This window comes from Hordeum vulgare, chromosome 1H (genome assembly GCF_904849725.1).
Source record: "Hordeum vulgare subsp. vulgare chromosome 1H, MorexV3_pseudomolecules_assembly, whole genome shotgun sequence".
NCBI lineage: Eukaryota > Viridiplantae > Streptophyta > Magnoliopsida > Poales > Poaceae > Hordeum > Hordeum vulgare.
The window spans coordinates 191491200-191779557 of NC_058518.1; the positions used below are offsets into that span (position 1 = coordinate 191491200).

The 288358-nt window shown below is 44.3% G+C and overlaps 1 pseudogene; it reads right to left on the reverse strand.

Annotated features, from left to right (window-relative positions):
• Positions 1-8517: 8517 nt before the first annotated feature.
• On the reverse strand, positions 8518-9060 carry LOC123408567 (annotated as a pseudogene).
• Positions 9061-288358: the final 279298 nt, after the last annotated feature.

Consider the following 288358-nt stretch of genomic DNA (forward strand, 5'->3'; position numbering starts at 1 on the left):
TCCTGCACGTACTCTCCAGAATCCACGTACTCGCTCTCCGTTCCCGATGCTACCCAAGATAAGATAACAGAAAGTAAACACCAGCAAAACATAATGCAACAACCAATATGATGCATGTGTGAAGAAGGAAGCATGCATCACTATTCTAGTACATTTCATATGCATTGGATGAGTTAATTAAATTCTGAACAGAACCTCATTTTAAGTTATCTTGGCATGGATAAACATGGCATGAATATGTGGATCACAAGAAAATGAAGCAAAACATATAAAGAACGTAGTGAATGGAGTCTCAGATCAATCGGAAACTACAAAACGAATTACAAAGGGCTATGGCTCTAAAACAACCGCAAACACCAACACATGGGCACTCACTGGTGTAACCAGGTTGCCACATGATTAAGCATCAAAATACAAGTGGAATGGTGCTTGAGAACACACCACACCATCTACCAATGCCCACACAACCTCTAAAACCATATAAGCATACAATCTGTTTTTAACACCAACATAGCAGTTTGACTACAAGATCTACAACAGCTACTGCCCTCTAAAAAATTCAAACAAGACCTGAAACTGCAGCCATCCAACTGCATTACAATCTTGACCAAAAGTTAAGTAAAAGGCATCACCCATGAGCAGATCTATAGCCTCTAACTTGGACAAAATATCACAGATTGGGACTTAGTGAAAATTACAGATTTTCACCAGCTGCTTATGCTCTGAAGCATTTTGGCAGCCTCCCAAATTATACCTACAGGAGGTGTATAAGCATGAAATTTTACAGGGAGCTAGACAAACATAATAGCAAACAAACTTTAGTTTGTTGCTTGGGATAATTCCCAACACACGAGCAAATACACACAAGACAACATGAGAAGAAAATAACTCCAAATTCCCAGACTTAGTGAAATTCCCAGAACAAAATGAATGCCCCATGCTGTAGAGGGGTTCACCCACTACCATTCCATCAAGGAATTATTCACAAAGGCTGAAAGCACCACCTGATATAAGGCTCTTAACATGGCATGAAAATGAACAAGTGCAACACTTAGTGAAATTTAGAGCATGCAGAAAACAGATATCATAGCAAGTTTAGAGCAAGGTTCCCATTGATATGTGGCCTTAGCAAAAGAAATAAAAATACCAGGACATTCACAACAAGTTTATCTAACACTTTCATGTTGAGAGCAAGTTTTAAACATGCATAGATAAAATAATGGAAAATGGAGAAAAGGGCATCATACGGAAAATAGCAGTTTTATGAAGTTGCTCTAAAGTGAAATCTGATTGCACCAATGAATTCCAGGGATGATTCTACCCCAAAAACTCATATTCATACATAGGTACTTGCATGAATCATCAATGCACAAAGCCAGCTCGAAAATCAACACATGGATTCCTATAAGCTACAAGTGACTTATTGCGATATATGGAAGCTACCATATTTGGCATATACACATTTGGACAATTGCTAGAAAAAGACTAGACACCCATTAAACTACCTAGGCATGGCATATCATCACAAACAAGGATAAACTTACATGGGGGGATGTGTTCATCCACACACACACACATGAGCACACACACATGCCCAAGGCATATATGCTCACACATGCACATGTATATGTGGTCTCAAACACACACACAAACACAACTACATCTACACATGCACTCAAATACAAGGATCAACTCACACACACACATATAGTAGATACAGACACCACACCATATGTATATATACACATATGTGTAAATATGTCTACTTGCACAAGTGTAGATGTGCAAACACATGCACACATACACTCCACACACCTACATCTACAACACACACAAGCTACAAAGCCCTAGTGCAAAGAGGAGAGAAAACCATCAAGAAAAGCCCTAGCAGCAATTAACACAAAAAAGGAAAAAAGGGGGTGTGGGAGTCAAACCCTTGACCTACTGGTCATCACCCAACACACACAACACTACGCTAGCGATTCGGAGATTAACAGAGAGGGGTTGTTGCTCTTTTGAGCAGCCTCCTCTGCTCTAATTGAAACTCAGGCGACCGAAACAGGGAACTCTCCGGCGACATTCCGGTGAACTAATCGGCACGGCGAGCTACAACGCTAGACCCGGGTCACTAGGGTTCCCATTCCCAGACATAGATCTGCGGGAGAGAGCCCAAAACGGCGGCTGGGCGATGCAGCAACTCCCTGCCACGACGATGACAACAACACGTCGGGATAGCTACGACGAGCCTACGGGAGAAAGGAGAGGGGGAGGAGACGGCGAGGCTCACCCTGGGGCTCTACGGAACCAGCGAAGGGGAGGAAGAGGTCGGGGAAGCTTGCCGGAGCCGAAGCAGAACGAACCGCATGGAGCAGAAGGACGGTGATGCAGACGGGGAAGAAGCCGTCGCCGTGGTGGTTCTTCGGGGCTCCTAGCGTCGGGAATGGATCGCGGGGGACCACCCCGAGCTCCTGGAGATCCTCGCCGACGCCAGGGATGACGGCGACGCGGTGTAGACGATGGCGAGCTATCTCTCTCTCTCTCTCGGGTCTGCTCTCACTCCTAGCTACAAAGGCTTACTTGGGGAAAGAACTGGAGAAGGAGGAGGAGAGGGTGGCGGCGCGAGGGAGGTACCCTAGGCACAGATGCCAACGCGGCTTATAAAGGAGGAGGAGGGAGGAACGGCGTCCGGCAACCCATGTGCTCGCACGAGCAGAGGAGGATGGACACGCGGGAGGGAAAAGGTGGCGGGGAGACGAGCCACTGGCGAGTGGGGCCTAGGCACCTCACTGGATAGGGAGAAGAAAGGCGAGGGATCTCCCTGGGCTCGCGGCCATGGGCCAGCCCACACACCCCTCATGCACAACACAATTAGTAGGAAAGAAAAGGGTTTTCTTTTTAGTAAAAGTTTCACACCAAAATTCAAATAGAGGCAAGCAAAAGGATTTGGGAAAAAGTAAAAATAGATAGGGCATGAGGGAATTATGTGAAAGTGCGTTATATCGACTAGAGGGGGGTGAATAGGAGATTTATAGAATTTCATCACTGAGGAAATTCCTTTTGAGAAATTCCTCACTGATGACTAACTTGCAGCAGAAACAGTAAAGGATCAAGAGTCTAAAGTTTCACAACAGCAGTTTTTCAGTGTGAGGAATGTGAAAACAGATTGCACAGTGAGCAGGCATGCAGAAAACAGATGAGGATTAACTAGCGTGAAGAATTTGGGGTTGAGGAATTTCAGAGAAAGTCTTCAGGAAATTCTTCAAACAGTGACAGTGAAAGTCATCAACACATAATCCGAGGAATGAAAAGAGATGAGGAATGAGAACCCGTTTCACAGCGAAGACAGTTGTTGATGACCCAGTTCCAACTGCTATGACAGTTGTACATCTGGTTTGGAACAGCTTGGTACTGAAACCAAAAGACACACAGTCCCGGGACACACAGTCTCTATCGTATTCTCCTTGGGCTAAGAACACACAGTCCTCACCCAACACTCGTGGTAAGTCTTCAGGGCAGACTTCCAAACCCTCACAAACTTGGTCACCCGGTGATCCACAATTGACTGCTGGATTGCTCTAGACCATGCCGCCTAACCGTGTGGAGGATGCACAATCCTCAAAGGTAAAAGGCGTCAGTTCCACACAGGAACAACTTCTTCAGTGATGCTCAATCACTTGGTTCTAGGTTTGTGGTTTGGTGTTTGGGGTATTCCCTCACTGATGAATTACTCTCGAAGACTCTGAGGAATTGGGTTGCTCTTATGAAAAGTGTCAGTTTCTAACGGAGCAGCCAACCAGCTAATGGTTGTGGGGGGTGGCTATTTATAGCCTGGGAGCATCCCGACATGATTTGACACTAATGCCCTTAAATAATATGACCGCTGGTGTGGATAAGACCAATGATGTGGCGTGGCTATCGAAACGGTCGGAACCCTCAACTGTGAGAGTCCTCATGTCACTTGTATTCCTCACTTGAGGCTTTTGGTAGGATTAGACTTGAGTTGAGCATCATGAGGAATTTCATTCCAAAGTGTAACTTCGACCCCCTTTAACAGTACAGTCTTCCTATTACTCAAGTGTGAAGAAAACAAAACAGAAAGAGTAAATCTTCATGCTTCAAAGTCTTCAGAATGATTTTCTTCAGGACACACCGAATTCCCCAATTTCAATATCTTCATGAGGAATATCAATTTCATCGCAGATTCTTCACGATTCAATTCTTCAGCTTCAAACAATTTTCTTCAACCGAAGATATACATTTTTAGGGGTCAATATTCATCAAATATTACAAACTTCTCAGTGACTTATAGATCCTGTGTACACTCATGAACACATTAGATACTTAACCTATAAGTCTTCAAACCACCAAAATCACTAAGGGGCACTAGATGGACTTACATTATGCCCTATTTAACAAAAATATTTACCAGATTTTTAGGACAAAATAAAATACACCTAAAACAGAAAATTAGTTGTTGTTTTGTTTTAAACCCCTCATTAACCAAAGTCTAGAATAACAAAGAGAGCAACCCCTACATTCACAAATAAATCCTCTAAAGTTATAAAAAAATTATAACAGGTTCAAGCAAAGTTTAAGCACAAGTTAAATTAACTAATGGGTTGAGGGTTTTGCAATGTTGTAACCTCCACACTCAACCAAACACATATATGAGCACTAGCACTTCCAAGATGGACCAAACACTAGCAACACAAGTGAGGGGGGTGCAATGAATGCAAAGAATGCCATGATGCAAGATGATGACATGGAATGATGGCCACATGAAATGATGATCTCCTCATAACATCCATACATGATTCAACAATGTCTCCACAAACAAGGAAAGGAGTACAAATATGGAAAGGGAAACATCTGGGCTGTTACAACTCTCCCACACTACAAGAGGATCTCGACACGAGATCTAGGACTGAAAGAACTCTGTAAATTCGGAACGGAGGTGTTCCACGCGCTCCCAAGTGGCCTCTTTGTCAGAGTGATGTGACCATTGTACTTTGAGAAACTTGATTGACTTATTGCGGGTCTTGCGCTTAGTCACTTCAAGAACTGCAACTGGGTGCTCACGGTAGGATAGGTCGGGTTGAAGGTCGATATCCTGAAGATCAACTGTGCGCTCGGGAGTCTTGAAGCATCTCCGAAGCTGAGAGACATGAAACACGTCATGCACATTTGAGAAGTTGGAAGGGAGCTCTAACTGATATGCAAGGTCGCCTCTCTTGCCAACAATTCTGAAAGGCCCAACAAAATGAGGAGCAAGCTTTCCTTTGATGCCGAAGCACTGAGTGCCCTTCATGGGAGACACTTTGAGATAGACGAAATCATTGAGCTGAAGAGTCATGTCATGATGCTTGCTATCGTAGTAGCTCTTCTGACGGGACTGCGCTGCTTTGAGATTATCCCGAATGACACGTCACATTTCTTCTGCTTCAGCAATCATGTCATTCCCAAGAATCTGACGCTCACCAGTCTCTGACCAATTGAGCGGGGTACGACACTTCCTGCCATAAAGAATCTCGAATGGAGCCTTGCCTCAGCTGGCCTGATAGCTGTTGTTGTATGAAAACTCAGCAAAAGGTAGGCAGTCTTCCCACTTCATGCCAAAGGAAATCACATAGGCTCTTAGCATATCCTCGAGGACCTGATTGACTCTCTCAACTTGCCCACTAGTCTGAGGATGTAAGGCTATACTGAATCGAATCTTAGTACCCATCGCAGACTGAAATGAATCCTAGAACTTGGAAGTAAAGATGCTTCCTCGATCCGAAGATATCAGCATTGGAACACCATGCAAGGAGACTATCCTTGACGTATATAGCTCTGCAAGCTGAGCTGCCGAGATAGACTCCTTGACTAGAAGGAAATGAGCGACTTTGCTCAACTTGTCGATGACGACGAAGATGGCATCATTACCTTTCTTTGACTTCAGAAACCCATTGACGAAATCCATCTCGACATGGTCGAATTCCCACTCGGGAATGGGCAAGGGATGCAAAAGACCTGCTGGACGTTGATGCTCTGCTTTCACCCTACGACAGACATCACATTCATTTACGAACTGAGCAATTTCACGCTTCATGTGCGTCCTCCAGAAGGTCTGTTTCAGATCCTGATACATCTTAGACTTCCTAGATGTATCGAGAGAAGAGAATTATGAGCTTCTTCCATGATAACCTTCCTGAGATCCCCTTTCGGAACGACAAGGCGATCCTCAAAGCACAATGTATCTCTATCATCAACACTGAAGCACTTATATTTGGGAATGCTCTTTGCCATGCCAAACTTAACTTTCTTCACCATCACATCAAGAAGTTGAGCTTGTCGGACTTGGTCTTCCAAGGTAGGAGAAATCTGGAGATTAGCAAGAAATCCTTGAGGTACTAACTGAAGGTTGAGCTTCCTGAAAGAATCACAAAGATCAGGATGGAGAGGCTTCAGAATGAGACTGTTGCAGTAAGCCTTTCTGCTCAAAGCATCTGCAATGACATTAGCTTTGCCTGGAGTGTAGTCGATGCTCGGATTGTAATCTTGGAGCATTTCCACCCAATGAGTTTGCCGAAGATTGAGGTTAGGCTGGGTGAAGATGTATTTGAGACTCTTGTGATTGGTGTAGACCTCAACTCGTCTGCCCAACAAGAGATGTCTCCAAGTAATCAAAGCATATACCACTGCCGCCAACTCAAGATCATGAGTGGGGTAATTCTTCTCACTTGGCTTCAAGTGCCTCGAGGTATAAGCTACCACTTTCTTCTTTTGCATCAGGACTGCACCAAGACCTTCAAGAGAGGCATCACAGAACACTTGATAAGGTTTGGAATCATTAGGAGGAATCAAGACTGGAGTAGAAGTGAGCTTCTCTTTGAGTGTGTCGAAGGCCAACACACACTCTGGAGACCAGACATACTTCACACCCTTCTGAAGAAGACTTGAGAGAGGCTTCGCAATCTTGGAGAAATTCTCAAAGAATCTTCTGCGAAAGCTTGCAAGCCCGAGAAAGCTTCAAAGCTGCTTCACATTCTGCGGAGGTTCCCATTCAACAATAGCTTGCACCTTTGATGGATCAACTTTGATGCCCTTGGCAGAGATGATGTGCCCAAGGTACACAACTTCCTTCAACCAGAACTCACATTTGGAAAACTTATCATAGGACTTATGCTCTCTTAGCTTATCAAGCACAAGCCTGAGATGTTCTTCATGCTCTTCCTCAGTTTCCGAAAAGACCAGAATGTCATCAAGATACAACAAGACAAATTCATTCTTGAATAGGGAGAAGATATAATTCATCATCCGACAGAAGGTCGGTGGAGCATTGGCCAGACCGAAAGACATCACCGTGTACTCATATGAGCCAAAGCTTGTCCTGAAAGCAGTCTTGGGAATGTCCTCTTCGCGAATGCGAATCTGATGATAACCCATCCCGAGATCAAGCTTTGAGAAGATCTTAGCCCCTGTCAATTGCACAAACAACTCAATGATGTTGGGAAGTGGATACTTGTTTTGACCGTCTTCTTATTCAATGGACGGTAATCGACACAGAGTTGGTCTGTGCCATCCTTCTTCTTGATGAAAAGAACTCCACAACCCCAAGGAGATGAGCTTGGTCTGATCAGACCCAGATGCTCTTGCTCATCAAGTTGTTTCTTCAGCTCCTTCAGCTCTTCTGGACCCAGTTTGTCGGTCGCTTGCACACTGGTTCAGTACCCGGTTCAGGCTCAATTACGAACTCAACTCCTCGGTGCAGAGGCATTCCTGGCAGTTCTTACGAAAAAACATCTTCATACTCGCAGACCACTGGGACTTGAGAAATTGGAGAGATCTCACCCTTCTTATTCAAGGAAAACAGACAGACCGTGTCATCACGCGTCGCGAAGATAATCACGTCCTCCGAAGGATGAGTTAGCTTCACTTCCTTAGCTGCACAATCAATAGACACCTTGTTCAGAGCCAACCAATCCATCCCAAGGATCAAATCAATATCAGACTTGCCAAGGACAATTGGAGAAGCCACAAAGGCATAATTGCCCGTCTTGACAGAGACATCTGGGGCTCGAGTACTTGCATGGATGAACTTGCCCGGAGATACTACTAACAACGGTCTAGGCAGCTCCTCTACATGAGAATTATGCTTGGATGCAAATGGAATGGAGAGGAACGAATGCGAAGCACGAGAATCAAACAAAACCTTTGCAGGAAAATCATTAACCAGGAGATTACCCATAATCATGACTGAGGAGTCTCTGCTTCAGCTGCATTCACCATATTGACTCTCGCAGACCTGGGGTTGAATTTCACCATAGCATTGCCTGGAGGCCTCCCTGGAGGAGGGGGCGGAAGACGCTGCTGAGAGGTGCACTTGTTGGAGTAGTGAACCTTCTGCCCACACTTGTGACAAGTAACATTTGTAGCAGATGAAATTGCACCTGAGGATTGCCTTGCTTCTGCTGCTGAAACCTCTGCTAGAAAGCTGGGTTGGGTGGGTGGGAAGAAGCACGACCACCTGCTTGAACTGCTGAGTCTGCCGAGGAGGAGGAGGAGACACCCAAAATATCTGCTGCTTCTGGTCCACCTGAGTTGAGGGCGATGAGCTAGAATCTCTCAAGCGCTTCCTCGAATTCTCCACTCTGAGAAAAGCTGCCTCAGCCCTGAGATCCAAGTTATAGAACTTATAAAACTCATCGACATCGTGCAAGGAAAGGGCCAGCTGCAAGTCCTCTCTCAAACCACCTCTGAACTGATAGATCTTGCTCTTCTGGTCTGGAATGTCCTGCAAAGGATATCGAGCCAACTCGTGGAACTCGACGTTGTACTTGTACACAGAGGATCCACCTTGCTTCAAGGCCTGAACTTCTCACGCATCTCTTCCACAAAGCTAGACGGGATATAGTAAGACCTGAAATCTTTCCAGAAATCGTCCCAACTGATCATTCTGTCTCCCCTGGAGTCCTTCAACTGCTGCCACCAAACTGATGCCTGCCCCTTGAAAGGAAACGTTGCAAACTTGACGAAGTCCTCTGGACGTACATTGCTGCACTCAAAGTGTTTAATCATGTCCCCAATCCAGTCCTGAGCGTTGAATGGCTGGTCACAAGATGTGAAGAACTTCAGCTGGTTCGCCAGGAATTGATTCAGAGATGCAAACTGATGAGCACCATGGTTGAAATTGCCCTGCTGCTGTTTGGTCCTCTCTTGCAGCAGCTGAATTAACATCTGGGTGTTAGCATTTTTTGCAGCCATCACCACTTGCCATGCGTGTGCAGGAGGAGGCGGCGGTGGAGGAGGAGGCGGTGGCGGAGCATCATCACCCTCGCGACCCGGATTCTGGCGAGTTGGTGGAGCCATCCTGAAGACGGACAACACATTAGACGAGAGAATAACATTCAAGGTAAGGCTGAATCAATTGGCAGAAATATCTGAACAAGAATATTTAGCAATTGCACTCGAACAAAATAGTAAGAATGCTTCCTCAAAGTGGTTGTCGACAACATCTGATTAAAGACCACTTGCAAACCAAGTATGAGCTAGAACTGCTCGGAACAAACGTATGATAGAGATTCCATCCAATATCTTCGTGGATATGATCGCACGGGCTCGAGCTGACATTATCCATCATGTGCAAGGCAGTGACACAACATACGAAGCGTCCCCGAGTCGTAGCAAGCTACAATGACTCATAAGACACAACGAGAACCGCTAGAAAACGACCGTGCACAAATGTACCACTGAATGTCGAATCCCAACCTCACATCATGCATCTGTAGGAAGATTCCCTATAAGTCACTACCTGATATCCCACCTATGAATTCCCGAAATATCTGGTCTTGCAATCTGGTCCATGGATACAAGAAGTAATATGTCACACAACTCCTATACTAACCCGTCCAGTGTATCACATCCGTCAATAGATAATCAGAATCTCGGAACTTCATCTAACACAGACCCTCATGATCACAACGATACAAAGTGTGGCGATACATTCGGAACTCTCTGCACCAGTACTGGGGAAGCCGGACTCCTCTTGTCACTACTAGTATTGAAGCAATTACGAACATCCTCCGACCTGAGATACTAAGAGATCAGAATGATAGCGATGTGCTCAAGAATCCCCTGGAGCTCAACTCCCCGAAAGAAATCAAGTCAGGAAGGAGGCTCCAAGACAGAACTCCATCACATCGACATCATATAGATTCCAAAAATATCCGCATGATCCTAAAAAAATTGAGCGAGAAGAGGAGTAGAATTAAGATTCCTAAGTCGTGAACCTCACCAGAGCATAGAAGAGGAGAAAAGGAAACCTACACTCCGACATAACTAAGATTCAAATAGTTTTTACTAGACTCGACTCAGCCAAGTTTGATCACACAAAGGCTCCTATGGTCGTAAGGCTCTGATTACCAACTTGTAATGACTAATATGCGGCCCTTTCCTTATTTGGGGACGAGGCCTCAAAAGGGATAGGGGCGCATCTAAACGTTTCGCAAGCGAGATAATCATAACATTACATAACTAAAAGAGTGACAAGTAGGGAACACACTTGCCATCTGATAAGAGTATAGCAGAAAATTTACAGGCACACATTATTCAGAGCATGGTTTAGTCCAGCTACGGCAACATGAAAAACAGATAAAGCTATGAAATCCCGCATACTGGCCCCATGATCACGACCGTGGCCTCTAGTCCTCCTGGTAAGTCACGTACAGTCTGCCAGAGTCATCATCAAACTCCCACTTCAGCTCGCTGTCATCAGGATCTCCCGTGTCAGGCATACCTGGACCTGTGGGTGTTTGTAGTAAACCGTGAGCCACGAGGACTCAGCAATCGAATGACCTTGGTATCGAATCTAGCCGAGTTAATGGGTGAGGAAGGTGAAGTGTATGGGTTTGCAGCGATCTAAGCATATTTGGTGGCTACATTACAATGATTAGAGTAAACATATGGTGGTCCTCGCAAGTCGGTCGAACACTAGATTGATCACTAAGTGATCCTGAACACCTACTTACGTCAGACATAACCCCACCGTGTTCTCGATCAGAGAACGATCTCCGAAAGAGACAGTCACGGTTACGCACATAGTTGGCAGTTTTATTAGAATGACTTTAAGTTGTCTAGAACCGGATGTTAACAAAATATCCATATTTGCCACATAACCGCGGGCACGGCTTTCCGAAATATTAAAACCCTGCAGGGGTGCTCCAACTAGTCCGTCACAAACTGCCACAGGCCGCAAAGTAATCCTCTATCACAAAACTCGTGATCTTGTCGGATTCCTTAGAGGAAAACCTCAACTTTGAGGCGACGAAAAGTTTCACCGGAATCCCTATGCACATGATATCTCGTAAAGGTAAAACTAATCCAGCGAGGCCGCCCGTCGTGTCGACGAACCCGATAGGAGCCGCGTATCTCGTTCTCAGGACACGACGAGTGAGCTAGACGTCGGGTTGGCTAAACACTGGGTGACCAGGGGGCGCCGGACATCGCTCAGTTTGGACCAACACTCATGAGGAGTACTGGCCCGGGTTGTTGATTAATTCCTCGGGGTAGCTATTCCCTATGTAGTTTTATTAGTTATTAGTAGATTAAAACCAAGGTTGGGCCTAGCTGGAAAAGTTTTAATCTAAAACGAGTTATCAAGGGGGTCCCCATAACAACCCCGAACGTGTTAGGAGCGCTCAGTTATGGAATAAAACACCGGTAGCTGAAATTAAGGTGGCAACAACGGAACAAATCACCCGGCAAAAGGCTAGGCCTTCTGTTATTTACCAAGTATATAGGTGCATTAATTAAATAGCATTTAAACATAATGATATTAAAATGCCCATGTTATCACATGGACCAGTTGTCACGTGCAACTAGCAAAGCTATTCATTAGAGGTGGAGCAAGCCTACTTAGCCAAACAATATTTGCTCGGACAGGGAAGTGTTTGAGGTTTCATGGCAAAGACATATGGCATAAATATCAAGTGGTAGGCAGCGAGCATGTAACGAAGGAAACATGATTCTAAGCATAACAAAGCTAGAAACGGTGTGAAGGTGACGGTCATCTTGCCTGAGATTTCTTCAGCCTGGAACTGCTCTTGTTCTTCCTTCACGTACTCTCTAGAATCCACATACTCACTCTCTCTTCCCGATGCTACCCAAGATAAGATAACAGCAAATAAACACCAGCAAAACATAATGCAACAACCAATATGATGCATGTGTGAAGAAGGAAGCATGCATCACTATTCTAGTCACTTTCATATGCATTAGATGAGTTAATTAAATTCTAGAGAGAACCTCATTTGAAGTTATCTTGGCATGCATGAACATGACATGAACATGTGCATCACAAGAAAACGAAGCAAAAACATATAAAGAACGTAGTGAACATAGTCTCGGATCAACCGGAAACTACAAAACGAATTACGAAGGTCTACAGCTCTAAAACAACCACAAACACCAACACATGGGCACTCACTAGTGTAACCAGGTTGCCACATGACTAAGCAACAAAATACAAGTCGAATGGTGCTTGGGAACACACCACACCATCAACCAATGCCCACACAACCTCTAAAACCATATAAGCATACAATCACGTTTTTAACAGCAACATAACAGTTTGACTACAAGATCTACATCAGCTACTGCCTTCTAAAAAATTCAAACAAGACCTGAAACTGAAGCCATCCAACTGCATTACAACCTTGACAAAAAGCTAAGTCAAAGGAACCACCCATGAGCATATCTATAGCCTCTAACTTGGACAAAATATCACAGATTGGGACTTAGTGAAAATTATAGATTTTCACCAGCTACTTATGCTCTGAAGCATTTTGGGAGCCTCCAAAATGATATCTACAAGAGGTGTATACGCATGAAATTTTACAGGGAGCTAGAAAAAACATAACAACAAACACACTTTAGTTTGTTGCTTGGGCTAATTCCCAACACAGGAGCAAATACACACAAGACAACATGGGAAGAAAATAACTCCAGATTCCCAGACTTACTGAAATTCTCAGGGTTTCACAAATTTGACAGATTTAGTCAAGTGCCCACTTTGACAGGGCACAATAGGTGCATACAAAAACCTAAGAACAAAATGAATGCCCCATGTTGTAGAGGGGTTCACCCACAACCATTCCATCAAGGAATTATTCACAAAGGCTCGAAGCACCACCTGATATAAGGCTCTTAAGAGGGCATGAAAATGAACAAGTGCAGCACTTAGTGAAATTTAGAGCATGCAGAAAACAGATATCATAGCAGGTTTAGAGCAAGGTTCCCACTGATATGTGGCCTTAGAAAAAGAAAGAAAAATACCAGGACATTCACAACAAGTTTATCTAACACTTTCATGTTGAGAGCAAGTTTTAAACATGCGTAGATAAAATCATGGAAAATGGACAAAAGGGCATCATACCGAAAATAGCAGTTTTATGAAGTTGCTCTAAAGTGAAATCTGATTGCACCAATGAATTCCTGATATGATTCTTCCCCAAAACTCATATTCATACATAGGTACTTGCATGAATCATCAATGCACAAAGCCAGCTCGAAAATCAACACATGGATTCCTATAAGCTACAAGTAACTTATTGCCATATATGGAAGCTACCATATTTGGCATATCCACATTTGGACACTTGCTAGAAAAAGACTAGACACCCATTAAACTACCTAGGCATGGCATAGAATCACAAACAAGGATAAACTTACATGGGGGGATGTGTTCATCCACACACACACACACATGAGCACACACACATGCCCAAGGCATATATGCTCACACATGCACATGTATATGAGGTCTCACACACACACAAACACAACTACATCTACACATGCACTCAAATACAAGGATCAACTCACACACACACATATAGTAGATACACACACCACACCATATGTATATATACACATATGTGTAAATATGTCTACTTGCACACGTGTAGATGTGCAAACACATGCACACATACACTCCACACACCTACATCTACAACACACAGACAAGCTACAGAGCCATAGTGCAAATAGGAGAGAAAATCATCAAGAAAAGCCCTAGCAGCAATTATCACAAAAAAGGAAAAAAAGGGGGTGTGGGAGTCGAACCCTCGACCTACTAGTCGTCACCCAACACACACACCACTACGCTAGCGATTCGGAGCTTAACAGAGAGGGGGTTGTTGCTCTTTTGAGCAGCCCCCTCTGCTCTAACTCAAACTCAGGCAACCGAAACAGGGGACACCTCCGGCGACACTCCGGTGAACTAATCGGCACGGTGAGCCACGACGCTAGACGCGGGGTCACTGGGGGTCCCATTCCCAGACTTAGATCTGTGGGAGAGAGCCCGCAACGGCGGTTGGCCGGCGCAACAACTCGCTGCCACGACGGTGACAGCAACACGGCGGGATAGCTACGGCGAGCCTACGAGAGAAGGGAGAGGGGGAGGAGACGGCGAGGCTCACCCTGGGGCTCTACGAAACCAGCGAAGGGGAGGAAAAGGTCGGGGAAGCTCGCCGGAGCCGCAGTAGAACGAACCGTGCGGTGCTGAACGACGGCGACGCAGACGGGGAAGATGTTGTCGCCGTGGTGGCTCTCCGGGGCTCCTAGCGCCGGGAATGGAACGCGGGGAACCACCCCGAGCTCCTGGACATCCTCGCCGATGCCAGGGACGACGGCGACGCGGTGTAGACGATGGCGAGCTATCTCTCTCTCTCTCTCGGGTCTGCTCTCACTCCTAGCTACAAAGGCTTACTTGGGGAAAGAACTGGAGAAGGAGGAGGAGAGGGTGGCGGCGCGAGGGAGGTACCCTAGGCACAGATGCCAACGCGGCTTATAAAGGAGGAGGAGGGAGGAACATCGTCCGGCAACCCATGTGCTCGCACGAGCAGAGGAGGAGGGATGCGCGGGAGGGAAAAGGTAGCGGGGAGACGAGCCACTCGCGAGTGAGGCCTCGAGGCCTCGTTGGAAAGGGAGAAGAAAGGCGCGACATCTCCCCAGGCTCGCGGCCATGGGCTAGCCCATAGACCCCTCCTGCACAGCACAACTAGCAGGAAAGAAAAGGGTTTTCTTTTTAATAAAAGTTCCACACCAAAATTCAAACAGAGGCAAGCAAAAGGATTTGGGAAAAGGTAAAAATAGATAGGGCATGAGGGAATTATGCCCTATTTAACAAAAATATTTACCAGATTTTTAGGACAAAATAAAATACACCTAAAACATAAAATTAGTTGTTGTTTTGTTTTAAAACCCTCATTAACCAAAGTCTAGAATAACAAAGAGAGCAACCCCTACATTCACAAATAAATCCTCTAAAGTAATAACAATTTTATAACAGGTTCAAGCAAAGTTTAAACACTAGTTAAATTAACTAATGGGTTGAGGGTTTTGCAAGGTTGTAACCTCCACACTCAACCGAACACATATATGAGGACTAGCACTTCCAAGATGGACCAAACACTAGCAACACAAGTGAGGGGGTGCAATGAATGCAAAGAATGCCATGATGCAAGATGATGACATGGAATGATGGCCACATGAAATGATGATCTCCTCATAACATCCATACATGATTCAACAATGTCTCCACAAACAAGGAAAGGAGTACAAATATGGAAAGGGAAACATCTGGGCTATTACACCGCGCCACCAGGGCGCCTGGGTGCCTGGTGGCCCCCCTCCGGCCCTTCGTCGGCCTGTCTTCGTGGTTTGTTCGGAAACTTCTTCCCCGTAAATTTCAGCTCAGTTGGAGATGTTCTTATATGGCAACTCTTCATGCTCTTTTCTCTATTGAATCCTGCGTGTGCTGTTTCGGCACCGGAAAGTTGTAAACTATGTAAAATAAGCCAAAACACTATAGGAATAGCATCATATTGTACAATATATCAATGAATAGAGACAAATTATGATACAAAATAGTGATGCATTTTGGACGTATCACACCTTCCGACGGATGAACTTTGATGAGAAAGACCTAATGCCCTCAACCACGGTTTTCCACGGCATTGTTTTGGGCAAGTCGGCATACCCTGTTGGGCGGATCAAGTTGAATGTGGCTTTCGGTAATGAGCCCAATTACTGGAGCGAGTCATTGTCGTTTGAGGTAGTCAAAATCAAAAGCCCTTATCATGCTTTGTTCGGGCGGCCGACTTATGCTCCTTTCATGGCCCGACCTTGTTATGTGTTCCTCAAGCTTAAAATGCTGGGTCTCAAGGGCGCCATCATAGTCGACGAGAACCAAAAGATAGCTTAGGAGTGTGAAGAAGGGGACGCTGTGTATGCTAAGTCGGTGTGCGCTGCTGAGGAGTTGAAGTTCCACAAAGCCAATGTGGATCCAGCTGACATGAGTTCGTTGAAAAACGGACGATTGATTCTGAGCCGCCCCTTAAGTTCAAACAGGTAGATGATACCAAGCAGGTTGATTTTGTTCCTGGCGACTCTTCCAAGCAGTTTACTATTTGGACCGGCTTGGATCCCAAATAGGAAAGCACGCTCATTGAATTCATCTGATAGAATTCGCTGAGCACCATCTCAATGTAGATCCTAAGATGAAGCCGGTTCGTCAGCTCCTTCATCGTTTTAATGAGGAGAGGTGCAAGGCAATTGGAGAAGAAGTCGCCTGACTTTTAGCCACCGGCTTCATCATCGAAGTTTTTCGCCCTGAACGGTTGGCTAACCTGGTTTTGGTTCTCAAGAAGAATGACACTTTTCGCATGTGCATTGACTATACCGACCGTAAGAAAGCTTGTCCAAAGGATCCTTTTGCCCTCCTCCGTATCGATCAAATCATTGACTCTACGACGGGTTGTGAGCGGCTATGCTTCCTGGATGCATACTCTGGCTATCATCAGATAAAGATGGCCAAGTAGGATCAGGAGAAGACGGCCTTTATCACCCCCTTTGGTGCCTTTTGCTATGTCTCAATGCCTTTTGGGCTCAAGGGCGCGGGGCGACTTATCAGCGTTGTATTCAGAATTGTGTGCACAGCCAGATTGGACGTAATATCCATGCTTATGTTGATGACATCATGGTAACGTCACAGAAGAAGGAAACGCTTCTAGGTGACCTCAAGGAGACGTTTGACAACCTCCGGGTGTATCAGATGAAGCTTAACCCGACCAAGTGCGTGTTTGGGGTTCCTGCAGGAAAATTGCTGCGATTCCTGGTGTCCGAACGTGGCATAGAAGCTAACCCGGACAAGATCAAGGCAATAACTTCGCTTGGGAAGCGGGCTAACATTAATCAGGTCCAGCGTATGGCGGGTCGTATCGCGACACTAAGTCATTTCATAAGTCGCCTCGGTGAGAAAGCTATTCCTCTTTATCAGTTGCTCAAGAAAATAGACCACTTTGTCTGGACCAATGCGGCTAATACGGCTTTCGAGGCCCTCAAGAAGCAACTTGCTGAGCCGCCCGTGCTGGCAACCCCGATTGACAAAGAGCCAATGCTCTTATACATTGCCGCTAATTCTAAAGCGGTGAGTGTGGCAGTGGTTGTCGAATGCAAAGAAGAAGGCAAAGAACATCCTCTTCAGCGGCCGGTGCATTTCGTCAGTGAGGTATTGACCCTGTCTAAATAGCGGTATCCACATTGGCAAAAGTTGGTCTTTGGGATCTTTATGGCGAGACGGAAATTGAAGCACTACTTCTTGGGGCACCCAATCACTGTTGTCAGTTCTGCACCGATGGGGGATATTATACCGAACCGAGAAGTCACTGGGCGGATTTCTAAATGGGCAATAGAGCTTGGTCCTTATCATGTGAAGTATATGCCACGTACAGCCATCAAGTCTCAGGCTCTGGTGGACTTCATCAACGATTGGACTGAGTTGCATATTCCAGAAGATAGGCCTGATAACACATATTGGACTATCCATTTTGATGGTTCTAGGCAGTTGGAGGGCTCAGGAGCTGCAGTGGTGTTATAGGCCCCAAGAGGAGAAAAGTTTTGTTATGTTCCGCGGCTCATGTTTCCTTGCACAAACAATGCTGCTGATTACGAGGCTTTACTTCATGGGCTCAGGATAGCTAAGGAGATGAACCTGAGTCGAGTCAGGTGGTTAGGTGACTCAGATTTAGTGGCTCAGCTAGTATCAGGAACCTGGCACTCTAAAGATCCATTGATGGCGGCTTATAGGCGTGCGGTTACCGAGGTGGCAGGTTATTTCCATGCCTACCACGTTGACCATATCGATAGTCGACAGAATGAGGCGGCTGATGCTCTCTCCCGACTTGGATCACAACGTAAGCCCGTTCCTCCCAATGTGTTCTTGGATGTCTTACATAATCCTTGTGTGAAATTGCTTTCGGAAGACGACATAGCACTTCCTGACCTGGAGTCACAGTTGGTGGCGGCTCTCCGGGCAACTCCTGTTTGGACGATACCCTACATGGCTTACCTAGTTTGAGGCAAGTTGCTAGTTGATGAAGTTTTTGCTAGGCAAATCGTGCGGCGGTGTAAGTCCATGGTTATACACAAAAACGAGTTGCAAAAATGAAGTACTTGTGGGGTTTTCCAGCGCTGTGTCTCGCCGGAAGAAGGGAGAGATATTCTCAATGAGATACACGCGGGTGACTGTGGACACCACGCCGGGTCACGATCTTTAGTGTCAAAAGCTTTTCGACATGGTTTCTACTAGTTGACGGCTCATGCCGATGCAGAGGACGTAGTGCGTCGATGTGACGGTTGTCAGAAGTTTGGACGTCAGGAACATGTGCCGGCTGAGGAATTATGCATGATCCCAATTACGTGGCCCTTTGCAGTTTGGGGGCTCGACATGGTTGACCCATTTAAAAGATCTTCTGACAAAAAGACTCATCTACTGGTGGCGGTTGATAAGTTTACCAAGTGGGTTCAAGCAGAGGCGGTCAACAATTGCAAAGTAGAGACGACGGTCAAATTTCTCAAGAAGCTGATTTTCCATTTTGGTTATCCCCATAGCATCATTACTGATAATTGTACTAATTTCTCTAAGGGGGCAATGTAGGAGTTCTGTCAACAAGAGCACATTCGGCTTGATGTATCCGTAGTAGCTCATCCAAAGTCTAAAGGTCAAGCTGAGCGGGCTAACCAGGAAATCTTGCGTGGGATCAAGCCCGGGCTCATGGTTCCTCTACAGCATACTTCGGGTTGTTGGGTCGAAGAACTTCCTTCTGTGCTTTGGAGTATCAGAATAACACCAAATAGATCTACCGGTTACACTCCTTTATTCCTCGTCTATGGGGCGGAGACGATTCTCCCAAGTGATATAAGGCATGATTGTCCCAGAGTTGCCGTGTAGATAGAGGCTGATAACGACCAAACCCGTTAGTATTCTTTGGATGCTCTCGAGGAGGAGCGTGATTTAGCCGTAGCACGATCGGCAATCTACCAGCAAGACTTGCGTCGTTACCATAGTCGACGAGTCAAGAGCCGGGTCTTCCAGGAGGCGACTTGGTGCTTCAACTGATTCAAGATCATACGGGTATGCACAATCTTTCGCCTCCATGTGAGGGACCTTTCGTCGTCAGCAGAAACCTCCACAACGGCTCGTATTAGTTGATCGACTTACACCCTGACAAGCCAACCCCGGAGGAGGAGACAACCCGCCCGTGGAACATTGCGCATCTGCGACCCTATTATACTTAGAGCCATTGGCTCCTTATCCATGTACATACTTAGGTAATTGTGTACTCTTTTCATTACATCAATAAAGCTGGCGCCCATGAAATTCGGGGTCTTTGCCATTTCAGCCTATATTTGAGCTTGAGTCGTTATTGATTAAAATAAGCCGCCCAAGAGGATGAGTCGCCGCCAAGGAGGCCATCCAAATATGGACAATATTAGTATCAAAGAGAGTGAGTCGCCCTGATGTGATCACTCAAACATGGATACTAGTAAAGCCAAAGAGGATCAAGTGCCATGATGCACGGTTCAAACATAGGCGCCTATGTATGATCATGAACGATAAAGACCGACTTACCTCAGGGCTACTAGTCCCCAGGTCGTTTAGTAGTAATAGCATTGTCTTCTACTATCCTATGCCTATTTTTCGTTGATCATAGGTCATTTGGGGGCTTCTGACTCATTGAGTCCCGCCTTACTACCCTCTTGGCTAGCAAAAAATTAACTCATTACAATGGTTATACTGGACTGTATGTTTTACGACTCGCCCATTAGACCCGTGTACTCTTGGCGATTCAATCCAATATTGGACCCTAAACTTCCAAAGTTAAAACATTGAGGTACTTGCGAGAGCCAGCATATGGAAAATAGACAAACCATGGGTTCACTAAACCTGCTTCACTGAATCTTGACTTGAGCCTGATCAGCTAGTCTAAACACATAAAGGTTTTTGCAAAAACCTCTTAGGGTATGACTAGCAAAAGAGCCCGTGCGTTGCAACGGAAAAAATAACACACGCTCTGAACGTAATATATTTTCACATGACATCACATTTGTGTTGCCGACGATGACCTTAGTGCTCATACAACGAAAATGCATTTGAATGTACAATCACTCGGAATAAGATGAGAAATATGTTGTTTCTTCCCCATAAGGTTTTCCAAAGGTGTGCATGTGTGCTTAACGATGGTTTTCTTTCCTCTCAATTTGATTTTAATTTAATGGATGTTTATTGCAATTCGTATCGTCGCCGGAAAGAGAGAGAAAAAAGGATTGTGCACTACAGATTAAGTTTGCACCAAAAATAATATTTAAGAAGTATTCAACAGCTAAAAATAACATCTTATTTAGATTCTACATATTTTTTTAATCAAATTTCATATATAACATGTTAAAATCGGAGTTACGGTTTAAAAGATATGAATATTTTTGTTTTAGATAAAATGTGGATTGATTAACTAAAAAGTCATGGTTTTTTTTGTTAAAACAAAAAAAACGTTTCGACTCACTTAAAAACGGAGGGCGGGTTAATTACCTGAAACATGAGGGGGTTTTCTGAGAAAAGCAAAAACGATTCGTTTTCTGACTTAAATCCGGATTGTGGGTTGATTACGTGAAACATCAGGGGGGTTCTGAAACATCCAAAAAAACGATTCGCTTTTCTGACTTAAAACAGGACTGCGGGTTGATTTCAGCAAACATCAGGGGCTTTTCTGCAAAATAGCACGACGGACAACAGAAGCCTTAGACGCTTTATTATTAGGGAGAGATTAGAGCCTTGCAAGCCCGTTTACCCGCCATGACTCAGTGAGCCGGCTTATTTTACACCTCATTTGGTGATTATGCTTTCAAGCAGAGATTCAAGAGTTATCTTGACTCATTCAAGTTGGGCGATGATCAAGGAAGAAAGAACACAATACTTCATAAACCGCCAATAGCCAAACCAAGGCGACTTATATTACAAGGTAGCGCCAGGAAAGTTTGGAATCCTTTTTAATGCAAGTATATAAGCAGGTTTAAGTATGCTCAAAAGCAAATTACATGGCTCGTAAAGGCCAATTTTTTCTATATTAACCAAGTGGCAAATTTCCTCCGGGTTCAACCTCCTATGAAGGTTGAAGTTTTGAAATCCGCCACGTCTAAGCCGCCTCCGGGCCACCCTATGCCGATTTTTCGGGGTCCTGGATCTAGAAGTTATCCACATCCCAGGTGCAATTGATTAAGGCATGAAATTCAGCTTCTTCTATCAAGATGGTTGATGGGTCAGCATCAGAGGCAAAAATATGCTTACGGCACTAAGGAGTCAAGTCCATTGGTGCGAAACTGGGAGTTGCCACATGCTTTCCATCATCATCATAGGCCGCCTGATATTTCAACAGATCAAGGCTCTTAGCAAGCCGGCTTGCGGCAGGGCGAATATCCTTTACGCACTGAGCGTAGTCTTCTTGCGCAAAGTCTGAGTCATCATCCTTATATTCAGGAAACCCGCAAGCTATTTCATCCGGCTTGAGCTCTGGATCATAGGCTATTGATCGGCTCATAGCCGCGATCAGGCCTTTCCATGCGGATGACTTCCTTATTTCCTCTATGTGCCGGGGAATGGTTGAGAATCGCCTTAGCATATCCTTGATATATTTCACCGGGTCTTTGTCCCCCCATAGAACCTTCACACTCAGTAAGCCCCCAACATAGAGTTGGACTGTTAGGGTATATATTACCTTTAGCTTTAGAATAGAATCATCCTGAAGCTTGGCGTATCGAGGGCCTGCAAGGAACAAATGAAACATAAGTCGCCTAGCACCTTGTGTCCTTTACAAAAAATTATAACATGCATTATATCAAGGACTTACCAAAGATTGCATTGGTTAAATTGGAGATGTGTCGGCGAAGACCAGTCAATTCTTCAGTAACTTGTTTCTGTTGGCCCTCGACATTTTCAGCACGTTTCACAAGTGCGACTCTCTCAGCTTCAGTTGACTCTTTTTAACAAAGATATTCAGCCTTGACCTTTTCAAGTTCTATCACCGTGGCTCGAAGTTTTTCCTTCGTCGTAGCCTTGGCGTCTTGCTGACGTCACAAACTTTTTTTCATCCCACTTAGGGATGCGTCAGTTTGCCTGATAGTCTCCTACAAATTCAAGCAGGAAGGACCAGTGACCTTATCGCTACTTGGTCGCATTGATCAGTGGACATTCAAGTATCAAGTACATTGCAAGCAATACACTTGACACTTGGGGGCTAATGTATTTGCTTATCTAAAACAAAAAGTGTGGGCCAGATTTTTAAACAAGACCCGACTCATCTTCAAGAAGATGACCCGGCCCTTGGGGGCTATAGTTTGAAGTTTTTCAAGATTCTTAAAGAAGACCCGACTCATCTTCAAGAAGATAACCTGACCCTTGGGGGCTACAGGTTGAAGTTTTTCAAGATTCTTAAACAAGACCCGACTCATCTTCAAGAAGATGACCCTGCCCTTGGGGCTACAGGTTGAAGTTTTCCAAGACTATTAAGCAAGACCCAGCTCATCTTCAAGAAGATGACCCGACCCTTGGGGCTTACATGTTGAAGTTTTACAAGATTCTTAAACAAGACCCGGCTCATGTGCAAGAAGATGACCCGGCCCTTGGGGGCTACAGGTTGAAGTTTTTCAAGACTATTAAGCAAGAACCAGCTCATCTTCAAGAATATGACCCGGCCCTTGGGGGCTATAGAGGGATATATGGGGGAATTTATTTAGTAAATACCTCGTATCTTTTCTTCATCATGTTTACCAGGCTAGCTTCAAAGTCTCGGCTCACGAAAAGTTTAATATCCCGCATGTAGCTCTTCAAAATTCAGCTTCTCGATATTGGGGAGTTCAAGTGAAGATTTTCCTTTGACCATCTTAGTAGAGACGTCTTCGTCAGGATGGTTAGCCAACACATTACGAACGGGCATCGTATGACCCGTCCCAATAATGACAATGTCATCATCTTCAGGTGTGGCATCTTTGGATGACTTCAGGGGACTTGGCGGGTTGAGATTTTCTTTTTGACTCAGATCCATGGTCAAATCATCAGGTTTTGGCGGATTGACTTCAACATCAGGAATGTTATCCATGGCAGTGCTTTCTAGAGGATCAGTATAAGCTCCAGTGGGTTGGTCTGGAATATCATCGACAGAGGCATGTGCTTCCTCCACTTCAGGCTTTTCAATATTTGGGGCTGACCCGCCAGTTTCCTGTTTCTTGGCTTGAGCCCTAAAAATGGAAGGTTAAGACATATATAATGATATGTGAATGACATATGAAGTATTGAAACAAGGGTTCGTAAAGCGAATAGTAACATACCCTACAAGACGAACAAGGGTGGCAATTTTGAGGACGCTCAGTCGCGAGATGAAGGAGGAGACACCTATTACAATAGAAAAAATTGGTGAGTTTAAGCAAGTTGACAATATACTTGATAAGGAAATAGAAGGTACCTCAGTGCGACGCTTGCGGCCGGATGTTTTTCCAAGCAGACCCACCATAAGATCACGTGAAGAGCTACGAGTGTGGCATTTTGGATTATACAGAGCCTTCTTTAAAAGGAAGTTAGGATCCAAATGAGCATCTGGGTGATTCATAGGGACTTTCCTACAAACCCTCCTTTGAGGTCTTTCCAAGGAAATATTTGAGTCAGAAGATATTGAAATTACCTCAGCATCTTCAGCGTCACTTTCAAAGTCATCCCCGTGAGAATAAGATAAATGATTAGAACATGTATATGATACAACCAAGCGATAATCCGGACATTTAACTCAGACAATTCTTCAATATTTTGTGACTCGCCGACAATAGATGACTCGCCCACACCTGATTTGGCCTTCTTCTTCTTGGTGAGAGTCTTGACCCTTTTAACGGGCGGCTTTACAAGCCTACGTTTCCATAAGGGTGCATTTTTCTACAACAAGGGAAGTTAGTTCTACAAGAGAGCAAAAGGAAAATGCCAAATAAGACGGGTAAAGGATGAATTTATCTACCTCAAGAGCCGGGTTTGCACTGCAGAACAGTTTCAAACCAATTTTGAAATAAGCCTCTTTGGGTTCACCACATAATTTCTTCACAAGATTGTTAACCTCTTCAAAGACAAGCATTACATTGGTGAAACGTTGAGCATTGTTTAAACCGCCGCCATAATGACACATCATTCCATCACGACGGCTTAGGGGCATGATGCGTCATTCTACCCAACATTGGATTAAATCAATCCCAGTCAAACCGTTAGCATTCAAAGCTCTTAGTTGTGGCCAAAAAAATTTGTGGGCGGCTCGTTATTCCTCATTCAGAGCCTCGGAAAGTTGGAAGTCCATTGGAAGACGACCTTCTCTGAAACCCGACAAAGGATTTTCCTGAGCCGGTGTAGTATTCTTGTAATAGAACCATGTCTTTCCCCAGCCTTTGGGATGGCTGGGTAAGGCGGCAGCAGGGAAGCCAATTTCATGCCGCCTCTGGATGGTGACTCTGCCGAGTTCTAAGATGGGACCGTCAACCCATTCTGTTTGGCAGTTTAAATAGAAGAATTCCCTAAGTAAGGGAACATCGGGTTCTATTTCTAAGTATGCTTCACTAAAGACCTAAAACTGACATAAGTTGCTGACTGAATTGGGACCTAAATCTTTGGGGTGAAGGTTGAAAAAGATGAGGGCATCTCGAAAGAATTTTGAACCAGGAGGAGTGAAGCCCCGTTCTAAATGATCTGCGAAAACCACTACTTCCCCTTCGGCAGTTTCGTGTTGCACTTCTCTAGCAGGGGCTATCCATCCAATTATTTCTTTAGGAAACAAGGTCCCCACTGACATGAATCATTGCAAGGCGGCTTCATCAATGTCAGAAGGTACCTAGTCACACTTTGATGGTTTCAACATGATGTTCGGAATCGGGAAGAAGCAAGCTACATTGGTATGATTGGCGGGTTATTCTAGCAATATAAAAATCAATAGAAGAAGCAAGGAGTTTAAGCAATAGGCAATAAAGCAAATCATAATACTTAGGTCGCCTGACTACGAGGCGGCTCACGAAGGTGGCGAGTTACAAAAATATCTAAGCCGGCTTATGAGAAGGTAGTACTGGGTCACAAAGAAACTATGATGTTGGATTCTACTAAGTGTTGGAAAAACAGTTTTCTATCAAACCGCAAAGAAAGATGGATCTATAAGCAGTACGGAAAAGAAAAATTAATGGCTAAAATAACATTGGAGTATGTTGGTGGCAACAGCTAATGACGACGATATTCTCGCAGAAGTATCAATGAAGTTTGTGCGGGGTTGATTTCATACCTATTCCGCAACTTATCTACGGGGGTGCTTCGCTAAAGGAATCGGATGAACTCGTACTGTTAATGGCAGCGCGATGAACCCTAAGAACTCCGGTGAGACATGGTGAGTGATCCAAATAGATCTATTACAGGAGGTGAAGACGTACCTGATGGCGTCGAACAAAATTGGAAGAAAGTTGCGGCCTGGTGCAGAAAACGTGCGGCGGCGAAGCCCTTACGCCGGGGAGTTCACCTGAGGAAGGCGCAGCGGCGATGTGTCGTGGACTGAAGACTCGGGGTGGAAGAGAAGAGGAGCTAGGGTAAAAGTAAAAGGAGATCCCCTCGTCGGTATTTAAAGACTAGGGGGGAAATGAAAACGAGAGGCACGGGAATCTAGGGGACGCCGTAAATCTTCGAATTGGCTGCGCCTCGATTATCGGGCCAGACAAATAGACCAAAAGAGCCGTTGGGATGACGTTAGGAAGATTCCTAAAATTTAAGAACGATTGATGTCATTAATTTCTGCAACAGAAATCAAGAGAAGCTTACAAGCCGGCGATTCTTTCGTTGGGACCGCGCTAAGGTTTTGATTGAGCCGCCGAGCATAAAAGAAATATTTATTGACATGAACAAGTTCAAGCCAATTTGGGGCCTAATGTTGGGGATGTTATCCCGTTATAAGACCCGCCCTAGGGGGGCGAGTAAGGATAATGGCGGCTCATGATCCATGTTCAAGATGGGTTGTGATTTGTGAAGTGGAAGATGCAAGGCGAACGTTGTGAGGGCCGATTGGTCCAAGATCCAAAGAAGGCGACTTACGACCCATATGAGAAAAGAGTCGCCTCGAGTTTTCTTGCGTACGGGACAAGGGGTGTTAGAGACATGTCGACTCACAAACTATAATGTGAACTAGACTCTTGTAACTCTAGAGCCTCGACCTGTATATAAGGGCGAGTCTCTTGGTTTGATAGAGCTAAGTTCACATCAATCGAGAGCTAGGTCAGGCAAATACGCACCCTTCTAATCGATATACACATAGTAGGACATAGGCTTTTACCTCAATCTGAGGGGCCAAACTTGTTTAAACTTGTCTCCTATTTCCCGAACAACCCCTTTGAGTCGCCACATAGTTGCGATGGCTTCACCACTAAGTCCTTTCACGAGGACATCTGCCGTGACAAAACCATGACACCTACTTACGAGTCAAACATAACCCCACTGTGTCCTCTCTGAGATACAGAGCTCATGAGAAGAGAGAGCCATGGTTACACACAGTTGACATATTTTAATTGAGTTTCTTCAAGTTTGTTATGATTGGGTGTTGAACAAAGTTTCCAAGTTGCCACATAACCGCGGGCACAACTCTCAGAAAGATTTAACCCTAGAAGGGTGCTCCAAGTAGTCCATCACAAACTAACGAATGCTGCGTGAAATAAACCCAACCACGGAAAACCTATAGTCTCCTTGAAAATTCCGATGGAAAACCTAAACCTCAAGATAGCCCAAAGTATCCTCGGAATCCCATGCACAAGATGTTCGAGAAAGGTAAAACAAATCCATCAAGGCCGCCTGACGTGCTGACGATCCCGATAGGAGCCGCGTATCTCGTTCTCAGGGCACAATTGGATGAGCGCAACGTACAGTAGCCTAATATAAATCCCCCGAGTTGCCCTGGGGTGGCCCCGCACACGACTCTATTTAGGACCAGCGCCATCAACACTCGCCCTCCCTGTATTATGTTCAATTACTCCTCGGGTTCACGATTCCATATGTTTTAATAACGGTGTCCAGTATTAATATGTTGGGGAAATATAGTACCAATGTTGGCCTTGCTAGAACAGTTTATCCCAAAACAAAAATCAAGGGGGTCCCCATAACAACCCCACGCATGTTAGGATCACTCAAATATGGAACATAACAATGGTACACCAGTAACTAGGGCGGTAAAGATGAAACAAAATACCAAGCTAGAAGGCCAAGCCTTCCACCTTTTACCAAGTATATAGGTGCATTAAAGTAAATAGCAATAATATGTTGATATTCAAAAGAATATCCATGTTGGCACATGGAAGCAACTGCACCTGCAACTAACAATGCTATAAGAGAGCTGAGCAAGCGGTAACATAGCCAAACAAAGGTTTGTTGGGATGTGGAGGGGTTACATGCTTTTCATGGCAATGTTGGGAGGCTTGACATACCAGGTGGTCGGCAGCGAGACATAGCGATAGAGACGAGACAACTAGCATAGCAATGATATTAGTGGTATCTAGGGAAATGACCCTCTTGCTTGTGATCCCGCTTGGAAGGAGAACGAAATCCATGAAGTAGACAAACCAACATAGTGAAACGAATCCTCACACTCCGAAACGGTTTTGGAATTCTATCGAGAAGAAATAATCCGAAAACAAACAATCAACACATGATAAACACCACAACTTATTCATGGCATGATGCGCAAACAAATATGATGAATGTGTGGTTTAAATATGCAGGGCATGACATCTCAACAACCAAATACTACACATTAAGTGAAGCTTGACGAAACTCCACATTGGAATTACTAAGTTCACTCCCGTTTGGGTACACGTCAACATTAAATGTTGTTAAACATGGCAAGAGGTGAGGCATAAAGAAACTACACCATCTAGGCATTTTAAATGAGGTCGGAAACAACTTATAGTATTTCCGAAGCGACCCCGTATGTTAATTTCGAAATTGGTGCAGATTTGAACAAAACATGTTTTATAATTATTAACCAGCAAAATAAAGTGGGCCACGTAATTCTACACGTCATTTTAGTTGATTTACATATATAGCTCATCTAAATTAGAGTTACGGTCAAAAAGATATGACCAACATAAGATAATATGACATGGATGCAAAATGCATGCGAACGACAAAAAAAACATGTTAAAACATGGATGCAACAAGACATTATGAAACTACATGAATTCTAGGCAAGTTTAAATAAGGCCGAAACAACAAATAACAATTCTGGAAAGTCCGCATATGCAAATTAAAATTTCGATACTCTTCTGCCTATAACCCAATTTTAGAGTTCGTAAACAACAAAATAAATGGCACCATGCTATTCTACACATTTTCTAGACAAGTTACATATGTGGATCATTTTAAACAGAGCTATGGTTATTTAGCTTTGCAATAAACCGTTTTAATATGGGAGCTATGCAAATTAAATGAGAACACCAAGTTAAACATTTTAAACATGTGTGAAAATGGGATATTGTGAAACTACATAAAATTCTACTCATATTACATATATAATTCATTTAATCTGATGCACAGTTATTAAATTGTTACCATTTTAAAAACATGTTTTAAAATTATGAAATGCACTCGATAATAGAAAAATTTACAAAGAGTAAAAAAAGAACATTATTGGGTCGGATTGCAGCAGACTACAGTGGCCCATGAGGAATCGTCCCAAGCAGCCATGCCTTCTGTTCCCTTTTAAAATAGACGACACCCAAACAAAATAATATAGGAGAAACTTGGGATCGAACCGAGGTCCTCCTAGTCGTTTGCTACTCTAGTTAGCCAGGTGAGCTACAATGGAATTAATGATAAATCATGGAATCTCACTAGATGAACTATCCCAATTTGCTGACTGAACCAATCTGAAAGTGCAAAATAGAGTGGACTACAAGTTAATGAAAACTAAGTCAAAATAAAATATGCGTGCGCCTGGGATTCGAACCCGAGACCGCCTAGACATGCATCTCGCTTCTTTGCTAGTGGGACTAGGAGGCAGCTTCTCGGACTATGCGGCTTAGACTAAATAAGAGATGGCGCGGGGCGGAGGCTCACCTCGGGCCACATCGGGTCTGTTCGTGGAGCTAGGAACGACAAGCTGGTGTGGAGGTGGCTGGGATTGGGGCACTCGTGACCCACACGAGCGTTGGGGCTGGGCCTCCGCTTGGTCAACGCTTGGGGTTGGTGCTAGTGATGCTTGGGGTTCACGCGTTCGTCCTTCTTTGCACGAAAGGAAGCAGAATAGCGGTGGCGTGCGGCTTGGTGGGCAAAATTGACAAAAATGACCCCTGGGGGAAAGAACTCACGGAGTGACCCCTCGGGGGAAAGATTTCACCCGCCTGACCCTTTTGTGTGGTGCCCAACACCTAGGCGCCACACTACACTGTGTGACGCCTAGCCGTTCGGCGCCACACCCCCCGACCACCTGGCAGGGAGGGGCCCACCCCCCAGGCCATGTGACGCCTAAGCCTCAGGCGTCACACACTGTAATGTGTGGCGCCGAACGCTTAGGATCCACACATGGACTTAACTGGCCACGGGCCAGCCCCCCTCCCCACCCCCTCCCTCATTCAAACAGAAACTGCAACGACGGCGACGGCTGGCTCTCACCCCTCCCTAATCCCCTCCCCCATCTCCTTCAGATCTGGTGATTTCTTCCTTGGATTGACCCCCCAAGGTAATCTCCTCCCCCATCCCTTCCATTTCCCATCCTTCTATCCAAGTGTATTAGGTTTTTGTTGAGTAGATTGATTTTAGTAGATTGATTTGAGTAGGTTCTTAGGATTTGACTAGTTAGGATATGAGTTAGTATATGAGTAGATGAGTAGTAGTAGTTCATATTTGTAGTTAGTATTAGTAGTTAGTATATGAGTATATTAGTAGTAGTAGTTCATATTTGTAGTTAGTATTGATAGTTAGTACTAGTAGTTAGTAGTAGTAGTTAGTATTAGTAGTTACTATATGAGTATATTAGTAGTAGTAGTTCATATTTGTAGTTAGTATATGAGTATATGAGTAGTAGTAGTTCATATGAGTTCTTAGGATTTGAGTAGTTAGGATATGTAGATTAGTATTTTTTTTGAATATTAGTTAGTATATGAGTAGATGAGTAATTTTTTGAATATTAGTTAATATATGAGTAGATGAGTAATTCTTTTGTGATTTGTAGGATGGTGTGGCTTCTGAATAATGTTTATGACATTGAACACCCGGCCTATTTCATGTCGGAGAAGAAAATGGTAAGTAGAAAATGATTAGTAGATGAGTAATTTTTTGAAAATGTAATAAGCACTTGATATCTTCTTCTCCTATATGTTTGCAGGAGCTTACGCCCTTGAAGATCCGGTCTCATGGGGCATCGTCTGTAATGCAGTACGATGAGCGGTACACCCCGTACATCGAGATGTCAGGACTCCTTCCATTCGTGCAGCTTGTGAGTCGGTCAACTCCCAATCTGAACGCTGCGGCAGTCACAGCACTTATTGATCGTTGGAGGCCGGAGACACATAGTTTTCACCTCCGGACCGGAGAGATAACGGTTACTCTTCAAGATGTTTCCATGATCACCGCACTTCCGATCGAGGGGAAGCCTCTTTGTACGAGCACTGATTCCGAGGGATGGCGACAATAAATGGAGGCTCTTATTGGTATGTCGCCGCAGGAGCCAGAGGTAGATGATGGAGGGAAGAAAGATAGAGTCCCGGCCGGCGCTCCTTTCACTTGGATTGCCGTGAACTTTGCTCATTGTCCTGAGGACGCAGATTATGAGGTGATCCAGAGGTATGCTCGCGTGTACATGTGGTACGTCATCTCTAGGACTATCTTTGCTGACGGCACAGGCAAGAATGCTCCATGGATGTGGCTGAAGGCGTTGACTGTTTTCGACAACAAGTTTAGCTGGGGCTTGGCCGCACTTGCTTACTTGTATCGGCAGGTAATAAATTGTTAGTATTAAGTACTCTCTGTTATCTTTTTCTGCTAAACTTATGCATGTTTGTTGTTACTTGTAGTTGGACGATGCTTGTCGCAGGACAACAAAGGACGGTGGAGTTGGTGGTTGTATGCTCCTACTTTCAGTATGGAGCTGGGAACGCCTACCTGTTGGACGCCCTAAAAGCTCACAGTGGAATACCTGGGATGACCACGGCAACCCTGTACGGCAACCTACATGGGCTTACAAGTGGGACTTGGTATCGGAGGTGGTAAGCGAAGTGAACCTATTGTACAAGCAATACACCAACGAGATGGATTCGCTTACCCCCAAGCAGGTAAGATGGTTTCAGAGTTGACTTCCAGCTTTTATGTTGTGAGTAAAATGAATTGTGCCTTTCATTTTGTGTTGTAGGTTGAATGGGAGCCATATGGTGTCGGGCCAAACTTTGGTGATGCACACAAGTTCGAGCTCAATCCACTATGCGTGCAGGAAAGACATCTTTGGCTAATGCGTTGTCCCCTTATATGCAATTGGGCGTTTGAGTTTCATCTCCCGCATCGTGTGATGCATCAATTTGGGTACTTTCAGCCACAACCGCCGGAGTGGGTGGACACGGACACACAGCTTCACAGGTAACAAAAAATAAGTACTGATTAGTTTTGTTCTTAGTGTTGAGCGAGCTACTGATGTGTTTTGTTAAAAGCAGGTTGGATAGGAGGAGGCAACAAAAGATCAAGGATTGGCAGAAGCATCATAAGAGCTATGTCGTTATGTTCGAGCAAAGTGTGTAGGCAACTTCGAGCATACGACGAACCCAGTACCGCCAGCATTGTCCGCTTGCGTTCAACAACTACTTAAGATGGTTTCAGGCGAGTACTCGTGTCGAATTTGTCCGCCGGCTTACGAGGAGGACATATTGGAAGAACCCACTGAGTACGATGCACTTGCCCAAGGCGGTTACAACAAGTTAATTCGCGAAGGCTACCAAGCTTCCTTCGCCCTTGTCCTGAACTTTGTGGTAAGTGTGCTCACCTATGTTAAGTATTAATGCTAGTGCACCTATTCACTTGCATTTCATTGTCTTGTGATCATAGCGCAAAGAGGTCAAGAAACAAGCTGATGAGTCCGAAGATATTCTAGATAACACACCTGGAGGAAAAAAGGGAGAATCTGCACTTCGTCTATTCATAAAGGTGTTGTGTCATTATTATTATTTTGCCCACGAATGCAACATTATAGGTTACCTAATATATGTCATTTATATTTGAATCTAACAGGAACAGGGCCAGAAGTTACGATGCCTATCCAACATTTTAGGTTGCCGTGACCCTGAATATGTTTCACCTTCGAGATCCGGTTCATCCGAAAGAAATACTCTAGACGATTCAGCTTCTTCGGGCGCTCATATGGACGATGGTGACATTACCTCGGCAGCTAATACCCAAAGAAATACTGTAGAGGATGATGTTGACACTCCTGAGGTATGACATAGCCATAAAACATTTTGCACTTTCAACCTTCAACTTTGAACCTTCAACTTTGAACTTTCAACCTTCATATGTATTAGGCTGCGGATGGGATGACGTTGAAGGCTTTCTAATGCTCCGCTTACATGTTGAAGCCTAGGAAGGAATTTAGGCGGTACTCACCGGATGATTATGCGAAAGGAAAGAACCCGGTGGCTGGGGGCTCTCGTTTGTCAAGGATGAGAAGCATGGACGATGAGGATGAGGATGACGATGACGATGAGTCGGATGACCCGGAGCAATTTGTGGTTGCAAGAAGAAAGAAGCTAGTTTCTAAGAGGAGACGAGGCCCCAAGATGTGAACCGGAGCCATTTGGAGTTTTCAATCATTTGCAAACCATTTTACTTTTGTTGTTGGTGTTGATGTTGCACTTGTGAACCAGTAGGAGTTGTGAACTTGTGTTGTTGGTGTTGATCTTGCACTTGTGAACAATGATTTGCACTTGTGTTGTTGGTGTTAGATTCAAATATAAATGTGAACTTCGGTTGTTTGTGTTGCATTCATATGTTCTAAATGCTGCATACCTGTCAAAATTTTTGTCAAAATATATGCTGTGAAAATATGTGCTGTCAAAATGCTGCATACCTGTCAAAATTCAGCTTGCAGCCAGTTTTCACATGTGTGGCGCCTAAGCCTTAGGCTCCACACATGTGCAACACCTAAGCCTTAGGCGCCACACACAGTGGCTGGGAGAGGGGGCTGGGGGAGGGGGTGGGGAGGGGGTGGGGAGGGGGGCTGGCCCGTGGCCAGTTAAGTCCATCTGTGGCGCCTAAGCGTTCGGTGCCACACATTACAATGTGTGACGCCAGAGGCTTAGGCGTCACACGACCTGGGGGGTGTGTAAGTGCATCTAGTGCCCCTTAGTGATTTTGGTGGTTTGAAGACTTATAGGTTAAGTATCTAATGTGTTTTAAGTGTACACAGGATCTATAAGTCATTGAGGAGTTTGAGATATTTGAAGAATATCGACCCCTAAAAATATATGTCTTTAGTTGAAGAAATTGGTCTGAAGCTGAAGAAATGAATCGCGAAGAATTTGTGATGAAATTGATATTCCTCATGAAGATATTGATATTGAGAAGATCGGTGGTTCCTGAACAAAATCGTTCTGAAGAAATTGAAGCATGAAGATTTACGTTTTCTGTTTTACTTTCTTCGCATTTGATGAATAGGAACACCGTACTGTTAAAGGGGGTCAAAGTAACGCTATGGAATGAATTTCCTCATGATGCTCAACCCAAGCCAAATCCTACCAAAAGCCTCAAGTGAGGAATATGAGTGACATGAGGACTCTCACAGTTGAGAGTCCCGACCGTTTCGATAAGCCACGCCAAGTCACTGATCTTATCCACTCCAACGGTCATATTATTTAAGGGCATTAATGTCAAATCATGTCGGGATGCTCCCAGGCTATAAATAGCCGCCCCCCACAACCACTAGCTGGTTGGCTGCTCCGTTATAAACTGACACTAGTCATAAGAGCAACCCAGATTCCTCAGAGCCTACGAGAGTAAATCATCAGTGAGGAAATACACCACCCACCGAAACCACAAACCAAACCTAGTGATGGAGCATCACTGAAGAAGTTGTTCCTGTGTGGGACTGAAGCCTTTTACCTTTGAGGACTGTGCATCCTCCAGACGGTTAGGCGTCATGGTCTACAACAATCCAGCAGTCAATTGTGGATCGCCGGGTGACCGAGTTTGTGAGGGTTTGGAAGTCTGCCCTGAACACTTACCACGAGTGTTGGGCGAGGACTGTGTGTCCTTAGCTCAAGGAGAGTACGGTAGGGACTGTGTGTCCCTGGACTGGGTGTCCTTTGGTTTCAATACCAAGCCGCTCCAAACCAGATGTACAACTGTCACAGCAGTTGGAACTGGGTCATCAACAACAGTCTTCACCAAGAATCGGGTTCTAATTCCTCAACTCTTTACTTTCTCTGTATTATGTGTTGATGACTTTCACTGTGACTGTTTGAAGAATTTGCTGAAGACTTTCTCTGAATTTCCTCAACCCCAAATTCATCACTTGAGTAAATCATCATCTGTATTCTGCATGCCTACTTGCTATGCAATCTGTTTTCATAATCTTCACTCTATAATACTGCTGTTGTGAACGATTGCACAACTGATCCTTAACTGTTTCTGCTGTAAGTTAGTCATCAGTGAGGAATTTCCTCAAAAGGAATTTCCTCAGTGATGAAATTCTAAAAATCTCCTATTCACCCCCCCTCTAGTCGATATAACGCACTTTCAATTGGTATCAGAGCAAGGTACTCCCTTGTTCTGTGTGATTTTGGTTTAACCACCTGGAGTTTTAGTTATGTCGACTGCAGGCATGTTTAAGGTGACTGCAGCATGTCCTACCTACGAGGGAAAGAATTTTCCCTTCTGGAAGAACAAAATGCAAATGCATCTACAAGCTATAGACAATTATCTCTGGTATATTGTGGAAAATGGTGTCCCCATCATTTCTGCTAGTGTCACTGCAGCTGATGTGAATAAATTCAAGCAACTCGATTCTCAAGCGAAGAACATCATCTGTGGTCATCTGAGCCCTGGCTAGTTTGGAAGAGTAAGTGCCTTAGGCTCTGCTACACTGATCTGGGAGAGACTATGCAAGGTAAATGAAGGAGTATCAACCCAGCGCGACTCTCGTGTTGATATTCTTCGCAATCTCTTCAATCGCTTCAAGAGACATGACAATGAAAGCTGCCAAGACACCTTTGATCGCCTCACTGACATATCAAATGAACTGCAAGCACTGGGAGCTCGAGACATCACTGATCACGAAGTTGTGAAGAAACTGCTGAGATCTTTGGATTCTTCATTTGACACTTTAGTTCTGATGATCCAAGAAAGACCAGACTACAAGATGCTAGATCCTGCTGATATCCTTGAAAGGCTAAATACTCATGAATTCCAGCTAGAAGAAAAGAGAGATCTATATGGACAAAGCTTTTCCAGACCACGTGCACTGAAGGCAAGAGCAATTTCCTCATCTGAAGAAGAAGACACAGATGACAGCAGTTGTGACCCTGAAGAATTTGGTCAGGAACTTGCAATGCTTGTGAGGAAATTCCAGAGATTTACACGACGAGGCCAGTTCGGTAAATCATCAAGAAGAGACATGAGGAAATCAGAATCTGCATATGAGGACTACAAGAAACAGACCTGTCACAAGTGCAAGAAATCAGGTCATTACATTGCTGATTGTCCTCGCTGGGGAAAGGAATCAAAGAAGAAGAAATACAAGGATGATAGTTCTGATGACTCAAAGAAGAAGAAGAAATCTTCAAAATCCTCATCTTCAAAGTCCTCCTCACACAAGAAGACTAGCTTCAGAAAGGCTCGGGCACTTATTGGCAAGGAAATGGATTCCGAGGCAGAATCAGAAGAATGTGATGATGAAGAAGCCTCTGGAGAAGATTCAGAATCCGGACAGGCTAGTCTTGCACTAGCAACAAATTTCGTCAGCAAGTCAATCTTCAATCTTGAAGAAAATGATTGCACCATGCATACTGATGATTATGCTGATAACTTCGCTCCAACCTATTGCTTCATGGCAAAAGGTTCAAAGGTATCACATAATGCCTCCTCCTCTGATTCAAGTGACTGTGAACATGATGATTACAAAAAACCCAGTTACAGTAAACTTGCCATCATTGCCACTAAACAATAAACTGCTCTGGAAAAGCTTCAAAAACTGCTAGACAAAAGTGATGATCTGTTGAATGATGAAATGAATCTTAATCAAATCCTCGGTGATGACATGAAAAATCTTCAGTCTAGATTTGATATTCTTCAGGATCGTTATGATACACTCCTCACTGATCATGAGAAGCTTTCCTACGAATTTCTTCAAAGGAAGCTTGATCTTGAGAAGCTGAGGATGTCTTATGATGATCTTCGTATGGAAAATGATTCATTACTAGCTCAACAGATCAGTGCTAGTCAAGTTGAATTTATTCCTCCATGTCTTAAATGCATTGATCGTGAAACTGCTAATTCTTCACCAGAATCTTCAAATGCTACCACTGCTACAAATTCTTCAACTGCACCTGTTGTGTCTATTTCCTCACTTGAGGAAAACACAAATGTCACTGATGAAAATGCAGGGTTGAAGGAATTGTACTTGACAGGCATGTACAAAAGCCTCAAACGACATCAAATCCTTTGTGATTTGCTCAAAAAGCAGATCTTGAACAGGAACCCAAGGAAAGAAGGAATTGCCTTTGAGAGGAAATTGAATGCTGATGGATCTTATTGGAAACCTGAGCAGTATCCCAAAACCTCATGGGTTGCTGCTACTGGGCCTCCTTTTGATCCATCTAATCTAACTGGCTTCTCATGTGAATTATCCTATTCCTCGGATGAGTCATTTGATTCCAACTATAAACTGTTCAAAAATCAATCTGGTGAAGTATTTGCTCGATATGTTGGAACTAACTGCAGGAATGGCCCTCCTCTGAGGAAAATCTGGGTTCCCAAAAGTTGTCTTGAAAATCTTCAAGTAAATGTCCTCATGACATCACCTCTGAAGAATCTGAACCCCAGATCAAATTCCTCAGGAGGACCAAAGTCTTCAAGAGGATCAAAATCCTCAACTGGTCAAAACTATGCTCATACCCGTGCTTATGCGTCTAACATGCAGGGAAACTACAAGGAATATGATTATGAGCGCTATTCTTCAAATCATTATGTTCATAAATACTCATATGAGTAGTTAAGAGAAGTGCATTAGCGTCAATGCCACCTTTTTCATATGGTGCTCGCAGGATGATGAACGCTTTGCCACCCCTTCAAATGTGGGTGGTGAAGAAATCAAACTAATCACTTCTGCAGGTCAGGTCTCCAGATGAAAATCATCATCTGAAGAATTTGCTGGAGACCTGAGGAAATGCTTGATAGGACGCAAGCTAATGATTGATGAAATAGAAATATTTCACACGTCCTTACATTTCTGTTATGATGAAATTAGTATCATATTCTTCAAACTTGAAGCATATGAGATGGTAAGCTGTACTAATTCATCTGCAGGATGACAAACCGAAAAATACTGAGTGGGTTCTCGATAGTGGCTGCACACATCACATGACTGATGATAAAAGCCTACTGATGAATATGCCACTAACTCCATCACCTCTGAAGCAAATCACATATGATGATAAAGGGAAAAGCAAGGTATTAGGACTTGGCAAAGTAGCTATTTCCAAGGATAGGCATATGGACAAAGTGATGCTTGTTAAATCCCTTGGTTTTAACCTCATGTCAGTCTCGATGCTTTGTGATCTTGATATGATTGTTATCTTTGGTAGATATAGATGTGTAGTCATCATGGAATCTGACAGATCCAAAGTCTTCGAAGGTGTAAGAAGAGGGGATTTGTACATTGTTGACTTCTCTACAGGTCCTCAACCAGCCACTTGCTTACTAGCAAAAACCTCAGAAGGATGGTTGTGGCACCGAAGACTAGGTCATGCAGGCATGAGGAATTTGCACACACTTGCAAAGAAGAAGCATGTCATTGGCATCGAATCAGTCAAATTCCTCAAGGATCATCTATGTGGTGCTTGTGAATCTGGGAAAATGACCAGATCCAAGCATCCCTCCAAAACCATCATGACCACTACCCGTCCATTCGAATTGCTTCATATGGATTTATTTGGACCTACTCACTATGCCACACTAACCAATGCAGCATCTTTATATGGCTTCGTCATAGTTGATGATTATTCCAGATACACTTGGGTGCATATTATAGTATATAAAACTGAAGTGCAGGAAATCTTCAAACGATTTTCTTCAAGGGCCTCGACGAACTTCGGTATCAAGATCAAACATATTAGGAGTGATAATGGAACCGAGTTCAAAAACACTGGTCTTGATGACTATCTTGATGAACTTGGTATTACTCACGAATTGTCTGCTCCTTATACTCCTCAGCAGAATGGTGTCGTCGAAAGAAAGAACAGGACTCTGGTTGAGATGGCGAGAACTATGCTTGAAGAATATCAGACTCCTCGTCGCTTCTGGCCTGAAGCAATCAATACTGCATGCCATATGATCAACATGGTATATCTTCACAAATTCCTCAAGAAAACCTCATATGAACTCCTCACTGACAAGAAACCCAATGTAAGTTATTTCAAAGTCTTCGGTGCAAAATGCTGGATTAGAGATCCTCATCATAGCTCGAAATTTGCACCTAAGGCACATGAAGGTTTTATGCTCGGTTATGGAAAGGACTCGCACACCTACAGAGTCTTCAACAACTATCACAACAAAGTTGTTGAGACTGTAGATGTGCGGTTCGATGAAACTAATGGCTCGCAAAGAGAGCAATTGCCTTCTGATCCAGATAAGCTGTCTCCTGAGGAAGCAATAAAGCTTAAGCCTACTGAAGACATTGTTCCCACTGAGGAAATTGGTGAAGAAACAATCCCCATCGCTGATGAAAGTCAAGAAGATGCTCCTGAGGAAATTGCAACAACACCACTTCCTCAGGCCAAACAAAATCCTCAACCAGCTCATCCAAGGATTGCAAATGAAGTAGAACTTGACAAAATTCTCAACGACATCAACGCGCCAGGTCCTCTCACTCGCTCAAAAGCTTCACACTTAGTTAACTTTTGTGGGCATTTTTCTTTTGTATCTATCACAGAACCCTCAAAAGTAGCTGAGGCTTTTCTGGAACCGGAGTGGATCCAAGCCATGCAAGACGAACTTCTTCAATTCAAGCTGAATGACGTATGGGAGCTCGTCAAACGACCAGATCCTCGCAAGCATAACATCATCGGCACCAAGTGGATTTTCCGAAACAAGAAAGATGAGGACGGTCAAGTGGTGAGGAACAAGGCACGACTTGTAGCCCAAGGCTACACCCAGGTTGAAGGAATAGATTTCGATGAAACTTTTGCACCTGTTGCTAGACTTGAAGCTATTCGAATCCTACTTGCTTATGTTAATCATCATAACATCATCTTATATCAAATGGATGTGAAAAGTGCATTCCTCAATGGTAAGCTTGAGTAAGAAGTATATGTTGCTCAGCCCCCAGGTTTTGAGGATCCAAAGAATCCAGACAAAGTCTTCAGACTCAAAAAGGCTCTGTATGGTCTCAAGCAAGCCCCTCGGGCATGGTATGATACATTGAAGGAATTCCTCATGAAGAAAGGCTTCAAACCTGGTTCACTCGATCCAACTCTTTTCACAAAATCTTATGATAATGAACTGTTTGTATGTCAAATATATGTTGATGATATCATATTTGGCTGTACTGACAAAAGATACAGTGATGAATTTGCCTATATGATGAGTGAAGAATATCACATGTCCATGATGGGGGAGCTGAAATTCTTCTTAGGTCTTCAAATTCGTCAACAAAGCAATGGAATCTTCATATCACAGGAGAAATACCTCAAGGATGTTCTGAGGAAATTCGACATGCATGAATGCAAAGGTGCTAAGACTCCAATGCCCACCAACGGTCACCTCGGCACTGATGAAAATGGTAAAGATTTCGATCAGCAGGTATACCGTTCTATGATTGGCTCTTTATTGTATCTATGTGCATCTAGGCCAGACATAATGCTTAGTGTTTGCATGTGTGCACGTTTTCAAGCAAAACCGAAGGAATCACACCATAAGGTTGTGAAACATATTCTTCGATACCTAGCTCACACACCAACACTAGGATTATGGTATCCCAAGGGCTCCAATCTTCATCTAGTAGGGTATTCTGATTCAGACTATGCTGGTGACCGTGTGGATCGCAAGTCAACTTCTGGCACATGCCATTTCCTCGGAAGATCACTGGTTTGCTGGTCCTCAAAGAAGCAGAACTGCGTACCACTCTCCACTGCCGAAGCTGAGTACATTGCTGCTGGTTCTTGCTGTGCTCAATTACTATGGATGAAGCAAACTCTCAAGGACTACGACATCAACATGAAGAATGTGCCTCTCTACTGTGACAATGAGAGTGCTATCAAGATTGCCTACAACCCAGTACAGCACTCGAAGACCAAGCACATCCAGATTCGTCATCATTTTCTTCGGGACCATGTCCTCAAGGGCAATATCCTCATCGACCATGTGAAGACTGATGATCAACTGGCTGATATCTTCACTAAGCCCTTGGATGAGAAAAGGTTTTGCAAGTTGCAGTGTGAGCTAAATATCTTAGAGTCTTCGAATGTTTTGTAAAAAAACATGCAGACATCCTAACACTTATGCAAAGTTGACGACTTAGATGTGCAACACATGATGAAACGATTTTCTTCAACCAATGAAGAAAGTCACTCTGATTGTGAAGAAATTAACGAAGAAATTGATTCTCAGGGCCCTACGACAATTGTACGCGGCGTCTGTAATCAACATTCTTATATGGTGGGCAACGCCACCGCCCAATGTGACATTCCTCAAGTTGATTTTCTTCAAATGATCAAATTCCTCACAATGCATTTTTCTTCAAAATAGTTGTTCTTCATTGTGATGATCTATTGCAAAATCTTCAAAAACACTTGATGACTTTCATTTGCCTAGGTAGACTGTGATTTCTAGTCCTCAACAGCATTCACTTATTGCTATTTCTTCAAGTTGATGTTTCTGCTAAGTGAATGTGATCGGACCCTATTTTCCCTCTATGCTATACTTATCCACTCTATTCAATTCTTCATATGCGTTCTACTTCAAACTTTTTTCAAAATCCTCACTGCATCCTTGCCAGTTTATGATTTTGTAACGAAAATCCTCAAATCTTCGAAAAATTGTTTTCTTCAAAGGAACAGTAACTGAACCCCCACTTCCCACGATTGGATAGCCACGATCTCCACTATCTCCACCGCATCGTACGGGAGCTACACGTGTCCTGCGGAGACGTAGAGGCAAGGGCTATTCGGTCCGAAACTTTCGCGCCAAACAGTAACTTTCGGGCTGTAAATATGTCCTTAACCCCCTCGGTATCATCTTCTTCGCCTCATCGCTCTCCTGCCACAGCACACCGAACCCTAGCGCCACCGTTGGTAGTCTTGTCGCCGGCAAGGAAGAGCTTCACTGCCTCAACCTTCTCGCCGCCAGGATCACGCCGGAGTCGGAACATCTACGTCCGCCGCCGCCGTAGACGTCCTCTACTTCCAAGTTAGGGTGCATTGGACACTTGACCGAAGAGCCTCTCCAACACCACCTTTTTGTGTTCTTCGTTCGCACCTTCCAGGGTAATTATATCCCATTTTTACAACAGATTAGATCTGAAATTTTACCTCTCCCATGTGAAATATGTTTTTCCTCAAGATACGATGCGCACATGATTCCTCAAACACTATCCATCACCACAATCATTGATGAACTAGCTAAGCATCTAAGATTTTCACGAGATTCCTCAATTGTGCGAATTTTCGGATCTGTACAACTCTGGAACCCAAGAATAGAATGCTTAAGCAAATTCCTCAACCACTGGTTATATTCCTCAAACTGTCAAACTTTTCCATTTTCTTCAAATCTGAGAACGCATATGACCTCTCCAAATTCCTCGCAACTATACTCTGTTCACAGGTACACACATGTCAGCTGATGAATCTCTCGGTTCTCATCACATTAACTCATTTGCAGCGTTTCTGGAAGAAACTCTTCAAGGCTCATCAGAATCCTCAAGAGTTCAAAATCCTCAGAAAGTTCCTCGTCTGAAGAAAATGGAGGAAGAAAGGAAACAGAAGGGAGGAAAGAAACTGGAGCAGAACACAGCTGTTGATATTCCTGATGACATATACCTGGACTATTGCACGCCTGATGATGAACCTGAGACTACGCCTAAAAGAAAGATTAGGCTGCAGAAAATTGAACGCAGATGGGCAAAGGAGTGGAAGGAGTACATGTTTGTGACTCCAAAATATGCGAAGAAATTCGCTTTGAAGCCTCCTGACAGAAGGGCCCCACTTGAGGATCATCAAGTAGCTCATCCCTCAAGTCTTATGACACTTGATGACTACCCAGATGAAAAAGAAAGGCATCTGGCCAAGCTCAAGAAGCAAGCAGAAACAGCAGTGAAGAAATTTCATGAATCCTCAGCTGCTGCCTCCGGTGCTGCTCATTCCTCAGCAGCAGAAACCTCAGGCTCCGAGATTCCTCAACAAAAGTCTATGCCAACAAAGCCAAAAGCTTCAAAACCCCAAGAGAAGTTTGCACAGACTTCTGTCACCAAACCCTTAGCTCCAAAACCCTCGGTTCCAAAACCGTCAACACCAAAACCATCAGCGCCAAAACCTTCAGCACTAATCGCATCTACACCAAAGTCCTCAGCTCCACCTCCAAAGCCAGTACAGAAGAAAGTCGTGAAGACTACGACTGCCAGCTCCAGCTCCTCACTCCCAGCTGCAACTAGCTCGGAGACAAAGTCTTCAACACCTCTTTTGAAGACCTTGACAACAACTGAACCTGCACCTCTGTCCAGCCCCAGCAAAATCATCACAATCCCGTCTGCATCAGAGGGAAGTGAAGAATATGATGATGAAACTCTGGAAGCCATCATCAGAAACAAGCAAGAAAGGGTAGCACAAGCATCAGGCAGTGCTATTCCTCTGGCGATGGACCCCAAGGTCCTCCTCGACTTCATCAATGTGTGGTATGAAGACCCAAACACACCCATTGATGATTTGAAACTTCCTCCTGGTGTCAGCCACATGGTGGCTACCTTCATAAACGAAGCCAAGTGGAAGGAACAGAAGGCCAAGCAGGCAAAAATTGCAAAGGCCAGAAAGGAGAAATTCCTCAGGCAAAATGTTCTCAAGCTGACGCCTGAAGCATTGGTGTCCACCCAGGCAGAGCTGCAAGTCTTGACTGACAAGTGTGAGAAACTGTCAGACCGCACAAGCATCAAACGCAATTTCATCAAGCTAGCCACTAGTGCTGTTGATGACTACAACAGACGTCACCCCCCACCAGCACCAACTCCTCAGCCCCTGGTTGAACAGCGAGAAGATGCATCTCCTGTTGAGGAGGAAATTCCTCAAGCTGAGGAACAACACCAAGAGCGCCGTGCTGATGAGCCGGCCATTGAATTAATCATCACTGAGACCGCTCCTGATGAAACTGCAAACCCTGATGAAACTGCTACTGATCCAGCTGCTTCACCAAAGCAGGCTGATGACTCTGTTCCAGCTGGTTCCTCACTGCCAGCTGAAGAATCTGTTGAGAAATCACCTTCACCAAAAAACTTCAAAGGTGAAGAAGTTAATCCCGTCTGCATCAGACGCGAAAAAGACAAGGGCTGCTGAGAAGGAAGCGAAGAAGAGAAAAGCTTCCTCAGCAGAAGAAAAGATTGAGGCAAAATGCCTCAAGGAAACTGAAGAATCTGCCCCACTGGACCCGGTGCCTCTTAATGCTGCACCTTCATATGAAATGGTCGTCATTGGTGACCACACTACAAGGGCAGATGAGGAAATGAAGGATGCTTCCTCTGAGGAGCATACTGATGAGGAAATACAAATTGATGACAGTCCTCAACCTCATATTCCTCAAAAAGAGACTACTCAAGCTTCAGCTGCAGCAGCTGATGAATCTGCTTCTGCCACAAAGTCAGCTGATGAAAATCAAGCTGAAGAAAATGTCCAGTCTGAGCAGGCTCCTCCCACTGAACAGGCTGACCAAACTCCTCAAGCTGAGAAGGATGAAGAAATTCCTCAGCCTGATGCTCAGCCAGAACAAGAAATTCCTCACCCTGAGGAAACTGCTGAAGAAAATGTTCCCGCCCCTGACAATGAATTCATTGTCCTCAACCCAGAATCTGCCATGGTTGTTTCCCCTCCCATTCCTCAGCACAATCTCAATCCAGTTCAGCGCCTGCCATTCTCGAAGAGGCCAAAGTTTCAGAAAGAGAATTTCTTTGAGGAACGCATGTATTTCATCGGAGAGAATCCTTATGACAGGCCTCAAATGAGGCATCTGAAGTTTTGGACAAGGACTCAGATGAACTACTATGCTTCAGTGCTCTGTGGACGCAACAAGATATTCCAGCACAGGCACATTCCTCATGATGAACTTGAAGAGATTCCTTGCATGGAACCAGTCCTTAGTGTACTACATGATGCAGGTTTGCTCCCTATGTGCTCCGACATATCAGATTGGAATAGTGAGCTAATTCTTCAGTTCTATTCAACTCTGCACGTCTCGGGCAATGCTGATGACATCAACACTTGGGTGTTCGACTGGATGACCCAAAATACTCACTACAAGGCTCCAGCGTCTGAACTCCTTAGAGAACTGCCCGTACCAATTCCTTCAGAAGGGGCAGTGAAGCTTTATGGTGAGCGTGAGCTGCCAAATGGAATGATGGAAGTCCTCATGAAGCCTTTGGCTGCAGGAAAACCCTCAAGAACCACATTCCTCGTCCATGAGCTAAAGTACACACGCCGGTCTGTCTACCGCATTCTCTGCAGTGTGCTAGCGCCAATCAAAGGCCATGATGATGACGAAGATGTCGTCGGCCTCATGAAGAATATCCTCTTCAACATCATTCACGGTATCCCCATGAATATCCTTGATTTCATCTTGAGGACTTTGGCTGACAATGCAATGTGCCCATATGATCACAAAATTTATGCACCATGGATCATGAGATTCCTCAGGACAAGGACATGCATCAACTTTCAGGCAGATTTCCAGAACCATGTTGGTTATATGCCTCCTATCCGGGTCAACAAGAAGACTTTCGAGCCTATTGAGGGAAAAGGAAAGTCTGTAATTGATGAAGGAAGCAGGCCTCTTGATGGTCAATTTAACGAACCAGATGCATATTCCTCATGGGACGATACTGAGACTCGTCCACCAAGCCCAGTTCCTCCTCGCGTGCTAAACACGAGAGAGCTTCTTCTCAGTCTTCATCACAAGGTGGATCACAACCACAAATAGGTCAAACGCCAGTTTGGTGCCATTGTGAAAACTCTCACTGAGACACAGAACAGTGTGAAGCTAAATCATCACTATCTGCATGAGGTTTTTGATCGCACCTGGGCTACCCTTGCACATCTGAAGACCCAGACTGAGCTTGAATAATTGAACTTTGAGCAGGACTTTGACTGGTCATGGCCTCCCAAGAAAAAGTTCAGGCCCATTCCTGTGCCAGATCTTGAAGACAGCTCGTTCTCGTCCTTCCGCACCGCCGAATCTGATGAGGAACAGCTCGACACCGCAACAGGCCCAAGGAAGAAGACTACACCCAAGAAGCGCCAAGGATCTTCATCAACCGCCAAGAAATGAAGTCTTCACGGGCGTTAGTCCTCAGTTTGTCCCTTTTTATCACTTGATGACAAAGGGGGAGAAACTTGAGAGTTAGTCTTCAAACGGGATTTATTTTTGGGGCTTATGAACTATATTTAAGTTACAAACTCTTGGCTCTTCTGAATTTTTTATGTAATGAGTTGTAACTTAAGCCCGATGGTACTCTGACGCTTTTTGAACGCTTTTCTTCGCATGCTTATTCCTCAAGTTTTAATGCACGCATGCTGGAATTCGTCAGATACCATTTGCCATCATGCATCCTCATTTTCTTCATATGATATGTTATATGTGTGCATGATTTACAAGATTCAGGGGGAGATCTCCATGATATAAATCATCAATGTGCATATGCTATAAAAGCAAAATCCTCAAGCTATGCACATCTTCAGGGGGAGTCTGTGTGAATCTTGTTTTCAAATTCCTCAAATGAGTATTTACACTTCGTATTTTTGATCCCTGTTGAAGACTTAACCTAATTGTCATCAACCACCAAAAAGGGGGAGATTGTAAGTGCATCTAGTGCCCCTTAGTGATTTTGGTGGTTTAAAGACTTATAGGTTAAGTATCTAATGTGTTTTTAAGTGTACACAGGATCTATAATTCATTGAGGAGTTTGAGATATCTGAAGAATATCGACCCCTAAAAATATATGTCTTCAGTTGAAGAAATTGGTCTGAAGCTGAAGAAATGAATCGCGAAGAATTTGTGATGAAATTGATATTCCTCATGAAGATATTGATATTGAGAAGATCGGTGGTTCCTGAAGAAAATCGTTCTGAAGAAATTGAAGCATGAAGATTTACGTTTTCTGTTTTACTTTCTTCGCATTTGATGAATAGGAACACCGTACTGTTAAAGGGGGTCAAAGTAACACTATGGAATGAATTTCCTCATGATGCTCAACCCAAGCCAAATCCTACCAAAAGCCTCAAGTGAGGAATATGAGTGACATGAGGACTCTCACAGTTGAGAGTCCCGACCGTTTCGATAAGCCACGCCAAGTCACTGATCTTATCCACTCCAACGGTCATATTATTTGAGGGCATTAATGTCAAATCATGTCGGGATGCTCCCAGGCTATAAATAGCCGCCCCCCACAACCACTAGCTGGTTGGCTGCTCTGTTATAAACTGACACTAGTCATAAGAGCAACCCAGATTCCTCAGAGCCTACGAGAGTAAATCATCAGTGAGGAAATACACCACCCACCGAAACCACAAACCAAACCTTGTGATTGAGCATCACTGAAGAAGTTGTTCCTGTGTGGGACTGAAGCCTTTTACCTTTGAGGACTGTGCATCCTCCAGACGGTTAGGCGTCATGGTCTAGAGCAATCTAGCAGTCAATTGTGGATCGCCGGGTGACCGAGTTTGTGAGGGTTTGGAAGTCTGCCCTGAAGACTTACCACGAGTGTTGGGCGAGGACTGTGTGTCCTTAGCTCAAGGAGAGTACGGTAGGGACTGTGTGTCCCGGGACTGGGTGTCCTTTGGTTTCAATACCAAGCTGCTCCAAACCAGATGTACAACTGTCACAGCAGTTGGAACTGGGTCATCAACAATAGTCTTCACCAAGAATTGGGTTCTAATTCCTCAATTCTTTACTTTCTCTGTATTATGTGTTGATGACTTTCACTGTGACTGTTTGAAGAATTTGCTGAAGACTTTCTCTGAATTTCCTCAACCCCAAATTCTTCACTTGAGTAAATCATCATCTGTATTCTGCGTGCCTGCTTGCTGTGCAATCTGTTTTCATAATCTTCACTCTGTAATACCGCTGTTGTGAACGATTGCACAACTGATCCTTAACTGTTTCCGCTGTAAGTTAGTCATCAGTGAGGAATTTCCTCAAAAGGAATTTCCTCAGTGATGAAATTCTAAAAATCTCCTATTCACCCCCCCTCTAGTCGATATAACGCACTTTCAGGGTGGGCCCCTCCGTGCCAGGTGGTCGAGGGGGGGGGGTGTGGCGCCGAACGGCTAGGCGTCACACAGTGTAGTGTGGCGCCTAGGTGTCGGGCGCCACACAAAAGGGTCAGGCGGGTGAAATCTTTCCCCCGAGGGGTCACTCCGTGAGTTCTTCTTGGTGCAGGTCTCTGGCGAGGTGGGGATGGTGCACATGCGCAACTTAAGGCGAGGGGAGGTGGATCCGACGTAGCTTAGGTGACAAGCCGGATCCAGAGGTGGGAGAGGCACGGTGACAACCCGCTACTCTGGGCGGCCAAGGCATCAGGCAGAGCAAGGACTTGCAAAAAATGGCAGAGCGACTATTTTAGCTAGGCAAGAACCAAGGGGAAAGAGAAAAGGAACGAGGGAAGAGGGAGTATCATGGGAATGGCAGTCATCTACTGGTCTGACGGTGGGGTCGGCTTAAGGGCGCGGTGGCGGGGCGAGCTCCTGGAGCTCATTGGCCGGTGTGGACGGGCCCCGTCCGCCTTGCTGACGGGGCGAAGCTGGGGTCGATGGTGGCTGACTCCGCGGAGGCGCTAGAAGCGAGCATCTGCGAGAGTCTGCTTCTATTGGTTCGGCGGCTGGGTTGTAGGGTCGCGCATGACGTCCATGGGCAGAGAGCTTCGGCGCATAGGAGATCTGGTGGCGGCGGACACGACTAGGGGAAGAACGGTATGTGATCTGGTTGGGTGGTGCTGAAAACTAGGTGGAGCCGTTGGTGCTGGTAGGGGGGGTCTGGATCGGGAGGATCCCGAGGTGGGAGACAACGGGTGGTGGTGGCTAAGAGGATGGATGGGACATTCGTCCTAAATTTTAGCTTTTAGGCTAGGGTCGCTCTATATATAGGGAATAGACTATGTTTTATACCCGCCGATTAAATCGAACGGTCGAGATAAATAGGTTAGAGAGTCGAATTAACAAACCAATGATGCTTTGAGGTATTACGAGGTTGATCTGGACTCAACGGTTACGACCGTAGGTTTCGGGATCAGGGAAAATTCTCGGACTAGGTTGCACACAGATCGGTGCACTATGCCAAGTGGCCACACAGAGATGAGAGGGAAGACGGGCAACCTGACATGGGATTTTGAATACCGAAAACATTTGATAATTCGACCGGCTATAGTTCCGCTATATGTTTAGTGATTCGGGTATCAAATGACCTCCGAATGCGATGAAATTTGGCAGGCGGTCTACATACACTATATTAAGACCGCACACCAACTTTCTACCCATTCCAAGAAAGTTTTATACACACTTTAAAACCAATAATGTAATCATGCCACGGGAGCCTACGTGTGTGGTTGTTCTCGAAATGGTCAAGGACAAGAACAGAGAGAACCGGTAACTACGAACGGATGCAAGTTTTGAAAAATCACGACAACGGAGTGCTGAAGCAATGTGGATGATGTAGATGATGTGCATGATGCAATGATGGAAGCTACAACCAAATAAATCATACAACGACAACGAAATAAAAGGGGAATCTTCTGGAGCATCGGTTCCGGGATGTTACAGCTCTCCTCCACTAACAAGAGATCTTGAACCAAGACCTAAAACTGAAAATAGGAAGAGGAAGAGGAAAGAAAGAGGTGAAACTTAGTTGCTTCTCTAACAAGCGAGTGAAACCAACGAATCTTGAAGATTGCAAAGAGATGAATAATGGTATGAGGAACAAGAAAGAATTCAATAGAAATTTGGGCAGCACTTCGGTATTGGCAGCACTTTGGTAGGAAATAGAGGCAAAACTTAATAAGATGGAAAGAACTTGAAAATACTTCACAACACTCCGCCTAAAGGGACAGGCAAGGGAAGAACATCATCTTGACAAGACGAGATGATTGATCCAAACAGAGCAACATCACAACGACTCCGAAACAAAAGAATAGAAACTAGATCATTTGATGAAGAAGAAAATGACAACTTCTACCACAATCGAATTATAAAGAAAACTTACGAAGAAGGATTGAACGGGGCTGTTTGAAAACCAACAACGAAAAGAATAAACTTGTTGTGGGCTTATGGAAAACATCCCAAAATTATGAGGTGATAACCCGTCACTAACGAAAATAGAGATTTCTTGGGAGCAACAAGATATGCAAAACTTCTTGCACCAAGAGGATAAGAGAATACTTGGATCATTCGAAGCACCACAATAGCAACAGTCCTTAGGAAAATGCTTTAGGTGAAATCTGATCCAAAATAACCGAATGGAAGAAAAAAGATGGGTTTAATTATCTCATTCTTGAAAAAAATATCATCGAGACTCCTCATGAATAAAGAATGCTATAACATCACCTCGAAGTAAAATGGAGGAAGAAATGCACTTTGAAATGCAAGAGAAAGAACACTTGAGGAACTGCCACAAGAATCTTGAAGAATACTTCAAAAATAATTACATCCTTAATGAACCACCATGAAGAGCCTCCATCTACAAAATAATGATGAAAGAAATGAAGGTTGAAAAGAATACGATTATGACCTTACAAAGATTTCGATGCAGCTTCGTGATGAGATACTTGAGAAAACTTGAACTCCGGAAAAGAACAGATGAAAAAAATTAGAATCGATAATTTGATATCATGAACAACTCCGGAAGAAGGATTGAAATCACCTTGAGGAAACAAGAATAAGAATTATGTTATGCTTATCCTTCATCTAGTTAAATTGATGACAAGCAACATATTTAGCATACCACTTATCCTTCTTGAAAGATTGAAGAGAGAGATACCAAGAATTTGAAGAAGTCTCGAACGAACCACCGGTAATGAATGAGGATACCTAGAATGAATAGAGATACATGAGAATGAAGTGATCATGATCAACCTAACAGAAAACTCGAATGAGGCACCGGAATAATTGAGATACGAACGAAGGGACAACAATTGAGAAGAATTTAAGAACGAAGCTGAAAGCTCAGCACGAACAAATGTTCTCAAATGATGGCCTTCGGATCATCGAGAAATGAAAACAACTCTGAAATTCTCTGGGTAGATATGGAAGGAATTTCTCATGATTGGGAACAACTTAAGAGAGGATAGCACAAAGCTGAGATGACGAATCTGCAAAAGAGTGGACAAGATTAAAGAGAAACACTTCTTCGGTCTTCCAATCCGAGAATGATGAAAAGGAGTACCACCAAAATTACTAAGACATTCCGAAACAATGAATGAGAAAAGGCTGAGCCAACGATGAGAATAATTGAAAGAAAACTTGGAGAAGGAATATGAGTGATGTAATCCATACTTACGTCACACTTGAAAAGAATTAGCGATCTTTGGAAAATATTAGAAAAGCGAGGTAAGATCCTCGGAAAACCTCTGGGTTATGGGCCTACTCAAAATAAAACACCATTGAAACAATTGCTTAGGAAGAGAGATTGCACACGTACAATTCAAAACTTGATGAGGTGAGAACCTTGAAATAATTGAAAGTATTTGAATTGAAACATGAATCTTTGAAGATATCTACAACACTCCGAATAGAATAGAGAGAGTGGCTTGGATAAGAATTTCCAACACAGGGACGCATTGACCGAATGAAAATGATATGATGAACACCGAGATTTTAAATTGAATCCACCGGAGAAGAAACAAGAATGAAGAAATGATGAACTCGAAACTCCTGAGAATCTTCACAATGAATGACCGGATACAATATAGAAGAATGAGTGTGGAAGCATCACATGAATAGAAAGGCACTTGCATTGGAATTTAATCATTTAAAAAAAGGGCGGGAGGCTCGGGAAAAACAAAGACGACTTGGGATAGATGAGACGAACTCCGGAAAGAAACGTGAGGATCGATCTTGCAAATATTGGAGAAGATTGAATTACTTGAAGAGAAGCACACCGACTAAAAGAATTAACATGAAAATTTGATTGAGCAAAAGTATTAGCACTCTCACAGAAATATGAGAACACCACTTAAAAAAGATATGGAATCACCACTTGACATCGAAGCAACTCAAATAACCATAATCCAACAAAAACAAAGTATGAGGCTTGCCAAATTAAGCATGAAACAAATTCATGATAGAGATTCCATCCGGTATTTTCGTGGTAAGGCTTGCACTGGCTCGATCATACACTCGATTGTCATATTGAAATGATGCTCGAATACGCTCCCTAGGCTTAGCAAACTACAAGGCTTTACAGAGCATATTTGATGAAGCATATCGAGACTGTCCTTTGTAAGTAAGACCATGAACAAACAAACCACTAGATGTCGAACGCCAACCTCACATCATGCATCTCTTAGAAGATAATCCTAGGTAACTACTTGAATTCCCACGTGAGAACTTCTGAAATTTTTCTTGGTTATGCTATCAAGTTGCGGGTCCACGAACATACTCAATGTAAGAATTTGCATGACCTTTCCCGCAACTATCAGCACATATCCGAGAAGTTCCGCAAATTCACCAACCTCAGACCTTCAAAACAACAATGATACAAGACTTGGTAGATCATCCGAGCTATCTCCACCAGTACGGGGGAAAAGTCATGGCATTATTTTCCACCAATAAAAGTATTGAAGCGTTTCGATGTTCGCGTCCTGAGATACTAAGGAAGCTGAATAATAACGGTGTGTCGAAAACCCCTGGCAGCTCTACTCCTCTATAACAGGAGGCACCAAGTAAGAATTCCATCACATCGACATCATAGAGATTCCAAAATACCCGCATGATCCTAAAAAATTGAGTGAGAAGAGGGATAGAATTAAAATTCACACGTCAAGGTTCCTCACTAGAGCATAGAAGAGGAGTAAAAAGAATCCTACTCTCTGATATATAATTAAACTCAATGTAGTTTATCACTAGAGTCGAATCGGCCAAGTTCGATCAATCAAGGGGGCTCTTAGGTCAGTACTGTTCTAATACCAACTTATAACACCCAAAATGCAATAGTATCCTTATTTTGGCCCGAGGGCCTCGACAAGGATAGAAGTGCATCTCATCGTTTGCAAGAATGGATATCGTTACAAGTACATGTAAAGAAGAGATGACTATATGGAATTGGCTTACACTCGCAACAAGCTACATCATGAACATCTCAATACAACAATACATTCAGTCACCTTATAGAAGAGCAGGGTCCGACTACAGACTAAATCAAACGATAAAAACGACATCCATCCTTGCTTATCCCAGGCTGCCGACCTGGTACCCATCCTAGATTGATGAAGAAGAAGAAGCAGAAGAACTCCAAATAGAACAAACATCACGCTCACGTAAAATCATCGCAATTACCTATACCATCAACTCTTGCTATAGTAATCTGTAAGTCACAAGGACTGAGCAATCTCATTACCAAAGGTATAAAGACTAGCAAAGCTTAATGGGTAAGGTATGGTTAAGTGGTGAGGTTGCAGCAACACTAAGCATTTATTTGAGTGTCTAACTTACAAGTACAAGAATAAGAGGGGGTGATCTACATATAAACGGTCGTGAACTAATGATGATCAAGAAGTGATCCTGAACACCTACTTATGAGTCAAACATAACCCCACTGTGTCTTCTCTCAGATTCAGAATTCGCGAGTAGAGACAGTCATGGTTACGCACACAGTTGCATATTTTAATTAATTGTACTTCAAGTTTGCTATGACCTGGTGTTAAACAAATTTCCAAGTTGCCACATAACCGCGAACATGGCTCTCACAAATATTTAACCCTACAGGGGTGCTTCAACTCATCCATCACAAACTAGCCACATGTTGCACGGAAAACCTCAACCACGGAAACCCCGTAGTGTTCTCGGAATCCCAGGGGAAAACCTCAACTTCGAGATAGCTCAAACTATCTTCGGAATCCCGATGCATAAGATATTTAATAAAAGGTAAAAGCAATCCAGCAAGGCCGCCCGACGTGTCGACGAACCCGATAAGAGCCACGTATCTCATTCTTAGGACACGACCGGATGGGTCTAGCTACATGGAGAAACCAATCCCAGAGTTTCCTCGAGGCGGCCCCACAGGCACCCCATTTTGGACCAACACTCATGAGGAGCACTCGCCTAGGTTGTTGATTAATTATCCACGGGTTAATTACTCGCTATGCGGATTTATTAGTTATTAGGCAAATGTAGTACCAAAGTTGGGCCTTGCCAGAAGAATTTTAAACTAAGAAAAATTATCAAGGGGGTCCCCATAACAACCCCAAGCATGTTAGGAGTGCCCAATATGGAACATAATACCCGTACAGAAGTAAGTAGGGCCGCAAAGGTGGAACAAAACACCGAGCTAGAAGGCTAATCCTTCCACCTTTTACCAAGTATATAGGTGCATTAAGTTAAATAGAAATAATATGGTGATATATCAGAATATCCATGTTGTCACATGGAAAACAACTTGCACCTACAACTAGCAATGCTATAAGAAAGGCTGAGTAAACGGTAACCTAGCCAAACAAAGGTTTGCTCGGATGAGGAGGGGGTTAGAAGCTTTAATGGCAAAGTTGGGAGGCTTGACAGAACATGTGGTAGGGAGCGAGACATAGCGATGGAAAGGAGACAACTAGCATAGCAATGATAGTAGTAGTATCTAGGGAAATGATCATCTTGCGTGATATCCCGCTTGGAAGAAGAGTGAATCCATGAAGTAGACGAACATGACGTAGATCCTCACACCACCAACGCTTTCGGAACTCTAGCGAGGAGAAGAAAAATCGTAAACAAAAAAGTTATACGGTAAACACCACAACATATTCACGATATGATGCGCAAACAAATATGATGCATATCCAGTTTAAATATGCAAGGCATGGCAATCACAACGATCAAACACTACACATTAAGTGAAGCTCAATATGCAATGAGTTGCATGTTGAAGAAACTTCATGTTCAAATTATTTAGTTCACTTTCGTTTATGTACTCATCAATATTAAATGTTGTTTAACATGGATGGTCATGGCATAAGGTGAATATGGAATTAAGAAATTTTAAATGGAGAAGGAGAACATACATATCACAAAATAATAACCCTCCATATTAAGAGGAATGTGGTTGATGTTGTTTTAACAAAACAATCATTTTAAATGTTGTTAATCATGGCAAGACGTGAAACATGGACAATTACATCACCTACACATTTTTAAACGAGTCCAGAAAAAACATACAATTTTCCAAAATAACCCCATATATAATTTTCGGAATTGGTCCAGATCTCAACTAACCATATTTTATATTTATTAAATAGGAAAATAAATTGCACCATATGATTCTACTCGTTTTTTAGACAAGTTACATATATAAAACATTTCAATCGAAGCTCCGGTTAATTAGTTATGATATAAATCATTTTAACATGAAAATTATGCAAATTAATGCAAACATGTGGTTTAAACATTTTAAACATGGTTGAAAGGTGGATATTATTTATGTATGCAAAATTTTAGTCAAATTTCATATATAAAGTGTTCTAATCCGATGCATGGTTACTAAATTATATTTTTTTTTAAACATGGTATTTCTGTAATTATAAATGTCCTAGCATAATAGACAAATTCATTCCGTGAAAAAATGTTATTGGGTCGAATCTGTGGCGCTCGATGGTGATACATCGCACGTGGCAATAGATAGCTGGACTGGGATGGGCTATGCTCACCCAGCGGACATGGACCGGCTAGTGGAGCGGCTCGGCTCGGCATTGGCCCACGTGTGGGGTAGGGAAAGGGCCAGCCGAAGGGACGACGTCAACCGGTCCATGCACGCTGGTGCCACTGAACGGATCAACACGGTCGCACCAGGGGGGTCAAACACCGCATGTGCTTGCTCTGGAGTATGGGGTCGTGCTCAACGGGCTCTCGTGGCACATGAGATTGAGCAGGGCGCAGGACGAGCTCGAGTGGTGGACGTGGGGGTGCAGATTGGCAAGGCAACAACCATTGCATGCATGCAGAGGGACGGCGGTCCTGGCATGCCAGCACGGGCGTCGGGGACGCGAAAACGGACGGAGGCGTGTCAGGTTGTAAGCGGGGCGGGATGCGGGTGTCCACTACATGGCTAAGCCGGACAAAGCGGGATACGCGGGAGTTCGCGGCTAGCCGCCAGGCACCGCTATAATTAGCATGGGATAATGCGGCATACCGCATTAACCCGCATGCACCTGTTCAATCCATCCAGGGGCAACACGCATGCTTCACTGCACGTTCAGTCTATCCAACTGAACATTACAAGCACAATGCAGGCCTACCCCGTTTCTTCTACAATTACTACCTAAAAAGGAACTAGACGAACCGAATCTCCCTCTCGTTGTTACACCCAAGAACGAAGGATGCGTCCGCTAAGAAGGAATCGCTGGTGAAACGAATCTGAGAGTAGCCGGGACCCCATCTCGGCGAGGAGGGAAGAAACCAACACCTCACCTGCTCCCGACAATGTCCCCACTCCCCTCCCTGCTCGCCCAAGCTTCCGCCCCCGGCCGGCGGTCCGGGGAAGAGATCGAGTTCGAGGCGGTGGGGAGGGAGCGGCCGATCCTCGCGCTCGCTCTCCCTCGCGTGGGAAGATCCATCGAGAGGAAAGGAGAGTTTCTTTTTTCTTTGGATATTTATGCGGGATATACGGGATATGCGGGTGCCGGTGAACAAAGCGGTGTAGCCGCTTCAGCCCTTAACAAGCGACATGGTCAGTCCGACGGCGCTATACGGGTTTTTTATGCGGGGCGGCGTGGCGGTCGAGAGGGATGTCCCGCGCCGCTTACATCCCTAGAGGCGTGGCTCGGCGAGGAGCACAACATGCAGGAGCTCCTCTCCACCCCGGCTCGTGGGAGTGGGAGGCCAATGGCGCCGAGATATCTTTGATGTGGAGCCGACTAGCGGTGGAAAGGGGGGTTGGCCAATGCCAGATCTGATGGCTCTGTCCCCATTCCGAGCTTCAGGAGCTCGATTCGGTGTCGGGGACGACTGAAGCATGAGCTACGAGCTCTCGATCCGTGGTGGGGTGGTGCTTGTAATGCCCAAGATGCGATCCTATCCTTATTTTGGCACGAGGGCCCTGATAACCCACAAGTATAGGGGATCAATTATAGCCTTTCTTGATAAGTAAGAGTGTCGAACCCAACGAAGAGCTAAAGGTAGGACAAATATTCCCTCAAGTTCTATCGACCACCGGTACAACTCTACGCACACTTTACGTTCGCTTTACCTAGAACAAGTATGAAACTAGAAGTACTTTGTAGGAGTAATAGGATAGGCTTTCAAGAAAGTAAAGAACACGTAAATAAAACTAGGGGCTGGTTAGATAAAGAAACAACTACGAGTGTCTAACGAGTGTGGAAAAGTGGTGGTAGGAGTTGCGGAATTGTCCCTAAGCAATTGACTACGTTACTAGATCGATAGCAAGTACCATGTGGGAGAGGCCTCTGCTAGCATGTCATCCCTTACTTGGAATTCTATGCACTTATGATTGGAACTATTAGCAAGCGTCCGCAACTACTAACGTTCATTAAGGTAAAACCCAACCATAGCAATAAGATATATTGGTCCCCCTTCAATCCCATATGCATCAATTTCTATGCTAGGTTTGAAGCTTCTGTCACTCTAGCCTGCCAATACATAGTTCTATCAACATAAAACTAACCCAATGGTGTGATCCACGCGCGCGATCATATGATGGGCACCAAAGGACAGCAACATAACCACAAGCAAATTAAACCAATCATAGCAATTCATCAATCACCGATAGGACAACGATAATCTACTCAGACATTATAGGATAGCAACACATCATTGGATAATAATATGTAGCATAAAGCACCATGTTCAAGTAGAGGGTACAGCGGGTTGCGGGAGAGTGAACCACTGAATATAGATGGGGGAAGATGATGGAGATGTTGGTGAAGATGACAGAGGTGTTGGTGTAGATCGCCGTCACACGATGATGTCCCGGGCGGCGTTCCGGCGCCGCCGGGAGAGAGCGGGAGAGAGCCCCCCTCCTTCTTCTTCTTCCTTGACCTCCTCCATATATGGGAGAAGGGTTTCCCCTCTGGTCCATGGTCTCCATGGTGGCGGAGGGGCGAGAGCCCCTCCGAGATTGGATCTCTCTCTCTGTGTCTTCTGTTTCTGCGCTACCAGATTCTGTGTTTCACCGTTTCTTAAATTCCCGGAGATCCGTAACTCCGATTGGGCTGAATTTTAACACGACTTTCTTCTGGATATTATCTTTCGTGCGGCGAAAGAAGGGCACCAACCGCCTTAAGGAGTGACCACAAGCCTGCCAGCCGTGGGCCCACCCCCTGGCCGCGGCTGGTGGGCTTGTGGGCACTCCGTGCACCGTCTCGCGTTGATTCTTCTTCCCAAAAATCATAAATATTCCAAAACAAATCCCGTAAATTTTTATTGCATTTGGACTTTGTTTGGTATGGATATTCTGCGAAACAAAAAACATGCAACAAACAGGAACTGGCACTGGGCACTGGATCAATATGTTAGTCCCAAAAATAGTATAAAAAGTTGCCAAAAGTATATGAAAGTTGTAGAATATTGGCATGAAACAATCAAAAACTATAGATACGATGGAGACGTATCAGCATCCCCAAGCTTAATTCTTGCTCGTCCTCGAGTAGGTAAATGATAAAAAATGATGTGGAATGCTACCTAGCATAATCTTGATCATATAATCTAATCATGGCATGAATACTAAAACACGAGTGATTCAAAGCAATAGTCTATCATTTGACATAAAGACAACAATATTTCAAGCATACTAACAAAGCAATCATGTCTTCTCAAAATATCATGGCCAAAGAAAGTTATCCCTACAAAATCATATAGTCTGACTATGCTCCATCTTCCCCACACAATGTATTTAAATCATGCACAACCCCGGTTTTAGCCAAACAATTGTTTCATACTTTAGTGTTCTCAAACCTTTTCAACTTTCATGCAATACATGAGCGTGATCCATGGACATAGCACTATAGGTGGAATAGAATATGGTGGTCATGGAGAAGACAAAAAAAGGAGGAGCTAGTCTCACATCAACTAGGCGTATCAACGGGCTATGGAGATGCCCATCAACAGATATGAATGTGAGCGAGTAGGGATTGCCACGCAACGGATGCACTAGAGCTTATAAGTGTATGAAAGCTCACAAAAGAAACTAGTGGGTGTGCACCCAACATGCTTGCTCACGAAGACCTAGGGCAATTTTGAGGAAGCCCATCATTGGAATATACAAGCCAAGTTATATAATGAAAATTTCCCACTAGTATATGGAAGTGACAACATAGGAGACTCTTTGTCATGAAGATCATAGTGCTATTTGAAGCACAAGTGTGGAAAGAGGATAGTAGCAATTGTCCCTTCTCTCTTTTCTATCATTTTTTTGTGGGCTCTTTGGCCTCTTTTTTTTAAATTTTGGTGGGCATCTTTGGCCTCTTTTTTGTAAATGGGCTTCGCTGGCCTCTTTTATTTCCTCACATGGGACAATGCTCTATTAGTAATGAGCATCACACTTACAACTCAATACATCAAAAAACGGACAAGCCATGGAAACATCATGCTAGCTATCTTACGATCATGCAATGGCAATATGGAAGTGGTGGCACATGTCATGAGACCGAACGGTGGTAGTTTCATGGCAATATATCTCGGAATGGCTATGAAAATGGCATAATAGGTAGGTATGGTGGCTGTTTTGAGGGAGGCTATATGGTGGGTGTAATGCACCGGTGAAAGTTGCGCGGTACTAGAGAGGCTAGCAATGGTGGAAGGGTGAGAGTGCGTATAATCCATGGACTCAACATTAGTCATAAAGAACTCACATACTTATTGCAAAAGTCTATTAGTCATCGAAACAAGGTACTACACGCATGCTCCTAGGGAAAAGGTTGGTAGGAGTTAACCATCGCGCGATCCCGACCTCCACACAAAGGATGACAATCAATAAATAAATCATGCTCCGACATCATCGCATAAAGGTTCACCATACGTGCATGCTACGGGAATCACAAACCTTAACACAAGTATTTCTAAAAATACACAATTACTCACTAGCATGACTCTAATATCACATATTCATGTCGCAAAACTGTTGCAAGGAATCAAACATATCATATTCAGTGATCTACAAGTTTTATGTAGGATTTTATGACTAACCATGTGAATGACCAACTCCTGTTAACTCTCTAAATAGGTATAAGTGAAGCATGAGAGTTTAATTCTTTCTACAAAAGATATGCCCCGCTCTAACAAATATAAGTGAATGGTGGTTTTCTATGTGTAGGGAAATAGGCAATCCAAACTTCAAAAGATATAAGTGAAGCACAAGAAGCATTCTATAAAGCCAACCAAGGACTATCTCATACCAGCATGGTGCATAAAATAAAAAGGGAAAATAAACACAAAAGACGCTCCAAACATTTGCACATATCATGTGACGAATTAAAATATAGCTCTGAGTAAAATTACCGATAGATTGTAGACGAAAGAGGGGATGCCTTCCGGGGCATCCCCAAGCTTAGACGCTTGAGTCTTCCTTGAATATTACCTTGGGGTTCCTCGGGCATCCCCAAGCTTAGGCTCTTGCCTCTCCTTATTCCGTCATCCATCATGCTCTCACCCAAAACTTGAAAACTTCAATTACACAAAACTCAACAAAACTTCGTGAGATCCGTTAGTATAATAAAATAAATCACCACTTCAAGTACTGTTGTGAACTCATTCTAAATTCATATTAGCATTATATCTACTGTAATCCAACTTCACCATGGTTCATACCCCCCGATACTACCCATAGATTCATCAAAATAAGAGAACAATGCATAGAAAACAGAATCTGTCAAAACAGAACAGTCTATAGCAATCTATATATTCCGTATACTTCTGTTAGCTCAAAAAATCTGAAAAATTACGAACGTCTGGAAACTTTGCATATAAATCAACAGAAAAAAGAATCAACTCCAAAGCTCTTCCAGAATAAAAACGAAAATTAATTTCTTGAGCAGAAAGTTTCTGTCTTTTCTCAGCGTGATCAAACAACTATCACCCAAACTAATCGTAAAGGCTTTACTTGGCACATTATTTTAAAAAACACAAAGGAATTGTACAACGGGATAATTATTTTTGTGAGAAACTTCCATGAAAAATTCTACATTGTTTCCATGAGCATGAACACAAGTGTTCAAGGTCGACCCTCACTTCCGCAATGCATCACCTTTCAATCGCTTCTCTTTTTGAAAAAGTTTTAAGTTCCCCTCTATATTTTTTTTGTTTTTAAACTAAATAAAAGCACTCAACAGAAATAAATGACTCTCTAAAACTTCCGGGTTGCCTCCCAGTCATCGCTTTCTTTAAAGCCATTAAGCTACGCATAAAGTGCTCAAGTAATGGATCCACCCGGATCCCAAGGTATATCAAAGCCAATTTTAATTAGCAATGATTTGAAATTTAGTAGTGAGCACAAGGTAACATATGTCAAGCAATGATGAAGTATAACTCTCTTCCTATGCATTGGCATGTCATAAAAGAACAATTCATGCACACCAAGTAAAGGCCAATACATAGCATAAGCAGTTTCTTGCAATTTTATCGTATTGGAAACATAGAGAGGTGGAGATGTAATTCCTCTCTCATAATAACTGCAAGTAGGAGCAGCAAGCACATGCATATTATATTCATCAAAATCATCATGTTTAACATAAGGGACTATAGCTAGCTCATCTTCATAAGCATCATTAATATTGGCAACATGGCCACAAGCATAGCATGCATCAAGTTCATCAAAAAGGGATATTTCAAACGAATCCAAGGGATCGTAGCATTCATCCTTCAGTAAGAATGAAGGGAAATTAAATAATGTATGAGTAGAAGAGTTACTCTCATTAGAAGGTGGACACGGGTAGCTAGTTCGCTCTTCCTCCTTTTGTTCTTCGCTCTCCTCTTCATCTTTTTCATCTAATGAGCTCACAATTTCAGCATTTTCTTCTTCCACAGTTTCCTGCAAAATAATAGTCTCTTCTTGGGCAGCATAGAATTTCTCCTTAAATCGTTCAATATGGGCATTATATTCATAATTAGTATAACAATAACGAAGCATAGCCAAATTTTCAGATCGGTAAGGAGCATCATCATTATCATCACACCCTTTAAACACAGCCTCAATTTCATAAGCACCCATAAAAGCAACAAACTCTTCTATTTGCTCCACATCATAGTAATCATATATACCATTAGCATAAGAAGCCAAGGTTCTATGATCATTAAATTCACAAGAAAAGGGAAGGTGTGGAGCCTTCATCCTAGAGCAACAAGTCACACCATATCTCTTGCATAGTTCCCAAGCATACCATTTCAACAAATGGATTTGGTCCCATAAAAGTTTCCCTTTTTGAGTCAAGCGATAATCCCTAAAGTATTCACGTTGATCCAACGTGTATCCCATTATATAATTGAATGGGGCTTTCTCAGGATTATTAAAGAAGTGCATAATATTTTCCACATAACGAGCCTCGAGGGTTTTAGGAGGTTCCCCATCTCCATGAGTAGCAAGTACACCTAATTTTTTTGGTATTTCGTGTTCCATATCCATAACTAAAGATAGAGAACAACTTAGAACAGCAAATAAATCTACTTAGTGATAAAGCAAACAAGCACACACGAGGATATTCACCCCACGCTGTTGCTCCCTCGCAACGGCGCCAGAAAAAGGACTTGACAACGCACAAGTATAGGGGATCAATTGTAGCCTTTCTCTATAAGTAAGAATGTTGAACCCAATGAGGAGCTAAAGGTAAGACAAATATTCCCTCAAGTTCTATCGACCACCGATACAACTCTACGCACACTTTACGTTCGCTTTACCTAGAACAAGTATGAAACTAGAAGTACTTTGTAGGAGTAATAGGATAGGCTTGCAAGAAAGTAAAGAACACGTAAATAAAACTAGGGGCTGGTTAGATAAAGAAATAACTACGAGTGTCTAACAAGTGTGGAAAAGTGGTGGTAGGAGTTACGGAATTGTCCCTAAGCAATTGACTACGTTACTAGATCGATAGCAAGTATCATGTGGGAGAGGCCTCTGCTAGCATGTCATCCCTTACTTGGAATTCTATGCACTTATGATTGGAACTATTAGCAAGCGTCCGCAACTACTAACGTTCAATAAGGTAAAACCCAACCATAGCAATAAGATATATTGGTCCCCCTTCAATCCCATATGCATCAATTTCTATGCTAGGTTCGAAGCTTCTGTCACTCTAGCCTGCCAATACATAGTTCTATCAACATACAACTAACCCTATGGTGTGATCCACGCGCGCGATCATATGATGGGCACCAAAGGACAGCAACATAACCACAAGCAAATTAAACCAATCATAGCAATTCATCAATCACCGATAGGACAACGATAATCTACTCAGACATCATAGGATAGCAACACATCATTGGATAATAATATGTAGCATAAAGCACCATATTCAAGTAGAGGGTACAACGGGTTGCGGGAGAGTGAACCGCTGAATATAGAAGGGGGAAGATGATGGAGATGTTGGTGAAGATGACGGAGGTGTTGGTGTAGATCGCCGTCACACGATGATGTCCCGAGTGGCGTTCCGGCGCCGCCGGGAGAGAGGGGGAGAGAGCCCCCCTCCTTCTTCTTCTTCCTTGACCTCCTCCCTAGATAGGAGAAGGGTTTCCCCTCTGGTCCATGGTCTCCATTGCGGCGGAGGGGCGAGAGCCCCTCCGAGATTGGATCTCTCTCTCTGTGTCCTTCTGTTTCTACGCTCCCAGATTCTGAGTTTCAGCGTTTCTTAAATTCCTGGAGATCCATAACTCCGATTGGGCTGAAATTTTAACACGATTTTCTTCCGTATATTATATTTCTTGCAGTGAAAGAAGGGCACCAACCGCCTTAAGGAGTGGCCACAAGCCTGCCAGCCGCGGGCCCACCCCCTGGCCGCGGCTGGTGGGCTTGTGGGCACTCCGTGCACCGTCTCGCGTTGATTCTTCTTCCCAAAAATCATAAATATTCCAAAAAAATCCCCGTAAAATTTTATTGCGTTTGGACTTTGTTTGGTATGGATATTCCACGAAACAAAAAACATGCAACAAACAGGAACTGGCACTGGGCACTGGATCAATATGTTAGTCGAAAAAATAGTATAAATTTTTTCCAAAAGTATATGAAAGTTGTCGAATATTGGCATGAAACAATCAAAAATTATAGATACGACGGAGACGTATCAGGCCCCGACAGGGACAGAAGCGCATCTCGTCGTTTTGCAAGAATGGATATCGTTACAAGTACATGTACAGAATAGATGAGTATATGGAATTGGCTTACACTCGCCACATGCTACATCAAGTCACATCAATACAATAGCATACAGTTGTCGTGAAGAAGAGGAGGGTGTGACTACGGATGAAAAAAAACGATAAAATAATGACGTCCGTGGTTTCTATCCCAGGCTGCCGGCCTGGAACCCATCCTAGATCGGTGATGAAGAAGAAGAAACTCCAAATAGAACAATCATCGTGGTCACGTCAAAGTACCACTTTACTTGTACTTGCAACCGGTGTTGTAGTAATTTGTGAGCCACAGGGACTCAACAATCTCATTTCCAAAGGTATCAAGACTAGCAAAGCTTAATGGGTGGGGGTATGGTTAAGGTGTGAGGCTGCAGCAAGCGACTAAGCATTTATTTGAGTGGCTAACTTACGAGTACAAGAATAAGAGGGGGTACAATCTACGCATAGCGGACATGAACTACTGATGATCAAATGAATGATCATGAACACCTACTTACGTCAGACATAACCCCACCGTGTCCTCAGTCGGAGAAGGAGCTCACAAAAGAGACAGTCACAGTTACATACACTGTTGGCATATTTTAATTAAGCTTACTTCAAGTTATCTAGAATCGGATGTTAAACAAAGTTTCCAAGTTTGCCACATAACCGCGGGCATGACTTTCCGAAAGATTTAACCTTGCAGGGGTGGTCCAATTAGTCCATCACAAATTACCACAAGCCGCATAGAAAGCCTCGATCACGAAACTCGTGATCTCCTTGGATTATTTAGTGGAAAACCTCAACTCTGAGATAGCCCAAAGCATCACCGGAATCTCGATGTACAAGATATTTCGTAAAAGGTAAAACAAGTCCAACAAGGCCGCCCGACGTGTCGACGATCCGAATAGGACCCGTGTATCTTGTTCTCAGGACACGACGGATGAGCTATGGTTACCACACTATTGTTGTTTTTATCACGACATATGTCCTCGTGCAAGGACTTAGATGTGGAGCCATCGCATCTATGTGACGGCTTGAGAGGGGTTGATCAGAATCGAGAGACACGAGTTTACCCAGGTTCGGCCCCTCCGATGGAGGTAAAAGCCTACGTCCTGCTTGTGCTTCATTTATGAAGATGATGATCTCAATTACAAGGGTGCAGAATCGCTACCTCTAATCTCGAGGGTGTCTAATCTGTCTATCTCTAATGATTTGAATATGTCATAGCTTAACCTAACTTTCCCTCCTTGGGGCGCCTTACCCCTCCTTATATAGGTGGAAGGGGTAAGTTTACATGTAGAGTCCTACTAGAAGTAGGACTAGGTCTAGTCTCTCTTGAATCCTAATTTGGGCCTTGTTTCCTTCTCGTGGGAGTCTTTCCTCTTCTTGGGCCTTCTCTTGTGAGCCGGCCCTCCTGGCCTCTCTATGAACCGCCTTATGCCAGGGTGCACGTCGGGCCTTGGGCCTTCAGTCTTGTCATTCGTTTGGCCCGCCTACCGGGTCACCGTGAGTCATCAAGCTCGGCCGAGTCACCAGTGAGTCACCAAGATCGACCATGTCATACTTCAAGCCGGGTTACACCACGGGGTATATCCCCGACATTAGCCCCCAGGTTAGCTTGAATTTATTCATGGTAAGCTCCTGAAATAAGAATAATAAATATGTTTAAGGGACAAGCTTGCCCCTTGGCCGTCTTCTTTCAATGAAGTGGCTGCTAAAAAATTCCTGGTTACTTCGAGCCATCTTTACAATCATATTGCAGGTACTTGTCCTCTGCAATAAAATACATATGCCATTGAGTCGGCCTCCAATGCTTTGGCTTGACAAAAATATTAGACTTAAAATATCCTTCTAGTGCTGAGCCAGCTTTGAATACTTCCGGCTTGAGGATGTTTAGAGTTTGTCAGGTTGAGATCGTCGAAGTTGCTGGGTTATGATTGATAATGCCGAGTCATGATTGTTGGTAATACTCAGTCAAACAACTGAACTCCAATTGACTTGATCAAATTATTGGGATAAAGAAATCAATTTGATGTTGAGCCGATCTTTCAATGCTTCAACTAGTTAAAAATATGTTGAGCCGGTCTCTCAATGCATCAACTAAATTAAAATATGTTTAGCCGGTCTTGCTGACAATTGACATCTTGAAAGTTTTCTTCAATTTTTGTGATATATCCGTATCATCTTTAGCCCCCAAGCTCCAAGTTTATCAGTTCATGATGACTTGGTGGTCTACAATAATAACTTTGACCATGTAGCCCTCAAGTGTCGGGTTGTCTTGCGTGTAGTAACCTGGGACTTGTAATCATCTTATTTTTATAAAACTTCAGTTGGTGTAGCCCCTAAGGGCTAGGTCATCAGTGTGTGATGGGACAGGTCTTCAATTTGGACCTCATGATCTATGAAAACAACTGAGTGATGTAGCCCAGAAGCGTTGGGTCACCAGTGTGCGATGGGAGGGTCCTGAATTTGGACCTCATGATCTGTGAGAACAACTGAGTGTTGTAGCCCCCAAGGGCCGGGTTGTCTTCCATGCAACAACCTGGGAGTTTATAAATTTTGATCTGAGTAGTGTAGCCCCCAAGTGCCGGGTCGATTGCTTGCGGCGACTCGAAACTTACACGTTCTTCTCCTTTGAAAATACAACATCATATGATGTAGCTCCCAAGGGTCGGGTCCTTATGTAATAATGAGCAGGGACTTTGTAGATTTGATTATGTAAACTTGAGCAACAATGTGTAGCCCCAAAGGTCAAGTCATTATAAAAATGATAAGTCGGTTTTTGCTTGAATCCATACTTGAATGAAGAGCGACCTGCAGTCCCCAAGGGTTGGCTTACCTCCTTGAGAGAGTCCGGTCTGATGTGATGCTTTGAGAGAGCAGTTTGCATTAGCCCCCAAGTGTCATGGTGCATGCTTGCAGCGAAATGGGACTTCCATACTTCGAAGTAATCTTGATTTGAATAATGTAGCCTCCAAGTACCGGGTCGTATGCCTACAGCGACTTGAGACTATTCCTTCCATTATAGAATAAATTCATATTCACTTTGTGAACTAATGATGCCTTCATGATGAAAGAAATCCTTGACTATGGTTGCAATGTAAGCCGACAAATATATGTTTGATAAATCCATAAGTGTTGTAGTTTACTACAGAGCACAACTTGAAAAAATCCAGGAGCCGGTCAATTAGATGACCGAGATTATATGTGATAGGGCGGCTCTTAGAAAATAGTCAATTCTTCCGAGTTGACTTAGAAACCCCAATAATTTAACACTGGTTATGATAAACCATGATGAAGATAATAAAAAAATTATTTGCTCCTACAGAAGTTTATGCTTTGACCCGGTTTGAAGGTCGGCATGATATGTATGTATGATGCATGATGCAATGTAAGATGATGCATGTATAAGCCACCCTTCTGAGCTTTATAGATGTTGAAGCTTTTGGCATTACCTATTAATATAAGTCGCCCTTCTGAGCTTTATTGCCTTGCAATTTTGATTTTCCCTTTATGAGAAAAAGGACTTCATAGTCACCATGCTTTGCATGAGCCGGTAAGAATATTGAATCCTTGCCTGAAAAAGATAACAACATATAGGGTATTGAATCGATATAAATAAGCCGGCTTAGTGAGGCACGGCGGGTAGACGGGCTCGCAAGGATCTAGTCGTACCCTAAGAGGTTTTTGCAAAACCTTTATGATTTAGACTCGCGGATCAGGCTCAAGTTAGGCTTGATTGAAGCAGGTTCGATGAACCCATGGTTTGTCTATTTTCCATATGTCGGCTCTCCCTGACACCTCAATATTTTAACCTTGGTAAATTCGGGGTCCGGTATGGATTGACTCGCCAAGAGTACACACGGTTAATAAGGGAGTCGCTTCGAACATACAGTCCAGTATAACCATTGTAATGCGTTAATTTTTTGAAAGCCAAGAGGGTATTCAGGCTGAAATCAATGAGTTGGAAGCCCCCAAATGAACTATGATTAGGGAAAAGCTGAGCATAGGATTGCAGAAGATAATGCTATTATTGCTAAAAAACCTGGGGACTAATAGCCCCCAAGTAAGTCGGCTTGAGACTTCAATATCATAAATTGGCGCCTATGTTTGAACTGTGCGTCATGGCAACTGGTCCTCTTTGGCTTATCAGTATCCATGTTTGAACGATCGCAACAGGGTGGCTCATCCTCTTTGATACTAATAGCACACATGTTTGAATGACCTTGATACGTCTCCATCGTATCTACTTTTCCAAACTCTTGTGCCCTTGTTTTGGACTCTAATTTGCATGATTTGAATGGAACTAACCGGACTGACGTTGTTTTCAGCAGAATTGCCATGGTGTTGTTTTTGTGCAGAAATGAAAGTTCTCGGAACGTCCTGAAAATTTACGGAGAATTTTTCTGGAAAATATGAAAAATACCTTCGCAAAAATCCACCAGAGGGGATAGGCCAGTGGCCCACAAGCCCTGTTGCCGCGGCCTCCCCCCTGGCCGCGACAACCAATCTTGTGGGGCCCACGTGGCTCTGTCGCCCCCAACCTCAGCTCTATAAATTCACTTTCGTCCCTAAAAAATCAGAAGAGAAGATTTCGTCGCGTTTGCGATACGGAGGCGCCGCCACATCCTGTTCTTCATCTGGACGATAGATCTGGAGTCCGTTTTGGGCTCCGGAGAGGGGAAATCGTCGCCATCGTCATCATCAACCTTCTTCCCTCTCCAATTCCATGAAGCTCTTCATCGTTCGTGAGTAATCTATTCGTAGGCTCGCTAGGCGGTGATGAGTAGGATTATATCTATCATGTAATCGAGTTAGTTTTGAGGGGGATTGATCCCTAGTATCCACTATGTTCTGAGATTGATGTTCCTAGTACTTTGACATGCTTAATGCTTGTCACTAGGGCCCGAGTGCCATGATTTCAGATCTGAAATTATTATGTTGTCACCAATATATGTGTGTTTTAGATCCGATCTTGCAAGTTGTAGTTGCCTACTATGTGTTATGACCCGGCAACCCCGGAGTGACAATAACCGGAACCACTCCCGATGATGACCATAGTTTGAGGAGTTCATGTGTTCTCCAAGTGCTAATCCGTTGTTTCGGTTCTTTATTAAAAGGAGAACCTTAATATCTTGTAGTATCCTTTTGGACCCCGCTGCCACGGGAGGGATGGACAATAGATGTCATGCAAGTTCTTTTCCCTAAGCACGTATGACTACACACGGAATGCATGCCTACATCACATTGACGAACGGAAGCTAGCCACATATCTCTCTGTGTTATAACTGTTGCATGATGAATGTCATCCAAACGAATCACCGACCCATTGCCTACGAGTTTGTCCCACTACTGTTGTTACTTGTTTTGCTCTGCTCTTGTAACTACTGTTGCTACTTGTTACTGCTGTCACTACTGCTGTTCCTTGCCACTGGTGTTACTCATTACACTGTTGCTACCTACTACAATACTTGTTCGCTTGACGTTGACGGGAAAAGACTATTTCCGTCTACGGGCAACTTCTGGCGCCATTGATACGATAGTTAGGAATAGTCTGCCGTCAACAGATCGTTTCTGACACTGTTGTTATCATCCTACTTTGCTGCTGATACTTTCCTTGCAGATACTAATCTTTCAGGTGTGGTTGAATCTGACACATTCAGCTGCTAATACTCGAGAGTATTCTCTCACTTCCTGCCTGGCGAACCAACAAATTTGGGTTGAATACTCTACCCTCGAAACTGCCGTGAACCCACGCGCTGGTGGGCCATTGCAAGACAATTGCTAATTGTTGAGCAACTGGGAGCAGTTCTGGCTCTGTTGTCGCGAAGGCATCAAGTCAGGGACACGTTAACAACATTCTTCTAGTGTCGTTGTCGGGGACTGCCGTTAGCAGCATTTTTCTGGCGCCGTTGCCGGGGAGGTATTGCTATATTCTCTGAGTAACTTGGGATTTATATCTGCTGATCACTATGAAGAATCTGACAGATCCAAAAACCAAAGTCTTGGCCTCAACTACGAGGGGAGGTAAGGAACTACCATCTAGCTCTGCACTTGATTCACCTTCAGTTATGAGTAAGTTTGCGACATCACCTCGTGCTAGAAATCTTGATATGTCGCCTGTGCTTGATGATGCTTATGATGCTACTATGCGTGATACTGCTACAGATGCTATGCCTGATACTGCTAGAGATGCTATGCCTGATACTGCTAGAGATGCTATGCCTGATACTGCTTTGCCTGATGATGCTAGAGATGCTATTTTGCCTGATGATGCTATGCTTGATACTGCTAGAGATACTACTTTGCCTGATATGCCACTAGGGGTATTCCTTGATGCTCATATTGCTAGAGTTACTGCCTATGCTCGTGATGCTTCTGAAACTGCCGATACTATTGAGATAGAACCTGCTTTTGCTCCTGCTAGATCTAGCTCTCCTATATATGAATTGCCTGATATACCTGAGGGTTACGTTATGGAGGGAGAGATAGCTGAGGATTTTCTTGCGTGTAAGGATGCCTATGACACTGAGAAATTACTTCTCAAGTGGAAGGAAAAATCTCTGAAAGCTAGGATGAAATACGACCCGAAGTTTGCCACTTCACCTATCTTTATGACCGATAAGGATTATGAATTCTCTGTCGATCCCGAGATAAGCTCTCTAGTCGAATCTGATCCTTTCCACGGTTATGAATCTGAGACGGTCGTAGCCCATCTTACCAAACAACACAATATAGCCACCCTTTTCACTAGTGAGGAGAAGATCCGCCACTACTATATCCTTAAGCTGTTTCCTTTCTCTCTAAAGGATGACGCTAAAGCCTCGTTCATTTCTCTTGCTCCTGAATGTGTGAGTAGTCCCCAGGATATGGTCTATTACTTCTATGAGAAACATTTCCCTGCCCATAAGAAGCAAGCTGCCTTGCAGGAAATATACAACTTTGCTCAACTCAAAGAAGAGAGTCTCCCACAAGCTTGGGGGAGGCTCGTCCAGCTGCAGAATGGTTTGCCTGATCACCCTCTTAAGAAGAACGAGATACTTGATTTCTTCTATAACGGACTTACCAATGCCTCTAAAGACCACCTAGATAGTTGTGTTGGTTGTGTTTTTAGGGAACGAACTGTAGAACAAGCTGAGACTCTACTGAATTGTTGGAAATATGCCCTCGAGGCAATAATAAAATGGTTATTATCATATTTCCTTGTTCATGATAATCGTCTATTGTTCATGCTATAATTGTATTAACAGGAAACAGTAATACATGTGTGAATAAATAGATCACAAGATGTCCCTAGCAAGCCTCTAGTTGGCTAGCTCGTTAGTCAATAGATGATCATGGTTTCCTGGTCATGGGCAATAGATATCATTGATAATGGGATCACATCATTGGGAGAATGATGTGATGCACAAGACCCAATCCTAAGCATAGCACTAGATCGTGTTGTTCGTATGCTAAAGCTTTTCTAATGTCAAGTATCTTTTCCTTCGACCGTGAGATTGTGCAACTCCCGGATACCGTAGGAGTGTTTTGGGTGTATCAAACTTCACAACGTAACTGGGTGACTATAAAGGTGCACTACGGGTACCTCCGAAAGTGTCTGTTGGGTTGGTACGAATCGAGATCGGGATTTGTCACTCGGTGTGACGAAGAGGTATCTCTGGGCCCACTCGGTAGAACATCATCATGAGCTCAATGTGAATAAGGAGTTAGTCACACGATGACGTGCTACGAAACGAGTAAAGAGATTTACCGGTAACGAGATTGAACAAGGTATTGGTATACCGACGATGGAATCTCGGGCAAGTTCTATACCGACAGACAAAGGGAATCGTATACGGGATTGATTGAATCCTTGACATCGTGGTTCATCCGATGAGATCATCGTGGAGCAAGTGGGAGCCACCATGGGTATCCAGACCCCGCTGATGGTTATTTTCGAGAGAGGTGTCTCGGTCATGTCTGCCTGTCTCCCGAACCCGTAGTGTCTACACACTTAAGGTTCGATGATGCTAGGGTTATAGGGAATTGTTATATGAGGTTACCGAAAGTTCTTCGGAGTCCCGGATGAGATCCTAGACGTCACGAGGAGCTCCGGAATGGTCCGGAGGTAAAGATTGATATATAGGACGGATGGTTTCGGATACCGGAAGTGTTTCGGGCATCACCGATAACGTACCGGGACCACCGGGACCACCGGAGGTGGCCCCGGGGGACCACCGAAGGGGGGAAACGACCCCGGGAGGTAAGGTGGGCCAAGTGGGGGTGGGAACCAGCCCCTAGGTGGGCTGGTGCGCCTCCCCACTCAGCCCAATATGCAGGGGAGAGAAAAGGGGGGGAACCCTAAGCCAGGTGGGCCAAAGGCCCACCAGTTGGTGCGCCACCCCCTCCTCCCCCCTCTGGCCGCCGCACCTCCCATCTGGGGGGGCTGCCGCACCACCTAGGGTGGGAACCCTAGGGGTAGCACCCCCTCTCCCCTCCCCCTATATATAGTGGGCACTTTTGGCCATTGGGGATCAGACTTTGGCCTCTCCCTCGGCGCAGCCCTGCCCTTCTTCCTCCTCCTCTCTGCCGGTGCTTGGCGAAGCCCTGCCGGGAGACCTCGTCTCTCCATCGACACCACGCCATCGTGCTGCTGGAGTTCTTCCCTAACCTCTCCCTCCTCCTTGCTGGATCAAGGTGCGGGAGACGTCACCGGGCTGCATGTGTGTTGAACGCGGAGGTGCCGTAGTTCGGCACTAGATTGGAATCGCTGCGAGTACGACTCCATCAACCGCGTTCTAGCAAAGCTTCCGCTTAGCGATCTTCAAAGGTATGAAGATGCTCTTACCCCTCTCTCGTTGCTGGTCTCTCCATAGGAAGATCTGAATATGCGTAGGAAAATTTTGAATTTATGCTACGTTACCCAACAGTGGCATCCGAGCCAGGTTTTCTATGCGTAGATTCTATGCACGAGTAGAACACAAAAGTTGTGGGCGATGATTTGTCAATTTTCTTGCCGCTACTAGTCTTATTCTTTTCCGGCGGTATTGTGGGATGAAGCGTCCCGGACCGACTTTACACGTACGCTTACGTGAGACTGGTTCCACGGATAGACATGCACACCGTGCATAAAGGTGGCTAGCGGGTGTCTGTCTCTCCTACTCTAGTCGGATTGGATTTGATGAAAAGGGTCCTTATGAAGGGTAAATAGCTTTGGCATATCATCATTGTGGCTGTCACGTAGGTAAGAAGGCGTTCTTGCTAGAAACCCAAATCAGCCACGTAATACTTGCAACAACAATTAGAGGACGACTAACTTGTTTTTGCAGGGTTTGACATGTGATGTGATATGGCCAAAGTTGTGATGTTGCATGTATGATGTATGACATGATCGTGTTATTGTAATAGGTTTGACGACTTGCATGTCGATGAGTATGACAACCGGCAGGAGCCATAGGAGTTGTCTTAATTTATTGTATGAGATGCAACGCCATGTGCTTACTACTTTTACTTCATTGCTAACGGTTAGCTATAGTAGTAGTGATAGTAGTAGTTGGCGTGACGACTTCAGGGAGACATGATGATGGAGATCATGATGATGAAGATCATGGTGTCACGCCGGTGACGATGATGATCATGCGATGCCTGAAGATGGAGATTGAAAGAGCAAAGATGATAATGGCCATATCATGTCACTATATGATTGCATTGTGATGTTTATCATGTTTTACATCTTATTGCTTAGAACGACGGTAGCATAATAAGATGATCCCTCTTAAAATTTCGAGAACATATTCCCCTAAGTGTGCACCGTTGTGAAGGTTCGTTGTCTCGAAGCACCACGTGATGATCGGGTGTGATAGATTCTAACGTTCGCATACAACGGGTGTAAGCCAGATTTACACACGCGAAACACCTAGGTTGACTCGACGAGCTTAGCATGTACAGACATGACCTCGAATACAAGAGACCGAAAGGTCAAACATGAGTCGTATGGTTGAATACGATCAGCATGGAGTTGCTCACCATGGTGACTAGTCCGTCTCACGTGATGATCGGACACGGGTTAGTCAACATGGATCATGTATCACTTAGATGACTAGAGGGATGTCAATTTAAGTGGGAGTTCATACTTAATTTGATTAAATGAACTTAATTGTCATGAACTTAGTCTAAAAGTTGTCTTTATAAATATTGTAGATGTCCAACGTCAACCTCAATTTCAACGCATTCCTAGAGAAAAACAAGCTGAAAGATGATGGTAGGAACTATGCGGACTGGGTTCGCAACTTGAAGCTCATCCTTGAAGCAGCTAAAAAGGCTTATGTCCTTGATGCGCCGCTAGGTGACCCTCCCGCTCCCGCAGCAGCCCAGGACATTCTGAACATCTGGCAAATGCGAAGTGATGACTACTCTCTGGTTAGGTGTGGCATGTTATACTGTTTAGAAACGGGGCTCCAAAGGCGTTTTGAGCAACACCGGGCATATGAGATGTTCTAGGAGCTGAAGCTAGTTTTTCAAGCTCATGCCCGTGTCGAGAGATATGAAGTCTCCGACAAGTTCTTTAGTTGTAAGATGGAGGAGAACAGTTCTGTCAGTGAGCACATACTCAAAATGTCTGGGTTACACGGTCGTCTAACTTCACTTGGAGTCGAACTTCCGGATGATGCTATAATTGACAGAATCCTCCAGTCTCTCCCACCAAGCTAAAAAGGCTTTGTGCTTAACTACAACATGCAAGGGATGGAGAAGACCATTCCCGAGTTGTACTCGATGCTCAAGTCTGCAGAAGTAGAAATCAAGAAAGAGCATCAAGTGTTGATGGTCAACAAGACCACTAGTTTCAAGAAAGGCAAGGGTAAGAAGAACTTCAAGAAAGACGGCAAAGCTGTTGCCGTGCCCGGTAAGCCAGATGCCGGGAAGAAGAAAAAGAATGGACCCAAGCCTGAGACTGAGTGCTTCTATTGCAAGGGAAAAGGTCACTAGAAGTAGAACTGCCCCAAATACTTAGCGGACAAGAAGGCCGGCAACGTTAAAGGTATATGTGATATACATGTTATTGATGTGTACCTTACCAGCGCTCGTAGCAGCTCCTGGGTATTTGATACCGGTGATGTTGCTCACATTTGCAACTCAAAGCAGGAACTGTGGAATAAGCGGAGACTGGCCAAGGACGAGGTGACGATGCGCGTCGGGAATGGTTCAAAGGTCGATGTGATCGCCGTCGGCACGCTACCTCGACATCTACCATCGGGATTTGTTTTAAACCTTAATAGTTGTTATTTAGTACCAGCTTTAAGCATGAACATTGTATCAGGGTCTTGCTTAATGCGAGACGGCTACTCATTTAAGTCAGAGAATAATGGTTGTTCTATTTATATGAGTGATATGTTTTATGGTCATGCTCCGCTGGTGAACCGTTTATTCTTGATGAATCTCGATCGTGATGTTACACATATTCATAGTGTGAGTACCAAAAGATGTAAAGTTGATAATGATAGTCCCACATACTTGTGGCACTGCCGCCTTGGTCATATCGGCGTTAAGCGCATGAAGAAGCTCCATACTGATGGACTATTAGAGTCTCTTGATTTTGAATCATTTGACACATGCGATCCGTGCCTCATGGGCAAGATGACTAAGACTCCATTCTCAGGTATAATGGAGAGAGCAATCAACTTATTCGAAATAATACATACTGATGTGTGTGGTCCAATGAATGTTGAAGCTCGCGGTGGCTATCGTTATGTTCTCACTCTCACCGCTGATTTGAGTAGGTATGGGTATATCTACTTGATGAAGCACAAATCTGAGACATTTGAAAAGTTCAAGGAATTTTAAAGTGAGGTCGAGATTCAACGTGACGGAAAAATCAAGTGTCTACGATTTGATCGTGGAGGAGAATATTTGAGTCACGAGTTTGGCACACACCTAAGGAAGTGTGGAATCGTTTCACAACTAACGCCGCCTGGCACACCGCAACGCAACGGAGTGTCTGAACGTCGTAATCTCACTTTATTAGATATGGTACAATCTATGATGTCTCTTACCGACTTACCGCTATCATTTTGGGGATACACATTAGAAAATGCAGCATTCACTTTAAATAGGGCACCGTCTAAATCCGTTGAGACGACACCGTATGAACTATGGTTTGGCAAGAAACCTAAGTTGTCGTTTCTTAAAGTTTGGGGCTGCGATGCTTATGTGAAGAAACTTCAACCAGAAAAGCTCGAACCCAAAGCGGAGAAATGCGTATCCATAGGATACCCTAAGGAAACTATTGGGTATACCTTCTGTCTTAGATCCGAAGGTAAAACCTTTGTTGCCAAGAACGGATCCTTTCTAGAGAAAGAGTTTCTCTCGAAAGAAGTAAGTGGGAGGAAGGTAGAACTTGATGAGGTAATTACACCCCCTCTCGAACAGGATAGTAGCGCAGCGTGGGAAGTTGTTCATGTGGCGCCTACATCGACTGAAGAGGAAGTTAATGATGATGATCATGAAGCTTCGGATCAAGTTACTACTGAACCGCGAAGGTCCACAAGGGCACGCTCCGCACCAGAGTGGTACGGCAACCCTGTGATGGAAATCATGTTGTTAGACAATGGTGAACCTTCGAACTATGAAGAAGCGATCGCGGGCCCAGATTCCAACAAATGGCTTGAGGCTATGAAATCCGAGATAGGATCCATGTATGAGAACAAAGTATGGACTTTGGTGGACTTGCCCGATGACCGGCGAGCCATAGAAAATAAATGGATCTTCAAGAAGAAGACTGATGCAAACGGTAATGTAACCGTTTACAAAGCTCGACTTGTCGCAAAGGGTTTTCGACAAATTCAAGGAGTTGACTACGAAGAGACTTTCTCTCCCGTAGCGAAGCTAAAATCAGTCCGAATCATGTTAGTAATTGCCGCCTTTTATGATTATGAAATTTGGCAAATGGACGTCAAAACAGCGTTCCTTAACGGGAACCTTAAGGAAGAGTTGTATATGATGCAACCAGAAGGTTTTGTCGACCCTAAGGGTGCTAAAAAATTGTGCAAGCTCTAGCGCTCCATCTATGGGCTGGTGCAAGCATCTCGGAGTTGGAACATTCGCCTTAATGAGGTGATTAAAGCGTTTGGGTTCATACAGGTTTACGGAGAAGCCTGTCTGTACAAGAAAGTGAGTGGGAGCTCTGTAGCTTTCCTCATACTGTATGTGGATGACATATTATTGATGGGGAATAATATAGAGATGTTGGAGAGCATAAAGGCCTATTTGAACAAGAGTTTTCAATGAAGGACTTGCAGAAGCTGCATACATATTAGGCATCAAGATCTATAGAGATAGATCGAGACGCCTCATAGCTATTTCGCAGAGTACATACCTTGACAAGATATTTAAGAAGTTCAATATGGAAAACTCAAAGAAAGGGTTCTTGCCAGTTTTGCAAGGTATGATATTGAGTAAGACTCAGTCACCGACCACGGCAGCAAATAGAGAGAAGATGAGTTCTGTCCCCTACGCTTCAGCCGTGGGCTCTCTAATGTATGCCATGCTGTGTACCAGACCTGATATAAACCTTGCCATAAGTTTGGTAGGGAGGTACTAAAGTGATCCAGGTATCGAACACTGGACAGCGGTCAAGAATATCCTTAAGTACCTGAAAAGGACTAAGGAAATGTTTCTCGTTTATGGAGGTGACGAAGAGCTCGTCGTAAAGGGTTACGTCGACGCCAGCTTCGACACAGATCCGGATGACTCAAAGTCACAAACCGGATACGTATATGTGTTGAATGGTGGGGCAGTGAGCTGGTGCAACAGCAAGCAAGAAGTCGTGGCAGCATCTACATGTGAAGAGGAGTACATAGCTGCTTCAGAAGCAACTCATGAAGGAATTTGGATGAAGGAGCTCATCACCGACCTTGGAGTGGTTCCAAGCGCGTCGGGTCCAATGACACTCTTCTGTGATAACACTTGGGCCATTGCCATAGCCAAGGAGCCCATGTTTCACCGGAAGACGAAGCACATCAAACGCCGCTACAACTCCATCCAGGACCATGTCTAGAGTGGAGTGATAGATATTTGTAAAGTACACACGGATCTGAATATTGCAGACCCGTTGACTAAACCTCTTCCACGAGCGAAACATGATCAACACCATAATGCTATGGGTGTTCTATACATCACAATGTAACTATATTATTGACTCTAGTGCAAGTGGGAGACTGTTGGAAATATGCCCTAGAGGCAATAATAAAATGGTTATTATCATATTTCCTTGTTCATGATAATCGTTTATTGTACATGCTATAATTGTATTAACAGGAAACAGTAATACATGTGTGAATAAATAGATCACAAGATGTCCCTAGCAAGCCTCTAGTTGGCTAGCTCGATAGTCAATAGATGATCATGGTTTCCTGATCATGGCCATTAGATGTCATTGATAACGGGATCACATCACTGGGAGAATGATGTGATGGACAAGACCCAATCCTAAGCATAGCACTAGATCGTGTTGTTCGTATGCTAAAGATTTTCTAATGTCAAGTATCTTTTCCTTCGACCGTGAGATTGTGCAACTCCCAGATACCGTAGGAGTGCTTTGGGTGTATCAAACGTCACAACGTAACTCGGTGACTATAAAGGTGCACTACGGGTACCTCCGAAAGTGTCTGTTGGGTTGGTACGAATCGAGATCGGGATTTGTCACTCCGTGTGACGGAGAGGTATCTCTAGGCCCACTCGGTAGAACATCATCATGAGCTCAATGTGACTAAGGAGTTGGTCACACGATGACGTGCTACGGAACGAGTAAAGAGACTTACCGGTAACGAGATTGAACAAGGTATTGGTATACCGACGATCGAATCTCGGGCAAATTCTATACCGACAGACAAAGGGAATCGTATACGGGATTGATTGAATCCTTGACATCGTGGTTCATCCGATGAGATCATCGTGGAGCAAGTGGGAGCCACCATGGGTATCCAGACCCCGCTGATGGTTATTGGCCAGAGAGGTGTCTCGGTCATGTCTGTCTGTCTCCCGAACCCGTAGGGTCTACACACTTAAGGTTCGATGACGCTAGGGTTATAGGGAATTGTTATACGAGGTTACTGAAAGTTGTTCGGAGTCCCGGATGAGATCCCGGACGTCACGAGGAGCTCCGGAGGTAAAGATTGATATATAGGACGGATGGTTTCGGATACCGGAAGTGTTTCGGGCATCATCGGTAACGTACCGGGACCACCGGAGGTGGCCCCGGGGGACCACCGAAGGGGGGCAACGACCCCGGGAGGTAAGGTGGGCCAAGTGGGGGTGGGAACCAGCCCCTAGGTGGGCTGGTGCGCCTCCCCACTCAGCCCAATGCGCAGGGGAGAGAAAAGGGGGGCAAACCCTAAGCCAGGTGGGCCTAAGGCCCACGAGTTGGTGCGCCACCCCCTCCTCCCCCCTCTGGTCGCCCCACCTCCCATCTGGGGGGCTGCCGCACCATCTAGGGTGGGAACCCTAGGGGTGGCACCCCCTCTCCCCTCCCCCTATATATAGTGGGCACTTTTGGCCATTGGGGATCAGACTTTGGCCTCTCCCTCGGCGCAGCCCTGCCCTTCTTCCTCCTCCTCTCTGCCGGTGCTTGGCGAAGCCCTGCCGGGAGACCTCGTCTCTCCATCGACACCACGCCGTCGTGCTGCTGGAGTTCTTCCCCAACCTCTCCCTCCTCCTTGCTGGATCAAGGTGCGGGAGACGTCACCGGGCTGCACGTGTGTTGAACGCGGAGGTGCCGTAGTTCGGCACTAGATCGGAATCGCTGCGAGTACGACTCCATCAACCAAGTTCTAGCAACGCTTCTGCTTAGCGATCTTCAAAGGTATGAAGATGCTCTTACCCCTCTCACGTTGCTGGTCTCTCCATAGGAAGATCTGAATATGCGTAGGAAAATTTTGAATTTATGCTACGTTACCCAACAGGAATAATATCTTGATCAACGATAATGCTTGGACTATTCCCGAACCACCTCCTAAGCCAACTCCGAAGAAAAGAGGTATTCTATTCCTCAGTCCCGAAGATATGCAAGAAGCCAAGAAATCTATGCAAGAGAAAGGCATTAGATCTGAAGATGTCAAAAATCTGCCACCTATCGAAGAGATCTATGGTCTCGATAACCCGATACAGGTAGTGGAAGTAAATTCTCTCCGTAGGTTTGATGAGAGTGATATTCCTTTTGACAAACCTGCTAGCCTATGCTTTGATGAATTTGACAACTTTGTTGCCAAACAACAGAGTTTCAATGATTATGTTAGCAGACATTTGGAACAAAGTACTCGTATGCTTAGTCATTTAAGTGCTTGTGTAGACAGAAATGTTAATGATCTGAAGCTTCTGAGTAAACATGCCTCTATGATTACTACTCAGGTAGAACAAGTACTTAAAGCTCAGAAAGACTTGCTCAATGAATTAAATGACAACTCTGTCAGAGTCGTTACTAGAGGAGGCAAAATGACTCAGGAACCTTTGTATCCTGAGGGTCATCCTAAGAGAATTGATCAAGATTCTCAAGGAATTAATGCAGATACACCCAGTCATCCTAAGGAGAAGAAGAAGGATGATAGATACCTGCATGTTAGTTCACCAAATAATGTCACACCTGAAGAACCAAATGATATTTCTGCGTCTGATGCAGAAACACAATCTGGTGATGAACATGAACCTGGTGATAATATGGACAATGATGTTCATAATAATGCTCAACCTAGCAATGATAAGGATGTGGAGATTGAACCTACGGTTAATCCTGATAACCGACAACCTAAGAGATACGATAAGAATGACTTCACTGCTAGGAAGCATGGTAAAGAAATGGAGCCATGGGTTCATAGACCTATGCCCTTTCCTCCTAAGCCATCCAAGAAAAAGGATGATGAGGATTTTGAGCACTTTATTGAAATGATAAGACCCGTCTTTTTGCAGATGCGGTTAGTTGATATGTTAAAAATGTCTCCATATGCCAAGTACATGAAAGATATCGTGACCAATAAATGGAAGATACCAGATCTTGAGATCTCCACCATGCTTGCCAATTACACTTTCAAAGGTGGAACTCCTAAGAAACTTGGTGATCCCGGAGTGCCCACTATACCTTGCTCCATTAAAGGAAACTACGTAAGAACTGCCTTATGTGACCTTGGAGCCGGTGTTAGTGTTATGACGCTCGCTCTTTATCGTAGACTTGAACTGGATAAGTTGACACCCACTGAAATTTCTCTGCAAATGGCCGACAAATCAACTGCTTTCCCTGTTGGCATTTGCGAGGATGTGCCTGTTGTGGTTGCTAACACCACTATCTTAACAGACTTTGTTATCTTGGATATTCCCGAGGACGATGCCATGGCTGTCATCCTCGGAAGACCCTTTTTAAACACTGCAGGGGCTGTTATAGATTGCAACAAAGGCAATGTCACTTTCCATGTCAACAGTGATGAGCATACCGTGCACTTTCCCAAGAAACGATATCAAGTACATTATATCAATGCTATCAAAAAAACTTCATCGATTCTTATTGGGAGCTTTGAATGTCCTATTCCTCGTGTCAAGATGAAGTATGATTTGCTTGTTGGGGAGATTCATATCCCCATTGAGGTGACTTAGTGGCTATTCGAAAATTCTTCGTTCTCTCTTGCGATTCGAGAAAGTTTTGTCGTGAGGATTTGACCAACCCGATTGACGGATTTCTTTCGATGACCATGAAATGGATGAATCAAAGAGTCACGTACCTCTGTTTTAAGCGTTCACTTTCTTTTGCTTAGAAGGAAAATGATTGGTTTAGTTTAGTTTTTCCTGTTTTCTGTTTTAGTGTCCCGGAGAAAAATACCCCGAAAATAAAAGTTCTCCGATGGTCCTGAAAACCTAGTACGATTTTTTCTGGAATATTTGAAAAATACTGGGACTGAGAGCTGGCCTGGGGGCCACCCCAGTGGGCCACAAGCCCTGTCACCGCGGCCACCCCCCTGGCCGCGGCAAGCAAGCTTGTGGGGCCCATAGGGGCCCCCTCCACTCATTCCAGCTCCCATCCTCTTCTTCTTCCTCCAGAAAAAATTGTTTCGCAGCTCAAACCCGTGTTCTTGCTCATTTGGCTGTGATTTTCGATCTCCTTGCTCAAAGCCTCATTCTTCGAACCGTTTTGGGGAAATTACTCCTTGGTAAGTTACTCCTCCATTGTTCCAATTAGTTTTTGCTCTAGTGCTTTATCCTTCGCGTATTCTTGCTACCTTGGTGACCCTGTTCTTGAGCTTGAAATATTGATTTTAGCTGGTCCCAAGTAGTTTTAGCGCGTGATACGGTCTCTTGGCACTAGTAGGAGTAGTTGCTACGAGTTGGGTTAATCCTTACTCACTTTTCTTTCGAAGTCTCTAAAAATTTCAGAATTTTTCAGAGCTAGAAAAGAAAAAAGATGAGGAGGTTCTTCAGAGGCTCTTCAAGCCGTACCCCCAAGGAGGATGAGAAGAACCACCCCAAGTACATGGTTCCTCGAGTCACGGAAGTTCGAGCGTGCGAGTGGCCAAGTGATGAATTTTTACACGCCGCCGAGCTTTATGAAGACTTTTATTACTTGGTGGAGAACGCAGGTCTTACCGCGTTCGTTGAAGATAAGTGCTCACAATACCTCCTCCTCACCAATATTTTTGTTCAAAGCTTCAACTTTTATCCGAGGAAGAATCCTCCCATGGTTGAGTTCATGTTGTACGATATCCCCCAGTGCATGACACTACAGGATTTTTGCAATGCATGCAAATTATCTTATGTTGGGGATATTCATGATCCTCGTCCACGGGACTTGGAGGATTTCATAGGTACTATTGTTGTTGGAGAGGAGAGACGAGTGTCTCGCGCTAGAATTGCTAGCATACATTTTCCTGTGCTTCGGTACTTCTCATTATTTGTGGGAAAATGTTTGATTGGCCGTGGGGAGGCTGGATCACTTAGCTCTCCAGACCTTGCGGTTTTGCGCGAAGGCCTTTATAGCACTAAGACTTATAGCCTAGGTGCTGTAGTAGCTCAGCGGTTGAACACAAACCGTTCCAAAGGTGTCATCTATGGAGGTATCTATGATACTAGTCTTGCTAGACACTTTGAGATACCTATTAGACTTCGCAGGGAAGAAGAGATGCTTCTTCCAGAAAAATATCTGGATTAAGACAGCATGGTTCGCCATGATTTTCTGGATAGAGATGCTAGTAGACGGATGATTTATAACCTGGTATTTAGTCAGGGTACTCGAGAGACTATTACTTTGCCCGCCCCTTCTTCGTTCGATCTTCATGCAGGCAGGTACACTATTATGCCCTCGGACATCTACGCATACTGGGGCTTAGCCCAACCACAGGTGCCCGTGCCCGAGCCGCCAGTCGAGTACCAGACGCCAGTTTATCAGTGGGAGCCAGAGGAGCTCACACAGCAGTGGCATCCACAGTCCACTCCGGAGTATCCCGGAGCTGGTTATTTACCGTCTTGGGAGTAGACCAAGCTAGGCCAAAAGCCTAAGCTTGGGGGAGTACGTGTTCTCACCGACCTTACATTCATGCTTATGCTTTTATTTTGTTCGTCGGCGTTTACACTTTGCCACTGTATTATCCATGCTAGTTTATTTTCGTTTTCTTGTTTTCTTGTTTTTTGTGTCCTTTTGAGAAAACCCAAAAAGATTTTCCTTTCTTCTTTTGCTTGTTGGGAGTTTTCCCGTGTAAATAGTTTTCTTTTTCTTTGGGTCAAGGTAGAAGATATTGGTTACAATGTTTAGTGGCTCTTGCATGCAGACCTGTTTAGCTTTCAAAGAGCCATATTACTTTATCTTCTCCTTTGTGTTTGCCTGCAGATTCAACTTAGTCCATTGCACGAGCACGCTTATTGTTGTTCACATCGTTCGATCGTGCAAGTGAAAGGCAATAATGATGATATATGATGAAGTGACTGAGAGTGGAAAAGCTAGTATGAACTCTATCTATTTCGTTTTTGTAAATATGACTAGCTTGTAGTTCCAGATTCAGCTTTGTTGTGAGAGAACCATGTTTGCAATGAAAACTTAGAGATCATAGTTTCTGATGCCATGCTTATTTAGCTAGGAGCTTATAATGGTTTGTCTTGAATGCCAACATAGATTTTGAGATGACTATGATGTAGTATGATAGGATGGTATTCTCCTTTGAATGATTCAAGTGGCTTGACTTGGCGCATGTTCATGCATGTAGTTGAAACAAAATCAACATAGCCTCTATGATGTTCGTGTTCATGGTGATTTATATCCTGTTCATAATTGCATTCCATGTTAGTCAAACTCATTGCTTCTTGATGACTGTTGTCGCTCTATAGTTGCTCGCTTCCCAGTCTTTTGCTAGCCTTCACTTGTACTGAGCGGAATACTGCGGTATTTACCTGCGGTCCCAAGTAAATTTGCATGTGCCATTCTCTAAACCTTCAAGAAATAATCTGTTTTGCATGCCCGAACCGCTCATGTGGTGACAGGGGGCTATTGGTATCTTCCATGTTAGGCGTGTTATCCTCGACATGTGTTTATTCACTGTCATTCACGAGAAAGGGGTCGGTAATTGAAATGCCCAGTTCCACACTTAAATCGAAAACATAACTGTAAAACAAGACTCCCCCCGGATTGATGTTAGTATGGACGGTACCCGAGGATTCGGCTAGCCGTGGTGTGTGATTGATTGGTGGTGGGGGAGTTAAAACTTTACTTTTCTGTTTGGGAACCGCCTATAGCATGAGTAGCATGGAAGATATTGAGAACTCTTGGTCATTGCGTTGACAATGAAAGCATGCTACCCAAAATTATTATCTCTGTTTTCAAAGCTTGAGCTCTGGCACCTCTGCAAATCAATGCTTCCCTCTGCGAAGGGCGTGTCTATTTATTTTCCTGTTGAGTCATCCTCTTCTTATTTAAGCACCAATTAGAGAGCACCTCTGTCATTTTTATGCTTTGCTTTTGATTGATATTGAGTATGACTATGACTGGATCTTCGTTGCTATGAATTACAATGTTTAGTCAGCCCTTGATCTTTGAAAGTGCTCTCATTTATGTTTTGCGGTCTCAGAAAGAGCTAGCGAGATACCACCTATTCATATTGCTTCATGCCTGTTTTGATTGAATTGTTGGTATCTGAAACTCATTATTATTTTCTCGCTAGCTGATTATGCCATTGATATTAGTTTACCGTGAGACCTTTGTGTCACTTGCTTATGTGGTTAACTTGTGATCTTGCTAAAATTCTGGTTACGATTTAGACATAGTTGCAACAACAAGATCAAACAGAGTTTGTCAAAGTTTTCTTTCTCTTTCAGTTTGTCAACTGAATTTCTTGAGGACAAGCAAGGTTTTAAGCTTGGGGGAGTTGATACGTCTCCATCGTATCTACTTTTCCAAACTCTTTTGCCCTTGTTTTGGACTCTAATTTGCATGATTTGAATGGAACTAACCCGAACTGACGCTGTTTCCAGTAGAATTGTCATGGTGTTTTTTTTGTGCAGAAATGAAAGTACTCGAAACGTCCTGAAAATTTTACGGAGAATGCTTCTAGAAAATATGAAAAATACCTGCGCAAAAATCCACCGGAGGGGATGGGCTAGTGGGTCACCAGCCCTGTTGCCGCAGCCTCCCCCCTAGCCGTGGAAACCAAGCTTGTGGGGCCCATGTGGCTCTGTCGCCCCCAAACTCAGCTCTATAAATTCACTTTCGTCCCGAAAAAAATCAGAAGAGAAGATTTCGTCGCGTTTGCGATACGGAGGCGCCGCCACATCCTGTTCTTCATCTGAAGGATAGTTCTGGAGTCCGTTTTGGGCTCCGGAGAGGGGAAATCGTCGCCATCGTCATCATCAACCTTCTTCCTTCTCCAATTCCATGAAGCTCTTCATCGTTCGTGATTAATCTATTCGTAGGCTCGCTGGACGGTGATGAGTAGGATGAGATCTATCATGTAATCGAGTTAGTTTTGACGGGGATTGATCCCTAGCATCCACTATGTTCTCAGATTGATGTTTCTACTACTTTGCCATGCTTAATGCTTGTCACTAGGGCCCGAGTGCCATGATTTCAGATCTGAAATTATTATGTTGTCACCAATATATGTGTGTTTTAGATCCGATCTTGCAAGTTGTAGTTGCCTACTATGTGTTATGACCCGGCAACCCCGGAGTGACAATAACCGGAACCACTCCCGGTGATGACCATAGTTTGAGGAGTTCATGTGTTCACCAAGTGCTAATGCATTGTTCCGATTCTTTATTAAAAGGAGAACCTTAATATCCTGTAGTATCCTTTTGGACCCCGCTGCCACGGGAGGGATGGACAATAGATGTCATGCAAGTTCTTTTCCCTAAGCTTGTATGACTACACACGGAATGCATGCCTACATCACATTGACGAACGAGAGCTAGCCACATATCTCTCCGTGTTATAACTGTTGCATGATGAATGTCATCCAAACGAATCACCGACCCATTGCCTACGAGTTTGTCCCACTGCTGTTGTTACTTGTTTTGCTCTGCTGCTGTTACTACTTTTGCTTGCTACTATTGCTACTTGTTACTGCTGTCACTACTGTTGTTCCTTGCCACTGTTGTTACTCGTTACACTGCTGCTACCTGCTATAATACTTGTTCGCTTGATGTTGACGGGAAAAGACTATTTCCGTCTACGGGCAACTTCTGGCGCCATTGATACGGCAGTTAGGAATAGTCTGTCGTCAACAGATCGTTTCTGACACCGTTGTTATCATCCTACTTTGCTGCTGATACTTTGCTTGCAGATACTAATCTTTCAGGTGTGGTTGAATCTGACACATTCAGCTGCTAATACTCGAGAGTATTCTCTCACTTCCTGCCTGGCGAACCAACAAATTTGGGTTGAATACTCTACCCTCGAAAACTGTCGCGAACCCACACGGTGGTGGGCCATTGCAAGACAATTGCTAATTGTTGAGCAACTCGGAGCAGTTCTGGCTCTGTTGTCGCGAAGGCATCAAGCCAGGGACACGTCAACAACATTCTTCTAGTGTCGTTGCCAGGGACTGCCGTTAGCAGACCTCCGTGGCAACGGCTCTTCCTCTTGGACGGCTTTTAAATCTTCCGCCAATGAGGCAGGGCACCCATGTTTGCGCGGTCGCATCATGGTGGCTTGTCTTCTTGGGCGACTTTAAATCTATTCGCCAATGAGGCAGTAGCCCCTGGAACCGGCTTAACTTTTGTGTAATGACCCGGAGTTCTTGAATTATTTAGCCTAGTTGAATCCGCCGAGCCATGTCTGTGTAGGCCCCGAGTCGTAAGTCGACTCAAGGAGGCGACTTGAGAGTCTCCATACTTGATTGTGACATAAGCCGGCATAAGGTTGATGGTTGAACAATGGATTTTATCCAGACTGGAGACGCTATAGTGACTTGATGATCTTTGTGATGCTCATCATATGTCCTTGGAAAATATGGTGGCCAAATTGAATGTATATGCCTTTTGACCTATGCTTTATTCCCAAGTAGCCCGACTCTCCTTGACGTCCCAGTCTATTTTTCTTTTTCCTTGTCGCTTGCTTTGAATTACTGGTTCAATGATCGCGGCTCAAATTATAGCTTCACCAGGGATGTTTCCTTCATGACAAACTCTCGTGTTACTCTTGACATGCTGAAGTAGATAGTATTGGCCGATGTGGCTATCCATTGAACAACCGGACGCGAATGGGAGCTGCTCCATGTTTTGATGATGTTGTGTAAGACATGAATGCCATTTTCCCTTTGCTCCAATGTTGTTGTGGGAGACCGGCCGCAGAGGTCGTTTGCATGCTTCCGTTTGGCGGCTCGTATAGGCGAGCACTGCACCGATATGTTGATGGAGAACATACCATAGGAACGACGGATTGCACACATCTGTTGGGCGGCTCGTACAGGCGAGCACTGCACTGGTATGTTGACGTAGAATGGACTGCAGGGGCGGCGTCTTGCACGCGTCCATTGGGCGGCTCACATAGGCAAGCACTGCACCGGTGGGTTGAGTTGAATGCGAGAGTTGTGTGGCGATTTGGCACGAACTCAAGAATCGGTCGCGGCACTGTAAGCCGCCTTAGTTGTGCGGATGTGAGAGTTGGTCGTGTCGTTGTAAGCCGTCTTGGTCGCGCGGACGTGAGAGTTGGCTGCATCATTGTAAGCCGTCTTGGTCCCGCACACGTGAGAGTTGGCCGAGTCGTGGTAAGCTGCCTTGGTCGCGCGAACGTAGGAGTTGACCGCATCATTGTAAGCCGCCGCATATGGTGAGTCACCTGTGGCATTGATTTTACACGAGCTTCGTACTCGCAATATGATGCCGTTTTTGTAATAAATAATTGTTCTGCGTATAAAAATATTCTAGACCAAAGTAGTTATACTTAATAATTTCAAATATATTAATAAAATAATAGAGTGGATAGTACCTGATTTATTTAAGAAAACATATGATCCATGTGTACGCGCCGGTTGTTCGATTGATAAGACTGAAATGTGATATTTCTTGCTCACATGGTGACCCTCCTTTTGTTTATACACCCAACTGGATGGAAAGCTTCTCAATCGAGGTGGCGTTAGCCCAATCCAACTCTGGTGTCTTCTAATGGCTTGGTCGATGCCGTGAGTGCAGCATCTGTAGAAGTTAATCATGTTGTTTCTTTAGGATTAGGAAAGAAAGCCAAACCGAGTCCTAGTAGTATTAGGATTCCTAGTCCTAGTCTATTTCCATAGTCCCTTGTGGACGTGTATAAAAGACACCCTAGGGGTGTTGATTGTAACACCAGAAAAACAAAAACAATACAAAGTATTCCAGGCTCGAGACGGGCCTGCGGCAATCCATCGACTAGTTACGCGTGTGTTTCGTCCAAAGAAATCGCTGCGTGCAGCAAGGATCGAGTCAGATCCGTTGTAAGTCGCCGGTCAAGCTAGCCTGCTCCACGTACAAAAGTGCACGTACATGTGGTACAAAAAACCATCCAGCTGCCTGGCTGTGTGCTAGCTTAGCACATACACGTACGTTTGATTTGATTCTACAGATCAAAAGCCAACAATTGGTATCAGATCTGACACCTAAGTTATCCGGGGATCACAATGTGTCGTGGTATCTCGACACGGGTGCCAGTAACCACATGACGAGATGCAAGGGGAAATTTCTCGAGCTGGAATATGATGTTCAAGGCTCGATCAAGTTCGGTCATGGTTCAGCTGTGGAGATTTGGGGGCAAGGATCTGTCCTCTTCGAGGGCCTCACAGGCGAACATCGCATACTCATCGGAGTGTACTACATCCCACGGCTTCGCAACAACATTATCTCTATTGGGAAGCTTGACGAGAATGGATGCAAGGTGAATATCGAGAACGGAGTGATGACGATCTTCGACAACCTCTGAAACATGCTAGCTCGTGTTAATCGCACACAGAATAGGCTCTATATCCTCAACCTTGATCCATCTCAACCGGAGTGTTGGCTCGCCAAGAGTGATGATGATTCGTGGTTATGGCATGCTAGATTTGGACACGTTAACTTCTACGCCTTGAAGAAGATGTCAAAGATGGAGATGGTATCCGGGATGCCATTTATCAACCATGTTGATCGAGTATGTGACGGGTGCTTGGTTGGAAAACAGCACCACAGGTCGTTCCCTGCTCAGTCTACCTATCGTGCAAGTGATGCACTCGAGCTGCTCCATGGTGATCTATGTGGCCCTATCACCCCAGCAACTCACGCGGGAAAGAAGCATTTCTTCCTCGTGGTAGACGATTACTCGAGATATATGTGGGTCGTTCTGCTACGATCTAAAGATGAGTTGTTTGAAGCGTTCAAGAAGCTGAAGGCTGCAACGGAGATGGAACACAAGTTGAAGGTTCGAGCTCTACGGATAGATCGTGGCGGATAATTTACGTCGAACGACTTCAACGATTACTGCGAGAAGATTGGCATAAAAAGGTTCCTCAGGGCACCTTACACGCCGCAGCAGAACGGGGTCGTTGAAAGGCGCAATCGAACCATCGTTGACATGGCAAGGAGTTTACTCAAGAGCAAGAACCTGTCGGGGACTTTTTGGGGAGAAGTTGTTTCGACGGCGGTCTATCTTCTCAACCCGGCTCCAACGAAGGCGGTGGTCGGCAAGACTCCGTATGAAGCAATTTACGAACGTAAGCCGAGTGTGTCTCATCTACGGACGTTCGGGTGTGTGGCACATGTGAAGACGACATCTCTCAAAGCTTGCCGATTGTAGCACCAAGATGGTGTTCATCGGATACGAGAGAAGTTCCGGCACCAAGGCATACCGCTTCTATGATCCACAAACTAAGCATCTACGGATTTCACGCGACGTCGTGTTTGAAGAAAACAAAGCGTGGAATTGGAGTGCAGCAGCCGACGGTGCTCCAAACGGTAACATATGCACAGTTGAATTTCCAACTGATGATGATGCAGGGGAGGATGTCCAGGTGGTTGGCAAGACGCCCAACCAAGGTGACCACAATTGTAGTGATCATCATGGTGCCGACACCGACGACGACGCGCATAGGTCGCAAGGAGATAGCGAACACGCCGCACACGACACAGGCAGAGATCTCGACGACATCGACAACGAGGCGCATAGTGAGGACGACAATCAAGATGATGGTCACGGTCATGACGACTACGCCGATGACACGGATGTCGATGACACACCAGGGTCTCAGCCGTCTTCCTCAAGTGCATCAACACCGACACAATTTGTGTCGCCTCCTTCGCAAGCCACAACGGACTCCTCAGGGCCTCGTCGCTACAAGACCCTCAAGAAAGTCTACAAGTATACAAAGCCAGTTACGCTCGAGTACTCCGGACTATGTCTGTTCGGAGTTGAGGAGCCGGCGAACTTCGTAGAGGCAGGCAAAAGTCGTAGTTGGACGCACACCATGGATGAGGAGATGAAGGCGATTGAGAGCAATGGCACGTGGACTTTGGTAACCCGACCTCCAAACCAAAAGGCGATAGGTTTGAAGTGGGTTTACAAGTTAAAGAAGGACATGGAGGGTGCCATTGTGAAGTACAAGGCAAGACTCGTTGCAAAGGGCTACGTACAACGTCAAGGAGTTGACTATGATGAGGTGTTTGCACCGGTTGCTCGAATTGAGACGGTGAGAGTGCTCCTAGCTTTGGCAGCACAAGAGGATTGGAAGGTTCATCATATGGATGTTAAATCCGCTTTCCTCAACGGCGATCTCACACAAGAAGTGTACGTGGAACAACCCCTCGACTACGAGAAGAAAGGCAAAGAAGGGAAAGTTTACAAGCTCAAGAAGGCACTTTATGGGTTGAAGAAAGCGCCAAGAGCTTGGAACTCAAAGTTAGACCGAAGTTTGGTCTCGCTCGGGTTCAAGAGATATCCCCTCGAGCACGCAGTCTATACAAAGAACTCCAAAGGCTCAAACCTGCTAGTTGGAGTTTATGTCGACGATCTGATTATCACCAAGATAGCGTACAGGAAATTGAACGTTTCAAGACGCAAATGAAGAACAAGTTTAGCATGAGTGATCTGGGATTACTCAGCTATTACTTGGGCATCGAAGTGAAGCAAAGCTCTGGAGAGATTTCCCTATGTCAATCAGCCTACGCGGTCAAGTTATTGGACAAGTGTGGCATGTCAGATTGCTACGAGACACAAGTTCCAATGGACCAACGTCACAAATTGAGCAAACGTAGCTCAAATCCGCCGGTGGACACCACAATGTATCAAAGCGTTGTGGGCAGCCTAAGATACTTGGTGCATACCCGACCTGACTTGGCTTATTCAGTCGGGATCGTGAGTCGTTTCATGGAGAATCCGGCAACCGAACACATGAGCGCGGTCAATCAAATCCTACGCTATGTGAAAGGCACAATTCATCTTGGCTGCACGTACAGAAAGGGAAAGGAAGGATTGGTCCTTCGTGGATATTCAGGTAGCGACATGGCAGGTGATGTGGATGACCGAAAGAGGACAACGGGCATGGTTTTCTACCTTGACCCGAATCCGATTAGCTGAAATTCTCAGAAGCAAAAGGTGGTGGCACTGTCTTCATGCGAGGCAGAATACGTAGCGGCAAGCACGGCGGCTTGTCAAGCAGTGTGGCTGAGAAGACTCCTAGCTATTCTTGCAAAGCGGGAGGTGCAGAAGGTGTCACTGAAGATCGATAACCAAGCTGCAATCTCGTTGTGCAAAAATCCGGTTCATCATGAAAGGAGCAAGCACATAGATACCCGGTTTCACCATATCCGGGAGTGCATTGAAGAAGGGTTGATCGAGGTTCAACATGTGAACACGAAAGACCAACTTGCCGATATTTTCACCAAGTCCCTCGGTCGACAGAAATTCATCGAGATGAGGAGGAAAGTCGGAGTGCAAGAAGTGAAGTCAAGCAACAAGATTAAGAAGGTGAATGTAGAAGTTAATCATGTTGTTTCTTTTGGATTAGGAAAGAAAGCTAAACCGAATCCTAATAGTATTAGGATTCGTAGTCCTAGTCTATTTCCATAGTCCCTTGTGAACGTGTATAAAAGATATCATATGAGTGTTGATTGTAACACTTGAAAAACGAAAAACAATACAAAGTATTTCAAGATCGAGACGGGCCTGCGGCAATCCATCGACTAGTTACGCGTGTGTTTCGTCCAAAGAAATCGCTGTGTGCAGCAAGGATCGAGTCAGATCCGTTGTAAGTCGCCCGTCAAGCTAGCCTGCTCCACGTACAAAAGTGCACATACATGTAGTACAAAAAACCATCCATCCAGCTGACTGGCTGTGTGCTAACTTAGCACAACCACGTACGTTTGATCTGAAGCTCAAAAAAAAAAAAGCTCAAAGAAAAAACGTACGTTTGATCTGATTCTACACACCAAAAGCCAACAGCATCCTCCAGTCTCCTCCTTTAACCTTACGTACGAATTTCATCAGCCCCGCCACACTGTGATTCTCCGTCTCCCTGCTTCATCCTCAGATTGTCTAGCTGGTCGCCCTTTGGCGAGCCATGCGACGCCTCAAATTCATCTTTGGCTCTTCCAAACCAAGTTACGTAGAGCTTCCAGTTTTTGTCTGTTGGCAAGCAAGTTGTCTCCATGATTCTTCTTGAATTTCTTATGGCCTTCGGTATTTCCCAGGGCTCAAAAATTTGTACAAACATAGTTTCGAGGAGTCCATCATGATACTACTATCAGAGTCGCCCACCTCGTCACGTCGCACCCACGCCCCCAACCCGGTTGACTCGTCGTGCATGCTGGGCCAGCCCGTCGCTTGACCTAATTCACGTAGCCCGCGGTTAACCTCGCCGCCGCCGACGCCCATGACGATCAGCCCCCGCCGCACCTCCTCCACACCGCCGACGACGACACCGCCCCGTTCCCGACCACCACATCGTCGCGGATCACCCAGCCGCCGGCCCGTCCACGCGTTCATCGCTACCGCACGTCTAACCATCGACGCCTACGCCGTCGCCACGTTCCCGGCAACCACGTCGCCGACCCGTCCACGTTCACCGTTGCCGAACGTCTACCAGTCGCTGCCGCCGACGTCGCCCCGTTCCCGACCACCACTGCGCCACCTCGTTCCCGATCACCACGCCGCCGCCCCGGCAAGGATCATCCCCTGCCGCGGGAGTCATCGTAGGTTTGCGACCTAAGCTGTTGAAATAAAACCGAGTCTTATACAAAAATTTAATTGTAATTTTTTATATCTTTATTGTTGTATAGTGTTTGAGGTGTTTGAATGGAGGAGGACACTGGTTATTCGAAGAATGAGTATGATATAGATACGGTCTATGCAACTGATAATAGTTCTATTAATGATGATGATTATAATAGCGTCAATGAATCATGGTCTTCATATGATAATTTACTTTTGGAGGATTTTCAAAATAATGAAGATGATACATGCAGTGAAAACGTAAATGACATATATTTAGATCTTTAAGTTTGTAAAATACAATGTTTATTTCATGTGTGTGTTTATTGTACAGGAAGATGTGGATTTTGAGAATGCGAAAAATAATAAGGATGACTCTTTCTACGATAACGTAAATCAGGTACGTTCAATCATTTTTGTACGGTAGCCAGTAGTGTGAACTAGATTGTGATAGAGCATAACTCTCATGGTTTTTATGTATTTCTTCAGGAGGACATAAATGATTGTAGCGATGATGACGGTGAAGTAGAGATTGACATTGCGGAGACTGAGAAGCTGGAAAAGATGCTGGATGCGCATTGTAAGGTTATGGAAATGACATTTAAATCCCAAGGGGATGCGTACATGTTCTACAACAATCACGCGAAAGAGCGTGGGTTCGGCATCAGGAAAGAGAAGGTGAAACGAGGAAAAGGTCCTGCAGGAATTATAAGGTTCAGGCAGTTTGTTTGCTTCAGAGCAGGAAGACGGCGGAGGAAATTCATAACCATGGATGGCCGCACACCCAGGTTAAGAGGGGAGACTCGTTGCGATTGCGGTGCGCACTTGATGGTGAAACTGGATAAAGCCCGTGGAGTTTGGTTCGTCGCGGTATTTTTTGATGAGCACAACCATGACCTCGCTCGACCCGATAAGGTGCTATTTTTGTGTTCACATAGACGGATAGATGATTTCCAGAAGGCGGAGATTTTAGCGCTATCAGGGAAGGGGATCCGAAACCACATCATAGTTGATAACTTTATCAGCAGATACGATTCGTATGACAAATGCAGACTTGTTAGGCGTGATGTGTACAACCTATGTTGCAGAGAGAAAAGGAAGCTCCTTGCTAAAGGTGATGCTGACACGGTGATTGGTATCGTGAGGAGTAGAAAGGAGAAATATCCGGACTTCTTTTTTGAGTACCTGCTGGATAAAGATGGGAGATTGAAGAGGATGTTATGGTGTGACACACAGTCTAGGCGAGACTATCAGGATTATGAAGACGTGGTTGTGTTTGATAGCACGTATAAGATGAATAGATACGGTATGCCGTTCATCCCATTCGTCGGTGTTAACAATCATCGTTGCACCACCGTGTTTGCTTGCGTCATTGTGTCCGACGAGACCGAAGGAACCTATGTGTGGCTGCTCGAGACCTTTCTGAAAGTAAATTGTCAGGTAAAACCAAAATCAGTAATCATAGATGGAGACGCTTCAATGATTCGAGCTATTCGTACTGTTCTTTCGGATATTTTCCATCGTCTTTGTGCATGGCATGTGGAGAAAAATATGCAGAGGCACCTTTATCACAAATCATTTATGAAGTTCAAATCACTGATTTATTATGCGACCTCGCCAGCCAACTTTGAGAAAATATGGAACCCTTTCATTTCTAGGTGGCAGATAGCTAAAACTGAACAGTGGTTTAACAGGATGTACAGAAAGAAGACACTATGGGCAGCGTCATATCTTTCAGATGGATTCTTTCTTGGTATGCGTATCAATCAGAGAAGCGAAAGTCTGAACTCCTCCCTTCATCTCCATTTGGACAATGGTATGACTATTGTTGATATGTTAGTACATTATGAGAACTGTATAAATCGCCTACGTGAGAACGAGGCAGAAGATGATTGCACTGCTAATCAGTCAGATCCACCATCAATTAGTGCATATAGGGCTATTGAGGATCATGTTGGCCTTGTTTTCACTCCAGCTAATTTTTATATTCTGCAAAAAGATCTTTTGAAGCTGGAAAAATTGGAGATATTTGAGACACTTTTGGGAGTTCAGCGGTCTACTTATATTGTCACAAGGCAGAATAATCACAAGTTCAGGCATGATGTTATATATGAACCAAGTAACTCAGATGAAACGATATCATGTAGTTGTGGAAGGATGGTTCGAAAAGGGATGCCTTGCAAACATATTTTCTTTGTGCTGGTGAATGTTCTTAAATTATCTGAAATACCAAACTGTTGTGTGCTACGTCGATTGACGAAACATGCGAGACATAGATTGCCTGCGCAGCGCAAGAGTGATCTGTTTGGCTGGGGTTGGTCAGGAGAAGAACAACGTTCTCGGTATAGTAGGCTGAGCATAAAAGGCGCACAAGCTTTCAATGTTGCATCAAATGATACCTTCTTGTTCGATGAGTTGATGAAGTGTCTGGATAATATAATATTACAGAGAAAGATCACACTTGAAGAAATGATAGGCCAGAGAAGGTATAAGAGGATGATTGCAAATGCACCTGAAGTAAGTGGAGGTACTATTCGTGATCCTTTGAATATAAGGTCGAAGGGTGCACCTCAAAAAATCAAGAAAGGGGATCCTGAAGTTACGAAAAATGGTAGACCAAAATCTTTTAACGAAAAACATTGTGGTCCTTTGTGCAGCCTACGTCACAATCCAGGTCATAACAAGGTAACATGCAGTAAGAGGTACGTTTTACATAAATTAAGTTTTTGAAATGATGTATTTTATTGATTTTATTGTCTAATAAATATTTTATATTTGTTACGTAGGTACGAACGGTACACATGATGCTTCATTGGTTAAAAGAAGACAATATGAGACATTTGTTATTTCAATAAAATTACGTTCTACTTCAAATATTTTATTTGTGTGACGTGAGAAATGTACCGTGGCTGTGCGTCGTTGTTGTACTGAAAATCTATTTTATATTTATTTATGAGACAATTTTATGGTGTTTTGTTATTGATATAATGTTGATTATGATGTTCTGATTTTATATTTATTGTACCATCACACGAACGTGACAAATCTTGCCATCTTTGTTAAAACTCGTTCAAACTTGACATGCACACCTAAAATATCAACACCAATGGCGTATCAAATTTTGAGATCGTTCGGAGTTGGTCATAAAATCGACTTCTCTAAAACGGGTCTCCCACGCTAGCCTTATAGGCTCTATCTCGGAGAACCTCCATTTTTCGACAGTCAACACAGCACCCCTTGTTTTTTTAACAAACTCACATGATGAAAACAGCATCACATGCACAATTCTATACAATTTTTACATTAGTTACATATTATTTTATTTTATTTTATACAAAAATTCAAAAAATGGCCCTGGCCGTCTACACCCCTAGACGTCGACACCTAGGGGTAGCAACTGTTTCATTACACCTCCAACATGTTAGGACAAGCCTTACAAACATCCTAGACCATCATGCAAACCAAGCATGCAAAATTTCAATGGGTTTGCATTTTTTTCGTTTAAAATGACCGAAAAACGTCCGAACGTGACAAATTTTGCCACCTTTATTGAAACTCGTTCAAATTTGACATGCACACCTAAAATATCAACACCAACGGCGTATCAAATTTTGAGATCGTTCGGAGTTGGTCGTAAAATCGACTTCTCTAAAACGGCGTCACGTGGGGTAGCAACTCGTTCGTCTTGCCACCTTTGTTGAACTGTTTTTTAATAATCTGTTTATTTCTTTTTATCGTTTTCTGAATTTTCCATTTATTTTTTATAATTTATGGAAGGCCTAATTTTTTAAAAATATTTCAACAAATTTAAAATATTACGAACAAATAATACATAATAACTTAATAAAACTTCGATACATAAATTAATATAACTTCGATACATAACTTGGATAATATAATAAAATTCGATACATAACTTCGGTACATAACTTAATAAAGCATAGTTCACGATTACATTCGAATATAACTCGACTTTAATTAAACATTAATAAAAAAACTAATCGGACTCGTCGACGTAGACGACGTCCTGCCCAACCCCGGCGCCGCCCTCGTCCGAGCCGTCGTCGTTGGAACTGACGGCGAGGCCGTCCCAGTCGAGGTCATCGTCATCGTCGTCGCCGACGACGGGCTGCGGGTCCGCTTCCGCCAGTGCCACCGCCGCTTGGATCGCCACCGCGATCTCCGCCTCCACCCTCGCCGCCCCCTCTGCCGCGGCGGCTGCCGCCGTCGCCCGAGAGGCTCGCAGGGCGACGAGCAGCCCCGCTGTGCCGTCGGGGTCGCCGTCCTCGCGCAGGACGACCTTCTCTGGCGGTAGGTCGAACTCCACAGGAATTGGCGGGGCCTCCGCTGGGGGCGGGGGGACAGCCGCCCGTCTCCTCGGGCGGAGCTGCGCGATGACGGCGTTGTAATTTCTGCCGTCCGAGAAGGCGTGACAGTCGCGGATATTGTACCGGCCGCCGCGGTGGGTGCGAAGCTCCTCCGCCGTCGTGGGGTCGCCCTGCGTCGAGTAGCCGTCTTTATTGATCCGCCACGGCTTCGCAAGGCGGTAGCCCGGCGGGACAAGGAGCCCGAACCGGTAGAGCTCCTCTGTCGCCGGCTGGTCGAGGCTCAGCGGCCAGTTGCTCTCCGGGGCACTACCGCCGCCGGAGCTGCTCTCGCCGGCGTGGGCCATCGTCGTCGGAGGAGGAAGGAGAATGTCGGGGTAGAGGAGCGACGAGCAGAGAGGGAGGAAGGAGAACGTTGGGGCAGAGATGGGGTCCGACGTGCTGGGGGCGTCGTGTTTTATAGCGCAGAGGGAGGGAGGGGAGGCGAGGGGGGGGGGGTGGTTGGCCGGCGTTAATCCGGTGGAGTAAATGCGGTGCCTCGGGAGAGCGGCGGACCCGCGGTCAATAGGCCGCGTCGCCTCGGGAGACGGCGGAGACCGACGGTCCGTTGGCGGCGGCGTCAGGGAACGACGCGCCGGAGTCACTGACGACGCTGCCGCCATTAATGGCTCCCTCGGTAGACGGCGAAACGACGGGGCACTGACGACGCGGTCGGTATTAACTGCGTCCCGAAACGACGGGACGAACTGGCGTCGGCCTCGGGAACCGACGGAAACTGACATCGCGGCTGCGCGATTAAAGGCGGCGGCCTCGGGAACCGACGTGAACTGACGATGCGGCAGGCCTGGGGAACCGACGGACGAAGTGGAACCGTCGCGCGACAACGTGGACGTGCCACGTCACGACGGTGGACGCGCTGATGACACGTCACCCCGACGCCTGTACGTCGCCGACATTTCGCTGGACTACCGTACCCTTTGTTATGAAGAGGTATCGGTCCCTCTCAACCGTCGTTATGTTAAGGAAGATGTATCGAAGCAGAAGTGTAAACACATAGGACCAACACGGTCCTATTATCCATCTAGTGACCAACACGGTCCTATTATCCATCTAGTGTTTAGTCTTCGTGTCGTCGTCTCGGACAGATTAGCCTCCGTGCAAAGCATCCACCCCTTGCCTGCTTGCTTAGGCTAGTTTATTATGTGCGTGTATTGCAGTATACTAGGATCCGTCCATCATCTACGTACTCCACGGTGGCGGAGGTGCAGCGAAGCCGACGGGGCAGCGCGGGGCGGCGAAGCGAGGCCGCGGTGGTGAGGCGGAGCGCAATAGCAAAGGCGAGGCCGACTCAGAGTGTTTCCTGAGCCTGACGAAATTGTGCAGGGCAGATCTGTATGCTTCGTACCCGAGTAGAACTAGCTTTCTGTACGACTCTCAAGTTTTTTTACCTAATGTTTCCTTCTTCCTTCCTCTCGCTGATTAGGACAACAACAATGTCTCGACCATACGTGGGGCTCGAACTTGCTGAGTGACTTGCGGCTGGTGATCCTACTCCACGGACGCGACCGAGGCGAGGTAAACCATGGCGGCCGCGGCAAAAGCGGTAGGGCAAGGTGGAGTGCTGCAGCAACACAGGCGGGTTACGATGGCGGCTCGGCCAGGGCGGCTCGTCAGTGGCGACTCGAGGCGAGGTCCGCGCAGGGGCAGCTCGAGCGGCGTGGCGAGCCGGCAAGCGCGGCGGAGGTCCGTCTCATGGCTGTGGAGGTAGGCCGGCGAAGCGGCGAGCACGGAGACATAGAGGCAGAGGCGAGCGAAGCGGCCATCGAGACCATGGAGGCAGAGCGAGGTGGTGGTTGCAGCAGGTGTGGCACTTCGAGGCCGAGCCGGCCGCGATGTGGCGCAGCAAGGCGCGGTGGCTTGAGGCCGAGCCAGCCGGCCGGCGTGGAGGGCGAGTCCAGTCCGTATCCACGTTTGACTCCAGGTCATGGTTGGATTGGAGAATCCATGTCCGCATCCACCTCCATCTTCAGTACGTGGCTGTACCTTCCCCTTTTATTTTTGCTCTTCTCTTGTATTTTGGTAATATCGGACTAGCAAAAGAGCCCGTGCGTTGTAACAGAAGAGAAAATAACATACGTCTTGAATGTAATATATTTTTAAATGATATCACATTTGTGTTGCCGACGATGAATTAAGTGCTCACACAACGAAAACGCGTTTGAATGAGTCATTCGAAATAAGATGAGAAATATGTTGTTTCTCCCCATAAGGTTTTTCAAAGGTGTGCATTTGTGATTAACGATGTTTTCTTTCTCTCAATTTTATTTTAATTTAATAAATATTTATTACAATTCGTATCATCATCGGAAAGAGAGAAAAAAAACTGTGCGCTACAGATTAAGTTTGCACCAAAAATAATATTTTTTTAATCAAGATTTGTTTGACCTAGTCAGTTTCTTTGCTCATACCATGTCCTCGACAGCATGATCAAGAGATTGGATGTTATGACCGGTACAACGTACCAACGGAGGAGGCCCAATGGACATGGTTAGTTACGGGCTTAGCCCAAGTTATCTTAGTTATATTAGAGTCCAAGTTATCTAGGGTTTAGTGGAGGCTCTCCTTCTATATAAACACATGTACCCCTTCGATATTAGACACACAATAAACAGTATTCTGTTGTCGTCTCCCTCAGGAGACGGGAGCCCAAACCCTAGCCGCCTCTCTCTCTCTCTCACACACGCCGCGACGGCGCCCAACCGCCGGCGTCGGCGTCCCCAACCTCGCAGCCCGCACTTCCACCCCTACAACCTACGTCCGAGACCTGGTAGAACCCTAGCCTCTACCAATTTGGTATCAGGTAGCTTGAGTTCGATGAGTTTGTCGGACCTTCCCACCACCACCGCCGCCGCCACCATCGCCTTCCCCGCCACCTCGCAGCAGCCGCCGCTGCCGCACCAGTTGCCGCCGCCGGCCACCTCAGGTCCGGCCGCCTCCGGTACCGCGGCCCTGGCGGCCGAACCCGCCCCCGTCCTCTCCCCGACGGATATGTCCTCGGCGATCCGCGACCTCAACCTAGCGGTCTCGAACCTCCGGACTTTCCTCCAGGCTCCGTACGCAAACCCGCCACCACCGCCTCCGCCGGCGGCGCCCTTCGCGCCATCGCCCCCGCCACCGTCGCGTCCGAGGGCCTGCCAATCACCCAGGTCCGGTGGCCGTCGTCGCCGTCCCCGCTACCGACGTGGATCGACACGCTGACCTACACGACGGCGCCGCTACAGCCGACAGTGTTGCAGCCACCTGCCCCCACCTTCGGGGGGGAGGGGGGGGGGTTCGGCGGGTACACTGTCCCGTACGCCGGGAGCTCCAAGGTGCCGCAACACTCTCCTTCCGCCGCGCTGTATCGTCATGAGGGCACCTACGCGGCCTCACCACACGTGCAGCAGCCGCCCCGCTTCACCAAGTTGGAGTTCGCCACCTACGATGGCACCGTCGACCCGTGAACTGGCTCAATTAGTGTGACCAGTTTTTCAGGGGGCAGCGGACCATGGCGTCCGACCGCACGTGGATCGCCTCCTACCACCTCCGTGGCGCCGCCCAGACGTGGTACTACGCCCTCGAGCAGGACAAGGGCGGGATGCCTCCGTGGGAGCGCTTTCGCGACCTGTGTCTCCTCCGGTTCGGTCCCCCATACGTGGGAGCCGCTTGGCCGAGCTCGGTCGTCTTCTCTTCACCACTTCGGTGCAGGACTTCGTCGACCGCTTCCAGACATTGGGCTGCTCTGGGTTGGACCAACACTCACGAGGAGCACTCACCCGGGGGTTGATTAACTATCCACGGGAGTCGACTGGTCCCTATGCAAGTTTATTAGTTATTAGGCAAATATAGTACCAATGCTGGGCCTTGCGAGACCAGTTTTAAACTAAAATGAATTATCAAGGGGGTCCCCATAACAACCCCGAACGTGTTAGGAGCACTCAATTATGGAATATAACACCAGTAGCCGAAACTAGGGCGGGAAAGATGGAACAAAACACCAGACTAGAAAGCCGAGCCTTCCACCTTTTACCAAGTATATAGGCCCATTAAATTAATTAGCAGTTATATGGTGATATAACAAGGAACCCATGTTATCACATGGAAGCAACTGCACCTGCAACTAGCAACACAAACACATGGTTAAGCAAGCGGTAACATAGCCAATCGGTGGTTTGCTAGGTTGTAGAAAGGTTGAAGGTTTTCCTGGCAATGTTGAGAGGCTGACATTTAACAGGTGGTAGGCAGCGAGACATAACGAAAGAAATGAGACAACTATCATGGCATTGATAGTAATGGTATCTAAGGAAATTATCATCTTGCCTGTGACCCCTCTTGGAAGAAGAACGATTCCGTGAAGTAGACGAACTGACGTAGTCGTACGAATCCTCACACTCCAAAGCGGTTTGGAACTCTATCGAGAAGAAGCAAACCGGAACAAGAATCAACACACGATATTCACCACGACACATGCACGATGTGATGCACAACCTAATATGATGCATGTCCATTTCAATTATGCAAGGCCTGGCATGGCAATTCATAACAATCAAACACTACACATTAAGTGAAGCTCAATATGCGATGAGTTGCATATTGATGAAACTCCACATGCGAATTATTTAGTTCACTCCCGTTTAGGTTCGCGGCAATGTGAAATGTTGTTTAAACATGGCAAGAGGTCAAGCAAGGCATGAGGCAGTAGTGGTCAAGATGCACAACAAAACCCTACTAGATACAACTAGCATGGAAGCATGGATCACTAGGGAAAGAACTCACAAAATGGCAAGTTGCACACAGTTTTAGACTTAGTGAAAATAACAGTTTGCAGTGCAGTTTTCAACCAAAAGGCATATTGGCAACAACAAAACTATATGCTATAGGGCATAGAATGACATGAACATTTACATCATGCTAGAGAATCTTAAGAACTACAAATAACTCCATTGCACCAACCCCAAAGGGGCTGTAGATCTCTACGAAATCGCATGGCAAGACACCAACAAAATATTACAGATTTCCAGACATAGAATTATTTCAGCATCTCAAAACAACACTATTTTCTAGCATGTTGGCAACACGAAAACAACACCTAAACATGGATCTCTATTGCAACCAAAAATACCAGGGGCTAGCATAAATATCCAAGGGCATAACTCATGTTCACTAGTAATTCATATCATGCACGAAATAATTCACACAAAATAAACAAAAGGGCATCATGGAAAAATAATATGCACGCTAACTGTCATGGTTTTGTCACGGCAAATTTTCTCCTAAGAGGACTTTGAGATGAGGGCATCAATACCATGTGGCGACTCAAAGGGGTTAGGAGGGAGCAAGAGCCGATTTTACCTAGCTTCGGCCCCTCAGATTGAGGTAAAAGCATACGTCCTGCTATGTGTATATTGTTGTGGAAATCGATTACAAGGGTGCGAATTCGCTTGACCTAGCTCTCGATTGATGTTAACTTCAAATCTACGAGCCCTAGAGACTCGGCTTTATATACAGGTCGAGGTCCTAGGTTCACAAGAGTTCGGGTCACGTTATGATTCGTGACCTGGTATGTCTCTAACTCGCCTTGCCCCTCTAGCAAGGAAACTCCTGGTGACCCTTCTCTCGCATGGGCCATGAGTCGTCATCTTCATGTCTTGGGACGCAGTCGGCTCTCATTGGTAAATGCCTTGTGCCTTCTGCTTCATAGGTCACGACCCATCTTGAGTATGAATGTTGAGCCACCATCATCTTGACTCGGCCCCCTAGGGCGGGTCTCATGGCGGGATAATATCCCCAACATTAGGCCCCAGATTAATTTGAACTTGTTCACGTCAATAAACCTTTCTCACACTCTTGGCGTCTCAAACATAATCCCAACTTGTCCCCAACGGAAAAAATACCGGTTTATAAACTCCCCCTGATTTTCTGTTCCACGTGTTAATGACGTCAGCTATCCCAAGATTTTAGGAATCTTCATGACGTCACTCCAATGGCTTATTTGGCATATCTGTTTAGCCCGATAATCGAGGCGCCATCAATTCCAAAATTTACTGTGCCCCCTAGATTCCCGCGCTTGTCGTTTCCTTTTCCCCTCGGCCTTTAAATACCAACAAGGACATCTCTTTTTTACTTTTACCTCGCTCCTCTTCTTCGTCTTCTACCTCGAGCTCAAGTTTGCGACGCACCGCCGCTGCACCTCCCATCGACGAGCACTCCGGTACGAGGGATCCGCCGCCACACGTCTTGTGCTTCGAACCACAAACTCCTTCCGCCTCCGTCGACACCAACAGGTAAGGCTACATTTCTCGCATTAGATCTTCTTAGGACACCCACCATAGGTCAAAGGAGTTCTTAGAGTTCGTCCTGCTACCATTGCCAACACAGATCTATTCGACCCCTTGATGAAAAATTTCCCCGACGATAGGTTGCGGAAGAATATGAATCTGAATCTCGCATAAACTTCATGGATATTTTGCGGGAACCTCATGAACATTAGCTTTTGCCCGCCCCATATTTTACTGCCATCTAGAGCTATTAAATTCCTATTTTTGTATCGTTGGTAGATCCATCTTTCTATATGTTTTGGTAGAAAACTGTTTATCCAATACTTAGTGGAATCCGATATCACATTTCCTTTGTAAACCAGTGTTACTCTCACACAGGCCTGTTAGACATTTGTAACTCACCATCGCCGTAAGCCGCCTTGTATTAAGGCGACTCAAGTATTATGAACTTCTTTATTGTTCATTTCTTGAACTCCTCGTTTCTCCCAACGATTTCCACTTGCTACAATAACCCACCAATCATACTTATGCAACTCGCTCCTTCCTGAATCTGTCAGTTATGTCGAGAGCATCAAAATGCGACTGGTTACCCTCAGAAATTGGTGATGCCGCCTTGCAACGATGCGTGTCAGTAGGGACCTTGTCTCCAAAGGAGAAAATTGGATGGAGAGTCGCCGCTGGAGAAGTGCGACCTCAACCCGCTGAAGGAGAGGTTGTAGTTTTCGCTGATCATTTAGAACGAGGCTTATCTCCTCCTGGTTCAAAATTCTTTCGGGATGCTCTCAACTTTTGCAACCTTCACCCCCAAGATCTAGGTCCCAATTCAGTTAGTAATTTATGTCAGTTTCAAGTCTTGTGTGAAGCATACCTAGGAATAGAACCTACCGTAGCCTTATTTAGGGAGTTCTTCTACTTGAACCGCGAGACAGAATGGGCTGATGGCCCCATCTTAGAACTCGGCGGAGTTACCATCCAGAGGCGTAGTGAGATCGGTTTTCCTGTTGTCACCTTACCAAGTCACCCCGAGGGTTGGGGAAAAACTTGGTTTTATTGCAAGGATACCGCACCGGCTCAGGAAAATCCTCTACCGGGTTTCAGAGAAGAGCGTCTTCCAATGGATTTCCAGCTCCCCGGTGCACTGATCCCGAAAGAACAAGCCGCCCACACCTTCGTTTGGGCAAAACTAAGAGCTTTTAATGTCAACGGCTTGATCGGAATTGGCTTGATCCGATGCTGGGTGGAATGGCGCATTATGCCCTTAAGCCACCGAGATTGACTGATGTGCCATTATAACAACGATTTAAATAATGCTCAACGCTTCACCAATGTAATGCTTAACTCTGAAGAAGTTAATAACCTTGTGAATAAATTGTGTGGTGAGCCCAAAGAAGCATGTTCCAAACTTAGTTTAAAACAATTTTGCGTCCTCAATCCGGCGCCTGAGGTAAATATATCCAACCATCATGTAACGACTAAGATGCGGTCCTTTCCGATTTGGGGAACGAAGGCCCCGAATTGGAAAGAAGCGCATCTAAGCGTTTCGCAATCACGGTAACATAGCATATACATAATAATAGAAGAATAACAATAAGGGATTCAACTGCCATCTCATAAATATATCAGAGTTACATCACGCATCCAAACAAGGTAGTTCCGCTACGGACTACAAAACATGAGAAACGGCTATGCTACCCTGCATGCTTGCCCACGATCACGACCACGCCTCAGTCTTCTGGATAGTTCACGTACATGCGGTCGTTCTCCTCGTCGGACTGCCACGCCAGCTGCGTGCCGTCGGGATCACCTGTCTCGGGGGTACCTGAACCTGGTGGTGTTGTGAAGGAACTTGTGAGCCACGGGGACTCAACAATCTATGACCTCGGTGCCAGAACTGGTCAAGTTATTAGGTAAGGAAGGTGGAGTATTTAGGTTGCAGCATCCTAAGCTTTATTATGGCTAACTTACATAGAACATGTACGAAGGTGGTCTATACTAGAGATCGTAGATTAGCTGATCACTAAGTGATCCTGAACACCTACTTACGTCAATCATAACCCCACCGTGTTCGCGACCGAAGAGAGGTCTCCGAAGGGGACAGTCACGGATACGCACACAGTTGGCAATTTTATTAGAGTTATGTTTAAGTATCTATAACCGGATGTTAACAAATATTCCAAGTTGGCACATAACCGCGGGCACGGCTTTCCGAAAGATTAAACCCTTCAGGGGTGCTCCAACTAGTCCATCACAAACGGTCACGGGCCGTAAAGAAATTCTCTATCACGAATCTCATGATCTCGTCGGATTCCTTAGAGGAAAACCTCTACTCTGGGGAGAACCAAAGCTTCACCAGGATTCCTATATGCAAGATATATCGCTAAGGTAAGACAAGACTAGCAGGACCTCCCGGCGTGTCGACGACCCTGATAAGAGCCGCGTATCTCAGTCTCAGGACACGCCGGATGAGCACAGCGTACACTGGCCTGATAGACATCTCCCGAGTTGCCCCAGGTTGGCCCCGCACACGACTCTAGTTTGGACCAACACTCATGAGGAGCACTGGCCCGGGTTGTTGATTAAATTCCTCGGGGTAGCTATTCCCTATGCAGATTATTATTAAGTGATTAGCAAATTAACACCAATGTTGGATCCTGCCGGACAAGTCTTAACACTACACCATTTATCAAGGGGGTCCCCATAACAACCCCGAACGTGTTGGGAGCGATCCGTTATGGAATCAAACACCGATAGTTGGTAACTATGGCGGCAATAACGGAACAAAACACCCGGCAAAAGGCAAGGCCTTCCGTTATTTACCAAGTATATAAGTGCATTAATTAAATAACAGATTTAACATCATGATATCAACTCATGTTATCACATGAGACAAGCACCTGCAACTAGCAACACTAACATTAGAAGCTTAGCAAGGCCTACTTAGCCATTCAAGATTTGCTAGGAAGGGATTAGTGTTTGGGTTTCGTGGCAATTCAGGAGGCAATTATTTCAGTGGTAGGCAGCGAGCATAAGACAAAGGAAACGTAATCTAGCATAACAAGTCTAGAGATGGAATCAAGGTCATATCATCTTGCCTGTGATATCCTCAGCTTGGAACTGCTCTTCTTCGTCCTGCCCGTACTCTCCCGATTCCACGTACTCGTTCTCTGATCCCGGTGCTACCCAACGTAAAAAATAGCATCCAATGAACAACAACACCTCAAGATGCAACAAGCACATGATGCATGATATGAAAATGAACATGCATCTCTATTCTACTCACTTGCACATGCATGAGAAGGAGATACAAGTTCCTGTACAGAACTGCACTCTAAGCTATCTTGACATGCATGAGGATGGCATGCATAGATGTGTCACGTGAAAACAATGCAAAACCATATAAAGAACGTTACAAACGGAGCTACGGATCAACGGGAAACAACGACACAAGAAATAGAGTCCTACGTGTCAAATCCATCACAACACACACCAATGGCATACTTCTGGTATTTCTAGGTTGCCAAGACATAAATTAAACCAACATGGATGGGGTGGTGCAACGAATACCACCACACCATCATCTATGCACTCACAAGCATCAAAACATCAAAACTATACAATCTGCCATAAACAGCATCATAGCCTTTTGAGAGCTACATGCAAAGCACCTACAGCCACCCAAATATGCCAAATAAGATATGTGGCAGAAGCTATCCAAAAGTACTACAATCACAAGCAAAAATATAATACAAAGAAGTTTCACACACAAAGTTACACAGCTGCTAACTTGGCCAAAAATATCAGTTTTCAGGGACTTGGTGAAAATTCCAGATTCTCACTAGCTGTTTATGCTGTGAAGCATTTTTCTAGCACCCAAAACAATATCTACAGGACTCCAAATGGAACGAAAATTTATAAAGATCTAGAGAAACACAAAAGCTACAACTTCCCAGTTGATAGCAAAGGCTGAATCACAACACATGGACCTCTACAAGCACAACAAGAGGAGAAGAAAATATAAGCAGATTCTCGGACTTAGTGAAAATCACAGATTTTCACTAAACTGGAATTTCAGCCACAAGCCTACTTTGACTAAGAAGTACTTGCACATATGAACTACTAAGCATGAAACAAAACCAACATGTGGTAGAGGGGTTCACCCTCTACTGCCACAACACAGAATCAAACTCTTGGGCTCACCACATCCCATGGAACCAAGCTCCTAACATAGAACAAATCTGAAATATGTCATCTCCAGAAAGTATTCCAAAGGCAAAACTGACTTCACCAATGGATTCCTGGGATAATTATACCCCAAAAACATATATAATACATGGGCACTTGCATAGAACAAAAGAACACAAACTAAAAAAAAGAAAATCTACATGGAATCACATATAGTGAACAGTGCATCATCACATGTGCTATTCACTAGAACAACACTTGGTCAAGCTCTTGCACATGTCCACAACATCAATGGTGCACATGAGGGGTAGACCTCATGCTCATGTGCCTTGGCACACCACCACACACTCACATGTATCAAGCACAACATAATAAAACACCTACACATGCTATTGAGGACACACACACTAGATGACACCATATCTTCTACACCCCTACACATATAACATGCTCATGAGCTTATCAAGGCCAACATAACTTGGGCATGTGTGTGAGACACAAACACATGCACACACACACACACACAACAACACATGATCAACTATCTACACACTCACAAACACAAGGTATGTGGGGAGGGGGAAAACCCATCCACACACATACACTCACTTGCACAAAATTATTACCACACACACACACACATGCATGGCAACTAGATCTCATACACAGCACTATATAAGAGCTAGCACAACATATATATGCCACAAGCCTACACCTCACAACACTACATATACCTACACATATGATATCTTCACATGCTAGCAAAATAAAAGACACAACATGCTGTTGAGAGCTGAAATAATACCACATGGTGTAGATCACACCACGACAACACACCTAGCAAACAAAAGAAAAACAACAAGTAAAAGCAGAAAAAATAAAAAGGATTGGGGGGGGGGTTCGAACCCTGGACCCCCTGGTCTAAGCCACAGACCCATACCACTCTGCTAACTTGCACCATCTCGACAAAGAAGGGTAGCCAAGCAGGTTAAACTGCTCTGCTTCTACTATAACTGCCACTGTGCCGAAATATTGCGAAAAAGGGGGAGGCAACGCGCGGGACTCGAACCCAAGACCTCACATCAACACACACACACTATGACCACTACGCTACGTCTCGGGATCTTGACAGAGAGCGGGTAGTCTGCAAGGTAACCTACCCAGGCAACCACATGCTCTGTTTCTCCCACAGAGATGCCGACGGTGGCGAACGTCGGCGCATTCCCGAACGTGTACTACTGCTCTACGCCAGATCGCCGGGATCGCGCCGAAGACGAGCAACTGCCCGTCGGTGAGGTCGCTCCCCAGCCTCACCGAGGACAGGAATGGAGCGCGGGGTGCAGCCCCGAGCCCCTGGACATGGCGGCCGGCGTCGGAGACAACATGAGCAGGGGTAGACGCCGGCGGCTACTACCTTTCTCTCTCTACACCTACCTATAGAGAACTCACCTAAGGGGGAAGGAGAGATGGGGGAGATGGAGAGAGGTGGCGGCGGCGCAAAGAGGGACGCGGAACCCTTGGGAAAGGAGGGGCACGGACGCCAATGCTTTATGGAGGGGCCTCGACGTCTGTGATGCCTCACGACGCTCTCTCTCTCTCTCGGTTGCCTGACGGAAAGCGAGAGTGGGGTGGAACGGCGTCAGGAGGAGGAAGGAGGGACGCGCATGGATGGGCTGCTTCGCCAGACAGAGAGGGAAATGGGCCACACACGGGGGGGGGGGGGGGGGGAGGGAGCCCACTAGTGGCGCCATATTGAAGGAAAAATAAATCCTGGGGGCTTTCTAATTGAAATAAACCAGAGAAATGAAACAAAATCACAAGCTAAACATATAAATCTAAAAAAAATGAAACAAAGGTACCCATGGTCATAAGAAAATATAACCTATTTAAGAAAAATAGAAAAGGAATTTTAGGAGCAACTAAATATTTACAAAACGAAATATGTTTGCTCTGTTTTGTGAATATTTACACCTTTTAAACTTGGATCAAAGAAGCAACTTCACCTCTACAAATCCACCACACAATTATGCTAAACCTTGGGCATTTTTGTAACAAGGATGAGACAAGTCAAAATAGAGCTTAGGAAAAGATAAGGGGGGAGTTTTAAAACCTAGAGGAACCACATAGCTTCTACTAGCAATGCACTACTCCAACTCTCACACACACTAACATCACATGACATAATCATCAAAGCACATACACACATGGATTCACAAGGCACCAACACAAGACAAGGATGAAATGATGGTGATGCATGCATGTGAAGGAAGAACAATGCAAGGTGACACATGAAATCATAACACATAGAAGCTCTCATATCAATGACAAGTTGGACCCACATGGAGAAGGTTCCAAAAAGGGAAAGATACACTCTTGGGGCATTACACATCACCCGCCTTATTTGGTATCCCCTTTGTTCTTTGTAGAACTAACTTCCCTTGTTGTAGAAAGATGCGCCCTTCTGGAAACGTAGATCAGTAAAACCGACTGCTAAATGGGTCAAGACTGCCACAAAGAATAAAAAGAAAACCAAAACAGGTGCAGGCGAGTCATCTGTTGTGGGCGAGTCAGAGAACGTTGAAGAATTGTGTGAGGTAAATGTCTAGATTGTCCCCTTATTGTGCCACATGCTGTTCTAAGCACTCAACTTATTCTCGGGGAGATGATGTTGAAAGTGACGCTGAAGATGCTGAGGTAATTTCAATATCTTCTGACTCAAATATTTCCTTGGAAAGACCTTGTAGGCGGGTTTGTAGGAAAGTTCCTATGAATTATCCAGATGCTCATTTGGATCCTAACTTCCTTTTGAAGAAGGCTTTATATACTCCAAAACACCACACCCGCAGCTCCTCGGGTGATCTTATGGCGAGTCTGCCTAAGAAAATATCCGGTCGTAAACGCCGCACTGAGGTGCCTTCTCTTTCTTTATCAAATATACTTTGTTTGTCAATTTGCTTAAGCTCACAAGATTTTTCCAGTTTAGTAGGTGTCTCCTCCTTCATGTGGTGATTCAGCATCCTCAAAATTTCCACCCCTTGTTCTTCTCCAAGGTTATGTTACTGCTTGTTTTATCAATACTTTCTTCAATACTTCACATGTCATTATACATACCTTAACCTTTCATTTTTTTAGGGCTCAAGTGAAGAAACGGAAAGCCGACGGGTCAACTCCAAATAATGAAGCACCTGAAGTGGAAGAAACAGATGCCTCTATCCATGATACTCTAGTTGAAACAACTGAAACTCCTGAAAGCACTGCCATGGATAATATCCCTGACATTAAAGACGACCCAACAAAGACTGACGATGTGACCATGGATTTGAGTCAGAAAGAAAGTATCAACCTTCCAAGCCCCCTGAAGACATCAACACACGCCATGCTTGAAGAAGATATTGTCCTATTACTGGGACGGGTCATACGACGCCCGTTCGTAATGTGTTGGCTAAGCATACTGCCAAAGATGTCTCAGCCGAAATAGAAAAAGGGAAAGCCAAACTTGAACTTCCCAACATTGAAAAATGAACTTTCAAGAACTGCACGCACGATATCTAAATCGCCTTTCCGTGAGCCGGGACTTGGAAGCTCGCCTGGTGAATATGATGAAGAAAAGATACGAGGTATGGTGTTGTGTAACCAATTATCCCATATATCCCTGTGTAGCCCCTAAGGGTCGGGTCATCTTCTTGAAGATGAGCCGGATCTTGCTTGATAAGCTTGAAAACTTCAACCTGTAGCCCCCAAGGACCGGGTCATCTTCTTGAAGATGAGCCGGGTCTTGCTTGATAAACTTGAAAACTTCAACCTGTAGCCCCCAAGGGCCAGCTCATCTTCTTGAAGATGAGTTGGGTCTTGTTTGATAAGTTGAAAACATCAACCTGTAGCCCCCAAGGGCCGGGTCATCATCTTGAAGATGAGTCGGGTCTTGTTTAATAACTTTGAAAAAGCTAGTGCATTAGCCCCCAAGTGTCAAGTGTACTGCTTGCAATCTTCTTGAGACTTGATGTCAAATGATGAGTTCGACGAGGAAGTACCAAGGTAACTTATCCAGCCTACTTGATTATGTAGGAAACTATTAGTCAAGCTGACTCATCCTTGAGTGGCATGAAAAAAAGTTTGGGACGCCAACAAGACGGCTGCAGCTGAAAAAAAGTTTGGGACGTCAACAAGACGCCAAAAAGTAAAGGCTAAGCACATACTATACAAAGAGTCAGCTGAAGCTGAGAAAGCCGCCCTGTTGAATCGTGCCGAAAACACCGAGGGTCAGCTGAAACTAGTCAGAGATGAATTGACTGGTCTTCGGCGACACATCTCCAAGATGACCAGTATTGTCTTTGGTAAGACTTTGAGATAGTGCCTATTGTAACTATTATAAAGGACACAAGGTGCCACGCGACTTATGTTTCATTTGTTCCTTGCAGGCCCTCGATCCGCCAATCTTCAGGATGACTGCGTGCTGAAGCTAAAAGCGCTATACACCGTGACAGAATAACTTTATGCTGGCGGCTTACTCACCCTCAAGGCTGTATGGGGTGACAAAGACCCGGTAAAATACATCAGGGACATGCTGAGGCGGCTCTCAACCATACCCCAACATATAAAGGAAATAAAGAAATCATCCACATGGAAATGCCTGATCCCAACTATGAGCCTATGCTCCAGAACTCAAGCCGGACGAAATAGCCGACGGGTTTCCTGAGTATAAGGATGATCGCTCAGAATTTACACAAGAAGACTACACCCATTGCGTAAGGGATGTTCGTCCTGCAGCAAGCCGGCTTGCCGAGAGTCTTGACCTCTCCAAGTATGAGTCGGCCTATGATGATAACCACAAACTGTGGCGCCTCCCAGTTTTGCACCAATGGATTTGACTCCTGAGCGCCATAAGCATCTTTTTGCCTCTAATGCCAACCTGTCAACCATCTTGACAGAGGAAGCTGATTTCATGCTTTAATCAATTGCACCTGGGATGTGGACAACTTCCAGATCCAAGACCCCCAAAACTCGGCACAGCGTGACCCGGAGACGGCTTAGATGAGGCGACCCTCGAAACCTCAATCTGAAGAAAAAGACTGAACCCGACGGAAGCTTGCCACCAGGTTAATATGGAAAAAACTTTTGGCCTTCATGAGCCATGTAATTTGCTTTTGAGTATACTTAAACTGTTATATATTTGCATGAGTATGGATGCAAAAAATTTCCTAGTGTTACCTTGTAATATAAGTCGCCTATTTGAGCTATCTCTAGTTAGGAAGTATGTTGTCTTCCCCTCCATGAAAGGAAAAAACCTTTAGAATCACCCAATTTGGATGAGTCAGTACATCTGTTGGGTCTTTTCCTGAAAGTATAACACCATATAAGGTGAAAAATAAGACGACTCAATGAGTCATGGCGGGTAGACGGGCTCGGAAGGCTCTAGCCATACGCTAAGTGGTTTTTGCAAAAACCTTTATGTTTCTAGACGAGCGGATCACGCTCAAGCCAAGCTTCAGTAAAGCAGGTTCGGTGAACCCATGGTTTGTATATTTTCCATATGCTGGCTCTCGCAAGTACCTCAATGTTTTAACTTTGGAAGTTCAGGGTCCAAGATTGGATTGACTCGCCAAGAGTACACGCGGCTTATGGGCAAGTCACAAAACATATAGTCTAGTATGTCCAAGATTCACTAGCCAACAGGTATTAAGGTGGGACTCAATGAGTCACAAGCCCCCAAGTGACTAGTAGCTATTACTACTAAACAACGTGGGGACTAGTAGCTGTTGGAAATATGCCCTAGAGGCAATAATAAAATGGTTATTATCATATTTCCTTGTTCATGATAATCGTCTATTGTTCATGCTATAATTGTATTAACAGGAAACAGTAATACATGTCTGAATAAATAGATCACAATGTGTCCCTAGGAAGCCTCTAGTTAGCTAGCTCGTTAGTCAATAGATGATCATGGTTTCCTGATCATGGGCATTAGATGTCATTGATAACGGGATCACATCATTGGGAGAATGATGTGATGGACAAGACCCAATCCTAAGCATAGCACTAGATCGTATTGTTCGTATGCTAAAGCTTTTCTAATGTGAAGTGTATTTTCCTTCGACCGTGAGATTGTGCAACTCCCGGATACCGTAGGAGTGCTTTGCGTGTATCAAACGTCACAACGTATCTGGGTGACTATAAAGGTGCACTACGGGTACCTCCGAAAGTGTCTGTTGGGTTGGTACGAATCAAGATCGGGATTTGTCACTCCGTGTGATGGAGAGGTATCTCTGGGCCCACTCGGTAGAACATCATCATGAGCTCAATGTTACTAAGGAGTTGGTCACACGATGACGTGCTACGGAACGAGTAAAGAGACTTACCGGTAACGAGATTGAACAAGGTATAGGTATACCGACGATCGAATCTCGGGCAAGTTCTATACCGACAGACAAAGGGAATTGTATACGGGATTGATTGAATCCTTGACATCGTGGTTCATCCGATGAGATCATCGTGGAGCTAGTGGGAGCCACCATGGGTATCCAGACCCCGCTGATGGTTATTGGCCAGAGAGGTGTCTCGGTCATGTCTGCCTGTCTCCCGAACCCGTAGGGTCTACACACTTAAGGTTCGATGACGCTAGGGTTATAGGGAATTGTTATACGAGGTTACCGAAAGTTGTTCGGAGTCCTGGATGAGATCCCGGACGTCACGAGGAGCTCCGGAATGGTCCGGAGGTAAAGATTGATATATAGGACGGATGGTTTCGGACACCGGAAGTGTTTCGGGCGTCACGAGTAACGTACCTGGACCACCGGGACCACCGAAGGGGGGCAACGACCCCGGGAGATAAGGTGGGCCAAGTGGGGGTGGGAACCAGCCCCTAGATGGGCTGGTGCGCCTCCCCACTCAGCCCAATGCGTAGGGGAGAGAAAAGGGGGGGGGGCAAACCCTAAGCCAGGTGGGCCTAAGGCCCACCAGTTGGTGCGCCACCCCCTCCTTCCCCTCTGGCCACCGCACCTCCCATCTGGGGGGGCTGCCGCACCCCCTAGGGTGGGAACCCTAGGGGTGGCACCCCCTCTCCCCTTCCCCTATATATATCGGGCACTTTTGGCCATTGAGACACACGGTTTTTCCTCTCTCTCGGCGCATCCCTGCTCCTCTCCCTCCTCCTCTCTGCCGGTGCTTGGCGAAGCCCTGCCGGGAGACCTCGTCTCTCCATCGACACCACGCCGTCGTGTTGCTGGAGTTCTTCCCCAACCTCTCCCTCCTCCTTGCTGGATCAAGGTGCGGGAGACGTCACCGGGCTGCACGTGTGTTGAACGCGAAGGTGCCGTAGTTCGGCACTAGATCGGAATCGCTGCGAGTACGACTCCATCAACCGCGTTCTAGCAACGCTTCCGCTTAGCAATCTTCAAGGGTATGAAGATGCTCTTACCCCTCTCTCGTTGCTGGTCTCTCCATAGGAAGATCTGAATATGCATAGGAAAATTTTGAATTTATGCTACGTTACCCTACAGTGGCATCCGAGCCAGGTTTTCTATGCGTAGATTCTATGCACGAGTAGAACACAAAAGTTGTGGGCGATGATTTGTCAATTTGCTTGCCGTTACTAGTCTTATTCTTTTTCGGCGGTAGTGTGGGATGAAGCGGCCCGGACCGACTTTACACGTACGCTTACGTGAGACTGGTTCCACCGACAGACATGTACACCGTGCATAAAGGTGGCTAGCGGGTGTCTGTCTCTCCTACTCTAGTCGAATTGGATTTGATGAAAAGGGTCCGTATGAAGGGTAAATAGCTTTGGCATATCATCGTTGTGGCTGTCACGTAGGTAAGAAGGCGTTCTTGCTAGAAACCCAAATCAGCCACGTAAAACTTGCAACAACAATTAGAGGACGTCTAACTTGTTTTTGCAGGGTTTGACATGTGATGTGATATGGCCAAAGTTGTGATGTTGCATGTATGATGTATGAGATGATAATGTTATTGTAATAGGTTTCACGACTTGCATGTCGATGAGTATTACAACCGGCACGAGCCATAGGAGTTGTCTTAAATTTATTGTATGAGATGCAACGCCATGTGCTTACTACTTTTACTTCATTGCTAACGGTTAGCTATAGTAGTAGTGATAGTAGTAGTTGGCGTGACGACTTCAGGGAGACATGATGATGGAGATCATGATGATGAAGATCATGGTGTCACGCCGGTGACGATGATGATCATGCGATGCCTGAAGATGGAGATTGAAAGAGCAAAGATGATAATGGCCATATCATGTCACTATATGATTGCATTGTGATGTTTATCATGTTTTACATCTTATTGCTTAGAATGACGGTAGCATAATAAGATGATACCTCTTAAAATTTCGAGAACGTATTCCCCTAAGTGTGCACCATTGCGAAGGTTCGTTGTCTCGAAGCACCACGTGATGATCGGGTGTGATAGATTCTAACGTTCGCATACAACGGGTGTAAGCCAGATTTACACACGCGAAACACCTAGGTTGACTCGACGAGCTTAGCATGTACAGACATGACCTCGAATACAAGAGACCGAAAGGTCGAACATGAGTCGTATGGTTGAATACGATCAGCATGGAGTTGCTCACCATGGTGACTAGTCCGTCTCACGTGATGATCGGACACGGGTTAGTCAACATGGATCATGTATCACTTAGATGACTAGAGGGATGTCGATTTAAGTGGGAGTTCATACTTAATTTGATTAAATGAACTTTATTGTCATGAACTTAGTCTAAAAGTTGTCTTTATAAATATTGTAGATGTCCAACGTCAACCTCAATTTCAATGCATTCCTAGAGAAAAACAAGCTGAAAGATGATGGTAGCAACTATGCGGACTGGGTTCGCAACTTGAAGCTCATCCTTGAAGCAGCTAAAAAGGCTTATGTCCTTGATGCGCCGCTAGGTGACCCTCCCGCTCCCGCAGCAGCCCAGGACATTCTGAACGTCTGGCAAACGCGGAGTGATGACTACTCTCTGGTTAGGTGTGGCATGTTATACAGTTTAGAAACGGGGCCCCAAAGGCGTTTTGAGTAATACGGGGCATATGAGATGTTCCAGGAGCTGAAGCTAGTTTTTCAAGCTCATGCCCGTGTCGAGAGATATGAAGTCTCCGACAAGTTCTTTAGCTGTAAGATGGAGGAGAACAGTTCTGTCAGTGAGCACATACTCAAAATGTCTGGGTTACACGGTCGTCTGACTTCTCTTGGAGTCGAACTTCCGGATGATGCTATAATTGACAGAATCCTCCAGTCTCTCCCACCAATCTACAAAGGCTTTGTGCTTAACTACAACATGCAAGGGATGGAGAAGACCATTCCCGAGTTGTACTCGATGCTCAAGTCTACAGAAGTAGAAATCAAGAAAGAGCATCAAGTGTTGATGGTCAACAAGACCACTAGTTTCAAGAAAGGCAAGGGTAAGAAGAACTTCAACAAAGACGGCAAAGCTGTTGCCGCGCCCGGTAAGCCAGATGCCGGGAAGAAGAAAAAGAACGGACCCAAGCCTGAGACTGAGTGCTTCTATTGCAAGGGAAAAGGTCACTCGAAGCGGAACTGCCCCAAATACTTAGCGGACAAGAAGGCCGACAACGTTAAAGGTATATGTGATATACATGTTATTGATGTAACTAGATTATTGACTCTAGTGCAAGTGGGTGACTGTTGGAAATATGCCCTAGAGGCAATAATAAAATGGTTATTATCATATTTCCTTGTTCATGATAATCGTCTATTGTTCATGCTATAATTGTATTAACAGGAAACAGTAATACATGTCTGAATAAATAGATCACAATGTGTCCCTAGAAAGCCTCTAGTTAGCTAGCTCGTTACTCAATAAATGATCATGGTTTCCTGATCATGGGCATTAGATGTCATTGATAACGGGATCACATCATTGGGAGAATGATGTGATGGACAAGACCCAATCCTAAGCATAGCACTAGATCGTATTGTTCGTATGCTAAAGCTTTTCTAATGTCAAGTTTCTTTTCCTTCGACCGTGAGATTGTGCAACTCCCGGATACCGTAGGAGTGCTTTGCGTGTATCAAACGTCACAACGTAACTGGGTGACTATAAAGGTGCACTACGGGTACCTCCGAAAGTGTCTGTTGGGTTGGTACGAATCAAGATCGGGATTTGTCACTCCGTGTGACGGAGAGGTATCTCTGGGCCCACTCGGTAGAACATCATCATGAGCTCAATGTGACTAAGGAGTTAGTCACACGATGACGTGCTACGGAACGAGTAAAGAGACTTACCGGTAACGAGATTGAACAAGGTATAGGTATACCGACGATCGAATCTCGGGCAAGTTCTATACCGACAGACAAAGGGAATCGTATACGGGATTGATTGAATCCTTGACATCGTGGTTCATCCGATGAGATCATCGTGGAGCTAGTGGGACCCACCATGGGTATCCATACCCCGCTGATGGTTATTGGCCAGAGAGGTGTCTCGGTCATGTCTGCCTGTCTCCCGAACCCGTAGGGTCTACACATTTAAGGTTCGATGACGCTAGGGTTATAGGGAATTGTTATACGAGGTTACCGAAAGTTGTTCGGAGTCCCGGATGAGATCCCGGACGTCACGAGGACCTCCAGAATGGTCCGGAGGTAAAGATTGATATATAGGACAGATGGTTTCGGACACCGGAGGTGTTTCGGGCGTCACCGGTAACGTACCGAGACCACCGGGACCACCGGAGGTGGCCCCGGGGGACCACCGAAGGGGGGTAACGACCCCGGGAGATAAGGTGGGCCAAGTGGGGGTGGGAATCATCCCCTAGATGGCTGGTGCGCCTCCCCACTCAGCCCAATGCGCAGGGGAGAGAAAAGGGGGGGGGGGCAAACCCTAAGCCAGGTGGGCCCCACCAGTTGGTGCGCCACCCCCCTCCTTCCCCTCTGGCCGCCGCACCTCCCATCTGGGGGGGCTGACGCACCCCCTAGGGTGGGAACCCTAGGGGTGGCACCCCCTCTCCCCTTCCCCTATATATATCGGGCACTTTTGGCCATTGAGACACACGATTTTTCCTCTCTCTCGGCGCAGCCCTGCTCCTCTCCCTCCTCCTCTCTGCCGGTGCTTGGCGAAGCCCTGCCGGGAGACGTCGTCTCTCCATCGACACCACGCCTCGTGTTGCGGGAGTTCTTCCCCAACCTCTCCCTCCTCCTTGCTGGATCAAGGTGCGGGAGACGTCACCGGGCTGCACGTGTGTTGAACGCGGAGGTGTCGTAGTTCGGCACTAGATCAGAATCGCTGCGAGTACGACTCCATCAACCGCGTTCTAGCAACGCTTCCGCTTAGTGATCTTCAAAGGTATGAAGATGCTCTTATCCCTCTCTCGTTGCTGGTCTCTCCATAGGAAGATCTGAATATGCGTAGGAAAATTTTGAATTTATGCTACGTTACCCTACAGTAGCCCCCAAGTAAGTCGGTCTTTATTGTTCATGATCATACATTGGCGCCTATGTTCGAACTGTGCATCATGGAACTTGGTCCTCTTCGTCTTATGAGTATCCATGTTTGAACGATCATAACACGGCGACTCGTCCTGTTTGATATTAATAGGGTCCATGTTTGAATGTCCTCCTTGGCGGCGACTCATCCTCTTGGGTGGCTTTTTTAATCAATAAAGACTCATGCTCAACATATAGGGTGAAACGGCAGAGACCCCGAATTTCGTGGGCGCCGACTTTATTGATGGGATATAGAGAGTACACAAATACTGATCTATGTACATGGATAACAAGCCAATGGCTCTAAGTGTAGTAAGGCCGCAGTTGAGAAATATTCCACGGGCGGGTTGTCTCTTCCTTCGAGGTTGGCTTGTTAGGGCGAAGATCAATAAAGTAATAAGAGTTGTTGTGAATGTTTTTGCTGACGATGAAAGGTCCTTCCCAGGGAGGCGAGAGCATGTGCATGCCAGTGTGATCTTGAATCGGTCGAAGCACTAAGTCGCCTGCCTCGAAGACCAGGCTCTTGACCCGTCGACTGTGGTAGCAACGCAGGTCTTGTTGGTAGATAGTCGATCATGCTGCGGCTAAATCATGCTCCTCCTCCAGAGCATCCAAAGAATCCTAATGTGCTTGCTCATTATCTTCTTCTACGTAAGCAGCGACTCTGGGAGAATCATGTCTTATATCGCTTGGAAGAACCGCCTTAGTCCCATAGACGAGGAAAAAAGGAGTGTAACCAGTGGATCTGTTTGGTGTTGTTTTGATGCTCCAAAGTATGGAAGGAAGCTCTTCGACACAACAACCTGGAGTGCGCTGCAAAGGAACCATAAGCCGGGGCTTGATTCCACGCAAGATTTCTTGGTTAGCCCGCTCATCTTGACCATTGGACTGTGGTTGAGCCACTGCGGATACATCAAGCCGGATGTGATCTCATTAACAAAACTCCTTCATTGCCCCCTTGGACAAATTAGTACCATTATTAGCAATCATGCTGTGGGGGTAACCAAAACGGAAAATCAGCTTCTTGAGGAACTTGATTGCTGACCGGCTCTGCTTCAAAATTGCTGACCGGCTCTGCTTCAACCCACTTGGTAAATTTATCAACCGCCACCAACAGATGGGTCTTTTTGTCGAAAGACTTTTTAAATGGGCCAACCATATAAAGCCCCCAAACCACGAAAGGCCATGTAATTGGGATCATGCGCAACTCCTGATCCGGCACATGTACTTGACGTCCAAACTTCTGACATCCATCACATAGGTGCATTATATCCTCTGCATCGGCATGAGACGTCAACCAGTAGAAACAATGGAGAAAATCTTTTACCCGACGTGATGTCCACAGTCACCTGCGTGTATCTCATTGAGAATATCTCGCCCTTCTTCCGACGAAACACATCGCTGGAAAACCCCACATGTACTTCGTTTGTGTATCTCGCCTTTATGTATAACCATGGACTTGCACCGCCGCAAGATTTTTCTAGCCCAAATTTCATCAGCTGGCAACTCGCCTTAGGCAAGATAAGCCATGTACGATACTGTCCAATTCGGAATCACCCGGAGAGCCACCACCAAATGTGATTCCGGGTCAAGAACTGCTATGTCTTCTTCGGAAAGCAACTTCACATAAGGGTTATGTAAGATATCCAAGAATACATTGGGGGAACACGCTTACGTTGTGATCCAAGCAGTGATAAAGCATCAACCGCCTCGTTCTGTCATTGATGAATATGACCAACCTGGTAGCCATGGAAATAACCCACCACCTCGGTTACTGCACGCCTATAAGCCGCCATCAATGGATCCTTAGAATCCCAGGTTCATGATACTTGCTGAGTCACCAAATCTGAGTCACCTAAGCACCCGACCTGGCCCAGGTTCATATCCTTAGCTATCCTGAGCCCATGGAGTAACGCCTCATACTCAGCCGCATTGTTAGTATAAGGAAACATGAGTTGCAAAACATAGCCAAACTTTTCGCCTCGTCATGAGGATAACACCACTCCAGCACCCGATCCTTCCAATTGCCTAGAACCATCAAAATGAATAGTCCAATATGTGTTATCAGGCCTATCTTACGGAATCTCCAATTCAGTCCAATCGTTGATAGAATCCACCAGAGCTTGAAACTTGATGGCTGTGCGAGGCATATACTTCACATGACGAGGACCAAGCTCTATTGCCCATTTAGCAATCCTCCCAATGGCTTCTCGGTTCTGTATAATGTCCCCAATTGGCACAAAACTGACCAAACTGATTGTGTGCTCCAGGAAGTAGTGCTTCAACTTTCGTCTTGCCATGAAAATCCCAAAGACTAGCTTCTGCCAATGTGGATATCGATGCTTGGACAGGGTCAACACTTCACTGGCAAAATATACTGGCTGCTGAACAAGATATTCCTTGCCTTCTTCGTTGCGTTCAATAACCACCGCTACACTCACCGCTTTAGAGTTAGAAGCAATGTACGAGAGCATTGGCTCTTTATTAGCTGAGGCTGCCAGCACGGGCGGCTCAGCAAGTTGCTTCTTAAGGGCCTTGAAAGCCTCATTAGCCGCATCGGTCCCAACGAAGTGATCCGTTTTTCTGAGCAACTAATAAAGAGGGATGGCCTTCTCACCAAGGAGACTTATGAAACAACTTAGTGCCGCAATACGACCCGCCATATGCTTGACCTGATTAATGTTAGCCGGCTTCCCAAGTGAAGTAACCGCCTTGATCTTGTTCGCTTTACCTTCAATGCCACGCCCGTACACCAGGAATCACAGTAATTTTCCCGCAGGAACCCCAAATATGCACTTGGTCGGGTTAAGCTTCATCTGATACACCCGGAGGCTATCAAACGTGTCCTTGAGATCGCTTAGAAGTGTCTCCTTGTTCTGTGACTTCAGTATGATGTCATCGACATAAGCATGGACGTTACGTCCAATCTCACTATGCAAACAATTTTGAATGCAGCATTGATAAGTCGCCCCCGCGCTCTTGAGTTCAAAAGGCATTGAGACATAGCAAAAAGCACCAAAAGGGGTGATAAAGGCCGTCTTGTCCTGGTCCTCCTTGGCCATCTTGATCTGGTGATAACCAGAGTATGCATCCAGAAAGCACAAACGCTCACAACACGCTGTAGAGTCCATGATTTGATCGATACAGGGAAGGGCAAGAGGATCCTTCAAACAAGCTTTGTTGAGGTCTGTATAGTCCATACACATGCGAAAAGTGTCGTTATTCTTGAGAATTAAGACCGGGTTAGCCAACCACTCAGGATGAAAAACTCGACAATGAACCCGACGGCCAAGAGCCGGGCGACTTCTTCTCTAATTGCTTTACACCTCTCCCAATTAAAACGACGAAGGTACTAACGAACCGACTTCATCTTGGTATCTACATTGAGATGGTGCTCAGTGAATTCTCTCGGTACTCCTGGCATGTCAGAAGGCTTCCATGCAAAGATGTCCCGATTCTCAAGGACGAATTCTATGAGCGCGCTTTCCTATTTGGGATCCAAGCCAGTCCCAATAGTAAACTTCTTGGAAGAGTCGCTAGGGGTGAAATCAATTTCTTTGGTATCATTTTCCGGCTTGAAATTAAGGGGCATCTTAGAATCGACCGTTGGCTTTTTGAGCGGGCTCATGTCAGTTGGGTCCACATTGGCCTTGTGGAACTTCAACTCTTCGGCAGCGCACGCCGACTCAACATATGCGACGTCTCCTTCTTCGCACTCCTGAGCTATCTTTCGATCCCCATTAAGTGTGATGGTGCCCTTGAGGCCAGGCATTTTCAGCTTAAGGTACACGTAACAAGGCTGGGCCATGAAGCGGGCATAAGCCATCTGCCCGAACAAAGCATGCTAAGGACTTTTAGTTTTGACCACCTCAAACATCAATGACTCACTCCTGTAATTGGACTCATAAGCAAAAGCCACATTCAACTTGATCGGCCCAAGAGGATATGCCGACTTGCCCGGAACAATGCCATGAAAAACCGTAGTTGAAGGCATCAAGTCGTTCTCATCAAAGTTCATCCGTCGGTAGGTGTCATAGTATAGGATGTTGATACTGCTACCTCCATCCTTGAGGACCTTAGAAAGCGTGTATCCCCCAAGCTGAGGCGCCACCAATAGCACCAAGTCGCCAGGGTTATCAATCTGAGGCGGGTGATCAGCTCTACTCCACGTGATAGGTTGTTCAGACCAGTTTGAGTACCTGGGAACCGTCAGCTCAGCCATATTGATGGCCCTCTGCTTTATTTTCTTATCCCATTTATAGGTACAGCGGTGAAGACATGATATTCCCCGCCATTCAACTGCTTAGGATTGTTCTAAAAGCCGCCCTGGTTGTTTGGCTGCTGAAAACTGCCCTGGTCATTGTACTTCTGGTTGCCTTGGCCAGAGGATTGTCCACCATTGTTATGTGAGTCGCCCCGTCCTTGAGAATCTGGGTTAGGAAAATCACTGAACGAGCCACCTCGTGACCCGCTCGGGCCAAGTTGACCCTGCTGGCACCCTCGTTGCCTCCTTGGTGGTCCTGAGACGCGTGAAGACGGAATTCCTGCATTACAAAATAGTTTTCTCAAGAGTGAGTAGACGGGGCGTCTAGGGTACTATGCTTAGAGCAAGGTCCCTTGAGCAGCTTTCATAATTGTGTGGCTTCCTTCCGCTAAAACCCGGTCCTGAAAGCCGCCCTGACCAATGTTCTGACACTAGTTCCTCGGCCCGGCACTGGCATTAGCAACAAAATCACACACGCCATCTTGTTTTCTTATTTTTCCTTAACCTCCTTGATTACTATTGCGCCCATGAGTTTGAAAGTGGCTTTTAACTCCATGTCCCCTTTTAACTACACCGGCCTTCTCATCATCAGGGCAGGCATCCTTTGTGCCATCTGACTTGGCATATCTAGTAAGGGTGTCCATCAACTCGCCCATGTCCTGCACCTTCCGCTTAAGATTTTCGAGTTTCAACACCAAAGCCTAGAAATGACAGTTCTTTTCCAATATCAGCACGGCCTGAGCTGCCGTGATGTCATCCGAAGAATGTATAATCTCCGCGACCCGCCTCGTTTAGTGATGAGCCGATTCATCCGCTCGCTGAACACATTGTTTGAAGATCTACAATAGTCATCGGACGCTTGCAGGTCCCTCAAAAGTTTTTAATGAAGCGCTCCTTTGAGTTCCGCTCAATTGTTGATGGAGTTGGGTGGTAGATTCTGCAACCACGTGCGAGCCGGTCCTTCTAACATCATGGTGAAATACTTGGCACAGAATGCGTCGCTAGCATCAAGCATGTCCATAACCAGCTCATAGCTCTCAACCCACGCCCCTGGCTCAAGATTGGGTGTATGGTTGGGTACCTTACGAGGGCCCTTGAAGTATCTGGGCATGCGCTCATTGCGCAGAGCAAAAGATAGACAGGGGACACCTACATTCCTTCCTCCCTACCCACTGTACCTAGGAGCCAGCCGGACATATGGTGGAACTCCCTAACCCGCCAATGTCCTCGCTGCCTCTGCTTCTGCGTGTCGGGCGGCTCATGCAGCATTGACAAGCGCGTGCGCATTTGATGTGGGCGGCTAGGGTGGATTGATTTGAGGTTGGTGTCGATGGCCGTCGTTGGAAACTGCCGGAGGATCATCTCGGTGACTCTTCGTATTGCTTGCCTATGGCGTGGAGTGCAGACGATCACGACTATATAAAAATTGCGCCTGCTGGACCACTGCCGTCTTGAACATCTCGATGGCGTCCCTTTCCTCCACCTCCAGCATGGTGTTGTCACGAATAGGAAGAGACTCCAAGTGGAGGATAGCAGCCAGCACGTTATCCACCGGGTTGGAGAAGTGACCTTGAGGTGTTTGGAAATGTTGAGCCGTCTACGGGTTCAACGGAGGTTGCATTTAATGCTGGACAATCTCAACCTGCGGATTGCTCTGGCGAGGCGGGTTATGGTCCGCCTTGGCCGTATGTGGGCTGCTCAACAGGCGAGTAGGGTTAAGGTTGGCCAGGATACGACTGTGATACCTCCTCCGATGAACAACATCTGATGTGACTCGCTGGCGCTCAACTCTCCACGCCTCCAACTTCAGGCACTCCACCTCTTCGTTGATCTGAGCATGCTGATCCACCATGCGGGTCTTCTCAGCATCGGTCTCGTGTTGTATTTTTGCCATCTCCTTCCGAAGTTTTGCTAATTCTGCATTAACTTCCTCTTGGTTATTAGCAGTCACGGCTACTGCCATCAGTTTTGACATGCAACCATCTGATTTGTCATTGCGTGGGCTGGCGTATTCCCAGATCCGCTCGCCCCGTTGGCGGTTGCCGCGTTTGGATGGTACTGAGCCGTTATGGCCCCCACCATATAGATGGTGACTTGGCATGGCGGTTCATGTGCCCTTCAGAGATTGCCGCCTGAGGGAAACCGCCCAGCCATCCCTCGTGGAGGGGGCAGATTGAGTCAGTATCTCGATTGATGACTCACCATCAAAATTGACAAAGGTATCTCCCCCAGCTTCTGGTTCATCCGGGAGGCTGGCCCCCTGTGTGAAGCCGACGAAGACGCGACGCCGTCCAATCCGAGACATGGCGGGTAAGGCGAGCCGAGCCGGCTCGACGATGTCGGTCTAGATATCTGGCACGGGAACCGGCATTCCGACCTTGCCGATGAATACGTGAATCTTGTCGAAGGGGACCCGGTATCCTGATTCGATTGAACCAGCCTCGAGACCCCAGCTTGAATTGTTGATTTAGTACCTTCCGCGGCGACTCTTAGTCATGAGGTCGACCGCGTAGCTCCCGAACCCTGGAAGGGCTCCCTTTGAGAACTCAACTCCACCGTGACCTTGAGAGACTCACCTTTATATACAGGTCGAGGTCCTAGGTTTACAAGAGTATGGATCACGTTATGATTCTTGACCTAGTATGTCTCTAACTTGCCTTGCCCCTTAAGAAAAGAAACTCCTGGCGACCCTTCTCCCGCATGGTCCATGAGTCACCCTCTTCGTGTCTTGGGCCGCAGCTGGCTATTGTTGGTAAACATCTTGTGTCTTCTGCTTCATAGGTCAGGGCCCGTCTTGAGTGTGAATGTTGAGCCACCACCAGCTTGACCCGCCCCCCTAGGGCGGGTTTCATGGCTGTATAATATCCCCAACAGTAACTTACTCGAAAGACAAAACTAAATGCACAGTTAAATTCTATGGATTTTTCTACCCCGAAAACATATATAATATGTGGGCTTGGAATAAAACTAATGCCACCACATATATGCGAGAATATGACATAAACCGGTCCTATCAAACTATTTATGCCACCTACATAAGAACAACAATGTAACTATTTTACCATGCATGGAAATGCGGTGCAAACAACATGAACATTTAAGAAACTTGGTTTGAACAAACCGGATGCACACTTAAATAAAACACTTAATATCACAGCATGCAAATCTATGCAAATAGCAGGTCAAACAATTTCAAACACGCATGCAAATTGGAATGTATTAATTTGCGCAAAATTCAGCACGATTTACATATAAAACTTATTTTGTTCTGACGCACGGATGAAAAGTTATATGCATTAATCTATAAATAAATAAAATTCACAGATTGAATAAAAATAACGATGGGCTGAACTAGTGGGTGTAATAGAACATATTGTACCTTCAACGCTGGATAGGGCAGCAATAGAGGTGGTGCAACATTGCAAAATCCACTAGGGGCGAGGGATAGCGGCTGAGGCGCACACCTTGGGCCTAACAGGTCGGCCCATGGGGAGGTGGAGCAGGCTGAAGGCTAGGCTGGGCCAGCGACGTGGCCGGTGGAGGGAGGACGCGGTCGGGCTTGCCGAACCTGGGCCTGGTGCGGCCCGTGGGGCTGCGGCGGGCACATGCGGTCAACGGGGCGAGGCGATGGCGATCTGGAGCCGATCCAGATCGGATCGGCGAGGCAGCAGCGCGATGCCGGGATCCGGCGTGGGGCGGCGGCTTCGGGTGGAGCGGCAAGGGTTGGGGCTCCGGCGGCGATCGGCGGGAGGCGGCGGCTTGTCGGCGGAGCATGCAGGTGGAGGCGCTGGATCCGGCTCGAGGCTCCTCCCCTTGTGACCTCGGGCAGTAGCAAGGCTGGCTCGCGGGCAGCGGCTGATCCGGGCCTGGGAGGGCCTACCTCGGGCCTCGACGGGCCTATCGGCTGGAGGAGGTGGGAGAGAGGCTGTTGGTGGCGTCTATGTTAGGGTTAGCACATATTTCAAGGAGGGGTGAGATTTTTGTCTATTTATAGAAAAATAGGGCTTGGGTAAGGGGTTTTGCTCCCTTCTCGGGCCGTTGGATCGCGACCCGACGACTTCGATTGGGGAGTTTGCTAGGTGGGTTAGTGGGATGTTTAGAGGGGTTGTGGGCTAAGAAGAGAGGGAGATTTGCGGCCCGACACAATATTTTTAAAGACCCAAAAACGTCTCACGATAAATCGATGATGGTGCCGCTACGGTCGACCGTTCAGGTATCAAACGAACTCTGTTTTCAATGAAATTTGGCAGGCGGCCTACCTATATTAAAATAAGACCGCCCGCCAAGTTTCGACCCAATCCAAGAAAATTTGAGAAACACTTTTTAAAAGAATATTTTAATGACGTCGTCGGCGCATGCGTGTGTGGTTTGCTCAAAAGAGTCAACAGGGAAAACAAAGAGAACTAAGAACTAACAATAGATGCATGTTTTGAAAACTGGTGGCAACAAAGTGCCGATGCAATGCGGATGATGCGAATGATGTGATGATCTATGTGACAAACAAATAAATCATAGGATGACAACAGAACAAAAGGGGAATCTTCTGGAGCATCGGTCTCGGGCTGTTACAGTGTTGATCCCACTAGACACGGAGAGAGAGCCGAGGTGAGAGAGAGGAGAGGAGAGAGAGGCAAGAGGGGGAGAGATGGGGGATCGGTGGCGGTGTGACCTGACAACGACGGGGTTGAGGCATCTTGTGGGGCGAGCTCGAGACAAGCAATATGAGGCTCCAGCTGCTGTCAATGGGTGGAGATGGGGATGGCTGATACGTCTCCAATGTATCTATAATTTTTTATTGTTCCATGATGATATACTAGCATTCTCGTATGCTTTTGGGATATTTATTTACCATTTTATATCATTTCTGAGCTCTAACCTATTGACCCAGTGGTGAGTGTGAGTTGTTGTTTTATGAGTGGTTTTTCAGTTTGCAGGTTTTCCGAACGAAACGAGGTCCAATTGCCTTGAATTTGTTTTGTGATTTTTTCTAGACCAAAAGAAAGCCAACGAGCATCGAAAAAGGCTGGAGGCCTCACGAGGGTCCCAGAAGCTAACAGGTCACAACCTGGGGCACCTTGATATCTTGTGCCTGCCTCGTGGCCCTCCCGACTCTTTTCTTTGGCTTATAAATTCTCATCTACCCTAAAAACACTAGAGGGAGTCCCGAAACACTTTTTACGCTGCTGCAAGTCTCTGTTCCGACAGGAGGCCATCTGGAACTCCGTTCCGGCACCCTACTAGAGGGGGATCAATCACGGAGGGACTCTTCGTCAACATTGCTACACTCACGATGATGTGTGAGTAGTTCACCGCAGACCTACGGGTCCATAGTCACTACCTAGATGGCAATCTCTTTCTCTCTGGTCTTCAATACAATGATCATCGCATCTTCCGTTTGATCCATATGTTGTAATTCCTTTTGTGCATTGCATTTGTTGGGATCCGATAAATTATGGGTTTATGTTAAGATTATTCATGATAAATATTTGAGTCACCTCTGAATACTTATATGATTATGATAGCTTCGTAATTCTCTTTGATCTATTGAAATAGTTTGGCCAACTAGATCGATATTTCTTCGGTGAGAGAGGTGTGTTGTGGTAGGTTCAACCTGGTGATTTTCTATATCCCAGTGATAGAAGGGGGCAAGGTGCGTCTTTGTGTTGCTGCTACTAAGGATAAAATGATGGGTTTTATTCATATTGCTTGAGTTTACTTTGTCTACACCATGTCATTGTTTCCCATGCATTACTCTGTTTTACTTAATACTCTAGATGCATGCCGGATAACGGTCGATGAGTCGAGTAATAGTAATAGGTGCAAGCAGGAGTGGGCAAGAACGTTTATGGATGTGATGCCTATATACACATGATCATTGTCGTGAATATCACATAACTATCTGCTTTTCTGTCAATTGCCCAAAAGTAATTTGTTTACCCGTCATACGCTATTTTTCATGAGAGATGCCATTAACGAAAGCTATGGCATCTGGGTCTATTCACAACATATTGATTAAACAGTCATTACCTTGCTTCCATTTACTTGTTCTTATTTTATCTTGCTATCTACAATTATATATGCACATGACTTTCTTGCAAATAACAAGACAAGAGGATTGACAACCATCTTGCCCGCGTTGGGTGCAAGTTGTTTGTTCTTTTATGTGCAGCCGATGAAGATGGATGTGGTTGATATTCCTATTGGTTTAATAAATCTTGGTTTCATAACTGAGGGAAATAATTACCCACTTTGTTCTGCGATAACCTGTTCCTCTTCACAAAAAACCCAACGTAGATCATGAGTATTAACGGCCATGGGGGCAAAGCCCTCGGCTGGCAAGCGGACGTGTCCAGAGCCTATAGCGGCTGCGAGCAGGGAAGCGCACGAGAGAGATGGTTGCTTGCTTTGGACCGGGAGGAGATCCCGAGGTGGAGGGGAATTGGTCGGGCGCAAAATTGGAGAGAGGGGTGGCGGCGGCGGAGGGGATGGATGGGACACCTAAATGATCTAGGGTTAGGCTAGGGTTTCATCCGCTATATATAGAAAATAGGTTAGGTTAGGGGCTATTTAGACCCTCGGATATAGATCGTACGGTTGACATAAATAGGTTAGGGAATCCAACTGAAAAAACAATGATGGTTTGGGGTATTACGGGGATGATCTGGACGCAACCGTCACGACCTTACGTTTCGGGTTCAGGGAAGTTATGGGGAGTGCGCGAGGGTTCTGTGCACTATGCGGAGGGGCTAGTCAGAGGTGAGAGGGAAGACTCTGGCAGCCCGAAAACATGTTTTTAAAAGTGATAAACATCTCACAATTATCTCGCTGTAGTGCTGCTATAGGTTTAATAGTTCGGGTATCAAACGACCTCTGAATGCGACGAAATTTGGTAGGCGGTCTACCTATACTAAATTAAGACTGCGCGCTAACTTTTGACCCATTCGGAGAAAGTTTTATACACATATTTAAAACCAATATTTTAACGATGCCGCGGGCGCGTGCGTGTGTGGTTGGTCTTGAAACGGTCAACGACAAGAACACAAAGAACGACAACTAATAACAGATCCAAGTTTTGAAAAATGACGTTAATGGAGTGCCGATGCGATGGAGATGATGTGAATGATGCAGTAATGAATGCGACAACCAAATAAATCACACGGTATAAGAAAATATAAGGGAATCTCTGGATTCTCGGTTCTGGGCAGTTACAACTCTCCTCCACTAACGAGAGATCTCGACCCGAGATCTTCGAATGAGAAGAGGAAGAGGAAAGGAAGAGGTAAGACATAGTTGCTTCTTTGAAAAATGAGTGAAACCAACGAATCTTGAAGGTTGAAACGAGATGAAAGAACACAAGGGCAAGAAAAAGTTGAAACCACTCTTTTGAAACAAGATGAGCAGGAATGGGAAAGAAAGAATTTGGGCAGCACCCTGGTAGAAAAGAGAAGGAAAACATGATAAGATGGAAAGAACTTGAAAAGATTTCACAACACTCGAGTTGAATGAATAAGCAAGGAAAGAACATGATCTTAGCAAAAAGAGATGGTGAATCAAAGAGAGAAATCTCAAGAACAAAAGAATGATCAAAATGTATGAAGGTTGAAAAGAAGAAGATTAACCTTGCCAAGATTTAGATGGAACTTTGTGAAGAGATACTTGAGCAAACTTGGAACTCTGGAAAAGAAAAGATAAGCAACTTAGAATCGAGAATTGATATCATGAACAACTTCGGAAGAAGGATTAATAACACCTTGATGAACAAGAATAAGAATTATGTGATGCTTATCCTTCATCAAGTTAAATTGATGACAAGCAAAGGATTTGGCATATGACTTATTCTTTTTCAAAGATCGGAGAAGATCATGAACATGAAGAACTCTTGGGTAAACCACTAGTTAGAACTTGAAACAAATGAGGATACTATAGATGAACGGAGATGCATGAGAACGAAGATATCATGATCCGCCTAGAAGGGAACTTGAATGAGGCACCGGAATAATTGAGATACGACCGAAAGGACAATAATTGAGAAGAATTTGAGAAAGAAAGCTAGAAGGTGAGAACAAAGAAATCTTCTGAAATCATGGCCTTCGGAGGATTGAGAAATGAAAAAAACTATCAAATGCACCGAATAGATATGGAAGGAATTCCTCATGATTGAAAACAATTTGGAGAATAGCAACAAAGTTGAAACATGAATCTTGACAAGAAAGGATAAGATTTGCGAGAAAATCTCCTTCGGACTTCCAAGCTGAGAATGATGATGAGAAACAACACCAACATCTTTGAGACACTCTAGAACAATGACTAAGAAATATTGAGAAAAAACGAAAATGATTATTTCAAGCAGTCTTGGAAAAGGAATATGACTGATGAAATCCATTCTTACGTCACATTTGAAAAGGCTTGAGATCTCCAGAAACGATTAGAAGAGCCATGTAAGATCCTCGAAAAACTTGGGGGTTATGGGCCCGCTCAAAAGAAAACACCGTTAAATTTATTGATTAGAAGGAGAGAGTGCACCGGTACAAAACTAGAAACTTGATGAGATGAGACCCTAGAAATAATTTGAAAGGATTTGAATCTTCACAGTCTTCAGACATATCTTCAGCAATCTGGATATAACAGAAAGGGATGAAAAAACAAGAGAGGCTCGGACAAGTATTTCTAACACGGAAAATCATTGAACGAATGAAAAGGATATTATGAACATCGAAAGCTTGAATTGAATCCACCGGAGAAGTACACGGAGACGAAGAAATGATGAACTTAACGCTGAGCATATTCACAATGAATCACCGGAACCAATACAAAAGAAAAGATAGCGGAAGCATTAATGAAAGGAAAGGCAACTCTATGACAATTAACCATTGAAGGAAAAGGGCGGGAGTGTGACAGCCCGAGACTGACGCTCCAGAAAATTCTCCTTTTATTTTGTTGCCATCATGTTATTATTTTGTTTGTTGCATTCATCATAACATCATTCGCATCATCCGCATTGCATCGGCACTCTGTTGCCGCCAGTTTTCAAACCTGCATCCATTATTAGTTGCGGGTTCTCTCTGTTTTCATCGATGACCGTTTCGAGTTCGACCACACACGCACGCGCCCACGACATCTATAAAATATTTTTTTAAGTGCTTAGAAAATATTTTCAGATTGTGTTGAAACTTGGGGTGCGGTCTTATTTTAATATAGGTAGACTGCCTGCCAATTTTTGTTGCGATCACAGTCCGTCTAGTACCCAAATAGTCGACCGTAATGGCACCGTCTTTGGTTACCGTCGGATGTTTTTTTCGTGTTTAAAAACTCTGTCGGCCGGTGATCGTTTTCCCTCTCATCTCAGCCTACACCCCTCTACACAGCCTAACCTAACCTTAGGACGTTTTCGGAGCCGTCCGATCGGGATTGGAGGGTTCGCAAACGCTTGAAGTAGCAAACCCTAGCCCTTGTCTACAAATAGATAGGCAAACCTACTCTCTCCCTCGTTTCCCGTGCCTCCCCGAAACCTTAGCCGCCATCCAGCTCCACCTCTCTCCCTTCCACGTCCCTCTCCTCCCGCGGGCCTGGAAGCCCAGATCGGGGCCCTGGAAGCCCATCCGGGACGGGATCTGCAGCGGCCACTGCGAGCTCCCGTGGTGAGATCGGGGACGAGCAGCCGCCGCCCCGCTCGCCACGACCTCCGCCGCTCGCCCAGCCGGCCGCCGGAGCGCCGCCGCGTCGGAACCCGAGGCCTCCCTGCGTTGCCCTCTCCTCCTTCCCTCGTTTCTCTCCCAATCATCTCTCTCAGTGTGCTCTCTCTCCCTCGCAAGTCCCCGCAACCATAGACGTGCAGCTCGCAGCAAGAGCTTCGTCCTTGCCGGAGATGGACGGATCCAGCGTCGTCGGTCCACATCTATCTATTCCCCGTTGGGTCGTGTCATCGGGCTCGCTCGCCGGAGCCCCCAAGGACTACCGCCGCCGGCCTCCATGCTCAAACAGAACGCGAGGAGCCCGTGCCCTGCTCTAGTGCATCATTCGCATCGCGCCAGTGGGCCGCGACCCCCACCTGCGAGCTGCTAGCTGGCCTCGCCGGCCCAGCGCCCAGCCAGGCCTAGTCAGCCTCCTCAGCCTCAGCCACCGCCTCTCCGACTTGGGCCGAGCCCAGAGGTGAGCCGCCCCGCTAAATCCCGCTCAGGCGCCTTGGAGCTATCCAGCGCCCGCGCATGCTTTGTAGGCCACTAGGACAGATTCGGCCCTTTTGTGTTTTTAGGTTTTGTGAAATTTAGCATTTCAGGAAAATAGGGTTATTTTGAAACGTCCGTAACTTTTATTTCATGCGTCGGATCGCGGCGAATTATATATGTAACTTGGCTAGGATTTTGTGTAGATTATTATTTTTCAACTTGCATGCATGTTTGAAGTTGTTTTACCTGCCTTTGCCTAGATTTGCATGCTGTCCTAATAGGTTAATTGTTGCATAGATATTTTTGTGCGCTTCCGATTTGCTCGTACCCCGTAGATAAATGTCCACGATGTTTGTAGCCCCTTGCATGTATTTTAGAAATAGTTCTTTTGCCAATTTCATGTAGGTGGCATCAATAGTTTGTTATGTCGTGTTTAGGACCTATTCTCACATTATGTGTGGCACTAGTTTTATTTTTCGAGCCCCACATATTATATATGTTTTCGGGGTAGAAAAATCCATAGAATTTAATGGTACATTTAGTTTTGCCTTTCGAGTAAGTTAGTGCGCGTGATATTTTGCCATGTTGGCCTTTTGTTTATTTTGTGTGATTTATTCCGTGCGTGATATGAATTGCTTGTGATCTAGAGATATGCTCTCGGATATGTAGGCTAGCCCCTGGTATTTTTGGTTGCTATAGCAATCCATGTTGAGGAGTTGTTTTCTTGTCGCCAACATGCTAGAAAATAGTGCTGATTTGGAGATGCTGTAATATTTCCAAGTCTGAAATATGTTATATTTTGTTACTCGCTTGCCATGAGATTTGCTAGTGATCTACAACTCCTTTGGGGTTGGTGCAATGGAGTTATTTGTAGTCCTTAAGATTCTCTAGCTTGTTGTAAATTTTAATGCCATTCTATGCCCTGTAGTATATAGTTTTATTGCTATCAATATGCCTTCTGGTTGAAAACTGCACTGTCAAAGTTGTTATTTTCTCCAAGTCTGAAACTATGTGCGAGATGCCATTTTGTGAGTTCTTTTCCTAGCGTTCCATGCTTCCATGCTAGTTGAATTTAGTAGGGTGTTGTTGTGAATCTTGACCACTGCTGCCTCATGTCTTGTTTGAGCATTTTAGAATTATGTAGCTTGTTATTTTAGGGTGTAGGAAATGCCATGTTGCTGTTTTGGGACGATTGTAGCTATTTCCTGTTTTGCTTGTAGTTGTTGAACCGTTGCTCCGCTTGGAATGTGTCATATATGAAACTTGCTTAGAATCTCGTGTAGTTTCATAATATATTGCTGCCTTGTTGGTTTGGCATGTTTGTGACTTTCATTTGCATACATATTGCATTCATGGCATCATATCTTGTGGTGATCATATCTTTTGAACCGTAGCTCCGTTTGCAATGATCTCTATGTGTAAATTGATTGGAACGATGCGTAGAATCACGTGAACCACTTTGTGTTGCCTTTTAACAAACGTAAAATGTGATTAGGACAAATCTGGACAGATTACAAAGTTAGTGCATGTGGTCAGTTCGGATATGCTATATGTCGTTTCTGGCCTCATTTAAAATGTCTATATAGGTAGATTAATTTGTGCTTCACCCCTTGCCATGTTTAAAAACATTTAATATTGTCGTCTTGATAAACGGGAGTGGACTAAATAAGTAAATGTGGAGTTTCATAAATATGCAACTCGTTGCATATTGAGCTTCACTTAATGTGTAGTGTTTGACTGTGTGAATTGCCATGCCCTACCTAGTATACTTGAAACTGAGCATGCATCATATGTGAAGTGCATCGTGTGGTGCATGTGCTGTGGTGAATATCGTGTGTTGATTCTTGTTTCCATTTTGCTTCGTCTTGATAGAGTTCCGCAAACGTGTCGGAATGCGAGGATCCGTTCGACTATGTCGGTTCGTCTGCTTCACGGAGTCGTTCTTCTACCAAGCGGGATGTCAGGGAAGATGATCATTTCCCTAGATACCATTACTATCAGTGCCATGCTAGTTATGTCATTTCTATCGTTATGTCTCGTTGTCTACCACCTGTTAATTATCAACCTCCCATCATTGCTATGAAAACCTTCAACCTCCTCACAACCTAGCAAACCACTGATTGGGTATGTTACCGCTTGCTTAACCATTGGATAGCGTTGCTAGTTGCAGGTGCAGTTGCTTCCATGTGATAACATGGGTTCCTTGTTATATCACCCTATTAATGCTATTTAATTAAATGCACCTATATACTTGGTAAAAGGTGAAAGGCTCGGCCTTTCTAGCCTGGTGTTTTGTTCCACCTTTGTCGCCTTAGTTTCGGCTACCGGTGTTATGTTCCATAAATGAGCGCTCCTGACATGCTTGGGGTTGTTATGGGGACCCCCTGGATTCTCGTTTTTGGATAAAGATCGTCTGGCAAGGCCCAACATAATAATTCCGTTAATACTGACAAACATAGGGCGTCATGAACCCGATGAGTAATTCAACATAATACATGGAGGGCCAGTGCTGATGGTGCTGGTCCAAAACAGAGCACTGTGCGGGCCCAACCCAGGGAAACTTGGGTGATTTCTATCAGGCCACCTACGCGTCGCTTATCTGTCGTGTCCTGAGAATGAGATACGCGGCTCCTATCGGGATCGTCGACACGTCGGGCGGCCTTTCTGGACTTGTTTTACCTTTCTCGAGCGTCTCGTGCGAGGGATTCCGAGGATGCTTTAGGCTATCTCGAGGTTGAGATTTTCCAATAGGAACTCGAGGAGATCACGGGTTTCCCTGATCGAGGTCATTCCGTCGTAGCATGTGGTAGTTTGTGATGGACTAGTTGGAGCACCCCTGCAGGATTAAATCTTTCGGAAAGTCGTGCCCGCGGTTATGTGGCAACGTGGAAACTTTGTTTAACATCCGGTCCTAGATAACTCGAAGTAATCTTAATTAATACTTGCCAACTAAGTGCGTAACCATGACTGTGTCTTTCGTGAGCTCCTTCTCTGACCAAGGACACGGTGGGGTTATGTCTGACGCAAGTAGGTGTTGAGGATCATTCATTTGATCATCAGTAGTTCACGTCCGTGATGCGTAGATCTTCCCCCTCTTTTATTCTTGTACTCGTAAGTTAGCAACCTCAAATAAATGCTTAGTCGCTTGCCGTAGACTTAGCACTTAACCATACCTCACCCATTAAGCTTTGCTAGTCTTGATACCTTTGGAAGTGAGATTGCTGAGTCCCCTGTGGCTCATAGATTACTACAACACCACTTGCATGTACATGTAAAGGGTTACTTGACGCGAGCGTGTTGATTGTTCATTTGGAGTTTCTTCTTCTTCTTCTTCATCGATCTAGGATGGGTTCCAAGCCGGCAGCCTGGGATAGCAAGGATGGACGTCGTTCTTTTATTGTTTGTTTTCGTCCATAGACAGACCATGCTCTTCTTCATGATGATTGTATGTATGTATTGTACTGATGTGACTCAGATGTAGCTTGTGGTGAGTGCAAGCCAACTCCTTATAATCATGTTTTCAGTACATGTACTTGTAACGATATCCATTCTTATGAAACGACGAGATGTGTTTCTATCCCTGTCGAGGCCCGCATGCCAAAATAAGGATAGGACCGCATGCCAAAATAAGGATAGGACCACATCTTGGGCGTTACAGGGAGGGTGGGGAAAAACAAAGACAACTTGGGACATATGAGATGAACTCCGGAAATAAATATGCAGATGGATCTTGCAAATATTGGATAAGATTGAACTAACTTGAAGAGAAGCACTCCAGTTGGAAAAGACTTGGTGTGACAATTTGGTGGAGCAAAAGGATTTGCACTCCATAGAAATATGAGAACACCTCTTAGAAAAGATATTAAATCATCACTTGACATCGAAGCAACTCGAATTACCTTGCTCCAACAAGACAAAGGATGAGGCTTACGATACAAGCCCGAAACAAATATATAAGCGATTATGAATTTGTTGGAAGGGTAATCCTAGGTAACTACTTGAATTCCCACCTAAGAACTCGTGAAATATTTCTGGTTATGCAATATGGTCCAACGGATACACAGAGTAATTACTGAATAAATCACTAAACACCTAGCAATAATACTACTCATCCAATGTATCACATACGTCAACATATAACCAGAGACCTCGGAAACTTATCTACCTTAGATCCTCATAATCACAACGATAAAATTATGTCGGTACATATGGACGCTCCCCCAATACTGGGTGACGCCAAACTCCTCTCGCCACAAAGAGTATTGAAGCAATTTCGAACATCCTCCATCCTGAGATACTAAGGAAACTGAATGATAAGGATGTGTCGAGAACCCCTTGGACCTCTACTCGTCGGAAAGAGGAGGCACCAAGTACAGCCTAGCGTCACATCGACATCATATATGTTCCAAAATAGTCGTGAGATCTAAAAAAATTGAATAAGAAGAGGAGTATACTTAAAATTCATACGTCAAGATTCATCACAAGAGCATAGAAGAGGAGTAAAAATAATCCTACTCTCTGATATATAACTAGACTCAAAGTAGTTTTTCATTAGATTAGACTCAGCCTAGTTCGATCAATCAAGGGGGCTCCAAGGTCATTACTGTTCTCATACCAACTTGTAACGCCCAAGATGCGATCCTATCCTTATTTTCGCATTAGGGCCTTGAAATGGATCGAAGTGCATCTCATCATTTTGGAAGAAAGGATATCGTTACAAGTACATGTAAAGAAGAGATGAGTATATGGAATTGGATTACACGCACCACAAACTACATCATGAACATCTCAATACAACAATACATTCAGTCACCATATAGAAGAGCAAGGTCCGACCACGGACTAAATCTAACAATAAGAACGACATCCATCCTTGCTTTACCGAGGGTGCCAGCCTGGAACCCATCCTACATCAAAGAAGAAGAAGAAGAACTCCAAATAGAACAAACACCGCGCTCACATCAAATCATTGCATTACATGTACCTACAACAGTTGTTGTAGTAATCTGTGAGTCACAGAGACTAAACAATCACATTTCCAAAGGTATCAAGACTAGCAAAGCTTAATGGGTGAGGTATGGTTAAGTGATGAGGCTGCAGTAGCACTAAGCATATATTTGAGTGGATAACTTACGAGTACATTATATTCAGATCGCGGTGGATTCCGATCTATGTGCCGAACTACAACATCTTCGTGTTCAACACAAGTGCATCCCGGTGACGTCTCCAACACCTTGAATCAATAAGGAGGAAGGAGAGGTTGAGGGAGAGAGCTCCGGCAGCACGACGGCGTGGTGGCGGTGGAGCTACGTGGTTCTCCGGCACAGCTTCGCTAAGCTATGCGGAGGACGAGGAGAGAGAGAGGAAGGGCTGCGCCGAGAGATATAGTTTTCGTGTCTCAAATCAGCCCCAAACCTTGGGTATTTATAGGAGGGATGGCACCCGCAGGGTATGGGTACGGGAGGAGTCTCCCCATACCCTTACCCATCCCGTTTGATATTACCCATCACCCTTACCCATACCCATCAACGGGTACAATTTTTCCCCATACCCGTTACCCGACAAGGTAGACGGGTACCCGCGGGTAAAATTACCCATATTTGCATAACATCAACTTAAACAAGTTATAGTTATAAACTGCATAGTATCATATAGTGTACAAAGATAGATTATAACTACAATACATACTTATAAAACAACATCATATAGTCATAAACAACAACACATAGGCATACACTTTCAATTCATAAATTATTGACATCGTGTAGATTGCAGAGATAATTTTGAGTTTACATAGATTTTACATGGGCACATGGGTATATGGGTATGGGCTATATGATCCCATACCCATACCGGCTCTACCCAATAGGTTTCAGATTTTCCTATTTATATACTCATGGGTAAATTTTTGTCCCATACCCTTACCCTAATAGGGTTTTTACCTGCAGGGTACGTGAGCAATGGGTACCCATTGCCATCCCTAGGAGGGAGAGAGGGTGTGCACCCCTAGGGTTCCATCCCTAGGGGTGTCAGAAGCCCTAGATGGCTAGGGAGGACCGGCGGCCAACGTGGAGAGGAGGGTGACGCCCTACGTGGGCTTGGGCCCCTCTGCGCCTAGGGTTTGCCCCCTCCACCTCTCCTTGCGCCTTGGCCTGAGAGGGGAGGGCACACTAGCCCACTTTGGGCTGGTACCCTTCCACCTTTTGGGCCATGAAGACTCTTGGGGCTGGTGGCCCCTCCTGGTGGATCCCCGGAACCCTTCCGATGGTCCCGATACGTTACCGGTGACGCCCGAAACACTTCCGGTGTCCAAAACTTCAGATCCTATATGTCGATCTTTACCTCCAGACCATTCCGGAGCTCCTCGTGACGTCCAGGATCTCATTCGGGACTCCGAACAACCTTCGGTAACCACGTACACTATTTCCCTATAACCTTCGCATCATCGAACCTTAAGTGTGTAGATCCTACGGGTTCGGGAGACATGTTGACATCACCGAGACATCTCTCCGGCCAATAAACAACAGTGGGGTTTGGATATCCATGTTGGTTTCTGATGACCCTCAAGTATAGGGGATCAATCGTAGTCCTTTTGATAAGTAAGAGTGTCGAACCCAACGAGGAGCAGAAGGATCTGACAAGTGGTTTTCACTAAGGTATAATCTGCAGGCACTGAAATTGTCGATAACAAGTGATTGTGTGGTGAGATGATTCGTAGCAAGCAACAAGTAAAAAAGTAGCAACGATGCAACAAAGTGGCCCAATCCCTTTTGTAGCAAGGGACAAGCCTGGACAAAGTCTTATAGGAGGAAAAACGCTTCCGAGGACACACGGGAATTCCTGTCATGCTAGTTTTCATCATGTTCATATGATTCGCGTTCGTTACATTGATAGTTTGATATGTGGGTGGACCAGCGCTTGTGTACTGCCCTTACTTGGCCAAGCATACCACTTATAATTAACCCCTCTTGCCAGCATCCGCAACTACGAAAGAAGAATTAAGACAAAGTCTAACCATAGCATTAAACTAGTGGATCCAAATCAGCCCCTTACGAAGTAAGGCATAAACTAGGGTTTAAGCTTCTGTCACTCTAGCAACCCATCATCTACTTACTACTTCCCAATGCCTTCCTCTAGGCCCAAATAATGGTGAAATGTTATGTAGTCGACGTTCACATAACACCACTAGAGGAAAAACAACATACAACATATCAAATTACCGAACGAATACCAAATTCGCATGACTACTATTAGCATGACTTATCCCATGTCCCCAGGAACAAAAGTAACTACTCACAAAGCATAATCATATTCATGACCAGAGAGGTAATGAGTACCATCAAGGATCTGAACATAAACTCTTCCACCAAATAATCCAACTAGCATCAACTACAAAGAGTAATCAACACTACTAGCAACCTTACAAGTACCAATCGGAGTCGCGAGACAGAGATTGGTTACAAGAGATGAACTAGGGTTTGGAAATGAGATGGTGTTGATGAAGATGTTGATGGTGACGAGTCCCCTGCGATGAGAGGAGTGTTGGTGATGACGATGGCGACGATTTCCCCCTCCGAGAGGGAAGTTTCCCCGGCAGGATCGTCCTGCCGGAGCTCTAGATTGGTTCTGCTCAAGTTCCGCCTCGTGGCGGCGGCGAAACCACGAAAAAGATCCTCCTTGATTTTTTCCTGGACGAAACCCTCCATATAGCAAAAGAGGGGGGCAAGTGGGCCTGCAGGGTGCCCACAAGCCCTCATGGCGTGGCCTGGGGGGGGGGGGTGGCCGCGCCGTGCAGGCTTGTGGCCACCTGGACGCCCCCCTCTGGCACTTCTTCGGCCAGTATTTTTGATAAATCGGGAAAAAAATCCCCGTTGATTTTTACGGCGTTTGGAGTTGCGCGGAATAGGTATCTCAAACTTGCTCCACTTTCAGGCCAGAATACCAGTTACCGGTATTCTCCCTCTTCATGTAAACCTTGCAAAATAAGAGAGAAAAGGCATAAGAATTGTACCGTGAAGTGAAATAACATCCCAAGAAGCGATAAATATCAACATGAAAACATGATGCAAAATGGATGTATCAGTTTCCACATGTTCCACGATGATCTCATCGGATGAACCACGATGCCAAGGATTCAATCAATCCTGTATGCAATTCCCTTTGTCTATCGGTATGATACTTGCCCGAGATTCGATCGTCAGTATCCCTATACCTTGTTCAATCTCGTTACCCGACAAGTCTCTTTAATCGTTCCGTAACACATCATCCCGTGGCTAACCCCTTAGTCACACTAAGCTCAATATGATGATGGATTACCGAGTGGGCCCAGAGATACCTCTCCATCACACGGAGTGAAAAATCCCGGTCTCGATTCATACAACTCAACACACACTTTCGGAGATACCCATAGTGCACCTTTATAATCACCCAGTTACGTTGTGATGTTTTGTACACCCAAAGCACTCCGATGGTATCCGGGAGTTGCACAATCTCACGGTCTAAGGAAATGATACTTGACATTAGAAAAGCTTTAGCAGACAAACAACACGATCTAGTGCTATGCTTAGGATTGGGTCTTGTCCATCACATCATTCCCCAATGATGTGATCCCATTATCAATGACATCCAATGTCCATGATCAAGAAACCATGATCATCTATAGATCAACGAGCTTGCCAACTAGAGGCTCACTAGGGACACATTGTGATCTATATATTCACACATGTGTTACGGTTTCTGGTTAATACAATTATAGCATGAATAATAGACAATTATCATGAGCTGGAAATATAATAATAATAACTTTATTATTGTCTCTAGGGCATATTTCCAACAGTTTCCCACTTGCACTAGAGTCAATAATCTAGTTATATTGTGATGAATGAAACACCCATAGATTTCTGGTGCTGATCATGCTTTGACCGTGGAAGAGGTTTAGTCAACGGGTCTGCGACATTCATATCTGTATGTACTTTACAAATATCTATATCTCCATCCTGGATGTATCCACGAACGGAGTTGAAGTGGCGCTTGATGTGCTTGGTCTTCTTGTGAAACTTGGGCTCCTTTGCAATAGCAATAGCTCCAGTGTTGTCACAGAACTGAGTCAATGGGCCCGACACACTTGGAATCACTACTGGGTCGGTGATGAACCCCTTCATCCAGACTCCTTCTTGTGCTGCTTCTGAAGCAGCTATGTACTCTACTTCACATGTAGATGCCGCCATGACGGTTTGCTTGCAACTGCACCAGCTAACTGCCCCATTATTCAAAATGTACACGTATCCGGTTTGTGACTTCGAGTCATTCAGATATGTGTTGAAGCTAGCATCAACGTAACCCTTTACGACGAGCTCTTCGGCACCTCCATAGACGAGAAACATATCTTTAGTCCTTTTCATGCACTTTAGGATATTCTTGACCACTGTCCAGTGATACACTCCTAGATCACTCTGGTACCTCCCTACCAAACTTATGGCAAGGTTCACATCAGGTCTGGTACCCAACATGGCATACATGATAGAGCTTATAGCTGAAGCATAGGGGACGGTACTCATCTTTTCTCTATCTTCCGCCGTGGTTGGTCGTTGAGTCGCACTCAACCTCACACCTTGCAATACAGGCAAGAACCCCTTCTTAGCCTTCTCCATATTGAACTTCTTCAATATCTTGTCAAGGTATGTGCTTTGTGAAAGACCTATAAGGCGTCTCGATCTATCTCTATAGATCTTGATGCCTAATATGTAAGCAGCTTCTCCAAGGTCCTTCATTGAAAAACTCTGATTCAAATAGGCCTTGAAGCTTTCCAATAGTTCTATATTATTTCCCATCAACAATATGTCATCTACATATAATATGAGAAATGCTATAGAGCTCCCACTCACTTTCTTGTAAATACAGGCTTCTCCATAAGTCTGTATAAACCCAAACGCTTTGATCACCTCATCAAAGCGAATATTCGAACTCCGAGATGCTTGCACCAACCCATAAATGGAGCGCTGGAGCTAGCATACCTTGTTAGCACTGCTAGGATCGACAAAACCTTCCGGCTCTATCATATACAATTCTTCTTTAAGAAAGCCGTTCAGGAATGCTGTTTTGACATCCATTTTGCCAGATTTCATAGTCATAAAATGCAGCAATTCCTAACATGATTCTGACGGACTTCAGCATCGCTACGGGTGAGAAGGTCTCATCGTAGTCAATCCCTTGAACTTGTCGATAACCCTTAGCGACAATTCGAGCTTTATAAATGGTCACATTACCATCCACGTTAGTCTTCTTCTTGAATATCCATTTATTTTCTATGGCTCGCCGATCATCGGGCAAGTCCACCGGAGTCCATACTTTGTTCTCATACATGGATCCTATCTCGGATTTCATGGCCTTAAGCCATTTGTTGGAATCTGAGCCCGCCATCGCTTCTTCATAGTTCGGAGGTTCATTGTTGTCTACAACATGATTTCCATGACACGGTTACTGTACCACTCTTGTGCGGAACGTACCCTTGTCGACCTTCGAGGTTCAACAACGACCTGATCGAAAGTGTCATGATCATCATCATTAACTTCATCTCTAGCAAGTGCAGGCGCCTCAGAATTTTTTTCTTGTGCTGCGCTACTCTCTGGTTCGAGAGGGGGTACAATTACCTCATCAAGTTCTATTTTCCTCCCACTTACTTCTTTTGAGAGAAACTCTTTCTCTAGAAAGGGTCCATTCTTAGCAACAAAAATCTTGCCTTCGGATCTAATATAGAAGGTGTACCCAATAGTTTCCCTAGGGTATCCTATGAATACACATTTTTTCACTTTGCGTTCAAGCTTCTGTGGTTGAAGTTTCTTCCCGTAAGCATCGTAGCCCCAAACTTTAAGAAATGACAGCTTAGGTTTCTTGCCAAAGCATAATTCATACGGTGTCATCTCAACGGATTTAGATGGTGCCCTATTTAATGTGAATGCGACAGTTTCCAATGCATATCCCCAAAATGATAGCGGTAAATCGGTAAGAGACATCATAGATCGCACCATATCCAATAAAATTCGATTACAACGTTCATACACACTGTTGGGCTGCGGTGTGCCACGCGGCGTGAGTTGTGAAACAATTCCACATTTCCTTAGGTGTGTGCCAAACTCATGACTCAAATATTCTCCTCCATGATCTAATCATAGAAACTTTATTTTCTTGTGCATTGATTCTCCACCTCACTTTGAAATTCCTTGAACTTTTCAAAGGTTTCAGGCTTGTGCTTCATTAAGTATACATACCCATATATACTTAAATCATTAGTGAGGGTGTGAACATAACGATAGCCACCGCGAGCTTCAACACTCATTGGACCGCATACATTGGTATGTATTATATCCAACAAGTTAGTTGCTCGCTCCATTGTTCTGGAGAATGGAGTCTTGGTCATCTTGCCCATGAGGCACGGTTCGCAGGTGTCAAATGAGTCAAAATCAAGTGACTCCAAAAGTCCATCAGTATGGAGTTTCTTCATGCTCTTTACGCCAATATGACCAAGGCAGCAGTGCCACCAGTATGTGGGACTATCATCATCAACCTTAAATATTTTGGTACTCACACTATGAATATGTGTAACATCATGACCGAGATTCATCAGAAATAAACCATTAACAAGCGGGGCATGACCACAAAACATTCCACTCATATAAATAGAACAACCATTACTCTCATATTTAAATGAGTAGCCATCTTGCATCAAGCGAGATCCTGATACAATGTTCATGCTCAAAGCTGGTACTAAATAACAATTATTAAGGTATAAAACTAATCCTGAAGGTAGATGTAGACGTAGCGTGCCGACGGCGATCACATCGACCTTGGAACCATTCCCGACGCGCATCGTCACTTCGTCCTTAGCTAGCCTTCGCTTATTCCGTAGTTCCTGCTTAGAGTTGCAAATGTGAGCAACAACACCGGTATGAAATACCGAGGAGCTACTATGAGCGCTGGTAAGGTACACATCAATAACAAGTATATCACATATACCTTTGACGTTGCCGGCCTTCTTGTCCGCTAAGTACTTGGGGCAATTCCGCTTCCAGTCACCGGTCCCCCTGCAGGAGTAGCACTCAGTCTCACGCTTAGGTCCTTTCTTTGACTTCTTCCCGGCAACTGGCTTACCGGGTGCGGCAACTGCTTGCCGTCTTTCTTGAAGTTTTTCTTGCCCTTGCCCTTCTTGAAACTGGTGGTCTTATTGACCATCAACACTTGATGCTCTTTCTTGATTTCTACCTCTGCAGATTTCAGCGTTGAATACAACTCGGGAATAGTATTTTCCATCCCTTGCATGTTGTAATTCATCACAAAGCCTTTGTAGCTAGGTGGTAGCGACTGGAGGATTCTGTTAATGACCGCATCATCCGGAAGTTCAACTCCCAGTTGAGTCAAGCGGTTGTGCAACCCAGACATTCTGAGTATGTGCTCACTGACAGAATTATTCTCCTCCATCTTACAACTAAAAAACTTGTCGGAGGATTCATATCTCTCGACTTGGGCATGATCTTGAAAAACAAGTTTCATCTCCTCGAATATCTCATATCCTCCGTGTTGCTCAAAACGCCTTTGGAGCCCCGGTTCTAAACTGTAAAGCATGCCACACTGAATGAGAGAGCAGTCATCGCTCCGCGACTGCCAGTCGTTTCTAGCGTCCTGTTCTGCTGCGGGAACGGGAGGATCACCTAGCGGTGCATCAAGGACATATGCCTTCTTGGAAGCCATGAGGATGAGCTTCAAGTTACGAGCCGAATTCGCATAATTGCTACCATCGTCTTTCAGCTTGGTTTTCTCTAGGAACACGTTGAAGTTGAATGAGACGTTTGCCTTGACCATTGGATCTATAATATTTGTAAAGAAAATTTTAGACTAAGTTCATGATAATTAAGTTCATCTAATTAAATTACTAATGAACTCCCACTTAGATCGACATCCCTCTAGTCATCCAAGTGTTACATGATCTACATCGACTAGCCCGTGTCCGATCATCACGTGAAACTGACTAGTCATCAATGGTGAGCATCTCCATGCTGATCGTATCAACCATACGACTCATGTTCGACCTTTCGGTCTCCCGTATTCGAGGCCATGTCTGTACATACTAGGCTCGTCGAGTGAACCTAAGTGTTTTGCGTGTGTAAACTGGCTTACACCCGTTGTATCTGAACGTTAGAATCTATAACACCCGATCATCCCGGATTGGGATGGGCTCTGCTCAACTAGCGGCCATGGGCCCACTGGTGGACCGGGTTGCCTGGGCCTTGGCCCACACGTCGGGTAGGGAAAGGGCCAGCCCCAGTGGACGATGTTGACTGGTCCACGCGCGCTGGTGATGCCGGTCGGGCCAGCCCTGCAGCTGCTCAATCTGGAGCAGGGTGCCGCGGTCAACGGGTTCTCAACTTCTCATGGCGCAGGAGATGGAGCAGGGCGCGGGACGAGCTTGAGTTCTGGGCGTCGGGGCTACAGCTTGGCAAGGCAGCGACCATGGTGGCCAGGTAGAGTGACTGCGTTGTTGGCACACCGACACGGGCGTCGGTGAAGCGGCAACAGACGGAGGCAAGGCGAGGAGCACATCATGGAGGATCTCCTCTCTTCCAAGGTTCGTGGGAGCGGGAGGCCGACGATGTCGAGATCCCTACGATCTTGGAGCGGACGAACAACGGAAGGCGGCTTTGGAGAAGCCAGATCCGGCAGTTGGGGCTCCATTCCCAGATTCAGGAGCTAGATTGGGTGTCGGGGACGACAAAGGATGAGCTGTGAGCTCCAGATCCATGGCGGGGTGGTGCTCCTCCTACTGGATAGAGAGATATAGCCAAGGTAAGAGAGAGGGGAGGAGAGAGAGATAGCCAAGGTAAGAGAGAGGGGAGGAGAGAGAGACAAGAGGGAGAGAGATCAGGGATGCGCGGCGGCGTGACCTCACAGCGGAGGACTTGACACAACTTGTGGGGCGAGCTGGAGACTGGCAACGAGAGGCACATGCACTGGCTGCTGTCCATGGGTGGAGCTCGGGGACGGCCATGGGGACGCGCGGCTCCCTGGCGATTGCGTGGCCGCGGGAGCTCCTACTCCAATGGTCTCGTCGGCAAAGCCCTCTTCTTGCATGCACACACATCTAGAGGCTACAGTGGCTGCGGGCATGGAGGCGCGGGGGCGAGCTGGTGGGTGGCTTTGGATCGGGAGGAGAGTCCAAATTTTCTGTTTCGACCTATAAGGCTAAAAAAATCACTTCACTTTGAAAACAAATCCTGATAGTTTTCATTACGCCAATATCTCTCATGTCTGGTTTGCATGAAAGACGTCGAAGTCTTTGGTGTCTAGTACGAGCCTACATGACTGGATAATCTGCTGAGTCTCTTACGTGGAAAAGGGCGAGACGCCAGAGACCTTGGCGTCTGGTCCACGCCAAGGACCCTGGCATTTGGTAGAAGATCATATTTTTTTTAAATAATGTGTGCCACGTCATCCAGACGTGAGGGTCCCTGGCGTTTGGTACCATGCCACGTTAGAAACTTAGCAGGTCAGCCGGTCATGCCACCCCGTACGAGATGCCACGGATCTTGGCGTCTCGCATGCAAACCACACGCCAGGGATGTTGGCGTTAGGGAAAGAGGTTAGATTGAGAATTTTTTTTAATACGAGGTCAATCTTCGATTTTCTTTGCCCTATAGGTCAAAATAGAAAAATTAGCCGGGAAGAGATCCCTAGGTGGAGGGGAATTGGCCGGGCATGAAATTGGAGACACGGGTGGCGGCAAGACATCTAAATGATCTAGGGTTAGGCTAGGTTTCATCCGCTATATAAAGCAGATAGGTTAGGTTAGGGTTATTTAGATCCTGATATAGATCGGATCGTTGACATAAATAGGTCAAGAAATCCAATTAAAAAAACGATGATGGTTTGGGTTATTACGGGGATAATCCGGACGCAATGGTCATGACCGCAAGTTTTGGGTTCTCGAAAGTTATCTGACGTGGGCGAGGGTTTTGTGCATTGTACAGAGGGGCTAGGAAGAGATGAGAGGGAAGACTCTCGCACCCCGGCAACAGGTTTTTAAGATCGAAAAACGTCTCACAGTTATTCGGCCTATAGTGCTGCTATAGGTTTAATGGTTCGGGTATCAAACGACCTTCGAATGCAACGAAATTTGACAAGCGGTCTACCGACACTATATTAAGACCGCACGTCAACTTTTGACCCATTACAATAAATTTTTATAGACACTTTTAGAAATAATATTTTAATGATGTAGCGGGCGCGTGCTTGTGTGGTTGGTCTCGAAACAGTCGACAAAAAGAACAAAGAGAACCGACAACTAATAACAGATGCAAGTTTTGAAAACTGATGGCAATGGAGTGCCGATGCAATGTAGATGATGCGAATAATGCGATGATGAATGTGACAAACAAATAAATCACACGACAATAACAAAATAAAAGGGAATCTAATGGAGCATCGATTCCGGGCTGTTACACCAGGGGACTAGTCGGGTGGGAGGAGCAAATCTGAATTCAGGAGGTGCTGCCCATGCGACATCGCATGGCTCGGTGATGTAGAATCACTCCTTTTCCCATGCCTTGATGGTGTCTATGAACGTACCGTCCGACCATTGAACAAGGGGGAGTTTGTGGATCAGTGCTCCCTCATAGTGTGCCTTCTCGCCATTAACCACCTTTGGCTTGACTGATGACTTTCAACCATAAGCCAAAGTGGGGGTGGAATCGCAAGAACGCCTCACAAACTATGATGAAGGTTGAGATATACAAGAAGGAATTTGGGGGAAGATCATGGAAATATAACTCGTAATAAAACATTATGCCCCGAACAAAGGGGTTGAGAGGGAAGCCGAGGCCCCAAATAAAATTTGGGATAAAAATCACCCTCTCGCCTTCTCTAGGCGTAGGGATGACTTGGCCCTTCTATGATGCATGGTGGACGATGTTTGCCGACAAATAGCCGTCGCTCTTCAACCTCAAGATGTCCTTTTCAGTGACACAGGAGGGCTCCCACTTGCCTTTCAAGCCCGAGCCGGCCATGGCCGAACTAGGGAAGGGGGTCGAGGGGATTGGGGAGAGGAGGGATGTTGGAGGGTGGTGTTCTGAGGATTGGGAATGGCATCAGCGATGTGAGATCAGGAAAGCGTAAGGAGGCAGTGGTGGCGGTTTCATTTTGTTAAGCCGTCGTAATACCAAGAGCCCCTCTAATGCACCAAGACCTTCGCCATTTCCCAATCAACCATGCATTTATGTGCGCATAGGATAGACCAAATCATAAATCATATCCCGTGAAAAGGGGAACACGATCTCCATATTGATGGGACATGTCAATGAAAACTACCTCGAACCACGTTTCTGTAACGGGCCATTGGTTTTGACCAGCTCTGACCTTTTGTTAAAAAGGTTGTGAGGGAAAACACTGTTCGCTATCGCACGATCGGACTGGAAGGATAAATTCTATCTTTATGAATATATGTATATATATTATTCGGAAAAAGAGAGGTCGTTGGTGACCGAACTATAACGGGCTGAATATAAAGGGGGGGAACTAACCCCGCAAGCCGAAGACTTTGGACGCACGAAGCAACTGGAAGTCACGACTACGACATTGGAGGCCAATGGGGGCTACTGAGGGAGTCCAGGACTAATGGGTGCTCAGGCCGCTTACCTATTTCTATGGTCCGGACTCGAGGGTTGTATTATTATTATTATTATTATTATTATTATCATTATTATTACTATTATGTAGATAGATAGATAAGACGATGTTGTATCCAAGACGGACTCTTCGGAAGACTTGGCGTGCACCCCACGGCCATGTGGTAATCGACATGTTCTCTCTTTTGTGCAACTGACATTTTGTAACCTTAGTACCCCTGGTATCTACATAAACCGGAGGGCTTTAGTTCATAGGACAAGTTAAGATCATATTCCTAGGGTTTAGACCACAACATGTGATCTTGAGGTAGATCAACTCTATACTTGATACTCCACCATCAATATAAACAAGAGAATGGCGTAGGGTTTTACCTCCATCAAGAGGGCCCGAACCTAGGTAAACATCATCTCCTTTGTCTCCTGATACCCATCGATCCAAGATACACATTTCGGGACCTGTCGTGGTTTTATCACGGCAGATGTCCTAGTGAAAGGACTTGGTGTTGGAGCCATCACACCTTGGTGGAGACTCAAAGGGGTTGAAGGGGAGCGGGACAGTGATTTACCCAGCTTCGGCCCCTCGTGAGGAGGTAAAAGCCTATGTCCTACTTTGTGTTTTATAGATGATGTTTCGATTACAAGGAGGACGTAACTCGCCCGACCTAGCTCTCGATGATCTATAACCTGTCCTCTCCCTTCCTCGGACTCGCCTTTATATACAGGTCGAGCCCTTAGGGTTTACAAGAGTCCTTTCCATTACACAAGTCGTGATTCTTTCTATCTCTAAGTCGCCATGCTTTCCAAGACTTGGAGATCTTCCCAATGATTGATTCCCCTCGAGGATCTTGAACCGCCATCCGGCTCCTGGGCTTATTGGGCCAAAGCTTGAATTGCCAAAGGATGAGTCGCTCGCTTGGTGACCCGCACCAACTACTGCGGGTTACTTAACAGATAATTTCCCCAACATTAGGCCCCAGATTTGACTTGAACCTGTTCATGCCAACTCTCACCTAGTTAGGGGCGACTCACTCTGCTCTTTTTACGCATCATACGATTAATCCGCCACCCCTTGTAGAAATATCCAAGTCGCCAAACCGTTTCTTGTTAACACCATCTTATCCCTTTAATCTTAGAAAAAATGACGACGCAATCTCCAACGGATCTTTCAGCACAGATATCCCGAAAATCTTGGTGCTATTAAAGTGAATCTTTATCCTGTTTTCAGTTCCCGCGCGAGGCGCCTTGATTCCAGCACCCGACCCAATAAATAGGCTCGGGGAAGGGGGCAGGGCACATCCCCACCTACCCATTTCGTCGGCCCCTTCTTCCTCGCGACTGCACAGAGAACTCCATTGCCGTCCGAGGTCCTCCGTCTCCGGCCACCGCGTCTGACGCATCTCCAGGCCGACCAAGCGCACAACACCCGTCGCGGATCTTCCTCGGTCGCCTCTGGTCGCCATCATCAGGTCAGTCCTTCGCCATTAGAGGTAGATCTTAGCTCCTCGATGTTCACCGCCTTCCGGTTCCTTAGAACACCTCGAACGCCCCCATAGACGGCGATTGGTTTACAACAACAGTGGTAGGCACAGTAGCATCGACCACATCCTCAGCCGACTAGCTCCTGTGTGGGGATCTAAAAAAGGCGTCTGTCAAATCTCCTTCAATGCTTTTACCCTAGCCATAGACGGTTTCACTTTATCCGGGCCTTTTTCATTCATTTTAACTTGCCCGTAGATCTGTATTTTGCTGCCTGTCGTGTAGAAACCTGTTTATAGATCCTGACGCTCTGAGACGTTTTCTATAAACGATAGGCAATTCTTAAGTCGCCTCTGTGCCCAGATCTGGTCCTTTATTGGCGAGTTAACAAACCCCTTTAACCACTCAGTAAATATTTGGCGGCTTAATAGATTCCCTTAGCCGCCCAACAGATGTTTCGGCAAGTTAATTTACCTGTGAACCTCTCCTCTGTAGCTATGGGCACCGTGTTCAAGGCCGACTGGCTCCCGACCAATGTTGACGACGCTTTCCTCAACGAATGCGTGAAGACGGGGAATCTTGACCCGAAAGAAGTTATCGGATGGCGATCCGGGTTAGGCGAAGAAATCCCCAACCCGAAGGAAGGGGAAATAGTTGTTTTTGCTGAGCACCTCGAACGGGGGTTTAAGCTGCCAGGGTCAAAATTCCTCAGAGATGCTATGACCTTCATGAACGTCCGCCTCCAAGACCTGGGCCCCAACTCGATTAGCAACATATGTTAGTTCCAAGTATTCTGTGAAGCCTACTTGCGGATGGAACCTTCAATCCCTTTGTTCTGGTACTTCTTTCATTTGAATCGCTAAACCGAGTTTGCCAATGGCCCTAGCTTAGAACTTGTAGGTGTCAACGTTCATCGTCGCAGGGACAACTCATTCCCATCACTCGCCATGCCAAGCCATCCCAAAGGCTGGGGCGAGTCTTGGTTTTATTGCCACGAAACTTCTCCTCCGGCTGAAAACAAACTCCTCGGCTATAGGAAGGAACACCTACCTACAAACTTTAAACTTCCACACAAGCTCACCGAAGAAGAGGAGTCGGATTTTATTCCGGTGCTATCCGAGTTACGATCTCTAAAGTGCCATCAAACTCACACATCAAGCCGTCTCGGCGACTCAAGGGAAGGATGCGCCAATCCACCCAGAAGCGGATCAGATCAACCCTAGTGAGACCATTGTTTGTTAGAGATCATCGAGAGCTAGGTAGGGCGAGTTACGCCCTCCTTGTAGTCGAAACATCATCTATACAACACAAAGCAGGACGTAGGCTTTTACCTCCTCACGAGGGCCGAACCTGGGTAAATTGCTGTCCCGCTCCTGTTCAACCCCTTTGAGTCGCCACCAAGGTGCGATGGCTCCAACACTAAGTACTTTCACGAGGACATCTGTCGTGATAAAACCACGACAGTTGGCGCCCACCGTGGGGCCTACGCACGGTGGAGTTGACTTCTCAAAGGGATCCCTACCAGGGTCAGGGAGCTACGTGGCTGGGCTCATGACTCGGAGCCGCCACGGAAAGTACTACATCGACAACTCGCTGTGGGGGCCCGAGGCCGATTCAATCGAAACCGGCTTCAGAGTCCTCTTCGGCAAGATCAACATCTTCGTCGGCATGGTCGGATCACCCGTGCCTGAGCCTGACACCTCCACCGACATCATCGAGCCGGCCAGGTATGTCTGTCCTGTCGCGATGCCAAGCCTAACGTGCCCGGTCTTCGTTGGCTTCACGCAGGGATCGGATGAGCCAGAGCGATCGGCGACTCAGGAGACTACGCCGCTCAACACTGATGACGAGTCATCCATGGGCGACACAGATTCAATTCAGTCTCTGCATGAGGGCCGCCTCGGAGATCTGTCACTGGCAATGGATCCCAAAGTCCCCGAATGGACTCGCCGTCAGATCGCCGTATACATGGCTAGGACGACTCAGTCCCAGCCGCGATCTTGGTGGACTTGTCGGCGGAGATAACAAGGATCATGGCGACCCCCGTAACGGCGGAAAACCAGACCACGATAAATACCGAGTTAGCAAAATTACGAGATGAGATGGCGAAGGCTCGACGAGATGCTGAGGCAGAAGCCGCCTGGATTGAGACCCGGCAAGCTCAGATCACTGCTGAGACAGCCCGCTTGAACACTGAAAACTGGCAACTCGAAAGGTATCAGCGCGCGTCCAACGCCGTTCATCAAAGGAGGCACCAGGGACGCTTACCCCCTGATTTAAACCCTACCCGCCTTTTCGACACTCCGCGCACCCCCGGGGCATGAACCGTTCCAGGAGGAGGGCCGGCTCAGCCACCAAACCCGCCGCTTCAGCCAGCAGTGGATCTTGTTCTCCATTTCTAGACGCCTCAGTGCCACTTTTCCAACCCCGTGGACAACGTGCTCGCCGCAACTCGCCACTTAGAACGCCTTCCGATTTATGGCAATACTCCGTCTGAAATAGAAGCAAGAAACACCATTGAGATGTTGAAAATGGCGGTGGTTCGAAACGCGCAATTCTCGTACAGCCTCGACCCGCTGCACTCCACCCCCAGGCGAGCCGCACCAGAAGCCGACCGGAGGACCAACCCGCCATAACCAGCAGACCGCGACACCTACCTCAGGTTAACCCGCCTGACCATCAGGACCCACCTGGCCGGGACCACCAGGACATTCAAACCATCCCAACGCCGCTTATCGGGGGTGGAAGGCAAGTAGGGGTGCCATGCTTGGCCCCCGTCCTTCGCAATGAGCGGATGCCGAAAGATTTTAAGGGACCAAGGAAGGTGCCCAATTACACCCCGGACCTTGAGCCGGCGTCATGGGTTGAGAGTTATGAAATCACAATGGACATGCTCGATGTAAGTGAAGCGGTCTACGCCAGGTATTTTACAATGATGCTCGAAGGGACGACACACACTTGGCTGAAAAACCTGCCAGCCAACTCCATCCACACTTGGGCTAAACTGAAAGAACGTTTCGTCAAAAACTTCCGGGGAACTTGGAAACGACCGATGACGATAGTCGACTTACAGCACTACGGTCAGCACCCCGATGATTCGGCACACAACTGGGCGCGACGGGTCGCAGAAATCATCCACTCGTCGGATGGCATCACAGCGGCTCAGGCCGTGTTGATCCTGGAGCAAAACTGCCACTATGAGCCCTTAGTGGAAAAGCTGGGGCGACTCAAGCGCAAGGTCCAAGATATGGGCGAATTGATGGACACCCTCACTCGGTACGCCGAAGCGGACGATACTAAAGATCCAGGAGAGGATGGCAGCAAGGACAACTCGCCAAGGAAAGGCGAGTCATCCAAAAATCACCCCCGGTTTCAGGGACGCGCCCACCATAATCATTGCGGAAACGGCAAAAGAAGGTAGCAGGAAGGGTCCACGGACTTCGTCGCCAACACCAATGGTAGTAATGGCAACCAACGCCAGAAGAAGAGGGGTTACAGTGGCAAGAAGCCGCACAATTATAATGAGATACTTAAGGGCCCCTGCCCGCACCATGCCATGGCGGACGGACCGACGACTCACCCTTAGGAGGACTGTTACATGATGCAGGAATTTCGGGCGGAGGCAATCAAAAAGGGCCAAATCAGTGCCCAGGGCCAACGGCAGGAACAGTTCGGTGCACCTAATCAGCGTCAGAACCTGTTCGGTGGCTTCCCCGAACCAGGGGCTCAGGGCGGCTCACAACCAAGCAGTGGCCAGTATCCGGTGCATAACCAACAGCGGTATAACCCGCCCGGAGTGTTTTAGCAGCCACCCCCGCAGGGGGCTTCGCAGGGGCAAGATGATCATGGCGGGTTCCGTAGCAACCCCAAGCAATTAAGCAGTGGGCAATACCATGTGTTCACCACCAGTGCGTGTAAGCGAGACAAGAAGGTGAAGCACCGAACATATAGCGTATCTGATCCTGCACTCCCCAGGTACCTCCACTGGTCCGAGAAGACTATCTCATGGAGTAGGGAGGATCACCCGCCCAGAATTGACAACCCCGGCGACTTAGCATTGGTCGTGGCCCCCCAAGTCGGAGGATACACCTTAACGAAGGTGCTTATGGATGGTGGCAGCAGCATCAACATATTATACTTTGACACCTTTCGAAGGATGAACCTACTAGAGAAAGACGTAATGCCGTCAACCACAGTATTCCACGGTATCGTCCCAGGTAAGTCGGCATACCCAATTGGGCGGGTCAATCTCACTGTGGCTTTTGGTACAACATCCAACCACAGGAGCGAGTCACTTATATTTGAGGTGGTCAAGCTAAAGAGCCCTTATCACGCGTTGTTTGGGCGACCGGCTTACGCCCGTTTCATGGCTCGCCCCTGCTACGTTTACGTTAAACTCAAGATGCCTGGTCCTAAGGGACCCATCACGGTCGATGGTGACAGGAGGATAGCAAGGGAGTGTGAGGAAGGAGATGCGGCTTATGCGGAAATCACTTGTGCTGTAGAAGAACTCAAGTATCACCAAGCCAATGTTGATCCGGCAGATATGTCGCCCCTCAAGAAGCCAACAACACATGTTGAGCCGCCCCTCAAGTTCAAATCGACGAATGACACTAAGATGGTGGATTTCGTTCCTGGCGACTCATCCAAGCAGTTTACTATCTGGGCGGGTCTGGATCCCAAATAGGAAAGCGCGCTCATCGAATTCATCCGTGAGAATCGGGACATCTTCGCATGGAAACCTTCTGACATGCCTGGTGTACCAAGGGAATTCGCTGAGCACCACCTTAATGTTGACCCTAAAACAAAGCCGATTCAGCAATATCTTGGGAGGTTCAATGAGGAGCGACGCAAGTCAATCAGGGAAGAAGGCGCATGTCTTTTGGCTGCTGGATTCATCATAGAGGTCTTCCACCCCAAGTGGTTAGCTAACCCGGTCCTGGTGCTCAAGAAGAACGATCCTTTCCACATGTGCATTGACTACACCGACCTCAACAGAGCTTATCCAAAGGACCCTTTCGCCCTTCCCCGCATTGATCAAATCATTGATTCAGTGGCAGGCTGCAAGCGTTTGTGTTTCTTGGACGCCTACTCCAGATATCACCAAATCAAGATTGCTGTGGAAGATCAGGAGAAGACAACTTTCATAACCCCATTTGGGGCTTTTTGCTATGTGTCCATGTCGTTCGGGCTCAAGAGCACTGGGGCGACTTACCAGCGCTGCATCCAAAACTGTCTCCGTGGCCAAATCGGACGCAACGTCCACGCTTACATTGATGACATTGTGGTTAAAACTCGTAAGAAGGAGACGCTCTTGGAGGATCTCAAGGAAACTTTCGACAACCTGCGGGTGTATCAGATGAAGCTTAATCCCACCAAATGTGTCTTTGGCGTTCTCGCGGGAATGTTATTGGGTTTCTTGGTGTCCGAACGCGGCATTGAGGCCAACCCGTACAAAATTGAGGCAATTACTTCGCTTGGGAAACCAGCGAATATCAATCAAGTTCAACGCATGACGGGTCGTATCGCGGCTTTAAGTCGCTTTATAAGCCGCCTGGGGGAGAAAGCTATTCCCCTCTATCAGTTGCTTAAGAAAGCTGACCGTTTTGTTTCAAGAGACGAGGCCAATGAAGCTTTTGGAACCCTGAAGCAGCAGCTGGTTAACCCGCCAGTTTTGGCCGCCCCGACTGAAAAGGAGCCTATGCTTCTATACATCGCGGCGAACTCCAAGGCGGTGAGCGTGGCAGTAGCTGTCGAACGGAAGGAAGAAGGAAAGGAATGTTCGGTACAACGCCCGGTGTACTTCATTAGCGAGGTGCTAACCCTCTCCAAACAACGTTACCCGCACTGGCAAAAGCTGGTTTATGGTGTCTTTATGGTGAGTCGGAAGCTCAAACACCATTTCCAAGAGCATCCTATCACGGTGGTTAGCTCCGCCCCGCTTGGGGACATCATCCAGAACCGGGAAGCAACGGGGCGAATCGCCAAATGGGCAATTGAACTTGGGCCGCACCACGTGCGGTACACCCCTCGTACGGCCATCAAGTCCCAGGCATTGGTCGACTTCATCAATGATTGGACTGAATTGCAGATTCCGGAAGACAGGCCTGGCCTCACGTACTGGACTATTTATTTTGATGGGTCTAGGCAATTGGAAGGCTCGGGGGCTGGCGTGGTGTTGATTTCACCCCAGGGAGAAAAGTGTTGTTATGTTCTCCGACTCATGTTCCCGTGTACCAACAACGCTGCGGAGTACGAAGCCTTGCTTCATGGTTTGCGACTCGCCAAGGAGATGAACCTCACGCGCGTCAGATGTCTTGGCGATTCTGATCTGGTGGCTCAACAAGTTTCAGGTACATGGGACTCTCGGGACCCCTTGATGGCGGCTTACAGAAGGGCCATGTCTAATGTGGCAGGTCATTTCCATGTCTATCCAGTTGATCATATCGACCGCCGACTTAACGAAGCAGCTGATGCCCTGTCACGTCTCGGCTCGCAACGTAAGCCGGTTCCTCCTAATGTTTTTCTGGATATTTTGCATAATCCTTTCGTGAGGTTGCCCTCAGAAGAGGAGTTGGCGATACCAGATCCTAAGTCCTAGTTTGTGGCGGCTCTCCGTGTTACGCCGGATTCGGTTCTTCCTTATTTAGCATACCTTACACGAGGCGAGTTACCTTCGGAGAAGGTGTTGGCTCGCCAAATCGTTCGTCAGAGCAAATCCATGGTCATCATCAATGGCGAATTATATAAGCGAAGTACTTCTTTGGTATTCCAATGATGTGTTTCTTCCGATGAAGGGTGCGTAATTCTGAACGACATCCATGCCGGAGATTGTGGGTACCATGCCGGGTCATGTTCCCTGATCTCAAAGGCGTTCCGACATGGATTCTTTTGGTTGACGGCTCATGCGGACGCAGAAGAGATAGTTCGTCGATGTGATGGCTGTCAGCGTTATGGACGACAGGCTCATGTGCCGGCTCAAGAACTAAGGATGATACCTATCACTTGGCCTTTTGCGGTCTGGGGATTAGACATGGTTGGCCCCTTTAAAATGTCATCCAATAAAAAAACTCAGCTACTGGTGGCGGTTGATAAATTCACCAAGTGGGTCGAAGCAGAACCTATTGGCACCTGTGATGCAGAAACAACAGTCAAATTCTTGAAAAAGCTGATCTTCCGGGTTGGATATCCACACAACATTATCACTGATAATGGTACCAATCTATCACAAGGAGCGATGCAGGAGTTTTGCCACCGTGGGCACATCCGACTTGATGTATCCGCGGTCGCTCATCCACAATCTAATGGGCAGGCGGAACGGGCGAATCAGGAAGTACTACGAGGAATCAAGCCCCGACTTATGGTTCCCCTGGAGCGCACCCCAGGGTGTTAGGTTGAGGAGTTGCCTTCAGTATTATGGAGCATCCGAACCACCCCAAACCGTTCTACGGGTTTTACTCCCTTTTTTCTGGTGTACGGAGCAGAAACCGTTCTTCCCAGTGACATTAGGCATGACTCACCCAGAGTCGCTGCTTATGTGGAACAAGACAACGAGTTGGCACGTCAGGATTCTTTGGACGCTTTGGAGGAAGCACGCGACTTAGCTGCCGCCCGATCGGCTTTTTATCAGCAGGACTTGCGGCGTTATCATAGCCGCCGGGTCAAGAGCCGAACTTTTCAGGAGGGCGACTTAGTGCTCCCTTTGATCCAAGATCGCACTGACATGCATAAATTGTCACCACCATGGGAAGGACCGTTCGTCGTCAGCAAAAACCTTCGCATTGGGTCATACTATTTGGTGGATCTTCGGCCTGATCGACCAACCACAGAGGCTGAGTCAACTCGCCCCTGGAACATAGCCCACTTGCGGCCTTATTATACTTGAGATATTGGCTCCGTTTTTTCTTCTCTCATCTCTTGAAAACTGTAAGTCTTTCATTTATATAAAGCAATTAAGTTGATGCCCACAAATTCAGGGTCTTTCCCGCCATTTCATCTTATTGAAAGCATGGACCTTCATTGCTCTTCGACAAGTCGCCCAACAATGGACGCTATCCATACCAGAGAGCATAAGTCGCTACAAGCATAGATAAGCCAAAGAGGATCAAGTCACTACAACACTGGGTATCGATAAGCCAAAGAGGATCAAGTCGCTACAAGCGCGCGATTCAAACATGGGCGCCTTATATGACTCTGTGGATTAGGCCGACTTACTTGGGGGCTATTAGCTCCCAAATCATTTTGTGGTAAGAGCGTATACGCTTCTACAATCCTATGACCGGTCTTTCCCCTAATCATAGGTCACTTGGGGGCTTCCCTCACTGAGATCAGCCTTACTACCCATTTGGCTAGCGAAAAATTACCGCATTACAAATGGTTATACTGGACTGTGTGTTGGCCGAATCGCCATATGGACCCATGAACTCTTGGCGAGTTATTCCACTCTATGGACCCTGAACTCGCCTTGGTTAAAACATGCATGGTACCGGCTAGCGCCCCACATGGAGAATAGAGAAACCATTGGTTCACTGAACCTTGACTCGTGCCTGATCAGCCGGTTTAAATACTTGAGCTTTTTTACACAAAAAAGTCTCCCTCGGGTAGCACTTGAGTTTATCTAACTCGTCCTATCCTGTCGCGACTTGAACGAGCCGACGAAATTCTTACTTTCACCTTCCTAGCATGGCCACAAGGTTTCACAAATTTTTACGACTCGCCGGATCTTTTTTGAACAAAGCTCTTCTGCATATAATTCGCCAGAACATCTTGAGTCGGTTATCATTTATTATCATCAATTACTCACAAAGGTGGTTTGATGTATGTTTTTAGCCCAATAGGTTGATGATAAAAAGCTCTACTGACATGGTGGGTCAAGCATCATAAGGCGCCCCAAGGGCGACATAAGGGTTTTAAAAAAAAGATTGCAGAAAGGGATTGTTTTCTACAATAACCTATTACATGGCTCGGATGACCAATTTAGTAAAGATCTACTCTGCTGGTGCCCCCGAGTCCACTTGCCTTGAGCTCACGCCGACTTCAAGTTGTAAGTTGCCCAACACCCAATTGCACTTGGATAGAGTAGCAAATTCATCTTCATCATTCAAGAATGTCGAGAGGTCCGCCTCCAAATCAAAAGGGTTCTTGGGCCGACGAGGAGTCAAGCTGGTTGTCACAAAGGTTGGCGGGTTTATTTTCTTGTTCTTGTCATCGTATGCAGCTTGGTACTTTGACAAATCCAAGCTTGCTGCAAGCTGAGTCGCCGCCGAGCGCGATTCTTTGACAACACGCTGATAATCATCTTGAGTAAATTCTGACTCGTCGTCCTTGAGCTGGGGAAAGCCCGCTGCTACTTCTTCGGGTTTCAGCTCTAGAGCATATGCTAAACACCGACTCAACGTAGTCAGCACCCCTTTCCGGGCGGCTGATCGGGTTAGCTCACCTATCTGAGGCGGAAGGGTAGATAAGCAGCCAAGCATGTTTTTGATTGATGTTATGGGTTCCTTGGCGCCCATCACTGCCTTGACGGTCAGCATGCTTCTGGTATACAGTTGCTCCGTCAATGTGTAAATCGCCTTTAATCTCAAGATACAGTCATCCTGAAGGTTGGCAGCTCTCGAACCTATATAAGGGACAATAATGGTCAGTAACTTCTTCATACTAAGTTTTTTCTTTTACAAAGTACAACATCAGGGGTTGCTTCATACCAAAGATAGCGTGTGCCATGTTGGAGATATGTTGATTTAAGCCCGCTAGCTCTTGTTGCATGGCTTCCAGTTTTGTTTCATCCTTTTCCACTCGCCTTAGCGCGGCGGCTTGATCAGCTTGAGACTTCTTGTGGGCGGCCTTCAGCTTCTCCATCTCATATAGGATCACTTGATATTTTTCTTCCGCTTTAGCCCACGCGTCTTGCTGGTCGGCTAACCTTTTCTTTAAGTCGCCCAATGTCGACTCAGCTTGGGCGAGAGATTCCTGTCAAACATATTATCAAGGGACAAGTCTCAGAATTATTGCAAGCAACATCCCTGACACTTGGCTGCTAATGTATAATTTTTTAATCAAAATTATACTACATCAAGACCCGGCTCATCTTTCAAAAGATGACCCGGCCCTTGGAGGTTACAGGTCGAATTTTTTTTCTAACATCAAGACCCAGCTCATCTTTCAACAGATGACCCGACCCTTAGGGGTTACAGGTCGAAAGTTTTGTCTAACACCAAGACCCGGCTCATCTTTGAACAGATGACCCGACCCTTGGGGGTTATAGGTCGAAAGTTTTTTCTAACATCAAGACCCGGCTCAACTTTCGACAGATGACCTGGCCCTTGGGGGTTACAGGTCGAAAGTTTTCTCTAATATCAAGACCCAGCTCATCTTTCAAAAGATGACCCGGCCCTTGGGGGCTAATGAGGAGGGTATGCATTAAGGCGTACCTCATGTTTATTCTTCATCATAAGGAGCATATTCTTCTCCATTTCATAACTTGTCTCCAGGCAACTTGCGAAGCTGGAGCAGAGCTCTTTAAATTCAAGATTCTCATACTAAGAAAGTTTGGCCTTGGAAATTTCATGTCCAGTAGAAGGTTGGGTTGATGTTGATACATCCTTCGACAAGACTGCCGAAGCCGGCTTAGAGAAGCCAGTACGAGTGATGATTACAGCATCTAGATCTTCTGCCATTTTCAACGGACTTGGCGGGTTGGGCGTTTCTGTGTCTTCCTTGGGAGAACTTGGGAGGTTTGCCTGGTCATCAGGTTTATCCGTTGCCGGGTTAGCATGAGTCGGCGCCGGTTTTTCTTTAGGTTCTGGAGCCGGAGTGGAAGTTGATCCGCTAGTTTTCCTTTTCTTCGCTTGTGCTCTAAAAAGAGAAGGGGTTATGCTTAAAGGCAAGCATCATCATCATCAGGGCAAATATAAGTATTATAAGGACCTACCCTTAAACGCGAATCATTGGCGGAAGGGCTGACATCACTGAGTCGCCCGAAGAAGGGGGAGAATTCTGCAAAAGTAATATCTCAAAATATGAGCAAGTTATAAGTATGATCCAAAAGGAAGCAAAGGGGGACGCTGTTAAAAGATACCTCATTCTGCCGCATCTTGGTAGGAGTTTTCGCTGGTAACCCGGACACCAAATCTCCAGAGTGGCTCTGAGTCTTCCGATAGGAAGCATGTTGCGCCTTCTTCAAAAGGAAATTAGGATCCAGACAAGCATTTGGGTGAGACATGGCAACTTTCCCACAAACCCGCCTGGCCGGCTTAGGCGGAGGAGAAGATGAGTTAGAAGAAATAGAAATTACCTCTACGGTGTCATCTTGGCTTTCGTTACCATCATTCTATACATAAGAGATGCAGAGATGTAAGCACAAATTATAGCAATGGATGTCAAGACAAAGAAGATAGAATTTTACCTCTGAAGATACGTCGCCGATTTGGGATTCGTCCACATCGGACAATTCAGTGATGGCGACTTTGTTTTCACTCTTGGTTTTCTTTTTTGGAGGCGGCCTGGCTTGCTTTAGGGCCATCTTTTTCGGCCTCTTGGACCAGAATCGGTCGCCTTTCTGAAGTGGAATTTTTATTATGCGAATCATAACCCAAGTAGGTCGGAAAGAATGAATCAAAGGCGTGTTAAGTTATTTACCTTAGGAGCCGGGTTAATCTTGCAGAATGGCTTAAGCCCTATTTGGCTACACTTGGCCATGGGCTCGCCAGTTAACTTCTTGATAATGGTCACAATATCATCCTGTGTGAGTGTTGTGCGGAAGTAGCATTGGGGGTGGTCCCAAGTGCCATCAAACTCACACATCAAGCCGTCTCGGCGACTCAAGGGAAGGATGCGCCATTCCACCCAGCAGCGGATCAGATCAACCTAGTGAGACCATTGTTTGGTAGAGATCATCGAGAGCTAGGTCGGGCTTGTTACGCCCTCCTTGTAATCGAAACATCATCTATACAACACAAAGCAGGACATAGGCTTTTACCTCCTCACGAGGGGCCGAACCTGGGTAAATCGCTGTCCCGCTCCCGTTCAACCCCTTTGAGTCGCCACCAAGGTGCGATGGCTTCAACACTAAGTCCTTTCACGAGGACATCTGCGGTGATGAAACCACGACAGGACCCCCTACCAGAGATCTGCCAGTTTTGACACCGACAGTGTGGTTGGCGGGGTCATTTCTGGCTACAAACACACGAAGGAGAGAGGAGAAAAAGTTAGTGGCAAGTTGTGATTCCACAAGGAAGAAAATGGGGGGCGTAGGTGGCCGGTACCATGAGATCACCGGAGAGACGAACTGGCGGAGCTTCGGTCGATACCGGGCTCTAGGGTGTCGGGAGCTTGCATGGGGTGTTTGGGTGGGCAATGGAAGAGAGAGGGAGTGAAGAGGGGGATCACGATGCACCATCGACTGTGAGTCGATGAGGTTTCTCCCATTGCTAGAGGCCACGGGAGCTCGTGGGTGATGTCTACTACGCAACTTTATTCTTGTGGACGTTGTTGGGCCTCCAATAGCAGAGTATTGTAGGACATCAGTACATTTCCATCAAGTGGATGACCCAAGGTTTATCAATCCGTGAGAGGTGTAGGATGAAGATAGTCTCTCTCAAACAACCCTGCAAACAAATACAAGAAATCTCTTGTGTCCCCAACACACCAAGTACAATGGAAAATTGTGTAGGTGCACTAGTTTGGTGAAGAGATGGTGATACAAGTATAGTATGGATAGTAGAAATAGATTTTTATAATCTGAATAAATAAAAATATCAAGGTAACAAATGGTAAACAGCAAGCAAAACATTATATAAATTCTTGGCATAAGGCCTAGGGTTCATACTTTTACTAGTCCAATCTCTCAACAATGCTAACATAGTAGAACCATATGATCATCTCTCAACGTGCAATAGAGAATCACTCCAAAGTTTCTATTAGCGGACAACATAAGAATAAGAGTTTGTAGGCAGCGAACCACCTCAAAGTTATTCTTTTTGAACAATCTTTTGACATATTTCCTATAAGTGTCACAAACAACCCTAGAGCCCGTACTAGAATAACACCTATGATACAAATCAATCAACCAAATCTCATCTAGATACTCCAATGTCACCTCAAGTATTCATGGGTTAATTATTCAACCAACACAAAGAACTTCAAAGAGAACCCCAAGATTCCTATTGGAGAAAGTCGGGCGAAAACGTGCAATCAACCCCTATGCATAGATCCACAAGGTCACCGAAATCTGCACGTTGACGCCATAACATATATCGAGTGAACCAATAGAACACCTCATTGTCACCATGTGTATCCACATGCAAGACATCCATCAAGTGATCTCTAATCCAATATTCAATCCAACATAAAAAATCTCAAAGGGAAAGATTCAATTCATCACATCAAGATAGAAAGGGACGAACACCATATGACCCAACTATATTAACAAAGCCCGTGATACATCAAGATCGTGACATCTCAAGAACATGAGAGAGAGAGATCACACAAAGTATCAAGATCATGTCATATCTTTGCACCTTTCGTCATTGATCAATATGATCGTGAACCGATCATTGATCGGTAAACCTTTTGATCAACCGGTTTGTCCTCCTTAGTAAGGTCAGCATGTTGACTTGTAGGTATGGGAGTTTACTACCTTTGCACTCTTACATATTGAACTTCTTGAACAAGTCCTTGGTGTAGTTGGTTTGAGATATAAATGTACCATCTCTTGTTTGCTTGACTTGCAAACCAAGGAAAAACTTTAGCTCACACATGATATGTCTCCAACGTATCAATAATTTATGAAGTGTTCATGCCATATTTGCCTATGTTTACAATACTTTTATATGGTTTTGATGCACTTTATATGATTTATTTAGAACTAAGCTGGACTGATGCTATTTTCAGCAGAATTACCGTGGTGTTGTTTTTGTGTAGAAAATAAAAGTTCTCGGAATCTCCCGAAACATTATTATGATTATTTCCAGGGAAAATAAGAAATACCAGAACAAAGAACCACCGGAGGGGAGCCACCTATGGCCCATGAGGTAACAGGGCGTCCTCACCCCCATGTGGCTCTGTCTGGCGTAATTTCAATGCTAAAAATTCCTATATATACAGAAACTTCAAAAAGTTAACCTAGAACTTCCTCTCCGCTGCCGTAACTCTTTGTATTGAAGAAAAACCCATCTGGAGTCGTTCCAGCACCCTGCTAGAGAGGGGAAGTCATCATCGGCCACCATCTTCATCATCCTGGTGGAGGCCATGACGAGGAGGGAGTAGTTCACCCTCGGGGCTGAGGGTATGTACAAGTAGCTATGTGTTTGATCTCTCTCTCTCTCTCATGTTCTTGAGATGTCACGATCTTGTTGTATTACGGGATTTGTTAATATAGTTGGATCATATGGTGTTTGTCCCTTGTTATCCCGTTGAGATGAATTGAGTCCTTCCCTTTGAGATCTCGTTATGTTGGATTGAATATTGGATTTGAGAACACTTGATGTATGTCTTCCATGTGGATACCCATGGTGACAATGGGGTATTCTATTGGTTCACTTGATATATGTTATGGCATCAACTGCGGATTCCGGTGGCCTTGGCGATCTATGCATAGGTGTTGATTACACATTTTCATACTAAGTTCTCTGTTAGAAATCCCGGGGTTCTGTTTGAAGTTATTTGTGTTGGATTGAATACATTGAACCTGAAATCACACATACTTGAGGTGACATTGGAGTATCCAGGTGACATTAGGGTTGATTAATATTTGTCATAGGTGTTATTTTACTATGAACTCTAGGGCTATTTGTGACACTTATATGAATAGCCTAATAGATTGATCATAAATAATAACTTTGAGGTGGTTCTACTACCTACGAGAATCTCATTTTATGTTCTCCGCTACTTATGAACTTTGGAGTGATTCTTTGTTGCACACTAAGGGATGATCATCTGATTCTATTATATTAGCATTGTTGAGAGATTGCACTCGTGAAAGTATGAACCCTCGGCCTTATTTCCAAGCATTTCTATACTATTTTTCTTGTTGTTTGCCACTTTCTACGTTACATGTTTTGTATTTTCAGATTACAAAAACCTATATCTACTATCCATACTACAATTGTATCACCATCTCTTCGCCAAACTAGTGCGCCTATACAATTTGACATTGTATTGGGTGGTGTTGGGGACACAAGAGATTTCTTGTATTTGATTGAGGGTTGTTTGGGAGAGACCATCTTCATCCTACACATCCCACGGATTGATAAACCTTAGGTTATCCACTTGAGCGAAATTCGTTGTTGTCCTACAAAACTCTGCACTTGGAGGCCCAACAACGTCTACAAGAATAAAGTTGCGTGGTAGACATCAACACATCATAGAAATCTCATATTTCTCAGATATGAACCTTCGAAATTCCTCACTAAAATGTGGGTTAGTAGATCCAAACATGATATCATCCACATAAATTTGGCACACAAAAAATTCAACACTAAGTCTTTTAGTAAACAAGGTTGCATCAATTTTACCAATTTCAAAACGCTTTTCTAATAGAAACTTAATTAGGCATTTGTACCAAGCTCGAGGGGCTTGTTTAAGACCATACAGAACTATGCGAAATTTATAGACATGATTAGGTTTCTTAGTGTTGCCGGAGCTGGGATTTTGTTTAACATAGACTTCCTTCGAAATTTCACCATTTAGAAAAGGAATTTTGATGCCATTTGGTAAAGAGTGATGCCATGGTGACTAGCATAGGCAAGAAGCATTAGAATGGACTCAAGTCTAGACATGGGGGCATATGTCTCGCCATAGTCCATACCTTAGACTTGAGTGTAGCCTTGAGCCACAAGACGCACCTTGTTGTGTACTACTTGTCCTGCCTCATTTTTCTTGTTGCAAAACACCCATTTTGTTCCAATGATGTTGTGCTCATCCTTGGGTTTCTCCACTAGTGTCCATACTTCATTTCTCAAAGTTGTGTAGCTCTTCGTGCATGGTATTTACCCAATCCAGTTCTTCAAGTGTTTCTTCCACCTTCATATGCTCACATGACTTTTAGAGCGAGTGATTCTCCTGTTTCTTATGATGCCAAGAATTTTCTCCATGAGATGATTCTTGTCTACTCTTGCTCGAACCTGTGGTAGCTTATGCTTGTTGGACGGAGGAGCTTCCTCATTATTATATTCTTCTTCGTTATTGTTGAAGGTGTCGTTTCCTTGTGAAGGTGGTGAAGGAGGTTGATGTGGATCATCTTGATGTACTTATTCTTCCTCTCCATGTTGACGTGTGCCACTTGTGGATGCCTCCATGTCATTACGTGGTTCGCGTCGGTGCAAAGTAGGAGCTTCCACTTGTGTTGATGAAGTACTTTCCTTCACCCCCATGGGACGAATCTTGCCAATGCACCAGTCTTGGATGGCTTCCGAAGGTTTCTTATCTCCTACATCATTTGGCAATTGTTCAACTTGCAAACCATTAGTCTCATCAAACTTCACATCTGTCGTCTCTTCAACTTTTCAAGTGAAGTTGTTGTAGACACGGTAAGTGTGAGAGTTTGACCCCTAACCAAGTAGGACATCTTCATGAGATTTAGGAGGAAATTTAGAATGACGATGCTTATAAATAATGTAGCACTTTGAACCAAAAAACATAAAGTATCAAACTAAGGGTTTGTTACTGGTAAATAACTCATATGCCGTTTTTCCAAGAAGCTTTTGTAGATAGAGTCAATTTGTTGCATGACAAGTTGTTTCCACGGATTCCGCCAAAAGTGTCTTGGAGTTTTGTACTTGTCGAGCATTGCTTTAGCCATATCCATGAGAGTCTGGTTCTTCCTATCAACAAATCCATTTTGTTGAGGCGTGTACGTAGCCGAGGACTTATGTAAAATTTCTTTTTCGCCAAGAAAGGTATCCACATTAGGATTATTTAACTATGATCTGTTGTCTCTCCGAACTTTCTTGATCTGACTTCAAATTTAGTTTGGGCCTTTCAAGCGAAGTTCTTGAAGATATTTTGTACCCGTGACTTGTCATCAAGAAAGAATACCCACGTAAGTCTGGAACAATCATCAACTATAACTAGACCAAAATAATTTCCACCGAGGCTCGTGTAAGCATTGCGACCAAAGAGATCCATATGAAGTAACTAGAGTGGGATGCTAGTGGTCATGATGTTTCTTACATGATGACTTCCCTCAACTTTTTTTCTGGCTTGACAAGCACTTCAAAGAGTATCTTTGTCAAAGATAACATCTTTAATGCCAACTATATGATAACCTTTAATGAGGTTGTCTAGATTACGCATACCAACATGTCATAACCTTCTATGCCACAACCAATATTTAGAAGATTTTTCAATAAGACAAGTGCGAGGTTTTGAAAGAACAACTTCTCCCTAGGTGGTTTTGGTAATTAATAATAAAATTATATTTCATTAGACTAATGATTCTACCAAGTATATTTCAGGAAAAGTTGAATGAATGGATTGGCACAGGATTGTGAGGAGATTCCCTTGATGCAAGAGACATCTATTGGAAACAAGCTTCAAGACTCTACATTTTGCTTTTATGTGAGAAATCACAATTGTGTCCATAGGAAAGCCAATACTATTAAAAGGGGATGCGGTGTCTATGATGATCTGGTTACTCAAGTGCTTAGAGTTAGCCACCAAATACCCTCATCAGATACTCCCACAAATGTTCTGTCTAAAGCCGAAACACTCAAATTCAGTGCCACCAATATTTCCAAATCGGCCCCACCAAGTTTTAACCTACACATAGTCTAGTGCAAACCCAAGCATCTCGGTACCACCAAGTTTGGTTTTGGTGCAACCAAAAAAGAGTGACCAACTACTTGGATACCATTAGCTGAAAATCAAAATTTCTGATTTTTACAAATCGGTGCCACGATTTGGTTAAGTGCCTAGGTCAGCCAAATCGGATTCACCGAGATTCATATATCAGTCTCACCGAAACGCCAAAAGTTGCCACATTTTGCACTAGTCGGTGCAACCGAGTTTTCACTTCGGTTTCACCGAGTTGGGAAATAATGTTGTAACAAATGTATTTTGGAGATGCCTATATATACCCCTTCACCAAGCTCTCATTCAGAGAGAAAGCACTCAGAACAGACCAACACTTCCCCATCAATTTTCTGAGAGAGAACCACCAACTCATGTGTTGAGATCAAGATATTCCACTACAACCATATGGATCTTGATTACTAGCCTCCCCAAGTTGCTTCCCACCCAATCAATCTCTTCTAACTAAACAAAATGTGCGAGAGAGTGATTGAGTGTTGAGGAGACTATCTTTGAAGCACAATAGCAAGGAGTTCACTATACTTACCAAATATATAATCTTTTGGAGAGTAGTGTCTCATAGATTGGTTAGGTGTTGCTTGGGAGCCTCTGACTTCATGTGGATTTGAACCAAGAAGTTTGTATGGGCAAGGAGATCGCTTACTTCGTGAAGATCTACCCCGAGTGAGTCTAGTCCTTCGTGCACACAAGTCGTGATGGAATATACAAGGTTGCTTATTCGTGGACCTTTCGTGGGTGGAGCCCTCCATGGACTCTCACGACTGTTAGCCTTCGAGGGTTGAAGTATCCGTCAACATGGACGTACGATAGCACCACCTATTGGAAAGTATGGCGTCTACTGAGGGAAATTATCATCATAGAGTTCCATATTTTGGTGGTACAAACTTTGCTACTTGGAAGGAGAAGATGAAAATGCATATTCTTGGTCATAACCTGCCGTTTGGGCTATTGTTCATGTTGGATTGCAAGGTGAATTCTTTGGTGATGGAAAGGAACTGTATCGTGAAGTGACTACAGAAGAATTGAAGATGTTGCAATACAATGCTCAAGCATGCGGCATTTTGTTCAACGGGCTATGCCTCAAAGAATTCAATTTTTGATACTTAGGTTGATATGCACAAAAGTACGGAATCCGCCAGGGAATCTAAGTTGGAAGTGGTAGAAAGTCAATTTGACAAGTTCAATGGTTAAGGATGGTGAAGGAGTCGTTGAAATGTACTATAGTCTTTCTCTCATCATAAATGAGATTGCTGGCTTGGTAAGCGAAGAGACGACTGAAAAGTTCATCAGGAAGAAGATCCTTAGTGCCTTGGATGGAAAGTACGACACCGTGTGCACATAGATCCAAATGATTCGGAACTACAAAGATCTATAGCCAATGGAAGTCATTGGAAGGATTGTAGCTCATGAGATGTCACTCAAAGACAAATAAGATCTTCACAACAAGTCAAGCGGTGCATACAAATCTTCAAGCGACATTCCCGCTACCTCAAGTGACAATCTTGTTACCAATTAAGAGATAAGCCTGATGGTCAAGAAATTCAACAAGTTCTACAAGAGTAGAGGCAAAGAGAGAAGTTCCAACTCAAGATATGAGGAGAAGCGTTCATCTAGTCGTGACTAGAATTGTTACAAATATGGAAGGCCCGAAGAATTCTCCAATGAGTGGACGTCCCCCCACAAAAGAAGAGAATAGTCACCTAGAAGAAGAAGCTCAAGAGATGAGTGACCTCAAACAAATAGAATGAGTAGAGAACATCGGTACAAATGAAGAACCTCCCGGAGAAGAAGGAGAAGTACACCAGGAGCTACTCAAGAAGAAGACATCAAGCTCATGTTGGCAAATGGGTATCCGGCTCCAAATCCAACAACCAATTCGAGAGAAGCTACCACTCCAACTCCGACTATAGCCAAGATGAAGGTGTTCCCAGACATGCACCTATTTCCTCTATTGGAGATATGCCCTAGAGGCAATCATGTATGATGATATTTCCTATGTGTTTATGAATAAATATAGTCCTTGGACATTGTAAATGATGTGTATCGACAAGTACGTGGTTGCTTGTGAGACCATGCATTGTATGATGAGGGTCCTAAATGGTCCCTAGACAAAAGGGTTTTGTGTACACACAACCAATATGACTAGCATATGACATGGTAGATGGTCCAGTCTCACTGACCATGTAGCATTGGATGCTAGCCGTATAATAAGGACTCAGAAAGATCTGGTCGGGTTCCACGTAATCAAGTTCGAGTAGAGATAAGGTCTGAGTTTGACAAACCCAACTATGAGACACAACGATAGGTCATCCGTGAGTCTCTAGTACGACATACATTCTATGTCCTAAGGCCTCACCTAGCGCATGTACTCGGGATGGTGACATACTTGCTTTGGGATAACCAAAAGCTACTCCATGAGTAGGTAGTTACAAAGGTAGGTTTCGGGCTTGTCCAGAACCATGCCACGAGACATGGTCGAGCAAGATGGGATTTGCCCCTTCGATCAAGAGAGATATACTCTAGGCCCCTCAGGTGATCTCACCTAGATAAGCATGGCCATGCGATGAGCATTATGAGATAATCCGAATGTTGTTCGGGTTCACTGGAACAAGAAAGAAGTCGTGCTGCAACAAGGATGACCATTTCGCCTTGTGCATGATCACACATATTGTGTGGCAAAGGGAACAAAAGTATGAATTACTTGTTCGTCTCACCAGCTTCATTGGACACTTCGACTCGGCACGCTTTGCTAGAGGACGCTACCGACTAGCCGAGTCAGATATCATCGGACTCGCGACCAAGGGAACGAGAACCTAAGGGGATGCACGCTTAAGGGAAGGAAATACTTGTGGGATTTAGGATCCGTGCCAGTCCGAGGAGTTGAGCTTGCGCCAGATGCCTATATATAGTGGAGGTACGACACACTCATTTAGTTGATCACTTCGGTGCCTTCATTATGGTTTTTCATGCATTGCAAATAGCCACCTCCACCTGCCGCTCATCGTGTGATCCAGACCTAGCATTCCTGCGCACGGTGTTCCTCCTGCACGCGCAGATACCGTTAGAGGCTGTGCACTTGCACCGCCCCGATGAATCTATATGTGGGATTCGGAGACCGACTGATCGAGGGAGAGGATCCAGCGACTGGCTATTTGAGGTAGAGGATCTAGCGATTGGCTGTTCGAGGGAGATCGGATGACGATAAGACGAACCACATGTCCGCACGGCCCCAACTCTACTTCTGCTGCAAGACACTACGCGTGTAGCGGTAATGATCTGTGATCCATCTCCATAACATGTTCTTGGTTGTTCTACGCATAGGAAATTTTTGATTTGCATGCGCTGCACCTACGGTAGAACCCAACAGTGGTAACAGAGAATCTGCTATAGGTTTTGGTTTCATATTAGATGCATATTTGATTTGTGGAGGTGGCACATGAGATCTGTTGTCGTTCATGAGATCGGCTATGTGCACGGTTTATGAGATCAATTACACATCGGGATCGTTGACGCATTGTTTTCTGTCAACCGGAGTCAACGAGGTCGTGACACAACCTACCCCTACCGGTCGGTTTGTGCCATCGGAGTTAAAAGTGAAATGTAAATCTGAATCGGGTTCGCAATGATTGATGAGATCGGCCAGATCAGAAAATTTTGCGCGATCGGAATACATATTCACTAGGGACCGCCGTGTGCATAGCTTCGTATATTTCACACGATCATACATGCCATTAGAATGTGATTCTATGCATAAGTTTTTTTGTAGGTTTGATGTGAATAGTATGGCTCATGCGTATGTGATGCATGTGTGTAATTTAACATGACCTATGTGTCATGATTGTGAGCCGACATGAGACAAAGTTTTGTCATTATAATGGATAACGACATGCATGTCGACTTGTCATTCTGTGTAAAATTTCATTACTAATTGTAGTACTTGGAGGACAGATATCAAGTTGAAGACTTTGGTGTTCTGGTGCGATAAATAAGATGTAGCTTTGCCCTAGTCATCGGAGTTGGAGCCGGCCTTGAAGGACGTCCATGAAGGAGCCATACTATTTCACATACTTATATTGATATGTGATTGATATTGCTTCTTGTTTCTATACATGTTATAATAGTAGAAAGATCCCTTGTTAATATCAAGAATATTAACATTCACTACAGGAATTAGCTTCTTTGCCATCTGCCATCACACACGGCAAAGAGTAATCCACCGACGGCAAAGAGTAATACACAGACGGCAAAGAAAGCTCCTGTTGGCAAAAATTATGCGTCAGCCTATGACAACATTGTAGCTTCTTTGCCGTCAGCCTCACCGAAGCGGATGGCAAAGAGCTTTGTCATCAGCTTTTCATAAGAGCAGTCGGCAAAGATGTCGAGACGATAGCCGACAAGTGTTACCTCCGTTAGGGGCTAAGGGAGGCTTTGCCGTCTGCCTCGCCCTCTTCTTTGTCGTCTGCCTCCACCTCCTCCCCCTCCACTCTTTGTCGTCTGCCTCCACCTCCACTCTTTGCCGTCTGCCTCCACCTCCTCCCCCCTTCACTCTTTGCCGTCTGCCTACCCCTCCTCCCCCTCCTCTGTGCCCTCTTCTTTGCCGTCTGCCCCCCAGGAAGCAGATGGCAAAGAGACTATATGGACACCCAGGGAGCACAGCTGGGTGCCATGTGGCACCTTTGCCGTCGGTCAGCTGATGGCAAAGGCCTTTGCCATCAGCTGGCAGACGACAAAGAGCCTATATTGTCACATTTTTGTTTATTTTTTCTATTTCACAACACACACACACACATATATATATATATCTATATATATATATATATATATAATTCATAGCACATATATGATAAATAGGCACGACACATATATGATATACATATAAAGCTCATCAATGCCATTTGTTCATCAACGTACATCCCATATATCAAAAGAACCAACACATACAAAGTTACATCCATATATACATACATATAGTTGCACATATATTGTTCATCCATATATACATATACATATAGTTCCACATTGTTCATCAACTCAAATAAAAACGGGAACTAAAGCACTCCAATGCCAGCTTCCATGCATGTAGTACATCCAATCTGCAAAATGGGAATAAGAAAGTCAGAAGAAGAAGAACAACAACATATATATGACAAATAAGCTAAATTGAAGAAAAAAGAGAAGAAGCAAGAAGATAAGAAGGAGAAGAAAAAACAAGAATAAGGAGGAGGAGGAGGAGGATGAGGAGAAGGAGAAGGAGAATGGGGAGTAGAATAGGAGAAGAAGAAGGAGAAGAAGAGGAGAAGAAGGAGGGAAGAAGAAGGAGAATAAGGAGGGCTCCTTCTCCTCCTTCTCCTTCTTCTCCTTCTCCTTCTCCTCCTCCTTCTTCTCCATCTCCTTCTCTTCTCTTTCTCTTCTTCTTTTTGTTCTGCCTTTTCATTTCTCCTCTTTTCCTCTTCTTGGAGCTAAATTAGCTAACTATGTCTTTTTGGAGCTAAATGGGCTAATTATGTCATTATAGAGGAAAACAAGCTAAGTATATAATATTAATGAGCTAACCAAGGTTCTTATGCCATTTTGAGCTTATAATGTCTTTTTGGAGCTAAATGGGCTAATTATGTCATTGTTGGGGAAACTAAGGCAAGGAGAATATGAAAGAGGAGAAGAAAGAGGAGGAGGAGGAGAAGAAGAAGAAATAAAGAAGAAGGAGGAGAAGGAGGAGGAGGAGGAGTGACTCCGTAACAGCAGACCTTCCCTTGCAACGGCACCAAAAGAATGCTGCTAGCACTCTCCGGCAATCGAAACTAGAAGAATGTTGTTGACGACCCACCAGCACGTGGGATCGTAGCAGTTTTCGAGGGTAGAGTATTCGACCCAAAATTGTTGGTTAGCCAGACAGGAGGTGAGAGAATACTCTCGAGTATTAGCAGCTGAATGCGTCAGATTCAACCACACCTGAAAGATTAGTATCTGCAAGAAAAGTAGTAACAACAAAGTAGTATGATAACAACGGTGTCAGAAAGGATCTGTTGACGGCAGACTATTCCTAACGATTGTATCAATGGCGCCAAGTTGCCTCGTTGACGGAAATTGTCAGTTCCCGTCAACAACCAGCGAACCAAAATTGTAGGAGGTAGCAACAGTCTAACGAGTAATAGCAGCGGCAAGGAACAACAGTAGTGACAGCAGTAGCAAGTAGCAACAGTAGCAAGCGACAGTAGTAGCAACAGTAGCAGCAAAGCAAGACAAGTAACAGCAGCAGAGCAAGACAAGTAAGAGCAGCAGCAATAGTAGTAACAACAGAGCAAGACAAGTAACAGCAGCAGAGCAAGACAAGTAATAGCAGCAACAAGAGTAGTAACAGCAGAGAAAGACAAGTAACAGCAGCAGTAGGACAAACTCGTAGGCAATGGGTCGGTGATTTGTTTGGATGATATTCATCATGCAACAGTTATAACACGGAGAGATATGTGGCTAGCTCACGTTCATCAATGTGATGTAGGCATGCATTCCGTGTGTCATTATACATGCTTAGAGAAAAGAACTTGCATGACATCTATTGTCCATCGCTCCCGTGGCAGCAGGGTCCAAAAGGAAACTACGGGATATTAAGGTTCTCCTTTTAATAAAGAACCGGACCAACGCATTAGCACTTGGTGAACACATGAACTCCTCAAACTATGGTCATCACCGGGAGTGGCTCCAGTTATTGTCACTCCGAGGTTGCCGGATCATAACACATAGTAGGTAACTACAACTTGCAAGATCGGATTTAAAACACACATATATTGGTGACAACATAATAATTTCAGATCTGAAATCATGGCACTTGGGCCCTAGTGACAAGCATTAAGCATGGCAAAGTAGTAGCAACATCAATCTCAGAATATAGTGGATACTAGGGATCAATCCCCATCAAAACTAACTCGATTACATGATAGATCTCATCCTACTCATCATCGCCCAGCGAGCCTACGAATAGATTACTCACGAACGACGAAGAGCTTCATGGAATTGGAGAGGGAAGAAGGTTGATAATGACGATGGCGACGATTTCCCCTCTCCGGAGCCCAAGACGGACTCCAGATCTTCCCTCCAGATGACGAACAGGTTGTGGCGGCGCCTCCGTATCGCAAACGTGATGAAATCTTTTTTTTTCTGGGACGAAAGGGAACTTATAGAGCTGAGATTGGGGGCGGCAGAGCCGTGTGGGCCCCACAAGCTTGCCCACCGCCACTAGGGGGGTGGTGGCGGAGGCAGGGCTTGTGGCCCACTGGTCCACCCCCTCAGGTGGATCTTCGCGCAAGGTATTTTCCATATTTTCCAAAAATGATCTCCGTAAATTTTCAGGACGTTTGGAGAACTTTGATTTCTGCACAAAAATAACACCAAGATAATTCTACTAAAATAGCGTCAGTCCAGGTTAGTTCCATTAAAATCATGCAAATTAGAGTCCAAAACAAGGGCAAAAGAGTTTGGAAAAGTAAATACGATGGAGACGTATCAAGGAGAAGGACTAGAAGGTCCTTGGCCTTCTCCTCCTCCCCCTCCTCCTCCTTCTCCTTCTTCTCTTCTTCTTCTTCTTCTTCTTCTTCTTTCTTTTCATTTTTCCTATTTCTTCTCCTCTTCCCCTCTCCTTGGAGCTCAGTTAGCTAACTATGTCTTTTTGGAGCTAAATGGGCTAATTATCCCACTTTAGAGGAAAACAAGCTAAGTATATAATATTAATGAGCTAACCAAGGTTCTTATGCCATTTTGAGCTTATAATGTCTGTTTGGAGCTAAATGGGCTAATTATGTCATTGTTGGGGAAATTAAGGCAAGGAGAATATGAAAGAGGAGAAGAAAGAGGAGGAGGAGGAGAAGAAGAAGAAATAAAGAAGAAGGAGGATAAGGAGGAGGAGGAGGAGAAGGACTAGAAGGTCCTTGGCCTTCTCCTCCTTCTCCTCCTCCCCCTCCTCCTCCTTCTCCTTCTTCTCTTCTTCTTCTTCTTCTTCTTTCTTTTCATTTTTCCTATTTCTTCTCCTCTTCTCCTCTTCTTGGAGCTCAATTAGCTAACTATGTCTTTTTGGAGCTAAATGGGCTAATTATCCCATTTTAGAGGAAAACAAGCTAAGTATATAATATTAATGAGCTAACCAAGGTTCTTATGCCATTTTTAGCTTATAATGTCTTTTTGGAGATAAATGGGCTAATTATGTCATTGTTGGGGAAATTAAGGCAAGGAGAATATGAAAGAGGAGAAGAAAGAGGAGGAGGAGGAGGAGAAGAAGAAGAAATAAAGAAGAAGGAGGAGAACGAGGAGGAGGAGGAGAAGAACTAGAAGGTCCTTGGCCATCTCCTCCTTCTCCTCCTCCTCCTCCTCCTCCTTCTCCTTTTGTTCTTCTTCTTCTTCTTCTTTCTTTTCATTTTTCCTATTTCTTCTCCTCTTCTCCTCTTCTTGGAGCTCAGTTATCTAACTATGTCTTTTTGGAGCTAAATGGGCTAATTATCCCATTTTAGAGGAAAACAAGCTAAGTATATAATATTAATGAGCTAACCAAGGTTCTTATGGGATTTTGAGCTTATAATGTCTTTTTGGAGCTAAATGGGCTAATTATATCATTGTTGGGGAAATTAAGGCATGTAGAATATGAAAGAGGAGAAGAAAGAGGAGGAGGAGGAGAAGAAGAAGAAATAAAGAAGAAGGAGGAGGAGGAGGAGGAGGAGAAGGACTAGAAGGTCCTTGGCCTTCTCCTCCTCCTCCTCCTCCTCGTCCTCCTTCTCTTTTTCTTCTTCTTCTTCTTTCTTTTCATTTTTCCTACTTCTTCTCCTCTTCTCCTCTTCTTGAAGCTCAATTAGCTAACTATGTCTTTTTGGAGCTATATGGGCTAATTATCCCGTTTTAGAGGAAAACAAGCTAAGTATATAATATTAATGAGCTAACCAAGGTTCTTATGCCATTTTGAGGTTATTATGGAATTTTGGAGCTAAATGGGCTAATTATGTCATAGTTGGGGAAATTAAGGCAAGCAGAATATGAAAGAGGAGAAGAGAAACTTACCGTAGTGGTCATCAAGGAGGAGAAACACCTAGAGAAGGGTCATGTGATGCCGCTCAGGAATTATTGTGCAGAAAAGACATTTTGCAATGTCCGAGTTAGCATGATGACACTCAATTATTAATACTAGTTTATAATGAAACTCACCGGGCCAATCGAAGAGAAGACGGGCATCGGCGGAAGGACTTGCCGCTTTTCTCGCACAGACCCTGAAGAGTGGGTCGTATTAGTTAGTAATGAAACACACATTACACACACGATTTGGCTAATGTGAAAAAATACTTAGCACAAAAAGCTCATACTGGGCCTGTTGACCCGCCTCATTCCGGGCCCTCTCCTCCTCAATCAATCGTGTCGTGGTCTGGTCCCTCTCATCAAGATCAGCCTGAAGAGCAGCCTGGCTTGCCAATCTCTCTTTCTCAAGAGCAGCCTGGTTTGCCGCTCTCTCTTTATGAAGATCAACCTGAAACACCATTCCTCGTTACCACAATAATGATCTATGGTGACACACATCATGAAATGGATGAAAGTTTTCTGAGTCCGTACAACTAACCTCGATGGCAAGATCGACTGGCCGTGGACGACGCGTTATCTCAGGACAGTTGCTCGACTGGCACGCCTTGATCTCCGGGAGAGTGAGTGGACAACGTATTATCCCATATCCAACGGCTATCGAGCCATGGGGCCTCCCGCCACCAGATATCATCACCAGCTCTGGATCCAAAGCTTCTTGGCTCGGGTTAAAGTCATCCCCTTTCGTAGCCTTCCCCGTGTCCCTGTATGTCACGAGCTTCTGGTGGGATGATATATTGGTGAAGTTATTTGGATCATCCAGGTCAGACTCAGAGAATGCCTTCTCCTTCTTGTACGAGGTAGTATGGGCCATGCCATAAAGGTCGTACAAGTGTGGCATCTCCGTCTAATTGTGATGCGCCTAAAAGAGAGGAACAAAATATTAGCATGAAGAATGAATTGCATGAATCATGAAGCAAATCACATACCCAGTTTCGTCCGAACTGAAGTAAGTTGGCGCTACCTTGATGGTGTGGCACACCACCTCCTCAGTAATGAATGCCTCAGCCATCGATGCTTCAATTCTACACTTATTTTTACATTTAGCTCGAAGGGTCTTCTGCATCCTCTCAGTTGCATAGCACCAACGATCTTGCACGGGACCACCCAATCTTGCCTCGGTCGGTAGATGTAAAATCAAATGCTGCATTGGATTAAAGAAGCCCGGTGGAAAGATCTTCTCTAACTTGCACATCAACTCTGGTGCAAACTCCTCCATGTCTTCTACCACGCCAGGCGACAATTCTTTCGCACAAAGAACACGGAAGAAATAGCTCAGCTCCGCCAGTACTAGCCATTCATCCTCAGGAATAAAGCCACGTAACATCACCGGCATTAACCGCTCTAGCCATATGTGCCAATCATGACTCTTGAGACCAAAGATTTTTAATTTTTCAAGACTCGCTCCCCTCTTTAGATTCACTGCATACCCATCGGGGAACATCAAGTCCATTTTGACCCACAAGATAATTTCCCTCATAGCTGGCCTTCCAAGATTGAACCAGGCCTTTGGCTTCGACAACTTCTGCTTTCCTTTGCCTTATCGCATGTTTTGTAACGGTCTATGACATAGTGTCTCTTGATCGACTCTAGCCTTAGTATTATCCTTTGTCATCCCATCTATGTCGAACAATGTACCAAAAATAGCCTCTCCGATATTCTTTTCAGTGTGCATCATGTCAATATTGTGTGGAAGAAGGGGGTCTTTGAAGTAAGGCAGATGCCAGAAGCATGGCTTGTGAGTCCAGGCGTGTTTTGAATTATACCCCTTGAAATATCCTGGATGCTCTGGATCAGGCTCGAGGGCGTTTAACTGATCCAGGATCTGTTGTCCTGTCAACGCAGGTGGTGCCAAGTTTTTGACAACTTTACCTTTGGTAAAGTTCTTCTTGTCTTTTCTGAACTGATGGTCAGGATCCAGGAACTGTCTATGAAAGTCAAAGCAAGAATACTTCCGACCCTCCTGCAACCAATGAAACTAAAGAGATGCCTTGCATTGGGGGCACGTGAACCTTCCATGCACACACCATCCAGAGAATAGTGCGTACGCCGGCAAGTCATGCATACAGTACATGTACCACACATGCATTTTGAAGTTTTGTTTTCTAGCGGCATCATATGTCTTGACCCCATTATGCCAAGCTTCTTCCAATTCATCCTTAAGCGGCTGCAGGTACACATTCATATTCTTCCCCGGATAATTGGGCCCTGGAATTATCAACATTAGAAATATGTTCTTTCTTTGAATAATCTGTCCGGGGGGGAGATTGAGTGGAATGGCAAATACAGGCCAACAACTATATTTGGTTGCCGTCGTGCCGAAGGGATTAAAACCATCTGTGGCGATGCAGACTCAAGGATTCCTTGGATCTACCGCTTTATCCTGATGCAATCCATCGAAATGTTTCCACGCTTCCCCATCCGATGTGTGTACCACCATCTTATTCCCATTCGCATCTAGTTCGGTTCTTTAGACCAATTTGTGCCATGTCATCTGTCTGGTTATCTCTTGGACCATGAAAATACGTTGAAGTCTTGGTACGATTGGCATATACCGAAGAACACTAACTGTGATTTTGGTCTGCCTCTTCTCACCCATACCGTTGTCTACCATAAGATACCTGCAAGACTCGCAATTGGGACAATAGTCCAAGTGTGCATACTCCTTCCTAAATAAGACACATCGTTTCTCACATGCATCTATCTTCTGATAGGGCATCTGAAGTACATGAAGTATTTTGTCCGACTGGTACAGGTTTGCAGTCATGACATGGCCTTTGGGTAGGAAGCGTCCAAATAGTGTCACCATCGCGTCGTAGCATTCTCTTCCCAAGTTGAATTGAGCCTTCAGAGCCATTACTTGTGCAATTGCATCCAGCTGAGAGAGCTCAGTGTGCTCATGGAGAGGACGTTTTGAAGACTCCAACATTTCATAAAAGGCCTTTGCAGATTCCTCCATCTCATCTTTTGAATCCCGAGCATCATCAAAGTCTTGCACCATGTCTTCGATCCCGGTACCATGCTCGTCGGTGCGACGACGGACCACCTCAGCTCTTGTGCGTTGTATAGAATCACCATGAAATGTCCACACCATATAATTAGGCTTAAAACCCCTCCTCTGCAGGTGTTTAATCATTACAGCCTCTGTCGTCTTTTTATAGTTGTCGCATCTAGGACAGGGGCAATAGTTTCTTTCCTGGCCATTTGCGAATGCGGCTTTCACAAATTCCTTTGTTTTTTACAAACCATTCTTTCGTCATCTCTTTCTGACTAGGGTGACCGGTATACATCCACGCACGATCACTCATCTTGCCTAGCTACTTAAGACAGAAGAAATATATTTATATATAATTTAGCATTTATACTCATCGGTTAATCAGGTTCGCCATTTTTATTACGTCCAGGCAACCTACACGCTAATAGGTAAAGATAGGTCCTAATCCCACCCGAGTATGTGTAGATTGGGTTCGTTTTCCCATGCTCTAGTCCGGATCCAACGTAAAATTTCGGCAGCACCTCCCCGCGGTGCTCCTGATACACGTCTCCGCAATAAATAGAGAGGATGTGCATCTGGAGAACAACAGGGAGGCACTGACGAAATTCCGCATCGGATCCAGAGCACATCATACGGGAAAACGAACCCAATCTGCACATACTCGGGCTGTCCATGGATAATGTTGGACAATTCGAAACGATGGCGGTTAAAAATATGCAAAGACATGCATATTTATAGATGTCGCCCTTTCGAACGGGAGACGCATACTGGTCACGCATACTGATAAATTAATTTAATTACCTAATTCTGGAAAGTTTCATTCGGAAACCGAGCCACAATAAATGAAGGGGCAAGGAGGAGATGAAATTTGTACTGACCCATGAATGCAGGGGCGGAGCTCGTACAACGCATGGGGAGGTCTTCGCACAGCAGACCTCACAGCGACGAGACAACTATCACATGTAAATCCACCCGATCAACACAAATATGCTAATTATGTCATTTTGGAGGAAAACAAGTTAAGAATATAATATTCATGAGCTAACCAAGGTTTTTATGCCATTTTGTAGCTAAATGGGCTAATTATCTCATTGTTGGGGAAAATAAGGTAAGCAGAATAAGAAAGAGGAGAAGAAATAGGAGGAGGAGGAGAAGAAGAAGAAATCAAAAAGAAGGAGAAGGAGGAGGAGGAGAAGAAGGAGGAGAAGAAGGAGAATGTATTTTTCTTCTCTTCTTGTTCTTGTTCTTGTTCTTCTTTTTTTCAGTTTTCCTATTTCTTCTCCTCTTCTCCTCTTGTTGGAGCTAAATTATCTAATTATGTCTTTTTGGAGCTATATGGGCTAATTATGTCATTTTAGAGGAAAACAAGCTCAGAATATAATATTCATGAGCTAACCAAGGTTCTTATGCCATTTTGGACTTATTATGGCATTTTGGAGCTAAATGGGCTAATTATGTCTTCTTCTCTTCTTCTCTTCTTCTTCTCTTCTTCTCCTTCTTGTTTTTTTCTTCTCCTCCTCTTCTTCTTCTTCTTCTTCTCCTCCTCCTCCTCCTCCTCCTCCTCCTCTCCTGTTCTCCTCCTCCTCTTCTTCTACTTCTTCCTCTTCTTTCTATTAAGCTAACTAACTAACTAACCTAACTAACCAAGCTAACTAAACCTATCGCTAAACCTATACAACTCTAAACAACAAAAAAATAACAAAAACATAATCTACCACTAAATAACTAAAAAGAATCTAGCTACCACTAATTAACAAAATAGAATCTACCACTAAACTACTTACTAAATCTACTAATTAACTAAATAAATCTACCAACTAACTAAACTACCAACTAACTAAAGATAATCTACCAACTAACTAAACTACCACTAAATCTACTAATTAACTAACCTACCAACTAAACTATATATACCACTAAATCTATTAATTAGCAAAAAAATAAAAAATCACCTTGGTTAGTATTGGGCAGCCGGGGCGGTGACGTCGGGGCGGTGGGTGACCTGGACGGAGCTGGTGGAGGAGGGGGTCGCGGGGAGGAGAGGGCACCAGGGCGAGGGGTGGCGCAATGGTGGATGAGAGGGGGTCACGGGGAGGAGGGCACCAGGGCGGTGGTGGAGCAGGGGACGGAGAGGAGGGGCGGTGGTGGAGCACGGGCATGGTGGTGGAGGAGGGGGCCGCAGGGAGGAGGAGGGGGCGAGCGCCGGCAGCGGGTCACGGGGAGAAGGGAAGAGGAGCTCGAGCGGCGACGCGGGGAGTGAGGAGGGGGCTGTGGTGAACCTTTATGGGGGAGAGAGAGGGGGTGGGGTGGGGGTTGACGACGTTAGGTCTAGTTGCCTCTTTGTCGTCTGCCCGTGACGGGAAAGTGGTAATAGGCTGACGGCAAAGTGTTGGACCGTTATGGGTTAGACGGTGGTGTGGGGTGGGTTCTTTGCTGTCTGCCTGCATGTGCTTTGCCGTCAACTGGCAAACGACAAAGAGTACACTTATGGCAAAGAGGATGTTTTCCATCAGCCTGCTCTTTGCCGTCAGGTTTTGGGTAGCTGATAGAAAAGAGTGTCTTTGCCATCAGCCAGCAGACGGCAAAGAAGCAGCAGATGGCAAATTCTCTTATTCCAGTAGTGATTCCAGATGTTACACCTTCACACGTCAAGTAAGTATAGTAGTGGCCTCATATAATTGAGGTGCTACTAGTTGTCCTTGAGCTGGAGGGTTCGTGTCGGACACGAACATGCACTACATCAGGTTAACTTGAGAATCAAATTTGATCAGCTGCCTCATGTTGGCTTGTACGGAGCCCGATTTGCAACATCATTTTGAAGATATTGTGGATTTCGATATGATCAAGAGTCTCAAGAGCACGTTTCAGGTGTAGTCTAGGATCGAAAGGTTCAACGTCTGGCAACCCGTGATGCATTGTAAGATGAAGGAAGGTGATCCACTAAGCCCGCATAAGATCAAGATGATCGGATATATGCAAGCTTCGGATCGGTTGGGCTTCCCTCTCTTGGATGAGCTAGCTACTCATGCAGTTCTAGGTTCTCTTCCAGCTAACTATGGAATGTTCATCTCGAACTATCATATGCGTAGCATGGACAAGAATCTCACTGAATTGCATGGGATGCTCAAGGTGGGGGAGCAGGATATTAAGGAAGGCACACATCAAGTTTTGATGGTGCAGAACTTGGCTAAGTTCAAGAAGAGTTGGTTAAGGGAAAAGGGTAAGGCAAAGGGCACGGAGAAGGTTGTCTTTGCCGCAGAGCCTCAGTCCAGACCGGACTCAAAGACCATTTGCTTTCATTGCAAGGAAGCTGGTCACCGAAAGAGGAACTGTAGCAAGTGGCTTCCTGATCATGACAAGAAGGCCGGAGATGCTTCTTCAGGCAAAGGTACACTTGTTACATATGTTATAAACATTTACCTTTCTATCATACCTAGTGGCTCTTGGGAATTTATATAGATTGGTTGTTCCTATTTGCAACTCGATGCAGGGACTGGTAATAACTATGCATGTGGCACAAGGGGAGATTGGCATGAGGGTCGGCAACAAAGCAAGAGTTGCTACATTGGAGGTCGACATGCTGCAGCTCCAACTTCCTTCTCGATTTATTTTGGAATTGGATAATTGTTATTACATTCCCTCACTTAGTCAGAACATTAATTTTACCTCATGCTTGATGAGTTAGGGTTATGAATTCAATTTAAAGGACAATTTGTTGTTCATTTTATTTGAATGGAATGTTCCACCATTATGCACCCATTGTGGATGGGCTATTTAATTTGAATCTAGAAACGAAACTAGTGTATAACGTGATTGTCAAGAGGCATAAGCCTAATGTGATAAATCCAACATACTTGTGGCATTGCCGGCTTGGACACATCAGTCTGAAACGCATGTAGAAGGTCCATGAGGATGGACTCCTAACTTTGTCCGACTTCGGGTCGTTCAAGGCATGCGAATCATGCTTGCTAGGAAAGATGACTAAGTCTCCTCTTGCAAAGAGTCGAGAGAGGGCGTCCAAGCTGTAGGAGCTCATACAGAGTGATGTGTGTTGTCCAATGAGAACAACAGCCAGAGGTGGCTATTAGTACTTCATGACTTTTACCGACGACTTGAGTAGATATGGATATATCTATTTGATGAGGCACAAATTTTGAAAAGTTCAAAGAGTTTCAGAACGAGGTTGAAAATCATCTCGGCAAGACGATAAAGCTTCTACGATCAGATGGTGGAGGTGAGTACATGAGCCATGCCTTTAATGATCATCTAAAAAGCCGAGGTATAGTACCTTAGCTCACACCTCTGGGTACACCGCGGGGAAAAGGCGTGCCAGAACGGAGAAATCAAAACATACTGTACATGGTCTAACCAACGATGAGCAAATCGGATTTACCCTTGTCATTCTGGGGATACACTCTAGAAACTACAGCTTTCGCTCTTAAAAGAGTACCATCAAAATGCATAGACAATACACCACATGAGATGTTGGCTGGGAAGAGTCGCAGTTTTTCTTTTCTAAATATTTGGGGTTGTGAAGCATTGGTCAAGCGACTCATGTCGGACAAGCTTACACCCAACTCACATAAATGCATATTCATGGGATATCCCAGGGGAAACTTGGGATACAAGTTCTACAGACGAGAAGAGAACAAAGCGTTTGTTGCTCGAAATGGGGTTTTCCTAGAGAAAGAGATCTAAGTCGGGAAGCCAGTGGGAGAATGGTGCGACTCAAAGAAATTCGAGAGCCACTTGGGGACGACTCAGATGGTGATGAGATCATAACAGAGTTGGTCAGAGAACCCGTAGTGGAGTCTGCACCAAAGCCACAGAGATCGGAATGATTGCATAGAGTGCGTGATGTGTTGTTGTTAGAAAGCGACGAAAGGCCATGTATGCAGAAGCGATGGTGAGCCTAGATTCCGAGGCATGGCTAGAGGCCATGAGATGGCAATCAAGTCTCGGAATTGGTTGATCTGTTGCCTGTCATTGTAGCCATAGGTTGCAAATGGGTCTTTAAGAAGAAAATCGATGTGGATGCAAATGTTCACATCCACAAATCTCGTTTGGTCGCTAAAGGTTACGGACAAGTTAAACGAATTAACTACGATGAGACCTAATCACTAGTAGCAATGCTAATGTTGGTAAGGATCATACTAGCTATAGCTGCATATTTCAATTATGAGATATGGCAGATGGATGCTAAAACGACTTTCCTTCATCGAAATTTAAAAGAGGATGTATACATGATCCAGCCGGAAGGTTTTGTCGATCCAACTAATGCTGGCGAAATATCCAAGATCAAGAGATCCATTTATGGATTGAGGCAAGCAGCTCGGAGTTGGAATATTCATTTTGATGAAGTCATCATTGACCTTGGTTTCATCAAGAACGAAGAAGACTATTTGTTCATACAAGAAGTCTAGTGGGAGCTACGTAGAATTTTTGATCCTGTATGTGGACGACATATTGATACGTCTCTGTCGTATCTATAATTTTTCATTGTTTCATGCCAATATTCTACAACTTTCATATACTTTTGGCAACTTTTTATACTATTTTTGGGACTAACATAGTGATCCAGTGCCCAGTGCCACTTCCTGTTTGTTGCATGTTTGTTGTTTCGCAGAAAAGCCATATAAAATGAAGTCCAAATGGCATAAAAACTTACAAAGATTTTTTTTGAATATATGTGAATTTTGGGAAGTGGAATCAACATAAGGCGGTGCCCGAGGGGCCCACAAGCCAAAGGGGCACGGCCTGGGGGTTAGGGCACGCCGGGATGGCTTGTGGGCACCCCGTAAGGAGGTTGATACCCTTCTCTGACGGCAAGAAAGCTAATATCCGGATAAAAATTATGTTAAATTTTTATCCCAATCGGAGTTACGGATCTCCAGGAATATAAGAAACGGTGAAAAACTAGAATCTGGAACGCATAAACAGAGAAAGAGATCCAATCTCGGAGGGGCTCTCCCCGCTCCGCCGCCATGAAGGCCATGGACCACAGGGAAAACCTTCCTCCCATCTAGAGGGAAGGACAAGGAAGAAGAAGAAGGACGGGGGCTCTCCCCCCTCTCTCTCTGTGGAACGGGAATGCCGCCGGGGCCATCATCATGACGACGATCTACACCAACAACTTCACCGCCGTCATCACGAACTCTCCACCCCTCTATGCAATGGTGTAACACCCCTTCTCCCCACTGTAATCCCTACTTAAACATGGTTCTCAATGCTATATATTGTTTCCCAATGATGTATGGCTATCCTATGATCTTTGAGTAGATCCATTTTGTCCTATGGGTTGATTGATGATCATGATTGGTTTGAGTTGCATGTTTTATTATTGGTGCTGTCCTGTGGTGCTCTCCATGTCGTTCTAGCCTGAGGGATCCCCGTTTTAGGGCGTTGCAATGTGCTCATGATTTGCCTATGGTGGGTTGCTTGAGGGATAGAAGCATAAACCCGAGTAGGTGGGTTGTTGCATATGGGAGTAAAGAGGACTTGATACCTTATAATGTTATGCTTCGGTTTTAGCTTAGTGATCTTTAGTAGTTGCAGATGCTTGCTAGAGTTCCAATCATAAGTGCATATGATCCAAGTAGTGAAAGTATGTTAGATTATGCCTCTCCCTCGCATAAAATTGCAATAATGATTACTGGCCTAGTTATCGATTGCCTAGGGAGAAATAACCTTCTTGTGACAAAAAGATCTCTACTAAGACCAACTTAGTTGTTTCTTTATCTTAGTTGCCCCTAGTTTTCTTACGTGTTCTTTATTTTCTTGCAAACCTATCCTATCATGCGTACAAAGTACTTCTAGTTTCATACTTGCTCTAGGTAAAGCGAATGCTAAGCGGCGTAGAGTTGTATCACTGGACGATAGAACTTGAGGGAATATTTGTTCTACCTTTAGCTCCTCGTTGGGTTCGACACTCTTACTTATCAAGAAAGGCTACAATTAATCCCTTATACTTGTGGGTTATCAAGACCTTTTTCTGAAACCGTTGCCGGGGAGCAATAGCGTGGGGTGAATAATCTCGTGTGTGCTTGGTTGCTTTATCACTAAATAGATTGTATTTGCTACTTAAGTCGTTATCTATCTTTAGTTATGGATATGGAACATGAAATACCAAAAAAATTAGGTGTACTTGCTACTCATGGAGACGGGAAACCTCCTAAAATCCTCAACGCTCATTATGTGGAAGATATTATGCACTACTTTAATAATCTTAAGAAAACCCCATTAAATTTTATAATGGGAGACACGTTGGATCAACGTGAATACTTTACGGATTATCACTTGACTCAAAAAAGGAAACTGTTATGGGATCAAATTCATATGTTGAAATGGTATGCTTGGAATCTATGCTTGAGATATGATATTACTTGTTGCTCTAGGATGAAGGCTAAACACCTTCCCTTTTCATGTAAATTAAATGATAATGAACCCTTGGCTTCTTATGCTAATGGTATATATGATTACTATGATGTGGAACAAATAGAAGAGTTTTCTGCTTTTAAGGGTGCTTATGAAATTGAAGCTTTGTTTGAAAAGTATGAAGATTATGATGATTATGTTTACTGATCTCAAAATTTGGCTATGCTTCGTTATTGTTATGCCAATTATGAATATAATATCCATATTGATTGATTTATTGAGAAAGTCTGCGCTATCCAAGAAGAGATAAATATTTTGCAGGAATCTATGAAAGAGGAAATTCATGGAACTATGAGCTCATTGCATGAAAAATATGAGGAGGAGAGTGAAGAACAAAAGGAGGAAGAGCAGATTATCTAGCCATGTCCACCTTCTAATGAGAGTAACTCTTCAACTCATACATTGTTTAATTTCCCTTCGTGCTTACCGAAGGATGAATACTATGATAATTTCTATGATCACTTAGATTCATTTGAGATATCCCTTTTTGATGAACTTGATGCTTGCTATGCTTGTAGCCATGATGCCAATATGAATGATGATTATGGAGATGAACTTGCTATAGTTCCTTATGTTAAGAATGAAATTTTTGCTATTTCACCCACACATGATAGTCCTATTATGTTTTTGAATTCTCCCAACTACACTATATTGGAGAAGTTTGCACTTATAAAGGATTATATAGATGGGTTTCCTTTTACTATTACACATGATGATTTGATAGATATAATATGCATGTGCTTGCTGCTCCTACTTGCAATTATTATGAGAGAGGAACTACATCTCCGCCTCTCTATGTTTCCAATACGATAAAATTGCAAGAAATTGTTTATACTATGCATTGGCCTTTATTTTGTGTGCATGAATTGTTCTTTTATGACATGTCGATGCATAGGAAGAGAGTTAGACTTTGTTGTAGTGTGATATATGTTACTTTGTGCTCACTATTAAATTACAAATCATTGTTAATTAAAATTGGCTTTGATATACCTTGGGACCCGGGTGGTTTAGTTACTTGAGAACTTTATGCCTAGCTTAATGGCTTTAAAGAAACCGCTGCGAGGGAGACAACCCGGAAGTTTTAGGGAGTAATTTTATTCTGTTGTGTGCTTTTTAAAGTTTTAGAAACAAAAAAATAAAGGGGGGAACCTAAAACTTTTTCAAAAAGAGAAGTGAAAGTGAGAGAGACGAGCATTGTTAAAATGGGAGCATGCCTTGAACTTGGTTCATGCCCATGGAAACCTTGTGAATCTTAATTACAAAAACTTCTCACCAAAAATAATTATCCCCTTGTATAAATCCATTGTATTATAAAAATAATGTGCGAAGATTTGCCTTTAGGATGATTAGATTGCTTGTTTGGTGTGTACAGTAAAAAAACAAAAACTTTGGCTGTAGTGCGTGAATTTACATTTTTTTTACTGTAATGTCAAAAGTTTCTGAAATTTTTACATAGTACTTATATTATTTTTTCCTAATGTTTCAGATTTTTTAGAGTTATATATGTATGGCGAATGTACAGATTACTACAAACTGTCCTGTTTTTGACAGATTTTGTTTTTGATGCATTTTTTGCTCGTTTTGATGAAAAAATCGATTGTATCGGTGGTATAAGCCATGGAAAAGTTATATTACAGTAGATAAAATGCAAAAACAAAATATGAATTGGTTGTAAATAGTACTTAGAGTTGTCATTTGCTTTATTATTACTAACGGATCTCATGAGCGTTTTGTTAAGTTTTGTGTGATTTAAGTTTTCAAGTTTTGGGCGAGATCACGATGGATGAAAGAATAAGGAGTGGAAAGATAGTAAGCTTGGGGATGACCGAGTCACCCCAAGGTAATATACAAGGACTCCCAAGTAACTAAGCTTGGGGATGCTCCGGAAGGCATCCCCTCTTTCTTCTAACAACCATCGGTAATTTTACTTGGAGCTATATATTTATTCGTCACATGATATGCGTAAATCTTGGAGCAGCGTGTGATTTTTATTTTTATTTTAATAATGCACCATGCTGGTATGAGAAAGTCCTTGGTTTATTTGTAGAAGTCTCTTTGTACCTCACTTATATCTTTTGAGTATGGCTTTATAAAATGCTTCATGTGCTTCACTTATATCATTTGAAGTTTGGATTGCCTATTTTTCTACACATAGAAAACCGCCATTTGTAGAATGCTTTTTTGCTTCACTTATATTTGTTAGAGCATGGGCATATCTTTTGTAGAAAGAATTAAACTTTCATGCTTCACTTATATCTATTTAGAGAGTTAACAGGAGTTGGTCATTCACATGGTTAGTCATAAAATCCTACATAAAACTTGTAGCTCATTGAATATGATATGTTTGATTCCATGCAATAGTTTTGCGATATAAAGATGGTGATATTAGAGTCATGCTAGTGAGTAATTGTGGATTGGTAGAAATATTTGTGTTAAAGTTTGTGATTCCCGTAGCATGCACGTATGGTAAACCGTTATGTGAAGAAGTTGGAGCATGATTTATTTATTGATTATCATCCTTTGCGCGGAGGTTAGGATCGCACGATGGTTAATTCCTACCAACCCTTCCCCTAGGAGCATGCGTGTATTACCTAGTTTCAATTACTAATAAATTTTTGCAATAAGTATGTGAGTTCAATATGACTAATTTTGAGTCCATGGATTAAACGCACTCTCACCCTTCCACATTTGGTAGCCTCTCTAGTACCGCGCAACTTTTGCTAGTGCATTAAACTCACCTTCCTCAAAACAGCCACCATACCTACCTATTATGGCATTTCCATAGCCATTCCGAGATATATTGCCATGCAACTTCCACCATTTCATTTATTATGATAGTCACCATCATTGTCATATTGCTTTGCACGACCGTAAGATAGCTAGCATGATGTTTTCATGGCTTGTCCTTTTTTGATGTCATTGCTATGCTAGATCATTGCACATCCGAATACACTGTTGGAGGCATTCATATAGAGTCATGCTTTGTTCTAGTATTGAGTTGTAATTCCTGAGTTGTAATTAAATAAAAGTGTGATGATCATCATTATTAGAGCATTGTCCCATGTGAGGAAATGATGAGGGAAGCTATGATTCCCTCACAAGTTGGGATGAGTCTCCGAACTTTACGAAAAATAGAAGAGACCAAGGAAGCTCACCAAAAAAACAAAAAAAATGAGAGAAAAGAGAGAAGGGGAATGCTACAATTCTTTTTTCCACACTTGTGCTTGAAAGTAGCACCATGATCTTCATGATAGAGAGTCTACTATATTGTCACTTTCATATAATTGTGGGCATTTTTCATTAGAAAACTTGGCTTGTATATTCCAATGATGGGCTTCCTCAAGTTGCCCTAGGTCTTCGTGAGCAAGCGAGTTGGATGCACAACTACTTAGTTTCTTTTTGAGCTTTCATACACTTATAGCTCTAGTGCATCCGTTCCATGGCAATCCCTACTCCCTAACATTGATATTTATTGATGTGCATATCCATAGCCTGTTGATATGCCTAGTTGATGTGATATTATCTCCTTCTTTTTGTCTTCTCCATAACCTCCACCATATTCTATTCCACCTATAGTGCTATTCCCATGGCTCACGCTCATGTATTGCATGAAAATTGAAAAAGTTTGAGATTACTAAAGTATGAAACAATTGCTTAGCTAAAACTGGGGCTGTGCATGATTTAATACTTTATGTGATGAAGATGGAGCATAGCCAGACTATATGATTTTGTAGGGATAACTTTCTTTTAGCCATGATATTTTGAGAAGACATGATTGCTTTATTAGTATGCTTGAAGTATTATTGTCTTAATGTCAAATAATAGACTATTGCTTTGAATCACTCATGTCTTAATATTCATGCCACGATTAGATTATATGATCAAGATTATGCAAGGTAGCATTCCACATCAAAAATTATCTTTTTTATCATTTACCTACTCGAGGATGAGCAAGAATTAAGCTTGGGGATGCTGATACGTGTCCGTCGTATCTATAATTTTTGATTGTTTCACGCAAATATTCTACAACTTTCATATACTTTTGGCAACTTTTTATACTATTTTTGTGACTAACATATTGATGCAGTGCCAAGTGCCAGTTCCTGTTTGTTGCCTATTTTTTGTTTTGCATAAAATCCATATCAAAGAAAGTTCAAACAGGATAAAAACTTTTGGAGATTGTTTTTGGAATATATGTGAATTTTGGGAAGTGGAATCAGCACAAGGCGGTGTTCGAGGGGCCCACAAGCCAGAGGGGCACGACTTGGGGGTTAGGGCGTGCTAGGATGGCTTGTGGTCACCTTGTAAGGAAGTTGGTGCCCTTCATTCGCCGCAAGAAAGCTAATATCCGGATAAAAATCATGTTAAAATTTGAGCCCAATCGGAGTTACGAATCTCCGGGGATATAAGAAATGGTAAAAAGCCAGAATCAGGAACGCAGAAACATTGAGAGAGATCCAATCTCGGAGGGGCTCTCGCCCCTCCGCCGCCATGGAGGCTATGTAACAGAGGGGAAACCTTCCTCCCATCTTGGGGGAAAGACAAGGAAGAAGAAGAAGGAGGGGGCTCTCTCCTGGTGGCACCGGAACGCTGTCGGGGCCATCATCGTGGCAGCGATCTACACCAACAACTTCACCACCGTGATCACCAACTCTCTCCCCCTCTATGCAGCGGTGTAATACCCCTTCTCCCCACTGTAATCTCTACTTAAACATGGTTGTCAACACTATATATTATTTCCCAATGATTTATGCCTATCCGATGATGTTTGAGTAGATGTGTTTTACACTACTAGGAAAAGGCCTGCTAATGGCGCACCCATTTTGGCTACTAATGGCGCACTATAGGTGCGCCACTAGCATCACACCATTAGATTTTTTTACTAATGGCGCACCACAAGTGCGCCATTAGTATCTGGTATACTAATGAAGCACCAGGCAGTGCGCCATTAGTATTGCTCATGGTGCGCCATTAGTATCTGGTATACTAATGGCGCACCAAGAAGTGCGCCATTAGTATAGCTCCTGGTGCGCCATTAGTATCTGGTATACTAATGGCGCACCAGGAGGTGCTCCATTAGTTTAGCTTATGGTGCGCCATTAGTATGCCTCCGAGAGCCATATTTACCCATGTGCTCTGGCTTACTAATGGCGCACTAGTCGACGATGCGCCACTAGTATGCTTTTGCAGTGCACCACTAGTATGAATATTAGGTATTTATTTTATTTGTTCTGATATTTGCACAAATTACAAAATATATTATTGCACAGAATATAGAGGGCACAACATATAAACAACAGATTTATCGAATACAATAGAAGATTAGTCTCCGAATACAATTCATCATATTAGTCTCTGAATTTAAAACACCGAACAAAGTTAGAACATTACAAGTCTCGAGACCGCGAGTAGCGAGTTTGTCTTCATATTACAAGTCGATATCGATCATCTAAACTACCATCATATAGAAGAGAGCTGCGATCATCACGATGAGCATAATCGCGATGAAACTGGTCTTCATCCGGTTCCTCCAACGCTCCCTCCTCTCTCCTGCTAGATAGCGCACGTATCTAACCGTCGGCATAGCGATGCGCCAGGACAGCCTAGTGGCTGCCACGTGGCTGCCCCGGGTAGCACGTCTGCTCTATGCCGACGGTTTAACCGTCGGCATAGGTGCTGACGAGAACCAAAAAAAGGAATGCAAATTACAAAGTATTTCTATGATGTATTAAAGTGGAATGTAGCTTAAATTTACAGTGCAAGAAAATATACAACGAAAAAACCTAAGGAATTAAAATGCTTTATCTCTATTTCCATGGAATACAAACTGGAGTACACATTAAGCTCAGAATTATACAAACAGGATGACACATTAATTTGTGGTATATGAATTACACAGAAGTACTACTGCAAGTACACATTAAGTAGGCATGAATACAAACATTTCAAAAGCAACAAGATTCACTTGAATACTACACTATAAGTACGAAGAAAGCTAAAAATATATAGGCTCGCCGTGGAGTGGCATCAAGCAAGCAAGCTAGGAGTAAACCATCCAGCCCAGCCCTGTTAGTTTAGTTTCACAACCAAGCACAATAGAAACTATTCAAAAGAATTATTGAGCACACCTTGTGCAGGGCATCGTCATGGTCACCGTCCAGGTAGGACGAGATGATGTCCTCCTCGTCATCCTTGGGAATGGGGACCCGGTCGTCATCCATGGAGTTGGGCACTTGTCGTTTCAAATAAAAAAAACAAATAATTTAGCCCAGCAAGAACGAGATTGGAGTACAAGCCAAACATTGTATATGCAGTAGCAATTTTACTTAGTTAACTAAACAAGAATGGAAGAAACTCACTCTCTTTCTCTCTCCCTCGCTTTTCCTAAGCAAGAATGGAAGTTACAGAAAACATAGAAGATCAATTGTTGGAATTAGTAACACCGTCCTTATCTCAAACTCTTTGTCGACATAACAAAAACACAATAATGTGAAAAGAATTAGTGGCGCATATGTATGGGCCTCCCTAGCCAAATTAACTAAATTGTAATGGTTTTGGAGCCACAAGCCTCCAAATTGAAAGCATCCTGCCATTTACCAAAAAGAAGTGTTGTATCCAGACTGTCTGTACTCTACATGGGAACAAATCATCTCAAAAGTGAGTACCAAAGCAGGTGCGCCCAGATCCATTTACATAAATGAGCAGCACATAAAATACTTGATCCAATGCATATCAATACCAATGTAATTGTTAGAAAATTCCTAAACAGTTCAGCATCTACAAGTGTGATACGCATAGGACACACCTAGCAGTGGAGCATCTAGAAATTAATAGATTTATTCATGCATCATCACACAGGTTATTTAATTTCATGAAGCCATGGTTCAAACAACAAAACTAAAAGCCATCCCCCTCAACCTCTGCATTTCACACAAAGTCACCAGTTGCTTAAGGCACTACTAGTTGATGTGCTACAAGAATAAATTTGTGAAGCCCCTGTGGGAAAGTTACATGAAAGGAAGTCGCCGCGTAATCCGCATACAGTTCAGAACAAGAACAGGAGCACTAAACAAGGGAATAAATTTGTGAAGGTCCTCCTAGAAACTAGACTAGAGCAGAGCAACAATAACTTAGGAAAAAACAGAGCGAGAGGGGTCGACCTTGTCTGGGAAGTCGGGGTGGATGGCCTCACCGCAATGGAGCTCGTCGGGCTTCCGGTGGTCGCCATTCTCCTGGTCGGTGTCATCCATGGAACTGCTGCGAATCGAACAAATGAGTAAGGGATTCAAAGAGAGAAGGGATGAGGGGAGATGGGTTGAGGTTGCCGCTGCACCGGTGGAAATTGGGAGCTTGTACAAAATACATAGAGTAAATTCACAGTTGTGGTATGTGTGAGTGCATTTCGCAAGGGAGGAAAAAATTATGCTTGGTCCACTCAAATCAGTCACCCTCGTGATAATGTTTGTTACCTTTGGTTGTTAAATAATATAAATTCTTCTCAAAGTGTCCAGTTCTAAATTCAAGGTAAATCTGCTAAGCATATCAGTAGAAGTATACTAGTATAGCACAATGCTTTAGTGTCCTTGTGTGGGGCATCATCATGGTCGCTGTCCAGGTCGGACTAGATGATGCGCTCCTCGTCGGCTTGGGCATGGGGTCCCTGTCGCTGTCCAGGTCGGACTAAATTCAAGCTTGAATAATGAACTAACTAAGAGATAATAATAAGAAACGAGCTAGATTAGACAAAATCAATTCCTCAAAGACCCGCGTGCTGAATCTGAACCAACTTATTTGGAGGCACCTTATTAGTAACAGGAAAAACCAGAGCACACAAATTGCAATTAGTACTTGCAGCCCTTTCTTGGACAGGAATGAAAGTAGGGACATCATTTTGCCACGGCTGATGAGTTCAGAGGGTGCAATTATTATTAATAGATAACGCCAATCTAATATATGTTCAACTAGAAATACTAGTATTTGCTGCAACCCTAGGCTAGTACTCCCTCCGTCCGGAATTACTTGTCGTGGAAATGGATGTATCTAGATGTATTTTAGTTCTAGAGACATCCATTTTTGAGAGAAGTAATTCAGGATGGAGGCTCAGTTGCAAAAAGCTTACTTTCTACTAGTCCCTAGGAGAATGGCTTGACAACAGTAACAAACTTTAGGTCCAACCAGGCACGAGGGAGATTTATTAAAGTAGATAGCTAGGACCTTATCTGTGTCTAGATTGGTATAGAAAGAAAAAAAGATGCTACAGGCCACATCATAAAATTAAAGTGCCACCAAATTAAATAGCAGACAGAGTCTGAACAATGAACTGACCAAGAGAATACGAAGAAACGGGCTGAATCTGAACCAATAACTGATTTGGAGGCACCTAGCTAATTAATAGTAACATGAAAAAACAGAGCATATATGCAAACTAGTTAGGGAAATCAACCATTTTGCCACATCCGATGAGTTGAGTTCACAAAGTAGGGCCAATCTAATATCCATTCAACTAGAAATACTAGTCACTATCTGCTGTAACCCACAGCTGATGAGTTCACAGGGCAAAAAGCTTTACAACATAAATAACTAAATTTATGGTTTCCCCTATCAAGAACAAGAGAGTGAATCAAAAAAGAAAAGGAAAACCATCTACATGTCGAATCGGGGAAGGGGAACCAACGCGACGAACAAGAGGGATGAGAAGCGGCCGAAAAATGGTGGTACCTTCCTTGAGCACGAACGACCTCGGAGGAGAATCGTGTGTGTTGTTCACAAGCATGGAGATTTATTAAAGTCTCTAGATTGTTAGAAAGAAAACATGACGGTACAACCAGGCCACGTGATAAAATTAAACTAGCTATCTGAATACAGGAGAAGGGTGGAGAAATGCAAGGTCGAAATTGTCGGCGGGCGACTAAACTAGCATCGAGAGGATTGTGAACTATTGTGGCAAAGATGACCAAAGGTCCCCTACCCAAACATTGTACTTTTACAAGATATCAAATCTATTGAGAACAGAGCACCGAGCAACCAGTGCTGTTTCAACAGCGGCAGACCCAAGAAACATCATCATATTCTGACCAAAATTGAGGCCAACGCTTCTTCGATGTTATGGCGCGCAATCAGCTCCGGGAACGACTAACCTGCAGCAAGTTCACAAGAGTTGCAGATGTTACATTTGCTTTGCTCTGAACGTAGAATCGCACTTAGTTAGGAATAGTAGGCGATGCACCCAATATTGTAGGTACGATGTGGTAACCTGCAAGCTTTCCTGGACACAAGCAAGGTTCAGAGTGTACAGACACTTGCAGGTTTACTGTATCATCATTAGACCAAAGTCAAAGTGGTTCAACAAGAATCTGTTCACTGAACAAGGTTGCTCCGAACAATGAATAGGGTTTAGTGATTCAGTCAAAGGCTTGCAAGATTGCTGTATAATTAGGCCAAGGAAAGGAGGGATGCTTTCAACATGAATGTGTGCTCTGAAAATCAAAGTATACACCTATAACAGAGTAAGGGATATTGAAGTTTGTAGTGTATGGCACTAATATTCTGAGCCATATGCTATTTTCTTCAGTGAGCAGCGAACAACAACAACATTCCAGCAACCACAACACTTGCGTGTCAAAAGTCTCTAGATTGTTAGAAAGAAAACATGACCACACCATAATTAAGTAGCAGGCAGAGCCTGAACAATGAACTCGCTAAGAGGGACTACACAGAAACGAGCTGAAACTGCACTAACAGCTTATTTGGAGGCACCTAGATTATTAATAGCAAAATTAGTTTCCCCTATCTGTCGAATCTGAACTAACGCTAAGAGGGAATACACAAAAATGAACTCGTACTATTTGCTGCAACCCTAGGCAAAATTCTTACTTTCTTTCTACTAATACGAGCTAGGATAATGGTTTCCCCTATCAATCAAGAAGAAGAAATGAGGAAGCGACGAACAAGGGAGGGGATAGCGGCGAAGTGATCGACAAATGGCGGTACCTTCCTTCCTTCCTTGAGCACGCACGACCTCGGAGGAGATTGAAACGGCGGCCGACGATGCTGCTCGACCTCAGAGGAAAGGAGAGGAACACCTACCCGGAGCGAATCGGAGCCCGGGACCTCGCAGGACAGCCGAGAGGAGGCGGGGGAGCAGGACGGCACCACGCTGCACGGTGGCGGCGGGATGCTTAGGGTCGTGGGGAAGACCACGGGGGCGGCGTGCAAGGGAAGGGTGCGTGCGGCAACGACGCCTGCTTCTGCTGGCCGGCTGCGGGGCGCGAGGAACCCTAGTTGTGGTTGCGCGAGGAGGCTGCGGGGAGGGAGTGAGGGGTGGGAGATGGAGGAAAGGGGAAGCGAGAGGAGGGGCAGACAGATGCCTTTTTTTCGCAAAACTACTAATGGCGCACCAACAGCTGGTGCGCCATTACTAATGGCGCACCAGCTGGTGGTGCGCCATTAGTAGTTTTGCAAAAAAAAAATATATATATATAGTAGTGGCGCACTGGTTGAGTGGTGCGCCATTACTAGTTAAACTAGTAATGGCGCACTCTGCCCCGGTGCGCCATTTGTAATTTTGCAAAAAAATGTTAGTAGTGGCGCACCGTGTGTGTGGTGCGCCATTAGTGTCGATCACACTAATGGAACACCTGCACATGGTGCACCACTGCTATATAGTAGTGGTGCACTACTTGTCTGGTGCGCCATTAGTGTCTATATCATCTATAGCCCTTTTTCTAGTATTGTTGTCCTATGGGCTAATTGATGATCATGATTGGTTCGAATTGCATGTTTTATTATTGGAGATGTCCTATGGTTCTCTCCATGTCGCGCAAGCTTGAGGGATCCCCGCTGTAGGGTGTTGCAATGTTTTCAGGATTCGCCTATGGTGGGTTGCTTGAGTGACAGAAGCATAAACCCGAGTAAGTGGGTTGTTGCATATGGGAGTAAAGAGGACTTGATACCTTATAATGCTATGGTTGGGTTTTAACCTTAATGATCTTTAGTAGTTGCAGATGCTTGCTAGAGTTCCAATCATAAGTGCATATGATCCAAGTAGAGACAGTATGTTAGCTTATGCCTCTCCCTCATATAAAATTGCAATAATGATTACCGGCCTAGTTATCGATTGCCTAGGGACAAATAACCTTCTTGTGACAAAAAGATCTCTACTAAGACCAACTTAGTTGTTTCTTTATCTTAGCTTGCCCTAGTTTTTATTTACGTGTTATTTATTTTCTTGCAAACCTATCCTATAATGCCTAGAAAGTACTTTATTTTCATACTTGTTCTAGGTAAAGAAAACGTTAAGTGTGCGTAGAGTTGTATCGGTGGACGATAGAACTTGAGGGAATATTTGTTCTACCTTTAGCTCCTCATTGGTTGGACACTCTTACTTATCGAGAAAGGTTACAATTGATCCCCTATACTTGTGGGTTATCACAGACTGCTGATCGAAAATGATATTTCGATGTTGAACTCAACAGGGAATCCTAGAATGGCCAGTTTTCGATGAAAGACCTTGGAGAAGAAGTTTACATTTTAGGCATCAAGATCTATAGAGATAGATCGAGGATGCTTCTTGGCTTAAGCCACAACACTTACATAGACAATGTATTGAAGTTGTTCAACATGAGTGAGGCCAAGAAAGACTTCTTAATTGTCTCACATGGTATAAGGCTAAGCAAGACTCAGAGTCCTATGACTTCTGGTGAGCGAAACCGGATGAGTAGGATTTCGTAAGCCTCCGCAATAGGATCCATCATGTATCCCATGCTATGTACACGACTTGATGTTGCGTATGCAATAATTTTGACAAACAAATACCAGGATGGGCAACAGTGAAAACTATCTTGAAGTACCTGAAAAGTAATAAAGAGATGTTCCTAGTTTATGGAAGTTAGGAGGATCTCTGCGTAAAGGTCTTCGCTCATGCTTGTTTCCAAACTGACCGGGATGATTGCCAATCGCAATATGGATTCGTGTATGTCATGAATGGACGAGTAGTAAGCTGGACGAACTCCAAGCAAGATACGGTGGCTGACTCCCAACACAAGCCGAATATAGAAAGCACAATTGCTCCCTAGGGTGGTTTTGATAATTGAGCACAACATATGCATCATTGGACTAATGTGTTTCCAAGTATATTTCAGAAAAGTTCAAAAGATGCTATGGCTTAAGGTTTATGTTGAGATACCCCTTGATGCAAGAAAGGAATAATATTGGCTCAAGCTTCAAGATAGAAGACTCTTCATTTTATATTTGTGAGAAATCACTTTGAGTCCATAGGAAAGCCAATACTATTGAAAGGGGGTGAGGTAGTAAAATGAACTGATTGCTCAAATGCTCAAAGTTATCCACCAAAACACTCAGTCATTTTTCCCACATATACACTCTGTCAAGTTCCACATTCACAAATTCGGTGTCACCAACATTTCCACATTGGACCCACTGAGTTTGAACCTCACACAGAACCCTAGCCATTCCCACCAAATCGGTGTAACCGAAAATGCATCGGTGCTACCGAGTTTAGTGTGACCAACATTCTGTTGCCAAGATACACTAAATCGGAATTTCCGAGTTTGAGTATCGATGCCACCGATTTTGGCCATCTGGCCGTTAGTCACCTTTTTCGGTGCCACCGAGTTCTATATATCGGTCTCACCGAGATTCAAAAGTTCACACCTTTAGTACTAGTCCGTACCACCAAGTTGTCCACTTCGGTGTCGCCGAGTTGGCACTTTTGTGTGTAACGGTTGGATTTTGGCTCCTACCTATATATACCCCTTCACTTACCTCTCATTCGTGGGAGAAGCACTCAGAACACACACTTCACTTCCAGATCCATTTTCTGAGAGAGAATCACCTACTCATGTGTTGAGACCAAGATATTCCAATCCAATCATTTGAAACTTGATCTCTAGCCTCCCCCAAACAGCTTTCCACCAAATCAACCTCTCCTACCCATTCATATTCTATGAGAGAGTGATTTGTGTTTTGGAGACTATGTTTAGAAGCACAAAAGCAAGGAGTTCATTGATCTACCCCATCTATTACCTTTTGGAGGGTGGTGCCTCCTAGATTGGTTAGGTGTCGCTTGGGAGCCTCCTACTTTGTGTTGTGGACTTTGAACCAAGATGTTTATAAGGGCAAGGAGATCGCCTACTTCGTGAAGATCTACCATGAGTAAGGCTAGTCCTCCATGGACGTAAGTCGTGGTGGGATAGACAAGGCCGCTTCTTTATGGACCCTCCATGGGTGGAGACTTCCGTGGACTCTCGCAGACGTTACCCTCTGTGGGTTGAAGTCTCCAATAACGTGGACATACGATAGCAGCACCTATCGGAACCATGCCAAAAATCGCCGTGTCAACCTCATCGTTTGATCTCCCATTCTTACTCCTCTATTTTACACTTGCATGTTTACTTTCCACTCCTATACTATTAGAACTGCATGTGTAGGGTGTACATGACTTGTTATAGTTGCCATAGCTACTGCTAAAGTAAAATTGGGAAAATGCAAAAAAATTATCTTGTCAAGTAGTCTAATCACACCCCTCTAGACATACTTTCGATCCTACAAGTGGTATCAGATCATTGGTCTCCATTTTATTGATTTAGCAACCTAGGAGAGTATGGCATCTAGTGAGGGAAATTATCATCGTAGATGTCCTTACTTCGATGGCACTAATTTTGCTAGTTGGAAGCATAAAACAAAAATGCAGATACTTGGCTTTAATCCTCATGTTTCGGCTGTTATACGTGTTGGTGTGCAAGGTAACTTCTTTGGAGAAGGGCATGAACCAGACCGTGATGCGATAGCTGATGAACTGAAGATGTTGCAACTTACTGCTCAAGCATGTGATGTCATCTTCAATTGCCTTTGCCCCGAACAATTCAACAAAATTAGGCGTCTTGAGAATGCAAAAGAAATTTGGGATACTTTCGTTGATATGCACGAAGGCACTAGTTCTGTCAGAGAATCTAGGTTGGATGTGCTTCAGAGTTAGCTTGACAAGTTCAAGATGAAGGATGGTGAAGGAGTCGCTGAAATGTACTCTAGGCTAGCTCTCATCACCAATTAGATTGTCGGCTTAGGAAGTGAAGAAATGACTGAGAAATTCATCATCAAGAAGATACTTATAGCCCTTGATGGCAAGTATGACAAAGTGTGCACATTGATCCAAATGATGCCAAATTACAAAGATCTCAAGCCAACTGAAGTCATTGGTAGGATTGTTTCTCATGAGATGTCACTGAGGGACAAAGATGAGCTGCACAACAAGTCAAGCGGTGCTTATAAAGCTTCATATGATGCTCCCGCTGGGTCAAAAGACAATCTTGTCATTGACGAGGAGATAAACCGAATGGTCAGAAAATGCAACAAGTTCTACAAGAGTATATGCAAAGATAGAAGCTCAAGTTCAAGATATGATGAGAAGCATTCGTCCAGTCATGATCGAAATTGCTACAGTTGTGGGAAACCCAGACACTACTCAAATGAGTGCTTGGCTCCCTGCAAACGGAGAGAAGAGTCACCTCGAAGACGAAGCTCAAGAGATGAGTAACCTTGAAGAGAGAGAAGTAATAGAGAAGATCACTATGAACGAAGATACTCACGGAAAGGTAAGGACTCAGAGAAGAAGGACAAATACACCAAGAGCAGTTCATGAAGAAGACATCAAGCTATTATTGGTGAATGGGTCTCTGGCTCTGAGTCCGATCACCACTCTGAGAGAAGCTATCACTCAAACTTCGACTATAGTCAAGATGAAGGTGTTGTCGGGATTGCGCTTGCTTCCATCAACTCCTACGACTTATTTGATTCACCAAATGAGGGAGTCAAAAACTTCTTCATGGCTACAGGCCCCAAGGTATCACATCCTGATTATCTTGATTTCAATATTGATGAGGATGACTTGTTAGGAGAAGATGATTTGCTTCTAGATAAAACTAGTGAATGCACTAAAATGAACTTGCTATTTATCATGCTAGTCAAGAGAAATTGAATGATGATGATAAGAAATAAATTGAACGACCAACTCAAGAATTAAAAACTCTTAAGTTAGCTCATGATACTGCTCTAGAAGATCATAGAGAGCTTTCCAGAACCAATGAGAAGCTACGCTTCGAGAAGCTCAACTTGGAGCAGGAGCATGAATTCTTAAAAGCAATCAAGGATGCTCTTCGGAAGAAGAGTTATTCTTATCTAGCCGAACGATTACTCTTGCCCAACTTTGTTCCACAAGTTAAACCTAGGAACACTAGTAACAAAGGCAAGAAGGTTTCTTCATCTAGTAATAACAATACTAAAGCTAAATCCAATAATGTTGTTGCTAGTACCTCTATTGGTTCCACTAACGGTTCTCTTAGCCAAGTTACACTTGAGCAAAAAAATGATCTATTGAAAGGGATTATAGAGACAGGTGTCCTCAAGAGTCTTGCCCGAAGTAAGAAATTTGAGGAAACTTAGCTCAAGGAATGAGGACATCGGAAGAAACAAGGTGTTGGCTACTTCAACGTCAACGGAGATGTTTGGGAAGAAGGTCCATATCCCACTCCCAAATTTGTTCCCCAAGAGGAGAATTCCACTCCTTCCGAAGGAACGAGCTCAAAAGATGGCCTTCTACCACAAGACCACAAAGGCAAGGGAAAGTTTCAAGATGACATTGTCCTATTTGAAGAAGAACCCCAAGCTAAGGTCAAGTGGTTTCCCAAGGATACTACTAGATCTACCTCAACAAGTGCTACCACATCTCCAAGGATTCGCATTAATTTGGTGTGGATTCCCAAGAGGAAGAACTAGAAGTTTCTGAGGGGTGACTGTGCTAGTGAAATTCACTCTCATTCATTTTGGCAAGAACTATATGGAATCAACCTCAACCATATGCATTAGTTCAAGGAGTCACACATTCCCTCAAAGGTAAGCAATGAACAAGGTAATTAATGCATCTTTGGACATTATCCCATGTGTGCTTCACTCCATGTCCATTGATATTCTTGCATATGTTCCTTTTGCTTTGGGGTTAACCCATGTAGGTGAGTACAGTATGAAAACAACAAGGGTTGGTCCCAACTCAAGATGATCTTCATCAGCATTGAGCATCCACCACCACTTCACCTACTTGAAGTCTTCTACGACCAAACCCAAGGTTAGTTGATTCCTATTAGTGGGGATATCATATAAAGGGGGAGATTTACTCTAAGACTTGAGTATAAGCATCTCCTAAGGATATGAACATATTAAAGCTTATGTAAAAGTGGTAACCCCACTTGTGCTTAACGATGAGTATGACCTATGATCAAGTATTAATACTTGGCTCCTATGTCAATATACTCATATATAGATGACTTCGTCATTGCCCAAGTTCTTGATAGCTACTACGATGTTTGTGCATGTTCACCATGTTTTATTCGTCATTCTTGCTGTGTGAGCATGTTGTTCTGCATGTGTTTGATCATTCAACGACATCCAATTGTTGTTATTTGGATTTTTATTTATCTTTTGCCAATTGGATCGACAAGAATACCTAGGACCCTTCTCTAGGTATCTATGCTATCTCATCTAAAGTTCTATTCATGCTTTATCATAAAACTTGAACAAGCACTTGTCGATCCCTCCGTGTGAAGGTGCACTCGGAGTTCCGTATCGTCAAAGGCTGCCTTACAAAACCTCTTTGAAAAACTCGGTGTGACCAACTCCACAAACTCGGCAGCACCGATTTTTCAAAGTTGATCAGGTTTTCCTATCTCGGTACCACCGAAAACTCGAACTCGGTTACACCGAGTTTCCCTGTCTACTGACGGTTGAGGAACTTGGTGATGCCGATTTTTCCATCTCGGTGACACCGACAGCACACAGGTATATATATATCTGCAAACTGAATCTTTTGACTTCACTTCATCAAAATCGTTTCGTTCGCCAAACCCTTGTTGCCCCCGATACCCCAGGTCATCGCCCTTGACTCCCCGAGCACCTCTGCCTCCGGGATTCGCCGCCGTCGACGCAACCTGCCCCGTCGTTATCGTCGTAGCCGAACCGCCACCGATCTAGAGTACGGTTCAATCTCCTTATGTGTTCCTCGTCTTATTCTTACGCATTCGGAAGTTTTCTCTTCAAGCCACCATGGGCAAACCCTTCCTTCCACTAGATGAATCTCGTAGTGTAGTAGAAGTAGAAATTTTGGATCTGATCTGCCGCAGCATGCAACTCGGTGAGACTGAGTTTGAAAAATCGGTTCCACCGATTCTTGTTTAGGGCTCCCAAGAAGCAACTCGGTGAGACCGAGCAGCTCTTTCCGGTGCCACCAAAAATAACTGCCAAGTCTCTGTTAAGCGAGTCAGTTTTCTCGGTGACTTCGAAATTGCCAACTCGGTGCCACTGATTTACATCGTGTAGAAGTTCATACCCTGAGTTTCAAACTTCATATTTTTTTTAAAACATCCGAATTTTGTGATGATCATCCATTACGTCTTTCCTATATCCACTTCACAGGTTCTGATGTTTGCTGCTGACCTGTCTGTCAGTATATCAGGATCATATGATAGTCAGAATGATTTCAGAGAGCAGAGTGTCGAGAAGGACTCCGGCACTAGTCCAGAGAATACTGCTTCAGACCCAAGTTCTCCCAGTTCTCATGGCTTGACCAAGGCAGCCACCACACAAAGGAGAAAGATAGTTTCTGATGAATAGGACTCAGACTTCATGCGAGAGGAAACTTGAGCTCCTCCTAAGGCTCCTCCAAGGAAAGTTGTCAGGAAGATATCTGCGAGTGTTGTTGATCAAAGAGCACCTGAATATGCCAAGAAGGGAAAATCAATTGCCCAGGATGCACCTGCAAAGAAGGCTGGTGTCAAAATACTAAGGAAGAGAACTATACATCTTGTTGGCAGCAAGACTTCCATGTTTGAAGATCCAGACGAGGCTGAGGAAGAAGCTCCTCCGGAGATCCCAGTTCCTACAAAGAAGAAGAAGTTGATGGCTGATGCAATGAAGTCTGCCCCTAAGCCTGCTGCTAAGGCAAAGAAGGATCCGACTTCCACGAAGACCACCAAAGATATACCTGCAGCTGCTAAGAGCAAAGGCCGTGCATCCAGTGCCCATGCTGCAGTGGAAGAAGACGATGAGAATGCTCCAATTCTCAAGAAGCTCAGATCAACCCTTCCACTACATAATGATGTTCATCCTATAGCAGAAGATATGAAGAAGAGGAAGGATGCCGGACTAAGAAAGTGGAGACTATTGATCCATACACTGTCAGAAGAAGAACTGTCGTTGATCCAAGGTTTCACACCAAGGAACAACAAGATTTTTATGAGACTGCCTTGTATGACAAGAGTCCTGCTGTCAGTGATATGTGGTATGTTGACTGGGCATACATGAAGGAAAACGAGAACTTCTTTCCACATGTTCAAGAGAACTTCACGCTGGTTGACATAGAAGATTTTGTTTGGAAGGAGATGACCCCATGGAATGACGAGCTAATCATGCAATCTATGCAACTGTTCACTTCTATGATGACTCTTTAGTCTGGATGACTGATGGTCACAAGTATGATGCCACAATTGCTAAATGGGTTGCAATCATTGGTGTTCCCAAGTAGGAAGAAGTAGATGTAGATGTGTATGCAGAAGCTAAGCAGAATCACAACTCCATGGCCAACATGTACAAGACCATTCCTCATCAGTACTTGGCCAGTCACAAGTTTGGTTCAGTATATTTTCTTCAAGCTGACATTCCCACGACAAACACTATACTGAGATACACCCTCATGCCAAAGTCAGGTGATGAGAAGATGATCAGAGAATATTCTATCAACCTGCTACACTTTCTTGATACCCATACCATATTTCGTGTGATGGATTTGATAGTTGAGACTATCCAAAGGACTGCTGCGGATCATAAAAGATCATGTAGATATGCACCCTACATCCAGATGCTCATCAATGCCACGATAGGCAAGCACGCATATCTTCCTGATCGTCCCCATCTACCTCTTCAGCCTGAATTTGAAGAAAATGAGGTTGTGATTGATGAAAATGATCCCAACTCAGCTGCAGCAAGAATGTCAATAGAGGCAGCAGAGGCTGAAGCTGCTAGAAATAGGCCACCACCAGTTCCACACCTCAGAACTCAAGCTGAGCAAATGGCATTTCTAGTGAGCACTGTCCAAGGCATGGAGAAGAACATCCAGGAGATCATGCAAAATCACAAGAGTCTTGAAAGAGTTGTGGAGACAAAACTCCACAACATGGACATTAAGGTAACTGAGTTGACCACCATTGCCAGATAGCTTCAACATGAAGTTGACTCTGTGGAGATTCCATGCTCAGAGGATGAAGATGAAGATGAAGATGATGATGATTATGAGGATGAGTCTCCTCCTCCCACTACTACTAGGTTCAGCACCAGGCCTCGGTCAGCTGTTGTGTAACGACTAAGATGCGACCCTTTCCTTATTTGGGGGCGAGGCCTCAAATGGGAAAGGGGCGCATCTAAACGTTTCGCAAGCGGGATAATCATAACATTACATAACTGAAAGAGTTACAACTAGGCCATACACTTGCCATCTGATAAGAATATAGCATGTAGCTTACAGACGCACATTATTCAAAGCATGGTTTAGTCCAGCTACGGACAACATGAAAACAGATAAAGCTATGAAATCCCGCATGCTGGCCCCACGATCATGACCACGGCCTCTAGTCCTCCGGGTAAGTCACGTACAGTCTGCCAGAGTCCTCATCGAACTCCCACTTCAGTTGGCTGTCATCAGGATCTCCTGCATTAGGCGTACCTGTACCTGTGGGTGTTTGTAGTAAACCGTGAGCCACGACCCACGAGGACTCAGCAATCGAATGACCTTGGTATCGAATCTAGCCGAGTTAATGGGTGAGGAAGGTTAAGTGTATGGGTTGGCAGCAACCTAAGCATATATGGTGGCTATCTTACGATGATCAGAGTAAGCATATGGTGGTCTACGCAGGTCGGTCGAACACTAGTTTGATCACTAAGTGATCCTGAACACCTAGTTATGTCAGACATAACCCCACCGTGTTCTCGGTCAGAGAAGGCTCTCTGAAAGAGACAGTCACGGTTATGCACTCAGTTGGCACTTTTATTAGAATTACTTTAAGTTGTCTAGAACCGGATGTTAACAAAATATCCATGATTGCCACATAACCGCGGGAACGGCTTTCCGAAAGATTGAACCCTGAAGGGGTGCTCCAACTAGTGCATTACAAATTACCACATGCCGTATAGTAATCCTCTATCATGAAACTCGTGATCTCGTCAGATTCCTAAGAGGAAAACCTCAACTTTGAGGATACCCAAAGTTTCACCAAACTTCCAATGCGCAAGATATATCGCTAAGGTAAGACAAATCTAGCAGGACCGCCCAACGTGTCGACGACCCCGATAAGAGCCGCGTATCTCAGTCTCAGGACATGATGGATGGAACTAGATACGAGAACCTAACCTCAAGTTTCCTCGCGGTGGCCCCGCGGGTAGTCTAGTTTGGACCAACACTCATGAGGAGCACTGGCCCGGGTTGTTGATTAATTCGTCGGGGTAGCTTCCCTATGCATTTAATTATTAAGTTATTAGCAGATTAAAACCAAAGTTGGGTCCTGCCGGACAAGCCTTAATGCTACACAATTTATCAAGGGGGTCCCCATAACAACCCCGAACGTGTTAGGAGTGCTCAGTTATGGAATAAAACACTGGTAGCCGAAACTAAGGCGGCAACAACGGAACAAATCACCCAGCAAAAGGCTAGGCCTTCTATTATTTACCAAGTATATAGGTAAATCAATTAAATAGCAGTTTAAACATAATGATATCAAAATGGCCATGTTATCCCATGGACCTTCTGGCACCTGCAACTAGCAAAGCTATCCGTTAGAGGTTGAGTAAGCCTACTTAGCCAAACAATATTTGTTGGGACAGGGAAGTGTTCGGGGTTCATGGCAAAGAAAGATGGCAGTTATATCATGTGGTAGGCAGCGAGCATGTAACAATGGAAACATGATTCTAAGCATCACAAAGCTAGATACGGTGTCAAGGTCATGGTCATCTTGCATGTGATTTGTTCAGCCTGGAACTGCTCTTGTTCTTCCTGCATGTACTCTCCAGAATCCACATACTCGCTCTCTGTTCCCGATGCTACCCAAGATAAGGTAACAACAAATAAACATCGGCAAAACAAAATGCAACAAACAATATGATGCATGTGTGAAGAAGGAATCATGCATCACTTTTCTAGTCACTTTCATATACATTAGTTGAGTTAATTAACTTTTGTACCAAACATCATATTAAGTTATCTTGACATGCATTAACATGGCATCAACATGTGCATCACGAGAAAAAGATGCAAAAACATATGCAGAACATCGAGAACGGAGTCTCGGATCAACCTAAAACTACAAAACAAGTTACAAAGGTCTACAGGTTCAAAACAGCCACAAACACAACTAAATGGGCACTCACTGGTGTAACGAGGATACCAGGTGATGAAGCACCACAAAAGAAGGGGAATGGTGCCTAAGAACACACCACACCATCAACCAATGCTCACACAAGCTCTAGAACCATATAAGCATACAATCTATTTTTAATAGCAACATATCACTTAGACTACAAGATCTACAATAGCTACAGCCCTCTAAATAAATCAAACAAGACACTCAATTGAAGCCATCCAACTGCATTACAACCTTTGACAAAAAGATAAGGCAAAGGAATCACGCAAGAGCAGATCTACAGCCTCTAACTTGGACAAAATATCACAGATTGGGACTTAGTGAAAATAACATATTTTCTCCTGCTGCTTATGCTCTGAAGCATTTTGGCAGCCTCCAAAATGATATCTACACGAGGTGTCTAAGCATAAATTTTCACAAGGAGCTAGAAAAACATAACAACAAACAAACTTTAGTATGTTGCTTGGGCTAATGCCCAACACAGGAACAAATATGAGCAACACAACAGGGGAAGAAAATAACTCCAGATCCCCAGACTTAGTGAAATTCTCATGTTTACACAAATCTTCCAGATTCAGCCAAGTGCTCACTTTGACAAGGTGCAATAGGTGCATACAAAAACCTAAGAGCAAAATGAATGCCCCATGCTGTAGAGGGGTTCACCCACTACCATTCCATCAAATAACCACCAACAATGGATCAAAGCACCACCTAATATAAAGCTCTTCACAGGGCATGAAAATATAAAGTGCAACTCTTAGGAAAAATAAAAGATAAAGGTGCAAGAGGGGGGATTCAAAACCACCACCTCCTGCTAGGACTACACACCAGCTACCACTGTACTTGCATCACTTTGCTGCTTTAAAGGGATCAACAGAGGAGGTGAACAACCTGTGCTGGCGCTGCACAGGAAACAATCAAACAAACAAAAGAAAAGGGCTGGCACCACTAGGCTAGTGCGGGGGAGTCTAAACCAAAGGAGGCTCTGCTCCTCGTATGCCAAGGACACGGTCATCTTCTACCTCTACACCAAATTGCAGAGAAGGGGATCCTAACGCCGACGAGCTAGGAGGCGGCAACTGCGGCTAGAAGCTGCGGGCGGGGAACACGGGAACCAAGGGGGTTCCATTCCCGCTACTAGCGCGCTGGGAGGTGGACTACCACAGCGGGGCTACATATCTGGGCTACCTTCCATGGTCGACCACGATGGTGGCGACACATGCGCACAGAGGTGCCCTATTACGCACGGGAGAAGGAAGAGGGGGAGGGGACGCTCACCCTGGAGCACCTCGACGAAGAAGATCGGCGCGGGAAGAGGAAGAAGAGGCGCTGCTGCAGGGGCTCGGGTGCTTCAGGTGCTCGTCGGAGACAAGGTTGAGGTCGTCGCTATGGACGCGCTCCGTCCTCACGAGCGACGGGAATGGAACACTGGCATGTCCGGGGGCGTCGCGGACACCCTTGCCCCAGCGGGAGAAGTCGGTGTTGACGAGGACGATGGTGACGAGGGTAGAGCACCTCCTGCTTCCTCTCTTTGAATCTCACCTCTCTCTCTGAACCTATCTACAGAGAAGAACAGGGGAAGGGGAAAGTGGCGGCATCGAGGAGGCAGGAGGAGGAACCCTACGAGGAGGAAGGCACGACTGACGAGGTTAAATAGGGGCCCCTCTACGTCCGTGAACCTCACGGCGTCGACGTGGACGAGCCCTCACTCAGGCCCTCACGTCCCTCTGCTGACGGAAAGAAGAAAAGAAACAGCATGACGAGGAGGAAGAAGGAAAGGGAGCTGGGCTCTAGAGCGTGAGCGAGGAGGCTATGGGCCAAAGACCAATCAACTGCCTCCCTCCTTACTTAAAAACCAAACAGGTTCTCTCTTTCAATTATTTCAAATCAGACTTTGAATAAATAAGAGAGAGGCTAAAACTAAATAAAAGAAGAAAATGAAAATCATAACAAGTCTCAAAAATGCTCCTCCTATTTATAAAAATAGAAGTGGCATTTTAGAGGAAAGCAAATTAATTGATTTTTTTATAAATCAGCCCCTGCTTTTAAATAAAAGAAAAAGAAAATAGTTTCAAATCAGAGAGGTTTGTGATCCACAAATATTTGGCAGAATTCCAAAGAAGAGGAACATTTTTAAAACCCCAAAACAACAACTAAATTATGCCTCAAGGAAAAAATAATAAGAGGGGGGGGGGTTGGGCTATGGTGCAACTTGATGTTGAGGTCATTGTTGCACCCACACCACATTCCATAAGACTACACAAGACACATGCAATCATCACAACAAGGTAGACAAGAAGATGACAAACACAAAATCATGATAATATGATGCATGAGATGCACATGAAATGACAACACATGAAATGATAACCACTTATAACTTCCATAACATGGGTTCAACAATGTGCCACGAAAGGAAAGGGGATACAATTAAGGAAAGAAAACATATGGGCTGTTACAACTCTCCCACACTACAAGAGGATCTCGACCCGAGATCTAGGACTGGAAGAACTCGGAAAATTTGGAACGGAGGTGATCCTCGGGATCCCAAGTGGCCTCTTTGTCGGAGTGAGTGACCATTGTACTTTGAGAAACTTGATGGACTTACTGTGGGTCTTGCGCTCAGTCACTTCAAGAACTGCAACTGGATGCTCACGGTAGGACTGGTCAGGTTGGAGGTCGATATCCTGAATATCAACTGTGTGCTCGGGAGTCTTGAAGCATCTCCGGAGCTGAGAGACATGAAACACATCATGCACATTTGAGAAGTTGGAAGGGAGCTATAAGTGATATGCAAGGTCGCCTCTCTTGCCAACAATTATGAAAGGCCCAACAAAACGAGGAGCAAGCTTTCCGTTGATGCCGAAGCGCTGAGTGCCCTTCATGGGAGACACTTTGAGATAGACGAAATCATCGAGCTAAAAAGTCATGTCATGATGCTTGCTATCATAGTAGCTCTTCTGACGGGACTGCGCTGCTTTGAGATTATCCCGAATGACACGACACATTTCTTCTGCTTCAGCAATCATGTCATTTGCAAGAATCTGACGCTCACCAGTCTGTGACCAATTGAGCGGGGTACGACACTTCCTGCCATAAAAACTCTTGAATGGAGCTTTGCCTGAACTAGCTTGATAATTGTTGTTGTATGAAAACTCAGCAAAAGGTAGGCAGTCCTCCCACTTCATGCCAAAGTAAATCACATAGGCTCTTACCATATCCTCAAGGACCTTATTGACTCTCTCAACTTGCCCACTAGTGTGAGGATGGAAGGCCGTACTGAATCGAATCTTAGTACCCATCGCAGACTGAAATGAATCCCAGAACTTGGAAGTAAAGATGCTTCCGTGATCCGAAGATATCAGCATTGGAACACTATGCAATGAGACTATCCTTGACGTATACAGCTCTGCAAGCTGAGCTGCCGAGATAGACTCCTTGAGTGGAAGGAAATGAGCGACTTTTCTCAACTTGTCGATGACGGCGAAGATGGCATCGTTACCTTTCTTGGACTTCGGAAACCCGGTGACGAAATCCATCTTAACATGGCGAATTTCCACTCGGGAATGGGCAAGGGATGCAAAAGACCTGCTAAACGTTGATTCTCCGCTTTCACTCTTCGACAGACATCACATTCATTTACGAACTAAGCAATCTCACGCTTCATGCGAGTCCACCAAAAGGTATGCTTCAGATCCTGATACATCTTGGAACTTCCTGGATGTATCAAGAGAAGAGAATTATGAGCTTATTCCATGATCACCTTCCTGAGATCCCCTTTCGGAACGACAAGGTGATCCTCAAAGAACAAGGTATCTCTGTCATCAACACTGAAGCACTTATATTTGGGAATGCTCTTTGCCAAGCCAATCTTAACTTTCTTCACCATTGCATCAAGAAGTTGTTCTTGTCGGACTTGGTCTTCCAAGGTGGGAGAAATCTGGAGATTATCAGGAAATCCCTGAGGTACTAACTGAAGGTGGAGCTTTCTGAAAGAATGACAAAGCTCAGGTTGGAGAGGCTTCGGAATGAGACTGTTGCAGTAAGCCTTTCTGCTCAAAGCATCTGCAATGACATTAACTTTGCCTTGAGTATAGTCGACGCTCGAATTGTAATCTTGGAGCATTTCCACCCAACGAGTTTGATGAAGATTGAGGTTAGGCTCGGTGAAGATGTATTTGAGACTCTTATGATGGGTGTAGACCTCAACTCGTCTGCCCAACAAGAGATGTCTCCAAATCATCAGAGAATATACCATTGCCGCCAACTCAAGATCATGAGTGGGTTAATTCTTCTCACTTGGCTTCAACTGCCTCGAGGTATAATCTACCACTTTCTTATCTTGCGTCAGAACTGCACCAAGACCTGGAAGAGAGGCATCGCAGAACACTTGATAATGTTTGGAATGATCAGCAGGAATCAAGACTGGAGTAGAAGTGAGCTTCTCTTTGAGTGTGTCGAAGCCAACTGACACTTTGGAGACCCGACATACTTCACACCTTTTCTGAAGAAGACATGAAAGAGGCTTAGCAATCTTGGAGAAATTCTCAATGAATCTTCTGCAATAGCTTGCAAGCCCGAGAAAGCTTTGAAGCTACTTCACATTCTGCGGAGGTTCCCACTAAACAATGGCCTGCACCTTTGATGGATCAACTTTGATGTCCTCGGCAGACATAATGTGTCGAAGATACACAACTTCCTTCAACCAGAACTCACATTTGGAAAACTTAGCATAGAACTTATGCTCTCTTAGCTTATCTTCACGCTCTTCCTCAGTTTTGGAAAAGACTAGAATGTCATCAAGATACAACAAGACAAATTCATTCTTGAATGGGGAGAAGATATAATTCATCATCCGACAGAAGGTCGGTGGAACATTGGCCAGACTAAAAGACATCACCGTGTACTCATACGAGCCAAAGCTTGTCCTGAAGGCAGGCATGGGAATGTCCTCTTCACGAATGCAAATCTGATGGTAACCCATCCCGAGATCAAGCTTCGAGAAGATCTTAGCCCCTTACAATTCCTCAAACAACTTATTGATGTTGGGAAGTGGATACTTGTTTTTGATCGTCTTCTTATTAGATGGACGGTAATCAACACAGAGTCGGTCCGCGCCATCCTTCTTCTTGACGAAAAGAACTCCACAACCCCAAGGAGATGAGCTTGGTCTGATCAGACCCAGACGCTCTTGCTCATCAAGTTGTTTCTTCAGCTCCTTCAGTTCTTCTGGACCCAGTTTGTACGGCCGCTTGGACACTGGTTCAGTACCCGGTTCAATTTCAACTATGAACTCAACTGCCCCATGTGGAGGCATTCCTGGCGGCTCTTCCGGAAAAACATCTTCATACTCGCAGACCACTGGGACTTGAAAAATTGGAGAGATCTCACACTTCTCATTCAAGGAAAACAGACGAACCGTGTCATCACGCGCCGCGAAGATAATCACGTCCTCTGAAGGATAGGTTAGCTTCACTTCCTTAGCTTCACAATTAATAGGCGCCTTGTTCATAGCTAACCAATCCATCCCAAGGATCAAATCAATATCAGAGTTACCAAGGACAATGGGAGAAGCCAGAAAGGTATAATCACCCATCTTGACACAGACATCCGGAACCATCGTATTGGAACTGAGACGACTGCCCGGAGACACAACCTTCAATGCCTTTGGTAAAAACTCGATCGTGAAATTAATGCCAGTTGCAAAGGGAAATGGCATAAAAGTATGTGATGCACCCGAATCAAATAAAACCTTTGCACGAATATCATTAACCAATAGATTACCCATAATCACGTCTGAGGAGTTTTCTACTTTAGCTGCATTCACCATATTTACTCTCGCAAACCTGGGATTGAATTTCACCTTAGCATTGCCTGGAGGCTTCCCTAAGGAGGGGGCGGAAGATGCTGCTGAGAGGTGCACTTGTTGGAGTAGTGACCCTTCTGCCCACACTTGTGACAAGTAACATGTGACAGTGGACGAAATTGCACCTGAGGATTCGCTTGCTTCTGCTGCTGAAACCTCTGCTGGGAAGCTGGGGTGGGTGGGTGGGAAGAACCACGACCACCTGACTGCTTGAACTGCTGAGTCTGCCGAGAAGGAGGAGGAGACACCTAGTATTTCTACTACTTCTGGACCACCTGAGTTGAGGGCGACGAGCTAGAATCTCTGAAACGCTTCCTCGAATTCTCCACCTTGAGCAAAGCTGCCTCAGCCCTGAGAGCCAAGTTATAGAAATTATAAAACTCATCGGGATCGTGCAAGGCAAGGGCCAACTGCAAGTCCTCTCTCAGATCACCTCTGAACTGATAGATCTTGCTCTTCTGATCTAGAATGTCCGGCAAAGCATAGCGAGCCAGCTCGTGGAACTCGACGTTGTACTTGTACACAGAGGATCCACCTTGCTTCAAGCGCCTGAACTTCTCACGCATCTCTTCCACAAAGCTAGACGAGATATACTGAGACCTGAAATCCTTGCAGAAATCATCCCAGCTGATCATTCTGCCTCCCCTGGAGTCCTTCAACTGCTGCCACCAAACTGCTGCGTGCCCCTTGAGCTGAAACGTTGCAAACTTGACGTAGTCCTCTGGACGAACATTGCTGCACTCAAAGTTTTTAACCATGTCCCGAATGCAGTCCTCATCGTCGAATGGCTGGTCACAAGACGTGAAGGACTTCGGTTGGTTCGCCTGGAATTGATTCAGAGAAGCAGACTGATGACCACCATGGTTGAAATTACCCTTCTGCTGATTGTTCCTCTCTTGCAACAGCTGAATTAACATCTGGGTGTTAGCATTTGTTGCAGCCATCACTGCTTGCCATGCCTCTGCATGAGGAGGCGACGGCGGAGGAGGAGGCGGAGGGGGCGGTGGCGGAGCATCAGCACCCTCGCGACCCGGATTCTAGCGAGTTGGTGGAGCCATCCTGAAGACGGACAACACATTAGGCCAGAGAATAACATTCTAGGTAAAGCTGAATCAATAGGCAGAAATATCTGAACAAGAATATTTAGCTATTGCATTTGAACAATAAATAGTACGAACGGTTCCTCAAAGTGACTACCGACAACATCTGATTAAAGACCACTCGCAAACCAAGTATGAGCTAGAACTGGTCGGAACAAACATATGACAGAGACTCCATCCGATATCTTCGTGGATATGATCGCACACACTCGAGCTTACAGTAGCCATCCTGTGCAAGGCAGTGCACATGACATACGAAGCGTCCCCGAGTCGTAGCAAGCTACAAGGACTCATAAGACACAACGAGAACCCGTGTAAGATGATCGTGAACAAACAGACCCACTGAATGTCGAGTCCCAACCTCAGATCATGCATCTGTAAGAAGATTGCCCTATAAGTCACTACCTGATATCCCACCTATAAATTCCTGAAATATCTCGTCATGCAATATGGTCCACATATACAAGGAGTAATATGTCACTCAACTCCTATACTAACCCGTCCAGTGTATCACATCTGTCAACACATAACCAGAATCTCGAAACTTCATCTAACACACACCCTTGTGATCACAACGATACAAAGTGTGGCGATACATTCGGAAGTTGCTGCACCATTACTGGGGAAGCCAGACTCCTCTCGTCACTACTAGTATTGAAGCAATTACGAACATCCTCCATCCTGAGATACTAAGAAATCTGAATGATAGCGATGTGCTCAAGTATCCCCTAGAGCTCAACTCCCCGGAAGAAATCAAGTTAGACAGGAGGCACCAAGACAAAACTCCGTCACATCGATATCACATAGATTCCCAAAATATCCGCGTGATCCTAATTTTTTTTGAGCGAGAAGACGAGTAGAATTAAGATTTCCTAAGTCGTGAACCTCACGAGAGCATAGAAGAGGAGAAAAAGAAACCTACTCTCCGATATAACTAAGACTCAAATAATTTTGCTAGACTCGACTCGACCAAGTTCGATCACACAAAGGCTCCTATGGTCGTAAGGCTCTGATTACCAACTTGTAATGACTAAGATGCGACCCTTTCCTTATTTGGGGGCGAGGCCTCAAATGGGAAAGGGGTGCATCTAAATGTTCCGCAAGAGAGATAATCATAACATTACATAACTGAAAGATTGACAAGTAGAACATACACTTGCCATCTGATAAGAATATATCATGTAGCTTACAGACACACATTATTCAAAGCATGGTTTAGTCCAGCTAGGGACAACATGAAAACAGATAAAGCTATGAGATCCCGCATGCTAGCCCCACGATCACGACCACGGCCTCTAGTCCTCCGGGTAAGTCACGTATAGTCTGCCAGAGTCCTCATCGAACTCCCACTTCAGTTGGCTGTTGATACGCATCCAACGTATCTATAATTTTTGATGGTTTCATGCTATTATCTTGTCAAACTTTGGATGTTTTGCATGCCTTTTATATATTTTTTGGGACTAACTTTTTAACTCAGTGCCAAGTGCCAGTTCCTATTTTTCCATGTTTTTGACCCCTTTTAGAGGAGATTTTGAAACGGAGTCCAAACGGAAGAAAATCCCCGAAAAGATTTTTTCTATAATGGAAGAAGATCAGGAGACTTGAGAGGCAAGGAAGGGGCCCCCTGGGGCCCAACAAGCCCCCACCCCGCGGCCAGGGGGAGGCCGCGGCCCACAGGCTTGTGGGCCCCCTGGACGTCCTTTTCCCTAAGGTTTGCGCCTATATATCCCCTAAAATTCCACAAAAAAATCAGGAGATCACCGAAAGTACTTTTCCTCCGCCGCAAGCTTCTGTCTCCGCAACATGCCATCTGGGGCACGTTTTTGTGCCCTGCCGGAGGGGGGATTCGGATACGGAAGGCTTCTTCATCAACACCATGACCTCCCCGATGTTGGTGCCCTCCCCATGCCCCACCGTGATATTTGCTATTTTGAGAGAAGCCTCTAGTGAACACTATGGCCCCCGGGTCTACTCCACACCATATTTTCAGCCTTACACTTTTTACTTCGTTGCTCTTTCCGCTTTCAGATGTCACTTTGCAAACAATCTTGAAGGGATTGACAACCCTTTTGAAGCGTTGGATGGAAGCTCCTTTGTGTTTGCGCAGGTACTCTGGACTTGACGAGACCCTCCTTCTGGATCAATATGGTTCTCAAACTCAGGGAAATACTTATTGCTCCTGTGCTGCATCACCCTTTCCTCTTCAAGGGAAAAACCGACCCAAACAAGAGAAGTAGCAAGAAGAATTCCTGGCGTTGCCGGGGAAGGACTTTTGTTGCCGTAGTAGTTGTCATCCGGATATCCTGCATCAGGCGTACCTGTACCTGTGGGTGTTTGTAGTAAACCGTGAGCCACGAGGACTCAGCAATTGAATGGCCTTGGTATCGAATCTAGCCGAGTTAATGGGTGAGTAAGGTTAAGTGTATGGGTTTGTAGCAACCTAAGCATATATGGTGGCTATCTTACGATGATCAGAGTAAGCATATGGTGGTCTATGCAAGTCGGTCGAACACTAGTTTGATCACTAAGTGATCCTAAACACCTACTTACGTCAGACATAACCTGTCACGCCCAAGATGCGATCCTATCCTCAATATGGCACGAGGGCCTCGTCAGGGATAGAAGCGCATCTTGTCATTTCGCAAGAATGGATATCATTACAAGTACATGTACTGAAAAGAAGAGATATATAGAATTGTCTTAACTCTCCACAAGCTATATAAGAGTCACAGCAGTACAATACATAATCATCATGAAGAAGAGCAGTGTCCGACTACGGACGAAAACAAACGAGAAAACAATAACGACGTCCATCCTTGCTATCCCAGGCTACCGGCCTGGAACCCATCCTAGATCGATGATGAAGAAGAAGAAGAAGCAACTCCAAATGAAGAACCAACGCGCTCGTGTCAAGTAATCTTTACCTGTACCTCCAACTAGTGTTGTAGTAATCTCTGAGCCACAGGGGACTCAACAATCTCATTTCCAAAGGTATCAAGACTAGTAAAGCGGCTAAGCATATATTTGGTGGCTAAACTTATGAGTACAAGAAGTAAGAGGGGGAAGATCTAAGCATAGCGGACGTGACTACTGATGATCAAATGAATGATCCTGAACACCTACCTACGTCAGACATAACCCCACTGTGTCCTTGATCGGAGAAGGAACTCATGAAAGAGACAGTCACGGTTACGCACATAGTTGGCATATTTTAATTAAGCTTACTTACAATCATCTAGAACTAGTGTTAAACAAAGTTTCCATGTTGCCACATAACCGCGGGCACGGCTTTCCGAAAAGATTTAACCCTGCAGGGGTGCTCCAACTAGTCCATCACAAATTACCACAAGCCGCATAGAAATCCTCGATCACGAAGCTCGCAATCTCGTCGGACTCCTTAGGGGAAACCTCAACTCCGAGATTGTCCAAAGCATAACCGGAATCCCCATGCACAAGATATCTCGTCAAAGGTAAAACTAATCCACCAAGGCTACCCGGTGTGCCAACGAACCCTTTAGGAACCGCATATCTCGTTCTCAGGACACACCGTCTATGCATAGTGGACGGTAGCCAAATCTCGAGTTGCCCCGAGGTGGCATCGCCGACTACTAGGTGGGTGGGCCAACACTCATGCGGAGCACTGGCCCGGGGGTTGATTAATTATCCTCGGGGTCCGGAAAGTCCCTATGCAATTTTATTAGGTTATTAGGCAAATGTAGTAACAAAGTTGGGCCTTGCCAGACCTGCTTTAATCTAAAAAGAATTATCAAGGGGTCCCCATAACAACCCCGATAGTATTAGGAGCGCTCAATTATGGAACATAACACTGGTAGCCGAAACTAAGGGGGCAAAGGTGGAACAAAACACCATGCTATATTGGTCCATTAAATTAAATAGCGATTAATAAGGTGATATAACAAGGAACCCATGTTATCACATGGAGGCAACTGCACCTGCAACTAGCAACGCTAACACATGGTTAAGCAAGCAGTAACATAGCCAATCACTGGTTTGCTAGGTGGTGAACAGGTTGAAGGTTCTCATGGCATTGTTGAGAAGCTGATATTTAACAGGTGGTAGGCAACGAGACATAATCGATAGAAACTGTAAAACTAGCATGGCAATGATAGTAATGGTCTCTCGGGAAATGGTCATCTTGCCTGAGATCCCGCTTAGAAGAAGAATGACTTGATGAAGCAGACGAACCGATGTAGTCGAACGGGTCCTCACAATCCGGCACGCTTGCGGAACTCTATCGAGAAAGAGGTAACCGGAAACAAGAATCAACACAAGATATTCACCACGGCACATGCACGACAAGATGCAATCCACATATGATGCATGAATAGGATAATATATGCAAGACACGACATGGAAATTCACAACAATCAAACACTACACATTAAGTGAAGTTCAATATGCAATGAGTTGCATATTGACAATACTCCACATATGTATTATTTAGTTCTATGCTGATTAGGTACTCGGCAATGTTAAATGTTATTAAACATGGCAAGAGGTTAAGCGCAATTAATCTACCTATCTAGGCATTTTAAATGAGGCCGGAAATGACATATAGCACCTCCGAAACGACCTCACATGTTAATTTCTAATTCTGTCCAGATCTGCACTAACACGTTTAATTAGCTGTTAAAAGGCAAAACGTATAGGTTTACGTGATTCTACGCATCGTTACAAGCAATTTATACATAGAGAACATCTCCAACGGAGCTACCAATCAAAAAATACGAGCACCGCAAGATATGATGGCATGAATGCAAACTGTGTGCAACGACAGTCATGAGCACTTCAAAACGTACAACCAGCTAGATAAAATGAAACAACACGAGATTCTAAGCAAGTTTCATATAGGACACGAACAAAACGGAGCTACGGTTCAACAACTACGAGCTAAACAAGAAATCACTACAATCTACCAAAATCAGCCACATATAGCATTTTCTACACGCCACAACTACGAGCTACACAAAGCCAATATGCTCAACCAAGGCATGACACAATAGAGGGCAAGAAGCACTACAACATACAACTAGCAACAACTAGCATGGAAGCATGGAACACTAGGAAAAGAAGTCACAAAATGGCTTCTCACACAAAGTTTCAGACTTAGTGAAAATAGCAGTTTATGAAACTACAGTTTTTGATCTGAAGGCATATTGACAGCAGCAAAATCATAAGATACAGGACTCCAAATGGCATGAAAATTCACAGCATGCTAGAGAATCCCAAAGTCTACAACTAACTCCATTCCACCAAACTCAAAAGAGCTACAGATCACAAGATAAACTCATGCAAATATAGCAACAACATATAACAGATCTCAGACTTAGAAATATTTCACCATCTCTAAAACAACACTATTTCCTAGCAAGTAAATAACAAGCAAACCACACCTAAACATGGATTTATATTGCAACCAAAATTACCAGGGGCTAGACTAAACATCATAGGGAAAATCTCTAGTTGACAACTCCTTCACATCACGCACGGAATAAATCCTACAAAATAAACAAAAGTGCATCATAGCAAAATATCACGCGAAATAACTTTCTCAAAAGCTAAAACTTAATACACAGATAAATCCTATGGATTTTTCTACCCCGAAAACATATATAACATGTGGGGTCGCAACACAAAAATATTGCCACACGTAAATGCGGGAATAAGTCCTAAACGTGAAAAATAAACTAGTGACTAAATCCTACATGCAAAAATACCAATGACTACTCTAAAATATATGGCAAAGAGGTTCCTAAAACATGAAAATTTTATCTACGGCATTCAAGCAAACCGGACATGCACGAGAAAATAAATACGGGATGAATCCTATTGGGACATCACGTAAAACTATGCATTCGGCACGTCAAACAATGTCAAACAATTATGCAAGTTATAAATTCTTAATCTACGCGAGATGCTACACAAAATCCATATACAACTCGCCTTGATCCGACACACGGTTAAAAAGGGTTGAACGTTTTAATATCATTTATTTTTCTCGAATTTAAATAATTCCGAAAAATCCCTAATTAACTAACCGGGCCAACTCGACTAAATGTCGCCCGGGGCGCAACATAGAAGGGCATGGGGCTCACCTTTGCGGGCCGAGGCCCAAGTCAGTGGTTGGTGGAATGGTTGACCTGGGCGCTGTGGTGGAGGGGAGCTGGCTGAAGGGCGAGGCAGGCCTTGCTGCGGGGCGGTCATCGGCCCACGCGGGGCGAGGCCCAGGCGCACGGGCTTTCGTCGTCTCCTCGTCGTGCCCCGGTTTCAAGGCAAAGGGGTAGGTTGCCTAAAAATGCCATGGGATGTCCTATGTATAGGCAAAGGGGGGCTAGGTTTAGCAAAATTCTGCCCTGGTTTCAACCGTGCGATCGGAATCGGACGATTCCGCACGCGGGAACGGTAAGTGGCTGTGTAGAGTGGTTAACACGAGACGAGAGGGAAAATGGGTGACGCGGCAACGATTTTTAAAACACCGAAAGACGTCTGACGATAGACCGAATATGGTGCCGCTACGGTCGATCGTTCGGGTACCAGATAGACTCCGATTGTGACGAAACTCGACAGGCGGCCTACCTAAATAAAAATAAAGCTGCACGTCAAATCTCAACCCAATCAGAGAAATTTTTATACACACTTTTGAAAACAAGATTTAAACGATGCCCCGGGCGCGTGCGAGTGTGGTCGGGCTCAGAACGGACAGCGACGAGAACCTGGCAACTAACAACAGATGAAAGTGTTGAAACCTAGCGGCAACGGGATGCCGATGCACATGATGCGATGCAGATGCGACAAATGAAAATAACCACACGACGAAAACGGAGTAGAAGGGGAATCTTCTAGAATGTCGGCATCGGGTTGTCACATAACCCCACCGTGTTCTCGGTCAGAGAAGTATCGCTGAAAGAGACAGTCACTGTTACGCACTCAGTTGGCACTTTTATTAGAATTTCTTGAAGTTGTCTAGAACCGGATGTTAACAAAATATCCATGATTGACACATAGCCGCGGGCACGGCTTTCCGAAAGATTAAACCCTGCACGGGTTCTCCAACTAGTCCATTACAAATTACCACAAGCCGCCTAGTAATCCTCTATCTTGAAACTCGTGATCTCGTCGGATTCCTAAGAGGAAATCCTCAACTTTCAGGAGACCCAAAGTTTCATCGAAATTCCAATGCGCAAGATATATCGCTAAGGTAAGACAAATGTAGCAGGACCGCCCGATGTGTCGACGACCCCGATAAGAGCCGCGTATCTCAGTCTCGGGACACGACGGATGGAACTAGCTACGAGATAGAAACCTCTAGTTTCCTCGCGGTGGGCCCGCAGGTAGTCCAGTTTGGACCAACACTGATTAGGAGCACTGGCCCGGGTTGTTGATTAATTCCTCGGGGTATCTATTCCCTATGCATTTAATTATTAAGTTATTAGCAGATTAAAACCAAAGTTGGGTCCTGCCGGACAAGCCTTAACACTATACGATTTATCAAGGTGTCCCCATAAGAACCCCGAACGTGTTAGGAGCGCTCACTTATGGAATAAAACACCGGTAGATGAAACTAAGGGGGCAACAACGGAACAAATCACCCGGCAAAAGGCTAGGCCTTCCGTTATTTACCAAGTATATAGGTGCATTAATCAAATAGCAGTTTAAACATAATGATATCAAAATGCCCATGTTATCACATGGACCAGCTCGCACCTGCAACTAGCAAAGCTATCCATTAGAGGTTGAGCAAGCTTACTTAGCCAAACAATATTTGCTGGGACAGGGAAGTGTTTGGGGTTCATGGAAAAGACAGATGACACTTATATCATGTGGTAGGCAGTGAGCATGTAACGATGGAAACATGATTCTAAGCATAACAAAGCTAGATACAGTGTCAAGGGCACGGTCATCTTGCCTGTGATTTCTTCAGCCTGGAACTTCTCTTGTTCTTCCTGCACGTACTCTCCAGAATCCACGTAATTGCTCTCCGTTCCCGATGCTACCCAAGATAAGATAACAACAAATAAACACCGGCAAAACATAGCACTTAGACTACCAGATCTAAAGCAGCTACAACCCTCTAAATAAATCAAAAAAGACATGCAAATGAAGCCATCCAACTGCAATACAACCTTTGACAAAAAGCTAAGGTAAAGGAATCACCCAATAGTAGATCTTAAGCCTCTAACTTGGACAAAATATCACAGATTGGGACTTAGTGAAACTAACAGATTTTCACCATCTACTTATGCTCTGAAGCATTTTGGCAGCCTCCAAAATGATATCTACAAGAGGTGTCTAAGCGTGAAATTTTACAGGGAGCTAGACAAACATAACAGAAAACAAACTTTAGTTTGTTGCTTGGGATAATTCCCAACACACGAGCAAATATGAGCAACACAACAGGGGAAGAAAATAACTCCAGATCCCCAGACTTAGTGAAATTCTCAGGTTTTCACAAATCTGCCAGATTGAGCCAAGTGCTCACTTTGACAAGGTGCAATAGGTGCATTCAAAAACCTAAGAGCAATATAAATACCCATGCTGTAGAGGGGTTCACCCACTACCATTTCATCAAGCAACCACCAACAATGGATCAAAGCGCCACCTAAATAAAAGGTAAAGCTACAACCCTCTAAATAAATCAAAAAAGACATGCAAATGAAGCCATCCAACTGCAATACAACCTTTGACAAAAAGCTAAGGCAAAGGAATCACCCAATAGTAGATCTACAGCCTCTAACTTGAACAAAATATCACAGATTGGGACTTAGTGAAACTAACAGATTTTCACCATCTGCTTATGCTCTGAAGCTTTTTGGCAGCCTCCAAAAAGATATCTACAAGAGGTGTCTAAGCGTGAAATTTTACAAGGAGCTAGACAAACATAACAGAAAACAAACTTTAGTTTGTTGCTTGGGCTAATTCCCAACACACGAGCAAATATGAGCAACACAACAGGGGAAGAAAATAACTCTAGATCCCCAGACTTAGTGTAATTCTCAGGTTTTTCCAAATCTGTCAGATTCAGCCAAGTACTCACTTTGACAATGTGCAATAGGTCCATACAAAAACCTAAGAGCAATATGAATACCCATGCTATAGAGGGGTTCACCCACTACCATTTCATCAAACAACCACCAACAATGGATCAAAGCACCACCTAAATAAAAGGTAAAGGTGTGCAAGAGGGGGGATTTGAACCCACCACCTCCTGCTAGCACTACACACCAGCTACCACTGGACTAGCATCACTTTGCTGCTCTAAAGGTATCAACAGAGGAGGTGAACAACCTATGTTGGCGCCGCACAAGAACCAATCAAACAAATAAAAGAAAAGGGGGCCACTGGGCTAGCACGGGGAACTCTGAACCAAAGGAGGCTCTACTCCTTATATGCCAAGGACACGGTCATCTTCTACCTCCAGACCGAATAGCAGAGGAGGGGATCCTAATGCCAGCGAGCTAGGAGGCGGCAACGGCGGCTAGAAGCTTTCGGGGGGAACACAGGAACCAAGGGGGTTCCATTCCCGCTACTAGCGCGGTGGGAGGTGGACTACCACAACGGGGCTATAGAGCTTGGCTACCTTTCATGGCCGACCACGACGGTGACGACACTTGCGCACAGAGGCGCCTTATTACGCACGGGAGAAGGAAGAGTGGGAGGGGACGCTCACCCTGGAGCACCTCGACGAACAAGATCGACACGGCAAAAGGAAGAAGAGGCGCTGCTGCAGGGGCTCGGGTGTTCGTCGGAGACGAGGTCGAGGCCGTTTCTGCGGACGCGCTCCGGCCTCACCAGCAACGGGAATGGAACGCCGGCATCTCCGGGGGCATCGCGGACACCCTTGCCTAAGCGGGAGGAGTCGGTGTTGACGAGGACGACATCGACAAGGGTGGAGCACCTCCTGCTTCCTCTCTCTGAATCTCACCTCTCTCTGTGAACCTATCTACAGATAAGAACAAGGGAAGGGGAATGTGGCGGCGGCGAGGAGGGAGGAAGAGGAACCCTTGGAGGAGGAAGGAACGACTGACGAGGTTAAATAGGGGCCCCTCAACGTCCGTGAACCTCACAGCGTCGACGTGGACGATCCCTCACCCACGCCCTCGTGTCGCTCTGCTGACGGAAAGAAGAAAAGAAACGGTGTGACGAGGAGGAGGAAGGAAACGGAGCTGGGCTCTAGCGCGCCAGCGAGGAGGCTATGGGCCAAAGCCCAATCAACTGCCTCCCTCCTTACTTAAAAAAAACAAAGAGGTTCTCTCTTTCAATTAATTCAAATCATACTTTCAATAAATAAGAGAGAGGCTAAAACTAAATAAAAGAATAAAAGGAAAATCATAACAAGTCTCTAAAATGCCGCTCCTATTTATAAAAACAGAAGTGGCATTTTAGAGCAAAGCAAATTAATTGATTTTTTATAAATCAGCCCCTGCTTTTAAATAAAAAAAAAGAAAATAGTTTCAAATGAGAGAGGTTTGTCATCCAGAAATATTTGGCAAAATTCCGAAGAAGAGGAACATTTTTAAAACCCCAAAACAGCAACTAAATTATGCCTCAAGGAAAAATAATAAGAGAGAGGGGGGTTGGGCTATGGTGCAACTTGATGTTGAGGTCATTGTTGCACCCACACCACACACCACAAGACCACACAAACCATATGCAATCATCACAACAAGGTAGACAATAAGAAGACAAACACAAAATGATGATGATATGATGCATGAGATGCACATGAAATGGCAACACATGAAATGATAACCACTCATCAATTCCATAACATGGGTTCAACAATGTGCCACAAAAGGAAAGGGGATCCAATTAAGGAAAGAAAACATCTGGGTTGTTACATGTTGTTCCTGCTAAGGAGACAAGACAAACATCTTGAGCACAAGCTTCAGCACCTTCAGCACCATCTCCAACTCAAGGTCCTTCAGTATTGACTACTCCAGCTCCAGGACATTCAATAGAAGGCTTCACCGACGCTATTCTCTCAACTCCATCATCAACTGCCGACAGAGATGAGTAGTTCTATACTTCTGAACTTTTTGGTAACTTGTTGCCAAAGGGGAAGAAATGTATAGATCATAGACTTTGTGTGAGAGAGGGCTTTTGACTTTATTTGCTCTCGTTTGGTTTAAAAAAAAAGCTTTGGTTTTTTGGATGACTTTATCCTATCTGTGTGATTGATCATACACTTTATCCTGTGTGATGCTATGATATCATCTTTTAGCTATCCTTGTGATGATCACTCACTTATCTTGTTGGTGTCATGTGCATTGCTATTATTTTTACGCACCACCAATATGTATGTGACATGGAAGAGTAACCCATGATCCTAACCGATTGTCCATTTGCATTCAAACGCAAATTTAAATAATGCAAAAATTTAGGGGAGCACTTGCTTTTCACACACTTCTCAAAGAATTGATGGTAATCATTGATTATATCTTTTGTCGAAGCTTTGATCTATATGTTGTCATCAATTACGAAAAAGGGGGAGATTAAAAGCACAATTGCTCCCTCGGGTGGTTTTGATAATTGATCACAACATATGCATCATTGGACTAATGTGTTTTCCAAGTATATTTCAGAAAAGTTCAAAAGATGCTATGGCTTAAGGTTTATGTGGAGATGCCCCTTGATGCAAGAAAGGAATAATATTATCTCAAGCTCCAAGCTAGAAGACTCTTCATTTTATATTTGTGAGAAATAACTTTGATTCCATAGGAAAGCCAATACTATGAAAAGGGGTGAGGTAGTAAAATGAACTGATTGCTCAAATGCTCAAAGTTAGCCACCAAAACACTCAGTCATTTTCCCACATATACACTCTGTCAAGTTCCACATTGACAAATTCGGTGTCACCAACATTTCCACATCGGACCCACCGAGTTTGAACCTCAGGCAGAACCCTAGCCAAATTGGTGCAACCAAAACTGCATCAGTGCTACCGAGTTCAGTGTGACCAACATTCTGTTGCCAAGATACACAAAATTGGAATTTCCGAGTTTGAGTATCGGTGCCACCGAGTTTTGGCCATCTGGCCGCTAGTCACCTTTTCGGTGCCACCGAGTTCTAAATATCGGTCTCACCGAGATTCAAAAGTTCACACCTTTAGTACTAGTCGGTACCACCGAGTTGTCCAGTTCACTGTCACCGAGTTTGCACTTTTGTATGTAATGGTTGGATTTTGGTTGTTGCCTATATATACCCCTTCACCCACCTCTCATTCGTGGGAGAAGCATTTAGAACACATACTTCACTTTGAGGTCCATTTTCTAAGAGAGAACCACCTACTTATGTGTTGAGACCAAGATATTCCAATTCAATCATTTGAAACTTGATCTCTAGCCTCCCCGAACTGCTTTCCACCAAATTAACCTCTCCTGCCCATTCATATTCTATGAGAGAGTGATTTGTGTTGAGTAGACTATCTTTAGAAGCACAAGAGCAAGGAGTTCATTGATCTACCCCATATATTACCTTTTGGAGGGTCGTGCCTCCCAGATTGGTTAGGTGTCGCTTGGGGTCCTCCTACTTCGTGTTGTGGAGTTGAACCAAGATGTTTGTAAGGGAAAGGAGATCGCCTACTTCATGAAGATCTACTGTGAGTACGGCTAGTCCTCCGTGCACATATGCCGTGATGGGATAGACAAGGCTGCTTCTTTGTGGACCCTCCGTGGGTGGATCCCTCCGTGGACTCTCGCAGCCGTTACCCTCTGTGGGTTAAAGTCTCCACTAACATGGATGTACGATAGCGCCACCTATCAGAACGATGCCAAGAATCGCCATGTCAACCTCATGCGTTTGATCTCCCAACCTTACTCCTCTATTTTACACTTGCATGTTTACTTTCTGCTACTATACTATTAGAACTCCATGTGTAGGGTGTACTTGACTTGCTATAACTGTCATAGCTACCGCTCAAGTAAAATTGGGAAAAATAAAAAATATCTTGTCAACTAGTCTAATCACCCCCCTCTAGACATACGTTCGATCCTACAAATACATTGCTTCTTGTGAAGCCGCAAAGGAAGGTGTTTGGATTCAGAAGTTCCTGGAGAATCATGGTGTGTTCCTGGGTTGGTCAAAACCGTTGGACCTTTATTGCGATAATTCAGGTGCCATCGCACATGCTAAGGACGCAAGATAACACCACACGACTAGGCACATAGACCGAAAATATCACTTGATATGAAAGATCGTACATAATGGTGATACTAATTTATGCAAGATTCACATGGACACAAATGTTGCAGAACCGTTGACTAAGCTGCTTCCACAACCCAAGCATGGGGGCACGTTAGAGCTATGGGAATTCAATGTCTATTTGATTGACTCTAGTGCAAGTGGGAGACTATTGGAGATATTCCCTAGAGGAAATCATGTATGATGATAATTCCTATGTGTTTATGAATAAAGATAGTCCTTGGACATTATCAATGATGTGTATCGATAGGTACGTGACTTGTTTGTCACACTATGCATTGTATGATGAGTGTCCTAAATGGTCCCTAGTCAAAAGAGTTTTGTGAACACGCAACCTATCAGACTACCATATGACACGGTGGATGGTCCGGTCTCACTGACCATGTAGCATTGGATGCTAGCCGAATAATATGGACTCAGAAAGATTAGGTCGGGTTCGACGTAGTCCGATCCTACTCGAGATAAGGTCTGAGTTGGAAAGACCCAACTATGATAGCAAGTGATAGGTCATGTGTGAGTCTCTAGTACAACATACGTTCTATGTCCTAAGACCTGAGCTAGCGCATGTACTTGGGATGGTGACAAACTTGCTTTGGGCCAACCAAACACTCCTTCGTGACTAGGTAGTTACAGAGGTACTCAGGCTTGTCCAGACCCATGCCACGAGACATGGTCGAGAAATACGGGATTTGCCCCTCCGATTAGGAGAGATATATTTTGGGCCCCTCGGGTGATCTTGGTGGGGAACGTTGCATGGGAAATAAAAAAATTCCTACGTGCAAACATATCTATCCATGGTGATGACCATATATGAGTGAAGAGATTGGATGTGCATAGCTTTGTAGATTGCTAAGCGTAAGCGTTCAGGAACGCGGTTGACGTAGTGGTATGTCTTTGCTAACCAATCACGAATCATCCCATGATCTGTCGGTCAAGTGCTGAATGGAAGGCACCTCCGTGCTGAACACACGTACAGCTTGGTGACACCTTCACCTCCTCGATCCATAGAGCGACGGTGAAGGAGTAGCCCGAGTCCTCCGACAGCACGACCACATGGTGAGGTATTGTGGTGACAACCCGACAAGGCTTCGTTGAGGGGTTATGGAGGAGAGAAACTGCGAGGGAGAGGAGGAGAGAAACTGCGAGGGAGAGGAGGGACAAGATTGTCGTGTGGATGCCCCCTCTCTACCTCTCTATATGTAAGAGGAAGGGAGATGGGAGGGCACCCTAGGGTTACCCCCTAGGGGCCGACGACCAAGGGAGGAGGGGGTCGGCGGGTAGGGTTAGGGTTGCCCCCGACTTGGGTGCCTTGCCACCCAAGTTGGGCTGGCCTACAGCCCAAGGAGGCCCACCCCCCCTTCAGTGGACGTGGTTGGGGAGAGGGGCTGCGCCAAGACCCCTAGTGGGATGCGGTGCACCTTCTCCTTGGCCCATGAGGTTACACAACAATTGTCGAGGCCTCCCGAAACCCCTTTCGGTACTCCGTGAAACCCTCGGTGCGCCTCAGAACACTTCCAGACTTCGATGACCTTCATCCTATATATCAATATTCACCTCCATACTATTCCAGAGTACCTCGTCATGTGTGGGATCTCATCCGGGACTCCAAAAACCTTTGGTCACCAACACTATGACTCAATCCTGCTTATATCGTCACCGAACCTTAAGTGTGTAGACCATGTGGGTTCGAGAACTATGCAGATATGACCAAGAAACTCTCCAATCAATGACCAATAGCGGAACCTGGATTTCCATATTAGTTCCTACATATTGTACAGAGATATTTCATCGGTTGAACCTCAATGTCAAGGATTCAATCAATCCCATATGATGTTCCCTTTGTCCTTCGATATGTTACTTGCCCGAAATTCGATCATCGATATCTCCATACCTAGTTCAACCTCGTTACTGGCAAGTCTCTTTACTCGTTCCCTAATACAAGATCCCGTGACTAACCCCTTAGTCACATTGATTGCAAGCTTATTGTGATGTTGCATTACTGAGTGAGCCCAGAGAGACCTCTCCCTCGCAGGGAGTGACAAATCCTAGTCTTGATCCCTGCCAACCCAACAGACACCCTCAGATATACCTGTAGAGCACCTTTATAGTCACCCAGTTACGTTGTGACGTTTGATACACACAAAGAATTCCTTCGGTGTACAGGAGTTGCACGATCTTATGGTCATAGGAACAAATACTTTGACATGCAGAAAACAGTAGCAGTAAACTGACACAAGCATATGTTACGTTTATTGTTTGGGTCTTATCCATCACGTCATTCTCCTAATGATGTGATCCCGTTATCAAATGACAACTCATGTCCATGGTCAGGAAACCTTGACCATCTTTGATCAACGAGCTAGTCCATTAGAGGATTACTAGAGACACTGTGTTGTCTATGTATCCACACATGTATTTTAGTTTCCAATCAATACGATTTTAGCATGGATAATAAACGATTATCTTGAACAAGGAAATATAATAACAACATTTTATTATTACCTCTAGGGCATGTTTCCAATAGTCTCCCACTTGCACTAGAGTCAATAATCGAGCTCACAACTCCATGTGATTTACATTGTAATGAATCTAACACCCATACAGTTCTAGTCTCGATCATGTTTCGCTCGTGGAAGAGGTTTAGTCAATGGGTCTGCAACATTCACATCCGCGTGTAATTTGCAAATATTTATGTCCTCCTCCTTGATTTAATTGCGGATGGAATTGAAACGTCGCTTTATGTGTGTGGTACTCTTTGGAAACCTTGGTTCCTTGGCTAGAGAAATGGCACGAGTGTTGTCACAGAGCAGAGTCATTGGATCCAGTGCCCTTGGCACAACTCCAAGATCTGTCATGAACTCCTTCATCGAGACACCTTCTTTAGCCGCCGCCAAGGATGCTATGTACTCCGCTTCGCATGTAGAATCAACTACCACGGTTTGCTTGCAACTGCACCAGCTTACTACACCCCCATTGTGAATATATAAATATCCGGTTTGCGACTTAGAGTCGTCCAGATCAGTGTCAAAGCTTGTATCGACGTAACGCTTTATGAAGAGCTCTTGATCACCTCCATACACAAGAAACATTTCCTTAGTCCTTTTCGGGTACTTCAAAATATTCTTGACCGCTGTCGAGTGCTCCATTTGTGGATCACTCCAAAACCTTCCCGCCATACTTATGGCAAATCTGGCATGAGGTTTTTTTCACAACATTGCATACATGATAGAGCCGATGGCTGAAGCATAGGAGATGACACTCCTCTTTGCTCTATCTTTCGCAGTCACTGATCATTGAGTCTTACTCAACTTCACACCTTGCAACATAGGCAACAACCCTTCTGTGGACTGTTCCATATTGAACTTCTTCAAACCTTTGTCAAGGTATGTGCTCTGTGAAAGTCCTATCAAGCGTCTCGATCTATCTCTATAGATCTTCATGCCTAATATGTAAGCAACTTCTCCTAGGTCCTTCATTGAAAAACTCTTGTTCAAGTAATCCTTTATGCTTCCGAAAAATTCTATATTGTTTTGAGTCAGCAATATGTCATCCACATATAATATTATAAATCCTATAGAGCTCCCACTCTCTTTCTTCTAAATACAAGCTTCTCCATAAATTTGTATCAACCCAAACGCTTTGATCACCTCATCAGAACACGGATTCCAACTTCGAGATGCTTGCACCAGTCCATAAATAGATTGCTAGAGTTTGCAAACTTTGTTAGCGTTCTTTGAATCGACAAAACCTTATGGTTGCATCATATACAACTCTTCCTTAAGGAAACCGTTAAGGAGCGCTGTTTTGACATCCATCTGCCAAATTTGATAATCGAAAAATGCAACTATTGTTAATATGATTCTGACGGACTTAAGAATCGCTACGGGTGAGAATGTCTCAGCGTAGTCAACTCCTTGAACTTGTGAAAAACCCTTTCCCACAAGTCGGGCTTTATAGACGGTGATATTACCGTCGGCATTTGTTTTCTTCTTAAAGATCCATTTATTCTGAAAGGCCTTTCGCCCTTCAGGTAGTTCTTCCAAAGTCCACACCTTTTTTTCATACATGGATCGTATCTCGGATTTCATGGCCTCTAACCATTTATTGGAATCTAGGCCCACCATCCCTTCTCCATAGCTCGTGGGCTCATCGTTGTCAAACAACATGACCGTCAACACAGGGTTACCACAGAACTCGGGAGCGGTGTGTGCCCTTGTCGACCTACGAGGTTCGATAGCAACTTGATCCGAAGCTACATGATCATCATCATTGGCTTCCTCTTCAACTGGTGCATGCTCCACAGAAACATCTTTCTACGCTGCGCTACTCTTTAGTTGAAATAAAGGTTCAACAACCTCATCAAGTCCTATCTTCCTCCCACTCAATTCTTTCGAGAGAAACTATTTCTTAAGAAATGTTCCATTTTTAGTGACAAACACTTTGCCTTCAGATATGAGATAGAAGGTGCAACCAACTATCTATTTTGGGTATCCTATGAGTACGCATTTCTCCGCTTTGGGTTCCAGCTTTTCAGGCTGAAGCTTTTTGACATAAGCATCACATCCCCAAACTTTAAGAAATGACAACATTGGTTTTTTACCAAACCACAATTCATATGGCGTCGTCTCAACGGATTTTGATGGTGCCCTATTTAAATTGAATGCAGCTGTCTCTAATGCATAGCCCCAAAATGATAATGGCAAATCGGAAAAAGACATCATCAAATTCACCATATCCAATAAAGTATGAATACGACGTTCGGGCTTACCATTGCGCTGTGGTGTTCCAGGCGGAGTCAACTATGAAACAATTCCACATTGTCTTAAGTAAGTGCCAAACTCATTACTCAGATATTCTTCTCCTCGATCAGATCGTAGGAATTTCATCTTCTTGTTACGATGATTCTCTACTTCACTCTGAAATTGTTTGAACTTTTCAAACATTTCAGACTTGTGTTTCATTAAGTAAATATAACCATATCTACTCAAATCATCAGTTAAGGTGATAAAATAACGATATCCACCACGCGCCTCAATGATCATCGGAGCACACACATCAGTATGTATGATTTCCAATAAGTCACTTGCTCGCTCCATTGTTTCGGATAACTGAGTTTTGGTCATCTTGCCCATGAGGCATGGTTCACATGTGTCAAGTGATTCAAAATCAAGTGACTCCAAAAGTCCATCAGCATGGAGTTTATTCATGCACTTTATACCAACATGACCCAAGCGGCAGTGCCACAAGAAAGTGGTATTATCGACTCTACATGTTTTGGCATGAATGTTATGAACATGCATGTCATTACTATGGAGATTCAATAAGAATAAACTCCTCTCATTGGGTGCATGACCATAGAATATATTACTCATATAAATAGAGCAACCATTATTCTCTGATTTAAATAAGTAACCATCTCACAATAATCAATATCCAGATATAATGTTCATGCTTAACGTAGGCGCAAAATAACAATTATTCACGTTTATCACTAATCCCGATGGTAACCTAAGTGAGAGTGTGCCAACGATGATCACATCAACCGTGGAACCATTTCCCACGCGCATCGTCACTTCATCCTTCGTCAACCTTCATCTATTCCGTAGTTCCTGTTTTGTGTTGCAAATGGGCGCAACAGAACCGGTATCAAATATCCAGGCACTACAACGAGAGTTGGTGAGGTACACATCAATAACATGTATACCTTGTTTGGTGTTGCCCGCCTTCTTGTCGACCAGACACTTGGAGCAGTTCCTCTTCCAGTGACCAGTCCCCTTACAATGAAAGCACTCAGTTTATGGCTTGGGCCCAACCTTGGGTTTCTTCACGGGAGGGGCAACAACTTTGTCACTCTTCTTGAAGTTCCCTTTCTTGCCCTTGCCATTCCTCTTGAAACTCGTGGTCTTATTGACCATCAACACTTGATGTTGCTTCTTTATTTCCCACTCACCGAATTTCAGCATCGCAAACAACTTGACGACTGATTTATTCATCCCTTGCGTGTTGTAGTTGAACACAAAGATTTTGTAGCTAGGTGGCAATGATTAGAGAATTGTGTCAGTAACGGCCTCTGGTGGGAGAGAAATTCCCAACTCAGCGAGACGGTTGGCATACTAAGAGATTCTAAGCATATGCTCACTAACAAACCCGTTCTCTTGCATTACGCAAGCATAGAACTTATTGGAGGTCTTGTACCTCTTGATTCGGGCATTCTTCTCGAAGATAGACTTCAATTCCTGGAACATCTCGTATGCTCAATGACGTTCAAAATTTCTTTGAAGTCCTGGTTCTAAGCCATACAAGATCGCACACTGAACTACTCAGTAGTCATCCAGACGCGACTGCCACATGTTCATAACATCTTGGGTTGCCGGTTGGGGTGGCATGTCACGTAGCGGCGTAGCAAGGACATAGTTCTTTTAGGAAACCATGAGGACAAGCCTCGGATTACGGGCCTAGTCAACAAAGTTGCTCCCATCATCTTTCAACTTGGCTTTCTCTAGGGACACATTAAAATTCATGGGTGCTATAGCGCGAGCCATTGGTCTACAACTTAAATTTGCAAAGATTACTTAGACTATTGTTCAATATAATGAGTTTAGTTAATCATATTATTGAAAACTCCCACTCAAATTGACATCCCTCTAGTTATTCAAGTGACACATGATCCAAATCAACCAACCCATGCCTGATTATCACGTGACGTGAGGTGGCTTCAATGGTCAACATATCCATGTTGATCATATCAAGTATATGACTCATGTTCGACCTTTCGGTCTCTTGTGTTATGAGGCCATTTCTATACATGCTAGGCCATCAAGTTTAACCCGAGTGTTGCACATGTGCAAAACTGTCTTGCACCCATTGCATGTGAACGTAGAGTCTATCACACCTGATCATCACGTGGTGTCTCAAAATGACGAACTTTCGCAACGGTGCACACTCGGGGAGAACATAATTTTATCTTGAAATTAAGTGAGGGATCACCTTATAATGCTATCATAAGTGACATTATATGGCCATGAACTTGTGCTTTCGATCTCCATCTCCAAAGCACTGACATGATCTCCATCGTCACCGGTGCCACACCATGATCTCCATCATTGTGCTGCCATCGAGGTTGTCGCACTAACCATGCTTGTACTACTGTTGCTACCGCTTAGCAATAAAGTAAAGCATCCCATATCACTTAATGAATGACACGCATGTCATACAATAATTAAAGAAAACCCTATGGCTCCTGCCGGTTGCCGTAGCATCAACATGCAAGTCGATATTAACTACTACAACATGAACATCTCATACATCAAATATATCACATCATGTCATTGGCCATATCACATCACATGCATATCGTACAAAAACAAGTTAGACGTCCTCTAATTTGTTGTTGCAAATTTTACGTGGATGCTATGGGTATCTAGTAAGAACGCTTCTTAGCTACACAAAAAATTACAATGGTGATATGTAAGTTGCTATTTAACCTTCTACAAGGACCGCCTTTTATCGAATCCGATTCAACTAGAGTAGGAGAGACACACACCCGCCAGCCATCTTTATGCAACAGGTTGCATGTCAGTCGATGGAACCGGTCTCTCGAATGTGGAAGGGTAAAGTTGGTCCGATCCACTTCATACAACAATACCGTGGAATCAAGAAAACAAAAAGGAGGGAAGCAATCTGAATATCAATGCCCACAAACTCCTTTGTGTTCTACTCGAGATGCCATCTACGCATAGACCAAGATCTTGATGCCACTGTTGGAGAAAGTTGCATGGGAAACAAATCTTTTCCTACGTGCAAAGATATCTATCCATGGTGACGACCATCTACGAGTGGAGAGATTGGATCTACATACCTTTGTAGATCACTAAGAGCAAGCGTTCAAGAATGGGGTTGATGTAGTGGTACGTCTTCGCGATCCAATCACGAACCGTGCCGCGGTCTCCCGATCAAGTGTTGATACGTCCCAAACGTATCTATAATTTCTTCTTGTTCCATGATCTTTTGGGTGACAATGTTATATGTTTTGCTACACTTTTATAACATTTTACACATATTTTGACTAACCTACTAACTCAGTGCACCCAGCGCCAGTTTCTGTCTGTTGATGTCTATTTTGCACAGCCTTTTACCCAATTTTCCGAATCCGAAAAATTCCAGGAAAATATATAAAAAATTAGCAAAATGGAAGCTTCCAGATCACCGCGCCAGGAGGCCGCCTGGGTGGGCCCCACCTCCTCCGATGCCCTCCTTTGTCCTATATTTAGTCCTCCGCGAGGAAACCCTTCCACAACTTCTAGTATCACGAATTTCTCCATCGTTCCGCCGCCGTAGCACTTCCGAGATCGGGAGCGTCAGGAGACCTCTTCCCGGCACCATGCCGGAGGAAAGATTGACCTTTGGGAGCTTCTTCACCGCCATGGACGTTTCCCGGACGTGCCGTGAGTAGTCTTCCTTGGACAATTGGTCCATGACCAGTAGCTATGTGATGTCTTCTCTCCAATCTTATGCTTCAATGGTTAGTCCTTGTGAGCTTCCCTACATGATCAAGGCATCTATGTAATTCTCTTGCTATTGCTATGCTCGGTTTGTTGGGATCCGATGGATTATGAGATTATGTTCAGATTGTTATGAGTTATATATTTGATTATCCTTTTATAGTATGTTCCTTAGTGATTCATGCATGTTCTCTGTTGCTATTTATTTCTTTGGCCGAGTAGTAGATTATAACTCCAAGAGGGAGCGTTATGCATTATTGTGGGTTCATGCCCCTCGATGTCTAGCTTGAGTGACAGAAACATGAGACTAGGGGTTGTGTTGTTGCCACTAGGGAGAAAACAACAATGCTTGTGACCACGGTTGCATGGATTGTTTACCTTACGCATAGTTCGTTAATGCAGTTGTCCGTTGCTTTCAGTTTACATTTTGAGTTGGGCTCGCAACTTAATACCGACGAGATGTTCTGGATAGATATCTCAAGGTGGATGATTAGTAAGTAGATGATGATGAATAAACGGTCTACTTGTCTTGGCATGCTGCTCATTACTATTGAACCTCTAACTATTAATTAGCATAATTACCATTGTGGCGCGTTCATAATTATGTCAATTGCCCAACTGTGATTTGTTTACCCAAGCATAGTTGTTTATCGTATTTTAGGAGAGAGACGTCACTAGTGAACATCATGTGACTCCGGTCCGTCTCATCATCATTGTTACACCTCCATCATTTACAGCTTTCATTTACTTTTCCGTTGCAATCACTATTACCTTTCCCGCTTGTGTTTTGATCCTTTGCAAACTACAAGGCCGGAGAGATTGACAACCTCTCTGTACTCGTTGGGAGCAAAGTTATTTGTTGTGTGTGCAGGTGCAAGTCTTCTGCTAGCGCGAGGGTGGAAGACACCTACTAGTTGAGCCTAGGAGTCCTCCTGGTTCGATAAACCTTACAGTTCCCGTGTGAGGGAAAACTTGCTGCTTACTACATCTCAACCTTCCACTTGGGGTAACCAACGAGGTGCGAGAAGTATATACATCATCTCGTCATCAAGCAAAGTTTTCTGTCACCGTTGCTGGGGACTCCAGTCTTCAAGATAGGGGAGTTTCACACTATCTTTTACTTTTGCTTTTTAGTCTTGTTAGTTTGCTTTCTAGTTTTTGCTTTAGTGTCTTATACCAAGAACCACAAAATAATTAGTTACATTGCTTTTAGTTGTCAAGCATGTTAGGATTTGGTGCTTTGAGGGAATCTGAGGTCCTAGATTTCCATCAAAGGGTTGGACAAGATGTGAAGAAAGCTTGGTATAGAATTTGTGAAGCACATAAAAGAATTATGCCTTTGATCCCTATTAAAATTGTGCTTAGAAATTTTTATCATGGTATTTTTATTTGGTGTAAACACACTCTTGATATTATAGCTGGAGGAGATTTTTTAGAGTGTGAAGAGGCTAGAGCTCTTGATATTATACATGGTCTATCTAAATACCTTGTTTATGGTCGTGGATATGACACTATTATAGATGGACTTGCTACCATTGAAAGGAAAATAGATGCTCCAAACTTAAGAGAAAGAGAGAAACCCATGGTTGATAAGAAAATAATTATGAAAATAGATGATGACTGGGAGCCTTTTGTTATAATTAGCATCTCTAACCAAGACTTCCTTGCTTATTGTGATATTCGATCCATGGCTACCACAATGCCAAAATTTGTTTATGATTCTCTGAGCTTAACGATAGACAATTTTTCCTGTTATCATGAACATGCTAATGGGGATATTTCTGAAATCAAGGGAAAGGTAAAAGATGTCCAGGTTACATTCTTTAAAAGAAATGCAACGGTTGATTTCTTCATCATGAAGCCACACCAAGGAAACATAGTCCTTGGAAGGGACTTCCTCCGAGCCATGAAAAGCTTCATTGATATAGATAAAGGACACATAAGCTTACGTGGCAAAGCAAAAGGTACGTACCCATTCCCTAGGAAAAATAAGGATGAGCTTGTTGGGGATCCGTTTGAAGGTTTTGATGACACCAATGACTTTGGTGAATTTTGATCCTCCTTTTTGCATCATGCCTAGCTCAAAGGCATAAAAGAAAACGCTTGTTGGGAGGCAACCCAATTTATTTTTACTTTCTGTTTTAGTGTTCTTGATGCTTGTTACTATTGTAGAAACATCATTGTATCTTTATTTTTAAGCTTTGTGCCAAGTTATAGCCTCTAATTGCAAGAAAGTTCAAAAATTGTGACATGCTGTCCAGAAACAGATTCTGTCTGCCTGACGGAAACATTCGCTAAAAATTACCAGATAATCTTTTTGATCTGAATGTTTTTAAAAGCATGCTCTATGTAATTGCCTTTCTATCATATTTTCTGAGTTTTTTTATTTGAGTTGCAGATGTGCCCCGAATAAATTATTTACTGCCTGTTGTTCTGCTTTTCATGGATTCTACCATGTTTTGCGTTTTCATTGTTTTGCAAATCCTAAGCTTACTTTTTATTTGCAAAAACCTTTTGGCAATCAGGAGAAGCAGTAGTTATTCATGAAAATCTTTATTTCCAGCAGGTAATGAATTATTTTATTGAGGGTACTAACCACTCTAATCAGCTTATGATGAGTTTCGTATGAAGGGAGTTTTCAAGTATGCGATGGGAGATGATGAAAGAAGATACAGGAGTGTCAAGCGCTCAAGCTTGGGGATGCCCCCATGCACCCCAAGAAATATTCATGGAGACTCAAGCGTCTCAACTTGGGGATGCCCCTGTGCATCCCCTTCTCTATCAACAATCATCAGTTCGTCCATCTCCATGCTATATTTTTATCACTTCATATGTTATGTGCTATGCTTGGAGCGTCCTGCTCTTTACTTTTTAGTGTGCTTTAGTTTTGCTTGCTGTTCATAACAATTCAGAACCTGGCCTACCTTGTTTGGGAGAGAGACGCGCTCCATTCCACTCTAAAACACAACATAGGTTTTCATGCTTATCTTTTTTGTGTGTTCTTCATCTTTCCTTAGCTACTGTGATGCTTAGCTCTTAGTTTTCATGCTTATCTTTTTAAGAGCTTTTATTTAGGTTGCTTTTGGAACTCTCTTGAGTTATCATGCTTATCTTGTTTAGAGAGTTGGCTTGTTGCATTGAGTTGTGTGTCTTACATGAGTAGGTAATTGAGGTTGCTATTTAAGTATAGTAGTTACTTGCAATAGTTTTGAGGTATTGATTTGAGTAATGTTTGGACTATTGGTGCCAAGAGCTTGAGCCTATTAGTGATAGGTGTCGTATTTTGGGAAATCTGTGTGTTTTCCAAAAACTAAAAATTAGTTTAGAACTCTAGCTACTAAATTGATCGCTAACCTCTCGAAGGGTTGGAATATATAGAGTACCCTCACGTTACCATGAGTCGACGATGCGCAAGGATAACCAAACACCCGAACATTCCTCCTCGGGGTACTTGTCTCTTTGTGAATTTCCTAACTAGATAGAGCGTTACCGATAACAAGTGTATGAGTTATTCGGACTAATGTGAGTATTCGATTGTTAGCACTTCCACCATCCGTATTTTGCTAGCCTCTTAGGTACCGTGCATTGCCCTTTCTCACATTGAGAATTGGTGCAAACTCCGTCGGTGCATCAAAACCCATGTCATGATACGCTCTGTCATACAAAAGACTCATTATATCTTTCCTCAAAACAGCCACCATACCTACCTATTAACGCATTTCCATAGCCTTTCCGAGATACATTGCCATGCAACATCCACCATCTCATGACTTGATCTTCATGTCATACATGCTTTTGCTTGATCGTAGAGCCGCATGATAGTTGGGCATTGCTCCAATTATTGCTACATGACGCGCTAGTATCATCATTGCATATCCTGCTACACTGGCAGAGGCATACATCTACATACATCATGATAGTTTTCACTTGTCTTTATGTTGAGTACTTCTTATAAAGTGTGATGATCTTCTCTTTATTCATGTAAAACATAGAATGTTGGCCTTAAGTGAGGGAACGGTCCCAAAGAGGACAAACAAAAGATCCCAAAGAGGACAAATGAGAGATAAAAAGGAAGAGCCAAAGAGGCCACAAAAAAATAAATAAAAGAGAAAAAAATATAAATAAAAAGAGAGAAGGGGGCAACACTACTATTCCTTTTGAAAGATCCACACTCGTACTCCATTGCTATTATTGTACTACATAGAGATTATCACTCATGCATAACTATGTGGGGACCCTTACACTATAGAACTTGGTTTGCATATTCCAATGATGAGCCTCCTCAAATGAGCTCTAGGTCTTCATGAGCAAACAAGTTGGATGCACCCCCACTAGTTCCATTGGAGAGCTTACCTTCTCTCATATGTGCATCCGCTACATGGCAATCCCTACTCCACACATCATATGTGTCATTTGGCTTTCTCTCGCCTATGGTTGTCCTCATTGATGGGCGCCTTTCACACCTTTTTGTCTTCATTACCCATCATTATTCTATTTTCCATCCTAAGTGCCAACATATCTTGCTTACGCTCATCCCTTGCATGAGTGCTCAAAGTCGAAAGGGAGAGGATCATTTTGACTTGTGCCTGACTAGTGGTCTGGGCATGAGTCAAAATAAGATTCGGAAGGAGACCAAGTGTGAAATTTTAGTAGATTGAGTTCTCAATTAAAAATATATATATTTTTATGACCTCAACCTATCTCCCACTTCTTGCACGAAAACACCATTTGGAGATAATCGAGTCACAGACAACGAGTGCTCTTGCACCTTTATGTTCTTACTTTGCTAAACTCAATACTAGATATAGACTCTTGCTTGTTATTATCTTGGCTTGAATTGAATATCTTACTTGCTTTACTTTGAAGTTCTTACATGTGTGTTAGCATTTCACCACAGAAATTATTGTGTTATCATTTATCTACTCAAGGACGACCAGAAATTAAGCTTGGGGATGTTGATACGTCCCAAAGGTATCTATAATTTCTGCTTGTTCCATGATCTTTTGGGTGACAATGTTATATGTTTTGCTACACTTTTATACCATTTTACACATATTTGGACTAACCTACTAACTCAATGCATGTAGTGCCAGTTTCTGTCTGCTCTTGTCTATTTTGCAGGGGCTTTTACCGAATTTTCCAAAGCCTGAAAAATTCCAGGAAAATATAAAAAATCACCGAAACGGAAGCTTCCACATCATGGAAGATGGGCCACAGGGGGGCTAGGGGCCGTCCAGGCGACATGCTGGCGCGGCCTACCCCCTGGTCGTGCCAGGAGGTCGCCTGGGTGGGGCCCACCTCCTCTGGTGCCCTCCTTTGGCCTATATTTAGTTCTCCGCGAGGAAACCCTTCCACAACTGCCAGAATCGCAAATTTCTCCATCGTTCCGCCGCCGTAGCGCTTCCGAAATCGGGAGCGTCAGGAGACCTCTTCCCGGCACCCTTCCGGAGGGAGGATTGACCTCCGGGAGCTTCTCCACTGCCATAGACGTTTGCCGGACGTGTCGTGAGTAGTCTTCCTTGGACTATGGGTCCTTGAATAGTAGCTATGTGATGTGTTCTCTCCAATATTGTGCTTCAATGGTTAGTCCTTGTGAGCTAACCTACATGATCAAGGCATCTATGTAATTCTCTTGCTATTACTATGCTCGGTTTGTTGGGATCCGGTGGATTATGAGATTATGTTCACATTGTTATGAGTTATATATTTGATTATCCTTTTATATTATGTACCTTAGTTATTCATGCATGTTCTCCGTTGCTATTTATTGCTTTAGCCGAGTAGTAGATTGTAACTCCAAGAGGGAGCTTTATGCATGATTGTGGGTTCATGCCCCTCGATGTCTAGCTTGACTGACAGAAACATGAGACTAGGGGATGTTCTGTTGCCACCAGGGTGAAAACAACGGTGCTTGTGACCACGGTTGCACGGATTGTTTACCTTACGCATAGTTCGTTAATGCAGTTGTCCATTGATTTGAGTTTACACTTTGGGTGGGGCTCGCAACTTAATACTGGCGAGATGTTCTAGATAGATATCTCAAGGTGGATGGTTAGTAAGTAGATGTTGATGAATAAACGGTCTACTTTTCTTGGCGTACTGCTCATTACTATTGAACCTCTAACTATCATGTAGCATAACTAGCATTGCGGTGCGTTCATAATTCTGTCAATTGCCCGACTGGGATTTGTTTACCCAAGCATAGTTGTTTATCGTCTTTTGCGAGAGAGACATCACTAGTGAACATCATGTCACTCCGGTCCATATCATCATCAATGTTACACCTCCATCATTTACCACTTTCATTTACTTTTTCGTTGCAATCACTATTACCTTTCCCGCTTGTGTTTTGATCCTTTGCAAACTACAAGGGCGAACAGATTGACAACCTTTCTGTACTCGTTGGGAGCAAAGTTATTTGTTGTGTGTGTAGGTCCACGTCTTCAGCTAGCGCCATGGTGGAAGACACCTACTTGCTGAACCTAGGAGTCCCCCTGGTTCGATAAATCTTACAATTCTCGTGTGAGGGAAAACTTGCTGCTGACTACATCTCAACCTTCCACTTGGGGTAACCAACGAGGTGCGAGAAGTATATACATCATCTCGTCATGAAGTGCTGAACAGACGACACCTACGCGCTCAACACACGTAAAACTTGGTGACGCCTTCACCTCCTTAATCCAGCGAGCGATGGTGAAGTAGCAGCCCAAGTCCTCCGACAGCATGACGATGTGGTGACAGGTTGGTAGTGACAGCCTCGCAGCGCTTCGCCGAGGTTTTATGGAGGAGAGAAACTACGAGGGAGAGGAGGGGAATCGCTATGGCAAGATTGTCGTGTGGCTAACCCCCTTTCTACCTCTATATATATAGGAGGAAGGGAAAGGGGAGGGCACCCTAGGGTTACCCCCTAGGTGCCAGCGTCCAAGGGAGGAGGGGGCGGCGGCTAGGGTTAAGGTGGCCCCCCACTTGGGTGGCTTGCCACCCAAGTTGGGCTAGCGGGCACCCCAAGGAGGCCCACCCCCTTCGGCCGAAGTGTGTTGGGGAGAGGGGTTGTGCCCAAACCCCTGGTGGGCTGTGGTGACCCCTCTCCTTGCCCCATGAATCCCCCAACAATTGCCAAGGCCTCCCGAAACCCCTTTCTGTACTCTGTGAAACCTCTGTGCGCCTCAGAACACTTACGATCTCCAATGACCTTCATCCTACATATCAATCTTCACATCCGGAATATTCCGGACTTCCTCATCATGTACGAGATCTATCCTCGAACTTAGGAAAACCATAGGTCATCAACACTATGACTCTATTATGCTTATACCATCACCGAACCTTAAGAGTGTAGACCCTGCGAGTTCAAGAAATATGCAGACATGACCGAGACACTCTCTGGTCAATAACCAATAGCGTCACCTGGATGTCCATATTAGTTCCTACATATTCTACGAAGATATTTCATCGGTTGAACCTCAATGTCAAGGATTCAATCAATCCCATATGTTGTTCCCTTTGTCTTTTGGTATGTCACTTGCCCGAGATTCGATCGTTGGTTTCATTACTAGCAAGTCTCTTTACTCATTCCGTAATACAAGTTCCCATGACTAACCCCTTAGTCACATTTCTTGCAAGCTTGTTGCGATGTCGCATAATCAAGTGGGCCCAGAGATACCTCCCCGTCTCAATCCATGCCAACCCAACAGACATCCTCAGAGATACCTGTAGAGCACCTTTATAGTCACCCAGTTACGTTGTGAAGTTTTATACACACAAAGAATTCCTCTGATGTTCGGGAGTTGCATGCTCTCATGGTCATAGGAACATATACTTTGACATGCACAAAACAGTAGGAGTGAACTAGCATGATCATATGCTACTTTTATAGTTTGGCTCTTGTACATCACATCATTCTCCTAATGATGTGACCTCGTTATCAAATGACAACTGATACGTCTCAAACGTATCTATAATTTTTGATGGTTTCACGCTGTTATCTTGTCATCTTTGGATGTTTTATGTATCTTTTATATCTTTTTTGGGACTAACTTACTAATTCAGTGCCAAGTGACAGTTCCTGTTTTTTGTGTGTTTTGGACTCTTTTCAGATCTGATTTTGGAACGGAGTCCAAACGGAATAAAAACCCTGAAATGATTTTTTCCCGAACGGAAGAAGATCAGGGGGCCTCTGGGGCAAGCCAGGTGGGCTCCAGGGAGCCCACAAGCTCCCACTCCGCCAAAAGGGGAGGCGGCGATGGCAGGGCATGTGGCCTCCCTGGCCGCCCCCTGACCTAGATCCTTGGCCTATATGGTCCCAAAAATTCAGCAAAAAATCATGGGAGCCTCGAAAATACTTTTCCGCCGCCGCAAGCTTCCGTTTCTGCGAGATCTCATCTGGAGACCCTTCCCGGCGCCCTGCCGGAGGGGACTTTGGAGTTGGAGGGCTTCTTCATCATCATCATCGCCCCTCCAATGACTCATGAGTAGTTCACTTCAGACCTACGGGTCCGTAGTTAGTAGCTAGATGGCTGCTTCTCCCTCTTGGATCTTCAATACAAAGTTCTCCGTGATATTGACGGAGATCTATCCGATGTAATCTTCTTTGGCGGTGTGTTTGTCGAGATCCGATGAATTGTGGATTTGTGATTAGATTATCTATGATATATATTTGAGTCTTTGCTGATTTCTTATATGCATGATTTGATATCCTTGTAAATCTCTCCGAGTCTTGGGTTTTGTTTGGCCAACTAGATCTATGATACTTGCAATGGGAGAAGTGTTTGGTTTTGGGTTCTACCATGTGGTGACCTTTCCTAGTGATAGTAGGGGCAGCAAGGCACATATTAAGTAGTTGCCATCAAGGGTAAAAACATGGGGTTTTCATCATTGGTTTGAGATTATCCCTCTACATCATGTCATCTTGCTTAAGGCGTTACTCTGTTCTTTTGGACTTAATACACTAGATGCATGCTGGATAGCGGTCGACTGTGGAGTAATAGTAGTAGATGCAGATAGTATCGGTCTAATTGTTTTGGACGTGATGCCTATAGATATAATCATTGCCATAGATATCGTCACGACTGTGCGCGGTTCTATCAATTGCTCGACAGTAATATGTTCACGCACCGTCTACTTGCTTTTATGAGAGAAGCCACTAGTAAACACTACGGCTCCCGGGTCTATTCACATCCATCGTTTACACCTCGCTTTTACTTTGCTTTGTTATTTTGTTGCTTTCAGTTCTCACTTGGCAAACAATCTATAAGGGATTGACAACCCCTTCATAGCATTGGGAGCAAGCTTTTTGTGTTTGTGCAGGATCTTGAGATACTCCTCCACTGGATTGATACATTGGTTCTGAAACTGAGGGAAATAACTACCACTGCTGTGCTACATCACCCTTTCCGCTTTGAGGGAACACCAATGCAAGGCTCCAAGGCCACAGGGGAAATCCTTTGCATACTTGCCTAGGAAGTCCCTTAAGGCGTAGCCGCAGCTGAAGGATTCCTGGTGCCGTTGCTGAGGAGTATCAAGAAACACTCCTATTTCTGGCGTCGTTGCCGGGAGGAGCACGTCAAGATAACTTCCCGACAACGTGCATATTTCTGGCGCCATTGGAATGTCTTTTGTTGCAGTAGCAGAAGTATTTTTGGCGCCATTGCCGGGGAGGAGAAATCAAGATCTATCCAAGTAGGTCTCACAAACTCATCTCTTGCATTTACTTTTGTTGCCAGTTGCCTCTCGTTTTCCTCTCCCCCACTTCACATTTGTTGTTTCCATTTGCCTTTCTCCTTCGCCGTTTCCTTTTTCCTTTGTCGTTGCCCTTTGCCGGTTTTCTCGCTTTGCTTGTGTGCTTGTTTGTTTGTTGAAGTCATCATGGCTGAAAACACCAAACTTTGCGACTTCTCGAGCACTAATAATAATGATTTTATCAGTACTCCGATTGCTCCCGCCACTAGTGCGGAATTGTATGAAATCAACGCAGCGTTGCTGAATCTTGTTATGAAAGAGCAATTCTCTATCCTTCGTAGTGAAGATGTCGCATCCCATCTCAATACCTTCATAGAGCTTTGTGATATGCAAAAGAAAAGAGATGTGGATAATGACGTGATTAAGTTGAAACTTTTTCCTTTCTCGTTGCGAGATCGCGCATAAACTTGGTTTTCTTCTTTGCCTAAAAATAGTATCGATTCTTGCGATAAGTGCAAAGATGCTTACATATCCAAGTATTTTCCGCCGGTTAAGATCATCTCCTTATGTAACGATATCATGAATTTCAAGCAGCTTGATCATGAACACGTTGCACAATCTTGGGAGAGGATGAAGCTTATGGTTAGAAATTGTCCCGCTCATGGCTTGAGTTTGTGGATGATTATACAAATATTTTACGCTGGCTTGAATTTCGCTTCTCGCAATATCTTGGACTCCGCCTCAGGTGGAACGTTCATGGAAATAACGTTGGATACGCCACAAAACTCCTAGACAATATCATAAACAACTACTCTCAGTGGCACACTGAAAGGTCGCCTCCTAGCAAAAAGGTGCACGCTATAGAAGAGATTAACTCGCTTAGTGCTAAGATGGACGAGTTGATGAATTTGGTTGCTAGTAGAAACGCTACCGTAGATCCTAATGACATTCCACTATCTTCTTTGATTGAGAGTAGCAACACTAGTTTGGACGTGAATTTTGTTGGTAGGAACAATTTTGGCAACAACAATGCTTTTAGAGGAAACTATGTTCCTAAGCCTCTTCCTAGTAACTCCTCTAACAATTATGGCAATTCCTACAGCAACAGTTTTGGAAATCACAACAAATTACCCTCTGATTTAGAGAGTAATATCAAAGAGTTCATCAACTCTCAAAAGATTTTCAATGCGTCCATAGAGGAAAAACTACTCAAAATAGACGATTTGGCTAAGAGCGTTGATAGGATGTCTGGTGATATTGATGCCTTGAAAGTTAGATGCGCTCCTCCCAAGGTCAACTTGGATGAAACTTTGAAAGCTATGCGTATCTCCATGAATGAAAGCAAAGAAAGAACCGCCCAAATTCACGCTAGGCATGAATGGTTTAAAAGGGCGCGTTCTAGTGATGCAAATCACGAAGATCTTAAAGTGCTTGGTGTGTCTCCTCTTGAATCTTTGTTTTCGCGTGTCAAACCTACTTAATGAGGGGCTGGATATGAATCCACTTTGGTTGAAAAATGCCCCAATGATTCGGAGTCCACCTATCTTGATGATAAAGATGTGGAGAGTGGAGTAGAAGAAGTCAAAATTTTGGGTAGTAATGAACCAACCACTTTGGATTTCAAGGAATTCAATTATGATAATTGCTCTTTGTTTAAATGCATTTCTTTGATGCAATCCATTGCAAACTCTCCAGATGCTTATAGCCAAAGCAAAGCCTTTACCGCGCATATCGTAGATGTTATGATGAAATCTCTTCAAGAGAAGCTCGAACTAGAAGTCTCTATAGCTAGAAAACTTCATGATGAGTGGGAACCTACTATCAAAATCAAGATAAAAAACTATGAGTGCAATGCTTTGTGTGATTTGGGTGCTGGTGTTTCCGCAATTCCAAAGTCTTTATGTGATATTGTTGGTTTTCATGAGATTGAAGAGTGTTCTCGTAATTTGCATCTTGCGGATTCTACTGTCAAGAAACCCATGGGAAGGATCGATGATGTTCTTATTGTCGCAAATAATAACTATATACCCATGGATTTCATTGTACTTGACATAGATTGCAATCCTTCATGTCCCATTATTCTTGGTAGACCTTTCCTAAGGACTATTGGTGCTATCATCGATATGAAGGAAGGGAATATTAGATTTCAATTTCCTTTAAAGAAGGGCATGGAGAACTTTCCTAGAAAGAAAATAAGATTGCCTTATGAATCTATGATGAGGACTACCTATGGTTTGAGCACCAAAGATGACTATACGTGATTTCATCAGCTTTCGCCTAGTTAAGGGCGTTAATCAAAAGCGCTTGTTGGGAGGCAACCCAACGGATCTATCCTTTTTCTTTCTGTTTTGTGTTTTTCACACTTTCATAATTCTGTTATGATTGTGTTTTTTTTATTTTTGCGTTTGTGCCAAGCAAAACCGTTATGATTAGTCTTGGGGATGATCGTTTGGTCATGCTGGAAAAAACAGAAACTTTCTGCTCACGAAAAGAATTTTCATGTTTTTTCTGTAAGATCTTTTGAGTTGATTCTTTTTGCTGCTGATAGCTACGCAAATTCTTCAGACTGTCGTAACTGTTCAAAATGTTTGAGGTACCATAGGTATACAAAATATACAGATTGCTACAGACTGGTCTGTTGTTAACAGATTCTGTTTTTGTTGTGTTGGTTGCTTATTTTGATGAAACTATGAATAGTATCGGGGGTATTAGCCATGGAAGATTGAAAGTACAGTAACCCAACATCAGCACAAGTAGAATTTAAGTTTTCTTCAGTACCTAAGGAGGTGGTGGTTTGCTTTCTTGTAGTAATGTTATCACGAGTTTCTGTTTAAGTTTCGTTTTGCGAAGTTTCAAGTTTTGGGTGAAGTTCTTATGGAAAAAGAGATAAAGAGTGGCAAGAGCTCAAGCTTGGGGATGCCCAAGGCACCCCAAGAGATTCAAGGATGTCGTAAAAGCCTAAGCTTGGGGATGCCCCGGGAAGGCATCCCCTCTTTCGTCTTCAATCCATCGGTAACGTTACTTGGGGCTATATTTTTATTCACCGCATGTTATGTGTTTTTGCTTGGAGCATCTTGTATCGTAGGAGTCTTTTATTTTTTTTGTGTCACAATCATCCTTGCTGCACATCTATAGAGAGGGACATGCACTCACGGTGATTTTGTCGAGCTTCACTTATATCTTTTGGTAGACAATTCAGCTCACATGTGCTTCACTTATATCTTTTGAGCTAGATACTTTTGCTCTATGTGCTTCACTTATGTCTTTTAGAGCACAGCGGTGCGTGGCTTGGTAGTTGATCTATGCTTTGAAAGTAGTCTCAACAGGAGTAGTTATCCAGAGGGATACGAGAACTTCCACCTTCATGTGCATTGAATAGTTAGAGAAGTTTGATTCATCTCAATTAGTTTTGAGTTGTGGTTATGGTAATATTGAAGTCATGCTAGTAAGGTGTTGTGGATCTAGAAATACTTGTGTTGAAGTTAGTGATTCCCGTAGCATGCACGTATGGTGAACCGCTATGTGATGAAATCTGAGCATGATTAGTATATTGATTGTCATCCTTTGCGTGGCGGTCAGGATCACGCGATGGTTTATACCTACCAACCCTTCCCCTGGGAGTATGCGTTGAATGCTTTGTTTCTATTACTAATAAAACTTTTGCAACAAGTATATGAGTTCTTCATGACTAATGTTGAGTCCATGGTTTAGATGCACTTTCACCTTCCACCTTCACTATCTTCCTAGTGCCGTGCAACTTTCGCCGGTACACAAAACCCACCATTAGCCTCCCTCAAAACAGCCACCATACCTACCTACTATGGCTTTTTCAAAGTCATTCCGAGATATATTTCCATGCAACTACCACCATGACATGTTCCACCACGTCTACATCGCTATTGCATGATCGTAAGATAGCTAGCATGATGTTTCCATTGATATCTATGCCATACTAGATCATTGCCACGGTACACTACCGAAGGCATTCCATATAGAGTCATAGTTGCTCTAAGTTTTGAGTTGAAAGTGTGATGATCATTATTAATGGAGCATTGTCCCATGTGAGGAAATAAAAGAGGCCAAAGAATCCCACCAAAATAAAAAAAGAGGCCAAAGAGCCCACCAAAAAAATGAGAGAAAAAGAGAGAAGGGACAATGCTACCACTTTTTCCACACTTGTGCATATTAAGCACCATGATCTTCATGATTGAGAGTCTCTCGTTTGGTCACCACCATATAGCTAGTGGGAATTTTTCATTATATAACTTGGCTTGTATATTCCAATGATAGGCTTCCTCAAAATTGCCTTAGGTCTTCATGAGCAAGCAAGTTGGATGCACACCCACTAGTTTTCTTTAAGAGCTTTGACATACTCGTAGCTCTAGTGCATCATTTGTATGGCAATCCCTACTCATTCACATTGATATCTATTAATGAGCATCTCCACGGCTCCTTGATATGCCTAGTTAATGTGACTATCTTCTCCTTTTTTGTCTTGCAACCTCCACCACATTCCACACCATCTATAGTGCTATAATCATGGCTCACGCTCATTTATTGCGTGAGAGTTGAAAAGGTTTGAGAAAGTAAAGGTGTGAAACAATTACTTGGCCAATACCGGGGTTGCATGATTTAAATTCGTTGTGTAATGATGATAGAGCATAGCCAGACTATATGCTTTTGTAGGGATAACTTTCTTTTGGCCTTGTTATTTTGAAAGTTCATGATTACCTTGCTAGTTTGCTTGAATTATTATTGTTTCCACGTCAATAGCAAACTATTGTTTTGAAACTAATGGATCTGAACATTCACATCACGTAAGAGGAGTTACAAAGGACATCTATGCTAGGTAGCATGAAAGCATCAAAAATTCATTCTTTATCACTTCCCGACTCGAGGACGAGCAGGAGTTAACCTTGGGGATGCTTGATACGTCTCAAACGTATCTATAATTTTTGATGGTTTCACGCTGTTATCTTGTCATCTTTGGATGTTTTATGTATCTTTTATATCTTTTTTGGGACTAACTTACTAATTCAGTGCCAAGTGACAGTTCCTGTTTTTTTTGTGTTTTGGACTCTTTTCAGATCTGATTTTGGAACGGAGTCCAAACAGAATAAAAACCCTGAAATGATTTTTTCCCGAACGAAAGAGGATCAGGGGGCCTCTGGGGCAAGCCAGGTGGGCTCCAGGGAGCCCACAAGCTCCCACTCCGCCAAAAGGGGAGGCGGCGATGGCAGGGCTTGTGGCCTCCCTGGCCGCCCCCTGACCTAGATCCTTGGCCTATATGGTCCCAAAAATTCAGCAAAAAATCATGGGAGCCTCGAAAATACTTTTCCGCCGCCGCAAGCTTCCGTTTCTGCGAGATCTCATCTGGAGACCCTTCCCGGCGCCCTGCCGGAGGGGACTTTGGAGGTGGAGGGCTTCTTCATCATCATCATCGCCCCTCCAATGACTCATGAGTAGTTCACTTCAGACCTACGGGTCCGTAGTTAGTAGCTAGATGGCTGCTTCTCCCTCTTGGATCTTCAATACAAAGTTCTCCGTGATATTGACGGAGATCTATCCGATGTAATCTTCTTTGGCGGTGTGTTTGTCGAGATCCGATGAATTGTGGATTTGTGATTAGATTATCTATGATATATATTTGAGTCTTTGCTGATTTCTTATATGCATGATTTGATATCCTTGTAAATCTCTCCGAGTCTTGGGTTTTGTTTGGCCAACTAGATCTATGATTCTTGCAATGGGAGAAGTGTTTGGTTTTGGGTTCTACCATGTGGTGACCTTTCCTAGTGATAGTAGGGGCAGCAAGGCACATATTAAGTAGTTGCCATCAAGGGTAAAAACATGGGGTTTTCATCATTGGTTTGAGATTATCCCTCTACATCATGTCATCTTGCTTAAGGCGTTACTCTGTTCTTTTGGACTTAATACACTAGATGCATGCTGGATAGCGGTCGACTGTGGAGTAATAGTAGTAGATGCAGATAGTATCGGTCTAATTGTTTTGGACGTGATGCCTATAGATATAATCATTGCCATAGATATCGTCATGACTGTGCGCGGTTCTATCAATTGCTCGACAGTAATATGTTCACGCACTGTCTACTTGCTTTTATGAGAGAAGCCACTAGTAAACACTACGGCTCCCGGGTCTATTCACATCCATTGTTTACACCTCGCTTTTACTTTGCTTTGTTATTTTGTTGCTTTCAGTTCTCACTTGGCAAACAATCTATAAGGGATTGACAACCACTTCATAGCGTTGGGAGCAAGCTTTTTGTGTTTGTGCAGGATCTTGAGATACTCCTCCACTGGATTGATACATTGGTTCTGAAACTGAGGGAAATAACTACCACTGCTGTGCTACATCACCCTTTCCGCTTTGAGGGAACACCAATGCAAGGCTCCAAGGCCACAGGGGAAATCCTTTGCATACTTGCCTAGGAAGTCCCTTAAGGCGTAGCCGCAGCTGAAGGATTCCTGGTGCCGTTGCTGAGGAGTATCAAGCTACACTCCTATTTCTGGCGCCGTTGCCGGGAGGAACACGTCAAGATAACTTCCCGACAACGTGCATATTTCTGGCGCCATTGGAAGGTCTTTTGTTGCAGTAGCAACAACTCATATCCATGGTCAGGAAACCTTGACCATCTTTGATCAACGAGCTAGTCCATTAGAGGCTTACTAGGGACATTGTGTTGTCTATGTATCCACACATGTATTTTAGTTCCCAATCAATACAATTCTAGCATGGATAATAAACGATTATCTTGAACAAGGAAATATAATAATAAATATTTTATTGTTGCCTCTAGGGAATATTTCCAACAGATCTGACTTGGAGAATCATGGCCACACGATGAGGATTATGAGATAATCTGAATGTTGGTCGTATTCACCGGAACAAGAAACAAGTCGTGCTACAATAAAGATGGTCAGGTCAACTTGTGCACGACAACATATATCATGTGGCAAAGGGAACATAAGTATGAAGTACATGTTCGCCTAACTAGCTTCATCGTACACTTGGAGTCGTGCACCTTGCTAGAGGCCGCTATCGACTAGCCGAGTTAGATATGATCCTATGCACGACCAAGTGAACAAGAACCTAAGGGGTTGCGAACTTAAGGGAAGGAACTACTTGTGTGCTTTAGGTTCTGTGCGAGTCCCAAGAGTTGAGCCCACGCCATATGCCTATATATAGTGCAGGTGCAGCACACTAATTCAGTTGATCGCTTCTGTGCCGTCATTAGGGCTTTGCATGTATTGCGAATAGCCACCTCCACGAGCCGCCGACTTTGTCATCTGGACCTAGCAGTCCGCCCCACAGTTTTTCTCCTGCACGCGCGGATACCATTAGAGGTGGTGCACTTGCGCCACTCCAGCGAATGTGTACGTGGGATCCGGTGAGCGGTTGTTTGAGGGAGAGGATATGGTGACCAGTTGTTCGAGGGAGAGGATCGAGTGAATGACTGTTTGAGGGAGATAGGACGAAGAGGAGAGGAACCAAGCGGATGTGCTCACCTAACTATACATCTGTTGCACGTCACATCCCGTCTACTCATAATGATCTGTGATCCATCTCCGTAGCATGTTCTTGGTTGTTCTGCGTGTATGATTTTTTTATTTGCATGTGATGCACCTACGGTAGAACCGAACATCCTCCAACTCCTATGATATATTTGATTCACCAAATGAAGGAATTGGAAGTTTCTTCATAGCTAAAGGCCCCAAGGTATCACACTGCGAATACTTTGACTTTAATAGTGATGAGGATGACTTACTAGGAGATGATGACTTTCTCTTTGATAAAACTAGTGATACCAATGAAATGAACTTGATAATTATCATGCTAGTCAACAAAAGTCATGTGATGATGATAAGACAGAGATTGAGCGTCTAACTAAAGAACTAAACACTCTTAAGTTAGCTCATGAATCAACTCAATAAGATCATAGAGAACTTCTAAGAACTCATGAGAAGTTATGCTCCGAGAAGGTAAATTTAGAGCAAGAACAAGAGTTTCTTAAAGATATCAGGGACGATCTTCAAAATAAGAGTCCACCAATGAATCTCTTAGCCCAGTTACACTTGAGCAAGAAAAAGATTTATTGAAAGGAATTATAGAAAAAGGTGTCTACAAGAGCCTTGCCCAAAGTAAGCAATTCAAGGGGATTGTATGCAAGACAGGATGGCACTGGAAGAACCAAGGCATTGGTTATTTAAATGCCAATAGAGTTGAATGGGAAGAAGGTCAATACCCCAAGATGCAGTTTGTTCCCCAAAAGTACAAGTATGATCCTATTCTCCCCAAGGGAACAAATGCTCGAGATGACCTTCCACCACAAGACCACAAGCTCGAGGGCAAGGACAAACATCAAGAAGATATTGAATCATTTGAAGAAGAATCCCAAGACATGGTCAAGTGGGTTACCAAGGCCACCACTAGCTCTATTTTGTGAAGTGCTATCTCAACTCCAAGGATCCCCGTTAACTTGATGTGGGTCCCCAAGAAGAAGAACTAGAGAAGTGCTTGAGGGGTGACTCCGCCAACAAAATTCACTCACATTCATCATTGGCAAGAACTAGTTGAAATCAACTCCAACCTTATGCAATAGTTCAAAGAGTCACACTTTCCTTCATAGATGAGAAAAGGGACAAGGTAATTTATGTATTAATGGACATAATCATGCATGTGTTTCATTCCATGTCCATACATATCCTTGTATTTGTTCCTTGTGTGGGACTAACCAATGTAGGTGAAAAGAGTACAAAACAACAAGGATTGCTTCCAATTCTAGATGATATTCATCAACAATGAGCATCCATGACTGCAACACCTACATGAAGTCTTCAAAGACAAACCAAGGTTAGTTTATCCCTCTTAGTGGAAATGTCACATCAACGGGGAGCTTTACTCTAAGACTTGAATCAAAGCATCTCACGAGGTGTGAACACATTAAAAGCTTTATGTAAAAGTGTCAACCCCACTTGTGTTTAAACGTGAGTATGACCTATCATCAATTATTCTTACTTGGATCCTAAGTCAATATACTCATATATAGATGACTATGTCATCGCCAAAGTGCTTGGTAGATAGTAGAGTGGTTGTTGCATGTTTGCCATGTTTTTATTTCAACATATTATTGTGTGAGCATGTTGGCATGCATATTTCTTACTCATTCAAGGATATCCAATTGTTGCTATTTGGCTTTCATTTTATTTGACCAATTGGATATACAAGATTGCGTAAGTACCGCCTCTAGCTATCTTTTCTCATCTCAAATTCTATTCATGCTTCATCACAAAATTTGAGCAAGGACTTTTCAGACCCTATGTGTGAGGAGCACTCGGAGTTCCAATTCGACAAGGGATAACTTACAAAACCTCCCATGTGCCACTCGGTGTAAACAACTCTAAAAACTCTGTCACACCGAAGCACCAGGGTTGATCTGGTTTTTATCCTCACTACCGTTGATTCTAAAATCTCGGCCTCACCGAGTTTCTCTATCCTCAGGCACCTACGCATCTCGGTGGAACCAAAATTTTCCAATCGGTGTCATCCACAACAGGAGGGTATATATAACCCATGGACCCGAACTTTGGAATTAAATCTTCAAATGATGTCTTCGTTCCCCTTTGCTATCGTCGCTCGTGTCTACGGACGTTCCACTTAACTCCAATGCGCCCTCACCGCTGGAGTCCGCCGCTGTCAATGGGAATCTTCTCCTCCATTGCCGCCATAGAAAAATCTTCACCTAGTTAGGGTAAGATTTTGATCCATTATGTGGTCCAAACTCCGATTCTTTTGCATTAGGATAACTTCCACCTCTTGCCACTGGTTGCATTGCGTCTATCCACAAGAAGAATACATTAGATTAGGAGAACCCAAAATTTTAGGTTTAGGTTTCCGCCTTATGCGTATTGGAGTCATCGAGTGGAAACGAATTGGTGTCGTTGATGTGGGTTAGGGTTCTCAGAATGTTGTCGGCGAGACCGAGTCAATAGCATTCTCGGTGAGAGCAAGTCACTATTTTCGCTGAAACCAAAAATGGTGAACAAGTCCCTATTAAGGAGAATGTATGTCTCGGAACCTATGAAAACTAAAACTCGGTGGAACCGAAACCCATACAACAGAAGACTGAAACTAAGATTTTAAGTTCAAATTTTGCAAAAATAACTGTATTTTGTGATGCTCATATATTCCACTCTTCTACAACTACTCATAGGGAAAGATTGTCAGGGCAGTATGTGAGGATCACAAGATAGTCATAATGAGTACAAAGAGCAGAGTTTTGAGCTCGATCCAGGCACTAGCCCTGATGTTAGCTCTTCAAACCCTGGCACCCCGAGCTCACATGATCTTCCCAAGGCTTCCAGTAGAACAGGAAGAAGTTGAACTCAGATGAAGAGGATGCAAAGTTTGTTCCTAGTGAAGACACGTCCCAGAAGCAGTTTGAGAGGAAAGAGAGGGAAACAACTAGAAAGATTCCAGAGTCTGTTGCAGCCAAGATAGGGTTGTCTCTATCTTTATAGAAACCAAGTGGTATTGGAAGGACAAAAGTCTTTTCTAAGAAGCGAGGACAAAAAAGGCAGATAACCAAGTTTGTAAAAGCAGTTGTGGACCCTTCTACACCCGAGTAACCTGATGATGAGGAAGAACATGAATATGAGGTTCCTACAACTAACCTACCTTCTTCCAATCAAAGAAAGCTAATGAAGGATGCCATGTCTAGCAAGTCAGTCTCAAAGGCTAACCAACTGCTCCCAAGGCCAGGCCTAAGGCACCTAAGCCTGTAGGTGATACGTCTTTGTTATATCTATATTTTATGATTGTCTCATGCTAATATTATACAACTTTGATATACTTTTGGCAACATTTTATATTATTGTTGGGACTAACTTACTTATCCAGTGTCGAGTGCCAGTTCCTGTTTTGTGTCTGTTTTTCATTTCACAGAAAATCCTTATCAAACGGAGTCCAAATGTGACAAAACTTTACAGACATTTTTTGGAATATGTGTGAATTTTAGGAAGAAGAATCAACACAATATGATGCCCAAGGGGGCCACCACGCAACTGGGTGCGACCAGGGGTGACTGTGCCCCATTAGCTCGTGCTCGCCCCTTAAGCCGGTCGGGGCCCTACTTTTGCCTCAAGAAAGATAAGTTTCCGATAAAAATCCTGTCAAAACTCGAGCCCAATCGGAGTTAAAGATATCCAGAAATTTAAGAAATGGTTTAGATCTAGAAAACAACAACGTAAACAAGAGAGAGAGAGGTCCAATCTCGGTGGTGCTCTTTCTCTCGGGGAGCCATGGCGTCCATGGACCAGAGGATAAACTATCCTCCCTTCTAGGGGGAGACCAATGAAGAAGAATAAGGAGGGGGCTCTCTGCCCCTCTCTCCCGGTGGCGCCGGAGCACCACCGGGGGAACCATCGTGACGAAGTTCTACACCATCAACTTCGCTGCCGTCACCACCAACTCTCTACTCCTCTATGCAGCGGTGTAAAACGTCTTTTCCCCGCTATAATTTGTACTTAAACATGCTGCTTAATGTTATATATTATTATCCAATGATGTGTGGCTATCCTATGATGTTTGAGTAGATCTCTTTTGTCCCACAAGTTAATTGTGGTATTGTGTGATTGATATGAGTTGTATGTTAATATGGTGTTATCCTAAGGTGCCTTACATGCAACGTACACGTGAGGGATTCCTGCTAGAGGGTTTGGAATATGTTCATGATTCACTTATAGTGGGTGGCTAGAGTGACAGAAGGTTACACCCGAGTAAGGGGTTGTTTACGTATGGGAGTAGAGAAGACTTGATGTTTAATGGTATGGTTTGTATTTACCTTAATGATATTTAGTAGTTGTGGATGCTTGCTAGATTTCGAATCATTAGTGAATATGATTCATGTACAAAAAGTGAGGTAGCGTATGCCTCTCCGTCATTGCATATGACAAGTATCTATCGTGTTATATTCAATTGCCTATGGACAATATTTCTCTTGCGTTACACAAATTTTTTTTCTACTAAACAACTAAATAAATTAATATTTATCTAAAAATCCCCTAACTTTCATAATCTTGCTCTTTATTTCCTTGCAAAACTATCTATTACACGTACTAAGTACTTCTAGTTTCCTTCCCGCAAAGTAGTTTCATACTTGTTCTAGAGTAAGTGTTAGTGTGCGTAGAGTTGTATCGATGGTCGATAGAACTTGAGAGAATATTAATTTTAACTTTAGCTCCTCGTTGGGTTCGACACTCTTACTTATTGAAAAAGGCTACAAATGATGCCCTACACTTGTGGGTTATCAAGACCTTTTTCTCGTGCCATTGTCGGGGAACAATAGCGTAGCGGTTCATATTCTTGTGTGTGCTTGTTTGATTTATCACTAAGTAATTTTATTTTCTATTCTAATTTGGTTTATATCTTTAGTTATGGATATGGAACATGAAATACCAAAAAATTTAGGTGTACTTGCTGCTCATGGAGATGGGGAACCTCCTAAACTCTCGATGCTGGTTATGTCAAAAACATTAAATATTACTTTGGTATTCCTGAGAACTTATGATTCAAATTGATAATGTGAGACACGTTGGATCAACATGAGTACTGTAGGGATTATCACTTGTCTCGAAAAGGGAAACTATTATGGAATTAAATTAAAATGTTGCGTTGGAATTCTTGGAATTTATGCTTGAGATTTGATTGTACTTGTTGTTAAAATATTAAGGGTCTGCACCTTCCCTTTCAATGTGAATTTAATGGTAATGAAACCTTGGCTTCTTATGCTAGTGGTATATATCATTACTACGATGTGGAAAAAATAGAAGAATTTGTTGCTTTTAAGGTTGCTGATGATATTGAATCTTCTTTGATAAGTATGATAATTATGATGATTCTGTTTACATACCTGAAATGTTTGCCATACTCAAATATTGCTATGAGAATTATGAATACAATGCTGATATTAATGAATTTATTGAGAGAATGTCTGCTGCATTGGACGACACTAATATTTTGTAGGAATCTATGGACGAATAAATTGCCGAAACTATGAGCTCATTATATGAAATAGATGAGGAGGGGAGCAAATAACACAAGGAGGAAGAGCGCATTAGCTACCCGTTCCACCTTCTAACGAGAGTAACTCTTCAACTCATGCATTTTTAATTTCCCTTCGTGCTTACGGAAGGATGAATGCTGTGATCCCTTGGATTCATTTGAGATATCCCTTTTTACGACCTTGATGCTTGCTATGCTTGTGCCGATGATGCCACTATGAATTATGCTTGTGGAGATGAACTTGCTGCAGTTCCTTATGTTAAGAATGAAATTGTTTCTATTGCACCCATAGGTGATATTCCTATTATGTTTTTAAATTTTCCCAACTACACCATATCGGCGATGTTTTCACTTATTAAGGATTATATTGATGGGTTGCCTTTTACCATTACACATGATGATTTTGATGAATATAATATCCATGTTCTTTTTTCTCTTACTTGAAATTATTATGAGATAGGTACGAAATCTTCACCTCTCTATGTTTCCAATACAATAAAATTACAAGAAACTACTTATGCTATGTATTGGCCTTTACTTTGTGTGAATGAATTGTGCCAATGCATAGGAAGAGAGTTAGACTTCGTTGTCACATAATATACCTTGGGATCCGGGTGGATCAATTACTTGAGCACAATATGCCTAGCTTAATGGATTTAAAGAAAGCGTTGCGAGGGCGAAACCCCGTAAGTTTTAGAGAGTCTTTTTGTTCTATTTTGTCCTTTTAAAATAATTAAAAGAAAAAAAATAAAGTGGGGAACCTCAAAAGGAAAAGTGAAAGTGAGAAGGACGAGCATCGTTGATATGGGGGCTAGCCTTGAACTTTGTTCATGCCCATGGAAACTTTGTGAATCCTGATTTCAGAAACTTTTCAAAGAAATTAATTATCCCCTTGAGAAAACCCATTCTATTCTAAAAATAATATGCCAAGATTTACCTTCAGGATGTTTAAATTACTTTTTTGATATGTGCTGTTTAAAAACATAAACTTTGTCTGTAGTGTTTGATTTTTCCTATTTTACTGGAATGTCAAAAAAATCTGAAATTGGTACACAACACTGCTATGCAGTTTTTTACCACGCCCTAATGTTTCAAAATTTTCTGAGTTACAAAAGTATACGTTCCATCTGTATCTTTACAATCTATCATGTTTTTCACACATTGTTGTTATAGTTGTTTTGTGTACTTATGTTTGAGTTCTTGTTGAGCCCCATTGACTTGGGAGCCACAAAATTTTGATAGAATATAATTGGCAATGTTATATTATAATTATACAATAATTTTATGGCAGGACATGATGAGATTTAACGTTATATGTACTAACCTTTCTAATAAAAGTTCTGTCAAGTTTTATGTGGATGAAGTGTTCAAAGATTGATGAGGTATCATATGAGAAGAATAAGGAGAGATAAGAGTTAAATCTTGGGGATGACCAAGGCACCCCAAGTAAATTTTAAAGGATAGTCAAGTGTCTAATATTTGGGATGCCCGAGAAGTCATCCCATCTTTGTTCTTCAATAATTATCGGTATGTCTCGGTTTTTGTTTTGTTCACATGATATGCGTAAATTCTTGGAGCGGCGTGTGCGTTTTACTTTCCTTTTAGAAATGCATTGTGCTGGTATGGGATAGACCATGGTTGATTTATGGAATGCTCTTTGCACTTCACTTATATCTTTTGAGTATGGCCTTATAGTATGCTTCAGGTGCTTCACTTATATCATTTGAAGTTGGATGCGTGTTTCTCTACATGTAGAAACCCGTTATTTGTAGAATGATCTTTTTCTTCACGTATATTTATTAGAGAGTGGTATTTTTTGAAATAATTAAACTTTGATGCTTCACATATACCTATTTAGAGAGTCAATCAGAATTGGTCATTTACATGGTTAGTCATATAATCATATGTAAAACTTATAGAACACTAAATATCATTTGTTTCATTCCCTACAATAGTTTTGCAATTTTAAGATGGTAATATGTGGGTGCACTACTGAATTATTGTGGATTTGGAAGAATATTGATGCTAAGGTTTGTGATTCCCGAAGCATGCACCTATAGTCTCTTGTAATGCGATGAAGTTGGAGCATAATTTATCCGTGATTGAAATCCTTTGTGCTGTTATAATTATGGGCATGCAATGGTTAACTCCGACCAACCTCCCCCTATAGTCTCTTGTTATGCGATGAAGTTGGAGCATATGAGAAGAATAAGGAGAGATAATAAAACCTCGCGATAAGTATGTCAGTTCTTTATGACCAATGTGAATCCTTGGATGTATGCATTCTCATCACCTCATATTTGCTAGAATCTTCGGTACCGTGCATCGCCCATTCTTTCCTCCAGGATTGGTGTAAATTTTGTCGGTGCATCCAAATCCACCAACATGATATGCTCTGTTGCACATAAGCCACCTTATATATTCCTCAAAACAGCCATGATACCAACCTATCATGGTATTCCCATAGCCATTCTGAGATATATTGCCATGAAACTTCAACCGTCACATCATATGACTAGTACATTCAATGACATATTGCTTTGCGCAATTTTAAGATAGTGTAACACCCAAGATGTGTTACTATCCTCATTGCTCGAGGGCCTTGATGGGGATAGAAGCGCATCTCGTCATTTTGCAAGTATAGATACCATTGCAATACATGTAATATAGGATATGAGTATATGAGTTGGCTTACACTCACCACATGCTAAATTACATAATCCATACAATCATCCTGTCAAACATCCATAAAAGCAGTGTCCGTCTACGAATGAAAAAAAGACAAAAGGAAATGATGTGTATCTCATTACGCCCACAGAGACGACCAAGGATTCCTCTACTAGTTATGATAAGTGACGTACATATGCCTGCAATCCTCGTCATACTCCCACTTGAGCCGGGGAGCTTCACTTCCATCAACCTCTATTGTACCTGTAATTGTGGTGTTGTAGTAATCTGTGATTCACTTGGACTCAACAATCTCATTGACCAAGGTATCCTGTCTAATCAAGATATTACGCAAGGCATGGTTAAGTGTTGAGGTTGCAGCCGCACTAAGCATATATTTGGTGGCTAAATTACGATTACAACAGTAAGATGAGAATCTACACATACCGGACGTGAATTTAACATAACCAAGAAGTGATTCTAAACACCTACTTACGATTTAAACATAACCCCTCCATGTTCTCTTTCCAAATTACCTCAAAAAGAGTCGATCACGGTTACACACATGATTGGTGTATTTTAATTGAGTTTACTTCAAGTTTGCCATAACCGGGTGTTAAACAAATTTCCATGTGGCCACATAACCGCGGTCACAGCTTAGAGAACGATTTAACCCTGCAGGGGTGCTCCAACTCATCCATCACAAACTACCACAAGATGTGCTGGAAAACCTCAACCTCGGGATAGCCCAAGGTATCCTCGAAATCCCAGTGCACAAGACATTCGAGAAAGGGAAAACAGATCCAAAAATACAGCTCGACTTTCGACGAACCCGATAGGATCCGCATATCTCGTTCTCAGGACATGAATGATAAGCTACACGTACGATGGCCTGATAGAAATCACCAAAGTTGCCCCGGGGTGGCCCCACATAGTGCTCTAGTTTGGACCAACACTCATGAGGAGCACTCGCCCGGGGGTTGATTAATTATCCACGGGGTACCTAAGCCCTATGCATTTTTGTTAAGTTGTTAAGCAAATATAGTACCAATGTTGTGCCTTGCCGGAAGAGTTTTATCCCAAAACGAATTATCAAGGGGGTCCCCATAACAACCCCAAGCATGTTAGGAGCGCTCAATATGGAACCTAACACTCATAAACGGAAAATAGGGTGGCAAAGGCGGAAAAACACACCGAGCAAAAGGCCAAACCTTCTGCCATTTACCACATATCTATGTGCATTAAATTAAATAGCAATAATATGGTGATATCCCAAAATATCCATGTTATCACAAGGATCAACCTGCACGTGCAACTAATAACGCTATAAGAAGGGCCGAGCAAGCGGTAACTTAGCCAAACAATGTTTTGCTAGGAGGTGGAGGGGTTAGAGGCTTATCATGGCATTTTGGGAGGCTTCACATTCAAGTGGTAGGCACCAATCCATAATGATATAAGCAAGACAACTAGGCATAACAAAATTAGAAACGATATCAAGGGGGGTGATCATCTTGCCTTCAACTTCTTTAGTGGGATAGTACTTTTGCTCTTCGGAAGCGATCTTGACAGGTTCCTCATACTCGTTCTGGTAAGCCGAGGCTGGCCAAACCAAAGAACAACATACAATGAACACACAACCAAGGCACAATGCTCAAGCAACATGACGCATGGTCATGTGGTGAAAGAAACATGATAATCCTATACTAGTCATCTTTCCTATGCGATCATTTAGTTATTTAATATCATGGACATAACCTTAAGATTAATTAATTGGATATGCATGAACATCGAAAGAAATGAATACTTCACATGAAAATGACGTGAATGCATATGAAGAACGTTGCATCCATATTTACGGATCTCTCGGGGCACTCACGACAAGGTACGCAAGGAAATGATAGCAAAACACAATTTGAGATCGGCTATGGGAAATTTCTTGGTATCCCAAGTATGCCACTGGATTGGAAATGAAGTTCTAGGTGAAATGGTCCAAAAGATCATGAAAAACAAGTGGATAGAACTCCCACAAAGTGCAAAACTATTATGCAAAGCAATCTATCTAAAATAGCAACATGGCATTTTGCACATATCAAAACCACAAGCTACATTAATCCAAAATGCACAAAGAAGGCATAGGGCAGTAGTATGTAATATAGAATTCATTTCATTCGGAGGAATAACACTCAAAGGAGTCATGGATCTCAGGGTAGAAAGCTCAGAACATGACTATACAAATTAGCATTTAGGAACTTAGTGAAAATAAGAGTTTTTGTCAACCAGTGTTAACCCGAAGGCATATCGACATCAATAAAACTATAAGCTACAAGGTCTATCATGGCATGAAAATCTACAACATGATAGTGGACAGTATGCACTACAAATACCTCCACACGGGCATGATCAAAATATGGACAAAAACATGGCTCGCATCAAAACAACATGGTTGTGTGAAATAAACAGTTGCTCAGACTTGGGAAAAATAACATGGTGCAAAGAGCACCAGTGTTCTGAGATTGACATGTTTGACATCATATTTAACCATAATACAAAACCTATACATGAAGACTAATGGCACAATATATCAGTGGATAACTTGATTTACAAAACACTCCATGGGACCATCCACAAAGGAGTTGTAGATCAATGGCAATTCAGATGGCAACATAGCAACAAAATATAGCAGTTTCGGACTTAGAATTATTTCGCCCCTTCAAAACAACAACATTTTATAGCATGTTGATAGCAAGAAACTAACACCTAGACATATATTTTCATGGCAAGCAAAATTACCATGGGCTAGTACCCATGCCAAAGGGCATTTCTCATGTTCACAAATATATCAAAAGGTGAATGGATTGAATCACACAAAATAGACAAAATGACATCTTAGCAAAAACGGCATACACAAAAACTTGCTCAAACAATAAAACTAATGCCACATATGGATTGTATGAATTTTTGTACTCCAACTAGCAAAATGGTCCGTGCGTTGCAACGAAAGAAAAAAAAACATAATCTTCAATGATGATGACCATACTATGTTCACACATCATCGCTTGATTTTGAAATTTTGTGCACAAATGCAATAAAATGTTTCTTCTTTTAAATTTATTCACAAGTTGAAGCAATCTTTACATTTTCAAAAAAAAATCATGGTTGTCAAACATCTTGATAATTCAAAGAATTATTCTTAATTTCAATAATTGTTTTCAGAAAACATACAATAATAATCCGATCCATCCAATAGTAAATTCTTCAAAAATCACACGGGTATATTTTTACAAAGACTTAGAAGCATTAATGTTTAACTACATACATTAGATCTTTCATGAACAATTTTAAAAATATAAGAACAATTTTAAAATCGAGAATATTTTTTACAATTTACAAACATTTACAAAAAATCGTGAATATTTTTTATATATCAAAGGGGTTTAAATATTTTCTTTTGAATTGGCGGCCAATTCTAGAAAAGACAAACATAATTTTTGATGTTGGAAGATTTTACTTTAAATTCACAAACATTTTTGAAACGCATGAAGTTTTTCTGAATAAAAAAACATTTTTATAAGTCAGTAATGTATTTATTAAATTCATCCGGCGCCTTTTTTGAATCCACAAACATTTAATGTTTCGTCGACATTTTAATTCAAAATTCCTATTTTTTTAATATGCAAATGCTTTTGTAATTCTAAATTATTTAAATTAGGAGTAAACAAAGATGGAACGGAAAAAATTAAATAAAAAAATAAACTATCAAAACAGGCATTAGCTATTTTGAAAATTTTAGGACATTTTTTAAATGCATTAACATATTTTGAATTAGAAAACATTTAGTTAAATGCTTTTAATAATTTTTAATACATGAAGTTTGATTTGAAATCATGGACTTTTCTTATTTTACAAACATTTTTTCAAACTTGCAAACATTTTATTGTATATGCGAGCATTTTTTAGAAAAACTCCGAGCAGTTTTTGAAGTCACAAACATTTTATTTTTTTAAATATGTTGAGCTGAAATTTTAGGTTTATTAAAAGTTTAAAGGTTATTTGAAGTTTAAATTATTTAAAATAGAAAATTAAAATGGAACTGAAGATAAATAAATAAACGGAACTAAAAAAACGGGCGCCTGTGCATGGGCCGGCCCATACGGTGTGCTGGATATTCTCCTAGGATGCAGATCGTAATATAGGAGGTTTTTACATGGGCCGGCCTAGTCCGGGATTTTTCGCTTTATGAAACGTTTTCTATTACTTACCGGTGACAATGATGGGTAATTTATGCAAACTTTAAGGGTAATTTTTATGACGTACCACAGAAGCAATAGGTGCTTTATTAATAAGTTAAGATAAAGATTTCATATATAATATGGAAAACGCTGTCATCCCACCGACGGATCAGCATTTGTCGTCCGCCGCCTCTTGGTCCGTAGATCCTTTTCTGATCTAACGGCTCAAATTATTCCCGCAGCCGGTGGGTCCGTGACCGAGTGGTGACCGTTTTCCTGAAACTTGCCATCAGTTTCAGTCAGTTCGTTCCTGCTGCTGAAGCAAAGGGAAACTCTGCGTCCCGTTTGTTCCTGCAGCTGAAGAAGTTGACCACAATTGGAGGGATTGGGGAGTCGACGGCGACTGGATCTGGGAGGACGACAGCGCGAAGCCGGCGACGACGACTTCTTCAAGAGTGGCGGCGGTCGTCGACGACCCAAGCAGGTACGGCTCTCGCCTGGATCCTGCAGTGCCAGCCTCCGCCCCATGCTCCGTTAGATCCCGCGGTTCTCCTCTCGATCCCGCAGCGCCACCCGTTGCTCACGCACCGCAAGCACCGCAGCGCCACTCGCCTACCGGTAGCGTGCGGTTCTGCCCCGGATCCCGCAGCGCTACCCGTCGCCCCTCCCTGCGCAAGCACCGCACCGCCATCTGCAGCTAGCCGGCAGGACCAGTTTTTCCGGTGCTCCGCCGAGGAAAAGGAAGCTCGTTGTCGGTGCATTACAGATTTCTTAGCGAACCTGTTGTATGCTGCATCTTGTTGCAGAAATCAACAATTTTACTCAACATATGATGCCCTGGAGCTCGGTCGCAGGCATGTTTTGCATATAGGAAAATGAAGCCTGACACCTTTCTGTCATTTCCATGGTGATGACTGCTTCTTTTCTTTACTGATAATATAAGCTTGAAGCCATGGTAGATCATATTACTAGTACTAGACTAAAGTAACTAGGGTCTTGATCAGGGGTTGAACATTTCTTCGGCTAAGCTCCCTTCTTCTAGTACTGTCGTTTCTTTTGAAGAAACGCCACTAAACATTTCTTCCTTCCGTTTGAGCGTAGCCGAAGCAAACCCGACCGCAGCTAGCCGGCAGGACCAGTTTCCCGGTGCTCCGTCGAGGAATGTGGTGATTTTGGTTATTGTCTTTGTGTTAGGAGGCTACTGATTGCTGTAGCCTTCACCTAGAATTTTATCAGAGTCTTGAATGAATGGACAAGTTTATCATCAAAATCTTGTTCTGTTAGCTGAGTTCAGTTAACTGACGAAAGTGTCGACATATCATATGACGTAAACTCAGTTTCAGGAAACCAATGCGTGCTTTTGCCTAAATCATTGTTGTTGCACATGCAGATTAGAGAACTAGAGATTTGGGTGTGGTGTGTAAAACCAGTTTCAGGAAATTCTACGTGCAGATCTTCTGCGTGCTTTTTGTCTAAATTGTTGCTGTTGCACATGCCTATTTCAGTTAATTGACGATAGTGTCGATATATTCATATGTAAACTCAGTTTCAGTTTCTCTCTAGCGGTGTTCATTTGTTTTAGTAGTGCTCTTTGTTGCGGTGACCTTGTTTCATGTTTTATTGTATTTTTCCTGAATTTTATGAGGATATGGTAATTAGGCAGTGTTTTTTTATGAAAATCCAGTTATGCCTGCTCTATGTAGCTCATGTTTTTGTTTTTGCAGCATGGGTATCTATATAACCCGATGGTCAGCAAAGCGGCTACGCGAGATAGCCAACACCGTCAAAGGGAAAAAGAGGGATGTCATAAGCAAGTCCTCTTTCGGGGATTTGCTTCATATCTCTCCTTTGCCTCCTCCTCCAGAGGCGCTTGTTGATTTCATAGTCATGAGGATTGATACCAAGAAGCGGCTGCTCAAGTATGTGTTTGCTGTTTTTTTGCTTCTTTTCATTTTTTTGATTTTATTTTTCCGAAACAAGTGCTGATTTTCTTATGTCTCATAGGTTAACTGATCGCAAGAAAATCTCTCTCACTAGGGATTTGGTTAAGAAGATCTTTAATGTACCATCTGGAAGCAGGCCACTCGAATTTGGGAAAAGGGGGAAAGCAGATTTTCGTGAAATTTACTTGGAAGGCGAAAGGGCTCCAATACCAACCACAGTTTGTGTCTTATCAAACGCTGATGATAACGATGAGGATACCATTGATAGGACATGGATTCTACTTTGCCTTTCGTTGGTCCTAGCTCCTGGTACAGGAAACATGGTGCCTCTTGAATATCTGCACAGTTTGCAAGACATGAGTGTTGTCCACGAGTTTGAGTGGGATGAGCATATTTTGTTAGATGCAATGAGGGAAGTTAAGAAATACCAGGATAAGAGGAATGAAGGCAAACTAAAATTCCATATTGGTGGTTGTCTACCAATGCTTCCGGTACTTCCCTTCATTCCCGCAACTTACCCCTTTTATGTTTTCCGGAGCATATTTGGTTTTTACAGTTGCTTCTGCGTCTCTTCTTTTTTTTGTAGGTAATTTACATGGACCACATTGACATCCCAAGAGGATGCATAGTTGATCATAGCATCGACTATTCTCTGCCACGGGCTTGTTTTGTGAAGGAGTTGGATTTCACCGGTGTCATTGAAGTTGATACCATGGAAGATGGTTTCGGGAAGCGCCCTGTAAGTATTGTTTTTTTTGAAACTGTTGAAACAATACCTTCGTCTTTATTTTTTTGCAATTGCAACTTTGTATATTATTCCAAGTATTTTTCAATATGTTTACTTGTCTGGAATGCAGTTCAGCTCCACTACACCTTACGCAACAACCAAGTTTCTGTCATACATAGAGCAGGTTGCCCAGTTACCCAACATAGCTAGTGTGTCCGCAATAGAGAATCCCGTTAACAGAGATGCTGATGGCGCTGAACAACCAACAGAAAGTGATACAAACGAAGCTGATGGCAGAGCGCGGAATGTGCATGAGCCACCTCCGAAAAACATGGAGGGTGGTGATGATGTTTGCGGCTCTTTGGAGGACTAGCTGCACCCTCTACCCATATTTGAGGATTCAGAGGTGAGCCATATTGCATTTTTTTCTTTTTGGCAACTGTCTGCTTTTTCTTGCATTCTTTTTTCTTTTTTGCTTGATGGGAAATATGAAAAATTTTGTAGCTAATGTTTTTTGTTTTTTATGCATTCCAGCTGCCCCCACACATGCGTGCTATATTCAACAAGCACAAAGATATCCATGCTGCAGAACTTAAAGGTGCATTGAGCTCTTTTGGGAGTTTGTTGGAGGGCATCTACCGCAAACGAATGGGACTGATGTTGTCTGAGGCATCGAAAGCTGGATTTAGGAGTGACGAAGCAAAACATGAATGCCCAGATGTCACTTTTGATGTACCAGCAGCTCCTGCCACATGTAATGCAACTGCTAGCGACTCGTCTCCGCAACAGCAGAAGCAACTTGATAGTACTACAGGAACTGCCAATGCAACTGTGAATATTTCATCTCCGCAGCAGCCTAAGCAGCATGAAATCAGGGTACAAGTTACTACAGCAACTGCTCAATGCACGTTCACAGCCTCAACTGTGCAGCAAGCCTCTCAACTGAATGACACAAATAGCGTTGAAACAAAAGTTTTAGTCGGTAAAACAGATTTTTCCCATCAACCCCACAAGAGTAAGAGTAAGCACAACTCTGGAATCGATTTCAGCAATGCAAAGGGAGAAGATATATGCAGCGAAGCAAACAAATTTGAACGAATGTCGCCTCGCAGCACATCCTACCCATGCGTGAATTTGATTAGGAGGCCAGGAACTCTTGAAGATGGGCCTTCTTTTGGATTGTTTGAACCTGGTAGCCCCGATGCTTTGCTGTTTCAGGATGTGCCACAAGTTGAATCACCTCCTAGGTCACCTGCTGTTGATATTGAGTCATTCATGGAGATTCGAGAGGGGAGCCCGAAGTTTGACAACCTTTTTGCTGCTGCCACTTCACCCGGTCATGTTTATGATGTCACTCCACTTGCGAGGATCCCGCCAATATCAACTGGCCCTGCAGGTTTCGATAAGTCATTCCTGCATTTTTTTGTTTACGCAACATGTCACTCCACTTTTCTTTATTTTTGAAACTCAGCACATGTATGATTCAAAACTGTTACTCACTATTTCTTTCCGCTTTCTTTTTTCATTTTTTTGGGCAGAAGCTTGTATTGATGATATAACAGAGGAGGCACAGGTTGAAGTCAGCAGCGAGCGAGGCCATGATCAGAAGCATCCTACACTTAAGCGAGCTGCACCTACCGAAACAACCGCAGCAAAGTTGCCGAAAATGAAGAAGAAAAAAATTGATGCAATGGATGATGCGATATACCAGAGGTACTGTTGTACCAATTACAAGATAAAGGACCCACCTCGAGGCGAGCCACTGTAAGTTTCTTTTCATGCATTTTTTCTTTTTTGTGTGCTGAGATAAAATAAACCAGAACAATAGTTTCACAACTACTAACCAAGTTTCTGTCCTCTCTTGTAACAAATTAGCCCTTCATTCATAAGGATAGGTGGTTTCGATATTTCATTCAAACATTTCAGCAACGGGCTCAAAAAGCGGGCTCATGTGAACAACGAGGTGATGTCACTCTATATTGAAAGTTTCAACATTGAGCACATGTACAACTCAAGCAAGCCTAGGAAGTTTGCATTCTCACCACATGTTGCTGTGAGTTAACTATCCATCTTGTTCCATATTGTTGTCACTTGACAATTTTCAACGCAACATATTATGTTTTAGATGATAGCCACACTCCTTTTTCACTTTCTGTTTGTTGCGATGTTTTTGCTTATGTATACAGACAAAACTCAGTGTGGACCCAAGTTCATTCAATCCAAATTCATGCACCAAAGATTTCAAAAGGGCCTGTGAGAAGAACGACATTGCCAAATCTGATCAAGTAAGGCTTTTTGTTCATTGCTTTCCGATGTTTTGTCTACATTGCAATAATTTTTTCCACCTTGGCTGGGCAGAAAATAAAGTTCTAAAAATTTCAGAACCATGACATATGTTGGAGAAACTTTCTACAACTAGACCACCGTTGCGAAATAATTCTTCCACCGTTGCAGAAATAACTACAACAACACCAATTATGCAATAAAAAATGCTGCAACTAATTCTCCAACTAAAAATGTTTAAAATGTGCTTCTGCCTTTGACATGCTGCGACTTTTTTTAAAACTTTTTGCTTCTGCATTGAAACCAGTAGATAGCATCCAGTGTGTGGAGAGTCAGGGCAGTAGTATTCCGAAGTTGCATATGCTTTTTCTACAACTCCATGATATGCATGACAGTACCAGGCCACCACAGATTGGCCAGCGTCCCCCATGACAACACCAACCGACCCTGTATAATTCATTTTTGCAGTTGTTCTTCACCATTGTGAAACAAGATCATTGGGCGCTTGTCGTTGTAAACTTGATGCATAAACAGTTAAACGTTTTCGACTCCAACAGTCAAGACTCTAACTATGTCAGCATCCTCGAGAAGCCTTGTTGCAATTTGGTATGGGTTAGCATTTGTTTTCTTCTTTTCTCGCTATCCATGATTTTTTTTCAAATCAATGTTTCGAAAGCAACCAACCTCCATTTTTGCAGATAGAGAACTTCAAAACTCTGGTCAGGGAAAGAAACCCATGGAAGCATGATCTAGACAAGTTTGAGCGCTTCAATCCATCAGGCTACCCACAAGAGTCAACAACGTAGTGTTTTCCGCAATTATACATTATTTATGGCAACTTTTTATTTCATATATGTGATCTCATTTTTCTCCAACTTTTTTCCCCTGGCAGATTTGATTGCGGCTTGTTTGCTATTCTATACATGGAGAATTTAACTGCAAAAGGGTTAAAGCCATTCAGCACAGTATGACTTTGCCTTTCCTCTTTTCTTGCTACTCATTTTTTTTGTGAAACATGTATTGCGTAATCTCTGTTGCGCACACAATAGCTTTTCCCTTTTTTTTGCTAGTAGTATCTAAACATGTGTTTTTCTTTTGTTGATGTGTACGATCAGGACACAACTTCGTTGCTCAACTTCCACAAGTACATCGCAGCAAAGCTTTTCAAACACCCGCAAAACACACTCAGCTCGGAGGAGGAGCTCCAGAAGTTGCTGAAAAAGTCTTAGATTCAAGTGGATGGTCGACCGCAACAAGACGTAGCTAGTAGTAGTTTAGGCTTCTTTTTTTCAGTGCATGTGTACGCGACATGTTTTTGCAACGGAGTTCTCTAGTAGATGTGGTACATTATCTAGCTGGTACATTATCTAGTTTGCAGTTACCTGATCCTCATTTGTACACATGACAAAATCCCAAATACAAACGGGTAGTTTCCTGATCCTGATGATGTGTTTCCTCATGATGTGTTTTTCCTGATGGATGATCCTGATGATGTCTGTGTAACGTGTTTTTTATGTAACATTTTGGTACATTAGTAATTTTTCTCATGGATATATCTCTGCAAGATATGCACGCCCTTGCAAAAATGAAAATCGACATAAACAAGATTTTTTCCGTAACAAGATCATGAACAGGGGACACACTGTATTTTTTTGCAGCAACTTAAACACAACAAGATCATGAACAGGGAACACACTGTATTTTTGCTTCCTTATTTTCTCGCTTCATTACTTCCAGCCACATTTCTAAAACAGGGTTTCTATTTGTAAATCATTTCTGCAACACATTTTGTGCAGCATGACATTCGTTGCAGGAAATAGTATATATCAAACTTTGTATAACGAGATGAAATAAGTACAGTTACAAAATATATGATCAACAATAACTGAAGCTACAAGAATCAGACCCTGTTTTTCCAAACACTGTCTATTGTTTATCAAGATGAAAATAAAACAAAAAAATTGTCTACTGTTTGGTCGCCTCCATTTTTTGTCAATCTTTTTTCCTACAGGTTTAGTTGCGTCATTTGGCCAACTCTTTGATCATTTGCAAGCACAGCTCTCAAGTACTGACATTGTGGAACTGCATGTCCAACCACAGAGCAGAATTGGCATTTTTGTGGTGCAGTTGCTGCCTCCATTGCAGCTCTTAGGGTGCCACATGTTTGAATGTTGTGTCCTAATTCGTTGCAGTGCTTGCAGCGAACAGTCCTTTTTGGAGCTGTTGTCTTGCGTGACGTTGTTGCTTTTTTCTCTTGATTTTTCATCTTCTTATTTTGTTCATCATCTCGCTGCTCTACAAGCGTCTTCTTTCTCTTCTCTCTATCAGTTGGTCGCCCTTTCTTAGGCACACGAGCTAGGTTTTGCAGCATATCAGAGCTTTGGTATTATCGCATGTCAAAATTTAGTGGTACCGTTGCCGCAGCGGCTGCTGTTGGAGGTTCACTCTGCTGTGCAGCTTGTTGAACATGCATGGCTCCTCTCTTGGCCGCTGCTATGGCAGGCTCAAGGGCTTTAATTGCATCATCCAATATTCTGTAGGCATCATCATTGCAACATGCATTAGAGGCAAGCCATGTCAACCTTCGACATAGCGAGTTGTATTTCAGAGTGTTTGTCGAGGGGTGCCCAAAGTCCAGCAACCTGCCAGTCCTACCCATGCTTGTTGTGGCTGCTTCAGAAAATCTCTCCAATAAGTATTGCTGCGGAATTACTTGCACGTTGAGATGGATCATTGCCCTTATTATGTGTGCACAAATCAGCCCATTCATCTTAAAGTAGTGGCAGCTGCACTCAAACAGCCCTTCGTCCATCACAATACGCACAGAATATGCCTTCGGATTCTCATAGGAGGTTGCTTTCAGCTCAAACATGGCACCATGTCCTTGGTAGTCAATGTCTTGGTTGATAATGAAGCCAGTAGAAGCTGTCACCTGTTTCTGAAACTTACCAAAGACACTGCGGGTGTAGCACGCAGCAGCTTGGCGCTCAATGTTGTAGCTGCAACAACATAAGAAAAAATAAGTCAACAACAAAAAAAATGTTTGCTTTTTGATTTTTTGGCAAATCATGAGAAGTATGTCTACCGAGAGTATAGTGGTGGAGCTGTTGTTTCACCAGTGAATCCAGCATTGTCGTCACGATCAAGCATAGTTTCCTCACACATTTCATATTGATGCACAAACCTCCAAACGGAGTTAGCTGGTCGAATCAGGGTCTTGAAATATGAGTTGAGCCCCTCAGACCTGCCTGTTGTGCTTGTGAACGGGAAGAATTTGTTCTTCAAATATGCTGGTGCCCACGTGTGCCTTGTTCGCCACATATTCTTGAGGTGTTTGTTTTCTGCAACTTCAAAACCATGCAACATGTGCTGCCATGTTTCCTCAAATTCTAAAACAGTTTCAGATTGGTTGATACAAGTGTAGGACACATCTGCAAAAGCCTCGTTCGTGCTCAACAACCTCCCCAACTTGGACCGTGCATTGCTAAGCACATGAAACTTGCAACACCTATGGCAAGTGTTCGGGAACACTTGATCAATGGCTGTTGCCATGGCTTGGTCCTGGTCAGTCATGATGCCGACAGGATGCTCGTTATCCATCACAACCATCCACTGCTGGAACACCCACTTAAATGTGTCAATAGTTTCATCCGGCAACAGGGCACATCCTAGTGCAATTGTCTGGAGGTGGTTGTTTACACCAACTATAGGAGCAAATGGCATGTTGTATCTGTTTGTGCAGAATGTTGTATCGAAGAATACACAATCTTTGTATTTCGGGTACAACGCCCTTGTTCTCCCATCAACCTAAAACAAGGCAGTCACAGAGTTTGTTGCAGGATCTTGCTGTTTCGCAAAGAAAAACTCTTGATTCTCACCCTTCCTCCTCTCAAAATACTTCACTGTCATATCCATGTCTCGGAATGTTAACCCTCTACGGAGCTTTGCACGTTCATTTGTAACGTCTCTCTTCACATACGGGAGTATCCTAGTGTCACCTCCATGGATCCTACCAAGGACACTCATGCATTCTGAATTGGAGAGGTTCACATCATGCATCGTCAACAACAGTTGGTAATCCTCGCTGGGTATGCTGCGATGTGAGCGGTAGTACCTAACACGCTCCGGCTGATCCATCATCGGATGTGTATGCTCCGCAACAAAACAAGTCACTGTCCACCTCCCCTCCCTTAGCCCAACAATCATATGCGCCTTACAATCATGACGGAGCATTCTGTTTTTTTGACGTTTTCTTGTGACATCCATCCCCTCACTAGGCTGCCTACAAGAGTTGCTGGTTCCAGTTGCAATGCTCTCTGACGTGCTGCTGGTTTCTGTTTTAACGGGTTTTCTAGCGTGCACACATCCAAAGACCCTCTTTATCAGGGTTGCATCCTCTTTCTTTTGGCCTCTCTTCTGGGTGAATTTTGTAGTAGATATATGCGTTCCAAAACCCAACTGGAATGCATAGTCGTTGTAGAATTTGCGAGCATCGTCAACTGTGTCAAACACCATCCCAACATAGGGCGGCAGCGGCTGAGAAGAAACATCTCCATCATCTGAATCATATTGGCTTGCATCTTCAGCATCTTCAGCAAACAACAAACCTTCTGAATCTTCATCACCAGGAGCAGAAAAAATTCCATGGACATAGCTTCCTTCACCTTCAGTTACATGTACCTGCAACACAATTATTGTGCAACAATCATTTCATACCTCAAAAATCACATATGATAGTGTTGCAACAAAATCAAATCAATAGTAACTGAAATTGGGAGCAGGGGGACAACTAAACAGGCAAATTTTTCAGGTTCAGTTTTTGAAACTAGGCAATTGTTCAGAAGCTATAGAGGCTCATTTTTGCTCTGTTTTTCAGAGGAATAGGTTCATTCCAACTAATTTCAGAAACTAGGCATTTGTTTCTGCAACAAAGTTCAGCAACAGTGTCATTCTTTCACTAGTAAAAAAAGTCAGAACAGGTTCAGAAACTAGGCAGGTTCAGGAACAAGTTCAGAAATTAGGCAGGTTCAGGAACAGGTTCAGAAAGACACAGGTGTTCATTCTTTCACTTTGGATCAGAGCTACAGTTTCAGAAACAAGAGGTCTCACCGAATTTCGTTGACGGGATCTGCTCGATGTGGGTTCAGGAAACACCACCGAAGGATTTGCGAAACAACTCGAAGATCCAGCACGCGGCGGAAGCTCCCCGAAGGCGCTTGGAGCTGAGAAAGATGGCCGGGCTCGGTCAGCTAGGTTGGCGTCCGATCCGACCATCTGGCGCGTGATGTGGTGCGCCATGGAGTTCAGGCACGGCGGCGCTGGCGGCGTCGTGAGGTTGCGGGCCGACGTAGGTTTGCGGGCAGCGCCGCGGAGGTTGGAGCAGTTGCTACCGGGGCGGTGCCACGGTGGTTGGAGGCGGTGGCTGCGGCCGGCTTCGCGGTGGTTGGACGCGTTGGCTGCGGTGGGTGCAGTCTGTCGGAACCGCAGCAGGCTATCAGTTTCTGAAACTGAGCAGCAGTTTCAGGTTCTATTTGGTCGGAAGATCTCGGATCGGACGGACGACAACGGTTATATCAGACGGCTATACTGGTGGTGGATACTTCTTACGTATGTGTCGGCGGACGCGTAGCGTCTCCCATATAATATGCAGATGGTACTGTAGAAATTTCCCCACATTTGCAATAAGTCAAAACCTACCTAAATAGGAAACATAGGATATGCCAGATCTGGCATATCCCGAAAATGAAAAGACAGAGAAATACGGTGAGATAGGGGGACCAAGGGGCCAGCTAGCCACTGTGTATGACCGGTGGGCCTGGTGCCACGTGTGCAGGTGTGAGGCTAACACAAGGGGCCCGACTGTCATTGAAACACGAATACAAAATGGGGTGATTGCGGCAGCGCCGCGGTGGTTGGAGAAGTTGCTACCGGGGCGGTGCCACGGTGGTTGGAGGCGGTGGCTGCGGCCGGCTTCGCAGTGGTTGGACGCGGTGGCTGCGGTGGGTGCAGTCTGTCAGAACCGCAGCAGGCTATCAGTTTCTGAAACTGAGCAGCAGTTTCAGGTTCTATTTGGTCGGAAGATCTCGGATCAGACGGACGACAGCGGTTATATCGGTGGTGGATACTTCTTACGTATCCGTCGGCGGACGCGTAGCGTCTCCCATATAATATGCAGATGGTACTGTAGAAATTTCCCCACATTTGCAATAAGTCAAAACCTACCTAAATAGGAAACATAGGATATGCCAGATCTGGCATATCCCGAAAATGAAAAGACAGAGAAATACGGTGAGATAGGGGGACCAAGGGGCCAGCTAGCCACTGTGTATGACCGGTGGGCCTGGTGCCACGTGTGCAGGTGTGAGGCTAACACAAGGGGCCCGACTGTCATTGAAACACAAATACAAAATGGGGTGATTGCGGCAGCGCCGCGGTGGTTGGAGCAGTTGCTACCGGGGCGGTGCCACGGTGGTTGGAGGCGGTGGCTGCGGCTGGCTTCGCGGTTGTTGGACGCGGTGGCTGCGGTGGGCGCAGTCTGTCGGAACCACAGCAGGCTATCAGTTTCTGAAACTGAGCAGCAGTTTCAGGTTCTATTTGGTCGGAAGATCTCGGATCGGACGGACGACAGCGGTTATATCGATGGTGGATACTTCTTACGTATCCGTCGGCGGACGCGTAGCGTCTCCCATATAATATGAAAAATGAAAAGACAGAGAAATACGGTGAGATAGGGGGACCAAGGGGCCAGCTAGCCACTGTGTATGACCGGTGGGCCTGGTGCCACGTGTGCAGGTGTGAGGCTAACACAAGGGGCCCGACTGTCATTGAAACACAAATTCAAAATGGGGTGATTGCGGCACACCGAGGGGGATTCGAACCCGTGTCGCCCGTGGTGGTGGAGAGGGGCGGTACCCCTATGCTAGTATTGATGAACTTGCTAGAAGAAGGGGTCCGCTCCAATTGAACAGGTCGAGGCAGGGGCTTACTTTTTCCCCGAGACAAAGACGATATCGATGGCGTCGACGAGCTCTCCAGCAAGCACTGTAGCTCACAATCTACGATGGGGGTGCGGGATCATGCTGGGGTTCCATTAGTGGCCTCGCTTCTCGACGAGGTGTATGGGAGCGAGATGCTCGAGCCCGAGCTCTGGCTCGGGTCGAGCGGTGGCGGTGATGCAAACAGAGGCGATGCGTAGGTCTGCGAGTGGGTGATGCGAGGCAAACATGTGTGGGCGCAGGTAGGGAAGGACATGCGAGTAATATGTGCGGGTGCGGCGAGCACAAGGGCCGGTTGGAGGGGCCCAAGGCAGGAGCTTGAGCTCCCTCTCAAGGTCCTTCGTTGTGGACAGGGCCTCACACACGACAGAAACGATGGCTACGATGAAAAATCGGACAAGAGAGGGACGACAGGGACTGACTGCTCCCCTAAGATAACTTAGGACTTAGAGATGGGATCGGGGAAGCGACACAGACGGTGGAAGAGCTCGCTGAGGCGATGATGTTGTTGCTATGGGGAGCTCCTGGTGCGTGACGAAGATGACGATGGGGACGGCGACGTGGAGGCAATACCCTCCTCTTAGCTCCGCGAATGGGTTGATAAAGGCGACAGGACACATGAGGACTTCTTGGATAAGTGGAGGAAGCCGACTGGAGGCAAGGACAAAGACGACGACAATGGTGCTACTACGGCTCCCTCTGAATCTTTCTCGGGTCTCTATGCAGGCTCTTTGTCACGAAGGAGGAGGCGAGGAAGGAAAGGGAGGTGGTGACGGTGCGACGGAAGGAGAGGGGAAACCCTAGGGAGCCGCGTAGCTTCATAGGAGGGAAGGAGGGACGATGCCTCTACTCTGTGAGCTCACGACATGACTCGTTCCTCCCGTGTCTCTGCAGGAGGAAGACGCAGGCGAATGGAGCGGGTAAGCGTGAGGCTTGCTGGTCCGGATCGGAATGAGGACCTGTTGGATGCTTAGCAGGTAAGGTCAGGTGAGTTGCTCTCTCGCTCCCTCTCCCTCTGTCAGAAAACAAGCTTTTCATTTATTTGAAAGATTAGGAGCAAGAAACTAATACGAGAGAAAGGAGAAGGTTTTAAGGCTGAAGCAAAATATTTTTGAACTCACAAAAATATGTACTATTTAAGAAAATGAGCTTGGAAATTTTTAAAGGTAGAAAAATAACTCAGTTTGGATTAAATTCAAACTTGAAGCACTTTCGAATCCAACAAAAACAATTTGAAACTGGCTGAAAATTTGGAAGAGGGTTTTGGGGTAATATTTTGGGATTTTATGAAGATGGTGAACATTAAATATTTTAGGAAGAAACACTTGAAAAATAGATATAGAGGAGAAGAGAGAAAGGGTTTTAGTTGATTGCAATGTTTTGAAGTAATCAAACAAAACCACACCACAAGATGTAAAGCACACGACAACATCTCACACTCAACAAAACATGATGCAACAAAATGGCATGGATGGCACGATGCCATGATGCATAAGTGAATGACATGAAGCACAACTTTATTAAATCAAACCACATGATGGCAAGACATCCAAGGTTGGATCATGGAAATAGATACAAGATCTGGAAAGATTGCTGTTGGGCTGTTACAACTCTCCCTTACTTCAAGAAGATCTCGTCCCAAGATCTAGGAACTAAAGAAGTGAGCATATTCGGAACGGAGATGGTCCTCACGTTCCCAAGTGGTTTTTTTTACCAGAATGATGTGACCACTTTTCTTTGAGAAACTTGATAGACTTGTCACGAGTCTTGCACTTGGTCGCTTCAAAGATAGCAATTGGCTTCTCATGAAAGAATAGGTCTGCTTGGAGATCAATGTCTTGGAAATCAATGGTTCGCTCAGCAGTCTTGAAACACCTTCGGAGCTGGGAGACATGAAAGACATCATGTGCATTGGAGAAATTTGAAGGGAGCTCGAGTTGGTAGGCAAGATCGCCTCTTTTGCCAACAATTTTGAAAGGACGCACAAAGCATGGTGCAAGCTTCCCTTTGACGCCAAAACATGGGAGACACTCGGAGATAGACAAAGTCATCTATTTGAAAGGCCATGCCATGATGCTTGCTATCATAATAGCTCTTTTTATGGGATTGCGCAGCTTTGAGATTTTCATGAATGACTAGGCACATACCTTCAGCTTCAGTGATCATGTAGTTGCCAAGGATTTGACGCTCATCGGTTTCAGACCAACCGAGCAGGGTATGACATTTCCTGCCATAGAGAATCTCGAATGGGGCCTTGTGCAAACTTGATTGTAAACTATTGTTAAGGAGAACTCGAGAAACGGGAGGTACTCTTCCCATTTCACGTCGAAAGAGATAACACACGCTCTGAGCATGTCTTCAAGGATTTGATTGACTATCTCAACTCGACCACTTGTCTCGGGGTGGAAAGCTATACTAAAATGAATATTGGTACCCACTGCAGATTGGAAGGAATCCCAGAACTTGGAAGTAAAGATCCTTCCACGGACTGAAGATATAAGATGAGGAATATTGTGCAAAAAAAACTATCCTTGATGTGTACAGCTGTGTCAGCCGAGCTGCCTTGATAGATTCTTTAACAAGAAGGAAGCAGGTAACTTTAGTGAGCTTGTCGATGACCACAAAGATGGCATTTTTACCTCTCTTGGACGTAAAAAACCTAGTGAAATAATCCATCTCAATGTGATCAAATTTCCACTCAGGTATAGGCAAAGGCTAAAGAAGACCTGTTGGACCTTGATGTTTCGCCTTCACTCTGCGACATACACTACTGGAAAAACAGTTTTTTGCCATCTGCCTAGTCTTCGCTGTCTGCTAGCTGATGGCAAAGAGTGTCTTTGCCGTCATCTTGAGCAAAACAAACGGCAAAGCACTGGCTGATGGCATAGAGTGTTTTTACCATCAGTCACATCTTTGCCGTCAGCTAGGAGACGACAAAGAGTCGCACAGCAGACGATAAAGATGTAAATGGGCCCACTTGAACGCGGGGTGGTTAGGTCAAACTGGAGTCCCTTCTTTGCCGTCTGCTAGCGGACGACAAAGAGTATGGAGGCAGACGGCAAAGAGTATGGACCCACCGACCGCCGCCACCACCGTCGCGCGACCGCCCCTGTCTACCCCGCCGCCGCCCCTGTCGCCCCTGCCGCCACCGTCGCGCCACCACCATCGTCCCGCCGCTGCCCCACCTCGCCCCCCGCTGCCGCTGCCGCTGCCCCACCACCGTCGCGCCGCCGCCCTTGCCCCCCCCCCCCGCCACCCCAACACCCCCGACCCCACCACAGCCGCCCCTCCCGGTGAGCCCGCACACCCCCCCCCCCTCACCCGCATTATTTTTTGGAATTAGATTATAACTACCGGAATGATTTTTTATTGCTGTTGTAGTAGTTGTTCTTGTTAGTAGTTTTAGTGGTAGTAGTTTTAGTAGTTGTTCTTGTTAGTAGTTTTAGTAGTTTTTCTTGTTAGTAGTTTTAGTAGTTGTTCTTGTTAGTAGTTTTAGTGGTAGATTTAGTTAGTTGGTAGATTTAGTAGGTAGTTTAGTGGTAGATTTTATTTTGTTAATTAGTGGTAGCTTGTTAAATTAGTTAGGTTAGTTAGTTAGCTTGGTTAGTTAGGTGGAGGAGGAGAAGAGGAGGAGGAGGAGGGCGAGAAGAGGAGAAGAAGAAGAGGAGTAGGAGGAGGAGGAGGAGGAGAATAAAAAGAAGAAGAAGAGGAGGAGAAGAAAAAAATAAGAAGGAGAAGAAGAAGAAGAAGAAGAAGAAGAGAAGAAAAAATAAGAAGGAGAAGAAGTAAAGAAGAAGAGAATAAGAAAAAAATAAGAAGGAGAAGTTAGTTAGCTTGGTTAGTTAGCTAGATTCTTTTTTAGTTACTTAGTGGTAGATTCTGTTTTTGTTATTTTTTTGCTGTTTAGTGCTATCTAGGTTTAGCGATAGGTTTAGTTAGCTTGGTTAGTTAGGTTAGTTAGTTAGTTAGATTAATAGAAAGAATAGGAACAAGAAGAAGAGGAGGAGGAGGATAAGAGGAGAAGAGGAGGATGAGAAGAAGAAGAAGAAGAATAAGAGGAGGAGGAGAAGACAAAAATAAGAAGGAGAAGAAGAAAAGAAGAAGAAAAGAAGAAGAGAAGAAGAAGAGAAGAAGAGAAGAAGAATACCTTCGCCTCCTTCTCCTTCTTCTCCTCCTTCTCCTCCTCATCGTTCTCCTTCTTCTTGATTTCTTCTTCTTCTCCTCCTCCTCCTCTTTCTTCTCCTCTATCTTATTCTCCTTACCTTATTTTCCCCAACAATGAGATAATTAGCCCATTTAGCTACAAAATGGCATTAAAACCTTGGTTAGCTCATGAATATTATATTCTTAACTTATTTTCCTCTAAAATGACATAATTAGAATATTTGTGTTGATTGGGTGTATTTACATGTGATAGTTGTCTCGTCGCTGTGAGGTCTGCTGTGCGAAGACCTCCCCGTGCGTTGTACGAGCTCCGCCCCTGCAGTTGTGGGTCAGTACAAATTTCATCTCCTCCCCGCCCCTTCATTTACTGTGGCTCGGTTTCCGGATGAAACTTTCTAGATTTAGGTAATTAGATTAATTTATCAGCATGCGTGACCAGTACCGATGGGGTTCTACATAAGCACTTAGAGTCCTCATAATTCACATATTACTGCAAGGATTACATCATAGTATATCCACCAACTTCCAATATCATGGACAACTAATATCCAAGGCCATGCTTATATAGGTTCACAAATCAATTTGACAACTCCAATTACTTCTACTTGTTATCTACCGAGAAACATGGTATCATGATCGAGATCATCGGGCTAAATCCAATTTACTCCAAACCATGCGGTCTCTGTCATCATCGATACTTTATTGAAATTACCTATTTAATCCAAATCTCAAGTCCAATAAGAACTCTTACTTGCTACTGCGAGTCATTATTGTTAACATCATCAAACCATGTCAACTACTTGATAAAGTCAATTATACCACCAAGAATTATTGCTCGTGATCATAATCGTCCTACTGAATCCAAACTTACTCCAGGAACATGTAGGTTATGCTACTTATCAAGTTGTTCCACCAAGTTCACCTACCTTTTTAAGGGTCTTACGATCCACCAAGATAGTCTAGCTATATCCTCAAGACACCTATCATCATCACAACAACCTTAGTCTAATACTCTTATATCCGAGAATGGTCCTTCTTATGGCATCAGGGTTATGGTGCTAGCTTAAGATTGAAGCACACTTGTTCACCGTGATCACTTGTTCCATAAAGAACTCGGTGCTAAGCGGGGGTTTATCGAGGCTCAATGGGTTTCTGGCAAATCTGTGTATTAGACACGTGACCAGAAATTTGAGCCGAAAAGGCTTGTGGAGGTTAGGCTAGCTAGGGGGATCTCCATTCTCGAGGAAAAGCATAACCTCTATAGGTTGTGCCTCGTTGAGTATGTTGTCGTCGGAGTCTTCCGTGCTAGTCGTTTGTTGGGGTGGATCCTTGGTGCATCTTGTCTTGCTTGTCATCAGTAGTTGAGAAGGGTGAGAGAAAATAGTAGCACCAAGGGGAGTGCCTAAGGTGGTATAGTGCAGGCACAATCAAGAAGTGTTGGAAAGTCAACTCAAACATCAAGATGAGGCAGGTGATGTAACCGCGTGCTAGTTGCCTAGAGCAAAAGTGTGACTTATATCGAAGCGCAAACAAACAAAAACAAGCAACACACAACATGGTCCCATCCGAACCGTTTCATGGACTCGACTTCGTATAAGGGATTTACGACTCATCCTACCCTAGGGTTCTCGGACTCGACGGTCCTGCTTGCTTCGTGCTCCGGAGAGTAGTCCGTTCAATCTTCTTGGTCTTCTTACGGTGTTGCCATGCGTCTTGTTGTTGTTTGCCGAAACGACCCGGGTGGGCTGCAAAGAGTTCTTGATGACTTCTCGTGTGGTGAGCTTCCGATGAAGGGTGTTCCTCATGGTTGTCGTTGATAGGGTCTTCTGGGACTTTGCACTCTTATCATTGTCTGCTTGCCTTCTGAGGCTTCGTGAGTTCCAAGTGGACAACTTTTATGCAATGACATGAGCAAGGCATGATAGAGTTCCCACTTGTCAGTCACAGTGATCACGATATCAACACCTAGAGCGAGGCATGAAGAAAACCGTTTTCCTGCTCACTAAGGTGAGGCTGACCAAATGGCGAGGTTCTCATCCACCGGTGGTGGTTGACACAACCTTGATGTTGACAGGGTCTCTCTATTAGTGATGCATATCATGGTCCTGCACATATTACGTCCTGATCATCGTAGGTGAAGGTGGCATCACTCCGGACTAGTGCCGAGGGTGTCGCCATCTTCTGGGCCTCGATGTCCTTGTTCCTCATTAAGGTACTTATGGTGGTGTCGTCTGGTTGTAGCGCTGTCA